This window comes from Pelodiscus sinensis, chromosome 21 (assembly GCF_052426305.1).
Source record: "Pelodiscus sinensis isolate ZL-2025 chromosome 21, ASM5242630v1, whole genome shotgun sequence".
Classification (NCBI taxonomy): domain Eukaryota; kingdom Metazoa; phylum Chordata; order Testudines; family Trionychidae; genus Pelodiscus; species Pelodiscus sinensis.
In genome coordinates, this window is record NC_143072.1 from 16,894,775 (window position 1) to 17,123,413 (window position 228,639).

Consider the following 228,639-nt stretch of genomic DNA (forward strand, 5'->3'; position numbering starts at 1 on the left):
TAAGAAAGGAAAGGATCCTTTTAACAGAATTTTGTTAGTGCTGTAGATATCTGCAAACTCTGATACCTTACAATGGCAGGTATTGTGTGCGTACAGATGCGATGTAAAATAACACCTGAATGAGGGGATGGATTGCACCCTCAGCAAGTTTGCAGATGACACTAAGCTAGGGGGAGAGGTAGATACGCTGGAGGGCAGAGATAGGGTCCAGAGTGACCTGGACAGATTAGAGGATTGGGCCAAAAGAAATCTGATGAGGTTCAACAAGGACAAGTGCAGAGTCCTGCACTTGGGACAGAAGAATCCCAAGCATTGTTACAGGCTGGGGACTGAACGGCTAAGTAGCAGTTCAGCAGAAAAGGACCCGTGGATTACAGTGGATAAAAAGTTGGATATGAGTCAAAGTGTGCCCTTGTAGCTAAGAAGGCTAATGGCATATTAGGGTGCATTAGGAGGAGCATTGCCTGCAGATCCAGAGAAGTGATTATTCCCCATTATTTGGCTCTGGTGAGGCCACATCTGGAATATTGTGTCCAGTTCTGGGCTCCCCACTATAGAAAAGATGTGGACGCATTGGAGAGGGTCCATTGGAGAGCGACCAAAATAATTAGGGGGCTGGAGTGCATGACCTATGAGGAGAGACTGAGGGATTTGGGTTTTTTTAGTCTTCAGAAGAGAAGAGTGAGGAGGGATTTGATAGCAGCCTTCAACTTCCTGAAGGGAGGTTCCAAAGAGGATGGAGAGAGGCTGTTGTCAGTAGTGACGTATGGCAGAACAAGGAGCAATGGTCTCAAGTTACAATGGGGGAGGTCCAGGTTGGATATTAGGAAAAACTATTTCCCTAGGAGGATGGTGAAGCACTGGAATGGGTTACCTAGGGAGGTGGTGGAATCTCCATCCCTAGAGGTTTTTAAGTCTCTGCTTGACAAAGCCCTGGCTGGGTTGATTTAATTGGGGTTGGTCCTGCCTTGGGCAGGGGGGCTGGACGTGATGACTCCTGAGGTCTCTTCCAGCTCTATGATTCTATGAACACATGACCTTTTAAAATTAATTACCATCAAGAATATGCAAATATACAAATAATATGTTACCAGTCTGCCAAAAGTTTGTGAATGGGTTTGCCAGTCTGCAGTATAAAAAAGGTTGGGAACCACTGGCTTAGCAGAAGCGAGTGACATTTCAGCAGCCTTGTACCAAGGAAGTGATGTCGTCTGCAAAGAGGAAGTTTACACACCCCTTAGCAAACTACCATTTGGGGCTGCAGCTAAGGCGTATCTGGGTATGAGGAAGCTCAGTGCCCTCTGCTGGTCAGCGGATGCATGACGGTGCCAGAACTGACAATTATTATAGAGACCAGGTGGGCCAGGCAATATCATGTACGGACCAATCTTTGCTGGTGAGAGAAACAAGCTTTTGAGCTTACACCAGAAGAAGAGCGCTGCGTAGCTTGAAAGCTTGTGCAATAATAGATACTACATCATCCACCTTTTCTCTCTAATACCCTGGGCTCTGCACGACTACAACTCCATGTGCAAAAAGTAACTGTAGTCCCTGGAAACTAAGGATTAGCTGCCACAAGTATTTCCTAGGGCTGACTCCAGGCATCAGCAAAGCCAGAGGGATGGTCCTGGAAGAAAATGTTTGCAGGCCGTCAAAGCAGAGTGAAATGGGAAGGTGGGCTGGTGAAAGGCCCTGGGTGTGGCAGAGGTTTGAGAGATCTCCAGAGGTGAGAAAGGTTAGAGAGTCAGAAGGCTGAAGACTGGTGTCTCTCTCCTTTCAGCATGTCACTGTACCAGGAACCGCATTGGTATAAGGCAGGAGGCAGGCATTGCCTTGCTGGCACTCGGTGCATTAGCACGTATGACTGTGGGCATGGATGGAGACAGTCAGAGGGGAGGAGTGCTGGAGATTCCACAACTCCCTAGGGGTATGTCTACACTGCCACCCTATTTCAGACTAGGGTGGCTAATGTAGTAATTCGAACTTGCAAATGAAGCCTGGGATTTAAATATCCCGGGCTTCATTTGCATGTTCCCGAGTGCCGCCATTTTTAAATGCCTGGTAGCTCGAACTACCTGCCTGCAGCTACACGTGGCACAGGCTAAGTAGTTCGAATTAACACTCTCAAATCGAACTACCGTTATTCCTCCTGCAATGAGTGTAGACATACCTGTGCGATTTATTCCAGTGCTTAACCACACTAACCGTTAGGAAGTTTTTCCTAATGCCCAGCCAGGGCTGGATTACCCCATAGGCAGACTAAGCACGTGCTTAGGGCATCAGCAAAGCAGGGACACACACACACACAAAAAAGATTTCACGGTATAGTATTTTTATTTTGAATTACATGTGGGGGGCACCATAATCTTTTCAGTGCTTAGGGCCTCTAAAGGTCTTAATCCGGCCCTGTGTCCAGCCTAAACCTTCCTTGCTGCAATTTAAGCCCAATGCTTCTTTTCTTATCATCAGGGTCAGCAAACATGTTTGTTGACTGTTTGGAAACCTGAGTTTGATGGGTCTCAGTTGATGGCTCCAACTATTGGTGGACAGGCATTGGAATTTCAAAATTCACCGTTACGGGCACTGTTGGCATATGGAAAATAACTACAACTTGCATCCTCTGCTTTGCTAAGATAGTCAGATTTCCTAAGGCAGTGGTTCTCAACTCGTTTCAGCCCACGGACCACCAGGCCAATCAAAACATTTTCATGGACCACTTCCTTTTTGAGACATGATAAAAAAGAGCAGACAACAAACATTTTGGTTTGAAATTTATTTCTTACTAACAGATTTTTGGTGCCTGCCCATGCCGTGTGACTTTGGACAATGTTCCTGTGGACCACCGAAAAAGTCACCGTGGGCCACCAGTTGAGAACCACATTCCTAAGGAATCCTGTCCCTCGCCCAGTGTTAATTATTCACATGATTGTGTAGCTAGCTGTGAACTCGCTAATGAAGACAGGAACATTCTTTCAGACAGCTCTGTCTTACCAAGCTGGCACCCTACAGAGCTAACTCTCTGATTTCTCCCTGTGCATCTATAGTAGATGCTTTCTTGAGACTTATGGGAACTGGCCAGGCTACCAGCCATGAAGCGCTAGTCAGTGCTGTGTTAATCCAGCACCATCACTCCAGGACTCTGGAGTTCGTGTAGTAAAGGCAAGTCCATGGGATAGCAAATCCCATATTGATCCTAGTATCTGTGGTACAAAGTTCAACCCTACAAGGTCGACCCCGGAGCATGTGCATTTCAGATGCTGCCTAATGTTCAGTGCTCTGTCTTCTATCTCCTTTTGCAGGTGTGATCTTACACTGTGCCCACACCTTCCTGTGCTGACTGAACACTCAGAAGCACAGGCAATCAGAAAGTGTAAACTTGTGGCTATAATTCATTACAGGAGCACGCTCCCCTAGTCCGCCCACAAAAAGGCAACCGAGTTGGACCCTGATTGCATACAAATGGGGGAAGGGCAGACTTCCGCATCCGTAGCCGCATGGATCTCCGTGGGTGTGCAGAGCTCTCACCAACAGCCTCTCTCTTTGTCCATCCTCCCTGGGCTCCTGTGGTCTTCAGGGAGGCTTCTGTTTTATGAGTCTGTTCAGTGTAAAAACAAAAAGCACGTGGGGGTCTTGGGTGGTTGGCTGCTTGTTGCCCAAGTCTGACCTGTGTGAATTTCAACAGGGGGATGGTCCCCCAAAGCAGTCCAAGGCTACATCTACACTCGCGACTTCTTGCGCGAGAAATATGCAAATGAGGCCAAGCATGGAATATCGTCGAGCTTCATTTGCATACCTAATAAGCTGCTATTTTTGCAGATGAGGCTCTTGCACCAGAAGGAGCTGTCTACACTGCCCCTTCTTGCTCAAGAAAAACCCTTTTGCGCAATGCCGCTATGACAATTATTTTCAGGAATAACAGCATTGCACAAGAGGGTTTTTCTTGCGCAAAAAGTGGCAGTGTAGACAGCTCCTTCTGGCACAAGAGCCTCTTCTGCAATAATGGTGGCTCATTAGGTATGCAAATGAAGCTCGGCGATATTCCACGCTTAGCCTCATTTGCATATTTCTCGTGCAAGAAGCCGCGAGTGTAGCCATAGCCTAAGGGTACATCTACACTGCATGGCTATATAGAAATAAGCTATTCTGGAATAGTTATTCCAAAACAGCTTATTTTGAAATAGCACGTCTACACTGCAGGGAAGCCTCAAAATTAGTCCGAGGCAGCTTCCCTAATGTAGACGTGTTATCTCGATTTCGAGCCCCAGGAGGCACTGGGGAGGAATAACATAGAATGGCCCTGGTGAGAAGCTATTTCGAAATAGCAGCAGTGGAACATCTACACATGCCTTATTTTGAAATAGTGATTTTGGAATGGGCATTATTCTTCATAGAATGAGGTTTACAGATTTCGGAGTAAGCCGCTCATTACTTCGAAATTCTTTCAACATAACGGGATGGCCGCATTGTTAGTTGCTCTTGATTGCAATACCAGAGTGAGGCTGAACTGTCCCAGGTCAGTATGGCACCTCTCGTGCAGTGGATTGCTTGAGAATTTGGATCCCACAAGCAGAGCTGGAGGAAGCTTTTTGGCTGCCAAGAAGTAGCCATGTGATTGACATCGGGTGTTCCCTGCTAAGGAGCGTATGGCGTTTGTTTGGAGGAGGAGGAGGAGGAGAGCTGGCTGCCTGCCGACTCCTCGCTTTTGTTCTTGCCATAAAGGCAGCCTGGAATGTTAACTAAATCCAAAGCATATCTGTGTTTCCTTCTAGCATGGTTAGTTCAGGGGGCATTTGTGACTGGGCTCCTGCCTAGCTTGGATCTCTTCAAACTTGAGGCCCAAACACCCCTACGCTTTGGAGTGTTTGGAATCAGGGCTTGACTGGTGTGGTTTGGGGTCCAGTTCCAGCATGCACCTGTAGCTACACCGAATATGACCTGTCACTAGAGACATCTGACTGTGTAGGCAGATTGGTGGAGGCTTTCCTGGAATCTGTGATACCTCCGAGGGCAGGCGTTAGTGGAGAGGTGTCATTTCTCTGTTACAAAACAAGCTGAGGGTTCTGCTTGCTTGCTTCACTCCAGTGTGTGTGTGTGTGTGTACATGCATGTGTACCCATGCACATGCATGCACACAATCAGCAGGGATTGTGAAAGTCAATGAAAAGCTGACAAATCAGGTTACTCTTCCAACTGCGTCACTGTGAGAACAAGTTTGACTACACATGCATTTACGGAACCGCCAGCCTGCTCCGTTCCCAGCTGCACTAGGACGTCCTCAGAGTTCGGGAGAACATTTGGGCTTGGGGACTTAGTCCTGAGCTGTTAGTGAGGGAGGAGGCCATATTGGAATTTCACCAGCCAACCCCTGAGACTTCAGAATTGATCTTTATATGCAAATTTGACACTGTTTCCCTGGACTTGAACAAAGACCTGAACAGGATGTCCCATTATAAAACCACCCTTCCATATATTTAACACCTCATTGACATCAAAAGCCAAGTACAGGACACTTCCAGCCCACTCAATTAGCCTTATTAGCACCAGGGCTACAATTGACAGGTACTTCTTTCTCTCTTGCCCTTCTATTTCTGTTATAAATTCAGGGTTCCTTTTTTCCCCACTCTAGCACATCTGATGAAGTGGGCTTCACCCATGATACTATACATACAGGCTACATCTACATTGGCATGATCTTGCGCAAATACTCTTTAATGCAAGCGTTTTTGCGTTAGAGTATTTGCGCAAGAGAGCGTCTACACTGGCATGTGCCTTTGCGCAAGAGATGTGCTTTTGCGCAAGAGCATCCGTGCCAGTGTAGACGCTCTCTTGCTCAAGAAAGCTCCGATGGCCATTTTAAACATTGGGCTTTCTTGTGCAAGAAATTCATGTTGCCTGGCTACACTGGCCTCTTGCACAAGAACTGTTGCGCAAGAGGGCTTATTCCTGAGTGGGAGCATCATAGTTCTTGCTCAAGAAGCACTGATTTCACACATTAGAACGTCAGTGTTCTTGCGCAAGAACACACGGCCAGTGTAGACAGGCAGCAAGTTTTTGCGCAAAAGCGCGTGCTTTTGTTGAAAATCATGCCAATGTAGACACAGCCATATATTTGTTAGCCTCTAAGGTGCCACAGGACTACTTGTTATTCTAGTTCAGATTTAAATTGGGAGTTGGCAGTTGGTGGGATCTTGGTTTTTTGGCCCAGACTCTCTAACTATTGCATTGGCTGGGATTGTTTTTCACCCTACCGCAGAGGTACTCCTCTGCTTTTCACAGACTGTTCGGTTAACGGTGCCATTCCAAGTGTACTCTTGTATTTGAGCTCATGGTATCAACAGCTCCCCTGGACAGACCCCTGGGTCCTGTCTCCATGCCCAGCTCGCATACTTCAGAGAGGCTGTTAATTATGCCCCATTTGATTTCTAAACCCCTAACAAAGGCCTTTTCTGCTGAAACATTGTTTCTCACTTTTGAGAGCCTTGTTAGCCCTGGGCGCTGCTTGAAGTGGATTTGGTTAATTAGATGCTGTGCAATAGGCAAGTTGTCCAATACTCGTTCCCACTGGCATGGGAAAGGGCTGTTTCTTTTCTGCCAAAGCTCTTGAAATACAGGACACGGCTCATCGAATTATTTATGGCCTAAGCCAGTCCCTGCTCAAAACGTAAGCTGTCTCCTGCAGATCCTCTCTGGCAGGCATAGCGTGAGTGTGCGTGTCTTTGGTTTAAACCTTTTTGTTTTATGCATAGGAATCAGAGCGGCCACTTTAAAACTCTACTAGTTTGGGTGGCTAGTGCCAGATCTTAAAGCTGGATGGCTTTTGTGATGGGCTGAAGTTGCGTGCAGTAGCTTAATTGTGACCTTTGTTTTCAGCATAAGGCGCTGGATGCCAGGGCGGGAGGTGGCAAAGCACCGCGGGAGGTGGCAAAGCACCACGTGTGTATGTTTCAGAAAAAACGTCTGCTTCCTTCCTTGCATACGAGTCGCTCTATGGCTCCTGCACCCCTCCCCGAGGGAAGTAAGGGTAAAGACTGCTTGGTAAAGATTACACAGCATCTTACTAGCACAGTCCTTGGTGGCAGGCAAAGAAAGAATCTTACAGATAGATTATGGAACAATCTCTTATTTGGATGAAATGTCGTCTCTGTCTCTGTGATATTACTATGCAAAATCAGGGTTCTTTTTTAAAATAAAGTTTCTGTTCTTTGCAGGAAGAATAAGTCCTAATATTGCACTTCTTGGTGAACTAGGGGCTTAATGTAATGCCTGGCAGAGCTCAGGGAGTGTGCAGTCTAAGCATGCATAGAAAATCTGATTTTTTTTCTCCCTGTGGTGAAAACAGGATTGCTAAGGCATGAGCTCTCCAGAAGCATTAGGGGCGGATACTAGTATACTCCTGCAGTCTACAATGTATCCCATGAAAGTCTTGTCTTAATCCTGTGGGAACCACTTTGGGAGCTCAGCTTTGTACAGGAGAGGCTGCATACGCCACGCGGCTGGAACAGTCTCCTGTTTGTGCATATTGTGTGGGTCACCGCGATACTGCCTTGCGGGTTTTAGCCCATCTGATCGAGATGTGAAAAATGTGAGTAATAAAGGCTATTGTGCCTAGTGTCGTTATGGCGAATGTCCTTGACTTTGGGCAATTAGCTCGGTAGCTGAGATTTAAAAATAGTCTCCTAGTACGGGGGTTGGATGCGTGTGGTTGAAGGGCTCTATCAATCTAATCTATCTAGTGTGTGTCTGTGAGTCTGTTTATTCAAGAACCCCTGAACGGTAAGAGCTAGGGCCACCAAATTTGGAAAGCAGCTTCCTCTTCTCCTAACTTGAAGCAAGGTCAGGGTTTAGCTGTGCCAGGACAACAGGAAACCTCAGGGAAAGGACTGTTTTCCATAACACACAAAGGAAGGGGCTGCTGTTCCAAGGGACGTGATATGAGAATGGCCACTGGGGGCAGCCACATCACCAGGGGGAGTGGCCAGCAGGGCTAGGACTCTGCCATCTTACCTGCCAGCACACTGAGTAAGTAGCTCCCTGCCCCGAACCCTTTCCCCCCTCCCAGCCCTTGGCTGCAGTTTTCCCCCAGCATTGGCTGCAGCACATGTGGGGGGGGGGTGCTGGGGGCCTGGACTGGCCCCTGTGGCCTGCTCCACCTGCAGAGGGCCTTCAGGTCATGGGGTGAGGGGGACTCTGGAGATTGGGGCTGCCCATCGGAGCCTCCCCCCGACAGGCTGCAGACAACAAGGTTGTGGGGGGGCCCCTGCAGGCCAGGAGCCACTCCTAGAACCTTGCGCCCCCAGACAGGCTGCAGGACATGGAGAGGGGGGGCTAGAGGCTGCGAGCAGCCCCAGGAACCGCCCCTCCCCCACTGACAGCCTGCGACTGCAATGGACCCCTGGAGGCCTGGACCTGCCCCCGGAGCCTCCCTCACACCCACAGACAGCTGTAGCCTGGGGTTGGGGGTCTCTGCAGACCAGGGCTCTTGCTCCCACCCAGGCACAGAGAGCCGGTGTAACGTCACAAACAGCGGTGAGCACAACTGGCTGCCAGTAGCTGTTTTGACAAACTACCTGGCAGATTTCGCTTCCATCAGTTTTAGCTACCAATAATGCATAATTAGAGGGGAAGCTGATTATGGTAGATGGAGATGCACAGTGTCACATTTGGCTGCCTGGACCCCTGCCAGTAGTCCAGAGGGGCCTTTCGCATCCCCTGGTCCGGGGCTACTGATTCCTATAGAGGGGGTGATTCACCCTGTCACATTTGACTGCCTGGACCCCTGCCACTGGTCCAGAGGGGCCTTTCACATCCTCTTGTCTTCAGCGCTACCCTTCCCATGCCACACAGTGTTCTAGCAATGATTTACAGGTTCTAGGGCTCTTTTAAATCACTAGACCCTTGGGCAGCTGCCCTTCCCCTCTCCCTCCCAGTCATTTTTGCACTGATTAGACACTGATTCGATTTCTAAATACTCTGACTTAGGTATAATAGAGCACGTATGATTAACTACACAGTTTTCTCAGAGGCCATTTTTGCATTGCATCTTCTCCTTTTTGCAGCATAAATTGGGCGGCAGCTAGGAAACTAATACAATTCCCTCTAAATTCTTAATTGTCCTCATCATGGAACCTGGTTAATTGACTATGTCTTGACTATATCATTTTACGCTGAGGAAAAGAAATGGGGAATGATGTTGATATGAAATGCATTTGATGCTGTGAGTGATTAAACAGTGTTAGGGTTTTTAAGTTATACTAAAACATTGAAATTAAGTCTGAAATAAATCTAAGATATTTAAAGAATGATGGCTGACATTTTCGTTTACCAAACCTTTGTGATGTATACCAAAGACTATGTGTATATTTCCAGTTTGAAAGTGGAAGGCAACTTGGGTGAAACTGATCATGAACTCATAGAATTCATGATGCTAAGGAATGGTTGAAGGCCCAAAATGCGCTCACTCTTGCTAGAGACATAAAGGGTAACAAGAGGACTTTCTATAAATATATTAGAAGCAAGATGAAGACCAAGGACAGGGCAGGTTCACTGCCCAATGATGCTGGAGAACCAATATCAGGAAACTTGGAAATGGCAGAAGTGCTTAATGGCTTCTTTGTGTCCGTCTTCACCATGAAGTTTGATGATGAAAGGATGCCTATCATAGTGACTGCTAGTGGAAGTGGGGTAGCTTTAGAAGTTTTTTTTTTTTAAAAGTTAACATTTCTTAGAAAAGTTAGATGCCAGCAAATCACCAGGGCCTGATGAAAATGCATCCTAGAATACTGATAGAGGAGGTATCTGAGCCCTTAGTTATCATCTTTGAAAAATCATGGAAGTTGGGAGAGATACCTGAAGGCTGCAAAAGGGCACATCTAGTGCCCATCTATAAAAAGGGAAATGAGAACAACCCAGGAAACTACAGACCGGTCAGTTTAACTTCTGTGCCAGGGAAGATAATGGAACAAGTAACTAAAGAATTCATCTGCAAACACCTGGGAGATAATACGGTGATAGGTAACATAAGCATGGAGTTGTAAAGAACAAATCATGTCAAACCAATCTGATAGCTTTCTTTGATTAGATAACAAGTCTGTGGATAAGGGAGAAGCAGTGAACATGGTATACCTAGACTTTAGTAAGACAGTTGATACGGTTTCACATTATCCTCTTATCACTAAACTAGGCAAATACAACTTAGATGGGGCTGCTATAAGTTGGATGCAGAACTGGCTGGATAACCGTTCTCAGCGAGTAGTTATTAACAGTTCAGTCATGCTGGAAGGGCATAACAAGTGAGGGTCCAAAGGGGGTCTCTTTTGGGCCCAGTTCTGTTCAATATCTTCATCACTGGTGAGCTGATGGCATAGCACGTACATTTATTAGGTTAGCAGATGATACCTAGTAAAGAGGGGGTTGCAAGACCTGGTACCCTACAGCCTGGATGTGTCCGAGGCATCCTCTGAGGCCAGGGAAGGCTCCTCAGGCGAGTGGTCTTAGTTTCTTACACAGCCAGGGTAGGGATGGTGGGCACTGAGAGCAGGGGGTGTGATCATTGCTCGGCCTTCGGATGGCGCTGCAGTCTGTGAATATGGATGCATACGCAGCACCAGTCTGCACCCTGCAGCTCCAGACAGCAGCACCAGAGCACTCACAGGCTAGGAGGCAGCTGGGGACATACACACTCACACATGCCGCACATGGGCATGCCTGCACACCGGAGGCAGCACCCGCTCCCGGGGACAGCATACCAGGTGCAGGCGTGTGTTCGGCTCACCTCCCCCATACCCTCCCCCTCTCCCCCAGCAGCCAGGGATACAAGGTCTCTCCCCTTGGGATGCCACCACTGCTGAAGCCGGCATGTGTGTGACACCGATGGAAGCCCAGCCAACTCGAGACCCCCTCCCGCCCATTGGATCCCAGTGTGGCCAGCCATTTCCCATGCCTGCTTGTCCCCAGGATGTGGGGTGTGTGAGAGAAGCATGGTCCCCTGGAGTGGCCTGGATCCCAGGACATCACCATCCTCTGACCCAGGAACTGTTGGTCTCAGCTCACAGACGAGGGCACGGCTTCAGGGCCAGTGTCTCCAGGGATGACTGACCATCTCTCGTTATTGACCCCAGCTGGACCAGCCATGACAGGGGTGCGAGAATCACCAACTGAGCCAGCCACCTGACACCGGGGGAAAAAGGGCTGAAAAGTTATTCGCCCCAAACGTTACGGGTCATATTTTTATAGCAAGGATCCATTTTTGTAAGGGTAGCCACATGATTAATCGATGACCACACATTGGAGGTGTGGGGTTGTGGTTAGACGCAACTGATTCAGCTATTGGCTGCTGAAGAGTTGCTTAGCCATTTATTAACCATCTATTACCCCCTTTATAAACTAGCTCTAATAAGAAAGCGTGACCGAGTTACTCTTAAGAGATGGAAAGGCAGCCTGAACAAAGCTTGTAGCAAGGAACATAAACTGGTTGTTAAAAATGTAAATGGGAACGTGAAGACAAAATAGACGGAACAGGATAAAACCCAAACTCTGTAAAGTACATTGGAAACAGCAAGCCTGAGAGAGAAAGTGGTGGATTCGCTGGAAAGAGTAAAAGTGAACAAGTAAAGAGGAAAAGGAACCATCACGGAAGCTCATTAGTTTTGTTGCACGAATGTGGTGAGAGCAGGCTCTAAACTTGTACGGTGAGATTTTCAAAAGGAAAATCCTTCAGCATAATACCGCCCCCCCCCCATTACAGTCCAAGGAAAAATCCCCATGACTTAACTGCAACAGCATCTGGTGCCGTGTGCGTGTAGTTATATATAATGAATGCATAGATTGTATTATGTGTTAAGTTATTCAGGAAACCTTTAAAAATCTATTTGATGGTGACCTACTTACTCTGAAAAGGGCTGCATAGTACAATCGTCCATGCAGATTATGCATGGAAATTTAATTACATATCACTTGTTATTCAGACACAAGCATAAGGTCAGTGTTCTCTCTTCAGCTTTTAAAATCGCTCCCATCCCCCCAATAAATGGGACCAAAGTTCACAAGAAGCCTTGACAATATGTATTATTCATATGTTACATTTAAAGATAAATAATTTTGAGCAATAAAGGAAACATAGTCTGCTCTTGACAAAAATAAATAAGGCAATGCACAATAGTCATAAAATACAAGAATGCAGACCAGATACAACAAAGTTTGCAGAGGGTTGGTTTTTTCTAAACATAGTAAAGAGTTGTATAGTACATTCCAAACAAAAAAAATAGTGCAGTTTTTTTAACATAAAGTCCTCAGGCTGGGTTTGTTGGAGAGAGTTTTTTCTTCTGACGGGATTTTTAACGGATTTTTGTTTTCACCTCTCAAATGAACAAACAGATACACAAATCGTAAAGCATTTGTTAAGACCCTCCAGCAACCATGCAATGGGCTATAATACAATTTGACACAAAGCTATAAATAATAGTGGTTTTTGGCGGCTAGCATGCCATTAACAGAATGGTTTTGTTAATTTACCTTTGAGCATTCCCAAATTATTGGGTGGCAACTGGTCTCCTCCTCCTCCAATGCCTTTTAGTTTGGCATTGTTATAGGCTTAAGAAAAGGGTTCTTCTTTAACAGACGTGCTCCACACATCGAACTTCAGCCTATTTGCATACACCTTAATCTTCTGCACTTTTTGACCCTTCTTGGTTTTGAAAATGCAAGATGCAGCTTAATGGTCAGCTCTCAGCACAGAACAAATGGCTGACTAGATCTAATGAACTGGTCCTGGATCAAGCCTGCCAGCCTGGGAAAGTAGGGAACGATTTGAAAGCGATGCTATAATGCATCCCAGGAATTCAAAGAAACAATCATTAAGTTGATGACACTCAATTTGTTTTTGTGTTTTTTTTTCATAGATCCACTGGTACCTTCCCAAGCCAGGCTGATGTTTAAAAGAGAGACTTTGGCCTTTTTAACTCATTGCTCCAATAGACCACTGCTACATACACACACTGCTGCCCCTTAACACCCTTTAGGGACAAATCCTGCTGCTTTTTTTTTTTAGTGAGCCTACTCAAGGGAAGTTAGCAGGTCCAGCCTTAAGAAAGCAGCTCTCCACAGGACTTGTTTACCACTCCAACAATATTTAATTCAAACCTTTTTGCTTGGTGTCTTTATTTTAACCATTGGCTAATGACCTGCATTTTGGGAAGAAGGTCTAGTCCTTACTTTCAAAGGACCAGGTTTTCTTTGCCTTTTTGTCCACGTGCTGCTATATAGAATCTATCTGCATAACCCTTCCTCCCCTTTCTACCTGGATAGAACGGCTTCTTGCTGAACACCAGAAGCAAGCAAGCAAGCCTTGGCAAAAGTCAGGATAGCTCAAATGCAAGATGGCACAATCCTGCGCGCGGCAGCTTTTCTCATGGAAAAGAGGCAAGGGTAGGGGGCTATTTATGTATTGGCCATTTGGGAGAGGGTGGTGCTCAAACCCCACCTGGAATGAATTGAAACTGAGAGGCATTTTAAACTACTCTGCTATTTCCTCCACTCTGTTTTGTGAAATCACAAAGGAACATGGCACCAAACTTCTCATGTCTCTCCTTAGCGGTACTCACATGAACGCTGACAGTGGTAACTGACGGCATGATATTTAGGTGTAGTTGGAATGACGGACAGTCCTCTTAAAGACCTAAGATACTTTACAAATGACACAGCTTATTAACAATAGACACGCAGAGTGATGTAGCCAGGATGTTGCAACAATATTCTGAAATGTTTTTTTTGTTTTTGCCTGAATCCTTGTTTTGAACACACACCATTTACTTGGTCAAGTAAGGCATAAATGACAAATCTTCATTCATCGAAGTCAACGGTCTATGGAAAGTGGATCAAGTTAAAGGCGATTTCCCCCTAACTTCATGAGGTATGGGCACATTACAGGTTATATATCTGAAACTCTATAATTTAACATCTTTTTTTCTCAAAAAAAAAAAAAAATCTGAAAATAAAAGGGCCTATGCCCATTTTATTGAATATTAAGGTGGCTATACATCTCATTAATATTAAGGATACAAAAGTTGGTTGTGTCTTTATATACCTGAAACTTTTTGCCTTGATTTGTAAAAATATAACAAAGAGGAATAGGGTCGTGTACTGATTCTTTGGCATAATTCAATCTGTAACTTTGCACAGACTGTAATTGACAGTAATGTGCCTCCGATTTCACAGTGGGCCACTTGCGGGTTATAATCTGTTCCAGAAATGCATCTGTTTACCAAACCCGCTATACTGTGTAAAAGATGCACTGAAACAGTGGATAAACAATCACTGTTCTAACGCTATTTAGTGAAAACAACACTTGAATTTTTCTAACTCTGGTCTTGTTCATTCTACTGCAGAAACTGATGTAGGTTTTAAAAATACAACACTGATTTATTCCCTTCTTAGGAGAAATCTGTTTAAAAATTCTCTCAGACAGACTAATATGTTATAGGCCTGATTTCCAGAAGTGGTTAGGATTGGCCTAACTCTGCTTTACCACAATCCAATGTGGAGTTTCACCAGTGATCCCAATGGAAACAGAGTCAGGCAAGCTGTGAGCCTTTTGAAAATTCAACTCTCCAAAGGTAACTCAAGCAGATGTAAACTGAGCTGCAAACTCTAACAGCATTTGGATCCGGGTTTCAGTTCAGGACCAAATTTAACTTTACCAGCTCTCCCTTGGGAAAGATTTGACCATCTTTAATGTCGAGGCACATTGGCAACGGATGGAATTTCCAAAAGTGCTGAACTATTTAGGCGCACAAGTCCCCCTTGCAAGGCATGAATCTTGCACAGCTGAATGTTTTAAAGTGCCTGCGTCTACTGAAATCAGCGTGTAACTTCATTGGGCTCAGACTGTCTCTCGTGCCAGCACAGTGATCAATCACTCTCTCTGCTATAGCATTACACTTGCAATGCAACTGTTCAGGCTGAAGCCTCTCCTGGTACGTCTGGATCTAGACATGTACTAGAGTGCGTGGTGATGCTGTTCCACTGTAGCCAGAGACATCCTGAGACTGGGCTTTTGACTGTTACAGACCTAGGACAGATCCTCAGCTGGTTTAAATTGTCATAGCTCCTTAGCCCAGCAGAGGAGGTATAAGTATTGTGCCACTGCTACACACTTTCAGCCTGAGACGGAGATGAATGCTGCAGAAAGTCGGGAACCCGCAAATGACAGAGAGGGCTATTGCATGTTTACACGGGGAAATTCAGGCTGCAATCAAATAAAGACTAGTTCAACAAAACACACTGTGTTCCTCAGGTACGGTGCTGTTACCTGCATGAGAATTCATGATGTTCCGGATTCTATTTTTCAAAAGGACCGTGGTCCTCCTAAGATCAGCCCTAAGCCTTTCTGAAAAGTCAGGTGCGTGAACTGCAGGGCATTCACGTGTATTCAGGAGAGGCCACAGCAAACAGGGTCCTCCTCACGCATATGCAAAATATGCAGCTGTGCAGGGTGCTACTCAGTTTGGGGCAACAGGTGCCCTAGGCAGATGCATGCTGCATATGTGGGGACCCGGGGTTCAGGGCCGGCAGCGGAGGCCCATGTGGCAGCCGGGGCCCCAGGTGTGGGTCTGGCAGCAGCTGCGACCCGATGTAAAATGTGGGGGGTGCTGCAACACCCTCCAGTTCCTGCATCTATGCCTTCTTGTCCCTCCAGAGCCTTGAGTGCAGCACCCCCCACCATCCTCTGGAGCAGCCATTTTATTCCCCCACTGCCTCCATGTAGGGCACCAGAAACCGAAAGGACAGCCCTGACAGTAAAGCCCCATTCCAGTCAGTTTGCCTGTTGCAGATTCCTGCACTTGCTCCATTGAACGGACCATCGCTCCAGGTGCGGGAATGCCTGAGCAGGAGATCCAACCATATGAGAAGGGGCTTAATTTCCCATGCATTCAGCCTCATACCAAGACCTGACTAACCTGAAAGTGTAAACTCTATAGGGCCAGCTTCTGCCACCCTGGAGTACTTGCAGTGTAAGGTGCTAACTACTTGGTGTGGGGAAAGGTAGCAGACACGTAACCCTGATAGCTGGATCCTCTTTTTATTACAATTATTTATATTGTGGTAGGACCCCCTATTATGCTAGGCACTGTACAAACACGGAACAAAAAGCTAGCTCCTACCCTACAGAGACTGCAATCTTTCTGGCCCAGCGTCAGCATCTCACTAACTATACATTTCACACTAAGCAAACGTAGTGGTTAGCTGAGTGGGGGGGGATTTAATAACAAATGTAACTTTAAGCACCTACTCAAGGGCTTTGGCCGCTGAAAACTGATTGGTCTGAAAAAGACCAATGTCACAGAAATGCTAGCAAGGGCTATCGTTAAGTTTAACGATCAACACCTGTCATGTTTTGAGATGTCTGACCAGGATTTTTCTGAGTAAGCTGGCTAGCGTCTCTGGTTCTAGGAGGCCTGGTATTTTTAGTCTCTTCAACAGCATGCTTTTTAACATGGTTCTAGATAATGTGATGGGCAGTCATTAAACAGGCAAAAATACTCTTGGGAGCTGGTGCATCCTTTCACATATCCTAGGTGAGCGCCACAACATTTGCTTTCCTAAGATCCTGGTCCAGTGCACACAGAATTCGACTTCAGTGGGCGTTGAATTGGGCCGTAAGTCTGCTAGCCCGGGGAGTTTCAGTCAAGCACAAAATATGCCAAGTGTGTTAAGGGTCTGATAGGCCAAAATATGACTCCAAAAATCCCTTCTGTATCTCAAACATGTAGCTGCATAATATCTGGAGACTAGGATAGGCTAGAATGCCAAAAAGAAAAAAAAAGTGTTTTGCCTCAAAATACAAACTGAGCGTAACAAGGACTATCAAACACAAACCTCCTCAGCTCGAGGTGGAAAATTTTGTTTGTTTTAAAAGTCTAGTATAAATCTCTGGGCTATTTACTACATTACATGGAAGATGCACTTAAAACATCATCTGAAGTGACAGTGCAAGAAATGCTTCGTCCCACAGTCAGCACTAAGCCCGTGTTCCTCTCTGTCCACATTCACTTATTTTCAATCAGCGTTTGCACTTTATAGACGAGGTCTCTTGCAATTTTCAGGATTTCCTGGGCATTGTGATGCTCCGCCATTTCTACAAGAAAGACAGACACAGATTTGTAACTGCATGACTCCCGCAAGCCACCGAGAGTCTCTCACACACACAGCAATCAAACATACTGCGTGACTACTGACTTGCAGATTTAACTAGGTAGGAAAGCTCCAGGATTAATCCTTTGGGGCTAATGGTCCAGAGATTCCCCCCATGCTAACAAGCCCTTTTGTTTCCGTTTTATTGCTGGGAAAATTCCAACTCCTTCCAGTCAAGGGGACGGGAGGTGGACTAGGATAGTTCGGTACTTACATGATTTACAGTGCCAGCTACTTTCAATCTGGTAGGCACATGTACACTTATTGTAGGGACCAATTAATTTGGGGTTGTGGAAGTATTACATTTTCCAGCACATTACAGTATTACATTTTCCAGGAATGAAACAGACCACTGGCTGCTTTATTGTTGAAAATATAGTTTAACGGTACCACAGAACTGCTCCCGAGCTCACAAACTTGCTTGCTAATTAATAAATCTCCTGAATTCAGTCTCAGAATGCGTCTACGCAGCAGGGCTTAACTCAAAATAAGCTACACAAATTGAGCTACGTCAACTGTGTAGCTTATTTCGGAATTGGGAGCGTTTACACAGCACTTATTTCGAAATAGCGCCCTCTTCCTCCGACTTCCCTTACTCCCCGTACAATGAGGGTTACAGGAGTCAGAGTAAGAAGTCCTCCAGCTTGATGGTATTTCAACATTGTTTCGAAATAACTGCTGGCTGTGAAGATGGGGACTAAGTTATTTCAAAATAACGCTAGTTATTTCAAAATAATGTTGCTGTGTAGATGCACCTTCAGAGGGGTAGCTGTGTTTGTCTGTAACTTTAAACACAACAAGCAGTTCTGTGGCACCTTAGAAACTAACACATTTATTGGGTCATGAGCTTTCATGGGTAAAAATGAAGTGGGTTTTACTCACAAAAGCTCATAATCTAATACATTTGTTAGTCTCTACGGGTGCGTCTAGACTACATGGCTCCATCGACGAAGCCATGTAAAGTAGTTTACTCGACATAGTCATTTAAATAATCCCCGCTTCATTAAAATAAAAATGCCAGTTGCGTTGTGCCGACAATCAGCTGATCCGGCACAGCGCGGCAGTCTAGATGCGGCGCGGTCGACAAGGGAAACCTTTGTCAACTGCTCCGGTAAATCCCCACTTCATTGACTATGTCGAGTAAACTACTTTACATGGCTTCGTCAACAGAGCCATGTAATCTAGACACACCCTAAGGGTGTATCTACACTGCACCCTTATCTCAAAATAAGCTACACAATTTGTGCTATGCAAATTGCATAGCTTATTTTGAAATTTGGTGCTGTCTATACAGCGCCAAATTTTGAAATAAAACGCTATTCCGAAACATCCCTTAGCCTTCATGGAACAAGATTTACAAGGACATTGGAATAGCATACCCATTATATTTTGAAATAACGGACATGCTCAACAGATGCAGAATAGCTATTTCAGGATATTTCCAGTATCCCAAAATAGCGTAGACCTAGTCTAAGCTGCCACAGGACTCCTCATTGTTTCTACTGAATTTAGTGAGATTCTAACACGTGTGCTGGTGGGGTTAGAACCTAAATGAAGAAGCAAATCTCCAAGAGAGGGCATGGATGTATCAGACTGAGGCTGATGAAAGTAAGGGTTGTGTACATGGGAAAAGTGTCTGGAATACCTTTATTGCAGCATACCACAAACAGCTGTTCCTAAATCATTCCCCATCTGGACACACTTATTCTGGTCTAGGGGGTCTTTTTCCAGTTTAGCTTAATCCATCTAAAGCAGATAAAGGCCAGGTCTACACTGAAGGAGAAGATCAAATCAAGATACACAACTCCAGCTACGTTAATTACTTAGCTGGAGTTGACATACCTTGTTTCGAGTTTCCGCGCCATCCCCCATGGGAGGCTGATGGGAGCAAAGGTTCCCATCAGCTTTCTTTACACCTCACAAAAGAATGAGAACTGGCTGCTGATGGAGGTACCCTCTGAGTTCGATTTAGTGGGGTCTTATCTAGACCTGCTAAATCAAATGCTGGAGGATCAAGCACGGGCAGCTCTTCCGCTTAGTGAAGACATGGCCTAAGCTACATTGCAACAGATAGCCTTATTCCTGAATCGATATGGCAGAACAACATAGGTCACAATCGCTATGCCAATCAATTTCCCTGCGTAGATGGAGAGGGTGGCCCAGGGAATATGACCTGCTGAAGCCGATATGAAACCAGATCTATGACTGAGCAGCATCACTGTAAATCTTTTAAAATACAGGTTTTACTCCATGGTCCTGCACCCTCGGGACCACAATCCTAAGGTTGTCAGACCACAGAAGTCCAGACTATAGAGGTCCAACCTGTAGTTTAACGATTCATGGTGGGAGACAAGATCTAAGCCTCCAATTCCGGAACATGCTAAACTTCAATAACATTTAACTTGTTTTCAGCAAAGCACCTAGATGCGAATTCCCCGGCAGATGTTGCTGCCTATCCTGCTGCCCTCCAGCTCTGTATTTAGGTGCTAGCAAAACAGACATATTGTACCATAGCAGGATTCCTTCAGAGCTGCCATGCAAAGACCCAATGTTGCAAATTCTCCAGAAGGTGAATCATTTGCTTTTCATGGGACATTCTGCATTAGGAAAGTTACACACATGCTTAAGCATTTGTAGGACCGGGACATACATGTGGAAAGCACTTGTGGCGATCTTAAACCATACAACTGTCTTTCCAACCAACTCTTCAGTTCCAATGGTTCTGTAATGGAAGTCCCCTTCTAATATCATCTTTAAAACATTCTTGTACTGCCCAAAGGACAGAAGTTGTATTGGACCTTTTTTGAACAAAAAAGGCAGAAGCTTGCGCTATGGAGCTTTGAAAACCCATCTTCTTCCATCACTCACTTTGTTCAAGATCTAAGGCCACTATAGAGGTGATGCATGTGCAACCACCACCAGGCGAATTTGAACGTGGGCTCTCTGAAGTGGAGTATAGGAGCCTCTACCCTCTGAGCTAAAAGCCAGCTGGCTCCCAGCCCATGCTGTAGAGGTCTCTTGGTCTTAACTGTTGCTGTGGTCTAGGTACCACTCGCATTGCTCAGTAACCACACTAGGGGCTGTGTCTACACTTGTGCGATCTTGTGCAAAAGCAGCCGCTCTTGCGCAAAAACTTGCTGCCTGGCTATACTGGCCGCGTGTTCTTGCGCAAGTAAACTGACGTTCTAATGTATGAAATCAGGGCTTCTTGCGCCAGAACTCTGACGCTTCTGCTCAGGAATAAGCCCTTTTGCGCAACTGTTCTTGCGCAAGAGGCCAGTGTAGCCAGGCAACATGAATTTCTTGCGCAAGAAAGCCTGATGGTTAAAATGGCCATCGGAGCTTTCTTGCGCAAGAGAGCGTCTACACTGGCAAGGATGCTCTTGTGCAAAAGCACATGCCAGTGTAGACGCACTCTTCTGGAAAAGTTTTTGCACAAGAACTCTTCTGCAAAAGAGTTCTTGCGCAAGAAGCTGCCAGTGTAGACGTAGCCTAGAGGTGTGTGGGTTTCATATTTCCCCTAGGTGAGGAAGCATGTCCCGAGCTTCAGAGACCCAGTTGAGATCCCGGATGAGCCCCCACTTGCAACCACCACCAGGCGGATTTGAACTTGGGATCTCTGAAGCGGAGTACAGGAGCCTCTACCCTCTGAACTAAAAGCCACCTGGCTCCCAGCCCCTGCTGTAGAGGTCTCTTAGTCTTAACTGTTGCTGTGGTCTAGGTACCACTTGCATTGAGCTTCTACAGTAACCACGCTAGGTGCGTGGGTTACCCACGTATAAACACTGTAGCCAAGAGTGAGGCGTGAGTTTGAATGCCTCTGTTATTTGAGTGCTCCCCCTTGAAACACATTTTTTTCTCAAAAGTCCTGCTTTCAAATACTGCAAAATACCCACCCTCTGGAAAACAGGCCCGTTATCTTATATCCGTGGGCGGCAGGTATAAGAGGCAGGGGAAGGCATTGCCTTTCCAAACTGCCTGACTGACTAGCCCTGCCCACACTCCACCCCTAACTCCCCCCATTCAGCTTGGCTCCGTCTCCTGGAGCTACCTAGGCTTCAGTCCTGTGCTGCCAGCCCTCCTGGTGCATCAGGGCCAGGGAGGTGGGAGAGAGCAATGTACTGCCTGCCCTTCCTGTGATGGGGCGGGAGGAAGAATAGAGAGGGGAGGGCAGGTTGCCTGTACTCTGGGGGCAGAGGGTGGGAAGGGCCAGGGCCATAGGCTGCCTTTGCTCTGGGGTGGGGAGGGCCCTGCAGGGGCGGGAGGATGGGGGCACAGCCAGGGTCACGTGCTCAAAGTGGGGGCTGCACAACTCCTACAGGGGGAGGGGCATGGGAAGCAGGGTGGGCGCTTGCCTCCCCCCCACTGCTCAGACTCAAATGTGTTGGTACCCAGCATCACTAGTCACTTGAAATTCTCGGCCTATTGCACCCACCCGGAGCTTAAAAAAAAACCCCAACCAGACAGTAATGGAGAGGGAGTACGGAGAGGGCAAAGGTTCTGTTTCAGGTCTTTTAAAAGTAATTTATTTTGAAAAAGCACCTCTTACCATTAAAAAACTTGATAATATCAGTGAAGTCCATGTTGTTATCACGGATAATCTCTCGATAGACCTCCACTAATGCTAAGGCAATGAAAAGGACAAAATGTTCTGAAGAGATGTGCTTTGCTGCCCAAATAACTTCCCACACTGTAAATACATCCTCGTACAACAATTCTGAATGGGAATAAACATTACAAAGAGCATCTGATTATTCAAACTGACCATTTCTTTTTCTCAAAGGACATGTTTTTCCTAGTGCCTTAGCCTGAGGTAAAACAGTATTCAAAGCTTTTGGGCCAGATTCTGACGCTTACATGAATACTGCTGGCAAAGCCCAGTCCCTAGTGGTTATACAGGCTCGTTGGGCTGTCAAACAATACACTTAACTTTTTTTCCTATAAATAGGAAAAATCTTCTGGATTGAAAAATGAAATGCAACCGCTCCCTTCTGGGAAGCAGGAATGAAAGGTTCCCTAGCAACACTGGGGCTGGGAACCAGGAACTGACTAGGCCCAGTGTGTGTCCTGACTAAAAAGCAAATTATAACCAGCGGGGGAGGGAGGGGGGGTTCTGGGAGGAAATTAGATTGGTTCATAGATTATGAAGGCAGTGAGCTAGTAATTTCACAAGACATACACAATAAATACAGATCACAGTGCAGGCATGGAATAACAGACATGAGTTGGCCACTATGTGTCTGCCCCCAATGACCTGGAGACCAATCCGAGCCAGCAAGACACAAAGGCTGTGTCTACACTGGGCCACTTATTCCGGAAAATCAGCCGCTTTTCCGGAATAAGCTGCGAGCTGTCTACACTGGCCCTTGAATTTCCGGAAAAGCAACGACGCTCTACTGTACAAAATCAGCCACTATTCCGGAAAAACTATTCTGCTCCCGCTCGGGCATAAGTCCTTATTCCGGAACACTGTTCCGGAAAAGGGCCAGTGTAGACAGCCCAGTAGTCTTTTCCGGAAAAAAGCCCCGATCACGAAAATGGCGATCGGGGCTCTTTTCCGGAAAAGCGCGTCTACATTGGCCACAGACGCTTTTCCGGAAAAAGGGCTTTTCCGGAAAAGCAGCCTTGCCAATGTAGACGCTCCTTTTCCGGAAAAACTGAAAACGGAATAGTATTCCGTTTTAAGCAGTTCCGGAAATTCATGCCAGTGTAGACACAGCCAAAGAAGTAAGTTACTCTGAGGCTGAGAGATGAAGTGACTTGTCCTCCCACACAGGCCAAGGGCAGAGCTGGACTCAGACTCTCCAGTTTCCCCTGACTCAGTCTTGTCCATTAGATGCTAGAGGCCAGATTTGTGAAGGCAATTTGAGGCCTAGTCAGATTTTCAAAAGGATCTAGATGCCCAATTCCCATTCATTTCAATGGGCGTTCGGCATCTAGGTGTTTCTGAAAAATCCCACGAGGTGTTTAAATACCTGTTAAAAATCAGGCCCTAGGTTCATTAGAATCATCTCTGGCTTTGTTTTATGGACAACGTGGAGCACCACCAGGCCTTAGTTTTTTATGGAGGCTTCTAATCATAAATAAGAAACAGCCTCTCTTCCATGAGGGTTTGAAAGCACCTGTCGGCTGCAGTAGTGGGTAGTGCCACAGGCTTTATAAGGGGCACAGCAATTGGTCCAGCAAAGATGGTGAGGAACAAGCCGTAAAGGATTCATTGCTGTGTCTGTACTTTGCTGACCTGCAAATCGCTGCTTGGGGGTGATGCAGTGGTGGAGACAGGCAACGATACTTAAATCGGACACAGAAATGGATCCCTAAGGGTCCAGAAGCCAAATTAGTGACCAGCATGACCCCAAAGAGCCACAGTCGTGTGAATTCACTATTGTTTCATTTACTCTAGTGCTATATAGTCACCGTTAAACAGTATGATGGGGTAATAGTTAATTCTTGTATATATTATTCTGACTGTAAAATGACCAAGTACAGTAAAAGCTTTGTTATCCAGCAGGCTGTTAAATCTGTTAACCGGCATTGCCCCCAGCTGTTTAACAAACTCTGAAACTAACAAAGGGCTGTGGTTCCCCCCGAATGCAAGCTAACAAAGCGTTCACTGTATCTTTTATCTTTTATCAACTACAACTGGTTAATAACATAGTAAAACCATCTGGATTGGTTAACAACTTGGATTGATTAATAATGAAATCACACAGTGTTTTAATATCACGTGCCACACAGCGCCGCAGAAGACACATTAAAAAACCACTTGCCATCACGAGCCTTGCTCTGAGAATCACCAGTCTCCAGTGTGTGTTTTGCTGTGGCGCTCTTTGGAGGAACGGGAGGAAGGTTTGGGGTCCCATCAGATTTCCCTTCCCCGCCCACCATCTGACAGATGGTCAAGAGAGAGAACCCGCAGACGAGTTCTTGGTTTTTCTCCTCCTCCATCTCTCAGCTGCAAGACCTGCACTTACAGCATGTGCACATCCGGTCTTTTCATAGCTGACATTAACATCGTTGACGTTAACGTGTCTTCAAGCCGCTGGGGAAAGCTGGTGTGTGTGTTTAAATGAACTGTGGACTTGTTCTAGAACAAGTCGTGTTTCTTGAGTTTATAGTGATTGGTTCAATGCGCATCTCTTTAATGGTGAGAGAGGACATCTTGGTATTTGGGACTATATATAATACAGTACCACCTACAGGACCCAACCAAGTCTGGGTTGTGCCAGGCACTTTATACTGTCTTCAGAGCTATTGATCTGCTGCTGATTTGTTAGAAGGCAAATTTCCACATTGGCTTGCCAAACGGCGCCATGTCAACATCAGATATTGTGCCGGTAACCAGTTCAGTTGCCTGGGCAAATACATAGAGAGCCCTGCATGGATACAAAATTGGTATCCGCATCCCGTCTGCAAATATGATCAATGGAACCCACCTCCATGGCTGCGGATACCTGAGGAGATGAAGTGGATCTTTGCAAATGTGAAGAATTTTAAACACAAAATCTGTATCCATAGCCACAGCTGCAAAAATGAGCTGTGGATGTGGATATAAAGTGGATATCTGCGAATTTGCAGGGCTCTACAAATGCATGCTTGGTCAGGAACAACAGGACTGACTCGGGGTAACCTTCTTTTCGAAACTTTTGACTTCCTTCCAGCCTGTGAATGTATGACGTTTGCCATTGTCAGTTGTATGTAGGGTCTTTGGCTTGGCCCCGGTGGCCTCTATTTACCATTGCTACACTTAAAACCAAAACCACTGGTGGCTCACTGCATTACACAACACCGGAGTCAGGCTCTGAGAGTTATTACCTCTTTTAAAATCAAGCAGGAACCAACGATAACAGAAATAAAAGTGGGTGTAGTCTCCATTTTGGTGCATCAGCTCAAAGAGCTCACAGTCGAGAATCTGAAAAACAAACCCAAACCATTAAACTTCAGTATCCTGCCTCCGCTAGCGCTGGTATCACACGCTCCAAGGAGATCCTCTGTGCTCCCAGCCAGCCTCACCAGGCTGCTAGAGACGCTCCTTAGCTGCTCTACCTCACTACTGCTGTGAGGGCCGTAGGTGACCTCAAAGCAGTGGTTCTCCACTCCAGTCTCCCTTCTGCGATGTGACCCTACAGCAGAGTCAGGAGAGGAAGATGGCTGGGGTAGGAGGTTACCTCCACCAGCTTTGTAACAGCTGAGAGTTTCCCAACATCAGGGGAACTCTCCCCTGGCCACCCCCAACCAGAAGACAGCCGCTCTTGTTGGGCTAGGGAATCCAGCCCTTAGACTCTGAGCGGTGTTGCTGGAAGAGGAACAAAATCTTGGCTTGTGAGTGCACAGAAAAGCTGGGTTGGAAAGTGTATGGAGCGGCGGATACACCTCTGGGGCTAGATCCTCAGCTGGTGTAAACTGGCCAAGTTCCACGGAAGGAGACAGCAATGCTGATTAACCCAGCTGCCCATGCTTAGCTGAGTTCCCACCAGTGAACGTGCAGGGGGTGGCAGTCTCTACAATGGTTCTGACGGCACTTCAAAAACCCGGTGCCAAAGCATCCATCTGGCATAGCCTGCCTGTCCTCCCACGCCGACTCCTCATCTCCCCTTACGTGGGGGCGGGAGGAGAGGCAGATACAGCAGGGCATAAGAAGTCAGGATTCCAGACTTTCCTTGCCACCGAGTGTCCTTGAACATGTCACTTAAGTTCTCTGCACCTCAGTCTCCCCATCTATACAACGAGGATTGCCCCTACTTCCTGTGCAGGGAGCGGAGGCATATGCAAGTTCATATTTGTAGAGCTCTTTAAGATCTGAGGCAGAGGGGAAGCTCCGTTCACTGTCTGCAGCATACTAAAGTCACATTTTGAAAAATCTCTCCCCCCCGCCACGGCCTGAGTTCTTGGCAGCCCATATACTTCACCCCTGCCATAGCTTTGGGAGGTCTAAGCAGTGGTTAATCTTTGCAGCACTGTAAAGCACAGGAGCTAAGCCTGGGTCCCAAAACTGGTTGCAGATGTAAACATGGGGTAGCCACTGCTTGAATGTCAGGCACTCTGCACACTGCAGCATCTAATGGCCACTAGTGTGTGCTCCCACACTGATAGAAATAACCGACCCAGAAAAGGTATGAACTGGCACAAATCAGGACGTGTGTTACAACATCAATTGCCAGCCCTGGACACTCTTTTGGTGCATTTATTTGTGCTGCGCCTAAGAGGGCGGGCTTGACAATACATATAACAGATCTCTACCAGCCTGCAGTGGGGTCTGAGTTTTCAAAGATGCTAATGATGTGTCCAGGCCTGCAAGCCTGACCCACGTGAACGGTCCTACTGACTTCCACAGTTACTCACTGGACTTCTAGAAGTTGCTGCATTTTGTTATGTGGCGTCATCTGCACATACAGTTCACAGTCTAACTCCCTGCTCCTGTGGAAGAGGCATACAATGAAAGTACCTCTCACCAGATGTCAGGTGGATGTCTCCAAAAATAAAACGTGTAAGTGAATCACTCTGACAGACCTTGGAAGACAGACCAGTCCTCGTTTACAGACAGCCCCTCAGCCTGAAGCAAATACTCACCAGCTACACACTACACCACAGAAACACTAACCCAAGAACCAATCCCTGCAGCAAACCCGCTTGCCAACGCTGCCTGCATACCTACTCAAGCGACACCATCATAGAACCTAACCACATCAGCCATCAAGGGCTCATCCACCTGCACGTCTGCTAATGGGACACACAGCATCACGGGCCAGCAACGCCCTCTGCCATGTTCATTGGTCCAACCAGACTGTCTCTACACAAAAGAATAAATGGCCACAAACCAGACATCAAGAACCTCCAAAAACTAATCGGAGAGCACTTCAGTCTCCTTGGACACTCAGTAAGAGATTTACAAGTGGCCAACCTTCAACGCAAACACTGTAAACAGACTTCAGAGAGAAACTGCAGAGCTGCAATTCACTTGCAAACTTGACATTGTTCACCTGGGTTTGAATAGGGACTGGGAATGGCCAGCTCTCTACAAAAGCAATTTTCCTTCTCTTGGTATTCACATCTCCTCAGCAATATCCACCCTGACTAAACTGGCCTAGTTAGTACTGGTCCCGCACTTGATAAGGTAACTCTCTTCTGCTCATGTGCTAGGATAGTTATGCTGCCTCTGTGATTTCCACTCCAGTGCATCTGAGGAAGTGGGTGTTCGCCCGCAAAAGCATATGCCCTAATAAACCGGCTAGTCTTTAAGATGCCACAGGACTCCTCATTGTTTTTACATTGAAATGATTTTTCCCAAAGGCCATTTGATGGAGTAGGGCGTGAGTGCCCTTTGCACTATGACATCCGCCTCAGTTCTGAAAGGAGTTGCTCTTTCTATGAAGCAAAACTGTGGCCACACCCTGCTAGTATCACCTCACTTAAAGACAACTCGCTTATAAAACCAGACAGAAAAATACACAAATGTCACCCCATGCTCTTACTGAAAAATGGCCGACTTTCTCATTTTTCCTATATAGTTATAAAATAAACCAAGGGCTTGACAAACTGTGGCGAGAGCTACTCGGTAGCCCTGCACAGAGCATGCGCCAGACTGGCATTGTGCATGCGTGCAGCGCTGGTGAATGGGGCGCACGGAGCGACCGCCTGAAATCTACTTGCCACGGGCAAATAGAATCAGCAGTTTGTCAAGCCCTGCCAATAGGAATATAAATATTGTACTTCCATGTCAGGGTGTGGGATATAGAGCAATGCAAACAATTATCTGTATGACACTGTAGTTTGCACTGACTTCACTAGAGCTTTTCATGTGGCCTAGGCAAATATCTAGAATCTGAAGTGAAGTACGCCCCTCCCCCCAGTAAGACCACTGTTTGTCCCTGGTTGAGAGTTACTGAACTAGTTTCTCCACCTCCCTCCCTCCCCCGGTACCACAGATGAATGATAAACAGAGACATCTAGTGGTGCTATAAAGTAACTTTCTATGATTAAACAACGAGAAGTCCTGTGGCACCTTATAGACCAGTGGTCCCCAACCTTTTGGGGCTGCCAGGCGCCCGGGGGCAGGACTGCTCATGCGCCAGGCATCCGGGGCTGCTCACACGCCACGCATCCAGGGGCGGGGCCATGCACGTGCCGCGTGCCCGGAAGCGGGGCCGCCCATGCGCTGCATGCCTGGGCTGGCATCGCGCATGTGCCGCGCGCCCAGGGCAAGGGCTGCCCATGCACCAGGGGCCGGTACTATGCATGCGCCGCGCGCCAGGGGTGGGGCTGGCCCCGATCATTCGGTGGGTGCAAATAATGCCCTGGCGGGCGTCATGGCGCCCGCAGGCACCACATTGGGGACCGCTGTTATAGACTAACAGATTTATTGGAGCATAAGCTTTCGTGGGCGAAGACCCACTTCGTCACATGCATCTGACAAAGTGGGTCTTTGCCCACGAAAGTTTATGCTCCAATAAATCCGTTAGTCTATAAGGTGCCACAGGACTTCTCGTTGTTTATGCAGAGTCAGACTAACATGGCTTCCCCCCGATACTTCTTTCTATGATTAAGAAGCCACTCCCCTAAGATGCTATCAGCATATTGCTTACTTACGGTTTATGATCATTTAAATACAGGTTGAACCTCCTCGTTCGGGACTCTCTGGTCCTGCAACATCTGTGGCCCGGCAGGAACATGGATGTTGCTGGACCAGAGGGCACCTGGACCAGAGAGCCCTAGGAGCCTAGCAGCTGGAGTGGAGCAAGGAGCGCAGCAGCCTGGTGGCCCTAGAAGAGCAAAACCCTGGGGCTTCGGCAGCCCTGAGGCAACGGGCCCCCGGCAGCAGTGGAGCCAGAACCCCAGCGGCAGGGGACAGGGGAGCCCTGCTGCTGTGCGGGGGAGCCCTCTGTGATGGACCCTGGAAGAGCCTAGAGTCTGTCAGCAGAGGGGTAGAACTGACCTCCTTTGGTCCAGCAAAGTCCCTCATTCGGGACTAGTCAGGTCCCGAGGGTGCCAGACCAGGGATGTCCAACCTGCACTACATGCAGGAGTGTTTAAAGGACTGAGGTCTCGAATGTAGATAGAAATCGGTATGTCACAGCTAAATAGCTGTGTTTAGACATTTGTAGCACTGGAAGAGTTTAACTGGTTAAACTCAGTATCTGTTCACCCTTCCCGTACGCCCAATTTTAAAATGAGCACAGGGAAGATTAAAAAAATCTTTGCACAAATACACGGCTCAGACGGGGCTCAGAGGCGGCAGCTGGCTTCATTCCTGTAAACGCAATTCATAGAATCATAGAATAATAGGACTGGAAGGGACCTCGAGAGGTCATCGAGTCCAGCCCCCCGCCCTCAAGGCAGGACCAAGCTCCATCTACACCATCCCTGACAGATGTCTATCTAACCTGTTCTTAAATATCTCCAGAGAGGGAGATTCCACCACCTCCCTTGGCAATTTATTCCAATATTTGACCACCCTGACAGTTAGGAATTTTTTCCTAATGTCCAATCTAAACCTCCCCTGCTGCACTTTAAGCCCATTACTCCTTGTCCTGTCCTCAGAAACCAAGAGGAACAAATTTTCTCCTTCCTCCTTGTGACACCCTTTTAGATATTTGAAAACCGCTATCATGTCCCCCCTTAATCTTCTTTTTTCCAAACTAAACAAGCCCAGTTCATGAAGCCTGGCTTCATAGGTCATGTTCTCTAGACCTTTACTCATTCTTGTCGCTCTTCTCTGTACCCTTTCCAATTTCTCCACATCTTTCTTGAAATGTGGCGCCCAGAACTGGACACAGTACTCCAGCTGAGGCCTAACTAGTGCAGAGTAGAGCGGCAGAATGACTTCACGAGTTTTGCTTACAACACACCTGTTGATACAACCTAGAATCATATTTGCTTTTTTTGCAACAGCATCACACTGTTGACTCATATTCAACTTGTGGTCCACTATGACCCCTAGATCCCTTTCCGCCATGCTCCTTCCTAGACAGTCGCTTCCCATCTTGTATGTATGGAACTGATTGTTCCTTCCTAAGTGGAGCACTTTGCATTTCTCTTTATTAAACCTCATCCTGTTTACCTCTGACCATTTCTCTAACTTGCTAAGGTCATTTTGAATTATGTCCCTATCCTCCAAAGAAGTCGCAACCCCACCCAGTTTGGTATCATCTGCAAACTTAATAAGCGTACTCTCTATGCCAATATCTACGTCATTGATGAAGATATTGAACAGTACGGGTCCCAAAACAGACCCTTGAGGAACTCCACTTGTTATCCCTTTCCAGCAGGATTTAGCACCGTTAACAACAACTCTCTGACTACGGTTATCCAGCCAATTATGCACCCACCTTATCGTGGCCCTATCTAAGTTATATTTGCCTAGTTTATCAATAAGAATATCATGCGAGACCGTATCAAATGCCTTACATCTCGGGTGGCTGAACGCCACTTGTCCCTCTAAGAAGTTGGACGCCGACCGCTCGGGGGTCGCGTAACTAGTTAGCATGCCAGAGTCTCGTTCGTTATCGGAATTAACCAGACAAATCGCTCCACCAACTAAGAACGGCCATGCACCACCACCCACAGAATCGAGAAAGAGCTATCAATCTGTCAATCCTTTCCGTGTCCGGGCCGGGTGAGGTTTCCCGTGTAGGAAGATCAGGCCTTCGTTTGTGGTCAAATCCGACACTCCATAAGACATGATAACTTATTCCTAGCGCAAACGTTGTCAGGGATCAATTTGAGTTAAAAACTGACTCTTCAATTATTTGAACAAGCAAATGGAAAGCCTATTTATGTGGTCAACAAAATCTACACCAATGATTATAGTTTCTAAGAAGTTAAATTATTAAAATCCAACAACCTTCCACTGATGTATTTATAACCAATTAGAATATAACACACATTAATGCTTATCCTGGCTAATAAACATTACTCTTTTGCCAACTACTTATAAAGGTAACCTTAATATAAAAATGTGATCCTTTATTTAATGTCACACGACTGTAGTTATATGACAACCTGTGTCTAATTCATGGTTAAAAAGCAAATATGATTCATTGTACCTGATAAAATCATAATGATTTGTTACTATTTTTAATATTCATAATCTATTTATCCTGGAAAACTGAGAGAGTCCCAAACTGAGATTGGATACAGTCTGGGGTTTTTCATTTGTTTGTCTTGTTCATTTTCCCCAAAGAGCTGTGATCGTCTTACATATAACTCAGCTACAAATGTGTGTGTGTGTGTGTGTGTGCGTGTGTATGTGTGTGTGTGTGTATCTGTTCTTCTCTCACACACACGCATGCCTTGCTCAAGATACACACAATGAATCCGTGGCCCAGACAGCATTATATAAACCATCACAGCTCCGGGCTGTTCTCCGATCCCCACCCTGCCTTACACGTTCTCTGCTTGGCAGTGGAATGTTGGGCCTAAATAAATCACGCCACGATCATATCAAGAAGAGCCTGCCAAGAATACAGACAGAGCCCGTCCAAGTCCTGCGTGTGAGCTGAAAGGAAATTGAGCCTGCACTGGGGAAATTCATTGTTCTTTCCATCTCAATTGCTGCCCAGCTGCCTCCCATTGAATCCAGAGTCTTTTTTCCATTGATTCCAGCAACTGAATTGCCCATAGACCAGGGGTGGGCAAGAGGCGGCTAGCGGGCTGGATCTGGCCCAGCAAGCCGCCGGATCTGGCCCAGGGCCGCCTCGCCAGCACAGTTACTACAGAGCAGCTGCAGGCTCTTTAAACAGCAACCTGCTAACTGCTATGCAGTCAGGGCAGGGAGGAGAACCTTCCCATGCTGTCCCCACCCCCTCGCAAAATCCCTCAGCTCCCATTGGCCAGTTTCCGGCCAACAGGAGCTGAGAAATTTTGCTGAAGGCAGCGGCAGCAAATGAAGTCTCCTCACTTCCCCACTCCCCTCTCCTGCTCCTTGTGCTGGAGCAGAGCCACATAGAGCAGCCCGCCCAGCACACAGGCAGGGAGCTTGCAGGGCTGCTGGCTGGGAGCCGCCTAGGTAAGCATCTCCCAGCCAGAGCCTGCCTCTGGCATCCCACCCCCACTCTGTCCCCAACTACCTGCCCCAAGCCACCACCCAAACCCTCTGTATCCCCTCTGCCCACCTCCTGCAGATCACATCTCCCTCCCAGGCCCTGCACCCCTCCTACAACCCTCTCCCAGGCCAGACTCCTCTTCTGCACTCATACCCCTCCCTGGCCCTGCATCCCTCTGCACCCCTCCCCCAGGCCAGACTCCTCTTCTGCACCCATACCCCTCCCTGGCCCTGCACCCCTCCCCCACCAGGCCAGACTCCTCTTCTGCACCCATACCCCTCCCTAACCCTGCACCCCTCCTACACCCCTCCCCCAAACCAGACTCCTCTCCTGCATCCATAACCCCTCCTGGACCCTGCACCAGGTCATAACCCCCTCCTTCACCCAAATCCCCTCTCAGATCCCACACTCCCTCCTGCACCTCAGTCCTCTATCCCAAGCTCCCTTCTACACCACACCCGCCAACTGAGACCCTGTTTCCCCTCCACAGAAGTGCAGCCCTTGACCATATACCAAAATCTTGGAGTGACCCCCATTAAAAAGTATTGCCCACCCCTGCCATAGACCCATGTCCCGGACTGTCATTCCTCTTCGTAGCTGGTGGGCAACTCATGCACTTTATGCATGTGCCTCTCTGAGCGGAGCTGTGCTGAGACAAGAAGGGCTCAGCTCTCCCAGGGCCAAGAGCTGAACAAATGACTCTCGTGCTCCCAAACATCCCTTCCTAACCACATAGGGCAGTCACCCGGGAATTGACCCGAGCGACCTCCCACTGGAGCTGTCCCCTCCTCCTTGCTTCATCAGGAAGAGTTTGCCCAAGAACAGGGCGTGTTTGAGCTAGCGGGACACAAAGGCTGATAGAAATATGCTCCCCCGAGCCGAACCCCAGCGCCACTCCAACGAGGACTCGCCTGGATCAGCGATCGCATGTTGGCGAAATGTGTGTCCATAGCACCCCCATTGGGGAAATTCTGGCTCATTCTCTTCATGAGGTGGCTGAAGCAGCTGTAGGCCAGTTGATCTGTGGATATAAAGAGGGTAGATTAGATGGCTGGAAAATCTGGAACTCCATGGTGGGCCCTGGAACAAAGTGAGGGGGGGTGGCTCTGTGATTCTGGAAGAGGTGGGGCCTTGGGCACAAGGGGCGGGCTCAGGGCAGCCAGCCCTCTGCGTGGCTCCTCCCCCCAGCCCTCAGAGCTGCACAGTGCAGTGCTCCAGCGGCGATTTAAAGGGCCTGCAGCTTTGGTCACCACTGCTGCTGCAATAGCAGGGGTGTGGCCAGGAGCCTTCCGGGCCCTGAGGTAATTATTCCCTTTGCTCCCACTGCTGGCGGGCCGGGACCCATGTTTGCACCGCACGAGGCGATGCGCTGCAGGGTCAGGTGTTGGGGGAAGAGGGGCAGCTTGCTCCTCCTAAATCTGTTCATTCCCTGCGTGAGCAGTGCGGGGTGAAAACACGAGGCGGGACACTGGAGCCTCCCTTCTGACTGCAGAGCCTCTCTTACCAGTGGTGAGTGGAGGGACAGACGGAACCCAGCTAGATGGGCAGATCCCGTGTTGAGTGGGCAGCCCCTCCTCCCCCCGCAATAAGGATACTGTTAACTCTGGTGACACGTCAACTTTAGTGTGGGGAGAATAAACAGGGAAGCCCCTAGATGCCCTTGCGAGTCCCATCACCACGATCCTATGAAACGTGGCACATTGTTTGAATCGGTGTATTCTAGGGATGTTACATTTTGCATCGACTATTGGCTTAGTCAATAGGGCGCCCCCGCCTTGGAAGTGTAGCAACAGCCCTAGGGTTCTTGCTACACTTCAAAGGTAAAAATGCCGCATGGAGCCCGGGGTCAGCTGGGGACTCCCCTACTGACTCTGGACTCCACGCAGCGCTGCCACTTTGAAACGCCAGGAGAAGCCCGGACTGCACACAGCGTTTCAAAGCGGCAATGCCATGTGGAGCCTGGAGTTAGCTGGGGACACTCCTGATGACCCCGGGCTGCGCTGCTGCTTTGAAACACCACATGCAGCCTAGGGACAACCCAGCGGACCCTAGGCTGCAAGCGGCATTTCAAAGTGGCAGCGCCACGTGGAGCCCAGGGTCTGGCTCCAGGGTCCATGCAGTGCTGCCGCTTTGAAGTACCTTCCCCTTTACCACCCTCTTGCTGCCTCTTTCCGATAGAAACGACTAGTCCACTAGCCTGTCAACGATCTGATAAGCATAGTCAACTAGTTGTTCACATCCCTGGTGTATTTCATGTATCCTCGTTGTAATCTGTAATGGGGGCAACATATTATGCAAGGAAAACTCAGCCCTCCTACCATTATCAAGTATAACCATGAGAGGAGCCAGTAGGTCACACATGCCTTGGACATATCCGACATCCAGGTGCTCCCAAACGTAACTGCACGAAGAAAAAAACAGAAGAGACACTAGCAAATGTAGTCTCTAAATCTTCTCTCTGATGGATTGTTTTTAGTCAATCCAAGACCCTGCTCCCATAAAAAGCCCTGCCTACGTCTACACTGGCCCCTTTTCCGGAAGGGGCATGTAAATTTCATGAGTCGTAGTAGGGATATTTAAATCCCCCGTGGCATTTAAATAAAAATGCCTTTGAAGTAGGAATAAGAGCCTCCGGAAAAGGGCGCTTTTTCCGGAGGATCGGGGCCAGTGTAGACGCTCTTTTCCGGCTTTTTTAAAAGCCGGAAAAAAGCGGCGGACATTTTTATTTAAATGCCGCGGGGGATATTTAAATCCCCCGCGCATTTCCCTACTACGACTCATGAAATTTACATGCCCCTTCCGGAAAAGGGGCCAGTGTAGACGAGCCCCCTGTGTGCAGAGACAGCCTATAGAGCAATAATTCCTGTAATATTTTCCATGCATGCGTGGAATAAATTTTGTTATGTGCACCAAGGCTTGTGCAGGTGTGCACCACCAATACATGCTGCCAGCTGCAGGAGACTGTGGTGATCTGCTAATCAGCTGGGTGGCATTTGACTCGCTCCTGAGTGGCCGCCCAAGTGCTCACCTTCCAGGGAACACGCCTGTAGATGCAGTGGGTGAATTCCCTAAGGAGGGCGTCGATAGTGTTTATAGAAATCATCCTTAGAAACCTCTACAATTTAATAGCGAGCGAGATCCTCACTTACAGCTTTTTTGCACCAGCCTACAGAATTCTGTGGCAGGCGTAGAACTTTCTCCTACATTATACACAAGGCTCCAAAAATGCCCGATGAGGAGGTTTTCTGGGTGTTTCCCAGTTGCATTACAGCCCGCCTCCCTGCCTGTTTTGTCACAAATACATCACACGGGATTGAAAGCTGGGGTACAGAGGGTCAGCAAGGTGAGTTATTCTCCTGCCCCACCTGAGGCAAAGATGAATTACTTATTGAGATTTCTACAAAGCACACAGGGAGATATTTACCAAAGCCCACAACTGTTTTGGGGGAAAGAATAATCACTGGCTTCCAGTATGGCTTGTGCGCCTAAATCATAGGTGGCTTTGAAAAATCTCCCTTTGGCAGGGACTTTTTGCTATGGGGTGAAACAAACTAGCAAATATAAAGGAGAAGCCTTCTCAAAAAGCCGGGGCGCTGAGAGCCATTGAAGCAAACTGTAAACCCCGTATGTGATGGAAGCCAAACCCGGGGGTGCAACAGCATCCATACGTCCCGCCCCTAGGGAGAGGCATGCGTGTCTGGTAGTGGGATGGGGGGCCCAACTCAGATTCCAGCTTTCAGACTCTCGCCCCGGAGAAAGCAGATGACTAAGCAGACGTAGAGAACGGTAGAGTTTAAATGCCACCTGACCGGGGTGAATGTAGTTATATCAGCAGCAACTGGCACTGGCCACTGTCGGCAGACAGGAGACTGGGGTATGTCTACACTTGCAGCCTATTTCGGAACAGGGCTGCAAATGTAGACATTCGGAATTGAAAATCAAGCCCTGGATTTAAATATCCCATGCTTGATTTGCATCTTCCCGGCTGGGCGCCATTTTTTGAAATTTACAAGCCTGGAATAACTGCCCACCTTTACCCGTGGCAGTGAAACGAGCATTCGAAATAAAACCCTATTTCAAACTATCTATTATTCCTCCTGCAATGAGGTTTAATGGGTAGTTCGAAATAGGGCTTTATTTCGAACGCCCATTTCACTGCCGCGTGTAGACGTGGGCAGTTATTCTGGGCTTGTAAATTTCAAAAAATGGCGCCCAGCCGGGAAGATACAAATCAAGCATGGGATATTTAAATCCCGGGCTTGATTTGCAATTCCGAATGTCTACATGTGCAGCCCTATTCCGAAATAGGCTGCAAGTGTAGACATACCCTGGGCTAGATGGACCTTTGGTCTGACCCAATCTGGCTGTTCTTATGTTCCCAGTGGCATGCGGTACTGGCAGGGGGTTGATCTGAAAATGTAGCCTTCCCACTCCAATCAATTATCACATGAGTGTCTGAGCCACTCAGTTTCCACGGATCTTTGCCACACCCTTGTAAGCAGGGTAGTGTACTCTCCCTTTAATAGGTGGGGAACTGAGGACCAAAGAAGAATACAAAACGTGTCCAAGGTGGTACACAGTGTTTGAGGCCACGCTGGGACTATCTAGCCTACCTCCATCTTCTCTTTCTCTAGAAGCTTTTAGCCAGACCTCCCTGCCCGCTGGGAGAGGCACGTGGTATCGATTATTAACTCAGGGGAGCCGTAACGCCGCAAGGAGAAGCATGCTCTCTGCAAGCTGTTACCTGCACATGATGTTTCTGAGTTTCTCCAGGTTAGCGGCAGTAAAATACCAGTAATTCCGGTCACACCTCTGGACATCTTTATCGATTCTATGCAGATTTAAGGCAACTGTGTCCAGCAGTTCTATCTAGGATTTAAAACACCCCAGGGAGTCAGGTGAGCTGTTAAACAAAGGTGCTTCTGGATATGAACTGGCGTTAAGAAGCAGGAAGGTAGCGGGATCCAGCCACCTGACTTCCCTTGACTCGCACCATGAAACGCTTTGAGATGAACAGGTGAAAGGGACCTATACAAGCTCGATATTATTATTACCACCAAGAAGGCATTTGAAGCTGCAGTAGAACTTGCTTATCCAGCTACTTCGCTCACCATGACAGTCCTGGGGTTGAGGCCCAGGCAATTCTTGGTCTGAGCACGTTGCACTCTGGCAATTGTGTATAGTTGGGCCCTACCAAAGTCACAGTCCGTTATGGCCAATTTCACGGCTGTCACAATTGAACATTGGTAAATGTCACATCTTCAGCTTTTTGAACCTGACATTTCTCAGTGTTGTAACCGTGGGGTCCTGACCCAAAAGGAGACTGGGGGCGTGTCACAAACCTGTTGTGGGAAGGGTCATGGGAATGCCACCCTCTCACTTCTGTGCTGCCCTCAGAGCTGGACTCTCAAGGCAGCAACTGCAGAGTTTCCTGTAGCCACAGGAGGTTCCAAGAGGTAAAGGGGAGGGTCTGGTCTCGTGCCCCCTCCCACCACTACAAGTTTCCTCCAGCTGCAGCAATCTCAGGCCGCTTGCTGCCCAGTCTCAGACAGTGTCCTGCAGCAGGAGGAAGCACCCGGAGGTGCATTTGGTCTGATCCCCACCCCACCACCAGCATAGCAGGTTGCCAGCTGCTTCTGGGGTGCAGCACAGTCTGTGGTGCCAGGACAGGCAGGGAGCTGCCTTAGCGCCCCCACAGGTCACCTGATCCCCCTGCAGCAACAAGACTCGGTGTCTGATATTCCATCACCCTGTCCTGGGTGATGACCCTAAGTTTGAAAACCGTTGCATTAGGCATAGGCAGATTTGTCCTAGGATAGACAGTGACCTACTGTATAGGCAGCCATGCAGACAGAGCCAATGTCCTCGCTGGATGTTAAATAATCCAGCTGGGAGCACAGCTGTTCCTCCATTACAGGATCCTGAGACTCCAAGACAACCGCTTTGGCTTTCTGAGCCTGGGTCGGGTCCAGATCTGGTCTTTCTGAGTCCGTGTTCACATCTTCCTCCGCCCCATCCTCAAAGCTGACACTTTGCCCGTCATCGATGCTGGACAGGATGCCCGAAGCTACCGAGTAGTTCCGAGAAGAAGGCAGCCCCGAGTCGGGAGAATCAAATTCTACCGACTGCTGTTCGACCACAGCAGCCGCAACCGGCGTGTCGACGTTCACCACAGTCAAAGAGGGGTCATCTGGACCTTTGAAGTCTCGATCTGCTGAGTCCATGTCATCTACAGATATGAAGACCTGAGAAGGATGATTGCAGGAGGGGGAAGAAAGGAAAGAGATTAATTTTAGCAAACAAGTCCTAAACTTGTGTGGGGGGGGCGTGGTCATGTCAATAGACAAGATCACTGATTGAGCAGAGCATTTATTATCACCTGCAGCATCTTGGTGTGTATCTATTAGGAGGGAATAGAGCAGGGGTAGGCAATAATTTTTGATGGGAGGCCACTCCAAGATTTTGGAAAGTGGTCTATGTCTCCAGCCAGAGCCACCCTGTCCATAGGGTATGTCAGGGAGGCTGTCCCAGGCCCTGTGCTATGGATTGGCCTGGAACGAGGAGACAGCATTCATCAGGGCGGTGCTCTGCTCTGCCCTGCCGCCCCCTCCCGGCCTGCTGCGTTGGTTTCTCTGCGGCAGCAGGAAGCCGGGCACCCAGGCCCCAGGGTGCTCTGTTTCCCGTTGCCACGGAGATGGAGCCGCAGTGGGCTGGGAGGGCAAAGTGGAACAAGCTGGTGGGTCGCTCCACTCCCAGCGCCGTGGTGAGTAGGATGACCCCTGCTGCTGCTAGCACCCGGCCCCTGGTAATCCCCTTCTTTGGGGGAGTGGGAAGGGGCAATGCAGGGGCGGGAAGAGGCCTGATGGGGATGCAGCAGGGGTGAGGTTTGGGGGAGACATGGAGGGGGTGGGGTGAGGGTGGGGCAGAGGCAGGACCTGGAGGGAGGGGGTTGCTCTGGGTCCTGCACTTGGGGCACTGGGGGGAGGTTGCCCCAGGTGCCGCACCTGTCTTGGGCTGGCCCTGTCTCCAGCATCACCCACTGGACTGAAACATTCCTTAGCGGGGAGCACACAGGAGGGCAAAGTGCCCAACAAGGCAGCTTACGTCGTTGCTGATGGTGGAATCCCGGTGGATCAATCGCTGGACGTGGCTGTCGATGCTGCTGCCTGATGAAAACTTAGCAAAGATGACGGAGTGCGACTCTTTCTCCCGCTGCTTCACGATGACCTCGCAGGCTTTCCACTCGGCCATGACCTTCTGGTACTTGAGAGCAATGTCCTCATCCACCTTCAAACAGACACACGGACCCTTCAGCTGTAATGTTCGCTGGAAGGCCTCCAAGGCTGTGAGGGACCCCGACCACGTGGCTTGCACACGAGGAGAGATTAAAGCTAGTGAAATGGCCCAACAGGAAGACAGGATCGGAAACCCTGTTGAACTCCAGGGCAACTGGGTTTGGGGCTTAGATCGCATGTCCAGGAGGGGTCCTTCCCTAGCAAAAAGTTGCTTTGGGGGGGGGGAACAGACTTAATTTAGGTATGTGATGTGAAAGAAGATCATGTGCTCACTACACTGGGAACTGGCACGTTTTCTCCGTGAGACCTAGGTTAAGTTGTCTGGGCCGTGTCTTCACTAAATGGAAGACTGATGCTGCCGCGGTCAATCTTCCGGAGTTTGATTTAGTGAGTCTAAAGGCCCACTAAATTGAACTCAGAGGGCGCCCCCGTTGGTGGCCAGGACTCCTGCTTCTGCAAGAAGTAAGAAAGCCGATGGGCGTGTTTGCTCCCATCAGCCTCCTGCTGTGCAGACAGAGGGGAAACATGAAACAAGGTACGTCATCACCAGCTATGTAATTAATGCAGCTCGAGTTGCATATCTTGATTCGACCTTCCCTTTTAGTGTAGACCTGGCCTTAATTTCTCTGTGCCTCAATTCTCCATTTGGATAGTGGGAGTAAAAGCCCCCTCGCCCAGAATTGTGGGGATGGATTTACTGTTGGTGAGGGGTCAACAAGAGGGAGCCACAAATACCTAGAGCAACGGGCAAAGTGGAACAAGGTACATGCTTGGGCACGGACAGAACGAGAGGCAAAGGACTGGAGGGAAGTTCAAGGCCAGGTCCAGCTACAACAAATAAAAAGAAGCAGCCAAGGTGCAGATTTTGTGGCTGCAGCCAGCCAATAACATCAGGCTTGTTAAATGGGTAACTGAATCTCATGCTTCAGGGTAGAAGCTGCCACCAAGAAGTGCAGGAAGCATTTTTTTAACATTTACTGTCCAGAACTTTCTGACTGGCTGCCCCCAGTGTTCCCTCTCATCTTTTCCATCCATGGGCAGATTTTTTTCCATCCAGGGGCAGAATAATTTTTGAATGTGCACGGAGGCACGTGCGAATGGGCACCAGCAGTAGGAACAAAATCTGGCTGTGGGGGCCCTGCTAATCAGCTGGCTGGCATCAAAATCTCTCCTGAGTGGCCGCAGAAGTGCCCAGCTTCCAAGGAGTGCTCATTTAGAGGTGAGCTGTGACCAGACGGACCAGTGGCCTGCCCTAATCAAATCCTCTGGCACCAGAGGGTATTTCTGCGCCCCCTTTCCATCTTTGCACCTTAGGGCCCTGCAGTGAGCTCCAGACACGAGCACAGGGGTCTGCACAGAGTTCACTGCAGGGCCAGCCACTGAGAGCGATTCTCACCCTGGAAACTCCAGCTCTGATACCATCGCTGCACGGTAGCCGGTCACAGTGACTGGTGCCACGGGGCTAGATGCTGAATAAAGATGGGCTCTGCCCCAAGGAGTTTTCAGTCTAGCTCTTCAACGGCACCTTTTATCTAAGGATCTCAAAGAACGCACCCAACACGGGTTTACGCTTTGAAATGCCCTTGTGAAGTGAGTAGTAGTCCCCTTTCACAGATAGGGAAACTGAGGCACGGGCGTTATTCAGTTCTGATGACCAGTCCCTGGCTTGAATCCCCTAGATGCTGGGACTAGAAGCCAGGTATCCTGACACCAGGACTCCTCATTTAAGCACTAGGCAAACAGTCCCCTCTCAGATATATGCAGATTGGCCTTGCTTTTCTACTTATTATCATCCTTACTTATTGGTTTTACCTCCCTCTGGAGCAGGGATGTAAGAGACTAGTTTCTTCCCTGCCCCCCTTGCTGCCTCTATCAGAGAGAGGAAGTAAGGGGGGAAGGAGCAGGAGCTGGTGCCGGGGGGAGCAGTTTAAAAGCTGGTTCCCCCCAGCACCATCTCCGCGGGGGCAGGGGAGGTAGAGGCACAGTGGAAACAGTGCGAGCAGGGACTGAAGCAGTCTCTGCTCACACCACTTCTGCTGTGATTCTGCTTTTGAAATGTACAAAAGCCCCAGTGGGCGCACAGGGGACACCTCTGGCCCCACGCTCCCTGTGGGGGCTTCCTTTTGAAATGTACAAGAGCCCCAGCCAGGCCTCTTATACATTTCCAAGGTTGAGGTGCCTCCGAGAGCATGTGGCCAGCGGGAGAGTCCCCCCCTGGTCCCCCGCTTGATTCTGCCAGGGCTCTTGTACATTTCCAAGGCTGGGCCAGACGAGTCCCCTGCTGGTCCCATGCTCCTTGCGGGGCTTCCTTTTGAAATGTACAAGATCCCCACTGGGCTCATGCTCCCTGTGGGGCTTCCGCTTTTCAACTGTAGCAAGAACCCAGCAGAAGGCACCCTTATAAACCGACCGAATCGTCGATGGAAATCCCATCGACTAATCGATGAGTTAATTAATCTAAATTTAACCTCCGTGCTCTGGAGGAAAAGGGAAGCAAGGAGACTGGTGTGTGCTAGTCTCCCCCGGGGATTGCACCCTGGCCATCAGACAGAGGTGGAGTTACTTGGACTCTAGTGCGGCGTATCTAACAGGAGAGAAAGAGGGGCAGTTGCCAGACCCGTGTCACAGCCGCGGCAGCCCGGAACCAACGTGGCTAACGCTTTAACGTGCCAAGAATGGAAGCCTGGCGGAGAGGTGCCGACACGGCCGGGTGAGGCGAGTCTCTGGAGCGCCGCCCACAGCCCTGCTCCTACGAGGCATGTCCGCCCACAGTCCCTCTGCCTGCCCTTTCCCCACTCAGACCGGTGCCACGTACGAGCCTCACAGGACTCCCCCACCACCACATTCAGCTCTCAGGCTGCTCCCCTGACGTAACCCTTTGCAGACACCGACAGGGCCAGCAGGATCATTTTCACTTCTTTGGGGCCACGGGGAGGCTGCAACGTGTGGGTGGGGGGGGGGGGGGAGGGCACGTGAGAGGTGGAAAGCAGGTGGCACATTCTGGGCATGACTGCAGGGGACGCTGTGTTGCTCTAAGCCAGGGGTTTTCAACCCCTTTTTTTTCTCATGACCCAGTTGAAGAAAATGGTTGGTGCCGCAACCCAACATAACGTGACTGGAGTGTGGGCCCCGGGGTGGGGCTGAGGAGAGCTTTGGGGTGTGGGAGGGGGCTCTGGCTTTGGGAGGGGGTCAGGGCTGGGGCAGGAGGGGTTTACCTTGAGCAGCTCCAGGTCAGCAGTCCAGCATGGGGGGATAAGGCAGCTTCCTGCTTCTCCTGGCACCACAGACCATGCTGCCCCCAGAAGCAGCCAGCAGCAGGTTCCCAGCCAATGGGAGTGCGGAGCTAGTGCTCAGGGCAGGGGCACCGCGTGGAGCTCTGTGTGCCCACAGTCTAGGAGCCGGGCCTGCTGCCAGCCGCTTTTGGGGCACCGCGCAATCTGTGGTGCCAGGACAGGCAGGGAGCTGCCTTAACGCCTCCCGGTCACCTGATCCCCCTGCAGCAATGAGACACAGGTTATGTCTAGCCCGGTGTTTCTCAACCAGTGGTACGAGTATCCTTAGGGCTACTTGAGAGTAGTCTGGGGGTACGTCAGCACAACTGAAATTTGGAGAAAACTGATTTTTTTTTGAAGTTTTACAGCGCTTTATTATTTTTGTATTTTTTACACCCAAAAATGTCATCGCTTGCGCGGCTATGATTAAGTTGTTTCAACAAATGTGTTGCAACGGTAGAAAAAAAATGTGTGTCTGAAAACTGTAGGTACTGGGGGTACTTACAATTTTTTTTAAGAAAGAGGTACTTTATATAAAAAGGTTGAGAAACACTGGTCTAGGCTACTGAGTTTTCCAGGCTACCAGAGGTATTCCGGAAAAACTCTGCCACATCCAAGGGAATGTGTCTGCTTTTCCAAAAGAGGAGGTTTTTCTGAAATTTGGCCCAGTGTAGATGGGCCAAATTTCGGAAAAGCCTCTTCTGGATTTTCTGTGGAGTGCAATTTGCTACCTTTTTCCGATAAAAAGTAACAGTCTAGACGTAACCCCAGTTACAGGATTGCGACCTGTAGTTTGAAAAGCACTGCTCTAAGCATTCTCCACCACGAGTGCGGGTGTGATTGTAGAGCAGGTCAGCATAACTGCAAACAGACAACCGTGTAACAAAGAAATGCTGTGCACTTGCTGCTGGCCCTTTTGGCACAAGAAAGGCATTAGAAGAGCCTACAGTCACTGCCCTACTTAGAAGCCATGTCCAACGGCTTGCATGGGACCCTGAACTCTTCTGAGGCAGAGGCACTCTGTGTTAGGGGAACATGACAGCGGGGCTGCTCGCTCTATGATCAATGTGCTGTCAGAATCTCCCTGACAACCCCCCCTTACTTCTAGGGCTTTACTATTTGTATCAGTCTTGGGCTGAAATGAGGTAAATAGCATTAGTGTGGAAGTGGTAGAGCAAAAGCTGTGCATGTAGTACAAATAGGATATTAGAATTTACACTCTGCAATAGCAGAGAGTGTGTGTGTGTGTGTGTGTGTGTGTGAAGATATGTCTTACCTGGCTGCAGGAAAAGTGGACATACACAGCCCTTGTTGTCTATTTTTAGGAGTGCCAGGTCTCCAAAGTTTTATATGGGCCATTTTGAACAGCTGTATTAAACCTGGGCATTTGAACTACTACTAGGTCACCCAGACAAACACCTTAGGGTACATCTATACTGCACGGTTATTTTGGGATACCGGAGGTATCTCGAAATAGCTCCTGCGGGTCTACACAAGCCTCTTGTTATTTCGAAATATTTTTCGAAATAACAGGAGTGCTATTTTGCCATCCTGGTAAACCTCGTTGCACAGGAGATAAGGAATGGCTCAAAAGAGCGCGTTATTTCAAAATTTGGCACTGTGTAGATGCGCCAAATTTCAAAATAAGCTATTTCGAAATAGATGCAAAATAAGATAAACAATTTGCGTAGCGCCAATTGCATATCTTACTTGGAGGTTAGGGTGCTGCGTAGATGCACCTTTACTGTGACTGATGAACGTGCTGCCCTTTGGTAGCCCCTTTGCTGCAGGAAAGCACTTTCCATGCACTAATTTAAAAAAAATGCCCCACGAGGACAATTATCCCCCAAATGGAGAAACTCAGGCACAGAAAGCCAGGGGGCTTGCCCATGGTGGCACACAAAGGCGTCAGACTCAGGCGTTCCAATTCCCAAGTCCACTAGACCAGTGTTTCTCAATCTTTTTTTTATAAAGCACCCCCTTTTCAAAAGAAAAAAAAATACCCCCAGTACCTACAGTTTTCAGACACACAACATCTTTTTTCTACCATTGCAACACATTTGTTTAAACGACTTAATCGTAGCCGGGCGGGCAATGAAATTTTTGGGCGTAAAAAGTACAAAAATAATAAAGCGCTGTAAAACTTAACACAAAAATTCAGTTTTCTTCAAATTTCAGTCGTGTTGACGTACCCCCCAGACTTCTCTCGAGTACCCCTAAGGGTACTCGTACCACTGGTTGAGAAACACTGCACTAGACAGGAGAAACCCCCAAATACAGGTTTTGGTCCCTCTAAAGACCATATCCTCGGAGCACATTTCTTAACATTTACTAGGTATTACACCTCCATTGTCTTCTAGAATTCAACATCCCATGTACAGCTCAGAAGCTGTCACTTACCCGATCCATTTCTTTTTTGGTCATGCCAAATTTGTAGTGCCCGAGTAAAAAGGGCCACACTTCCTTTCGAATCTCGTGCTGCACTCCTCCATAGTACACGCGTCTGAGTAACTCTAGCTCCTTGTAATTCTAAAGGAGTCAGGAAAGAGGGAGGGAAAATTAATGCGCCTTGCTACTGCGTTTACATCAAAGCAATACAGTTACTTGACAGTATAAAGCTAAAGGAAAAGACACCCAGTAGACCCCTTAAAAAGGTTGGCAATTACAGAAGGGGTATTTTTATGTCTAGACTATTGGTTCCAATCTGGCCCGATATGGTAATCATCTTAAGCTGTTACTGTCTGATGGAGGTTCAGTGGCGTATATAAATGGGTCAGTTCCCACTGCACTGGTATCCATCATGAAATCCACCACTCCGTAGATGCTCAATTATACTCTTGCTGTCACCAGAGATGCAAAGGATCACACATAAAGAATAAACGTCTCTTCCACCGCAAGGGAATTCACACAGTGAGAATCCATAGATCGACCCTGATTTAAGAAAGCACTTACGTACATGTTTAACCCTGTCCCTATTCAGGAAAGTGCTTATGAAGCATGTGCTTGGCAGAGGGGTAGACTGAACAGGAAGCACTTGGATGTTTGCCCTGATATTGCTTGTGCCACATCTGTACTTTAGATAGAGGACTCCAGTCCTTAAAGCTGGCAGGGACTTAAGAACATAAGGATGGCCACACTGGGTCAGACCAAAGGTCCATCTAGTCCAGTATCCTGTCTGCCGACAGTGGCCAATGCCTCCCCTGTCACCCATTTCCAGCCTCTGACAAACAGAGGCTCGGGACACCATTCCTGCTCATCCTGGCTAATAGACATTGATGGACCTAACCTCCATGAATTTATCTAGTTCTTTTTTGAACCCTGTTATAGTCTTGGTCTTCACAATATCCTCTGGCAAGGAGTTCCACGGGTTGGCTATTTTAATGGTGCTAAATTTGCTTCAAAGAGTACACAGAAAATCTAATTCACTGTGGCTTCTACCAAAGGTTTTCAAGCTCCAAAATTTGCAAGTCTTCTCATCACTGCTGCCCAAAATCAAGAAGTGGCTCATCCAGATTTTTTAAAAAATCACTTTAAATGTCTAAAATGGCAGGTCAAGAAGCTCTGTAGAAGTATGTGTTCCCCAAGATTGTCCTAGTTTCCAAAATCTCCTTCATCCAATCGGGCTGAGTCTCATCTGGATGTTGTCCACACATGGCATCATTCTTGATTAACCCTACATTTGGACTCCTTTATTCTGGAGTCTTAGCTTAACCCACTTTTTGCGTCAAGCCAAACAGCATGAAGGCGCTCTTATTCTGGAATAGTTAGGTGTGTCCACACATGGAGTTAATCAGGAACAATTCCATATGTAGCCTAGCCCTTATACTTTTATGCCACTCGGGGAGTGAAAAGCAGCTTTAAGGTAAGTGAAATTGTAATTTACATCAACTTTCTGCCACTCTGATACTGCACAGGGGCCTTAGTGTAAGTCAGAATCGAGTTTGCAGAAATATTAGAACAAAGCTGGCCCATTCATGTCCCATCTTAGAAGCAACAATGGACATTGGGAAAGACTCTTAGGGTATGTCTACACTACATGGCTTCATTGACGGAGCCATGTAGATGAGCTTTGTAGACCTAGCAAAATGAAGCGGTGATTTAAATAATCACCATTTCATTTACATCAAAATGGTTGATCAGCTGTTTGGCGGCAGAGTGAGGTAGTCTGGACGCTCGGCGGTCGACATCAAAAGCCTTTGTCGACCGTCCTGTTATGCCTCGTGGGATAATGTTTACCAGGGTGGTCGACAAAGGCTTTTGATGTCGACCACCGAGTGTCTAGTCTACCGTGCAGTGCCGCCAAACAGCTGATTGGCACAGCGTGGCAGCCATTTTGATGTAAATGAAGTGGTGATTATTTAAATCTCTGCTTCATTTTGCTATGTCTACAAAGCTCATCTACATGGCTCTGTCGACGGAGCCATGTAGTGTAGACATACCCTTAGAAATACTGATAGCGGAATTGGGGAGTGACACTGATAAAAGCCATAACCCCTAGAGCAGCGTGTGAGTGGGAGACTGACTTTTCCCCTTGAAGAACTGGGGGGTAGGGTTTGTGTCCGTTACCTTTTTGTCCTTTTGATATTTACTCCAGACCTCTTTTGTCAGGCCTCCAGCTGCGCTGGAAGGTTTGTCAGGCGGGACAATTGAGTGGTTCACGAGGGCGGACAGATGCGTTCTCACGGTGGACAAGTGGCGGCAGTAGGCAAGCCCTGCAGAGGGGGTAGGGAGGCAGGGTCTCATATAAGCGAGCAGGTCCCAAAGAGGGTGCCAGCAGCTCCTTTTGAAGCTGGAGCTGCGCAGTTTAAGCTGGAAGCAAAACGTTCGTCTCTACGTGCACTAGAGAAAGCACACAGCACCCTGCTGAGCTGTAATCATCCCTCCTCCACGGTTGCTGGCCGTCGCGTCCCTGGCACTACCCAGCCAGGAGACCTGGGGCATGAGCATGAACGTTCTAAAGTCCTAAGTTGCTCTGGCTCGTTATAAAGAGAAAGGCAACCCTTCAAAATGTGCACCAGGACTTGGCTTTCAAATGTCTCCCCCTATAATTGGGCTTGGATCCCCTCTAACCTAAACATGGCCAGTGGCCTAATTGTGCAGCCCTTCTAAGCGCAAACAAGTGGATGACCCAGCGGAAGTCACATGCATTGTCCCGTTTGGAAAGCAGCCTCACTTACATCCATAAAATGCTCTGGAAACAATCTGTCTCTTCATGCTTTCACACAGCATCTTTAATGGGGTTCTGTAAGGCAACATTTAAAAAAAGGATTAGTTCCACTTGAAACACATCCCTGATCCCAAATGAGCTTCAGACCATGCTCCCTTCCCAAAGCCAACCAAGACAGATTTGGTTTAAAAAATCCAATAGGAAAAAGGTCTTTAGAGTTTAAAATTATTTTGTTGCCTGGGATGCTATCCTTGGCCAAATGGCTGGTTAGATAACTCAGTACCACAGTGACAGGTGGATTGATGAAGAGCTCTGTGTAGCTTAGCACCTTCAACAACAGAAGTTGGCTCAATCAAAGATATGACCTCACCTATTTTGTCTCTTTCATATCCTGAGACCATCACGGCTACAACAACATTGCCATTAATAAAATGTGGTACACAGCAACATTACACAGCAACAACACTACAAAGCAACATTATTCGAAATAACTAGCGTTATTTCGAAATAACTTAGTCCGCGTCTACAGTTATTTCGAAATAATATCAAAATACTGTCAAGCTGGAGGACTTCTTACTCCGACTCCTGTAATCCTCATTGTACGAGGAGTAAGGGAAGTTGGAGGAAGAGTGCTCTGTTTTGAAATAAGTGCTTTGTAGACACTCCCACTGACATAGCTCTATTTGCGTAGCTTATTTCGAGTGAAGCCCTGCTGTGTAGACACACCCATAGAGATGTAAGCATCCTTCACAGGATTGCTGGTTTGTCTATTCCCATAAAATTCCGCCACTGATTTAACTGGACATGAGACATAAGAACTGGAGGTTTTTTGATTGATTGAAATGAGCAAGTTATTCAATAAAAATAAAAATGACACTGAACAATGTTCAGTTTTAAAAACCAAAATTGTCACTAAAGGAGTTTTTGAAAACAAAACTTCCTGGGGGCATTGCAATGGGGAACATTCCTAGCAAACAAATAATAGGCAAAAAAAAAAAAATGCCCAAGCTCTACTAGATACCAGTCCTTCCCACCGTGCAAATCTACAAGCGTGTCAAGGAACCTCCCAAAGGGAGCAGTACAAGCTAAACGACTAGACTGGGCACAGCACTGCAATCGATGAATCGCTGTCCTTGGAGAACATGCACTAAATGAAAACGGCATTCCCTGGCTTCTACTGAGAATTTATAGAGCACTATACACGAGGCTCCATAATAGACAAAAAGGCCTGATTCTCCTTTTGTGTCCACTGATGTAAAACCAATTTATTGCGAGGACAATCAGAACCCAGGTCTCCGTATGGCCCCATTGCTATAGGGTCAGAGTGCCTCACGAGCTTCTAATGCAAACAGTCTTCCAACGTGGCTGAGAGGTCATAGAATACTGGAACTGGAAAGGACCTTGAGAAGACATCAAGTCCAGTTGCCTGCCCTCACAGCAGGACCAAGCACCATCTAGATCAGGGGTCGGCATGTGGGGAGCCCGTGCTGCCACTGGAGCCTCGAGGCCGGTGCGCAGCTGTGAGGCTGCAGCACCAGCTCCGGGGGGCAGGCAGGGAGGTGAAGAAAGCAAACTCCTCCTCCCTCCCGCTCAGTGCCGGTCTCAGAGCTACACGTGGAGGAGTGCCGCCCCACCCTCATCCATGGAAAAGTCCCGCCTGCCGCTGGGCATCTGCCTTGATTACTCCCGCGGGGCAGCTGCAGATTGAGCTGTGCGGGGCCCAGACGGGTGGGATGGGTTCTCGTGGGGCGCAAGCAGCCAGCACCCTCCCCCGTCCCAAGCAGCAGGTTAGGCTGCGCCACACCATGCAACAGCCCTGGGGCTGAGGACCCTGCTCACGCAGGACACAGGTGAGGGCTCAGGGCCCTTCGGGGATTTGCACCCCCAAGGACTCCGTCTGGAGGCATGCAGATCTGTAAATAGAAGTGAGTAAGATCAATCTTGGCACGCCACTTCTGAAAGGTTCCCCACCCCTAGTCTAGATCATCCCTGATAGATGTCTCTCCAACCAGCTCTTAAATATCTCCAGAGATGGAGATTCCACAACCTCCTTAGGCAACTTATTCCAATGTTTAACTACCCTGACAATTAGGAAGTTTTTCCAACCTAAACCTCCCTGCAGTTTAAGCCCATTGCTTCTCGTCCTGTCATCAGAAGCCAAGGAGAACAATTCTTCTCCCTCCTCCTTGTAACACCCTTTTAGGTACTTGAAAACCGTTATCATGTCCTCTCTCAGTCTTCTCTTTTCCAAGCTAAACAAACCCAGTTCTTTCAGTCTTCCCTCGCAGAACATATTTTCTAGACCTTTAATCATTTTTATCACTCCTTTCCAATTTCTCCACATCTTTCGTGAAATGTGGTGCCCAGAACTAAACACAGGCCTCGCTGTGAGGAGGATATGACCCTAACCCTAACACCTTAACCACTCGGCCATCACAGCTCTGAAGGTAGGGAGAGGAAACCAGAGAACTGGATTCAGGTCTCCCAAGAAGCTGGCTAGCTCCCTAACCACTGGACCCTCCTTCCACTCTGTCCCATGGATGGTACAAAGTACCTCAGACAAATGTAACCACCAATTAGCCTAGGCAGAGGGCATTGTAAAAGAAGTGGTGGGAGACAAAGTAGGGGGAAGGCTGCTTCTCACATTATGAGTGGGAGGCCCTTCTAAGCACGCTCTGGCAGTGGGGGCTATACCACAGACAGGCAAGCAAAGGCTGTCCTGCGGACAAGGAGGCGGCTTTCTCTCTTGTCCTTGGGAGGCTCTAGCACTCTCATAGGAACATGCTGGCCCAGGCACAGTGTGCTCCTTGTAGCCTGTACCGGATTTGCCTGGGAGTCCTGAAGCATCTCCCCATAATACTGGCCATTGCTGCTTGGAGCAAAGGTCTATGGGGTGATTTCTCCACAGGCAAAGCCTTGCCTTGTGGGGCGGAGTTAGCGCACCGCTGACTACACAGGTGCCACAGCAACACTGATGATTTCTCCTCGGCCTGCGGAAGAAACCTTTTGAAGACCATTTTGAAAAGGGCCAGTGGGGTTTAGGAGCCGAACTCCCAATGTCAAAGGTGAGCTAGGAATTTAGGCGCCTATGTCCCATTGATTTTCACTGCAACGGAGGCTCCTAGATGCCGAGGGCCCTATTGAAATTGGGAGTTACGCCTGCAAGAATTTTTTTACCTCAGCCTCGGATGTTGCTACTAGCGAGTCCCCCGTGGCTTTTAAAAGGGGGCCGGATTCAGGCGTTTGTGTGTACGATGCACAAAGCGGTCCAGAGGCAACGAGCCCAGAACTCTCCCCCGCCACTGTGGCTTTCTGCCGATAGAGCCAGGCCAGCTCCCCGTGCCCAGCACGTTTACCTGTCGTGAATGCAGTTGCAGCAGCTGGGGAGGTCATAGGGAGAGCTGCCCGTCGAACAGGAGAGGCACGAGGACCCTTGGCTGCAGTGCTCCAGCTGCCAGGACAACAAGCTCGCACCGAATCCCTGCATCTCTATCATGTCGCCGGAGTCTGGGGAAAGTGGGGAAAAACCCATGGGCATAAATGTTTGTCTGCCCCTGCCCTCTGATGTCAGGTGCTTTGCTTTGCTGCAGGCTCTTCCCTTTATGACAGTAAGGGACAGAACGACCCACCCTAAAATATTACTGTCTGCTCTAACGCCTCTAAACCAGCCGAGTCCTCTGTATGCTCAGTTTTTCACAGAATCCCACAAATGGACAGCTGCAAGGGACTGCAAGAGGTCACCCCGAGCAGCCCCCTTGGGCCGAGGCAGCATTAAAACCTCTGTGATGGGGATTCCACAGCTTCCCAAGGGTGTCTACACTTGCACCCCCTTTCGAGAGAGGGATGCAAACGCAGCGGAGCGAAATTGCAAATGAAGCGTGGATTTGTATTTCCCGTGCTTCATTTGCATATTCGCCTTATGGCGCTATTTCGAAATAACAAACACTGTGTAGACGCGGTTATTTCAAAAGAAAACCCTCCTTCGGAAATAACCCTTATTCCTCCTACACTGAGGTTTACCAGTTATTTCAGAAGAAGGGTTTTCTTTCAAAATAACTGCATCTATACAGTGTTTGTTATTTCAAAATAGCGCCATAACGCAAATATGCAAATGAAGCACCGGAAATTCAAATTTCGCCCATCTGCATTTGCATCCCTCTCTCGAAAGAGGGTGCAAGTGTAGACATACCCTAGAGAACCATGTGGTGGCCCCGCACCCTGCCTGTTCCGAACACAGGGGGTGAGATAGGCTGCGAATCTGCTTTCCGAAGAGAGGAGCTGATTTTAATCTTACGCGGCAGGAATAGATGTTAAAGCCCAAAGGACCCATTATGGTCATCTAATCTGACCGCAAGCCCTTCTTTCACTGAGCCCGTCACTTCTGGCTGAGCTGCAGTAGAACGTCTTGTGTGTTTAATTGCAGAGCAACAACAGGCTCTCTCTCAAAAGGAGACCGAATAAACATCTCCATTCTGGACGCAGCCATTTGGGCTCTGACCTTTCCACGGTTACTCACAGAGGTACAAAGTTACTCCAGCACCAGGTTCCACTGATTTTCAGATACTCCTGGGAGTAAAATGCTTTGCCGGGAGAATGGTGCTATTGACCCATCTTCACAATGCAACCTCTCTTCCCAGTCTCTTGAGCATTTTTGGTTTTTAAAGTGGCCTCCGCCAAAGCCTGGTTTATGAAACCAACATGAGCACCAAGGTAACACGTCACCCCTAAAGGCATTTTCCGTGTGCATTTAAACGTAGGGTGCTGGAACATTTCACAAAATCACTATTGCCTCTCTGGGCGCCCCATGGTCCTCCACTGGATCATCCCCAAGTGGACAAACTAGATTCTAAGGCTCTGACTCATGCAACGTCCATGTGTCTGAAATCTCTCTGCACGTGGAAACAAGTTGCAGGAGCAGCACTTACAACATTTACAGAAGCAGCTAGAGATTTTGGGTGCCCAATTCCAAACCGTAGAGGGCTGATTTTCAGAGGGTGGATGCTTCTGAAAAGCAGGGTCCCCCTTTAAAGGCATCTCAACCTGAGAACCCCAAAATTGTGAGTAGCTTTTGAAAACGATGGCCCATGTTCTTAACCTATCACTGCTGGCGCTTTTCATAAATAACTGGCCTTTCAGCTCACCTTGGATTTAAATTAAGGCAAAAGACATAGTAAAAAACGTCATTCACTGCATTAACACATGCAAGCAATTCCAGTTCTCTGGCCGTGCTTTCAAATGCTTATGTTAAGTGCCTGGCATGGGGGAGGAATTTCCAAACTGTATCATAAATTCTGCCATTGCAGAGAACAAAACTTTTTTTTTTAGAAGATTGGACTCCATTTTTAATATATAGCCATCAATGTCGCATAAAGCATTTTAACGGCAGGGAAATAATAGAATGTTACGTTAACATATAAAGCACAGGCTCATGCGGAAGCAGTCATAAATATTTCACGTCACAAAACAAAGTTTAATGAAAAAATGCTCTTCACCTTAATTCTTCAAGAAGGAGCTGAATGACCCAGTATATGTTGCAGCTTTTGGTCCAATAAAAACCATTGGACAAACAAATCCTTTTAGATTTTTTTTCCTCCCCCTCCAAGGACAAGAAAAGTGGGTGGGTTTTTGTTTGGTTTTAAAGAAATCATCTACTTTTAAAAGGTGAGAACCCCACAGAACCTAAGGATTCAGATGAAAGGTACCTGAATTAGTGAAGAATTAGAGTGAACAGCATCTTCATTTCATTCATTTTTGTTGTTGTTTATCTGCAACTTTGGGCACATGCAAAATGTCAAGCATGTTGCAAAAATTCAAAGCAAAATGACTAGCAAACCTGATACAACAGTGTTGTCATTGTGTCAAGGGAGCAGTGATGGGTAGACAAATGATAGTCAAACCTAGCTCCCTCAAGAATCACTCGTCAAATGGTGGGTGGTCCTAATTAAGCTGTTTACTACTTTTTAATAAGTGTTTCTGGGCCTCTCTCTAGTAAGGTGGCTTTAAATGTCCATTAGCTGACTAGCTACCAAATAAAGTGGACGTTGCAATAGTTTCTCTTATATTTTTACTCTCATTTTTGCAGGCATGCGATGTCACAGACAGATCTTTTACCACAAGCCATTGCAAAGTCCCTTCTGCATAAGAAACCTGCTGTACAGATATTTCCTGCTACAAGATGAGGAGATCTTTGGGGCTGTTCTTTCCTTCCATCCCTACCAAGAGCATTTTGATAGACTATGAATCCAGCCCAGCTGGGTCACGGTCAGATCTAATGACAGTTTTGGTGACCTGTGAGGTTCCCAGTGGACAGGGGTCCACATAACAACTAAATAGCATCATGGCAGAGGTCCAGAGTAGAATGGACCCAAGGGAGTTATCTGCTCGCTCCCATTGGTGGCATCACCAAGCCAGGAATGGTGTCCACTCAGCACTTAACTCATGTGAGAGCTCCGAGGAAGGAGGAAAAGCAAGATGCCTGATATCACTCAACAGCTGGAGGAGGTTCTATTGCTAAAGGAAGAGTGTGTTAAATCTATGGCACCTGCAGACATGATGGCTCCAAGCACAGCTAGGAGGCACGGAAACAGTACCGGGACAGCTACTATAATGAAGGGAGGAGGGGTTTTGCTCTTGAATAAGGTCAGTCCCGGGACAATCGGGAACATGAGAGAGGCAACATGAGCATTGAGCAGAACTAAGAAAATATTTTTTTTCCTCTTCTGTTCTATTCTTGAGCCAATGCAGCTATATTTCTACAGCCTTAGGGCTCCATCTGGCCAGCAGACAGCTTTCTGCTCCGCCGGACGAAGGCCGCCGGATGCCCCTCACTTTCCTTCTTCAAGACAGGAGGGATTCTAAATCTCCAGAACAACCTGATCGAGGCCTGATCATCTACTGAGGAGCACCTCTGTGCTGGGATGAAACTTTGCTGGTGTGAGTGCTTTTTGATGGGAGCAGGGCCTAGTCTACAGGAATCCAGAGTATGTGGACAGGTGGGCATTTGCATGCGAAAAGCTGCTTGGTCTGTACAAGTCTCCATGTGCACGGAAGGGTAGATTGTATAGGGACCCTGAGACTCACTGCTGGGGGTCTTTTTCTGGTGTACAGATGTTCCCTAAGGGTGTGTCTGCACTTGCAGCCTAATTCGAACTAGGGCTGGAAATGTAGGCATTCGGAATTGCAAATCAAGCCCAGGATTTAAATATCCCGTGCTTGATTTGCATGTTCACGGCCGGGCACCATTTTTGAAATTTACAAACCCGGGCTAACTGCCTGCGTCTACACAAGGCAGGGAAACAGGCATTCGAAATAAAGTCCTTCATTCCTCCTGCAATGAAGTTTAACAGGTAGTTCGAAATAGGGCTTTATTTTGAACGCCCGTTTCCCTGCCGCATGTAGATGCAGGCAGTTAGTCCGGGATTGTAAATTTCAAAAAAAAAAAAAAAAAAAAAAGGCGCCCGGCCGGGAACATGCAAATCAAGTGCGGAATATTTAAATCCCAGGCTTGATTTGCAATTCCAAATGCCTACATTTGCAGCCCTAGTTCGAATTAGGCTGCAAGTGTAGACACACCCTAAGAAGTTACAGCTTTATTCTTCTTTCCCTGCACGAGCTGAGGAGGTGTGATCTGTACCCGCCCTTTACTCGGTGCATCTATTTTCTCACTACCCATTATGTTGGACAGGGCTCTCCACCGATGCCTTCCCCCACCCATCTCCCACGCAGCAAAATGCAGGGGCCTCTTCTATCTGCTTACTTCTCTGTGACAGCACATGCCATGAATCGTGACCTAGCTCATAGAATGTTTAAGGGGGAGCCTGGAGGAGGCAGGTTCTGGAAGCAAGATAGATCTGTGGTTCACTGTGATGGATCTCACCTTGAGAGCCAGAGGGGAAGGTGCTGCTAACCCTGCTCCCCCAGCTTTTGGGCGCCTTCCAGGCGGGCATGAATGAAAAACGTTTGCCTTGCCATAATGCCAACACTGTTGTACGCAGCACTGGGGCGATGCTGCCACAGAACACGGACGGGGCAGGGTCGGGGGTTGGCGGATAAAAACCTTTCATCCTATTAGGAGCTGTGAGGTTCCGAGAGCAGATCATTGAGAGCATAGCGTGGAGCCTGTCTTCCTCCTCCTCGTCGTCATCGACTGAGGCAGAGCGGCTGGCAGCTAAGTGGTGGTAGTTAATAGTTACTGCTCAAAGAAAATAGTGAAAGAGGAGCATAAGAAGACAGGACTCGGTTCTCCGAGAAGTCTCAAAGGACACGTTCAACACAGACAGGGGCATCGGCGCTGGGGAGAGACCCCGTGAAGGCCCGTGCGTCTGGGCGGGAAAGAAACGTTTCTCAAGGAGCAAAGGGTGCATGGCGTGGGCCAGATTTCAATCAGACATGACCAGCAGCACTTGCCCACAAAGTCCGCAGCGCCTCTAGCTGGTGGGAGCAGACTGCCTGCTGAGCTCTGGGACCCCGCAAGGAGGGTCCCAGAGCTCGGGCTCGGCTTGACATGGGCAGCTTGTGGGTGTTTTACTGCGTTTAGACATTCCCTCACAGGCTGGATTGAGCCTAGAGCGTGGCCCCTTTAAGGCCAGTTCGCTGGGGCGGCAAATGGGAAGGAGGGGCGAATGTTTAATTGGGTTTTGCCACTTTCTAGATGGGACAGGAACGTGGGGTTCAAATCCTATTTACACTGGGGGGCCGTATTTAAACATCTCCAGATGTTGCTCTTTCCGGCTTCTCCGCCAATGGCCATGTCAATGAGCCTACTGCGAGAGAACCGGAGTGCAAGATCCCTTGTAGACACAGAGTTCAGTTTCACTGATGAGAGGAAGAAGTTTGATGGTGGGTTCTGCCCCCCACCCTCCATTCGTTGTGAAACTTCAGTAGAGAAAGCCAGGCCAATAGGGCTGGTGGGGTTTTTGGTGGGGGGGGGGGGTCTTCTTTTTTTGTGATTTATCTTTTCTCCTCTTCATAACAACCTTATTAGTAAGCTGCCTCTGAAATAAAAATCCCCTGCATGTGGGGGGCAGAATTGCTGTTGGATTAAGCCATGGGGATTTTGTTGCATTTAGTCGCCGTCCGACCGTCTGCGAAAGTTTTGCAGTGGGTTTAACTGGAGAACGCTGGGTCGCTCCAAGAGCAGGACTCTCCACTTCCGTTTGGGGTAAGGCAGCTTTCCGGAAACCCGTTTTAAACTACAGCATGGCCCACGATTACCTAACAAGGCAGAACTCCTCTATGGCAAATATCCACGAGAAAAACCTGCATGGTCTCTTCCGCCCACAGATCACAGCCTAACCCTTTAGGTTTTTTTCAATGAAGCCACTTACTGTTATCGTGCCTGTGTCCTGGATAGATAATTCTGAAGACGTAGTCCGTAGCGGATTCCTCTGGCATTTCCTCCAGGTCCACTGACTTGTTGTTATTTCTCTTCCGGAGTTTGGGAAATACTTTACCCTACAGCGAAAATGACCCAGTGGGTACAGTTACCAGGAGACGAGGAAGTGCAGTACAACAGCGTCAAAATAACACTCAGGAGATGGCTCTGCAAGCCCTTTGATCGGGGTGGGGAACCTTTTTTGCGCTGGGGGCTGCTCACCCACAGAAAAATCAGTTGGGGGCTGCACACAAGTGAGGAGCAGGGGAAAAAAACCCTCACTTTGGCCCCCAAATGAGGAGAAAGGCACTCCCCACATTCTCCTCACACACTAGAGCCTGGGGGGAGGAGGCAGCCTAGTAGATTTTGTGTGCTCCAGCCCCATAGGGAGGCAGCAGGGGGACTGGAGTTCCGCAGGTGTGTGGGGGGGAGGAGGGCTGGATCCAAGATCCACATCCGGCCCCCGGGGCTCAGTTTCCCCACCCCTGCCTTAGATGAAGGAAGGAAGCATTGTGCGCTAACCGGAGCTCGCCAGCAGCAGGCCAGCATGGGCTGCAGGCCCGTGCCCTAGCCAGCGGTGGGTTTGAAAGGGAGCTGGGTAGACAATTCCAACTGAACAGGAAAGGGGCACAGATCTTCCACCATAGCCTTTAAAAACCCAAGTCTTGGATGAGAGCCATGATGACCCTACTGCATATGGCACAATGGGAGGTGGGTATCCGAGGCCAGGGGAGACTGAGCCTCTCCTAACAGCTGGTATGGTCCCACCTCCATCTGCTGCCTCCAGGCCGACTCCTGCCTGCTTCCCGTTCTCACTCTTCCCCCATCACCCAGGCTGGGCTGGGGTTGACCTGCAGCCAGGATTCAGGGTGGCTCGGGCTGGTGCTCGCACCACTTGGTGCTCCGGGATTGGGGGTGCGAAAGCTGGGGGCACTCAGGTGGTCTGGGGCTGGGGCAAGGTGGCCAGCAGGCATTTATGGGGGAGGAGAGGTGAGAGGGGCGGGGCCTCTGGCAAAAGGGGAGGGGCTGAAAGCTAGCCCCTCCCACCCAGTGGGCAGCTCATGAGCCACTCGTATATAGAACCAGGGGAAGCTGATCATTAAAGGTAGCAGGGAAAAGCCTTGTCAGGCTATCGGGAAGACGTGTAAAAGCCTAACAACCTTCACAGATCGGCAAGAGTCTACCAGTTAGGCGATATCCTCGGCTGCGGATGCTCCTGTCCGCGTCATTTTCAGCCCCCTTTTTAAAGTGCCACTGCAGCGGGTCAGTGGTGAACCTATAACCCGGTTGCTCTAGAATCTGTGTCCTTATAAACAAGCCAGACTGTTCAGGGGATAATCTGTGGGGTTGTTTATTTTGCGTTTAAGTTCCTCCCCATGTCCTGAGTGTATTATTTGCGTTGCAGTCCTTCCCAGGGCCCCCTGGCTGCATTGTGCTGGATGCGGTGGCTCTGTGAAGAAATTACAGTTCAAATCCCTGCCTCTCAGCTGGACCATACCTTGCCCTGCTGTGACCAAAGTGGGGGCTCTAGCTGTCCTCGTGGCAGAAGCCCATTTTCCAGGCAGGAGAGGAAAGCGAGGAGATGACCGCCCTGTGGGAAATGGAGTGGAGGTCTCTGGATCCCATCCTGGCTCACCAGTACTAACGTCCCTCCTCTTTCTGCTGCAAAGAGAACTCACGGTGAGCTTGGGTTGCCTTTCGTTAGCCTACAAGCAGGATCAGTGGACCTGACTTTCAAACTGGATTCTGTTTGTACCCCAGAATCACACGGCACTACAGGACAGCTAACCGGACAGATATGACATTTCCCAGATGTTTCCCAGCGAGCAAGAGTTATGGAAACCTTGGCAGGCATTTTTTTAGATGACGTCTACATGGAATATGGGAAACCATTTATAATATTATTAATGCCAATTTTACAAAACCTTACCAGATATGCCATGTAAGGTATCAGGGAAAAGGTATGCTTTGCTACGCATAACCTTGTTTGTATGGATGTTTGAGCTTTGTACTGGGAGTTATAAATAGGAGTGATATATTGATATCTCAGACCTGGGCTGTGTTTCTGCGTGACACCCCCAGACAGACTGACATCAGCACTATCCAGCCTGCTTAATGGCCCATCAAGGGCAATCAGTGGTGCAATCAACCCATTGAGAGACGCCACAGGTTACGCCAATGAGTCAGCGGGACATGGCTGCGGTCAGGGGACTAGTCCAAGAGTTCTTCCATGTCTATATGAGCTTGTGTTTGGGGCAAAGAATGAACAGGCCCTATGGCGCAGGATATAAAAAGGCAGCTGCGCCTTCTCCATTTTGGCTTCAGTCCTCACCTCTGGAGTAACTTCTCTACAAGCTGATGCTCTGACCAAAGGACTGACAGCTCCATCCAACTTCTGGACATATTCCAGAGGGACTTTGCAGGACTTTGCCCTGGTCCTGGAGCAAAGTGGCTGCAGAGCTCCAACCCAGCTATGGAGCGGCAGCTGTACAGCACTGGCCCTGGAGCTCCGGCTGTGTCACTCTGGCCCCAGCAACAGCGGGCCGGTGGCAGCTAGAGAGCCCCGGGGAGCTGTGGCAAGCAGCAGGGCCAGGCTGGAGCCCTAGCCTGGTGGTGCCATAGCAACGCAGGCCATGAGGAGAGGGACCTCTCCTGGTTCAGCAAATCCCCCCGTTCGGGACCGGTCATGTCCCAAGGGTGCCGGACAAGGGAGGTCCAACCTGCATGGATCTGACTGCTCCGACCATGTGACAACTCTTGTCTCTTTTCTTTCTTTTGTAATAACCCTTTAGTTTGAGACCCCAAAGGCAGGGCTGGCAGCATGGTATTTGGGGTAAGACTAGTATGGGGGTGGTAATGTGGCTCGCCCTTTGGGGATCAAAAGAACATTTTGTACAGCGAGTGAAGTTTTAAATCACTTCTCATGGCACTGAGCCTATGTGCTGATTGGGAGCCTGTGACCGGAAAAGGCAGCCTGGGGGCGAAAGGGGGATGTGTGATTTCTTTTTTGGGCTTTTTGATACCCAGTGTGGGATCAGGAGCACAGCTGGTGACCGGTTGTTGAATCTAATTACAGTGTTAACCACCTGGTTTGGGAGAATCTGCTCTTCCTTTTTGCAGCCTGCCTTGACTTTGGCAATTTCAACTGTGGGCTACCACAGGCACCTCGACTCACACAGCCTGGGCCCACTTTAGATATTAATTTAATTGCAATCACACGTCAGGCATTTATCTGGTGCTCACCACAGGGATGGGTGTAGCAGCAAACAGGGGTGCAGTTTTTCTATATCACACAATAGCTAAACTGTATTAGACATTCCATCCAATTTCCTCCCACTGTCCCCCCCCCCCCCCCAAATCACAAAAAGGCTCGTAACTCACAGGAACATAGTCTGATTTTGCCCTAAGTAGGCAGAAATATTCTAAATATAATCGATAATGCAATGATGTGCTCAGAACAGTTTTGGTCTGGAAAGGTGGGGAAATATTTCGCCCTTCCAGTCGATAGATGTTATACCTTTTTCTGTGCTTTTTTCTTTGGCTTTGGCTCAAGTAAAACCGTGTAGCTGAACAACAGCATGAGTTTGTCTTTACCATGTAATATAAAGACTTTTTTTCCCTTATGGACCCATACAATGTTTCCAATGGAGATGCAGACCCCTTTGGAAATGTCAGACCAAGTGTCCGCCAAAGAAAGCAAGGGCAGTGGAACGGGGAGTTCCCAGGATATCCCCATGCAAATCCCTTGTTTCATGGGCAGAAGCAGGATTTGAACCAAGATTCCCCCACCTCCTAGGTGAGCACCCAATCACTGGACTCTTTCACCAACAGAAGTGGAGCTGATAAAAAGTATCACCTCTCCCACCTTGTTCCTCAATACAGGGGTGGGCAAAAGGGCCTCCGAGGGCCAGATCCGGCCCACCAAGTGAGTTGATCTGGCCCACGGAGGCCCTGCCACTCCCTCCCCCCCAAGACATTCAGGGCCTGGGGGCGGGGGGAAGCACACAAAGTCTCCTACCGCCCTGCCCCTGCCCTGCAACGAGTGCACGGCGTGCGCACGCTCCTGGCAGGGCGGGAGGAGACTGCTCGTGGTTCCCCGCCCCCAGGCCAATCAGGGTTTGGGGGCGGGGGGAGCATGTGAAGTCTCCTCTGGCTCTGCAAGGGGCTAAGCACTTAAAGTCAACCTCCAGTTGCTGCCGCTCAGCTGGCAGTTGACTCTAAGCGCAGCGCTCCCTTGCAGGGCAAGGGCAGAGAGCGAGAGACTTCCCATGCTCCCCCTCCCCAGGCCCTGAATGGCCTGGGGGCAGCAGGGGGAAGCACGTGAAGTCTCCTCCCAGGGCCAGGGGCACAGGTACCTAGAGGGAACCACCAGCTGTTCAGAACAGCTCGCCGTTCTCTCCGGGCGGGGGCAATGACTTTGCAGCTCCCCCACTCTCGACCAATCAGGATCTGTGGGCGGGGAAGCACGGAAGTGTCATGGCCACGCCCCTTCCGCCTGAGGCCACGCCCATTCCGCCTGAGGCCACGCCCATTTCAGGCAGCTTTGGGCCACTTAAAAAATGTCTGAAGTGGCCCCCGGTCCAAAATTATTGCCCAACCCTACTCGAATAGCTTGAGACCGACAAGGCTACAACAACTCTGCATAAATATTAGTAACTGTTTGAAATACAATTATTTGGCCTCCACCCATTAAAATTACCCACAACCATTAAAAAGTTGAGGCCAGATTCTCAGAGCAACTGAGCACCCACAGCTTCTCGCCATGGTGTGGCCGTATCTGGAGAGGTTTGAGCTTGCTACAGCCTCGGCTGGCACAGCAGGATCCTTTCAAGTAGAGGCTCATGCTTTTAGATCCAGATGGTGTCCCATCAAGACGTAGGACCAAAGCAAGCCCGAAGAGACACTGGAAACAGCGTTAGTCCTAGTCATGCTCGCTGGCTCTTTCAGTGAAGAAAAACCACCAAAGAGTCAACAATAAAAAATACAGACATCACGAGCATTTCACAGGCAGACACCGGACCCTCGAGTCTTTGTGGCACCCCGGGGGATACGCAAGTTTATGCTTACGTTGTTGATGGCAGTGAATGCAGACAATCTGACTAAATGGCACGATTAAGGCGTAGTCCCAGTACACACTAAAAGGAAGAAAAAACACCCAGGAGATGTTATGTTTTAATCATCAGTAGCCAGACTGCCCAGTAAAAGCACAAGCACGTCCATAAATTAAGAGCCGCTTACAAAACTTGGCCGGTGAAGTGGAATTTATGAGGAAGTAAGAGGCAGAGGAAGTAGCTGAGTATCACTTATGTGTCTGGAGCCGGCGGGTTCACAGTCGCTCCCCTCCCATGCAGCACTCATCCGCTGGCTAGCAACAGGAGGCAAGTGCCCAGAGCATGACACTGGAGATTTGTGGTCGGGATTCAGGACACCTGGGTTCCATTTTGCCACAAATTATGCGTGACAGGAGTCGGCTCAAGTGGGGCCCAGTGTCGCATGCGCCAATTCAATTCAATGGGAGCAAGATCCTTCCCCTCAACTGGGACTGTCCCAGTAGCCTCCCCAGGAATTGAATTGGGGGGGGGGTGTTCAAATTTACAAGGGGGAGTGTCAGGGCCAATGAGGGGTGACACCATGAGGGTGAAAGTGGGCTGTATGGCACCATAGTTTACAAAACTGGGGGGTGTTGGGGAAATTCGGGGGGGGGGCATATACCCCCATGGGAGGGTGTAGGGAAATCCCTGGACTGTCCTTTCCACAGGCTAGAAACGGATCACAGAGATCCAGAGCAGAGTGGGACTCAAAGAAGGATTAGATCTTTCTAACGAATGCAGGACTCTCCTGAGTCAAAACAGTAACCATGAAAATAGCTGGGAAGGGATATGAAACCTCACGTTGGTTTATGCCCCGAAGCCTAATCATCAGGGCTACGTCTAGACTGGCATGATTTTCCAAAAATGCGTTTAACGGAAAAGTTTTCCGTTAAAAGCATTTTCGGAAAAGCACATCTAGATTGGCAGGATGCTTTTCCGCAAAAGCACTTTTTGCGGAAAAGCATCTGCTGCCAATCTAGATGCGCTTTTCTGCAAAAAAGCCCCGATCGCCATTTTCGCCATCGGGGCTTTTTTGCGGAAAACAGTACTATGCTGTCTACACTGGCCCTTTTGCGCAAAAGTCTTTCGAAAAAAGACTTTTGCCCGAATGGGAGCAGCATAGTGTTTCCGGAAAAGCACTGATGATTTTACATGAGATCGTCAGTGCTTTTCCGAAAATTCAAGCGGCCAGTATAGACAGCTGGCAAGTTGTTCCGCAAAATCAGATGATTTTGCGGAAAAACTTGCCAGTCTAGACACAGCCCAGGTGTGAGAGAGAAATATTTCCAGAGGGGAACATTCTATCATAACTGCAGGGATGTTTTCGCCTTCTTTTGAAGCAGCAGGTATTGGCTCCTCTCTGGGGCTAAATCAACACCGGCACAGAGGTGTGAAAACACCCTCCCTCCCCCCAAACACAGCCAGTTACAGCTGTGCTGTAAAGCACCAGTGTAAACAGGCTCCTACGCTGTTAGCTACTCCCCTGGTGGAGATGGTTTACACAGAGTGCCGGGAGAGCTCTCTCCCAGTACTCCTACTGTGGCCACACTTCCAGTTTAAAACGCTGCTGCAGACAGCACACTGCATTATAGAATCCTAGACTCCTAGAACTGGAAGGAACCTTGAGAGGTCATCAGGTCCCGGCAGGAGCAAGCACCAACTAGATCATCCTTGAGAGATGTTGATCCAAACTGCTCTTAAATATCTCCAGTGACGGGGATTCTACAACCTCCCTAGGCAATTGATTCCAGTGTTTAACCACCCTGACAGGTAGGAAGTTTTTCCTAATGTCCAACCTAAACCTCCCTTGCGACAGTTTAAGGGTCTGTCTACACTTGCACCCTCTTTCGAGAGAGGGATGCAAATGTAGACATTCGAAATTGCAAATGAAGCCGGGATTTAAATGTCCCGTGCTTCATTTGCATATTCGTGCTATGGCGCTATTTCGAAATAGTGCTATTTCGAAAAAAGAAACGCTGTCTAGACGCGGTTATTTCAAAAGAAAACCCTTCTTCCGAAATAACCCTTATTCTTCCTATAACGAGGTTTACCAGTTATTTCGGAAGAAGGGTTTTCTTTCAAAATAGCCGCATCTAGACAGCGTTTCTTTTTTCGAAATACTACTATTTCAAAATAGTGCCATAACATGAATATGCAACTGTAGCATGGGATATTTAAATCCCGGCTTCATTTGCAATTTCGAAAATCTACATTTGCATCCCTCTCTCGAAAGAGGGTGGAAGTGTAGACATAGCCTAAGTCCATTGCTTCTTGTCCTACTATAATTTTCCTATTATAATTGTCCAAGGAGAACAATTTTTCTCCCTCCTCCTTGTAATAATCTTTTAGATACTTGAAAACTGCTATCATGTCCCCTCTCGGTCTTCTCTTTTCTAAACTAAACAAGCCCAATTCTTTCAGTCTTCCCTTATAGGGCATGTTTTCTAGACCTTTAATCATTTTTGTCTCTCTTCTCTGGACCTTCTCCAATTTCTCCACATCTTTCTTGAAATGTGGTGCCCAGAACTGGACACAGTACTCCAGCTGAGGCCTAATCAGTGCAGAGCAGAGCGGAAGAATGACTTCTCGTGTCTTGCTCACAACTCTCCTGTTAATGCACCCTAGAATCATGTTTGCTTTTTCTGCAACAGCATCACACTGTTGACTCATATTTAGCTTGTGGTCCATTGTGACCCCTAGATCCCTTTCTGCAGTACTCCTGGAAGGGGCGGGGCCTCCCTCAAAAGGGGTGTGGCCTGGGGCAGCCAGCCCTCACTACTGCTCAGAGCATGCCGTGCTGGCCAACCCTGAGAACTTCCCGGAGTGTGCCGCATGGCGCTTCAGTGGCAATTTAAAGGACCTGAGGCTCTGGCTGCCACACCACCCGTGATAGCCCCTGGCTCTTTTAAATCACCATGCCTCTTGGCAACTGCCCTTTTCTCCCACCCCCCACAACAGCAGGCCGGCTTGCCTGTTATTCCCATCACGGTTAGCTGCGTCATGTCTACCAGCCGGAGACCTAGCGTAAATGCTGCAAGTGCTTCTGCAAAGGACGTGTTACCTTTTCTCAAGCTCCGAGTCCCTCAGGGTGCCGTTCATGAGCTGATTGGGTGTCCATTTCAAAGTCAAGCTCTCTGCTGACTGATGCAGGGAGAGATAGCCCGGAATTGCCTCCATGTCGTCCTTCTGTTTCAAACAATACACAAAGACCAGCGCATGGACATCCTGATGTGTACGACTGCGGAATATGTCAGCCCTAAGGAGAGGTCCCCGAGAGCAGGCTGACCCTGAAGAATCCTCTCAACGAGCCTCACTTATTCAGTGCATCCTCCCCTTCCAAGAGCACTTGGACTCAGGCCCGTAGCCAGCTGGCTAGTCCTGTCCCCGTCCACTGTGGAAACCCAACTGGCTTCCAAACTCCCATCTCCTCCATTAACAGTGAGGGGTTGTGGGTACCTGAGCACCCACAAAGCCAGCCAATGGGAGCCCCATGCCTCTGGAAATCTGGGGTTTAAAGATGACAGCCAGTGTGTTTTCAGATCCACTCTGGGCCTACAAACAGCCCTCCCTGCTCTGCCAACAGTGTTACCCAGGCCAAAGCATCTCCCCTCTGTGGGCTTCCGCTTTTATCCCTTCCCCTCTTGGGCAGCATAAGCTGTTCAGGGCAGGGACGGTCTCTCCCAGCAAGTTTGCTTAACTGCCACCAAGTAGATATGAAGCTAGGACCTCTGGAGCTTAGTGTAGCCTCTACAGCTTGAGCTATAAAGCCAGCTGCCTCTCAGCTTAGGCTGTACAGCAGGGCTACTCAGCTTTGGAAGTTCCGAGGGCCACGATGATGCTCACAGCACATGCAGACAGCCACAACTTAAGTGCAGTTGCATATACATGCAAATATATGCAAATGGCTTCTTTCACTCTGACGGGCATGAATACAAAGATTAAGGCAAGACTACACAACACGCAGGCCCCATTTAAGTCAGTTCTGCTGATATTACTAAAATGCACTATTTACCCCATATGACAGCACTTTAATGAGAATGACAGTTCAGGAATGTAACTACTAAAACGCATATTAACAGCAGACCACCCGCGGGCCATGTGTTGAGCCCCCCCATAAATCCAAACCGCACCGCGGGCCGCAAACACACAGGGCGCATGTGGCCCATAGGCCATGTATTGAGTAGCCCTGCTGGAGAGCTCCTTTCAAAGCCTATGCAAATGAAGCGCGGATTAGCAGATCACCGCACTTCATTTGCATAATTAATTAGGAGCCGTTTTTGCACAAGAGGTTTTTTGCAAAAACCCCCTCTTGCTCAAGAGTCGTGCTTCCTCATTTTTTCAGGAAAAACAGCTCTTGCGCAAGAGGAGGGATTTGCACAAAACCAGCTCCTAATTAATAATGCAAATGAAGCGTGGCACTATGCTAATCCGTGCTTCATTTGCATAGGCTTTTGCGGAAGAGAGATGTTGTGTAGACGTAGCCCTAGTGCACCGGGCCCCAATGTCAGCTGGGGTTGCTATGTGCTACCATCATGCCCACGAATTCACGACAACCTCGATTTATTCCTCTGCAAGCTGCCAGTGAGTGGGAGCTCTGGGAAGGGATTTAAGGCTGCAGAAACGGTGATAAATTCAAGCTCTTGACAGGGCCAAGAGTTTTCTATAAACTCACGACGGTCTTTCAAGCCATTTTCCTTGCTTGGCAGAGAAGATCAAGTCGCAAATCTGTCTTCTGGGTGTTTGACATTATTAGCTCACAGCATCAATCCTGAGGCAGATATAACAGCTCCAAACCCACCAGCAATAAACATCTCAACCCTGTTCAACAACCTTGTTGGACAGGAGCAAAACAATCAACCCTCTCCCCCGACTATTCCTAAAGCATGTGTATGTCTGTCCGTCCATCCATCTTTCTGCCTTTTCGAGGCTGAGGCATGCGAATGGAGCTTTGCAACAAGTAGCCATGAATGAGTTTCTAAACTGTTAACTACATTACCTAAACACAAACTCATTCATTATATTGTAGTTGCACCACTGGATGTAGTTGAAAGAGACACTCTCCCCGTTATGTGTATTGTACACACATAGGCTATATCTACACTACGTTTTTTTGCGGAAGAGGCAATGCAAATGAAGAGCTCATCAGCATTTTCTCACGCTTCATTTGCATAATCTCTTCCGATCCTTTTTGCACAAGAGGTTTTTGCGCAAAAACAAGTAGTGTGGACGTGTTCGTTTTGTGCAAAAAACCCCTTTTTGCACAACATCCTTATACGTCTATTTTACAGGCATAAAGATCTTGCAAACGGACACGTCCACACTACTTGTTTTTGCGCAAAAACTTCTTGCTCAAAAAGGATCGGAAGAGATTATGCAAATGAAATGTGAGAAAAAGCTAATGAGCGCTTCATTTGCATTGTCTCTTCTGCAAAACGTGCGTAGTGTAGACAAAGCCATAGTGAGAGACAGTGCCTGCCCCAGAAAATCTACAGTCTAGACAGACAAAACAGTGAACGGGGCAACAGGGGTGGAGAGAGGTGAGGTGACTCACCCAAAGTAAGGTAGTAGGTCAGTGACAGAGCCAAGTTCCCCAGGTCTCCTTACTCCCAGTTTAAAGCCCCCCATGCTCCCTAGACCACTGAGAATCCTTAGCAAGGCTCTTGCTTTCAGTCCATTTAACATGGAGGAGATCAGTTTGATGGGCAGGGGTATAAACCCATTTCAATTAGCCAGTTTTAATCCCAGTTTGATGACTTTTCTCTTTGTTTTGGTGTGGTTGATTTGTTGGTTGGCAGTAGCTCTCGCAGTTGAACTGGAGGTGGGGGCAGGTGTGGGGGGGGGTACCACTGGTGAGGTCTTTGCCTGGGTATGGAGTCAGAGCTCCCAATACTCAGGCTGAGACCAATAGGATGGCATTCGGCAACCCTGAAGCTTCCATGACTCTTTTGGGTGATGTATCCATCTTCTGTTGGACCGGCTCAGGAGTCAGATTTTGCCTCCAGAGCTGGATTGTCCATAGGATGAGGCACTGGGTTGGGATTCAGGAGACTTGAGTTAAGGAGCTGAATAACCAGCAGTATCTCACTCCAGTCTATGAACTCACACACATGATGGTCAGATACTCACGGGCTGGACCAGGACGTTATTCTTCCCATACAGAAGGTGCGTCCTCGAATTCTGGTGCAAAGACTCCACATATTCTCTGGCCGAAGCCGCAAATCGGTCTTCCGACATGCTCCCGCTTGAGTGCCGCTTCCGGATCTAGGAGACACGAGAGCTGTGGCTTGACATGCAGGCCACACGGTACCAGAAGCAACGATGTGAAGAGCCCGCTCAGAGCAGCAGCCCCACTAAAAAGGGCGCCTCAAGAAATCTCCTTTAGAATGGGACTTTCTTGCAGCAGCCTGGGGACGACAGAGGCAGGAGAGGGGCATGTCCCTCACCCTGGCCAAAGAGGGTTGCTGTTCCCCAAGGCTGGGAATCAGCACATCAGGTGAAACTCTTGCTGTCTCAAGCCACAGAATTCGACCAGTGAGGTAGTGGCGGCTGCCTGGTTGTTCCTAGGGCAGGCATGGGACTCAAACCCACAATCCCGAGGCTAATGCTGTATCCATTAGGCTACAGGGACCTAAGCAAGCTCCCTTCCTTCAACTGAAGCTTTGTCCTCCCTAAATTCAACTAATGCAGGGTGGGCAAAAAGGCCTCTGTGGGCCGCATCCAACCTGCCAAGCGGGTCAATCCAGCCCACGGACTCCCTGCTGCTTCCCCACCCCCGGGCCAATCGGGGCCTGGAGATGGAGGAGTGCGCGAAGTCTCCTCCTCCACCAGCGGCTTGGGCCAGATGTTGAGAACCTCTGGCAGTTCTCTTTGGGGGCGGGGGGAAGACTTCACGCGCTCCCTCCTCCCTTAGGCCAATCAGAGTCCGTAGGCAGGGAAGCATGGAAGTGTCCTGGCTCCGCCCCTTTCATCCTAGGCTCCGCCCCTTCTGGGGAGGCCCAGGGCCATTTAAAAAATTTGTGAAGTGGCCCCCCCATCTCCAATTATTGCCCACCCTGAACTAATGTCAGCTCCAGCCCTTGGGAAGCTACTGGTGGCTGCCCAGCTGGGTTCTCTTCAGCCTGGTTCTCAAATCTCCCTACATTTGGGAAGGGGTGGAGGGGAAATTTGGCACTTAATGGGCTTTCATCTGTGCCGAAGGCGCACGCAAAAGTGTTCTCCATCCCTGGCAATGGGAGGCTGCCGGTGGGTGTGATCTAAATCCACGTCCACCCTTCTGCCTGCCCGTGGGGTCTCCGCCAGTGCCAGTAACAAGGGAGGGGCGTGCTGCAAATACCTACTCCCAGCGCCGGGCGTTTTGATGGTGAGTCCTGGCGCCCGTGAGCTCCATGGATCCGGTGTCGCTGAACCAGTTCATCTGCAGAAGGGTCTGTCCAGTAGTGGTCAGCTGTTTTCAGCTTGGTATATTCTAGTGCACACGGCCCAACTAGGAGGACAGGAACGAGAGAGGATCTTTAGGAAGAACGGACATTTGTTCACTCTCGTCCTCCAGGTCAGAGGTGAAACGGAAACGCTTTCTGCTCGAGTCGGGTGAAGTTATCAATATCACTGCATAATTATAACCAGAGCTGATGAGAGATTTCACTGAGCCTTAGGGGGCAGACACTCCAGAAGGGGCAAGGCCTCAGACAGAAGGGGTGGGGACTCAGGCAAAGGGGGTGGGGCCTCAGGCAGAAGGGGCAGAGCCTCAGGCAGAAGGGACTGGGTTGGGGCTAGTCTCTCCCAGCCAGCCCATCAGCACTGCCAGGCCCAGGGAGAGGGTGTGACGGGGGCTCTGGCAGTGATTTAAAGGGCCTAGGACTCCAGCCATTGCTCCTGCCAAGGTAGCAGTGTCTGGGAGCCTTTTAAATCACCGGGCTCTGACACAGCTGATCCTTTTTGATAGAATCATAGAATCCCAGGGCTGGAAGAGACCTCAGGAGTCAGAGTCCAGCCCCTGCCCAAGGCAGGACCAACCCCAGCTAAATCAACCCAGCCAGGGCTTTGTCCAGCCTTAAAAACCTCTAGGAATGGAGATTCCACCTCCTCCCTAGGGAACCCATCCCAGTGCTTCACCACCCTCCTAGGGAAATAGCTTTTCCTAATATCCAACCTAGACCTCCCTCACTGTAACTTGAGACCATTGCTCCTTGTTCTGCCATCCATCACTACTGTGAACGGCCTCTCTCCATCTTCTTTGGAACCCCCCTTCAGGAAGTTGAAGGCTGCTATCAAATCCCCCCTCACTCTTCTCTTCTGCAGACTAAACAAGCCCAAATCCCTCAGCCTCTCCTAAATCATGCGCTCCTGCCCCCTAATCATTTTGGTTGCCTCCGCTGGACCCTCTCCAATGCATCCACAACCTTTCTGTAATGGGGAGCCTAGAACTGGACACAATACTCCAGATGTGGCTTCAGATGTTTGCCCTTCCCGGTCAACAGCCCTGATGGTAACCTTGGCATTCTGGAGAAATTACCTCACTTAAAAAGCCAGGTGTTGTTGGGACACAGAAATATTGCTGAGCATGTAATACACAGCCACTGCTATCTCGGTACCTCCAATGCCCTCCAGTGGGATGCTACACGTAGAAAGAGCTCTAATAAAACCAATTCTGCCAAATCATCAAAGCCAGCAATCAAATAGTTTGCCTGTCTCCATTTCTACCCCTCTGCTTCAGGGAAAATTCAATAAGAAAAAACCAGCCACCCCCAACACAACTGGAGATAATATTTCAAGTACTTACCAAGGAGAGAAGCTAGGATTGGTCCATACACAGGATCTGCCAATAGAGCTTCTCTCTCATAGTATTTGCTGGGAATAAACCATAAAAGTGGATTAGAGCCAAGGGTTGGGGTTTTCAAAAACTCCCAACTCGCTTAGTGTGAATACCAGTGCCGGCAGCAGATACACGTGCTCCTGCCCGTGCTTTTGAAAATGCCACTCACCGCTAGCTCCTAGTGCGTGTGTCTGTTTGTGTGTGAACCCTGGCAGCACTGCAACTCACCGCTAGCTCCTTGTGTGTGTGTGTGTGTGTGTGTGTGTGTGTGAGAGAGAGAGAGAGAGAGAGAGAGAGAGAGAACCCTGACAGCACTGCAACTCACTGCTAGCTCCTAGTGTGTGTGACTGTGTGTGTGAACCCTGGCAGCACTGCAACTCACCGCTAGCTCCTTTTGTGTGTGTGTGTGTGTGTGTGTGTGTGTGAGAGAGAGAGAGAGAGAGAGAGAGAGAGAGAGAGAGAGAGAGAGAGAGAGAGAGAAAGAGAGAGAGAACCCTAGCAGCACTGCCTGTAATGCAACATTTGATTTTGGCTAACAAGCCGAGAAGTGACCCCCAGACCAGCAACCCCTCCAGACATGCTAAGAAAGGTATCATCTCCATCCAGCCAGGCAGTTACCACAGAATTTGCTTTGAAGAGAGAGCCTGGGATACAAACCTCAACGCACTTAAAACCACCATCACAAAGCAAGGACACGCCACCCTCTCCAGAGAAGTAGATCGCATCATGGAACGGGCACCCGCACACCCTGGGAAAGCCTGCTTCAATCCAGAAACCAACTGCCACCCACTGGCCATGCTGGAACCTGTATGCGGATTCATCAAGCTATATCTGAGGGAAACACATCCTGAAAGAAATATTCCCCAGCCCCTTTCTTCTGCCCTGACAGCAACCCTCTGGCCTCACTATACTCGTCGCCAGAAGAAAGCTCCCCACAGACCCGGGCCAATTGATCCATGGGTCCCACGTGTGCATCAGATGCCCCCATAACAACTCTGTGGACAGTCACTAAGCTCTCGCATGAGCTCACGCAGACAGTTATAAAAGACAAAGATACCGTGTCACTCTTGGGCGCCCACTTTTCACACACCGACCTTTCTCTGTCTGATCTGCCAAAAGGTATCCTCAAAGACACCTTCAAAAGATGGGAACCTTGGGACTTAAATTCGTAACTCTGCTGGAGCCCTGAAGGGCATGTCTGCATTGCCAAGTTTTGTTGCCAAAGTCGGCCCTTTGGTGACACAGCAGTGAGTGCGTACACACTGCAATGTCCTTTCGTCAGGAAAAACACCCCATTTCTGCAACAAAAAACTTCCATCTCTTCGAGAGACTTGTTTCTTTTCCCCTCTTTTTATTGTCAACAAAGAGCCAGTGTAGACACTGCTGTTTATTGTGTTGACAGAACTGGCTTCCGCCAGTATCCCACAATGCCTGCCTGGATAGCTCTGCTCAGGGCAGGTCTATGCTAAACCGGAAGGTTGGCTTAAGATATGCAACTCCAGGGACTTACCTTAAGCCAAATTTCTCTGGCGTCCCCAGAGATGGGATGGGAGAAACTCTCCTGTTGACTTCCCTTACTCCTCGTGACTGCCAGGAGTACTGGAATCGATGGGGTCATCCTCAGCATTTGATTTAGCGGGTCCTTACTAGACCCACTAAATCGAACACCGGAAGGTCCATCTCCACAATGTAGATCCTCCGTTTAGTATAGACATGGCCTTAGAGTTTTGATCTCTGCTGCTCTGCTGGCATGCACCCCTCCTCTTTCAAAGCTCGGGGAAGTATCTGACAGCCGAGTGAGCTGCTGCAGGGAGAGCTCACAGAGCTACTCACAATGAAATCTCAAGATGCACAGGGATCAGCGCTACCCAGGTCTGTGGGATACATACCCACCCTGTATTGCTCACACTGTCGATGATGGGCTCCTCCCCCCGGTCCTCAGTGGGGATATGATCTGTCGGCAGAGGGAGCAAGCGTGAACACCCTCTGGGGCGATTTCTGTTTTGTCGACTTTAGGGTGTCGACATAAGTTTTGTCAACAAAACTTGGCAATTGAGACATACCCAAACTTAACAGGGACAATGGTTTTATGGTTCGTTACATGTTATAACTAGAGATGCAAAATCCTGCTTAAAATGTTAACCAGTTAAACTATATGTTTAACTAGTTAAGAGGGGGTGGAGACCTGGCTGGAACAGCCCCCATCTGTGGTTTGGGAGCCACTTTGGCCAGGCTGGGCCGGGGCTACTGCACTGTGTCATTGTCGGGGGCTGCTTGGGCCAGACCAGGTGCCGGTTAACTTGTTACTGGTAAGCACCACCTGGTAAGGTTGATGGTTATTGGGTATCCAGTTAACTAGTTACTCATTTACATACTTAATTGTAACACACCACACTGCCCGATAACCTTAATTGCTCACTTTACAAGGTCTCCTGCAGCATGTGAGAACCTCTTGCGTTTAACAATCTGTTCCAATTTGTAGTTAGCTTAGACACTCTGGTTACCTCTCCCAGGCCTGACGAGCTCCTTGTGGCTTGCAAGATCTCTCACAACAGAAGTTGGTCCAAGAAAAGCTATTACCCCACCCGCCTCGTCCCTCTGAACATCCTCTCATTTTGCTTCTCTCTCCCACTAGATGGGGCTCAAACTCTATGCCATTTCCGATTTCCGAAACACCAGGGATTCAGGGAGTGACGTCATTACCCTGATCAGGAATGTTCTCTCATCTTCAAGAAAACTTTTCAGCACATTCCGCATGGATTCAGATACAGTCAGCCAGGAAACCACGGCAACACAAACCAACGGACCAACCCTGCGGCTGCTTTAGGAGCAGACACGAGGCACCTCTCTTCCCAGGGACAGGACCCAAGCCTGGCAGGGCTGACCTGGTAGCAGAGACTGGGACGGACTGGAAGACTGGACTGGGAACCAGTCTGACCAACAGCAGGTTGGGTTTTCCAAGTTAGGTGCCTAACATGGCCTGTGTTTGCATTGCCCCAAGCATGTATATCTTTAGGCTTGTGGTGCCCCAAGCACAGGTGCAAACAGCACACCTGGTTGGCAGAGATAATTTAGGCAACAGCACATACCTATCTGTGAAGCAACAACCCCAAATCTTGTAGACAGAAGCAGTAACCCTTCTACTCCCGGGAGAGCCTAATGCATTTCTGCAGCACTGCAGTGTGCCTGGACAAGATTGTGGGCCTCACTTGTCCTGTCCTGCCATGACAGGTAAAACCTGCTTAACACAGGAGGTGAGTTAGCCCTGAGGCCTTGAGCCAAAATATCTCCCTGAGAGCCAATCACAGGATACCCTCATGGTCCATGCAGCTCTGACACACAAATCACACACAGCTGTTTAATTTTAAGCAAACTGGGATGAGAGGCCACTAACACAGGGGTGGGCAATACTTTTTGATGGGGAGGCCACTTCAAGAATGCGATACGTGCTGAAGGGCCGCATTCTTCCATGATATTAATGGAGGAAGTGCAGGGTCTAGGACGGTGGTTGGGTGCAGAAAGGGAGTCTGGGGTAGAGGATCGGGGTGCAGAAGGGGTCTGGAAAGGAGTTTGGTTGAAGGAGAGGGGTCACGGCCTGAGACAGGGATCTGGAGTGAAGGAGGGGGCGTAGGATCTGGGAGGGAGTATGGGCATGGGGGCAGGAGAGGATTCTGACCTAGTGGAGGGGTATAGGAGGGAATGCGGGGTTTGGAAGGGGAGTGTGACCTGGGGATTGGGGTGTAGGGTCTGGGAGGGGATATGGGTGCAGGAGTGGGGGTGCAGAGAGCTTGGGCTGTGACTGTGTCAGAGGATTGGGGTGCAGGGTCTGGGAGGGGATATGGATGCAGGAGTGGGGGTGCAAAGGGTTTGGGTTACATGAGGTAGGGGTACAGGAGGGGGTCGGGTGCCAGGCGCAGGCAAGATTAGGGTGCAAGGTTTGCGAGGGGATGGGATGCCAGGCGGTTACCGGCCAGCAGCTCTGTGGGAACCTCGGGTACATTCCCTGCTGTCCACGCCCCCGCACGCAACTCAAAGCAGTCGGCTGCGAGGACCATGTGCTGTGAGTCCTGCGGAGGGGGGAAGAGGTGTCGCACGCTGCCTGCGTGAGAAGCACGGCCCGGGCAGCCCCCATCAGCTGGAAACCAGCCAATGGGAGCTGCGAGATTGTGCTGGGGGATGGGGGCAGGGCGTGAAGCCCTCCCCTCAGGGGCTTGTGGGGCACAGGACACATGGTCCCCTCAGCCGGTCGCTTTGTGAGGGTGCAGAAGGCAGGGAGCCTCCCGCTGGGCCGTGGGATGGCAGCAGTGTGCGGATCCGGCAGTCTGACAGGCCGGATTCAGCCTGCAGGCCTCCTTTTGCCCACCCCTACACTAACAAAATCGTTCTCTTTGAACCTTACAAAGATCTTTTCTTTCCCTCTCAACAGGAAAACAGAACAGGAAAAAATATCCCTCTTCTGACCTGCTGCCCACGAAACGTAAGCCAGATTTGGGAAATACCGTGGGAGAAAGACCAAGTCTATATACTGCAGCTGCCCCATGGGCTCCCCCCAAATACCGCTCTTCTTCGCAACTGCACGTCCTGAGGTGCAGCCATCAATGAGAGCCAAGCAAGTTGGATCGTCAGTGTGGGCAGACGGGCTCTCGGTTAGCCACTAACCTAGGCCAGGCCTCAGGGTTTCTTCTCTTCCAAGGCTACCGAAATGTCTCTGCTACACTCCTCAATCGATTGCATTAGCTGTGGGGGTGGGAATAGATAAGGGAAGGTGATGACGGTCTTGCTGGGGAGAGCGACACCTCGGCATGCCCTGGCCAGAAGGAAACTTCAATAGAATGTCTTGGAGCTTGTCCATATCAAAAGAACGTAACATAAGAACGGCCACACTGGGTCAGACCAACGGTCCATCCACCCCAGTATCCTGTCTTCTGACAGTGGCCAATGCCAGATGCCCCAGAGGGAGGGAACACAACAGGTAAGCCTCACATGATCCCTCTCCTGTCACCCATATCCAGACAAACAGAGGCAAGGGACACCATTCTTGCCCATTCTGGCCAATAGCCATTGATGGACATAACCTCCATGAATCTATCTAGCTTTTTTTTGAACTCTGTTTAAAGTCCTAGCCTTCACCACCTCCTCTGGCAAGGAGTTCCACAGGTTGACTGTGCGCTGAGTGAAGAAAAACTTCCTTTTGCTTGTTTTAAACCTGCTGCCTATTAATTTTATTTGGTGACCCCTAGTTCTTATATGGTGGGAATGAGTAAATAACTTTCCCTTTGACATTTTTTCCACGCCAGTCATGATTTTATAGACCTCTATCATATCCCGCCTTAGTCTCTTCTTTTTTGTCTGCCAGAATCTAAATGCACCATGTCCACAGGGCACCTGAGCTTCTGCCAACCCTGAAGGGCAAAATCTCCATCACAAACGTAACCCTCCCAAATACAGGCAGCATGTCGGCACAGGACTGATCTACTCCAATCAGACCTTCCTACAGTTTCTTAGATGTCTACTCCTCACCATCCTTTGTTCTCCTCTCTCCTTTTTCCCTCTCCTCTGCAGAGCACACATGGTCTCCTGGCATGCTATCAATTCTATTCATGTGTCTCAAAAATGCCTACATGACGAACACATTTAATTCTTATGGCAAGTCAACAGAATGCAGGTGCCTACATTATTTTGGATAGTGGTTCTCAACCAGGAGTATGTATACCCTTGGGGGTATGGAGACATCTAGGGTACGGCTAGACTGTAGGGGGGTTTTCAGGATACCTCAGGTATCCCAAAAAAACTCCACCGCATTGAGAAAATGCGTTTGCTCTTCCGCTTTTTTTTTTTTCCGGAAGAGCAAATGCACTCTTTCGGAAGCTCCTGTATTCCTCATTCCACGAGGAAGAAGGGGCTTTCGAAAGACGGGATTTTTCCGAAATTTGGCCCAGTCTAGATGGGTCAAATTTCAGAAAAGCCTCTTCTGACAAAAGTATTGGAAAAAGATACACAAAATGCAGAGTGCATTTTGTGTATCTTTTTCCGATAGATCCTCGCAGTCTAGCCATACCCCTAGATATCTGCCTGGTTTTACAATCGGCTGCATAAAAAGCACTCTCAAAGTCAGTACTGACTGAAATTGTATTCAATGACTTATTTATACTTCTCTGCATATTATACACTGAAATGAAAGTATAATATTTATATTCCAACAGATTTATTTTATAATTTATATGATAAAAATGAGAAAGTCAGCGATTTTTCAGGAACAGTATGATATGACACAGTTGTAGTTTTCGTCTGATATGTAAGCAAGTTGTTTAAGTGAGGTGAAACTTGGGGATGCTAAAGATAAATCAGAGTTGTTTGGGAGCCACTGACTTACGTCCTTTGACAATTTTACCCCTGGCCAGCTGACCTTGCAAAGTTTTAAAAAAGTAGTAAAAATATATATTTTTTAAATGTGTAAGATTTTTTTTACTTATTCTTTAAGTTCTATTCCAGGTTGACATTTACATTTAAAATGTTGTCAATGTTTAAAAAAAATACAAATTTTGGTGAAACTTTTTTTAACTGTTGTTCTCTGATCAGCTCTGGGGTTGTGGATGGGACTCGACAAAGTTCCCTGCTGCAAAGACACAGTGCACATTGGTCGACAAACAAATCTTTGCATTCCCAACCATTTGCTCCCCTCGTTACCTGCAGTTGTCCACAAGGTACTGCACGATTTTGTCCAACACTTTCTCAATCAAGGCCGTCCGCACCCAGATGTGTCTGAGGGCCTGCGGCGTTAGGACAGGCGTTTTGCCTGAGGCAGAACATTGTCTCTTGAGGGACTCCTGCCCACTCAACTGATTCCTCCTGCAAAAGAGTTAAAGTGAAAGGTGTTGGGAGTGCAGACTTTTAAAGGTGACCTGCTTGCCCCTTGACAGAGCTTCTTCAGATCACTGCTGCAAATTTCTGTTTTATTTCTGTTCTATCAAGTTTATTGAGACACAATCCTACTGCAGGACCATCCCATTTTTCTGGCTCATCTTGGTTCAGTCTCTTTCAACATTCACTCAGGGTATGTCTACACTGCCACCCTAGTTCGAACTAGGGTGGCTAATGCACGCATTCGAAGTTGCAAATGAAGCCCGGGATTTAAATATCCCGGGCTTCATTTGCATCTTGCCGGGCGCCGCCATTTTTAAATCCCCCTTAGTGCGGACTCCGTGCACGTGGCTACACGCAGCACGGAGTAGGTAGTTTGAATTAGGCTCTCTTAGAATTAGGCTCTCTTAATTAGAGAGCCCAATTCAAACTACCTACTCTGTGCCGTGTGTAGCCGCAAGCACGGAGTCCACACTAAGGGGGATTTAAAAATAGCAGTTTCAAGTTGGACAGGGATACCCAGAGTTACCAAGTGGTGAAAGTTAAAATTCATTTCTCCCTGGTGTGTGTGTGTGTGTGGGGGGGGTGTTGTTACACCAAGTAAGGAGGAGACCATGTGATCTCCCCATGTGCCCCTCCACGTGGTTCTATCTTGCCCCCAGCCTGAGGTCTTCACGCTCTTCCCACCTTCTTCCCCTGTTACCTGGGGGAGGGGAGGCTGGAGGGCAATATAACCGCCCCCCCCAGCCCTGCCCCCTATGCTTCCACTGAGCTGCATCTCCTCTGGCTCTGTACAGCAGCAGTCCTGCAAGGGAACAGGGCTCCTTCTTCTTCAGGGAGGGGCAGCAATGAACAGGGAAAAGAGCAGAACACAGGCAGCTGTTGTATCACTCTCAGCTCTCCCCCTCCCCCCCCCCAGCCCTGTTCTCCTGACAGGCAGCTCCAGGGAGGGGCTGGGGGCAGCACGGTGTCTGTCTGGTACGTTGTACCCGCTACAAAGAGCTTGCTGGACGGCGTACTGGACCCTACCAGCTTAGGTACTTCAGCCACTTTCTTACAGGTACGCCCTACCAGCCCGTACCGGCTTACAAAGGGGGGGGGGGAATTGTCCTCCTTGGCCCCTGAGGATAGGACAAGAAGCAATGGGCTTAAACTGCAGCAAGGGGGGTTTAGGTTGGACATTAGGAAAAACTTCCTACCTGTCGGGGTGGTTAAACACTGGAATAAATTCCCTAGGGAGGTTGTGGAGTCTCCATCACTCGGGATATTTAAGAGCAGGTTAGACAGACACCTGTCAGGGGTGATCTAGATCAGGGTTTCATCCTGCCAGGAGGGCAGGGGCTGGGTGCGATGACCTCGCAAGGTCCCTTCCAGTTCTAGGATTCTACTTCCACCTCCGCGGTCTCCTTCCTCTTCTCTTGCCTTTCCCCTCCCTCCTCTCATCTGTCCCAGTCATTGGGGTGTCTCATCATTTATCAGGCCCTGCTCCCTGAACGAGCTCCGTGCAGGTGGGACCCCTACTCCTGTATGTCCGCCTCTGAACCAGCCAGCAGCGAGGACACTGCAGGATCCCGGCCTTGGAGCGTACGCACGGTGGGGAAGGGACTGGGTCTTGCGGTGTGTCCAGACTGCGCCTAGCACAAGGCTGACTGGGGTGGATTGAATGTGGTGTCGCTTGCCTGTTCCTCTGATTCTCCCAGTGCACATAGGGGGGAGAAATGGATAGCAAGGGGGTGATTTTTTAAAGTTCAAACAAGCAAGCAAAGAAAAACGTTCAGGCCTCCTTTGCTGCCTAAAGAACCGACCCCTGGCACAATGCGGGCGAGTTGCTCCCGTCTGGCACTGGTTTGGGCCCGGGGCGAGCCGAGACATCTGCTTCTCCACTAAGCTCTGTTCATTCCGTCGCCTGATCCTCCTCCCTCCCAATCCGTCCACATTATCCCCAGGCCAAACCCAGACCGCGCGCTGCCTGTGAGCAGCGACGCTCTTCGGTGTCCTTTGTCTCGACAGCACCGGGTGCAATCAGGGCTCCTGCGCCTCAACTGGGGCGCCAGAAAGCTGCCCCAAGTCATTTTCCAACCAGCTCTCGCTGTCCCCTTCAAGCCGCCACAATGTTCTCACTTTAAGAACAGCCCCCTGGGCTTACCTGCCTTCCGCCTGCTGCTGCAGCTCCTGCACTTTCTTGCAGATGTCCCCCGCTACCGCAGATGTTTTGCCCACTTTGGTGAAGAGAGCGGCGACCTTATCGGTCCGGAGGAAGCCGGCGGCTCTGCGCTTCAGCATGTGCAGGAGGCATGCCTCCACCACCCCTGGAAAAGGAAAGGAGACAGCACGGTGAGCACTCGGCTCCACTCTTCTCGGCACATGTCAGTCAAGAGAAGAAAAGTCACCTAACAAAATGAATCTGACGTCTAGGCAAGGAGGGAGGGGGTGGCGTACTCAGTAAGGAGGGCCCCTGGTTTCTAGTCCTGCTTGAGCTGTGGACTCAGCACACCCAAATAAAGCACCTTCTTGGTGCCTCAGTTTCCCCATCAGGATAGCAAGGGTAACAATACATTTACCTCTCCTGCAGGGGGCCATCAGGCATACTAATTGCCCTGATAACCTTGGATGAAAGTTGGGCTCTGCAGCCAAACTCGGCAAGAACCTGCATAAACCCAAATGTCCAGCCAGGCGTCGTCCTCTGTGTTTATGTTTTTCCTATGGGCCATATTCTGTGCCTCAGTGAGCCATTGATGTGAATAATGTAACAGGAGACTGGCCTTCTAGGAACTGAAAAGCAGAGGAAGATCAGATCTGGTAACTGGTAGAATCATGTATACAAGTGCCAGACCTGCAGCCATGGGTCCTTGAAAACACTATATTTTAATTCCCATGAATAATTGTAATACCAAGCTCTTATATAACCCTTTTCTTATATAACCTCAGTAGCTTTCAAAGTGCTTTATAAAGGAGGTCAGTATCATTATTCCCTAGATAAAGAGGGGGAAACTGAGGCATGGCGTGGTTAAGTGACTTGCCCAAGGTCACTCAGAAGGCCAGTGGCAGAGTCAAGAATAGAACCTAGATCTTCAGAGTCCAGTCTGGTGCTCTATAGTATTATAGCAATACTATAATAGCCCCGGAAAGTGAAAGAGACCTTAATGCTGCTCCACATGTGTGGCAAAACTCCCATTGGCTCCACAAGGCAGGATTGTGGAAGTACGCAGAGCTAAATATTGGGGATGTTAGATATTGAGTAACTGAACAATCATGTAAAAACTTAGTGGTTACACAGTTATTTAATAGTTCCTGGGGGCGGGGCTGGTAGCCAGTAGTGTGGGGTGGCAACAGCCCCTGCCTGGGGGGGGGGGGGGGGCGGGGGAGATCCCTACAGACAGAGGCTGCACCAGCATCCCAGGGAGCAACCTCCCCTCCTCCACTGCAGTGCAGAGGTTGGGGGAGGTGGCTCTGCAACTCAGTGGAGGCTTCTGCACAGGCTTCTGCCATCCCCACCTTGCTGCCTCTGGCTATGTCTACACTATGGGTATGTCTACACTAGCCACCATAGTTCGAACGAGGGTGGCTAATGTAGGCATTCGAACTTGCAAATGAAGCCCGGGATTAAAATGTCCTGGGCTTTATTTGCATGTTCCCGGGCGCCGCCATTTTTAAAGCCCCTAATTCGGACTCCTGTTACTCAGCGGCGGATTTAGGTCAGGGCGAGCAGGGCGGCTGCCCCGGGCCCCACGCTTCCTGAGGCCCCACGCATGCGCTGTGTCAAAGAGGGAGCCCCGCGAAATTTCGCTGCCCGGGGCCCCGCGGCGCTGCCATGGACCCCGCGGCACTCTCATCCGCCCCTGCTGTTACTCCTCATTGCAGATCAAGAGAGCTATGGACGGGGCGGAGGTAGTTCAAGTTCTGTTTTCCTGCTTCTTAAAAAGCCATCCATGTCTCCGATTCGGTGCCTATCAGCTGAACTGGACTGCCGGGCTCCTACAGCCCTGAGACCTGCCAACCCTTCACTGATGATTTACTGGTGACTGACACAACCCTGAATGAGAAGCAGGGGGAGGAAAAGGAGAACACACCAGAGCATCATTTCCCAGAACACACTTGTCTGAATCAGGCTGGAACAATTAATGTTGGAGATCTCGGGGGACAGGACTGGCTTGCGAGAGAGAGAGAGAGAGAGAGAGAGAGAGTGTGTGTGTGTGTGTGTTTAATGGAAGGAAGGAAAGGTTGTGCACAGCGGCAAGAAAGCTGAATGGAAATAGCCATCCCTGACAGTGGAAAAATACAGGGTTTCTGGGATTTCATGCGATTGATCTCATTGAAGTCTCTGAGGAAAACTGTCCCTGCCTTGCTGGGGGAAGGGAGAGGCTTCTAGCTAAGACACATATGTGCAGGGACTTGTTTTAACATCGTTTTTCTCTTACGTTAGCCCTCATTCCTGATGTGAAGATGAACGATTACTTTGGTTTAAGCAGGCTGGTCACTGAACTCCCACTGGACACAGACTCCTGAAGGGAGAAACCCAGTCAGACCTGCTGGGTAAAAACCGTGGTGGTACGTGACGCTGTCACTCAGAATCCAGACTAGGGTTGGGAGAATCATGAGGTCCTGCCCCGAGAAAGAGAAAGTGCAGGGCCGGATTAAGGGGGGGGGCTAGCTGGGCAGCTGCCCGGGGCGCCAGCCTATGGGGGGAGCCTGATGGCAGCTGTAAGGGGCGCCGCACGCCCGATTGCAGCTGTAAGGTGCGCAGTGCTCCGGGGGGCAGGGCCGTGCATGTGCCGTGTGCCCGGGGGTGGAGCCGTGCATGCGTTGTGCGCCCGCTGCCCAGGGTGCAGGAATGGCTCGAGCCGGCCCTGGCAGGGTGGGGTGGGCTGGGGTGGGGGTGGTGAAATCAGCAAGACCAGGCAGGGGAGAGAGGTGCACCTAGCTCCAGGCTCGTGAGGTTACCAAGCGGAATGTTCGTTTTGTGATTCTTCGCACAACAGACTCTGAAGTTCACCAGCCAAAGAGTGAAATCCAAAGATCACCCTGGTTTTATTTTGGTCTTGTGCAATGCCCCCTAACTCCCAGAATCTGAACGTTACACTTCAGTGGCTGCAAAGAGCCCCAAAACTAGCATGATCTATTTCTGAACACTAGGGGGGAAAAAGCCATTCGGGTCCACTAGATCCATTTTCAGGATTTTAAATCTAGGCTGAAAATGGCTCTTCCCATCAACGCTGTACACAAAGGTAGCAATGGAGGACAATATCACTTACTCTTTGAAAAATTAAACCCCTGACAACGGTCCCTCTAATCTCTTCCATCCACGTGTGGATTTTTTCCATGCATGCACCGAATAACGTTTATGTGCACTGTGTGAAAGTGCACCACTAACACAAACACAAAACCTAGCTGTGGATGCTCTGCTAGTCAGCTGGGCAGCATTTGAACCTCTCGTAGGTGGCCACCCAAGCGCACAGCTTACAGGGCATACTGGCCCCTGAACCCGCTCCGGAGTTCACACCCCCGCACCGGAGTTTGTTTTCCTGCCTCTGAGCCATGTTCTCCCATGTTTATTGATGGCAATTTACCACAGACTGTCTGCTGCTAACATTGCACCATTAAATTTTCATCACAAGTATCAAACGGCGCTCCATCTGCTCCAACGTACATTACCTCCGCCTTAGAAGCTGGCTGCTCAGAGTGAAGAACGCAGAACCCACCTATAGTTGCCAAACCTGCCAGGTGTTGAGCCCTTCCTGCAATGACCACACTAGCCTCTTTGATAGATTTTTCCTCCCAACACCCCGAGGAGGTACTATGATCCCATTTTGCAGGCAAGAACCTGACCGATTCTTAAAGAGGTTTAGGCACGCAAAGTTGCAAATAAGTGCTTCTGAAAATCCCACTGGGTATGGAGGTGCCTGACTCCCAAGCAATGATCCCTCTAATTTTTTTCCATTCATGTGCAGAATAAATGCTGTGATGTGCACCGAGGCACGGGCTATGTGCACCACCAGTGGAAACACATTATGCCAGTTGTGGACATTGTGGGCACGCTGCTAACCAGCTGGCATTTGAATCTCTCCTGGGTGGCGGCCCAAGCACTCAGCTTCCCGGGGAACACTGCTCCCAAGGAGATCACACCTCTTCACACCCCTGAGTGACATCAGTATGCCGGTAGCAGTCTGGACGGTGGAGACAGCCCCAGTTTTCATGCGAGCTAACAAGTTGAATTACAGGCCAGTTTTGAGGTTGTACCCTGAGTTAGCTAACTCAAATGAAGAACATGTCTTTTATCACCTGAATCTCTCTTGGTACCTCAGCTCCTCATCTGTAAATTGGGGATAACAACACTCCCTTTCCCCTTTGTCTATTTAGACTACAAGCAATTGTAGTTCTTATTATACGTCTGTACAGTGCCTAGCACAATGGGGCTCTGATCTTAGTTAAAATTTAAAAATTCAGCATAGGAATAGCAACAACTCACCCCAATTTCCGGAGGTAGAAGGAATATTTGTTTTAATCAAGGCTGTAGGAGGCGTTTGTACTGCAACCTCAAGTGGCTCCGCAGGTGTCCCTCGGCACAAGACAACCTTCCTGCGTGCACTTGTAATAGACAATCCAGATAAACTCTCATCTGGGTGGAAATTCTAAACACAGGCCTTGCTCCAAATGAAGAATTGGCTTGGATCTAGGTATTTTTGTTGCTAGCTCCTTGCAAATGCACCAGACCCTGGGAGACAGTAGACTGAATGTCATGCTCCTTCATCAACCAACAGCTTTCATGTGTTTTCATTTTTAATTAAAGTATTCATGCTTTCATCAAATCAATTCCTTAACCAGGGATACTCAAGATCTTACAGACCCATCATTGCTGGGTTAATGGGGAGCATACAGTGGCTACTATCTTTGAAACCAGATGGATAAAATACCGATTCTTTGATTATTTAAAAAAAATGTTGGCAACACACTTCCCCATATTGCTGCTGTTTGAAAGCTACTTCAGTTATCATTTAAGCTACTCAACAGCGTTTTTATTAAGAACACAAGAACGGCCATACCGGATCAGGCCAAAGGTCCATCTAGCCCAGTGTCCTGTCTTCTGATAGTGGCCAATGTCAGATGCACCAGAGGGAGTGAACAGAAAAGGTAATCATGAAGTAATGCCTCTCCTGTCACCATTCCCAGTCTCTGAGGGTATGTCTACACTACCACCCTAGTTTGAACTAGGGTGGTAATGTAGGCAACCGGAGTTGCAAATGAAGCCTGGGATTTGAATTTCCCGGGCTTCATTTGCATCTCGCCGGGCGCCGCCATTTTTAAATGTCCGCTAGTGCGGACTCCGTGCCGCGCGGCTACCGTTACTCCTCGTTTCCTTTTGTTTGTTTTAAACCAGCTACCTATTCATTTCATTTGGTGACCCCCACAGCCCTTGTGTTATGGGAAGGAGCAAATAACTCCTTTCCCCCCCCAACTTTTTTTATACCAGTCATGATTTTATAGACCTCTATCATGTCCCCCCTTATCATCTCTTCTCCAAGCTGAAGTCTCCAGTCTTATTAATCTCTCCTCATATGATAGCCGTTCCATACCCCTAATTTTTGTTGCCCTTTACTGAGCTTTTTCCAGTGCTAAGATACCTTTTTTGAGATGAGGTGACCACATCTGCATGCAGTATTCAAGATGGGGGCATACCAGGGACTTATTAAAGTAGTACTCATAAGCTTCTAAAGTCACTGGAAATTATGCTTCCTGGGTATAAGAAACAAACCCCGTAATTCATGGAGTTTTATTAATACACATTGGCTACGTCTGTACTACGCTCTCTTGCGCAAGAAAATATGCAAATGAGGCGAAGCGGTGAATATCACCGCACCTCATTTGCATACTTAGTGAGTCGCCATTTTTGTACAAGGGGTTTTTGCACAAGATCTGTTCTGCCACTTTTTTTCAGGCTGAACGGCTCTTGCGCAAAAGCCCCTTGTGCAAAAATGGCAGGTCATTAAGTATGCAAATGAGGCACGGCAATATTCACCGCTTCACCTCATTTGCATATTTCTTGCGCAAGAGAGCGCGGTATAGACGTGGCCATTCAGTTCCCACTTACTGCTCCCCAGCTGAGCTGTAAATACAACAACAAAGTTTTCAGAGGTCGAGAACGGCAAGGCACCTTTCACGCAGAAGCATTATTAAGCCAGTATCTTTTACATAATGTTAGCATCTGGAAGCTACTGGAAAGCCATTGTACCAAGCAGTGTGATCACAGGGTGCCGCTATAAAATTGTAGTCAGAGGTGTGCCTGCTACCTGTGCTCCTAGCCTGGATCTAGCTAGCTGCAATAACAGACTACGTGGCCCATCGGAGAGGCTAGCTCACGCTGCCACCGCTGTGCAGCTACTGTTGGTCAAAGCTAGCTTGGGTGCAGGAGTGAACTGAAGGTGGGGATCTGGGTGGGAGAGGGCTGAGGGTGGGAGAGGTCTGGATGGAAGGTTGGGTGCAGGTGTGGGCTGAGGGTGGAGGTCTGGATGGGAGGTAAGGTGCCGGTGCAGGTGCATGCTAATGGTGAGGGGTCTGGTTGGAAAAATGGGTGCAGGTGTGGGCTGAGATGGGGGGTCTGGGTGGGAGGCAGGGTGCAGGTGTGGGCTGAGGATAGGGGGTCTGGGTGGGAGGCAAGGTGCAGGTGTGGGTTGAGGATGGGGTCTGGGTGGGTTGAGGGTGGGAGGCAGGGTGCTGGTGTGGGCTGAGGGTGGGGGTCTGGGTGGGCTGAGGGTGGAGGTCTGGGTGGGAGGTTGGGTGCAGGTGTGGGCTGAGGGTGGGGGTCAGTGTGGGAGGTTGGGTACAGGAGCGGGCTGGGGGGGGCTGAGCGGAAAGGGAGGGTGCCAGCTGCAGGCAGTTCTGATTATGATTTGTACTGCTGTCGTGCCAGGGACACGTGTCTAAGGTGCAGCAGAGCTAGTATCAGCCAATTTCGATGTTGCCGGGACGGGCAGACGCAGACAAAGGCCTGAGTCAAAGAAAAGACTCAGCTTACGACCTGTGCAACCAGCAGGCTGGTGCTGGCTGCAGCGACTGGGAGGGGGGTAACACGCACGGTGCTGCACCCCCGAGGCATCCGGTAGCCCCGGACTGTGCAGAAAAGCAGCGTGGCAGCTGGCTGATCAACAACTGACACAATTTCACAGGGATCACATCAGCCCCAGGCTGGGAGCCCAGGCAAGGGTTTCAATTAGCGTCACCGAAGCTGATGGGGAAGCTTAGGGCAGGGATGTTACAGGAGCCCAGGTGTTCCCCAGCCGCCCACCTCCGCCTCTCCACGAGCAAACGACTCTTATGAATGTTTCAGGGAGGCAGCCGTGTGGGTCGAGAACTCTCTGCTGTGTGACCAGTGTGTTTTCTTCCAGTGCCACAACACAGGAAGTGGGACTACGGCAGAAGGATCCAAATGCTGGGGGAGCCGGGCTCCAGGTTCATCAATTCCCAGCCAGGAGGAGCCAGTATTTTGTCTGTGTGTGTCCATAAGGCACAGAAGCTGCTCTCTTAATAACGGCTGGTTCCAATCCTGCACCGCTTGGGTCATCAGCTGATGTGCCCCCAAGGAGCCTCTTGGTCCAGCACGCCTGATAGCCCTCATCCGGCTCCGGGACACTGCCCAACGGCCAACGCTGCCTATGACAGCAAGCCCCGCGCACCCCCCTCCCGCCACTCGCGTCCCAGTGCGGAACGTGCGATGCAGTGTTGAGGATCGGCACATCCCGGCCCGACCCTGCCACTGCCATCCCACGGCGTGACGCACGAGCTTGGATCACGACGGCCGCCAGAGAGGACGGGCAGTTAGCATCTCGTGCTCTGGCTTAGAACGCCTCCAGCTGACGGCGTCTCCACGAGAGGGGGCCCTCTCGGCTCCGTACCGCGGGAGGGGATTGCTGCACAGTTGCTCGTGGGGCAATGCAAGCGGAGCTGCACAGGAAGAACAGAGTGAGCTCCCGGAGCTGGGACGCACAGAGCCGCTCTCTGCCGCACGGCTGCGGAGCCTGCTGTAAGGCTCCCAGCCCAAAAGCAGCTGGCAGGGCGGGGGAGGGGGAGACAGCTGTCACATCACTGAAAAAAAAATCACTTGAGATGTTTCACATAATGCAGCAATAATTGGTCGGGGTAGAACAGAGCTGGGAAGAGGAGCATCGCGGTTGCCTAGGAACCGTATTTTTTTTTAGAAGACAAATACAATATTAATGGAGCAAATTTAGTAACAACCACAGCTGACCCGGCTTTGATTGTTAATATTCGCGGAGGCTGATATCAAGAGTAATCGCCACCTCGCCTGTCCCCGAAGCCCCCAAATTTAATTATGCCACTGTGACATTTCTCATCACCACAAGTCACGACAACGCGGCTTAACTGACTGGAACGCGCGCGTGATGTACGTGTGAAGGGAAATGGCAGGCCAGGCTTTGACAGAACTGTTGTATTGTCAGCCCCAGAGGTACAGTGGGAATCAGGACATTTGGCTTTGATTCCTAGATCCATGTAACAGTGTCTGGTAAGCTGTGCACGTGGGCAACCACCCAGCAGAGATTCAAATGCCACCCAGTGGATTAGCAGACCACCAGCAGCATGTGTTTCTCTGGGTGGTGCACTTCTGCACATGCCTTCGTGCACCAAACAAAATTTATTCCACACATGGGTGGAAAAAATTAGAGGGAATGTTGACTCAGACTAGCGGCTGCCTGTCTTATATGTTTAGGTGACCAGGTACTCATGGCAGAGGTTGCCACTTGATCCATGGTTGCACTTAGAGGCTTGAAGCACCCAATTCACCCATTAATGTCCAACACCAAGCTCAACAGGGCACATGCGGCTTCACGGCATGTTCATCCAGCAGCTCAACTGGCTGGTTCAAAATGCCTTTTCTGTGTGTCCAGCGACAGGGCCAGCCAGAGGTTTTGGGAAGGGCCCAGGGCAAAATCTGGACTCCCCCACTCTTCCAAAACAATGAACAATGAGAGGGAAGGGGTCTGGCGAAGGAACCCTCCGTGAACTCACCTTGACTTGGTGGCCCCACCCCATGAGGCGGGGCCCAGCTCCACGCTCCAGTCGTTGTGACCGGATGAACAACGTCGCAGCCCCTCCATTGTGACAGAGGGACCAAGAGGTCAAATGACAGCCAGTGGTGTTGTGATCCCATGTGCCAAGTTACACCACCCCTCACTTTGGGGCCCTCTGACACTGGAGGGTCGCGCAAACTTCCGCTTTTACCCCCGCCCACTGATAGGGCAGAGACAGTAATAATCTCATTGCTTGTCATCCAATTGTGCCCTGGAAAATCACACCCATCAGCCTCTTACAGAACCAAACTTGGCCAAATGGGAAATGCCAAATGGGTTTAAAGTGCATACAAAAACCTGCTTCCTGGAGGGCAGCGAACAGCTGGGTCTTCCAAAGAAGTGACTGGGCTAGGATATGTAAGTACCTTCCTGGGGCAAACACAGCAGGTATTTTAAGTTGTTAATCTGCCAGAGAAAGGCATCATGAGAGTCAATGGCGAGAAGCTACCTTCAGCCAAATTCAAATCTGAAATAAACCTCAATTTATTAAAACCAGTAAAAACTGGAACAAACTGCTAAGGGACACAGGAAATTCTCCATCTAAGTCATCAACTCAAGACTGGATGCCTTCCCAAAGAGATGCTCGAGTCAAACAAGTTTTTGGGTGCAAAACAGGAGTTAACTGGGTAAATTCTCTGGCTGGTGAAATAAAGGAGGTCAGTCTGAAAGAACTAAGAAAACTTTTAGAACAGAACTACAGCCAGGAACTTCTTCACACTTCACTGAGAGGCAGCCATTTCTGAAGTGGGACATGTCAGCTGTTTAAGCATGCCTTGGAGTGGTTGATTAGGTCAGGCTGTAACGTGTTGTAGAGGATAGCTCCTATGAAGTACCTCTTCTACCTCTGAGCATATTGGAAGATATCAACTCACCCAGAGTGCTTTGTTACAGCACTTCACAGCAAGCTAGAAGAAACTTAGAAAGGCAATCAACAGAAATGTGCCAAGCAGCCTCAGTGAACAACAAGAAGTGCTTCCCATAACTCCAGATAGACCTAACAGTGGTGAGACGTACTGAACAGAGTCAGTCATGCTGTTTGCATTCATAGGGAGCTTGAGCGAATCTTTGGGTTCAGGTCAGATGGGCTCACAAGCCCAGAGTTTCACTTTACATTTCTCTTTTCGATTAAGCTTCAGAAACTGGGTAAAACTCAACCAAGCCTCCGATTTAGCTGGCTGAGACCCTGCAAAACTGTGGAGTTCTGGAGAGTTTCTTCCACAGGTGGAACCTCCATACCAGTTCTAAGTCCAGAATCCAGTTCTACGAAACTTCATGAACAACGAGTTTTGGAATGGGCCCTGTTTCTTGCTTTCATCCAAATGCCATTACAACTAGCCCAGTTTTACTAAGAGTATAAAATAGCCATACTGCATCAGACCAAAGGTCCACCTAGCCTAGTATCCTGTCTTCCAACAGAAGCCAATTTCAGGTGACCCTGAAATGAACAGAACAGGTAATCATTAAGTGATCCCTTTCCTGTCATCCATTTCCCGCTTCTGACAGAGGGTAGGGACACCATTGCTATCCATCCAGGCTAATAAGTATTGATGGACCTAACCTCTATGAATTTATCTAGTTCTTTTTTGAGCCCTGCTACAGTCCTGGTCTTCACAACATCCTCTGGCAAGGAGTTCCACAAGTTGACTGTATGTTGCATGAAGAAATACTTCCTTTTGTTTGTTTTACAGGTCAAAAAGCTTGCAAACCTTTTGAAAAAGTTGGCACCTGCGTTTTGCAGTTTGAAAAGAAATCCCAGACCAGAAGATCTTGTCCTTACAGTGGATCTCAGGTACTTAAAGTCAGGTCAACATTAAAAAATTAGGCCCACCCAGCTACATAGCTCAGGTGTGTGAAAAATCTGTGTTCATGGGTGACATAGTTAAGATGATCTAACCCCCAGGTTAGAATTCTTTCATCAACCAAGACACCACATCACAAGGAGGACAGTGACGGAGGAGCCCCAGCCCTCATTGCAGCAAGTGGCTACATAGAAGCACTCTAGCTGTGCCCCTGCAGCGTTTTTAGGGAAGTCCTAGGCTCAGAAACTGTCCTCCCTCAAATTTCATAGGAGGCTTCTCGCTGCACGCACTCTGCTGCTGAGAAACCGAACCTACGTCCAAACTCAGGGGAGCCCTACGGCCAGCTCCTCTGATGCTGCATGAGCCTTGAGTTAAGGTCCCATTTCTTCTGGAACTTGGTCCAGGTTGAATTGCGATAGATTGCCCTAGGCATGGGAGTTGTCAGGGTTGCTGGGTGTTTCTACCGTCCCATTGGTGTTACTGGCCTGGGGGGTTATCAGATCCAAAGGAAAATTTCTGTACCCAAGGGAAGCCATACAAGCCAGCAGCTGGCTAGGTGATAAATGTGGGCCAGAGATACAGCCCAATGAAGGTCGTGGGAGACTTTCTACTGACTGCAGCAGACTTTGGGTCAAGCCCCTGAAGCGTTATGGCTTCTCCAAAATGTGTTCCATAGGGTATTTCCTTACTTAGGACAAGAAGGATGGTCCAGTGCTTACTGTGCTAGTCGAGGCTGTGGGAGGCCTGGGTTCTATCCCTCTGCCACTGCCCTGCATGACCTTGGGCAAGTCACTCGGTCTTTCTGGGCTCATTTCCCCATCTGTGCTGTGGGGACAGCAGAAATGCCCTACTTCACAGGGCTCTTGTGAGGCACTCAGACACCTAGGTGCCTGAGACAGACAGCAGCCAGAAATGTGATGCTCAGCATTCTCAATGCGCAGGATTTCTCTCTCTTTTTTTTTTAGACTCATAATACAAATCAGACACCCATATCAGCTTCAACTGATCAATACACTTTCCGGGCCCTTTACTCTCTCTCATCTGGCACTGAGCGGTTGAGCGCTCGCCTCCAATCGGCCCGCGGGGCCGGCCTCCACCGCCCGCTTGCTGCATTTTCAAAGAAAACCCTTTGTGCTGTCTCCCAGGCTTGGGAGGCGCGCCCTGTGCGTATCGACACAGCTACCTCATTCTCTTCCCTCAGCTCCCTCCTCAGAACCCTCGCAGGCCGCGACGCCTGCAAACACTTGCCACCAAGTCAGCTGGCGGCTGGCAGAGACCACTGCCCACCGAGCTGGCCGGGGCTCCATCACTGGTTCCTTGTTCTCCCCCACCTGTTGTCTCTGGTCTTCTCCCATGCGCCGGGTGCTTCATTTGTAATGAAAGAGGTGCCAGAGTTCAAGCAATTTTTGCTTTCATCCCTCATGCAAAAAGCCCAGAGGTGCCGCGGCTACAAACTGCCAAGCCCAGAGGTGCTGAGACTCTGAACGGCTACCCGAAGGGCCGGGGCTCAGCCCTGACAGGTCCTGGCACTAGTAAAATACTGTGCAGGTCCCTTGTGGAAAGGCCCACCTCAGCACCTAGTGCAACCGGTCCCTGGTGCACAATGGAAGCATCTCGGTGCCACAACAATACACATAAAATTAGGCTTGCAAGGTGTCCAGTATTCACCCAGACAGTCTGGTATTTGCGTCCCCCATCCAGTAAAAAAACCCGAAAATACCAGATATGTGAAATGTCCTGTATTTCCTGTTTCCCTCGGACAGAAGCCCAGTGGGGACAATTTTCCCCTATTGCATCTGGCGAGGGCAGGGGCGTGAGGAGTGCAGGGCCATTTAAAGGCACAGCATTTTTTTCTTTTTTTAGCTTAACAACTTTCGTCTCCCCCTTTGCTTATTTGCTCAACAACTTTGGTCTCCCCCTTTTTTTTCCCAACAGAATTTTTCCCCCAGTGTTTTTTGTGTGTGGGGGGGGGGGGGGGGGGGAGGGAGTTTGATATTTTTGGCATCTGGGAACCCTACATAACCATCTGGCAACCTTACATAAAATCAGGCCCAGCCAAAGAGTTTGCTGGGCCAAAGGCGGCACGCTGACAGCAGGGCCAGGCTGGTGGATGCCACAGTGCAGGCAGAGCCCCAGGGAGTGGGGCCGGGGAAGGCACTGCCCCCACCCTTCCAACCTGCTGCAGGGGCCGGCCAAGGAAGGGGCAGCGAGAGGCAGGTGGAGCGCAGCAGGAGCTGCAGGTGGAGCGCAGCATGCCCCATGACGTGGGAGCGGACAGGAGGGAGAATGAGGAGAGCAGGCTTTGGCAAAGCTTTTTCCCCAGGCCCGGGCCCCCATTGGACAGCGTGAGAGTGGTCAGGGCCAATCACCACCCCAGTGTTGCAGCTAGCGATCCATAGCTGGGCACCCTTCCGTGGGAATCAGGCGGTTTCGATGCCTGAGGCATTTGTTGCGAGCCTGAATTAGCCACCGAACAGGCTCAGGGCCCAAGGCAACTGTCTTGCCCTGAGGCTGGGCTTGACTAAAATAATCATCAAGAGCAAAAGCTCAATGTGAGGCACTTTGCAAACACTCCACTTTCCAACAGAGGCAGCAGCTTTCCCCTTCTTTGTGAAAAGGCCCGTGGGCCCACAGGAGCAGAACTCTCCTGCCTCGCCATCTGGCTCCCTACAGGCCCCATGTTGTGTTCAAACGAAGCCCCCACGTCCAAGGGAATTCGCACGCTCTCTCAGCCAGCATTTGAACTGAAATGCAGTCTGTATGGCAGGTTCTTGGCACTCGTGCGAGTGCTTGCTGAAATGGGTGGGGACATATGGAACCAGCTCATTCCCTCGGATCATGATGTACCCTCCTCTTCTTCTGTGGGGGGTGTCAGAGAGGAGGAGAAATGTTAATTGGATAAATGAAAGGACACAATTTTCACACACAGTCTTTCAGCTCTTCCCACATCCCACTTAGCTTTAACCATCTGTATGGGCCACTCCCATTTTCCACTTGTTTACTGCATCAATGTTCCCTTATAAACTGGATTTAAATCTACACAAATACATGTTAAAGATCCCTAGATGTATGGTACAGGTGGGGTAGAACACAGCACTGCATTCCCCCAACTTTTTTTTGGGGGGGGGGGCAGTCAGATACATGGGATCCTTGCAAACATCCCAGAAATTAAAACAGAGATGCTTCTATGGGTAGCCACTGATTGTCAAGAAGGGAGCTCCAGCCAGGACCATTCTTAGGATTTATGGGGCCCTACGCAATCCTATTAAACTACAGGCAGTCCCCGGGTTACGTACAAGATAGGGACTGTAGGTTTGTTCTTAAGTTGAATCTGTATGTAAGTCGGAACTGGCGTCCAGATTCAGCCGCTGCTGAAACTGATCAGTTTCAACAGCGGCTGAATCTGGATGCCAGTTCTGACTTACATACAGATTCAACTTAAGAACCCCAGGCACCCCCAAGTCAGCTGCTGCTGAAACTGATCAGCGGCTGATTCCAGGAAGCCCGGGGCAGGGGCTTCCTGTAGTCAGCCACTGGTCAGTTTCAGCAGCGGCTGACTTGGGGATGCCTGGGGCAGAGCAGCTGGGGTGCTGCTGGGTTGGTCCAGTAGCGCCGCCGCTCCTCGGCGCTACTGGACCAACCCAGCAGCACCCAAGCTGCTCTGCCCCAGGCGTTCTGATTCAGCCGCTGCTGAAACTGACCAGCAGTACTGAATCAGGATGCCTGGGGCAGAGCAGCTGGGGTGCTACCGGGTTGGTCCAGTAGCGCCCAGAGCGGCGCTACAGGACCAACCGGCAGCGCCCCAGCTGCTGTACCACAGGCATCTGGAGCAAAGCCGCGAAGCACGGGGGCAGCGGGACAGCCCAGACGCGCCGTGGCTGTCCTGCTGCCCTCGGGCTCCGTGGCTTTGCTCTGCTTTGCTCCCCGTCCCCCTGGTCTGCAGACCAGGGGGACGGGGAGCAAAGCGGCGGAACAGCGGGCAGCAGACAGCCCAGACGCGTCTGGGCTATCCGCTGCCCGCGTGTTCAGCCGCTTTGCTCTGCTTTGCTCCCTGTCCCCTTGGTCTGCAGACCAGAAGGACGGGGAGCAAAGCGGTTGAACACGCAGGCAGCAGACAGCCCAGACGCGCGTCTGGGCTGTCTGCTGCCCGCGTGTTCCGCCACTTTGCTCCCTGTCCTTCTGGTCTGCAGACCAGGGGGACAGGGAGCAAAGCAGAGCAAAGCCACGGAACACGCGGGCAGCGGACAGCCCAGACGCGTCTGGGCTGTCCGCTGCCCGCGTGCTCCGCCGCTTTGCTTCCTCTCCCTGGTCTGCTGGAGGCCAGGGAGAGGGCCCCGTTCGTAACTGCAGATCCGACATAAGTCGGAGCCACGTAACTCGGGGACTGCCTGTATTGCCCCTATGCCCGATGGCAGCCAGGGCGGGTGGTGGTTTTTTTAGACATGCGATTTTATAATTTTTAGCAACGCACTAATGAAATATTTTTAAAACAAATTCTACATTAAGGTCCTGTCGACTAACGCAATACATTCAAAAGCTTCAGAGAAGTAGCTGCATTAGTCTGTAACGGGGGAAACTTAAAAAACAACGGACAGTCTAGCAGCACCTTAAAGACTAACAAAACATGTAGATGGCATCATGAGCTTTCGTGGGTACAACCCACTTCTTCAGATGAATGTAGTATTAAGACTATGTCTACACTACAAGCCTCTTGCGGAAGAGCAAATGACATATGCAAATGAGCACTCCATTTGCACACTCTCATTTGCATTTCCTCTTCCTTTCTGATTTCTTTTGCGCAAGAGCCGTTCTTCCTCCAAAAATGAGGAAGTCCAGATCTAAGAATAAATAAGGGAAGGGGGGGAGGAAGGGAGAAAAAATTGAATCAGAGTGTTCAAGTTACAAGAAGCTGTTAAGAACAATTTGCACCTTCTCTGAGTACCCGTTGTTTAGTTGGTTAAGTCATTAGGATGTGGACGGTAATGTGTGAGCCAATGTCTTTATTCATATCTCTATGATAGGAATCAAACTTGTAAATGAAGTTACGTTCCAACCCTTCCCTGTGCATTTGATTTGTGGAATCGGCCTGAAACAGCATGGTGACTTGGAGATCCATTAATGAGCGCCCGGGCAGGTTAAAGTGATCTCCAATAGGTTTTCGTGTGTTGCCTTTTCAGATATCTGGTTTGTGTCCATTAATTCTTTCCCAAAGAGACTGTCCAGTTTGGCCAATACACATGGCAAAGGGGCATGGCTGGCATGTGATGGCACAGATCAATACATTCAGAAACTGACAGTCTATACCTGGGTTTGGCAAATGCCCGTTAATGGCTTCATTCCCATTTGAATGGCTCTTTCACAGGGTCAGGGGTCTGGCTCACATCTCTGGAGGCTTTTTCACTTTTAAGTTCACAAGATCCTCTTCGGAGGAAGCAGAACCCCAGAACAGGAATAGGAAGAGGCAGGTGGGTAAGGGCGGCCCTGGCTCCAGCCACTATTCCCTTGGCCTTGCAGGAAATGAGCATCTCCGGGGAGTTGGTAGAAGAGATCCTGGGGAGAGATTAGGGTGGGCAGCAACAGTGGGGCTCGTTCTGTGGGAACCGGAGTCTGCAGCACTGGGGCTCAGGAGAGCCGGAGCCAACGGCAGCCCAGGAGGAGGAGAAGGCCTCGCTGAGCATTTCAATGGGAAGTGGGTGGAAAAGGCAGGCTGGCGGACACACATACACAGTACTGAGTCTGCAGGTTCTTTGGGGCAGGGAACATATTTCTGTCATCTGCACGCCCAGCACCTAGAACAACGGGGTCCCAGTGTGGGCTGGGGCCTCTCAGAGCCACCGAACCAGCAAACAATTACAAAGGCAAGAATCTGCCTGTACCCCTGGCCCCAAAAAGGGGGAAGCTTCTTCCGATGCTCAGACTGACCAAGTAACATTATATCTGTAACAGGCCACTGCCATTCATGAAGCTCAGGCAGGCACGGGGCTCAGAAGCCAACTCTCTGATCAGTTACTTTGCTCACCTCACTCGGCTGACAGCAGCCGTCTGAAAATTCATTATCTCCAGTCCATTTTGAGGTAGATCCCCAGCAGTATTTAACCGGCTGACAATACGGATATTGATTTGCAGTCCAAATAATCACCTCCCCAGTATGCTTAGAAAAATGTCACATTTTTATTGTGTAAAGCCATCCAGACTTTCTGCACTCAGACAGCTTCAGGTTTTTTCCCCTTTTTCTCTTGACTGAAATCTTACTGCGGTTTAATGGCCTACATGCTAAGGGGGCTTTGGAGACCCAGGCAAAGGGGTGCAAGAAGTGTTTTTTAACAGAATTCATTTAACAAATGGATTTTCCTTAAGCTGCAGCTAAACTCTTTGTTTTCATAGAAACCGTGCACAGGATTCCTAAAGTTGAAGTGTGGACATAAAAAAGAATGAAAGCAAAGGAAGAAACGAGAAAAGCAAACCAAACACCAGCCTGTCTTCAGCACACAGCTTGCTGGCAAAGCTGGGAACCCATGGTGTGAAGATGGGCTGAGATCGAAGTCGGAATGGATTACACACATACACACGTTAAGACATGGTCTCTGTCTTAACTAGCTTACAGTCTATACATACCAGACACACAAAGAAAATTATTAGGCTTCCCCATTTTAGCAAAGGGGAATTGAAGCACGGAAAGATTAAGTGACTCACCCAAGGGCACGCAGTGAATCTGTAGCAAAGACAAGAAGTGATTCTAGAGCTCCTAAGACCTGGCCCAGTGCCTTAACCACATAACTAGTCTCCCTCTGAAGTGGACTGCAATGAGACTACTTGTAAGACGAAGGCCTTGTCATGCAGATGAAGGATGATTCTTCATTAACGACAAATTACGGAATACATTCGGGCAAACTGGTGTGTTTAAAAGCAAAGGCGGAGATTTTCAAAGGTGTCTAAGAGATGTGGATGCCCAGTTTGGATTAAAATGGGCATCCCACTTGGGAAAAGGGTGTCCAAATCTCCTAGGTGTCTTTGAACATTCCAGCCTTGAACACACAAGAAAGAAAGAAACGTTTTTAAAAGAAATGTCCAGTGTTTTTCACATTGCTGCAATAACTCCGGGGGAGGGGAGGGAGATGTTTATTTCTTCCTTCACATGATTTTCTAGTTGTTCCTTTCCACAAGTAAGGATTTTGAATGGCAGAGTTTTGGTTGCAAATAATTTTTAAGGCTAAGAACATAAACCTACAGAATTAAGAAGTTTATAGTGTCGTCGAGAGGCGCATTTTGAGGTATAAATAGATTGCTGCAGAGAGTAGAAAGGAGAGGGGAGAAAGATTGCAATAAGTCCTGTTAAATCCCTTCCCACACTTACCACCTAGAACTAAAGCCAATGCCAAATCTGATTTAGTCTACTACCGACCAGATTTTATGATTGTGCATCCCAGCTTTTGATACATGCAACCATTCGCTCTGCTTGTGTGTGGCTGATGTAAGATGTCATTAGTTTCAGTTTCTTTTAAAAAGTGCTGAGGTATTGTTTCAGAATAACACTTGAGCCGTCTTAGGGCTGAGATTTCATTGCAAGCTCCATGCATATATTATCCTATGGGCTCCCATAAGCAACACCATCATAGCAGGGCATTGTCAACACAACTCAGGCCACATCTTCACTTGCCAAGCTGGAGATCGATCTTCTGGCATTTGATTTAGTGGGTCTAATTAAGACCCACTAAGTCGAATGCTGAGGGCAGCTCCAGTCAGTGCCGGTACTTCTCGCAGTCGCGAGGAATAAGGGAAGCCGACAGAAGCGTTTGCTCCCATTGGCCTCCTTTAAGCTTGGTCAACGTATTTTATGTAGCTGGCCTTGTGTACCTTAACCTGACTTTCCAGGCTAGTGAAAAATCCACACCGCAAGCAACTTAACTAATCCAACCTAACCTCCGGTGTAGACAGCACTAGGTCGAGAGAAGAATTCTTCCGGCGACCTCATTACCATCTCTCAGGCGGGTGGATTACCGATGCCAACAGCAGAATCCCTCCCAGATAGTGTCTACACTAAAGCACTACTGCTGTTTCAAGTGCAGACAAGCCCTTAGAGAGATACAGGCTATTGGGCTATGCAAGGGTTAACTAAGGAGTCTGGGAAAGGGATACCATGGTGATAGGAGTATGGCAGGGGCAGGCACTCTCCCTATTGATTTACAGACTTATTTTGATGCCCCTTTTTTCTCCCTTCCTACTGCCTGGATAGATAAACGTGCAGCTCCCCAAGGCTGTGACTTTGAATGAATACCATTGTGTGACAACCTTATGCCAGTAATTCCCAACCTTTTTCCCATGGAGGAACCCCTACAATAATTTTTCATATCCTGAGGAACCCCTACCTGTGAAAACATTTGCTTGGCCAGAAAAAGTTGACAGCGGGGAGCGCAATTCAATTACTGCTAAATTATTGTCAAGAAAATGTATTTGTAAAGAGCTGTAATATATGTGTCAGCTTACATTGTAATAAAAAAATATTTATTTATTCCACAATTTCTTGCAGAACCCCTGATGATGGTCTGCGGAACCCCAGGGTTCCACAGAACCCTGGTTGGGAAACACTGCCCTATGCTATCTTCCTCCCCTCCCTCCTTTCCCACTCCTTCTGAAACCTATTCAGGGTCATAGCTCCTTCTCCCCCTATGTAAGTTGTTGATTCAGGGAATTTGTAATGTAAAAACTGCATGCTTCATCTAAAAGTGCTGTAAACAATAAACAGGCATGGATATAAGTATATTCACCATATGGTAATTACTGTTCATTATATGTCTCAGAGGGGTAGCCGTAACCTATCTGTGCCTCTTGCTCCACTCATCGTATGTCTACACTACAGCACTAATTCGAACTAACTTAGTTCGAATTAGTTAATTCGAACTAAGCTAATTCGAACTAACACATCCAGACTAAAAAACTAGTTCGAATTAGCATTTTGCTAATTCGAACTAGCATGTCCACACAGAGTGGACCCTGAACCGAGGTTAAGGATGGCCGGAAGCAGTGCCGGCAGGGCATCAGATGAGGACTTAGAGCGTGGAGCTGCTGTCTCAGGCTAGCCGAGGGCTGTGCTTAAAGGGACCCAACCCCCACCCCGGACAGACAGCTCTCAGGGTTCCCCGCTTGCAAAGCAGTCCTGGCTTGGATTGCCCGGAGTACCCACACTGGGCACATCACAGCACTCGGCCATCAGACCGGCTGCACTTGCCGCAGGCTGCCATCTGGGGAGAGGGGGCAATTGGGGGGCTGCAGGAGAGGTTCCACCCCCAGAAGCCCGCAGAGCCAGCCCAGTCCTCCCCATCGGGGGCTCGTACCCCATTCCTCCCTCACCTCCTTCCACTTACCCCTCCCTAGCCCCCCTTCCTGATGTACAAAATAAAGGACACAGCAATACCCATAGACTCCAATGGGAACTTACATGTATAACATGGGGTGGTTTTGCCATTAGACTCTGGGTTCGGTCCTGCAAACCATGCCTTAGGAGCCTCGAATCACAATCGAATGGCCCCGACTCCTCATTCAGTCAGTCTTGCCTGGCCAGTAAGACTAATGTGAGCCACAACAGACTGGTAACTATACAACATCTGCAGGACCTGTGTGTGTGAGTGCATATGCTGCTTTTCATGTTGTACTTTCGATAAATACGGCATATTGCCTTTTCCCCTGAAAAAGATCCCATGTGCTTCTTATAAGCATAGCAGACATAATCACAGAACTGTCAGGGGATAGCCGAGTTAGTCTGTACAGGATAAACTTAGAAAACAACAAAAGGTCTGGTTGCACTGTATAGACTAACAAAACATGTAGCTGGTATCATGAGCTTCTGTGGGCACAGCCCACTTCTTCAGAGGACCGGAGTTATGCATTTAGGATGTGTAGACCCAAAATAAATAGGGAAGAAGTCAGTGACTTCGACAGGAGAAGCAGCAGAGGCTAAAAGATAAATGAAGCAGGGCTGTCTCCTTCACTAAGGCTGGCTGATAAAAACCTTACACTGCAAGGGCATCACCGCACTCTTAGCTCCCTTGCCGCTCATCTGATTAGTGATCATCTACATGCCTAATTGCTAATGAGGTTTTTAGGAGGCAATTTTGCCCGAGCGAAGCTCAGTGCTCTGCTCTGGGCCGCATGCTGAAGTCATTAAAGGTCTGCATGTATGTTGTTTGCTCGGTGATGCTGGTTCTCCCTCTTTCTACAACACTAACTCACGGTTTGGCTGGGAACAAGGAATCCAACATTGTTTTCCAGCTCTGGAGTGACTAACACTCTGGTGTTGAGTACTGTCTCCCTTTACATGCTATGAAGGCTGCTTCGATGTGTTTCCAAAAGGTGAGTCGGCACGGCTGTAAGATGGAATGATGTATATTGCCTAGTCTACATCAGCCTGACAGCAGATCATGCTGCCGGGCGTGTGAAGCAAGAGGAAAAACTGTGGTAAAAGTTGGGCATATTTTTTTCCTTGTTTTCAATCTCTCACTGATCCATGAAAAAAAGATTACTCCAAAAATACATGTAATTGTCTAACAGTCCTAGCTGACTGTTTGAACAGTCAGAGGGGGCCTTTCAGGGAACAGTCACAAAGCAAAGACTGATCCCTTCCACACACATCACCAATGCAAATGTTACCTACTCTGTCAACACGCACAATTACCCCAGAGCGTCGGTAAACCAGCTGTTTGGGCTCGGAAGACGTTTGAGTTTATGGATCAACCGCTGTCAAGATGACACTGCAGCCGTGTGCCCTTAGCCATGGAGGAAAGGCACCAGACAGGGTCCCTTTTTGCTGACCAGATAAGAAGCAATGGTTGAATTCCCAGTGGAATGGCCAGAGTCATCAGTAAGGGTGCAGGTGTTCGGGGGAGAGAGAAGAAAGGGGGGAGGGAAATCATGATTTCTAATATGTTAAACTCCCAGAGCTCCGGTCCGCACAATGCTGATAAATATGCTAATTGTTTTATTCGAATCTCCTGCTTTATGGTCCCTTTTGGTGTTAGTTAAATCCTGCTTGCCTTAGCATAATCATCAAGAGAGAGCAGCTCCGCCCCAGTTCAGGCAGAACAACAGGTTATTATGCATGGGCGCTTTGAGCTCGGCCTTTGAAAGAAAAGGACATTGTCAGATGCTTCTCTCTCTCTCCCCCTCGATTTGGCTGTGAAAGTTGCATGCTGTTCACAACAGCATAGTACCCACTAGGTGAAATGCAACCCACTTTAAACAATTATTTCATGATTCTTAAAAAAAAAAAAAAAAAAAAAAAAAAAGCCCCATGTCCTGATTCATCTGTCTGTGACTGCAGTTTTAGCTTGATGGGAGTCCAACCAAGTCATTGTCTTCATTGAAATCCAGCCAGCATAAAACTGGAGGAACAGAGCCAAGGATCAAGGCTCCCAATTTCTTCCATCCAAAGTGCATCCTTTTATTAGACCTTCATAAAACTCAGCATCTACTGGAGACAATTAATTAATGGAGATTGCCTATCTCCTAGAACTGGAAGGGACCTTGAAAAGTCATCAAGTCCAGTCCCCTGCCTCACAACAGGACTAAGTACCATCCCTAACAAATTTTTGCCCCAAATCCTTCAATTGCCTCTGCAAGGATTGAACTCACAAGCCTGGCTTTAACAGGCCATTGCTCAAACCACTGAGCTATCCCTCCCCCTGCCTGATGATGAAATGGCCGTGTCACCTAACACAACCTCCCCCCCCGCCCCAAGTACAGCCCATTAAAGGGTGCACCACGACTGCAGAAAGCACTCATTGAACGATGCTAAATGTCGCACTTTCTGAAGCACCTTTCATTGGAGACTCCCCATAGTCCTCTATGGACATGAACTAGACCTCGCTATGTCCCGGATGGTGGGCAGGCATATGATCACACCAGCCATTTTACACACAGACAAGTCAGACCAGACTGCCAGCTCCAACTCGGTTTTGCTCCTCCAGCCTCCAATCCGCCAGTATTCCTAAACTTATAAGGAGGGAAACATGGGATCTCAGAGCCACACAGACAACACAGTGAAACTCCAGAGATATGGATACAACTCAAACAGAGCTCACCGGTTGTCACTGATAATGCACTCACCTCTCCCTTTTATGAGATACTCTTTCCTGGGCTGAATGTAATTTTGGGGTCCCATCGTGCCAGGCAGTATACAAACACATGTGCGAAGTAATGTTATTTTACAGTCTAAAGAGATAAGACAAAGGATAGGAAGGAAACAGAGAAGTCAAGTGACATGCTCAAGGCCATGCAGTGGGTCAGTAGCAGAGCCAGGAACATAACATGTTTCCATATGCTAGTCCAGTGCCCTAGCCTTTAGCCTACATTGCCAACCCTGGAAGCATTGCATTGGGGAATAAGTGTTGGCAGGGTGTGTCTCTTTGGCCTAGTCTACCGTGGAAATATGCCCCAGTCCCAACAATGGTAGGCCAGCAGCTAACACTGGTGTAACCCCCATGTGTGGACAGAGAAAGCCACAATTTGGTGCTTGCCCCATTTTCAAGATTGGACCATATGGAATTCTGGGAATACATCAATCCTTGCCAAATCACTGCAACTAAGATTCATCTAGAATGTTTGTTGACAAGATTCTGGCTTAGATCTTGTGGTCATCTATCAGTTATGGCCCCCTATCTGTAATAGCTGAGTGCCCACAGTTCTTAATGGAGTTCTCTTCCTAATAGGTCTGTGAGAAAGGCCAGTGGCATTAGCCCCATTTTACAGATGGGGAACTGAGGCACACAGAGACTGGACCTTGCACAAGGTGACAGAGGAAATTTGTGGCTCAGCAAGGACTTGAACCTATAGTTCCAAATCACCTCAGTGTCTGAAGTATCATGTCTCCATCTAGTGGCTGAGCCTAGCAACTATTTTGGTTAGTCTCTAAGGCAGGCATGTCCAAAGTCCGGCCCGCGGGCCAATTGCGGCCCGTGTTCCGATATAATACGGCCCCCGCTTCCTCCCCCTCTCCTGGCTCCCCGGCGCTCTTTTGAACTGGCGCGTCCAGCGCGCCGCTTCCAGCCGCGCCGCCGCCGCCCATAGCCTCCGCGGTCCTAGAGCCTGCCCTGTAGGGCACATCCGCAGCCCCGCTCCCCCGCTCGGCTGCGGGTTCGCCCTGCCCCCGGGCCGCCGTGAGGCCGGCCTGCCCTGCGCTCTCCGCCCGCCTCCGACCCTGCAGGCCCTCCGCCTTGGGGCTGAGAGTGCAGGGACGGCCCTCACGCATGTTCACTTCTTCAAATCTGGCCCTCTTTGAAAAAAGTTTGGACACCCCTGCTCTAAGGGCACATCTTCATTTGCTGCACCGGGGATTGATCTTCTGGCGTTTGATTTAGCAGGTCTAGTTAAGACCCAGAAATCAAATGCTGAGGGCAGCTCCGGCTGGCACCTCTACTCCTTGCAATCGTATGAAGGGAAGCCGACAGGAGCATTTGCTTCTGTTGGCCTCTTTCTATGAAGACAGAGCCAATCTCAGCCTAAGGTAAGACGACTCCAGCTACAAATTTTACATAGATGAAGTTGCGTACCTTAAGCCGAGCTTCGAGGTCTAGTGTAAACTTGGCCTAAGGTGCCACAGGACTACTTGTTGTTTTCCCAGAAACAACAACAACCCAGAAGTTTCTCAGCCTGACAGGGACTTTCTTTTACCTTCCCGAGATACAGTGCAGGATGTTTTGGTGCTGATGATCCAGCTGATGACTGGATGATGACACATGTCCACTTATGCGTGTGAGGCCTGGGGCACTAGCAGAGTTTACTACAGAAGGACGATGCTCTTTCTAGCCTCGGCTCTTGGGGTCCATTTCTGATTGCTAATTATATAGTTAATCACATGAAGCAGTGCAAAACCCCATTTTTTTGTTTCACTGCTGGCCATTTAATGGACCTTGGGATGAGCTGGTTATTCTGATATTGATTCGGCTGCACCCGTCTCAGGAGGTTTCTTATTTTTATTTGAAAAGAGCCTCTGAAGTCTGCTGCGTGATGATAAACACCGAAGGTGCTATACAGTGCCTGAGATGCAAATAGTCTCATTTATATACCCAACCTGCCAGCACATGGTGCCACCGAACAGAGCTCAGAGACCACTGCTGCTAAGCAATCATAATGCACGATTATGAAATAATTGATGGCTTCGAAAAGCTTAATAAGCAATAAAGGAGCCAAACTCTTGCATGAAAACAAATCAGTCTTCAGCGGGAAAGAAGGGATTCATCAAAGTGCCGATTCTGTTCCTAACCGCAGCTGCCGGAAGAAGGAACGAGGTTGCTTTTATCACAGCGTCTGTTGGATTTAGGCTTATATTGCAGCTGTGACTGCTTGGGTGTTTGAGGAGGAAGATATAAGATGTCTCCTGTTTCATCTGGGTGGCAGCCATAGTACAGATCTTCTGGTGCATAGATTACAAGCACTTTAGAGCAGGAACTTTCTTCTGTGTTTGTACAGCGCCTAGTACAGTGGAGTCCTGGTCTGTGACTGCCACAACACTAATAATAAATAACCACTATCTGCGGTGTGGTGTGCTGGCTCTTCGGGCAATGCATGTCGGAGGCTTCTCAGCCCAAAGTAGGAGCCCCCAGCCAGTCGGGCTAATCTAGGACCCCGCCTGTCCCCTTTCTGCCACAGATAGATATGAAGCCTCAACTATATCACCGCTTGTCACATGGTGCCTGCCTGCCGAGGTTTGCACGTGGCCCTGATCAGCACAGTGCTGCACTAGCAGTAATACACTCTCACCCATGAGGTTAAGATCCTCCTCATTTTACAAATGGGAAACTGAGGCACAGAGCTACTAAGCGACTTGCCTCGGGTCACAGAAGCAGCACGTGGCAGAGCCAGGAACTGTACCATGGCCACGGAGTTCTAGTTCCATGACTTAAAACGTATCATCCTGCCTCATTCTGTCCAAGCACCCAGACTGGCTGTTATTTGCCTACCCCACAGTGCTCCGAGTGTCCTTGATGACTTTTGATGGATGATAATGGAGGAGCTCTACACCGGGCAAGAGGGACACGCTCAGTGGCCAAGATCGCAAGGAACTGGGCAGCTCTCCTTGGAGAGTCCCTGCCTTAACTGCTTAATCCAGGGATTGTGTGTTCCTCTCTGCTCTGGACAGCACTCAACACAGCCTATGGAGCACTCAGAGCATTGCATTTACGTCGGACCAGGATCTGCAACGTTCCCTCCAGGCGTAAAAACTCTTTATGGGTTAGATCTCTTATGCTTACTTGTTCCCATTATGTCCTTCCTCCTCTTGGTGGCACTCATCCTGTTCCATGCTATTCAGCTTTTTTTTTAAAAGGTCAGAGTCATTTACAATTTCCATTTGAGTATGTTAAGGAGATTAAAAGCAGCTGGTAAGTGTTGCTTGCTCAGCCTCAACCTTCTGTCTGAAATTTTTCTGGGGCTCTCCTCATGAAAAGACAAAAAGAGTGTGTGTGTGGGGGGGGGGGGAGGGGTGGATAGCAGCCTTCAACTTCCTCAAGGGAGGTTCCAAAGAGGATGGAGTGAGACTGTTCACAGTAGTGACGGGTAGAAGAACAAGGAGCAATGGGCTCTAGTTACAATGGGAGAGGACCAGGTTGGATATTAGGGAAAACTATTTCCCTAGGAGGATGGTGAAGCACTGGAATGGGTTACGTAGGCAGGGGGTGGACTCTCCATCCCTAGAGGTTTTTAAGTCTCAGCTTGACAAAGCCCTGGCTGGGTTGATTTAGTTGGGACTGGTCCTGCCTTGGGCAGGGGGCTGGACTTGATGACCTCCTGAGGTCTCTTCCAGCGCTATGATTCTAAAAGCAACTTTGCAATGCCCTCATCTAAGTCTTCAACATTGAAGGCTTGTTTGAAAGGGAAACACAACAGAAATGCATGCTGAGAAGCTCTACTCTTCATTGCCTTAATTCATGAGAATATTTTGCCTTTCTGTAGCACCTCACTTGGAGGATAGGGAAGTACCATTTTTCCCATTTTACAGGGGAGGAAAACTGAGGCTGAGTGTGGTGACCTGACTTGCCCAGGGCTACATAACAAGTCTGAGGCAGTGCCACGGATAGAATTTGGGTGAAATCCTGGCCCAAACTGATATTATTCGGTGACTGGTGTGTTTTCCATTAAAGACTATTAAGAGTAAATCCCCTTCTTTATCAGGGGTGGGGAACCTTTTTTTGGGTCGGGGGCCGCAGACCCACAGAAAAATCTGTCGGCACATAAGTGAGAAGCAAGAAGAAAAACCCAAAACAAATCCCCCAAACTCTCACTGACATAGTCCCCTGGTAGAGAAGGAGAAAGATGCTCCCCACATTCTACTCCCGCATCAGAGCCTACGGGACCCAGGCTAATAGATTTGTGTGCTCCAGCTCCATGGTTGGTAGGAAGAGGGGCTGGAGCACCAGCGCAGGCTCCCCAATGCTGGCGGGAAGCCCTGAACCTCAGGGGCTGGATCCAGGCAAGCCAGGAGCCACATCATTAACCTATCCCACCCTCGCTTTAAATGATCAGTCTAGAGAAATCTGAGGACCAAGGGCTGCAATAAAAGTCGGCAGACTAAGAGTGAAATGCTCTAAACAGTATGAGAACATGTAATTCATTTCCCCTCCAAAACTAGGAGTGCTGTTAAAAAGCTTTTGCATTCCACCCCAGAAGTGGCTGCATTTCAGTGCCTGCATTTCAGTAAAGACAAAAGGTTTTCTACTTTAGGGTGTACTCTCTCTCTCACACACACACACCCTTTACAGCAGAAAAACACATTTCTCTTAGTGATAGAAATGTAGCCGTGTTAGTCTGGTGTAGCTGAAACAAAATACAGGACAATGTAGCACTTTAAAGACTAACAAGATGGTTTATTAGATGATGAGCTTTCGTGGGCCAGACCCACTTCCTCAGATCAAATAGTGGAAGAAAATAGTCACAACCATATATACCAAAGGATACAATAAAAAAAATGAACACATATGAAAAGGACAAATCAAATTTCAGAACAGAAGGGGAATGCGGGGGGGAGGGGAGGTAAATGTCTATGAGCTAATGGTGTTAGAGGTGATAATTGGGGAGGCTATCTTTCTAATGGGTAAGATAGCCAGAGTCTTTGTTGAGCCCCTCGGGTAGAGTGTCGAATTTTAGCATGAATGACAGTTCAGAGGATTTTTTCTCTCTCTCTCTCTCTCTCTCTCTCTCTCTCTCTCTCTCTCTCACACACACACACACACACACACACACACACACAACCTTTACAACAGAAAAATGCATTTCTGAAGTGCATTTCTGGTTTTGCCCTCTGAACAGGGGGGGAAGTCAGAGGGGAGTTTGTTTATGTGTGTTTTCACACTAGTCCACTGGGCGATTTATTTGTTTGGTTTAAATGAGACTCTGAAAATGCCACGGTCAGAAAGCCAAAGGGATTAACCAGGCCAGTTTCTGGCTAGACAATCGTTATTTACATCTGGCTCTGTTCTAAAAGTTGACGTGTTTCTGTGGGCTTGACCAAAAGCAATGCCCTCTAGCACAGTCTCACCAGAACCTAGCACTATGTTGCCATTTGCAAGGTTTTTGGCACATTTATTTTTTTTAAAAGACGGCAACCTGTGTTCATAGGGGGCCTGATTTTCAGAGGCGCTGAAATGGATTCCTCGCTCTCCTCTGTCGTATAAAAAGTGAACTCTACAGGTTCAAAACCCAGAAGCCAAATCAAAATTCCTTCCTTCCAAAATCCTGTGGTTTTTAAGCCAAAGTCCTGGGTTTTGGTAGGGTCTGACTCATGATTTTTGAATGCAAGGGGCTGTCAATAATGCATCTGGGTGACTCTAATCGCAGCCTGGATTGGAGGGTCCCTGGAGGTGAAAAACCAGAACACAAGCTTCAGGATCATGTAGTCATAAATACATAATTAGATCTTCTCTGTCAAAACATAATTATCTTCCGTGCAGATTTTTTCTCCCTTTTGCACAAAGCTACATTACGTAATTAGCGTGGAAAACAGTCGTACTGCTCAAAACAGCATTTTAGCAGTTAACCCTTTAGTCAGAATAAATAGGTGACAACAGCATTTTGGGGTCCCAGCTAGGACCCCCAGGCACTATTTCAATCCAAATTATAAAGAGAAGCCCAGATTCCCCAAAAGTGCTAATGACTTTGGGTGCCAAGTCTGACACGCCCTTAAAAGAGCTTTGTTTTCGGGACCGAGGGTGCTCTGTTTTCTGAAAATCATGCTCCTTTTCAGGTTGGGCCCCCCAAAACGGAGACAGATAAAATCAGTCATTGCTGCCAATAATCTTCGGATACGTCTACACTTGCACACTCTTTCGAGAGAAGGATGCAAATGCAGCTGAGTGAAATTGCAAATGAAGCGCGGATTTGAATTTCCTGCACTTCATTTGCATATTCACGTTATGGCGCTATTTCAAAATAACAAACTCTGTGTAGACATGGTTATTTCGAAATAGCCATAACACAAATATGCAAATGAAGCGCAGGAAATTCAAATCTGCATTCCATTTACAATTTCGCTCAGCTGCATTTACATCCCTCTCTCGAAAGAGGGTGCAAGCGTAGACATATCCTTTTGCGAACAACAAAAGATGGTTTTGCCGCTAAAATGCAGCACTTGGAGTCAAAAGTGGCCTGGGTTCTAATTCCCAGCCATGCCAGAGACTCTTCCCCATGCGGGGTAGGACTACATCCCCACTGGTCGTTTGCCATCAAGCCTGGGTAGACAGAGACACAGTAGCTCGTCTTGAGCTAGTGAGCTAAAAATAGCAGTGCGGAGGGGGCCACACAGGCTAACCACATGAGTCCCATGGGGCATGGCTCAGGCAGCTAGCTCAACCCACCTGATAAAGTTGAGATCATAATTACATACCTTATTGGGACACTAAGAGTCTTCATTTAATAATGTTTATCAAGTGCTTTGATAAGTGGTTAAGGGCCCTGACAATGCTGGTACAGCCATAGACTCATAGAAGATTAGAGATGGAAGAGACCTCATCTAGTCCAATCTCTTGCTCAAAGCAGGACCAACCCCAACTAAATCAGCCCAGCCAGGGCTTTGTCAAGCCAGGACTTGAAAACCTCTAGGGATGGAGATTCCATCCCCTCTCTAGGTAACCCATCCCAGTGCTTCACCACCCTCCTATTAGTTTTTCCTACTATCCAACCAGGAACTCCCCCACGGCAACTTGAGTCCATTGCTCCTTGTTCTGTCCTCTGCCATCACTGAAAATAACCTAGCTCCTGTCAAGGATTCCAATTCTATAAACCCTTGAAAATGACACGCTCGTGCAGCTATAAAAATGTGCTTTAAGTGGAATCTGGCCCATGGAGATCTCTGGATGGGAAAGAAACATTTCAAAGTGCTTTGAAATGCACAAGAGCCTGGTGCTCTTGTGCATTTTAAAGCAGAAGTGCCCACGTGGAGCCCAGAGTCAGCGGGACTTCCCGCTGGCCCCAGGCTGCACAGTTGTGCCAGCTTTGAAATGTACAAGAGCCCCCAGCGGGGACGCTGCATTCTAGTCTCAGTTATGCTGTAGTAACTGCGTGGAAATTGAAGAAGCTTCTCTGGATTTTACACCCGCGTAAGTGAGAGCAGATATTGAGGATTAATAAATAAACTCATATAATGCTTTTTGTCCAAAGAGCTGCACCAGATAGGGAAACTGAGGCACCGAGCAGCAAAATGACTTGCCCATGATCACGCTTTGGGTCAGTCAGTGGCAGAACTGAGAATAGACTCCCCATGTCTCCTGGCTCCCACTCCAGTGCCTGTCCATAGGACCATCTTGCCTCCCTGACAAACATGCAGAACCTAGATCGGTGAGCTCCCAACCCCATTTCTCAAGTTCTGATCCCTCAATGACCACCACACAGGTGTACTGGCCCCTGAATCATTGCTGTAGCTTCTGGTGGATTCCAACCAGACTAAGTCAAAATTTAAACAACATCTAAAAAACCCAACCTTGCTTTGTAAACAAAAAGTAAAGATAATTTGAGCACTTAACGTTATTCATATTAGAGCTTGAAAAAGAAGTGGCCACCTTCTCTTCCTTTCAAAACACAAACTTGGAACCTAAAATCCTTTGCTGTTTCACAGAGCAGGTGTCGAAGCCGTACCACACTCCGGCACTGAGTGCAGATGATGGGAATTCAGCTTCAATTAACATGAAGACAAATCCCCCAGTGCAAAGATAACTCTGATTAAGAGAGTGGAAGGAACTGAAGACTCATCTAGACTACACCGAAGTTCCGAAAGAGGATTTGCAAATTCCGCAGGGAATTTACATATCTTCTAAACCTCATTTTTTGAGGAAAAGCGGCTTTTTGGAAAAGGGGGGGAGGTGTTGCCAAAAAAAAAAAAAAACAACAACAACAACAACAAATGCGTCCCCACTACTTTTACTTTCGAAAGTGAGATCGGAAGAAGATATGCAAAGTGGAATTTGCACATCCTCTTTCGGAACTTTGGCGTAGTCTGGACATAGTCTGAAAGAACAAAGCTAGGGGATGCAAAGAGGCCCGCGAGGTCCAGGGAGAGGCGTGGGCAGTTTCAGGGCATCGTGATACCCTCTTGAAAGCGAGAAAGAGGCTGGCTGAGGAGATGCGCTCTAAGAGGTTTCCACCAGATGGGTAGCCAAGGCCGGCAACGTTCATTGTAGTTGGTCCCCGTCATGCAGGAGCCGTGCTTACCCCAACAGACAGCGTTCGATTCCTTGGTGAGCTCCTGGGCATCACTCGCTGATGCACAGCAGGATGGCGAGATGACGCCAGATGGGTCTTGCCATTCTCCGCACCCAGCTCCACCCTGGTGCAAAGGGAGGTGTCAATGGAGCTGCAGCCATTTACGCCGGGGCTTGTTTTCCGCATTAGGGGAGCAGACTGCGGCTTTAAACCCTTGGCCATGTTAGGAGCATGGAGAGGCGTGCGCTCTCCCAGAGGACTCCAGATTCTCCGCAGAGTGAGCACTCGCTGCAGGAGGAGAACCACTGTCTCTTCAGTAGCCCTGCTGCCAGGTGCATGCTGGGGTCTTGCCCCCATCTGGCACTCCCTGGCAGAGCCAGCACAGGTAGCAGTGTCTGCACTCTCCACGGAAGAGGAGGAGGAGTGTGGGGAAAGGGAAACGAACACGTGCCAGCGGGAAAGGAAATGAACAAATTTTCCACCAGCATGGCCACAGATGGAGACAAGCAGAGCAGCCCTCCCGTTTCTGGTCGGGAATTCCTACATCCCTAATTTCTTCCATTGACAAACATCCAGCCCACAAAGCAACACATGTTCCCTCCATTACTATCGAATGCCGAAACTTAAAACACAATGAATAGTCTTGCAGCACCTTGGAGACAAACAAAACATGTCGATGGGATCATGAGCTTTCATGGGCACAACCCCCCAATTAGCCATTATCTGCATGACAACTCTCAAGAAGCCCCCCTTGAGCTCAGAGCTCTTTTTGTGCCATGTACTGTAGAAACACAGAAGAAATGGCTGTGCCCCTGTCGGAGAACCTCCTTTCAGAACAGACAAGCTGGAGAAATGGCGGCTGAGGGAATGGAAAGACAGAGACAAAGGTCACACTAGGGGCAGAACTAGGAACCGAATTTGCTTCTCCTGGCTCCCACTTCAGTGCCCCATCCCCTCGCGAGGGCCTGCCTAAGATTGAACACTGGCCCCTGTGTCGGGGAAGCTCCGTGGTCGGTGTCCGCTTGATTAGAGACTTGGGTTCGTGACGGCTACGTCTCGGTCCGTACAGCAGGCCTCGCTCCAAGGAACTCTCCGGACAAGCACAGCATGGCTGAGGCCTCACAAGGGTGAGGAAGCCACTGCCAGACAAGCAGAGGGGAAGGTGTAAAGAGAAAGACCATCCCTGAGGCAATTCCAAGAAGAGAAGAAAAAATGATGGAGGGAATTTAAAGCTGGGCCCTTCGGTGCCTAGGGCAGGGGTTCCCAACCTTCTTCCTTCTGAAGCCCCCCATCCTGCTACAAAAACCTCTACAGCCCACAACAACTGCTGTTTTTGCTGCATATAAAACCCAGGGCCAGCGTTAGTGGGTAGCAAGTAGGGCAACTGCCCATGACCCCATGCCGCAGGGACCCCTGCAAAGCGAAGCTGACTTCGGTTTTAGCCCTGGGTGTGGGAGTCTGGAGACCTGGGTTTCAGCCTCATGCGGCAGGTCTTCAGCTTCTGCCCTGGGCCCCAGCGACTGACCCTGCTTGGCGGTGCCCCCGTAACCTGCTCACTGGCCCCCAGTGGGCCTGAGACCCATGGCTGAGAACTACTAGCCTCCAGGACTGGAGTTCTGCTGGGAGCTGTTTACTGAAGAGGTCTGTCGCTTGCTTCTAGTCTCCATTTCGGAGAAGCTGGGCCCGGCGGTGATAGGATGGGGAACCTAACGGGGAGACATTTTAAAAATGTGTCAAACATTGAGCCTGTCAATCTCACGCCATCACATGGCTAGAGAAGAGCCCAGAAGCCAATTCCTGTTTCAGAGCAACCAGCTGGACTTGGGATGGAGACACTTTTGTTAATAGGACAAAACTGGAAGTGTCTAATCAGTCCTTACACTGGCCATCGTCAACTTGAGATGGAGCTCACCGGCTCTGAAGCACAGAAGGGCTTATTATGCCGTCTCTCCAGTACCATTATTCATATATAAAAGCGCATTATTTCAATGACTGATTGCTAATATGACTCTATTATATCCTAGATTCCTGCCTATTTTGCAGTAATTACACCCCTTCTTGTTAAAAGGATTTCACACGCATGACTCAATGTCGTTACATCGAAAAGTATTATCGTATTTCTGCTAAGATTCAGGCTGCAATCTGCACAGCCTCAAAATACATTCCTCAGGCGCTACCTTTATCCCAGGACAGATCATCACAAGGTTTTTGTTTCTTTTTTATCTGAAGTCCCGGATGTTTCTCAGAGATTACAGAGTTATTGCTACAAAGTGGCACCAGCAGCAGAGCCAACTGTTTCCGCAGGCCCCTGGGCAAGGAAAAGGAGAGGGCCACAACGCTGCACTCCTGGAAGAGGCGGGACTAAGGGCAGAAGGGGCGGGGCTGGGGCAGAAGGGGCAGGGCTAAGGGCAGAAGGGGCGGGGCTAAGGGCAGCCAGCCTCCAGCTCTGCCTAGAGCATAGTGTGGCCCCCACCTCAGCCTTAGCACTGCTGAAAGTGTGCTGTATGGTGCTCCGACAGCAATTTAAAGGGACCCAGGGCTTTGAGTTACCAGGCTCCAGTGCAATTGCTCCCTTTGCCCCCCAACCCCCCATTGGCAGACCTGGGCACCAGAGCAGTGAGCACATAACTCAGGGCCCTCAACAACCACAACAAATTGGAACCAGTGTGGAGGGGGAAAAAAGGAATCTATCAACCTTCAGCAGCTTCATCATTAATAAATCCTCAAACACACACATACTGAGGAGTAAGGTTTTAGCCTCCCCGGCAGGGACGGCATTAATCTATATACGTGCTGAGGAAGAGAAAACTGCAAGACCGGATTAGGGATGTTAAATATCGGTGAATTGAATAGTCAGTTCACCTCGTGACTTCTTATTGGTTTCTCGACTACTCTATAGTCCCCAGGGTGAGGTCAGCAGACAGTATGATACGGCCCCATTCCAGTATCAGGGTGCCAGGAGGGAGTTGGTCCAGTTCCCTCATGGACCAGCTGCCTGTTCCCCTGTGCTGCTGCCTCTGATACAGAGGCAGCAGCATGCGGTGGCAGTAGCCCCTGTCCAGGGGGCGGGTCTGAGCTCCCAGATCTGGCATGAGCTGGAACTGAACTGGTTCCGGCCACCTGGTTCCTAATACACTTTAAATGCAGAGCCACAGTGAGGGTAGGTCCTGGATCCAGTGCAAGCCAGGACTGAGCCAGGCTGCTGGCCAGCCTGCTAAAAAATTTACTGGTGGAGATATGCGTCAGTCTATAGCATTAACCAATAAGCTTTTGCTTAAGTCAGTTAATCGACTACACTATTTCGTCCCTAGACCAGATCAGAGCAATAGCCTGTCTAGTCCAGTGGGCAGTACTGGATGCTCTATAACAGTGTTTCTCAAAATGTGCTCCACGGAGCCACAAGGCTCCGTGAGGCAGCTCGAGGGGCTCCGTGAGGTTGACAAACTGGAAACATCGATAGGTACAGCACACACAATCGGTGGACTGCTCGGGCTCCGCATACATTTTCACACATGTAAAGGGCTCCGGAGCCCAAAAAGTTTGAGAACCGCTACTATTTAGGAAGGGAAAACTAGGCGTGGAAATTTGGGTGGGCCCCGACTTTCGGGTGGACAGAGGCAGACTGCGTTAGCTCGGCTTCTCCCCCGACGTTATGCCCTCTTCCCAGTCGCGGTGCCCCCAGACACAGGACTTCATCTGCCGAGCTGGGTGCACGCATGGGGTGGCTCAGAAAATGGCAAGGCCAAGTTGCTAGCATGTAGCTGTCCGACAGGCGGGCGCGTACCTCCACCCAGGATATCAGGTGCCCTGGTGACGTTCCGGGCCACTGTGACAGCACTACTCCCCTGCTCAGATTTGCATAAGCCTGGATGCTCAGTTGGTGGGCAGCCCAACTGTGACTACACCCCTGACCAACCCTAGCGATGGCAGGATGCTGTTCCAAGAAGGACTGCTAAGCACGGATGGGGTTTGACTTTCGAGGAAGGGGAAGAGAGTATCTGGACACGGCTAACCTAGTGAAGAGGGCTTTAAACTAGATTTGACAGGGGCAAGCGACCAAAGCCCGCAGGTAAGCGAAAAGCATGGAGACCTGGGAGGTGGGTCAGAAATGGGAGGGAGCATGGGCTAGAACAGCAGAGATAAAGAAGGGGCAAGGCAGAACTGGGGGGCAAAATCAAATCAGTATCTTAGATGCCTGTATACAAATGCAAGGAGTATGGGGAATAAACAGGAAAAACTTGAAGTGCTAATAATTAAACACAACTAGGACATAGCTGGAATCACAGAGACCTGGTGGGATAATACACGCAACTGGAATATTGGTATGGAAGGGTACAGCTGACTCAGGAAGGACAGGCAGGGGAAAAGGGGAGGTGTTGCCTTATATATTAAAAATGAACTCACTTGGACGGAGGTGGAGATGGCCATAGGAGACAGACTTGTTGAGAGTTTCTGAGTTAGGTTAAAAGGGGTAAAAAACAAAGGTGATGTCATGCTAGGGCAGGGGCAGACTGGCCCAGCGGGATACCGGGAATTTCCCAGTAGGCCGTTGTATCCACCCGTGATGGTCCGAGTGGCTCTGCATCTGTGCTGTATCGGCGCACGGAGCCTGACCCGCCACTTGTGCTGTGTGCTGGATGTGATGCAGGGAAAGGGGGCAGGGTTTGAAGGGGGCAAGGGTGACGTCATGGGGAGGGCCGTTCCCAGACCTATTTTGATTGCCAGTCCACTCCCGCGCTAGGGGTCTACTACAGACCACCCACCCAGGCAGAAGACGTGGATGAGGCTTTTTTTAAACAACTAACAAAATCATCCACCACACAGGATATAGTGGTGATGGGGGACTTCAACCATGCGGACATCTGTTGGGAAATGAACACAGCAGAGCACAGATTATCAAATAAATTACTGGATTGCATCGGAGACAATTTTTTATTTTAGAAGATTGAGAAAGCTACTATGGGGGAAGCTGTTCTAGATTTGATTTTAACAAATAGGGAGGAACCGGTGGAAAATTTGAAAGTGGAAGGCAGCTTGGGTGAAAGTGATCATGAAATCATAGCATTCCTGATTCTAAGGAATGGTAGAAGGGAGAACAGCAAAATAGAGACAATGGATTTCAGAAAGGCAGATTTTAGTAAACTCAGAGAGCTGGTAGGTAAGGTCCCATGGGAACCAAGAGAAAGAGGAAAAACAACTGAAGTTGGCAGATTTTCAAAGGGACATTTTTAAGGGCCCAAAAGTAAATTATTCCACTACATAAGAAAGATAGAAAGTATGGCAAAAGATAACCAGGAGATCTTCCATGATCTAAAAATAAAAAAGTATAAAAAGTGTATAAAAAGTAGAAACTAGGTCAAATTACGAAGGATGAATATAAGCAAACAACGCAAGTATGAAGGGGCAAGATTAGAAAGGCGAAGGCACAAACTGAGATCAATCTAGCTAGAGACATAAAGGATGACAAGAAGACATTCTACAAATATATTAAAGCAAGACAACGACCAAGGACAGGGTAGGCCCATTGCTCAGTGAAGAGGGAGACACAATAACAGGAAACTTGGAAATGGAAGAGGTGCTTAACAACTTCTTTGTTTCGGCTTCTTCCAAGAAGATTGATGGTGAAGGGATGCCTAACATAGTGAATGCTAGTGGAAATGGGGTAGGTTTAGAAGTTAAAACTTTTAAAAAAAAGAACAAATTAAAATGACTTAGAAAAGTTAGATGTCTTCAAGTCACCATGGCCTGATCAAATGTGTCCTAGAATATTCAAGGAGCTGACAGAGGATGTATTTGAGCCTTTAGCTATCATCTTTGAAAGGCCATGGAAGTCGGGAGGGATTCCAGAAGACTAGAAAAGGGCAACTATAGAGAAATAAGAGCAACCCAGGAAACTACAGACCAGTCAGTACCATTTCTGTGCCAGGGAAGATAGTGGATGTGGATATCTACAGATAGAAATCTGTATTCTCTGAAACGCACGGCTCTTCCGGAAACCACAGCAACAAAAGGAGCAGAATGTGGGGCTGCCGTTTCCAGCTCCTCTGGTGCAGCTGTACCATCTTCAGCCCTGCCCCCACTCCTCCCATACAGTCGCGTCTCCTGTCTGGGGGCTCGTTCTGCAGTGCCACGTTCTGCTCCTTGCACCGCTGCGGTTCCCAGAAGAGCCCTGTGGCTCAATGGATACCGATGTCTATCGGTGGATAACCACATGCATGGGCATACGTTTATACCCACGCGGGGCTCTACAATTCAGTCTTGAAAACGTGTCTGTCCAGGACGGCATAGCAGCAACAAATGTCTCTGTTGTAGGGATGTAAAATCCTGGTTAATCAGTTAACTGGTAAAACATTAAGTTAACCTAACACTTAACTGGTTAACCAACTAGCGGGATCCAAGCGGGGGACCACTCCAGCTTCCACTCCCAGCCCTGCGCTGGGGCTGGCTGCCAACTCCAAGCTCTCAGCGGCTCAGCCCCTGCCTGCGGAGCAACTAGGCTTCCCACAGGCGGAGGCTGCCCTGGGATGAGAGCAGCCCCGGTCTGCAGCAAGCCCCCTGGTTGGAGCTGCTCCAGTCACCACTGGTTACCTGGAATCAGTGAGCCACACCCATTACGGGTGATGCTTGCTGGTTACCTTTCACATCCCTACTCAGTAGTATGGCGTACCTGACCACATCGGCTTACTTGGCCCACTGGGGCAAAGCCACCCACATATATGTGAAGTGGGGTGTCTACCAGACCTTCCAGATCAGAAATCCACCTGTAAGAAAATGGGAAAAGAAACCTGCTCATAAACACACGGGTGGGGGACGGGAACGGACAAACCAGTCCATTTTGCTTATTAAAAATCAGCCCTTTCAGGGCCAGGCTACAGAGAGCAGGTGGATAAAACGCCGGGAGAGCAAAAGGAACCAAGGAGACAATTCGGACTGGCATTAGGAATAAACATCCCAGCAAACCAGCTGCCTAGCCATTGTTGCGTTTTGTAGGAGTCCTGGCAGAAGAGAGGGTGAAGAAGGGCTCTGAAGGAGGACCGCGAGGGGGCTTTGCAAATGCAGACCCATTTGTAATACAGCAAAGAAGTTTAGGTTCCAAGTTTGTGTTTTAAAGGGAAAAAAAAGGGGGAGGGGAGAGAGGTCATATTTTTGCAAGCTTTAATATGACACATGTAAGTGCTCTAATTACCTTTACTTTTTGAATCGATGCACACATTTTTGTAGATGTTGTTTAAACTTTGGCCCAGCTTTTAATAGTTTTCTGTACAATCCTATGGCTTGATTTGCAATAGAACAGAGATTGCCTTTCCTTGGCGCCATCAGGAAGTGGGCATCAATGCAGATGGAGTTTCTCAGGGTTAGATAACCCACTAATGATGCCCAGGGGTTAAGTAAAAAAGGCCTAATAACATTTTTAGTGAGTTATTTTACAGAAGAAAAATAATTCTCGGCTGATGTATCCATTGCTTTCCCCAGGCAGGGAAAGCCTTTGTAAGTCACCGTTCAGAGCAATCCTATAATTTCTACAATTACTGCCCTCGCTTAATGGCTGACCTGCGGAAAGTGGTAAACAAGTGCCGTGATAATGCGCAGAAGGAGCTAATTGCTGGAGAAGGCAGCTCATTCCATCCGCTGATGCGATCTCCACTTTATCATCATTGTACTACACAAAGCTCGCCTTGGCGTTTGGTGTCTTGCTTTGCAGTGAGGATTCACATTTCCCTGTTAACCAGTGCGTTGAAGAAGTGGTTTCATTTTGCACTGACAGTCAGAACTTGCCCTGTTACGAAGCATCTTCATCGGACTAGATGGATGCTTCTGGAGATGTCTTGTCTAGACACGCCGCACATAACCCAGCACACACCAGGTGGCTGAGCTGAATTATTTTATCATCTCGCTGAGCTTAAGAGGCAGGACGACGTAAATAACAGAGCAAACTTGAAAGCGGGTCTATTTAACAACCTGAAATTGCTTTTGCCAGCAGTTCCCTCTTGCCATCCACAGTATCTGTGTTCGGATCAGAGGCTTGCCACTTCACAGCCCTGTTGCTGGTCAGCTCTGCCGTCAAGTCACAGGAGCCAGGGCTAAGCTGCACAGAAGGGAGCAAAGGAGGGTAGAAAGGCCCCCAAAGAAGCAAACTGGGGAGGGCAGCCCTGTGGAGTGCTTCCCCCACTGCCCTAGGAGCCTGCAGAATCCCTTATCCAGGGAGCTTTCAAGGCCAAAAAGGCGGCCGCATGCCTGGGGAAAGATCTGTTTGAAAAGCACCGAGCAGTGCCAATTCCTTTGAGGGAGCAGGGAGAACCACAAGCACCATGACAGCGCAGCTGGGGTGATATTGCCAACCCCCAAACATTCACAAATCACGAGTCAAAGCCAAAAATATCATGAGCCGCTTAAAAATCACAAGAATTCTTTTTAAGTCATTAATGCTGGGTTCTTTTTCTTCACCCTCTGATTTCTAAGCCTGCCTGGTGCACTTTTCAAGCTTTTCTCTGCAGCCATGCAGGTAGAAACTTCTCCTTCCAGCTTTAAGGGCTTGAGAGTTGGCAACAGCAGCAGTACAAACAGAAATCTTGAGGGTAGACCAGAGCTGGTCCTAATAGATGGCCCCGGACAACATCCAGCTCACCTGCAGGGATGCCAGATGGTTAAAAAAAAAAAATATCGGACTTTTGTCAAGCAAAAAAAAAAAAAAAAGTCGGGGAGTAACCAGGGAAATCTTGGGGAAGGATTCAGGAGGTCAGGTCGAAATGCGGCTCTGTCGGCGGCCCCTTGAAAATGGCGGCCCCAGGTGACTGCCTGGCTCACCTGCCCCTAAGACCGGCTCTGGGTAGACCAGAAGAGCAAGCCCTCTCCATGGATTTCCCAGGAGGGGTCCAACAGACTCGCTGGCCCTCTGGACAAGGTGGAGGGGTTCAGTTCCATGCTCCTGGAAGGGGCAGGGTCTCAGGCGGAGGAGGGGCTGGGGCAGCCATTCTTCAGTGCTGCCCAGAGAATGCCACGCTACCCCCTAGCCCTCAAAATTGTCCGGAGTGCACTGGATGGCATTCCAGCACCAATTTAAAGGGCCTACCACTCCTGCATCCTTTTTGAACTGCCTCCCTTTGTCCCTCCCCCATGTCAGCAAGTCTGATCCCATAACCCACAATTCAGAGCTTGATTTCTCAGTGCACCCTTGGAGAATGCATGTTCCCTGCCCAGCCATAAGCCTTCCCCCATACACAGAGACTACAGCCGATTTGGGATCTATTGCCCTCCTCAAGTAGGACTTCCCACGGAACGATGCATTACAGCCCCATAAGCCAATGCTTGAGGTGAGGAAGGACAAAAATTGATCTCCTTGACCTGTTAGGAGAGGACAAGAAGCAATGGGCTTGAATTGCAGCAGGGGAACTTTAGGTTGGACATTAGGAAAAACTTCCTGTCAGAGTGGTTAAACACTGGAATAAATTGCATAGGGAGACTGTGGAATCTCTATGACTGGAGGTATTTAAGGGTAGGTCAAACAAACACCTGTCTGAGAAGCTCTAGAGATGGTGCTTGATCCTGCCAGAAGTACAGGGAACTGGACCTGATGTCCTCTCGAGGTCCCTTTCGGTTCTAATATTCTATGACATGGCAGCAAATGGCACTCAGGAAGACAAGGCACAGTTCTTAGGTTTAGTAGGCCCAATAAAACTTCTTCATGTCATGTACTGCTAACAGCTTCCTTTGTGCAACTCTTTCAATCTGCTCTTAACATTCAGGAGAGAAGAATTCAAGTCCGTTTACGTGAGGTTACACGCACAGTTTACGCTGTGTGGCAGCAGCGTTGGGGTAGTGGGGGAGGGGAATACCGTGAGGCATAGTAAATGGACTTGTGGTCTGAGAAGGATTGTTTCTCAAGTTTTATTGGGCATGAAAGACTTTTTAAGTTAGCCATTGGTTTCGCTCAGGATCTAGGTCCTCGGCAATTGAGTGGAACGTCACTGATCATTCCAACGCCAAAATTCAGGAGCATAGACATAGCCCAGCGATTAGAAGACCCATCTTTGCTGGGGAAGAGCAAGTCTGTTGCATTTTAAAGAGCAAGTTTACCCCAAAGGGACCAGAGCTCTCACTGAAAGTGCCTATTTGGGGACACGATGAATGGGTTTGGAACGACACAGATGAGCTTAATTGAATCAATCTGCCCTCATTTGGCTCTTGTACCTCAAGTGGCGCAGAACTAAGGTGTTGAGTCACTTGCTTCATTTCCTCACTTTCTGGCAATCCTACTGAGGGGAGTCACAGGAGGAGCAAAAATGCAAAATGAGGGAAAAATCAGTGGAGAGAAGTGCCCCATCAGTGCGATCTATGGACCAGGGTCAAATCCCACCCTGGCCACGCTTAACACTAGACAGAGCAAAACTCTAGAAAACAGAGCCCAAGAGAGAATCTTGCACTGGGTCCTCGACAGCGCTTTATCTGAGGAGAAAACGGCAAACCCAGCCAAAATGAAGCTGTGTAGCTGAGGGGCACACAGTAAAGCGCTGCTTTACCACAGCGGTTGCTCTCCACATTATGACAGACCCACCCCCTTTTTTTAAAGACCACTTTAAGTACAGACCCCCCAGGTGGCTTTGATCCCCAAATGCATTTTCTCCATCCTGGACTCCTATGATGCACAGTTCATTTCAGCTTCTAATAAACACCCACTGTGGACAAACGAGGCAAGTTAGAAATGAAGCTGTTTCCTTGTCCGTCACAAGGTACTACACTACGGGGCTCACATGTTCAGCTTTCTGTAGGACTATTACAGCTCCTCCAGCAGGGACAGAGCTGCTAATCCAAAGCCGTCACCATGAGGACTCCTGCCATAAAGGCGAGCAAATGTATCAGAGTATAAGCTTTTGCAGGCTGCAGCTCACTTCCTGGCCCAAAGAGCTTGCACTCTAAGTCAAGCCATAGAATTCAGAGGCTGATTTTGAAGAGCACTGCAGATTTTCAGAGTGCAACTCACTAGAAGTGGGCAAACTTCTATGGCAAATCATAATTTTGCTTTAAAAAACAAACAAACCTGGGGCTCCACCTAAAACAGTTGCAAACTAAGGTTCAATTAAGCAAATAATGTCAGAGGGGAAAAAAATTTCAAATTCCAAAATGAACCGTTTCAATGTTTCATTTGGAATCGGCATACATCGACCCTGTAACAGCAATATACAGATACAACCTGTCAGTACAGACACTGCAGGTAAACTAGTCAAAAGGGTTCTTTTCTATTCTGTTTGTGTTTTCATATTGCCCTTGTCACTGTAGCCTCCGAACCCTTTCCAGGTGTGCAAAACCAAAATCTGCATGATCAATTAAAATCATACATCATGATCCATTAGCAAAACCGTGGCACATCTGCAATGTGATTCAGAACCACACGTTTTTCCATGACAAGAATGTTCTCACGTCCCAGCGTGGGGCATGCATAGAGTTCATCAACCTGCTACCAGCAGCTGATCAAGGCATGTACCTCTTAAATTGAGTTAATTAGTAAGTGGTTAAACTGTGAGGGGAAGTTGATCTCGAGGGAATCTGGGTCAGGTTCTAAGAAATGAGGCTCTCACCCCCAAATTTTCTCTGCAGAACTCTAGCTACAAAAGGGACAACTCACATTACTTTTGGCACAGTGCAATTAAAGCTCAAATCCTTTTAAATAAATCCTTGTCTCTGAGGATTTATATGAATGAGTCTGGATCTAATCCTGGGGCTAAGGAGCTGGGATTAATTTAGTATCGAGAGATTCAGCATGGTCCCTTCTGCAAAATAATTGGTAGGGCACTAAGCTGATGTAAAAACAATTACTTTTTGGCCCTGGCAAAAAGGGAATTAGTAGCCAGACTTTGGAAATAACTACAGGCAAGGCAGCGGTCCCTTTTACACTCAATAGACAGAGCTCTCCCTGTCAATTAGCAACACTGCATTTAGGCAAGCTGCAGTTTTCGATGTGCTGTTCTCCCTGTTTCAGTGCTGTGCTCTTGTTTTGGCTTTTTAGCTAATGGGTTCTCAACAAAAATCCAAAGAAGGTGGAGGGAAAGGGATCCTGAAGTTTAAGAATGAATTAAGCCAAGGTTCGCTTGGCTCCAGAGCTGCGTACCCCAGTCATCTGAAGAAGTGGGCTGTGCCCACGAAAGCTCATGATACCACCTACATGTTTTGTTAGTCTTTAAGGTGCTGCTAGGCTATTTGTTGTTTTTTAAGGTTTAGCTTCTCTCCCTTCCGTACTGAAACTCTCCTTAGAGCTCTCCTTTTCCATGAAACCTACCAAACCCCTGAAAAAAGCGTTCGGCTGCTGCTGTGCTAAGATCACAGCCAACCATGTTGACCAATGCTGTCTCATGGTTTCCTTGTGCTCCTCTGTTGGTCTGTCTCTGTCTGTTATCTCTTGTCTTCTAAGACTCTGTTCTGTGTTCATACAGCGCCGAGCACAAAGGGGCTCAGGTCCATGAGCTCCTAAGCATTTTGGTAATACCAATAATACCTAATCATAGGCAGTGGGCTGTGTCAAAAGTGAACAGCTTTTTCATCCACCATGCTCAGCATCCAACAGTGGGTTACTTATTTCTAGATGGTACTGTGTCCTGCCATGAGGGCAGGGGACTGGACTCGATGACCTCTCGAGGTCCCTTCCAGTTCTAGTGTTCTGTGATTCTTATATTGAACCAGGAAAGGTTCCACTGCAGAAGGACACAGGACTACAGAGTTGGTTAGAGTCAACTAGTGGGCCAAGACCTGGAAATTCGCTAGTAGGTAGGGTGATAATGCAGTGGCAGGAAGTAGCCACCACTTTTCCTCCAACAAGGGACTCGAAAGGAAGTCAGTGCCACCTGAAATATCAGGAGAGGTGGACAGGATATCTGGGAATCACTGTTCACATGCTATCCCTGATGTAGCCTTCTCTGGACCAGCTGCTTGGTGTTCAAGCTGCCTTCCCTTGATAGAACTTCAGAGGGTGAGCAGTGCTGGAAACACTGCTTGCCTGGTCTCTGTAAGGGATGAACCGCAACCTCCCCAGACACGTTCCAGAGGCTGGTCCAAGGTAAAGTTGTAATCCTAGAATAAGAGTTTAAAAAGAATCCTTGAGAGCACCTGTCATGAACAAGGGGAGTGCTGACCAGCACCCAGCGACTAAGGAGTTAACTTAGGCATCTAGCAAAGGTGTTGGCCAGGGGGATGGGAGAGCCAATCAAGATAAAGAATTGAAATTTGAATTGGATATAGGTTCCCTGCCTGTTTTCTTTGTAACAAAAAACAGGACTATGTAGCACTTTAAAGACTAACAAGATGGTTTATTAGGTGATGAGCTTTCGTGGGCCAGACCCACTTCCTCAGATCAAATAGTGGAAGAAAATTGTCACAACCATATATACCAAAGGATACAATTTAAAAAAATGAACACATATGAAAAGGACAAATCACATTTCAGAACAGAAGGGGGATGGGGGGGGAAGGTAAATGTCTGTGAGCTAATGATATTAGAGGTGATAATTGGGGAAGCTATCTTTGTAATGGGTAAGATAATTAATGTCTTTGTTTAAACTTAGGTGTAAAGTGTCCTGTGAGAGTGTTAAACCAGGAGTTGAGAGACAGAGAATGATTTAAACCCAGGCAGGACTACCATGCCCCCCACACGATTCAAGGCATGGTAGTGGATGAAACAGAGAAAATTAGAAGTGAGTATCAGAGAAATGTGAGTCCAGTCGCATTCAGGGTAATTTTTTGCTTTATTTTGTGGTTTGGTTTGAACTGCTCTGTGTGAATCTATGCCTCCCCTCCCCATTTACTACCATCTAAGCATTGTGCCGAGACTTTTTTATCTGTTTTAATTTGTTTTCCTTATTTGCTCGGTGACATCTAGCAACCAAGTATCAAGTTTATCTTTTGTTTTATAATAAAAATCACTTTTTTTAAGGTGTTGATTTGATTCTTGTGTCCTGGAAGGTCTGTCTGTGTGCATCTGCAGGCCTCTGACTGAGGGGTCAGCTACCAGAGACAGCAGCTTGTTTTTCTCTTTTCTTTTTTCAATCTCTTTTGGGGCAAAAGAGCGTGGGGTGCCCTGAGGGTAATTTCAAATGTTCACCCCTGGTTTTTTTAGGGGATCAAAGCATTTGATGGTGGCAGCAAATTCCCCAAAATCTGTGTATTAGGATTCTGGGTGGAAGTTTTTGTAACCAAGGCCTGTAGAGGAGAGGTTTTGAAGCTCTCTTGCGAGCCCCCACCTTCTGCGTTCATAGTGCCGGGGGGGGAACATCCCTGACAGCATTATTAAATAAAATCCTATGGTGCTGACACTTCTACAACACTGGAATGGAGCTTTTCAATTTATACTCTATAGGCGATTCTGCATTTTCTAATTAATGGGTTTAATTACCAGCAGTAGGTTTATTGTTCAGGCAGAAAAGAGCTTTTTGTTCAGTTAGTTAGAAGGGAAAGCTTGCTAAAAAGTCAGGTTTTATAGGCTTGGAGACACATAAAAAAACAATGATTTTAACTCAGTCATTTGAAAATGTAATAATCGCATTTACATTGACAAAAAGCAAACTGGATGTATGTCTAAAAAGTCCATTTTTGAGGGCTCGGATGTTTTCCCCAGTTCTGGCTGAAATTTAATGTCATTATGTTACAGTAAGAGATTTAGAATCACATCACTTTTAATTTATTTAAAATACTCGTCCAAGGTAAACCATCTCATCTGTTGAGACTAAAGTTAGACAATATAAAAATCCTTGTTACGAGCCACACTAGAACACATTCCTATCCAACAACTATTTCACTCTAAATCGAAATCAAGCCTCATTTTCTTTTAAGACCAATACAGTAGGTGATAGCATAAGGATGCATACACAATCAAAGGAATCTCACCCTTAGCTCAGAATCCATTGTAACTAACAACTATTATTTTGACAAATCACATAGTTATACCAGTGGCAACAATGTTTACAAGGTTCAGAAAAGGGCAAAAAAATGATTAGGGGTTTGAAACAGGTCCCATATGAAAAGAGATTAAAAGACTTGGACTTTTCAGCTTAGAAAAGAGGAGACGAAGGGGGGGATATGATAGAGGTCTATAAAACCATGACTGGTGTGGAAAAAGTGAATAAGGAAAGGTTATTTACTTATTCCCACAATATAAGAACTAGGGATCACCAAATGAAATTAATAGGCAGCAGGTTTAAAACAAACAAAAGGAAGTTTTTCTTCACTCCGTGCACAGTCAATCTCTGGAACTCCTTGCCAGAGGATGTGGGGAAGGCTAGGACTTGAACAGGGTTCAAAAAAGAGCTAGATAGCCATTGATGGACCTAACCTCCATGAATCTATTAGTCAGGATGGGTAGGAATGGTGTCCCTAGCCTCTGTTTGTCTGGAAATGAGTGACAGGGGAGGGAACACGTGAGGATTACCGGTTGTGTTCTCTCCCTCTGGGGCATCTGGTATTGTACACTGTCGGCAGACTGGATACTGGGTTGGATGGACCATTGGTCTGACCGAGTATGGCTGTTCTTACATTCTTATTTCATCTACTATATATTTGAGAGAGTTTGTGAGCAGTAAGTCTGTGGCCGTTCTTATGTTCTTGTGTTGTTAACTTCTGCCTGGAAAATACTATCTCAGCACAGTTTGTTTTTAGCCAGCGTAGTTATTGATATATCTTTTAAAAAAAACCACATTAAAAAAAAGACACGTCACATTTAATTATTGTTATTACAGGTGTGGTACACATTTGTAGGCATAATCTCATTCACCGAGCAGCTCACAATCTGCGCGGTACGGATTGCTTTTTAAAATTTCATTTCTATTAGGTTCTCCTCAGACGTGCGCCCATGAATAATAGATACAAATGGACTAGTGAGAATTGGAGACCAGCGACTGTTATTACAGCTCAGCAAATGTAATAAACAAGGAAAACAAAATGCATTAAACAGAGGCGGGGAAGGTAAAGGAGAGGTTGGAGGGAATATTTATGTCCATATCTACCAGCCAAACAGGTGATTTGGTTGTACAACGGAAACAATATTAGAGCTTCCTCCTTGTCCTGGTTCAGATCATTCCTTCAAACTTCTCCTTTGCCATAGTGCCTACAAAAACTTGACACCAGTTAGGCAGTTGAGTGAGACCTCTGCCATTCATGTTGGTCAATATTGTCTCACTTCCTTGCGCCCTCCTCCCCCGACCTCTCAACATTCGTCTTAGCTTGTCCTATTCGAATTGTAAGGCTGTTAGGGCAGAGGTCAACTTGTTAGGTCTTTGTCCAGAACCTAGTACAATGGGATCCAGATCTGCAACTGGGGCTCCCAGCACTGCCATGATACAAATAATACTTGATTGTAATAAATTAGGAAACCCATGCGGCTCTGCTGTCATACGGACTTTTCCAGCCTTGGGGCTCGAAGCCCCAGGCCAGTCTCCAGTGTGCACTGTTCAACGCGCACACGGGTTATGCCTGTGTTATGAGCTGCCAGTGATCTTCCTGCTCGCCTCCACATGCTCGCCGTGGCAGCGTCATGGCTGAGCTGTGCTGAGCACAAATGCATCTGGAACCACATAGAGGGATGTGCTCAGCTGGGCTGCTACTGCGGCTACACAGCCATCCATGCCCACGCGAGTGCGAGGATGCATACGCGCTCAAGGGAATCACACTAACTCAGAGTGTAGCAGGGGTACAGCCGCTTAACATCCAAGCCCACTCCTCTGCCCTGGCTCTACTCTGCCCAGTGATCCAGTTGTTGAGGGAGTTCAGGGCGTAGAGACTTGATCTGCTCTGCCAGTCTGGTGCCTTGCCAGGGTGGGGCGGGTGAAGCGGGGCTAAGCCCCACATCCTGGCTAGAGCATCAGGCAGGCGGGTGGAGTGGGGCAAGCCCCCGCGCTCCCATCTTATTGCCCAGCTGAAGCACTTGGCTTGGCTCACATGCCACTGGGAGGAGGCCAAGCGAGTGGATTTCCAGCAGCCGCAGAGGGGATCTTCAAAATGCATAGGCCTGCTGCCTGGGGGAACCAGGCCCAGTGTGGGCAGCAGGACCTGAAAGGGAGCTCTGTGTGCTGCAGAGCAGCACTGCCTCTTGGAGACGGATGCATGCCCAGGACTCCAGGAAGCCCTAGCCAGAGGGTTCCTCCGCCCCCCCACCCCGAAGATCAGCTGCCGGGGGGTTGGGAGGAGACAGCCCCATCCCTTCTGCCCTCCTAACCTTCCCTTAATTGCCCAGGCCCACTCAAATATTCTCTGCTGGCTGCACCACTGGACTATTGGAATCACCGTACAGCAACCAGGATCTTCCTCACACTTTTCCAGTGACCAATTAGAGACCCATTAAAGGGGCCCACTTTTCAGATAGAGGGTGCCCCATACCCTTTAAAAGGCAGCTTGTACTGGGCACCAAAACCCCCCATGAGCCACAGCTGAAAAGCCTTGCCCAGTCACACTGGATACATTCCACAGTTGATTTCCCCATCTCTCTCCAAGCAGCCCTAGGGGGGAAGAAAAATCAGAAACATGCCCCAGCTTTCTGCAGATCACAAATAAAATGCTCTCATTTGCTTTCCCTGTTACCACAGAGTGTCAGGCACCGTTATTAGTGCTTAATGGACTGACGCAGAGGAGAGAAAGTCTCCCCCGAAGGCACCGCTGATATTAGCTTCCCACGGCTGTGGCAGAAGCGACAGCAGCAATCAGAACTCTGAGCAGATGCCCACGGATGCCCCCTGCACATCCCATTTCTCCATCAGGACACTGTTATTCATCTTAGCAAAGTGGCAGCTTGTGGCATGGCAGGTGCCGAACGTACCTCCGGGACTTCGTGTCACACCTGGAGTTGTGCAACCATTTCAGTGGAAAACAGCAGCCCACGGATTCCTAAATGTCACAGAACAAATACGACACCACACAGGAGGTCACTGTCAGTTTCTCCTCACGTCACACCTGGAGAACCTTCCCGGAACTCAGCGGCCCGTGCTGCTGGCAGATTTTCCCCTGGCGTTCGGTTAAGAAGCAAGCTAGATTTTCCCTTTCCTATTAGCTCAGCATGCTGGAGGCTTGGGCAGTGCCTAGCTCTCCTTGCCAGTTTTAGTCAATAAAAAATATTTGAACAGAAAGTTGATTTTAAGGCCAACATTTCAGACCTCCCTTTAAAAGGTCACATCCCCTAGCTCTGTGGGTTTCAACCCCGGGGGTCTGCAGACTATTCCAAAGGGGTCCAACCCTCCAGGGGAAACTTTGAAAGGGTCCACAAAATTTAAAAAAAAAAAAAAAAAAAAAGGTTGAAAACGACTAATTGAGGATCACAGAAGGACCTTTAAGCAGTTACATTACAGGGCCTGGACTTGGGAACTGATCTATATACCAACTGGGTTGTAAGGGTCAAGGACTGCACAGTAGTTTTGGGACTACAGCTGGATATTCAAGGTGAGTCATGCACCTCAAACCCATTCAAATCTGATCAGCGTTGGGGATCTCATGCCCTTAAACTCTTTTGGAAATTTCAGGCTAACATCATAAATCTTTGGGGGAAAAAAAAAGCTTCTGATTTAATACAGCATGGAAACCAGGTCAAATGAATGAAGAAGAAACAGTACAACAAGAAGCCTCAGAGAGGTAGCCATGCTAGCCTGTATCTGCAAATACAAGTCATGTGGCAGCTTAGGGGTGGGGAACCTTTTTTTGGGTCGGGGCCATGGACCCTCAGAAAAACCAGTCGGGGGCCACACACAAGTGAGAAGCAAAACCAGAAACACAAACAACAAAACCCTCCACCCCTCACTGACATGGCCCGACTGAGAAGACACGCCCCACATTCCCCTCGCACACCAGAGCCTAGGGGAGGCCCAGGCTAGTAGATTTTGTGTGCTCCATCCTCGCGGAGAGATGATAGGGGGGCTGGAGTACCAGCGCCAGATCCAGAGGGCCAGATCCAGGCAAGTCAAGGGTGGCATTCTGCCCCCAAGCTTTAGTCTTTAAGCCAGGGGTGGGGAACCTAACGGATTTATTAGGGCCTAAGCATTAGTAGATAAAACCCCACAGCAGATGAACACTGCGGCAGTCTCTATGGGGCCACAGGACTCCTTGTTGTTTTAACAAAAAGGAAGTCGCACCCCCAGCAATGGGACAAGCCTTTGCTGAATAGTTTTACGAAGTTTAAGCCCACCATTGAAATTTAAGGCTGCAGATAGTCTGCACCGGCAGCCTTCCAGAAGCCCAAGGGACAGACCTATTTTAAAAAGAAATTTAGTACAAATAGTCAAAATACCAACAACAGTGAAGAATGAAGGGGCTGCTTGCTGAACACAAATAAGAAGTGCCGCAGCACCGGCTCAGAGCGTCATGGTGATGACTTATAGTCATAGAACCAAATGCTAATTGCTCGTTGGGGCAGGGGCTGGTTGGGGCAGGGACTGTCTTTTTGTTCCCGGTTTGTATGGTGCCTACCGGCTTGCCGACAGGGGAGGGGAGGACAAAGGGGGTTGCTGGCCCGGGGCCTGGCTATTCCAAGGAGCCCAGGGCTCCTGACCACCACCGCTGTTACTACGGCAGTAGCTGCAGCCAGAACCTCAGACCCTTTACAGTGCTGCCGGAGCCACATGCTCCAGGGGACTCTGTGGACGGGGGAGGGGGCACTCCAGGCAGTGCAGAAGGCTGGCTGACCTGGCCCCGCCCCTTACATCGGAAGCCCTGCCCCTTCCGAGAGCATGGAGCCATGCCCCGCCCCCATCTTGCCTAGGGGTCCAGGGAGGCTGTTGACGTAGCACCATGGGCTTCCGAGGTGCTACAGCAAGTGAAATAGTCCATCACCTCCACTGACTCCGCCTTTGCACCCAGCCACAGCTCTGAACACCAACCCCAGCCCGGCAGTCCTCTCTCCCCTCCTCAGAGCCCAAGTGGGCCCAGCAGGGAACCCTAGAAGTCAATTGTCCTCAGCTATTTTAGAGCAAGGTGTGAGAATATGACACAGCAAACACGCCGCCAGCTGCCCCCCTCTTTATTATATGATGGGGGCTCCCATCATCGGCATTTCCTCTGGCTTCAGTTGTAGCCGTGCATCATGGAGAGAGAGAACACGTTCACAAGTAAGTGTTCAGGGAGCAGGAGGGGAGAAGCCACCACAATGGGGCAGAATCAGGCCTTCCTGCCTACAGATTAGCTTATAACGTCCACCTGCGTGATCGCTACTCGAGACTATTCAGGTGAGGTAAAGCATCCTTGCAAAACCAAACAGAACTGCTGTTGTAATACAGGCACAATGGGAATTCTCATCTCCATGTGACTAGGGCGCTAGATGGGTTTGCAAGGGCAGGATGCAGAAAGCACCCAAAGCCCGGATGTGAAAACTGCTTAAGGTACACATGGATACAGGCACTAGCTCATTCAAAGGGGATAGACAACATGCAGGAGTGGCCAGAGACCGGCTGCGGCAGCTGGCCACAATCAGTGCCTTCGCCTGCACAGCCGTCAATGGCTGTGATGTCATCATGGGGCGCCCCGTGATGCCATCATCAGGTGCTTGGGCCAGCGGCGCTCTAGGCAACTGCCTAGTTCACCTAGGCTCATGGGCTGCCCCTGACAACATGGAGCCCAGGGGCCATCCCTCCTCTGCACCAGGTTGCCTGCAGCAGCAAGGATACAATGATCATGCCAGGATGATGAAAAGTCCAGTGTGGCCTAGCAGAAAAGGAAGCAAACAGGGAATCATGAGATCTGGACTCTGTTCCCAGCTTTGCCGCTGATCTATATTTTTTTCACCTTGGTCAAGTCACTTCAACGCAACGTGTCTCCTTTTCCCCCTCCACCTTTTATCTGCCTTGGTGTATGCAGTCTGTGAGTGCCTACAGACAGGAACTGTTCCAAATAAGTCCATGTACAACACCTGACACAATGGGCCTCGATCACAGGTTAATTCTTTAAAGACTATTGCACTACTAGAAAGGGCTCACCTGGTCTCGAGTGCCCCCTCTTGGACAAGGATGGGTATCCCCAAGCTCCTCTGCCCCAACTGGTTCTGGGAGTGGAGGTATCCCAGATGCTCTTTCCTCCAGGGCACCTAGGAGCAGGCTTCTTTCCTACCCTCTTTTTGTAGCTGCTGGGAGTTGGGGGGAGAGAAAGGCCCACCCACCCCTCTGGGTCCCAGCCCAGGGACCATGTAAACAGAAGTTGCTTGCTAAGTGTCCTTACTGTCCACTGCTAACACACTCCCTGGCCACTTCCTCAAGAAGCTGTTCTGTCCAGCCATATCTCTCAGGGCTTTGAGATCAAGTTCTCACCGTACCCTGTCCAGGTTCTGCAATTTGCCATAGTCCACTACAGCCAGGCTGTGTCTACACTGGCATGAATTTCCGGAACTGCTTAAAATGGAATACTATTCCGTTTTCAGTTTTTCCGGAAAAGGAGCGTCTACATTGGCAGGCTGCTTTTCCGGAAAAGCCCTTTTTCCGGAAAAGCGTCTGTGGCCAATGTAGATGCGCTTTTTCGGAAAAGAGCCCCGATCGCCATTTCGCGATTGGGGCTTTTTTTCGGAAAAGACTACTGGGCTGTCTACACTGGCCCTTTTCCGGAACAGTGTTCCGGAATAAGGACTTATGCCCAAGCGGGAACGAATAGTTTTTCCGGAATAGCGGCTGATTTTGTACAGTAGAGGGTCGTTGCTTTTCCGGAAATTCAAGGGCCAGTGTAGACAGCTCACAGCTTATTCCGGAAAAGCGGCTGATTTTCCGGAATAAGTGGCCCAGTATAGACACAGCCCCAGTCTTTAGCTACCTGAGGTGGGCTTCAGCTGGGTCTACAATCCAGCCCACGCTCAGAGCTGTTTGAGGTGCCACTGCCTTCACAGTCAGTCCCTGGGTCTGCCTGGCTTGAGCTCCAGCAAGGAACTACCAGGCCCTGGCTCTGCAGCTTCTTTATACCGGCTTGCTGGGCCCTGATTGGCTGCAGCAGAAGCAGCCACTCTAGTTTACCTGGAGGACCTCTCTTCTGCTTTTTTCCCTGAGGCAAGGTGTGGCAAGGCCACCAGCCTCCAGCAGGGGGCTTCAGGGCTCAGCCACCCCGTCACAACTACAAATCATTAAGAATCATTATTTGAGAGTTAATATATGGACCAAGCCTAGCTACAGAGGCACCCATGCAAAGCTTGCAAATTGGATAGTATGGCTAGCGTGGGGGTTCTGTAGGGTATGCTCTTCCTTTCTGGCTTTGCAGGCATCATCTGCCCCAGAATATTTGGTACGCATCAGCATTAAGTGACGTCATAGGCCCAAATCCACAGCACAGGCCTGGAACAGCAGATCTCATTACACATACATCAAATACATTTGCTGCAAAAAAGACGCAGTCCTTTGAATCACATTAAAATTCTAATTTAAAAAAAATGCAGTTGAAAGCCAATGAAAGGGACTTTTTTTAAAAAAAGGAAGTTCTTATTATAGCACAATCTCAGCTGGCTTTGTGCATCTGGGGGAAAGAAACTCTTTAATAGGGTGTATTTCAGCTTTCAGTGGAAACGTAGTACTTAAAGTATAAAGGACTAGATCTTTAAAAAAATACAGAACTAATGAAAGACCTCAGACAGGCAGAGCTTGAAGGACAACTATAAGAAAACTAGACCAGGGAAGAGTTAGAACATGAGCCACATGCTCATAAGGGGAGGAAGAAGAGTCTTCAAAGGACTAAGACTAGTTCCCAGTCTTTAATGTAGATATTAAAGGGCTGTGTTTGTGCCACAGCAATTTTGTGAGGGGTGAGATGGGAAAATCGTGACTTCTCATGAGCGAAATATCAAAAGCGGAGATCAGAGCCCTGTTGGGCTAGGCACTGCCAGAACATAATCAGAGATGGCTGTCTGTTCCAAAGTGCTTAGAGTTTAAATCCACAGGACGGACAAAGGGTGTTTAGGGGAATCAGAGATGTCGAGGGTATAATGGGGGCCAAGCCTTACCCCATGGCACCTCCTGCTGGTCGTCCTGGGAATTAGCTTTGTCCTCAGCAGGGCTCCACCTTCAGGCTGGTGCCTCACCTGCCGTTGCTCCACACTCTCTCCACTCTCTGGTCTGGACATATGTCGCCCCTGGGATCATGGCGACCTCTTCAGGACATTGCCCTCCGGCAGCGCCCACCACACTGGTCTCTTGCCCCCTTCCAGGGGTACCAGCAGTCCTCTGCTTGCACCATCCACCGGGGCCAACAGCAGCCTCAGTCTAGCCCTTCACCTCAGGAGCAAGTACCTATCTATCTCATAGAACTGGAAGGGACCTTGAAAGGTCATCGAGTCCAGTCCCCCGCTCTCAAAGCCGGACCAAGTACCATCCCTAACAGATTTGCCCCAGATCCCTAAATGGCCCCCTCAGGGATTGAAGGTTTAGCAGGCCAATGCTCATACCACTGAGCCAACCCTCCCCCCTTGAGCTAACCGTCCACACATGCCACTCACTGTCTCTGGTGGCAGTGTGTGGTATAAAGGTGAAGGGGGGAACCCAGGCCCACCCGCTACTCTGGATCCCAGCCCAGGGACCCTTTGGCAGCAGCCTTGTCCTGCCCTCCTCCTCTTCTTCCCTCTGTTCCCTGGGCCATTTCATCCTCCTGGCCCTTACATCAAGGCCTGTGGCCTGTCAGGTATCAGGCTGGAGCCTCTCTTGCTTTGTTCTCTTGAGCCTGGCTAGCACTGCTTTATCCCAAGTGTTTCTCTGGGAAACAGTCCTGCACCCACCCTGGTCAGGACCCAACTGAGCTGTGCTTTGCTGAGCAGCTCCTTATATACAAGGCTGCCTCAGCAAGCTGCTCTCTCATTGGCGCCCTCTAAGCCCCTGTGTGATTGGCCAGGGCTCTGCCTAGGCTCCCTCCAGCCTGCTTTAACCCCTTCCCTGCCAGAGTGGGACACCTGTTCCACTACAGAAGGATTTTTGGTTCTGCCACAGACTTCTAGGGTGACCCTGTCTCCAAAGGGCTCGGACACCTTCAGATGGAAGGTGCTAGGAAAAGAGTGAAGTATTAGTATTCCATCACTTGGCCCATCCCTGAGACACAGTCATGGCTGGGGGAGGAAGCCCCGTCACACAATAGCAAAGAGAGAGTGAAGAAGAAAAGGTGCTGTTTCCAACTGAAACGCTGGGACAGGATGGAATTACTCAGGTAAGAATTTGGCCAGCATGCCAGAGCGCTGATTAATAAATAATAAAAAAATTACCTTGTGTCCTTCTATGCTTCCTTCCAGCTGAATACCCCAAAGTGCTTTGCAAGTATCCATGAACTAATACTCAAAACACTCCTGTAAGGCAGGAACAGCGCTTTTGTTCCCATTTTACAAAGGGGAAACGGAGGCACGGGGCAGTGAAATGTTGTGCCCCTAGAGGACACTTTGTGGCAGAGACAGGAACAGAACCCAGATCCCCTGACTCCCAACCCTTCTGCGTTTAACCCTTGTTTCTGCCCTTTTCACTCAGCTTCCACTGAGGCAGCAGCTTATCTGAAGGAGAGATGCTCGCCCCACATGCATCCGTGGGCTCATTTACAAATTGGACACTTCCCGTGACGTTGGCAGTTTGGCTGCAGGCCATTTCATCGAGGTGTTAATTCTTCAGTCCCAGCCCTGCGATTCTGTCAATCCTAAAGCACCGGCATCCAAGCAGAAATAAGGCTGCAGGTAGTTATGGACACGCACGGCTCAGGCGTAGTTCCCTGAACTAGAAGCTCTTGCTTATTCATTACTGCGAACTGATCACATCCCTATTAGAAAATGATGAACCAGAGCATCCCCTTGTTCAACAAAGCGACAAGCCAAGAGGAGGGGGGCTAGCCTTTTTCATAAGGACGACAAACCGTTTTCCCTGACCCTCTGGGAAAGGAAAGATGCTGGAGAAAATGGAGGTGAAAAGGGGAGGGCATTTTCCTTGTCCTGTAGAGAAGACACTTATTGAGCTAAGTGAGACTCAGCTCAAGTGAGGCCCAGTTCATACGCCATTAGATGTCAACACCAGTTACTGTTACCAGGGAAACAGCTCCCTGCAACCCAAGCTGGAAACACCCCCAGATCTAGTGCCCTCGGGGAACACCCATCACAAGTGATGTTACACAGATCCGATCGCTTATGAGAGAGCCAGAGTAAATACAGGAGAAATCCACCTCAGCTGCAGAGGAGTCCACGGAAACTTATGTGGAGATGGGCACCGAGGTACCCCTCTGAGTTAAGACAGAGGGTGCCATGCCAACAGGCATTAGGGCAGGATGTCAAGGGAGTTTTGCTTGTGTAGGTCTAACAACAAAGGGTGCCCATGGAAAGGGTGCCGGGATAGTGGATGCTACAGAGGGGCTGGATTGCCCTGGACTGGGCAGGAGCCCAAGTTGATGTGAGCCTTGAGAATTTCTATTCTGTGAGGTTTTCCTCCACAACAAAACACTTCAAATGTGCTTTTCCCCATTTAAATAGCTGCATGTGCCCAGAAGGTCCAGGCACTCTGTCACCACAAACCAGCATGCACAGCCCTGCTCGTGAGAGCCCCCCTCCCACAACAAACCGTTATTGTGCACGCAGGTCAATAAGGCATGGGGGGGGGGAATCCTAAATAGATAAGAAACAAGTGTGTGGAGAGACATCCTGAGTACAGCCCAAGCGTGCCTTTTATCTAATGAGTATCCCTGAGGCCAGGCCCGCTGTGCAGGGTAGGACAAAGGGGATATCTGCCTCAGGGCCTGGAAATTCAAAAGGGCGAGGGGCTCTGAGCCAACACCACCACTATTACTGCAGCAGCCAGCGTCCCGTCCCGGCCCCTTTAAATCACCACCAGAGTACTGGGCAGCACTGAAGGGCTGGCAAGGAAGATTAGCTCCAGCCCCGCCCCTTCTTCCTGTGGCCCCACCCCTTCTGGAAGCGCAGAGCAGCCCCCCCACACCTTGCCTAGGGGCCTAGCAAATCTGTCATCCCTCCTGCTTGAGACACCGGAGAAACGGTTTAGAAATGGTGCGTCCTCGGGGAATCGCCACTCTCATGCTGCCAAGACCCATGAGATTCCAGCACCCCGACTTCAAAGTCTGATCCTTCCAGCTGTTGGTCGCCTATTAAGAGGTGCTGAGCACACTGCATACCCTGTTTGATGTTGCTGGCTGTTGGGAGCTCCTCACACCTTGCAAGATCAACCTCTAAGTGTCCTCAGTGCAAGCTGCTTTCGGCTTTTCTCCTCAGCTTGTCCTGTTGTCTCCCACTCGGTCAACCTCTCTACCCTGGTTCCCCTCCAAGCACCAGGCCATGATGGTGCTGTGCCAGCAAGAATCGCGGAGGCTGAGAAGCAGGACAGGGTGGAACACAAGCCCTGAGAACTCATGCGGTTTAGAGCTAGGGGCTGGGAAGGAAACATGGGAATCTAAGTCACCTTCTGCCGTCGCATTCCATGGAGTTTGCCTCCCTTGAGTTTCCTTTTGAGTTATATGAACCCACCTTAAGTCACAACCACCAAAAGCCACCTGGTTCCCTGTCCAAACCTTGGGGAACGGAGGTGTGAGAGCTGAAACTGTTTTAGTGCAAAGGTGTATTTCAGCCCAGGCTTGCTCAGAAAGCTTTCCAGCCTTTCCACAACCCAGAGGGCAAGGAGTACGTAGGCTCAACTCCAGTGGGTTAACCAGAAGCGTTCAGCAGAATGGTCTCTTGGCTGGAGTCCGTTTGGAACAAAAGCAGGCTGGCTTCATTGCCTTCGTTTATTGCACTAACCTAGGCACATTAAGCATGAGTGCAATTTTAAAATTACATCTCACTAATCCTACAACCCTTGCTTGATGCAAAGGGCAAATAAGGGCAGCAAGATCATGTCCTAATGTAGTTTTATTGATACTGTTTTATAGTTAATTTCACCCCCTGGAACAGCTAACAACTGCTACGCAGCAGGATGTTCCTGAGACACATTAACTTTGTTGTAACAAGGAATTTTATCATATTCCAAGCAGTTATGTAACAAGGAGTTTTATCATACCATAGCTCAAGTGTTTTAGAGGCGATTATACACAGTTATTCTCAGTGACATCATCTTCTATGGCCCAAATCCCCAGGAACATTTTTCTCTTTTACTCAGACAAACTTGTGGAAGCCAATGGGATTTCTGTCCCAGTAAGGCTCTCAAGGATGGTGGCTAGAAATCCCAGTACATGCCATAAATCAATGTGTAATTATCCTGTAAAGGCACCAGCTTAGTTATTAGGCAAATCTGAGCCCTTTTTCCTATATCCAGGAAGTTGCTGCAACAGCATCAAACCTCATGGAGTTTAATAATAAACTCAGTAATAAACCATCAACTCAGCTTGCCCTGCCATGAAGAGGCTGCCAGCACAAAGACCGAGCCTTCAGCTTCCAAATATGTTAAACTGGATTCAGAAATCAAGAAACAGAATCAGTCAGTTTCCTCCAATCAAGCTCACAACCTTAAAGTACATTTGCTGCAGAAGGAAGCAAGAGCCAATATCGAACCCAATAAGAAACAAGCCAAGCATAAAGGAATGCTTGTCTCTGTGCAAACTGAGCCAAATCTTATTTGCTCAGTGCAGTGTTTTAAAAGCTAACAGATGACGGAATAAGACAACTGAATAAAATCTCCGCAAGGCACACAATGGAATGGAAGCAGCTGCTCTCCCAAGTGAATATATGTGATAAGAGTAAAGGTGAGTGCGAATCTCAAACTAAATATCTAAAGGGAGAAGAGAGTAGGGAAATCCAGACTACCCTATTTTGAAGGTCCTCATTCTACTAACACTGATCTGGACACATATGAATTCTTTCCTAGCGAATGTAGAATACTCGTTCTTTACAAAATTCTATATAAAAAGGAATAATAATTTTTTCGATTGTGTGAAAAGTAGAGCTGGAGATCAGATTTTCTGGCAGAACCAGACCAACTCCCGAGAACCCAACCTACCAAGTTTAAGTTTACACACACTTAAACCTACAGCACTCCAGAAAATCTTTCTGCCTAATATTATTTCCATTACAGGACCAACCAGAGAACTAGATTTGGAGTCCTGCCCTGCTGGGCACTGTACAAACATGGAACAGCTCCTGCCCTTGAGAGCTTTCAGTCTGGGGATGTTTTCTTTTTCAGCTGCTAAAATGCTACTCAAACTTTCCAGCCTGACTCATTCCCCCTCCATGACATACTGCAACAGCTCCTGCCAGTTCAAGAGCTGTGGGTGGAGTAAACGCAACCAAAATCTCCAGTGCTGGCATCATTCATTTCTTCCCCATGAATGAAGCTCAGAAAGACGCCGCTGCTAGCAAGCTTGGTTTTTGTGTTCCTTTAAGAAATATTATTCCTGCCCCGCTGTGTGCATCATTAGGCCACGCACGCTACTGTGTCAGTACAAAGTGTGCTGCTCTAGGAGAGCAAAGCTTTGAGTCACGTAACTGGAGGTCTAAAAACCAGATGAGATCAAAGCAAAAGGGCATCACGGGGCTATAAATAGGTTGGAAAACACATGCATCTACATCCAGCCTGTTCAAAACGGTGACTCTGTCAGGGCTGGCTTTTTTGTTAGGCAGAGCATACAGAAAAACGTCATCTCGCAGATAACACGGTCACAATAACCCCCTTCCGAGTGGTGCGGGCTAGGTCCCTACTGAATAGCACGGAGGGGTAGGTAACCAAATCTCTGGGTTGAAATGTTGGCCCAGGGGAGCTGTCCCTGGTCCTGGATCACAGCATCTTTATGCTGTTTATCCTCCTGAGCTCCTCTGCGAAGCAGCTCCAGTGCTCTGAACCAGCAGGGCCTGACCAAGAGACATCGTCACAACCAGTTGAACCAGGAATAGTTCATCCGTTGGGCTCCATGATGGCACAAGCAAGATCGTGGAAACCCAGCAAAGCTCTGGAAGCTTGTTCTCTGCTCCCAGACCCAAACCACACACTGCAAGAAACAAGGACAGAGGCCTCTGTTCCCAGGCTCTGTTGCAATTTGTTTGAGAAGCTGAGCATTTAGGGCAGGGTTTCTTAAACTTTTTAAGACTGAGGAACACTAAAGATTTTTTGTTGAGGAAAAAAAGGTTGCCTGCCCCTTTAAGGGCAGCCATTTTGAACTGAGTTCTCCGCAGCACACCAGTGTGCCACAAAACACAGTTTAAGAAACACTGATTGAGGGGCCCTAATGCTTTTGAACCTCTGAAGCACATGCATATTCCACCTGAGCATGTGGGAACTTTGCTATCTGTATTCATGTCAAGGTCCAGCAGAAGCAAAGCCTTAAATGCCTGCCCTGAAACTTCAGAACTACAGAAATTATCATTAGTAGTACAGAAAAATATATGGGGCCCATCATGCTAATGGGCAGCGCAAATACAGTCTCTGCCCCAAAGTGCTTACAGTACAATACAAGCAGCGAATTCAGGATCTCTCTGAATAAGGGTATGTCTACACTAGAAAGTTAGTTCGAACTAACGGACGTTAGTTCGAACTAACTTTCCTATGCGCTACACTAGCGCTCCGTTAGTTCGAACTTAATTCGAACTAACGGAGCGCTTAGTTCGAACTAGGTAAACCTCATTTTACGAGGACTAACGCCTAGTTCGAACTAGCTAGTTCGAACTAAGGGCTGTGTAGCCCTTTAGTTCGAACTAGTGGGAGGCTAAGGCTTCCCAGGTTTCCCTGGTGGCCACTCTGGCCAACACCAGGGAAACTCTATTGCCCCCCTCCCGGCCCCGGAGCCCTTAAAGGGCCATGGGCTGGCTACTCACTTTGTGCCAGTTGCAAGGCTGCCAGCACCCGTGCCTGCACAGCCTGCACCTGCCACAGGATGAGCCAGCCATCCGAGGGCTCCCAGCCCTCCACTGCTCCCCACGACCAGCCTGGCGGCTCCCGGGAGCCTGCCCGGGGGCGCAAAAGGCGGGCGCCCGCCTGGTCAAGTGCGGAGATCGTGGACCTCATCGAGGTTTGGGGGGAAGCCTCAAATGTCCACGATCTCCGCACTAGCCACCGGAACGCGGCCGTCTATGGACGCATGGCTGCCAGCCTGGCTGCCAGGGGCCACCAGCGCAGCCGGGAGCAGGTGCGCTGCAAGATTAAAGACTTGCGGCAGTCCTACTCCCGGGCCTGCCTGCCAGAGGCTGACCCGGAGGCCTGCCCCCACTTCCATGCCCTGGACCGCATCCTGGGGCCTCATGCCGTCCCTGCCCCCCGGGACGTGATTGACCCCGGGGCAGAGGGACCGCTCCTGGACACCGAGGAGGAGGAAGAGGGCTCTGAGAGCCAGGAGCCTGCCGCCAGCCTGCCCAGGACCCGGGACCCCCGAGGCACCCCACAGAGCCGCTCGCCTGCATCATCAGAGGCCGGGGAGGCGTCCACCTGTGAGTACCCTCGTGTTCCCCTTATGTGTACGGGGGGCTGGGGCGAGAGGGAGCCCCGGGACCGTGCGCCTGGGCCTTGCCCACTACGGAGCAGCAGCTGGGGATCCTGCAGGGGCCCTGGCCTTGCAGAGGGGAGCTGGGTTTCACACACCTGGGCCCCTGGGGTAATTGACCGCTGGTCTTCTTGCACCACAGCTGCAGCACCGGGGACTGCAGGGCGCACCACACCGCCTGCAGCAGCCGCCCGCGCCCGGGCAAGCAGGACAGCCAGGAACCAGGAGGACTACCAGAGGCGGCATCTCCGGTTCCTGGACCGACAGCTCCGTCTCCAGGACCACTGGGTCCAGGAGGACCTCAGGCTGCGCCAGAGGAGTCTGGAGGCCCTGGAGGAGCAGGGCCGTGCCCTGCGAGGCCACCTCCAGAGCCTGCTAGACCGCTTTCCATTTCCTCCTCCCCCTGCTCCCCCTCTTGCTCCCCCTCTTGCTCCCCCTGCTCCCCCTGCTCCTCCTGTTCCTCCTGCTTCCGCTCCTGCTTCCGCTCCTGCTTCATCCACACCCCCTGTCCTCTCTGCCCCCCCCTCCACAACCATTCCCCACCGACGCCCCCGGACCCGCAGTGTGGCGAGACGGGAGAGGCACCCAGACTCCCACCCCTGAGCTTTCCTTTCCCTTCCTCCCTTCCCTCCCCTCCCCTTCCAGCTCCCTCGTCCCAGGTTTCCCCCTCCCTTCTCCCACCTTCATTCCTCCCTCCCCCACCCCAGTTCTCTGAAATAAACAGACGTTTTTGTTTGAAAAACAGGTGTCTTTATTGTACAGTAGATAGGGAGGGGAAAGGGGAAGGGGGGGGGGGTAGGGTGGAAGAAGGCCCCGGTGGGGCATGCAGGGAGAGGTCAGTCCTCCTCCTCCTCCACCTGGAAGCTCTCCCGCAGGGCTTCCCGGATCCGGATGGCCCCCCGCTGGGCTTCCCGGACGGCGGTGGTGCGGGGCTGACCGTAGTGTCCAGCCATGCGGTCAGCCTCAGCCATCCAGGCTGGCAAGAAAGCCTCCCCCTTCCGCTCACACAAATTGTGGAGCACACAACATGCCGCCACCACGGGAGGGATGTTGTGCTCGGCCAGGTCCAGACGGGTGAGGAGGCATCGAAAGCGGGCTTTCAGTCGCCCGAAGGCCCCCTCCACCACGATGCGGGCCCTGCTCAGCCTGTTATTGAAGGCCTGGCGGGAGGGATTGAGGTGCCCCGTGTAGGGCTTCATGAGCCAGGGCTGCAGTGGGTAGGCGGCATCCCCCACCAGGCAGACGGGCATGTCCACGTCCCCGACCCTGATGTGGCGGTCGGGGAAGAAGGTCCCGTCCTGCAGCCGCTGGCACACGGAGGAGTTCCGGTACACCCGGGCGTCGTGTGCTTTGCCGGACCAGCCCACATTTATGTCCGTGAACTGTCCCCGGTGGTCACACACGGCCTGCAGGATGACGGAGAAGTACCCCTTGCGGTTCACGTACCGGGACGCCTGGTGTTCTGGGGCACGGATGGGGATGTGCGTCCCGTCGATGGCCCCCCCGCAGTTGGGGAAGCCGAGGGCGCCGAATCCCCGGATGACGGCATCCGGGTCGGCGAGGCGGACCACCCTGCGGAGCAGCACCCGGTTGATGGCCTTGACCACCTGCGGAGAGAGACACAGCAAAGCGTCAATCAGTGGGGCGCCCGGGTGGCTGGGAGCGTGCGTGCCCTGGCAGTGCCCCGCGCCCCACTCCCGGAAGCAACCCCCCTGGCGGCGTGTAGTACGGCCGGGACAGCCCGACCCCTCCGGTGCGGGGCGCCTTCGCCTCCTCCCGCCCCCCCCTTTGTCCCTGGGGCGGCCCATCCCCTCCTCGCAGCCCCCCTCCCCCCCGGCTCGGTGGCCGACGAGCGCCGTACCTGCATGAGCACTGCTCCGACAGTGGATCTCCCCACGCCGAACTGGTTCCCGACGGATCGGTAGCTGTCCGGCGTGGAGAGCTTCCAGAGGGCGATGGCCACCCGCTTCTGGAGGGGGATGGCGGGCCTCATGCGAGTGTCCCTTCTTTGCAGGGCAGGGGCGAGCCACTCGCAGAGCTCCAGGAAGGTGTCCCTCCTCATCCTAAAGTTCTGGGTCCACTGTCGGTCGTCCCAGTGCTCCAGGACGATGCGGTCCCACCAGTCGCTGCTGGTGTCCAGACGCCAGATGCGGCGGGGCACGCCGGTGCCGGGGCGCCGCCGCGGCTCCTCCATGGCCCCCAGGGCGGCCAGGCGGAGAGGCAGGGGGCTGACGTTCCCCAGGTGGTGCCAGGCAGCCTCGAGCCATTGCTGGCAGGCTTGCAGTAGCAAGTCCAGAACGTGCACCAGAAGGTGCAGGGCGAGCCGTGGCTCCATGTTGCCACCTGCGGCAGTCCCCCCCGAAGGGAAGCACCGACACAGACGGGCACAGAGACCGACGCTTTGCTGTCCCTCGGAAAGGTTGGCAAGCAAGCAGGAAAAGCTGAGAACCGGCTGTCCAGGGGGGGGTCCCTTTAAGCACGAGCCTCAGATAGCCTCAGACAGCAGCCACACAAAGCAACTGCTGACCTGATGCCCTGCCAGAACCGGTTTCAGCTGCCCTTAAATGCCCCCCTGCGTCCAATCAGTGTGGACGCGCTAGTTCGAACTAGCAAAACGCTAGTTCGAACTAGTTTTTAGTTCTAGATGCGCTAGTTCGAACTAGCTTAGTTCGAATTAACTAATTCGAACTAAGTTAGTTCGAACTAGCGCTGTAGTGTAGACGTACCCTAAGAGATGCACAGGGAAAGATCATGTGAGGCAGGTTTTTATTGAGATCTGGATTAGCACAGCTCCTCATAAAACTCACTTTATCTTCTTCAATCAGTGCATTTAAGACACGGGGCCAGATCTTTAGCCAAGAGAAGTGTGTGTAGTTCTAATGAGGTGACTTGGTGTGGCTCCATACACATCAGCTGAACCATGTAATCTGCCTTTTTACATTTCCTGTGGAGACAGCTGTACCACGTCGCTAGACAGAACCATGAATGTTGCGTTGTACAGCTTGAGCCAACCAGCAGTATCAGCTCCAACCAGATTTCATTCATCCATTTGAAAACGTATTCAGGCATTCTCAAGGGCTAAAATCCCCGACCCATTGGGACAATCTGCCTCCCTGCACCCAGCATCAGCAATTCAACAGGCCTCTGGGGAATTCCACAGGGATTCTCAAAAGATACAGCACGAGGGTGGCACTCTCCAGACTCAAGCAGGCTCCAGGACCTTGACATTCCCTCTCCACAAGGAGAGAGGAGACAACCAGGGGATCCATGTCGTGGCAGCCAGTCCGGCCTCATGCCCAGAGAACAGCGGCACCAGCAGTCGCTAGGGATCTGAGTTCTACACTACACCGGGGAGTTCCGTAGAGTGAAATTCTTCCCCTGGAAGCCCTTAAATGAGGAACAATGAGTCCACCCCCCAACCCCTCACAGGGTTTATTCCACACCCTGATGCCTGTTGATCCCCCACACAGTGGTTCATGGTCACTGACACAGTGATAGGGGCCCTACCCTGCCCTCCAGACGTTGGCCTATGCTAAAATGGCCCAAAGCTGCTCTTCAGGCAGCCTCTCCGTGCATCCATCCATTCAGCACAACCAAGAGAGCCGGCTAAACACTACCTGCATGGTGGGGGAAGGATCTATCTGCAACGGACTCTCTTGCACTCCTCCTGTGGGCTCTGAAAAATACCTCCATGCTGCACGTCCCACCTACCCCATGCAGAATGAGCAGGGTTTGGGGAGACAAAGCATATGAGGGAAGGAGCATGGGTTTGCCAAGTCACACAGCCTCTTGTAGCCGCTCAAGGTCTAGCAAGACTCGCCTTGCATTTAGCACACTACATGCCAAGGACCAAAAAGCAAACAGTGTATTTAGAGAGGCTCTCGTTAAGCCCAGCTTTGCAGGAGCGTAAAATGATTCACAAGTACCCTATAGCTATAAAAAGAAGATTCGCGGCAAGTGACTCACCTACTGAGTTTTAAATAGAGGGAGAATACATCTCCTGGAAACAGACAGCGCTGGAAAACCCAAGGCAGGGCCCAGCCAGGCCCTGTTTAGCCAAGTCTGTTGGAAACACTGTGACATTTCTCTACTCAATTAGCTAAGGTGATATCAAAACACCCTGCTTCCCCTACTCCTTGTACAGAGATAATTATCCTCTCTTCTTACATTCAAAGCAGCAGCGCCGCTTCAAGTCCAAATACTTTCTTAGGCTAATCAAGACTGTCTAGCAACAGCAAGCTGGCTAATGAAGTGTTTCTCACTCCTTAGTCCTGTCACAATATCACACATATTCAGAACAAGAGCCCAGCTGGAGATGGGGGACGGTGACAGGAATTTTTAACAGTGTCGCTTAATTTCAGGGGAAGGATTTATCAACTACTAACAGTTGCCTTTTCTCCCCTTCACGCAGACATCACCCTGGCTAATATTCCTCTGCGGTGCAGGAATACAAACTGGGTAGCACGCCAGGCAGTCGCTGTGAAAAATGAGAGATGACTTACAAGTATAAAATATGCATCACATGGTTCTAGCCCTACCTATGTTGAGTGGTACATGGACTATACACAACATTTCACGGTCCAAGCCTCAGCCAAGATCAGGGGCTTGTGGCTAGTGCTTAGAATTTTTGTCACGTGCCTCATGCTATTTGGCACTACAGTGTAATCTTAAAAGTCGAGCGTCTAGAGCCATGGGAGTACACAAGAAACTTGGCTGCCATTTTTTTTTAAATTAAGCAACCGTCTAGGCCCTCCTGGCTGCAGCAAAAAGGTGATTCCCCGAAAGCAAATAAAAACAACCCCAACTTTACTTTTTCTAGTTCTCATGATTTTTCAGGCCTGACTCCTTGATTTTTTTTAAAGGTCTAGGCTTGCTTGGCAGGACTGCTACTGTGCAAAATGCTGTAGATAGACAGAGTGAGAAGAAGTCCCTGCCCCAGAAAACTTACAGATGAAGGCTCCCCTCCATGCTACCAAGTAAACCCATGCTAACTCCCACTGAAGTTGGCAGGAGTCAGCCAACAGGGTGTTGGAGCATTGGGGTCTATGTGGACAAGGCAGGCAAAGGGAAGAAGAAGAAACTAAAATAGCATCCACTGGGGTCTCCATGTAAAGAATTCGGACAATTATTTAAAATGCAGGTACCCACTAACAGTGGCCAACAAACACACCAGGCCCCTGGGCAAGGCAGGGGGAGGGGCTAGCTCCATGCCCCCAGAAGGGGCTGGGCCTTGGGTGGAAGGGGTGGGGCTCCAACAGCCATTTCAAGGGTCCGTGGCTGTGGCCGCTGCCACTGCTGCACTGGCGGTGGCGGCCGAGAGCCCTGTTGGCCTTTTTGCCCCTCCTCCTTGGTGGGCTTGCCCACTACACAGAGCCTCCAAGAGCGACAGCTGCAAACCCACCCCCTGCAAAAGTCAGAGCTACAGTGCCCCAGCCGCAAACCAAAGAAAGAGCGGGGTCTAGCAAACACATAGTTAAGGACTTGGCCTACGGCAGGGAAGTGGCGGGATGGGGGGAGGGGAGGGGGAAGAGAGGAGGGGAGTAACCATGGATACACCAAGGAGCGGATTCTGACCTGGAGGAGGGGTGTAGGGTCTGGGAGGAGGCTGTGACCCAGAGTAGGGGTACGGGGGGGGGGGGGGAGGGGGGCAGAGAGTTCCAGGGGAGGGAGGGGCTGGGAGGCGCTTACCTAGATGGATCCTGGCGAGCAACCCAGTGGGACCTTCAGTCAGGCTCCCTGCTCCACGTGTGCTCCCTGCACATTGTGTTCTTCTGGGCGGGGAGGGGGACAAGGGGAGGGGCACTTCACACGCTGCCTGTGCCACAAACTGGCCAATGGGAGCTGCACAATTGTGCTAGGGACGGAAGTATCATGTGCGGGGCTCACGGTGTTTAGTAAAGGATAGGACCCCTGCAGCTGGCTGCTTTGAGCAGTGCGTGGGTGCACAGGAAGCCTGCCTGAGGCTCTTGCTGGGCCGTGGGACAGTGGAAGGCTGGATTTGGTGGTTTGCCAGCCCCTGAACTAAAGCCTCACCCAGGTGATTAAATGTAGCCAATGATACGGATCTTCAATAACCATAAAGGAAACAGAGACAAGAACGTGTCAGTCCAGTGGGCCCCAGCATCAATACAGCAGTTGTCACACAGCTTAATGCATAACTGGGCTGAGGAGACCGATATAAGGACATAAGGTATTTATCTGGCCACCATTGCCGTATTATGTAAGCACCTCAGGACTTGTAATGTATGATTCTAGAATAAGTTCATAGAGGAGAGATCCATCAATAACTATCAAAGATGCAACCCCCCATGCTCTGGGAATGTTGAACTGCCAGGAACCAGACCTTGGTCAAGTCACTTATTCTCTCTGCGACACAGGTCATTTGATAACTGCACCGTTCTGTGGATTCCCTCTGCAGCATCCGGCACTGGCCAGTGTCGAAGACAGGCTGGCTAGATGGACCACTGGCCCGGCTCTGTATGGCCACTCGTATGTTCTTGAGGAAACAACACCAGTGGAGACAAAGCATGTGTCTAAGTGTCTCCCTTAGATCATGAGCAGCTATTCAGATACATCATGCATAACATGCCCCATTTCACTCACAGTCATGGAAAGTAAGATGTGCCAAAGAAAAACTGAAAATTGTGTAGCAAAATGGTTGCTGTAGGCGTCAAAAACCTTCCCTAATTTTTACTACAGGTTGAACCTCTCTGGTCTGGCACGATTTTAGTGCCCACTTATGATGGGTATGGCCAAGTTTCCCACAGTCCCACAAAATTTGTTTACAGCCACCAGTCCTGGCTCTCAGTGTTCTGTGTTGTTCTCTAGCTCTAATTTACCTGTAAATGTCTTCTAAGAGCCCAGTCAGCAGTGGAAGTGTTGGTAATGCTGCTAGACAACATCGACCTCCTGTGATTCAGGAAATTCTCTGGTTCAGCACCAGTCAGGTCTTGAAGGTGCTGAACTAGAGAGGTTCAACATGTATTTCTACTCTAGAAAGATCAATCGCACCATTTGGAAAGATCTTTCAGGCCAGACTCTGCCACCTTACTTGTACCGACTAGCACCTTACTCCTCAAATAGTGCTAGTGGAGCAACGGAACTACTTGTGGATGATGGTACTTTTAATGGGAATACAGGCACTCTTCGGCTACGTCTATATTAGCAAGATTTTGCGCAAATACTCTTTAACGCAAGAGTTTTTGCATTAGAGTATTTGAGTAAGAGAGCGTCTACACTGGCATGTGCTTTTGCCAAGAGCATCCGTGCCAGTGTAGACGCTCTCTTGCGCAAGAAAGCTCCGATGGCCATTTTAAACATTGGGCTTTCTTGCGCAAGAAATTGATGTTGCCTGTCTACACTGGCCTCTTTACGCAAGAGGGCTTATCCCTGAGCGGGAGCGTCAGAGTATTTGCACAAGCAGCACTGATTTTATACATTAGAACATCAGTGTTCTTGCACAAGTACTTGCGGCCAGTGTAGACAGGTGGCAAGATTTTGCACAAAAGGAGACGCTTTTGCGCAAAAACTTGCCAATGTAGATGTAGCCTCTAAGTTACAAACGCCCGGCTTATGAACATCCACAAACAAAAGCTCACCTGCAGCCTCAGGCATGGCCGTCCTTAGGATTTATGGGGAGATGACGATTTGAGAGAGATGTGATTCTATCATCTTCACCACCACACTAATCTTTTTAAAGCAAATTTTAAACTTAGGTCCTGCCGACTGGTACAGTCAATTCAGAAACTGACAGTCTATACCTGGGGTTGGCAAATGCCTGTTAAATGGCTTCATTACCACTGGAATGACTCTTTCACAGTTTCAATGTGCTGCTAATAGCTCTACCAGGCTTCTTCACTTTTAAGTTAACTAGACCCACTTCAGAGGAAGCAGAGCTACAGAATAGGGATAGGAAGAGACAGGTGGTGGACACTAAGGCTATGTCTACACTACAGAGTTGGGTTTTTTTCCTTCAGAAAAACAGTCATTTTTCCGAAAAAACTTCACTTATGTCCACACTGCAATCGCATTCTTTCGGGGGGGGGAGGGGAAATCAAAAGAACAGGAGGGTTTTTTCCGACATTGGTAAACCCCTTTCTATGAGGAAGAAGCCTTTTTCTGAAAGAGCTCTTTCGGAAAAAGGCATGTGTGGACGGGGAAGAGGAGTTCTTGCAAAGAGGAGGCAAGAGGAAAAAGCACAGGTGCCCTGGTGGCCCCTCCATCCATAGCTGAAATGCAAGATAGCGTCCACACTGAATGGACGCGATCTTTGAAAAAAGCAGATCTTTTTTCAATGCACTTTGGCAGTTTGGATGTGCTCTTTTGGACAAAGTGATTTCGGAAAAGCTCTTCTGGAAAAGCTTCTTCCGAAAGAAGCCTGCAGTCTAGAGTAGCCTAAGACCCAGCGGTGCCCCACATTTTTGGATGCCCTACGTAGATGTGTATTCTGCGTATGGATAAGGATGGCCCTGGCCTCAGGGGAGCAGCAAGAAGTGCAGATTGTGGTAAGCGGCTCAAGTGCTGACCAGAGGACTCCAGAGGAGCAGGGGGCGGTTGAGCAGCCAGTGGCTGGAAGGAAGCGGCTCTTTAGAGGGGAAACTGCTGCTTCTCTTCATCCGCCAGCTGCACAGCCACCTCCTGGGCCTTCAGAGTCCTCCAGCCTGTGCTTGCGCCATTCGCCACCTCCAGGTGAGCAGGGGTTGGGTGTAGCCTGTGGAAGAGGGGGGTGACCAGGGGATGAGTTTGACTGCAGGAGCTGACACAGAGCCCACAAGAGGGAGCAGGACAGTGGCCTGAGGATGCCCCTAAAATCTCCTTCAGAATCTCCCCGGTGCCTTTGAAAAATCTCTGCCTAGACCGACACGCACAAAAATATCAGGCAGGACAGAAGTGTGAGGGTCCTCGTTGTGAGTAAAGCTACAACTCCCAAGCTATCCCGATCTTGCAAACATACAGGTCACTTTTCAGGAGACCTACTCAAGTTTCTTCACACCCCGCTTCTAAGGCAGCAAGACTGTTTACCAGCAATATTCAGCGCACCCCCAGCCTTTGTATTCTCAAAGTGCCAGACTAGCCAGCCTTTTTCACAGCAGTCATATAACGGGGAGGTGGGGCTGTCCTTACTGTACAGATGGAGAAACTAGCACGACATGGTAAATAACTTGTCCAAAAATTATTTTCTGTTCTTGGTCCACTAATCTGCACTGCCTCCTGCTCTGTTGACTGGTTGTGCCTGGCACTATACAAACATACAGTGCCCCACAGAATTTACAGTCTAAACAGAGAACACAGACAAAGGATGGGAAAAGAAAGAGAGAAAAGTGACTTGCAGCAAGTCAGGAATCAAGCCAGTCTGCTCCATCCTGCCTCAAAGCCCAGGCACAGGACCACGGATAATGGGGTATGTACTACTGCCATGCAAACATAAAAGGGGCTAAATATGAGGTCACTGGCAGGAGGATGGGGCATTTCTTGACTTTTAGAGCATTCAGCTCTCTGCTTTTGCAATGCTCCTACAGGGGAGCAAGCATGGATTTAATAATGCAATTAAGACGACAGGCAATGTTAGTGGAACCCATCTGCAAATGTTGCATTTACCACATAAGGCGATGATGTGACTGCTGTCTTCGTGCACAAATTTCCTGGTGACAGCTTCTTCCATTATCTGCTTTACCTGAAAGAAAAGACAAAGCATATTGACCGGGTGGATTTTACATGCTGGTTCCATCAACTCTGTGGAAGGAGAGTCCAAGGCGGATTATTTTCCTTCTTACAAAGATCAGACGTTTACCTTGACTTGAACGGTTTCCGTACTTGTCACTGCAGGCATTGTGCCAGGATTCATTTCTATGTCCCAGGACAACTGAAATGCCCTTAAATGTGTCACCCCAGCTGCATATCAGCAGCAAGCTGAAGGACAGGAGACAGGAACACCTACAGCAGTGGTTTTCAAACTATGGGTCGTGACCCAGCACTGGGTCATGGAATGTCAGGCACTGGGTCTCGTTGCTGCAGGGGGATCAGGTGACCAGTGGGGGCGCTAAGGCAGCTCCCTGCCTGTTCTGGCACCACAGACTGTGCTGCACCCCAGAAGTGGCCACAAGCAGACCCAGCTCCTAGATGGGGGATGGGGGAGCACACAGGGCTCCGTGCACTGTCCCTGCCTCGAGCACTAGCTCCGCACTCCCATTGGCTGGGGACCGGCTGCTGGCTGCTTCTGGGGCGCAGCATAATCTGTGTGCCTTAACACCCCCGCTGCACTGCTGACCGGGAGTCGCTGTGGCTAAGTCCCTCCTGCCCCAGCCCTGAACCCCCTCCTACAGCCCCACCCCGGAGCCCACACTCTAGTCAAATGATGTTGGGTCGTGGGCATCAACAATTTTCTTCAACTGAATCATGAGAAAAAAAGTTTGAAAACCGCTGGACTAAAACGCCAGGTGCAGTCCTGCAGAGGTGCTGGGGAGGTAGCCAACGATTCCTCAGCAGCTTTGCTGCACCGTAGAGCCAAACACTACCTCCCACCCTGGATCCTTAGGCTTGCGAATGACAGGACGGTAGGCCAAAGAGACTGGGAAGCAAAGGGTTCACCACCCCACGCTGCTCTCTGGTGTTGATGGGGTGGGACCTGGGGCTATCACACAGAAGACAGCTGGTCCAGTGTTTAGGACTAGTCTTGGAGCTGGAAACCCAGGCAAGGCTTCCCGAGGGGATGCGTCTCCACCGCACTCAGAAATGTGACGGCAACGTATCTCAGGCAGCTTCGGTCCAGCTAGCGAGAATAACAGTAGCAACAATGCCATGGCAGCATGCGCTAGCCGCTTGCTTGAGTACATCCCTGGGGCCCGGCCAGGGCTGCCGCAGCTTCATCGCTATCGTTATTGGCGCTGGCCAGATCACAACTAGCTCAGGTACGTCTACACACGCTCTGGGCACAGCCCTGACTGCGGTACAGAGGAACCCCTCGCCTCAGATTCACTCCCATCTGCCCCCGTCAGGGACAGAAACGAAGTTTGGCTGACGCAGGAGAGAGATGCAGCCACCACAGCTCAGCACGAGCTGGAGTCCACTCCCACGTATGTTTACACAGGGACACCTGTGCAAACCCACCGAAAGCAGGGCCTGCCGTGACGAGGTTGCCGAGGTGCCACAAAGTGGCATGGGGCCTCTGGAGCCTTTATTACAACAGACGATGAAGGAGAGGAAAAGCACCCAGCTTGACTATCAGACCCCAGGTTGAGTCTGCAGGACTAGTAAGTTAGAAGAGACTTTTTTTGGGCAATAATCAAACTCCTTAAGGAAGCCACTGAGAGACAATTTGTACCAATCCCCGCCGAACAGGAGAAATACATTTTAAAGCAACGATGGGCAACCTAGGCTAGTGAGTGGGCCTCCTTCAGCTCAGAGGGCCGAAAGATTGTCATGACCAAGACAGTCTCCCAGGACAGGGTGGATTTGCTCCCTGTGCTGGCGTCCCTAGAATTTGCAGGATGTGCCGACTGACACTGCAGCGATGCTTGGATTGGCTGCAAAGGGAGCGCCCGACTCTCCTAGTCAGCATGGCGTGCAGTTAGCACCCACCTCACATCACCCTCACTTTACGTACGCGTCGCGTTAGTAATACTCAGGGCTCAACAAATAATGTAATCTACTCGCCTGTGGCGAGTAGATTACAACCCGGAAGAGCCGGCACAGAGCGATCTGCGCATGCGCAGAGCGCAGAACCGCGCGGCTGGCGAGCGGGGCTCACCGCCACTTGGCGAGCTCTGGTAATACTGATATGAAGGAAACGACATGGACAAAAACAGGCCCCGCCAAAGGGCTTGCGAGGCCCAAGGCAGGACGCTGGGAGCGGGGCCCCAAGCTCAGGCCAGGCCCAAGGCAGGACACTGGGAGCGGGGCCCCAAGCTCGGGCCAGGCCCAAGGCAGGATGCTGGGAGCGGGGCCCAAGGCAGGATGCTGGGAGCGGGGCCCAAGGCAGGACACTGGGAGTGGGGCCCCAAGCTCAGGAGGGGCCCAAGGCAGGACACTGGGTGCAGGGCCCAAGGCAGGATGCTGGGAGCGGGGCCCAAGGCAGGATGCTGGGAGCGGGGCCCCAAGCTCGGGCCAGGCCCAAGGCAGGACGCTGGGAGCGGGGCCCCAAGCTCAGGCCAGGCCCAAGGCAGGATGCTGGGAGCGGGGCCCACGGCAGGACACTGGGAGCGGGGCCCCAAGCTCAGGAGGGGCCCAAGGCAGGACACTGGGTGCAGGGCCCAAGGCAGGACGCTGGGAGCGGGGCCCAAGGCAGGACGCTGGGAGCGGGGCCCAAGGCAGGACGCTGGGAGCGGGGCCCACGGCAGGACACTGGGAGCAGGGCCCCAAGCTCAGGAGGGGCCCAAGGCAGGACACTGGGTGCAGGGCCCAAGGCAGGACGCAAGGGGGCGAGGCCCCGGGCCTGGCTGGTGGATGGTGAATAATCAGCAGCGCGGGACCCAAGCATGTGTCTTGCTCGCCTTGCCCTAGGGCCGGGCCTAGACAAAACCAGTGGAATCTGGCAACCCTGCTCGTGAGCAATGGCAAACAAAATGTCTCATGGGCCACACTGGGATGGGCCGCACGGAGCCTGGGGTCACAAGCTGCCCACCATGGCTCTAATGTGCCCAATGGGGCCTTTGGACAGTGAAGTCCTTAGTGCAAGTTTCCATGTACTTGCACAAACCCTTCAGAACGAGGCCTGCATTTGCCTTCCTGCACATAGCTACTTATATACGACAATTCTATCCACTGTGCTTTCTCTACCGAGCGCTGGCGTTTTTCAAACCTCCACCGACTCTCCCATCGCTCTCAGGAGACAAGCATCCTCCGAGAGGTTTCCAGTGACCTTTCAAATGTATTAGGCAGAGAGAAAAACCCGAGCGCAGGCTGACTGCAAATGGATTACGGCGAGGGGGCCAGGCAGTGACATTTTGTAGCAACAGCTCTGACAAATGCTTCCTGACACCGATCTCTTTGCAGGTGGGCTGAGTCAACAGAAGCAAGTCTATTTGAAAGGGAGGCATGCAGGGTTTCAACTGGGCAACTCCCAGAGCCAGAAAGGAAAGAAAGCAGGTGCAGCACAGCTAACGCCCACCCGCACTGCTTTGAAATTCTTTTCCCCAGACCTGCCAGAAGCAGGTTTGGGAGAAGATCTCGTTCTAGATGGAGGGAGTTTGAAATAAAATGCTAAAGCCAGGTAACAACTGCACAGATCATGCCTTATATTATTCACGTCTTACGTGCATGGCTAAGTGGACTAAGTGTCTCTACATGGGATAGTACAACCACACCCAGTAGGTGTGTGAGTTACACATGCATAAGATTTTATGTTTATATATGAAAGAGGGCAGTGTGGCCTACTGGATAGAGCACTAAGCTGGGAATAAAGAGACTTGGGTGCCTACTGGGAAAGCTTGGGCAAGTCTTGCTTGCACCCCAGTTTCCCCATGGGTACAGTCTCTCCTTTGTTAAGTGCTTTGAGGCCTATGGACAAAAAGCCCTATATGAGAGCTAAGTTTTACTCTGTATTGACAAAACTGAACATCTGTAATGGAAAACTTGTTCAGAGTGGGGTGTATTCTTAGTACTCACACTAGGGTAGAGCCCAAAGACTGCCTTGGAGACCAGAGTCCCGTTGTGAGAGGCGCTGTAAAAAACAGAGCAGCTGAGAGTCCCAGTCCCAAAGACCTTATAGTCTAATGAGCCGTGATGAACAAGTATTATCAACTTCATTTCCGAGAAGAGGAACTGAGGCTCCAGGCGCATTAAGGACTAGCTCAAGACCTTGCAGGGAGTCTGCCACAGAGCCAAGAATTCAGCCCCGATCTCCAGAGTCCTAGTCCAATGCATTAATCAAAGCACAATGCTTTTTCAGTATAAACACTCACAGGGGATAGATAAATGGGCAAGACTGTCTCCCATCACCACCTTCAATATTATCTCCCCCACCCCCGCCCAGGGGCCGGAGAGGAAATAATGTTGTTTATGTATTTCCACTACTTTACACCTACTTACGCTTTTATCCCCACATGAACAATTCCTCCCCTTAACAGCCAGGCACAAACCCATAATTTCCTTTTAAGTAGATCTCACTTCTCTCCTAGGATGTGCAATCGCCTTCCGCGTATTCAAAGAGTGATAAAACCACTTATCAGCCATTATTGCTCAGCGGCAGAAAGGGACGAAATGGCTTGATGACAGGCCTTCACATCTGCTGGACCATATGTTAGCTCGCTTCAATGCCAGCAATAAAAGAAGAGGAAGTTTTCAGGACGGAGAAACCCCCTGTCACCAGGCATTCCCCACCTGGGTTTGCAGACCCCAAGGAAGAGGCGTGGTTGGTGCCAGCGTCTCGGCCACCAATTCAAACTCCTCTTTGCTTTCAGATTCCGTGTCACTAGGCTCCTGCTACTTGTGATACTGTGTCCTCTCCCGCACATCTCCAAGGCAAACATAGTTCCATAGCTGCCCATCTGTTCCTGGAACACCAAGTCAGCCACGCCTCCCCACTTTCCCAATTTAGGGGGGGTCAGCTTATGATTTTGTACAGCACAGTGAGGCCAAGGTGCATGACTGGCTCCTAAATGCTAGCACAGTACCATCAATACACAACATGCTATCGGAAGCCATCAAAAAGAGCATGGAGGGGCTGTTGCTTCTGAGGCCGAAGTTTCCTTCCAGTGTTGAAAAACTTTCCAGCAAATAGGCTGCCCATAGAACACACACTCCTATCCTCTCCTTCATGAGGGAGGAATCATTGGATAACCATGGCGGGAAGCACGGAGAGGAGCGGCCATTAACATAGCTCCATGTCCGCAGCTCAGCTTTGGAGAGGAAACAATCACTCCGGGGTCCAGCAAAAGAATTAAACTCGGCTGCAGCATGTGGCTTGTCCTTGCCTGAATGTGAGATGACTTTCACAACTGGTTAACATGACCTTCTCCCTGAGTGAGCCGGGGTAGAGTTATGTGATCCACGTTGGGGGTGGAGAAGGTTTGAGAGGAGGAAGAGACATGCAGATCAGTCAGAGATTGGGAGATTTCTGAGGGGAAGGTTATAAAATGCAGAGGCAACAGATCATAGACTGGAGCAGATTAGAATCTATACTAATCTAACTAATAATGGTTAACCGGCCTGCTGCATCGTGCCATGGGTGGGGGACTGTTCAGGCCAGGCTGGGCATCAGTTATCTGGCTACCAGTAACCATCATCCAGTAAGGGTTACTGGGTAACTAGTTACCCATTTAAATCCCCACTCACAAATCCAGATGGTGATGGTGAAGGAGAAAGCTCAGATTTTAACTGTGCTCATTGAAAGAACACGCTGCTATGGAGCAGTGGCCCCATGTTACACGGAGAGGGCCCCAGTTTAGCAGAGAGAGATACTGCCCTTTTCTAGACATCCCAGCCATTCAGTTAACTAACCTGCCTGTAAAGGGCAAAACCCAGAACTAGGGGGTATCCAGGAGGTGTTGGCAGGGAGCCAGGAGAGCCACTGGGAAAAAAGTAAGAAACCTGAATCAGGAAAACAGGTTTTGCCTGCTCCCATCCTTTGTGTGAGGCAGAGCAAGAGCTGGGGAGGGACTGGAGTAAGCCTTGAGAACCAGGCACGGAACAACAAATGTAAGCAGAACAGGGAATGTTTAGTTAGATGCAATCAGGTTATTTTCTTTATTTCGGAGCTTGGTTAAATTCTGTGCGGAGCCCATGTGTGTCCCCATCCACTGTAACTGAAACTGAACGCCAGGGAAGCAATTCTTTGTGCTTTAATCTTTCTTCGGTTGCTCTGGAACACCGAACCACCAAGTACACTTTACTTAGTATGTTCTCTCTATTTTGTCAATACAATCACCTTCTTCTTTCTTTCTTTATTTTAAGACGGTGCTCTGATTCTCCTGTCCTAGAAGGCAGGAGGTTCTGTGTGCACATGCCTGAGATGGAAGGTTAGCTACTAGGAGTTACCGTTTCTTTACAAGCTCTCACCTAAGTGAGGGGTAAGGAGCTTGGGGGTACATCACAGGAAGAAATTCCCAAGTGCATCTTCTTGGGTTCAAAAGGAGGGAGGGGGAGAGTTGCATTTGGATGATGGAGGCGTGACCCTGGGGAGTTTTATTCAACAGAAGCCTTTAATAGCAGAGTATTTTAAGGTCTCTTGCAGGCCCCCACTTTCTTCACTCACAGCATCACACTGGGGAACAACCTTGACAGAGCCACTCTGGCTAAATCACTGAACACCCCTCCCTCAGCATCGCTCCCCATGCCAAGGGGATAACATGCACTTGGCTTGCCGGGCTGACATCAGGGGTGCTCAAACAATTTGTACAGTGAGGGAGCAGAGCACCACTGACTCATACTGCAAACCCGGTGCAGAATGGCAACCGCTGCAAGCCAGGGGATGCACGTGGGTGCAGTCGCGTGTGGAAAGAGCTTTGAGGATGAAGCATGCTGTGCAAGCACAAAGTGTGAACTGGGATGTGTGCACTAATGGTTACAGCTTAAAATTAGGACTCAGGAGTCCTAGGCTAGTTCCTGGCTCTGCCACAGGATGTGCTGTGTCCCCTTAGGCACAACATGGAACTTCTCTGACCTGCCATGTAGCCCTGGGCAAAATAAGAATTGCACCCCCACTCAGGGCTGGACGGGGGAGAAAGGGGAGGGAAAAGGGGTAGTTGCCCCGGGTCCTGGCAATTTAAAAGGGCCCAGGGCAACTGCAGCAGCAGCAGCCAGAACACTGTGCAGCGAGATCCAGGTGGCACTGAGGACTGGCTTGAGGAGGCGTGGTGAGGTCCAGGCAGTGCTACGGTCTGCCTGCCCTAGCCCCGCCCTTCCCACTCAAGGCCCCGCCCCTTTTCAGGGGGCAGAGCCGAGTCCCACTCACATTGCCCAGGGCCTGGCCAAATCCGTCACCACGCCTGCCACCAGTTGAGAAGATATTGGTGCATTCCTTGGACATTAGCATCACAGGGATGTGCAGTACTAATATTTATTGTGCTTGAATGGGGGCTGGCTTTGAGTGTGGGGGGGGGTACAGTTTCTAGAACAACAAGGCTCTGCTGGTGTCTCTAGATAGCTGTGTAATACTAATACACAAAAAAAGGATATAAAACCAAAATTCCTTTCCAGCCCAAGAGCACAGCTGCTACACAGTAGAGGGAATTTGGCAGTGTAAACTCAGACCTCTGATAAAAGGGGGGGGGGGGGGAGAAAACGGACACTGTGCCCCAAAAGCAGATTCTCCGAAGAGATGCTGCAATTGCCTATAATTCCATCTGCTTGCCTATCTAACCCACAATGGCATCCACAACTTCCTGCCACCAGCTGAAGCCCGTGGGCCTCGTTACACTCGTTTATCGCACGTGAACACAACTCCCTCCCTTAATGACGCAGAGTGCAGGCTCTGAACAGCGGCATCAGTTGTGCCTCTTCAAGAGACAAATCCCTCCAAAACGCTGCTTTTGCTCATTTCCGAATAGTCATTAACGAGCTGAGACCCATTCCCCAAACAACGCTACTGGATTTCATCACAAAAAGGTGGGCCCACTGGGGTAACAACCGACCAACCCACACTCTGGCGCTCTGTTATTTTTAGCTCCCGCATCATTTTCCTACCCCGTGTGTTGGAATCTAGGGCTGCTGCTAAAAAGAGATCAGCATGTGACCCCTTTTCCCCACGCCCACATGCTCAGCACAACTACTGATCTGTCAGAACTTCAGACACTAGAATCACTTTCATGTATTAGCCTTCCCAGTCTCATCAGTAGCTTTACAGAGAAAATATATTCGTCCCAGAGGATGGGTGAAGGACAAACATAGTAACTATCTGGAAAAGGGGGTACAAAGAGTAGCCAGGAAATTATAGGCCAGTCACCCTAATTTTGATACCAGTTTAGGATCTTTTGGTCTGCATTGGCATGGTGCAAGAAACAAAACCATCACACTGCAGGAGCTGATGATGAAAACCGACACATGATCCATCATCAGACCAATCCGTGGCATTTCATAAGAACAGGCAGACTGGGTCAGACCAAAGGACCAGCTAGCCCAGTGTCCTGTCTTCTGATAGTGGCCAATGCCAGGTGCTCCAAAAGGGACTGAAGAGATCAAGTGATTCCCACCAATTCCCAGTTTCTGACAGAGGCTAGGGACATCATTCCTGCCCATCCTGGCTAATAGCCATCGATGGACCTAACCTCCATGAACTTACACAGTTCATTTTTTAACCTTGTTATAGTCTTGGCCTTCACAACATCCTTCTGGCAAGGAGTTCCACAGGTTGACGAAGTTGTGTGAAGAAATACTTCCTTTCATTTTTTAAAAATCTGCTGCCTATTAATTTCATCTGAAGCCCCTTAGTTCTTATGGTATGAGAAGGAGTAAGTAACACTTCCTTATTCCCCTTCTCCACACCAGTCATGATTTTACAGCTCTCTTATCATATCTCCTCTTAGTTCTCTTTTGCAAGTAGAAAAATCCCAATCTTATTAATTTCTCTTCCTATGGCAGCTGTTCCATATCCCCCTAATTGCTTTTGGTGCCCTTTTTTTGGAATTTTTGCCAATTCCAATATATCTTTTTTGAGATGGGGTGGCCATATCTGCTCTCAGTCTTCATGATATGGGTGTATCATGGATTTATATAAAGGCAATAGGATATACTCTGTCTTCTCGGCACCTTTCTTCCAGATTCCCATTTTGAGGGCCTAGCATTGGGGGCAGCAGTTGGATGCTAAAGATTTTGCCCATGGAAGCAAGAAAATCATCTCTCCCCTGCAGGAAGGGCTGCCCTTAGAGTGACAGTATTTGAAAGAGCCATTCAGGAATCAGCCTGTCACATAAGCATCCCTCTCCCGCCCCTCCCTCTTACCTCTGCCCGCCATCCCTGCTCGCCAATGGTCTGAAAACATGTTCTCTTTCCTGTCTGGCTTGCAATATTGGTGGTTGTTCCCAACTCAAAGCCCCAGCTACTGGAGTCATGTGATTATGTGAGAATTAGGGATGTTAGCCTGTGCCCGTTTACATGATTTACCAACAAGCCTGGGCTCATTGGTTAATCCCAACAGTCTTCCCCCCCCCCACCCCAACCTGTCCTTTAAGTTGGTTCCCCATGCATACCGGCTCCCTCCAAGCCAACTGCTCCCTCTCTATAAGAGGCAGCAGTGCAGCGGGAGGGGAGGGGGAGAAAGCTTTTAAACTGACTCCCACTGAGCACTAATTCCCCCCCTGCTCTCCCATAGTTCTGCCTCTGTGGAAGGCATCCGGGGGAGTGAGGGGGCAGGAGGCTCAGCTCCCTATGCATATCAGCTCCCGCCTGCCCCCCTCACGTAAACGTGTAACCACTGAAAAATTCCGTGGTTATACGTTTCCAAAAATAAACACTTTGTAATACCCCTAGTGAGACTCTCACTCAGTTTTTTTAATTAAATCTAATTCTCTAGCCCTCCCAGTGGCAGAGCAAAACCTGGAAACGTGAATGGGCGCACCCTAAAGACTCAGGGAGCAGCGTACAAAAAGAACTATTTGATTTGCACACCAGTTTTGTGATTTATTGAACATGGCACCTGGACAGGAAACATCCGTAGGACCATCTCCTCTCAATATCCCACCCACTCAGCTGGGGCTGTTGGACAAGTCAGAAGCAGCGAAAGGTGGAGGACTGAGATCTTGTCCAAGGAGGAAGCCACCATGAGAGCTCTGAGCATGGACTCTAGCAGGCAGCTCTTCAACTAGCATCTTTAGCCTCCCCCGCCTCGTAGTGACAGCACTGTTGACTTACAAGCTTGAGGTGTGTTTGCCTTGGCAGGAACACAATACACCACATCCCTAACCTTTCCTGTTTGTGAAGTGCCAAATTGAGATCGCCTGGGGAAAAGTGACTAAGCAGGACACCACAAGGTGGAAATGAAAAGGCCAGGCTGGGTGAGCAACCCACCTTTGTGTATTCAATTTCCATCTGAAGACAAAGGCCTGCTCACCGAGAGCCAACTGGGAAGCAACATTATTCAGCACAGATGGAAAACAAAACATCTTGCGGGCCTGTGACATAGTGGGGGTGCTGCCTACCTTGTAACCTTGTTTCTGCCTGTCTGTATTGTGTTGTGTGAGATTCCCTATGACTCAGTCCAAAAGTGTATTAGCCGTAGACACCTAAGGGCCAGCCTGCGAAGATAACTCTGTTCTCAGAGAGACAAAGGGATATAGGTGGGGACTGTGACCAGGCTGGGGGGTAGGGCCTAGGAGTGGGGTTAGTCTCGGCTGGGTGGGATGAGGAGAGCAAGAAAAGGGGGTTCAGGGCCCATGATCCAGCCCTTCCTCTCAAGAGGAATAAGGCTTATGCTAACATCGATCCTACGCTACACTGTGTCCCCGAGAACCAATAAAATTTTCTACTCTACTGGCCGGCTAAGAGTCACATCTGACTGCGGATGGGTGGTGCAGGATCAGGGACCCCCCCCCCGACGTGCCATCACGGGGCCACATACAGAACCTTGCTGGGCCACAGGTTGCCCACCGCTGCTGTACACACGTCAGAGACCCTACAGACCGTACCAGCTAAGCAAACAGAGCACGGGAGAAAGGAAGGGTGGTTTGTCCCATTTTGCAAACGTGCAAACAGAGGCACGAGGCAATTAGGTGACTTGCCCGTGGTACCACAGAGAGTCTGTGACGAAGTTTGCCCCTCTCAGCCCAGACCTCCCGATTCCCAACCTCTTTCCAATTATCTGGGGTTTCCCCAAGTACGGTCTGACTTCCCTCAGAACTTACTCACCATTAAAATACAGTGAAACATTTTGATTCCCCCATTGGCTCCCTGTATTAAAAACGCAGGGCGATCGCTCCTCTCAGGTCAGAGGGATGAGAAAATAATCGCAGATCACTGCCAAAGGCCACCCACAGCACAAATCAGCCTCTACTCCCAGCAGTAACTGAAACGTACAGCAATCCTTCCAAATGCTCTGAGGCGATCGCGAACCTTAATGGACAGTGCTTTCGGGGCATGAAAAGAGGGCACTCGATGTCAGAAGCTGGAATCATCAGCAGAAGTGCAGAAGGGTGGAAATACCATCAGTACGCCCCTAAGAGTGTGCACGGGAATTTGCTACTAGAGGGGTCATAGCTACCAGAGGGGTCATTGCAGCATGAAAAAAAAAAAGACCTATATAATCCCTGGACTGAGCTGCAGGAGATCTGGGTTCAAGTCCTGTCACAACAATAAATGCCCTGAGGGTGTGTGTACACTGCGTTATACACCCAAGTCTGTGGGACCCAGGATGGTCAGCCAGGTGTTTCCAAGCTGGGTTGAGCTGCGTCCATACTGTGAATGCAGAACTTGTGCTCTGAGCCCCCTCCCCTTCCTCAGCAGGGTCTTAGGAGCCAGGTCCCAGGTGCTCACTGACATGAATCAGACTGATATATGGGAGTCCAGGAAGGGAGCTCGGGCTTAAACCAGAGTCAGAGCCTGGCTATCGTGTGTCGTGTAAACGTATCCTGTGGGAGCCAGTCTCTTCATCTCTCAGTGCCTCCTTTGTAAGATGGGAATAACGCTTTAACTGCACCAACGAATGACACCAACGTTTACTGGTGCTGCCATCTTGGGAGGAGGTGAGTAGAGAAGGACCGGATCCCTGCAGTAAGAGCTTTGCGGTCCTGAAAGCACTAGACTCAGAATATGTCACCGTGGCCAGAGCATTCCAAGGCTGAGCACCCGTAATTACAGCTAAATCTACGGGAGCTAAAGGGCACCATCCTTATGCCTCAGTTTCCTCATTCAGAAAATGGGAATGTTACTTCCCATAGAACCCAGGACTAGAAGTCAGGAGATATGGGTTCCCCTTCCACCTCTGCCACCAACTTGTTGTTCAGTATTGGGCAAGTCACTTAAAAACTCTTTATCCAACAGCTGGTGAATCTGATGCATAATGAGGATGATCCCAACTTGAGCGTAGCACTTTGTGATCCAGAGGTGAAAAATATTACAAACACACTCTGTAATGGGAACATTAGCACCCACCTTAGTACAGGGAGTGCGTGTGCATGCGCCATCCTCTTATTAAACGTAAGATGTGGTTTTGACTTTTAAGGGCTGGACCCTGCACACACTTTTGACTGGTGCTTCAGTGCCTGAGCGCTCTCACTGCAACGAGGACCTGTTTGCAGGATCAGGGCCGACTTCAGGGAAGACAGACATAGCTGATCTGCCGCTTCATCTCCCCAAAACAGACGTCTGGATTTTTCAACACTCTGCACCATTTTCTGTGCTGCTTTCTCCCCCCTTTTAATTTTTTCCTCTTGTCTCTCTCCCTTTGCGTCTTTCCAACTTAAGCGGCATAGCCGTCCATTACTGACACACCCCAGTAGTTGGTGTTGCTTCTGGTCTAATTTGTGACTCAGAATGATGCCCACTGAGGACAACCTGATCCCCCCCTCCCATGCGCTCCAAATTAGGCCTGCGTCCGGGTCACGAGACAGAAGAGCAGACAGAAGCCGTTTCCTGCAATACCTCGAACTGGCAATTAGCTCTGAGGAAAGTCGTACAGTGCAGAAGGAGGCAAAACTGGCCATGTGGGTGCCTTGTGCACATCAGGCGATCTGAACATTACACCTCTTCACCCGCCCCTGTGCGCCGCTCTGGTGCACTTCATTTTCTAGTGAAGGCCTCCGCAGTTCCTCCATCGTTCATGATTTCTCAGTGCTCTGGAGGCCTCTCACCTCATGCACCCAGGGATATGAAGCAGCTAACTCCCCCGATCCCTTGAGGACAGCGTGCTGGAGGATTTCCACACAAAGAAATCAACCGGTTGGCATGGCAGTGCTGCTGTTCTTCTGCGGGGTGGCTCCAAAGAGAGCAGCTGGCCCACGGTTTATACCTTACTTAGGGAAGGGATGAAAGAGTGTTTATGAGGCATGAACATTTCTGGATGACCTAAAATCTCGTTTCCCTGGAGCTAGTGAAGGGAAGTGGCCAAGGCCTTGCTCCTGCAAATACGTACAGGCCTCACTTTACCCTTGTGAGCAGTGTCACTGACATCACAGGAAGCCATCACAGGCTTAGGAGTTCACTTGGGCCTAGTTTGAAAGCCTGACTCAACCCCGCCCAGACCACAACTAGGGTTGCCAGGTGTCCGGTATTCTACCAGACAGTCCGGTTTTTGTGCCCTCTGTCCGGTAAAAAATTTCAGAAAATACCGGACATGTGCAATGTCCGGCATTTTCTGTTTTTCCGGCTGAGCGCTACCAGAGGGAGTCCCAGGCTGGGAGACGGGGCCATGATCAGCGCTGGGAGCCTCTGGTTGCATCCAGAGGCCGGGAGGGAGGACAGGCTGAGAGCGGGGCGCGATTGGCGCTGGGAGCCCTCAGCTGGTTGCTTCTGAGGAGGAGTGACGCCGTGGGGAGGAGGAGAAGCCTCGTCCCTGCTCCTGAGCGCTGGTCAAGCGCGTTGTGGCGCCGTAGCCCAGGAGAGACGCCCGCAGATGCTTTGTGGTTGCGTTTAGGCGCCTTCCATGGGCGCTCAACCAAAACTGACTGGGGTGGAATTTCTGCTTCTTCCCACTGGGACACCCAAAGACCTGGCTATGGGGGACTCACCTTCCTACCCATGGCCGCCCTGCCCCCCCTTGTCCTGCCATTGTGTTGCCCTGGAATCTGCCTCTCCACTTTGGGTAGCGAGCGGCTGCTTTACAGAGCAGGCTCTGCTGCCTCCCCCTTTGTTCCTAGCTTGGTGGCTCCTGGTAGTAGCCTCACAGCAGGAGGTGTGTTTGGTGTGGGTGATTTTTTCCCCCCCTCGACAAATTTTTAGCCCGTGTGTTCGGTATTTTTTGGGAGACCATCTGGCAACCGTAGCCGCAACCAGCCCAAACGGGACCGGACCCCAAGTGTGTCCCGTTAGTTTTAAAGCTGAACCCAAACCCAACACGTGTCATCAAGTCCTGTCGGGTTCAGCCACCAGGGTCTAACCATCAGCCTGGACTCCATTTCTCACCCCTCCCCCAGCCTGTTCCCCAACCCTGGCCACGCACCAACAGGCCACTGCTCCTCCCAAACTTGAGTAAGTGGCATGGTCTTGGCTTGGTGGGAGCCTCCTGCTGCCCATGCCCACAATCTATCTTCAGCCACCTCCTGCCCGTGGGGTCGGCATGCCCCACTCCTGCCAGCCATCACCACCTTGCTATGTCCCATGTGTGCGGAGGAGTGAGACCTTGCAACACGTCAACACCCTCCCTCCACAGCATGGCTGGCCCGGCACGGCGACAGCTGCCGGCAGAAACAGGTGCCCAGCTGACACTGTGCCAATCCCATGGATTGGAGACAACCAGGCCCGAGCCAGAACAGGCTGGGTTGTTTTTCTACCCAACCCCACTCAAGTTGGGTTACCAACATCTGGATCAGGGCCTTATTTAGATAATTGCTTAGTATTGTTGGTATAGATCCCGAAACAGGCCTGGTGCCAGTAACACCCCATACACCCAGGTGTGTTTGTATCAAAGACAGAATGTTAACCTTCCATTTGACAAATTTACTTGTCACCACTGTGGGAAACAGGACAAGTGTGGCTTTCAGAGCCATGCGTGGGACAGCCACGGAAATGCGCATGGTCATTCCCTCAGGCTAGGCACATTACAAGCAGAACAGAGCTCAGGTAGGAGGCCTCCAGAGAACGAGGTGCTGCAGGAAAAAAGTGGCTTGATTCATATTTCCCCATCCAGAGATGCTACAGCGTTGGGAGGGTGCTTGGGACAATATTTAGACCTGGGATTCTAGTCACTTATGTTACTGAAAATCCGCAGCATTTCTCTCTCTCAAGAGGAGGTATTTACCACACCCTGCTGGTCAGTTTCAGCTCTGGTAATTAGGGCTGCCAGATGGTTTAACCAAAAATACCCAACACCCCCCCCCCCCAAAAAAACAAAAACAAAAACACACCAGGGAAAAAACTCTGTCAAGAAAAAAAAAGGGGGGGAGACCAAAGTTGTTGAGTAAAAAAAAAAAAAAAAACCAGTGAGGCCCCTTTAAGAAATGCTCTTGAGGCTTTTCGGCCCTAACAGGCTGCTGGCAGCTGTCCAATATCTTTTCTCCCTACTCCGCCAGACAGCTCCCCTGCGGATCCCGGTAAGCACCTGGGATTTTTGCCTCCTGGCCAGGAAAAAATGAGAATATCCTGGACATTTTAAGTGTCCAGTATTTTCTGAATTTTTTTTACCAGACAGGAGGCGAAAATACCGGACTGTCTGGGTCAATACCAGACACCTGGCAACCCTACTGGTAATTGTTATCTACTCCACTAGTTTCAGTTGGGTCAATTCTTCATTTCCTCTGCTCAAGCGTTGTGTGGCATTGCTGGGGGTTGTTAAAGTTTCTAAAGTGCTTTGAGATCTTTCAGGACGGAAGCTGCTTAAGACTCCCATTCATATATTTGTTTCCCAGCTAGAAAGAGCCCTTTGGCCGAGTACAATAATGGCAGAAGTTCCATTTCAGTAGGCAGGAAATAAATGGCTAGAAAAAGCCTGTTTGTCACAATACAGTCTCCTGCAGAAAGTGAGAGAGATGTTTGAAACGCTGATTTAGAGGCTGCTTCAGCACAATACCCAGTGGAGTCAAATAACCAAACCATATTACACGTCTTTCCTTCTCTCAGCATCCATTTACCAGTGGAAACAGCAAGTCCACCCATGAAAAAAGCCAATTCGTTCCCCAGCATTTCCAAAAGATTTAAGGTTTGAAAAGTTTTACTGGAAATAAAAAGTTTCAAGCCACTTGATGAATGTTCTACCCAAATTCCCAGAAAGAGAACTGAATGTCAATGGATTTCGTAGAAGCAGGGGGGGGGAGGGGCGGAAATGATAACATTAAAAGATCATTAAAGACTGATTCTGTTTGGGAATAGTGAGACATTGGAAACAGAAGTAATGGACAGAGTAGCACCCTGTGAGAACACACCCACAGAGACAGGTTTGGGCAGGGGAGGGCAAAAGGATGTCCACGGGCCGGATCTAGCCCACCAACTGAGTTGATCCGTCCCGTAGAGGCCCTGCCGCTACCTCCATCCCCAGGCCAATCAGGGCCTGGGGGCGGCAGAGGGAAGCGCACAAAGTCTCCCTCTGCCCTGTGACGGGCGCAGTGCTTCTAAGCACCGCACACGCCTTGCAGGGCAGAGACAGGGTGGGAGGAGACTCTGCACACTCCCCTCACCCCCAGGCCAATCAGGGCTTGGGGGCGGGGGGAGCACGTGAAGTCTCCTCCCACCCTGCAAGGGGCTCAGCACTTAAAAGTCAACTGCTGCTCAGCTGGCGGTTGACTAAACGCAGCGCTTCCCTTGCAGGGCGGGGGCAGGGAGCAAGAGACTTCACGTGCTCCCCCTCCCCAGGCCCGGATTGACCTGGGGGCAGCAGGGGGGAGCACGCAAAGTCTCCTCCCACTGCCAGGGGCACGGGTACCTGTTCTGTGTTCAGAACAGCCGAGGGTTCTCTCTGGGGGGGAAGGGGGCGGGCAAAGACTTTGCGCACTCTCCCACCCTCAGACCAATCAGGGTCTGTGGGTGAGGAAGCATGTAAGTGTCTTGGCCCCGCCCCTTCCAGGGCGGCCCGGGACAACTTCAAAAATTTCTGAAGTGGCCTCTGTCAAAAATTATTGCCCCCATTATTTGAGACGGGCGAGGAGAACGTAAGAGCAAACTGTGTAAGCTATGGGGCAGGCATTAGCAGTTATGCTGCAAGCTGCATAAAGGGAGGTTACAAGGTTGGAAAACTTACCGACGTACCATTGTTGGCAGGCAACGCAGTCTGGTGGAAAGAGCGCCAGTCTGGGAGCCAACGGAGGGGGTTTAGTATCTGGTCTGATTGTGGGCCGGCCAGTGTAACTTTGGGCAAGGCACGGCTTGTTTACACACACTTTAGTGAGGTGCAAGTTTTAGTCCATCACTAGCACATTGCACACTTACCTGGCCTGGGCAGACCCTGCTGACGTGTAATAATGTGAGGGGGGAACTTCTAATTCAGTGCCATGGAAGTACAGTGATCCACCCTTGGGAACATTTAGTGAACTAAAATGTACACCTCTCCGGGTTGAATGGCGGCACCATAGAGACAAATCCTCATTTTACATCCCTGTCTGTCTGTTCCCTCCTCTCACTCTGTCTTTGTCTGTCTACACAGACCGTGAAATCCAGGGCACGAGTTGTCCCTCACCATGTGTATATTCCAATACAGGCAGTCCCCGGGTTACATGGATCCGACTTACATCGGATCCCTACTTACAAACGGGGTGAGGCAACCCCGCACTAGCTGCTTCCCCCCCCAGCAGACCAGGGAGACGTGAAGCTAGCGCCCTCCCCAGCAGACCAGGGAGACGCGGAGCGGCTTTTCTCAGCAGACACCTCAGCTTGAGAATAAAGGACTGAGGGAAGTGAGGTGTGGGAGAATAAAACTGAGCTCTGGAGAAATGTTTGGCTAGAGTTTCCCCTACAATATGTACCAGTTCCGACTTACATACAAATTCAACTTAAGAACAAACCTACAGTCCCTATCTTGTACGTAACCCGGGGACTGCCTGTACTCTGGTTGGAGCATCTACACATAACGTCATTACTGATTACCTCCACAGTTACGTGTGTTGCAAAGGCCAATCCAAAGCTAGAAAACGCCAGATGCAAGGCTGTCTTTGCAACCTTAATTCTGCCCCTTTGTGTACACTTCCTGACTGAAGTACGGTTACATTGCAAAATTATTATGACATCATATTTAGTGACTATACCAGGCATAATGCAGTGCACAAGGGGGCAAAACTGAAGTCGCATTTGAAGTCCCTCCCCCAATACCAGGAGAGATTCATCCTATTTTCTGACTGTTCCTCACTGCTCATAAACAGAGAAACTGTGGGGCAGAGAGAGAGAGAGAGAGATAAAGATATTAAATGACATGCCCAAGGACACAGGGTAAAAGAACTTAGATCTCATCTCTCAGATAGCTGCTCTAATCACTCTCTCACGCTGCCTTCCTTTCTTGCTTGCTCTCGGTATGTCCAGTACCAATATAGCCTGTAGCAGGAAGCAATACATTTGGTTTTCCATCTAACTCTAATATAGTCCATCATAAACGGACAGTGAGAACTTGACTATAATGCCATAGCTTGGAGCACTAAAGCCAAGAAAGTAACAAAGGATGTTAACGTTCTCCAGGAAAAAAAAGATGCTGGATGCTGCAGCTGTCTCCAAAGGCAACGTTACAAGACTAAATACAAACCAGTGCAGGGACCAGCGTATCAGCCGTAGAAGCGAATCCAAGCAGGAAAGAAGCCCTGATCTCATGGGGCTTGGTGGAGAAGTGGGTTTATCGCTAGGCACAGATGACATGACATGGCATCAGATGCGTTGGGGGAAATAAGACATTTACAACATAGATACGCGCATTAAACATCATTACACAAACAGGGTTTTTTTAAGTTTTAATGTCTTCGACACACAGAAAAAGGATTACAACAGACCGAATTGCAATATCCATTATACTGTGGCATAACACTGCGGTTATTCTTTTCTTCAGCAGAGCTCAAAAGCATGTTCTAAAATTGCCTTATGGGCCTTCTCCAAATGACAAACATCTGCACACACGAACCAAAGCTCCTCGGCTACCTCAGGAGAGGAGTCAAGAGGTGCAGGAGGTGATGAGCTGGGCAAGTGCTGGCTGCAGGACTCCAGGGGAACAGGGGATGGCCGTGCAGCCAGTGGCTGGAGAGAAGTGGCGCTTTGAAAGGGAAACCACCACATCTTTGCAACCACCGGCTGCACGGCCACCTCCTGTTCCTCTGGCGTCCTCTGGCCCGCACTCGCCACCGCCTGCCCGGAAGTCCCCTTCAGAATCTCCACCCATCTCCTCAGCTTCCTCTAATTAAACCTGCCTTTCCTCAGGCACCAGCATTCAACGTGGAATAAAAAACAATTTCGCCCATTTTCATTGCAGATCACAGTATCTCCTAATGCCTCGTCGCCCCCCAAAGTCTGAGCCAACGAAGATGGCAGCCTGTTTTAAGCAAGACGGCATCGTGTAATTTCAGGGGAGGAGGGAGGCTTAAGTGACATCTGAGATTCTCCAACACCTTAAATTGCACAGCTTCCCCCAGGCAGCCCTTGCCTTTAAAGAGACAGTACAGTCTAGTGGAGACAGCACTGGACTGGGGGTGACAATATCTGGACTCCGGCGCTGGCCTGCAATGGTTCCTTGAGCAAGTTACAGCCAGCGCCCTGCCTCAGTTTCCCCAGGTGTAAAATGGGGATGATAAATACTTACCCTTGTTTATAAGGCACTTGGAGATGTCTAGATAAGGTGGCTTTACAATCAGAGCTAAGTGTTCGTGCTAGAATCATGCTGGGCTTTTTCCCATCCCCGAGCATGCAGTAAACCCAAGACCATCCCAGCAGAACATCCCCACATGAAAAATGGGCTCCCGTCAAGAGAGCGCAGGTCTGCATTTCAAACCACCCAACATCTGAGGGTGTTCAGAGGTGAGGATTTATCCGGCCTTGTCGAATGGCAGGGTCCACCTGCACACCAGCCTGGGGGGTTGGATTCCAGCCATGAATTCGGGCCCTTCTGCCCCACTTCCACCTCACCTCCACTGCTTTCTACTCTTCTCCATTGCCCGTTTCCCCCCACGCTCCTGAAACAGTGGAGCAGCCTGGGCCGTGCTGCTGCAGCAGGGCAGTTTGTAACACTACAGACCCCCGGGACCTTCCAGGCTACTGGAAATCCCAGGCGGGGTATTTATCCAATCTGTGTGGAGAGTGTTCTGGGCCTTTTTCAAATACAAACCAGCACAAGTGACAAAACTAAAACCTTCCCCGCCCTCCCTCCCCCCCGCCCCCCAGTGCTGGCTACTGCCACTCCTCCCCCCCTCCCCATGGCAGAGGAGAGGCCTGGCCAAACCTGAGCAACACATTGACCCCGGGCACCAAGTTTCAATGGGTCAAGGAGAGCCCAGCCCTGCAGAACAGGTGCCACCGCTATGGGAAGAGTGCAGGGCAGACTTGCTCTGCCACCCCCCAGCCCCTCCCACCCCTTCCAGGGCAGGAACCAATCCCCGCCCCTCACTCCACCAGGGCAAAAACTCCAGAACAAAGTGAAAAGTTATACAAAAGTACAGGCCATTCCCGGGGCTGGACTCTGGAGCGGGCCAGGCTGCAGGAGTTTTCTGGGAGGGACGTTACACTGCGCCTGAACCCCCAGAGGGACGTCCAGGAGCAATAACAGGCAGCACTAACAGCAGTACAGCCTGGCACCTACACAGACTTTATACAATCTGAGGCTAAGTGAGCCTGGAAGGCTAAACCTAGCACCCCTCTTTAGCCAAGGTGGTTCAGGGGCTTACCCAAAGACATGGAGGGAGGATGGGTCTGAGCTGGGAGCAGAACTCAGGCATTCCTAGCTCCCAGTGCTGCCCACACACGGCTGCATCGCACCCCACTGTCCCCCAGAACGCTGCACCCACATTCATGGGGAAACGAGGAGAGCAACCAGAGCGTCTGCTGAAGGTAAAGTCCCCCCTCTGGCATGCCACTGTTCTCACCAAAGTCCAGACAGGGCTGTCCTTAGGATTTATGGGCCCTACCATTCCTATTAAACTGGTGCCCCTCGGCCCGATGGCAGCCCAAGGGGGGAATGATGATTTTTTTAGAGCTGTGATTTTATCACCTTCAATGGCACGCTAATGAAATGGTTTTAAAGCACATTTTAAACTAAGGTCCTGTCGACGAACACAGTAAATCCAGAAACTGGCAGTCATTACTCAGGGTGGGCAAATGCCTCTTAAGAGGTGTCATTAGCGCTCCAAACGACTCTTGAACAGGTTCAATGTTGCTGCTAATGGGTCTGGCAGGCTTTAAACCTTTTAAATTAACTAGATCCTCGCCAGGGGAAGCAAAGCCTTAGATCAGAGGCAGGAAGAGAATCAGAGAAAACTAGGGCTGGAAGAGACCTCAGGAGTCAGAGTCCAGCCTCCTGCCCAAGGCAGGACCAATCCCAACTAAATCAACCCAGCCAGGGCTTTGTCAAGCTGGGACTTAACCTCTAGGGATGCAGATTCTATCCCCTCCTCAGGTAGCCCATTCCAGCGCTTCCCCATTCTCTTAGGGTATGTCTACACTACCACCCTAGTTCGGACTAGGGTGGTAATGTAGGCAACCGGAGTTGCAAATGAAGCCCGGGATTTGAATTTCCCGGGCTTCATTTGCATAAAGCCAGGCGCCACCATTTTTAAATGTCCACTAGTGCGGATTCCGTGTCGCGCGGCTACACGCGGCACGGACTAGGTAGTTTGGACTAGGCTTCCTACCTTCCTAGGCTTCCTTCATGAGGAGTAATGGTAGTTCGGACTAGGAAGCCTAGTGCGAACTACCTAGTCCGTGCCGCGTGTAGCCGCGCGGCACGGAGTCCGCACTAGCGGACATTTAAAAATGGCGGCGCCCAGCGAGATGCAAATGAAGCCCGGGAAATTCAAATCCCGGGCTTCATTTGCAACTCCGGTTGCCTACATTACCCCGCTAGTTCGAACTAGGGTGGTAGTGTAGACATACCCTTAGGGACATAGTTTTTCCTAGTATCGAACCTAGACCTCTTCCTCTGTAACTTGAGACCATTGCTCCTTGTTCTGCCATCCCTCACCACTGAGAACAGCTTCTCTCCATCCTCTTTGGAACTTCCCTTCAGGAAGTTGAAGGCTGCTATCAAATCCCCCCTCACTCTTCTCTTCTGCAGACTAAATAAGTACAAATACAGGCTGTGAATTTACTGCGTTAGTTGACAGGACCTTAGTTTAAAATGAAACAAAATACAGGACTATGTAGCACTTTAAAGACTAACATGATGGTTTATTAGATGATGAGCTTTCGTGGGCCAGACCCACTTCCAAAGATCAAATAGTCTTTTTGATCTGAGGAAGTGGGTCTGGCCCACAAAAGCTCATCATCTAATAAACCATCTTGTTAGTCTTTAAAGTGCTACATAGTCCTGTATTTTGTTTCAGCTACACCAGACTAACACGGCTACATTTCTATCATTAGTTTAAAATGTGCTTTAAAACCATTTCATTAGCATGTTGTTGAAGAGGATAAAATCACAGTTCTAAAAAAGGGTGGGTGGACGTTAAGACCCAGTGGTGCTCCAAAATTTCAGGTGTGTATGGGTAAGGATGGTTCTGAGCTCGGGTAAAACCCAACCCGGTGACCAGAGACAATGAGCTAGGATGCTACCAGGCAGGATTTGAACTCTGTCAGCACAAGGGAGGTTACTGATTGAAGAGGAACAAAAGCAGCGCACAAAGTCTTGTATCTCGCCAACCTGGATATTCTAGGACAAGATTCTGAGGCTGATTTACTCTGAAGGACGTAAAAGCAGGGTATTTAGACTGCATTTTCCATATGTCATGCACACAAGAGGAGAATGGAAATCTGCCCAAAAACAGGCTGAGGGAAATAGGCAGAGAAGCCAGATAGAGGGCAAGATATGGGTGTGGCCCCACAACAGGTTGCTCATAGTTTTCTTACTGCCTTCTTCACAAACCACAAATATGTTGCCGTCCTCCACCCAGAGGGAGCGGCTGGTCACAGATCAGCTTAGCCGAATGACCTGATAGGTCCTTTCCATCTCTAAATTAGATCTACAGACCCGACAGAAAATGTTACATCCCAAATGTCCTTCTTTATTATGCGTGGAGGAGTTTGGGCATCCGTCCTAGATCCAATGCAAATTGGACAGGCTAGAAACAGGCTGCATCTTAAGACACTGGTAGTGCCAACACAATTTGGAAGGAGAGTACCTGACTTTTGTACAGCAAATGGCCTAGACCAGCACCATGGGAGAGCTGTTTAGGAAGCCAGAGTGCAAAGCCAGCCCTTGGAAGAATCTTAACAAGTTATACAACAAGCAAGCAGACTTCAGCTCAGCTGCAACTTCACCACCGAGCTTTGTTCAACACCCAGCTGTCTCCATATGCATCAAGTCAGGACATTGCTGAAACCGCTCTTCTCTCTGTGATTGTCATCTTACTAGCATCTGGATCTTGCCTTTAATCAGGGGATGGGACCATGAGAGTTTTGAGAGGGCTATAAAAATCTCATGCTTTCGGGGCTTACTTCAACCACTCACTAATGAGAGCCAGGAGGAAATCTTCGCAACCTGCAGGGTTTCTTGTAACTTCCTATGAAGCAACTGGTCCAACAGGCCCCCTGGATATGGGATTAACAGGATCCCTCCAATCGGCTTGTTCTTAAATTCCAGCATTCATTTAGCTAGGTCAGGGGTGGGGAACCTTTTTTTTGAGTCAGGAGCCACTGACCCACAGAAAAAAAAAGGGGGGGGGGAGCTGCTCACATGTGAGAAGCAAAAAAAAGGGGGGGCACATCTCACTGATGTGGCCCCCAACTGAGAAAGAGAAAGACACTCCCCACACATTTCCCCCCCCCCACTGGAGCCTAGGGGGGCCCCAAGCTAGTAGATTTAGGGTGCTCCAGCCCTGCGGTGTGGCAGGGAGGGGGGCTGGAGTGCCAGCATAGCCTCCTCAATGCTGGGAGGGCCCTGAGCTTCAGGGGCCAGATCCAGACAAGCCAAGGGCCCATCTGGTCCCCGGGCCTTAGGTTCTTCACCCCGAGCTAGGTACAGTACTGACTCATGAGGCGGGTGATCCATTGTGTGATGGACGGTCGCCTTTGAGAATGAAATATTGTCTATCCCACACCAGATTCCTAAACTGGCTCTTTTAACCTCTCCCCAAACAAACCCCTCCCCAGTGGCGATGCTTTGGATCCAATCCTTGCATAACCTGCTGATAGAGGAGGCAGTTCTGGGCAGTGTTCCCAGTAAGCTGAGCACTTGGGTGGCCACCTAGGAGAGATTCAAATGCCACCCAACTGATTAGTTGAGTGCCCACAGCCAGCAGCATGTGTTTCTGCTGGTGGTGCACATCCGCACATGGCTCAGAGTACAACAAAATTTATTCCATCCATGGATGGGAAAAAATTAGAGGGACCCCTGGTTTTGAGTGCCTAAAGAAAGTAGGATCAAACTTTTGTAATTTAGTTTAAACAAGACTTGGCCACAGCCATACAAATGTTGATGCAAACTACTGTACGATAGAACAACAAACAGCATCATTATGAGAAGTGAACATTCAAAAAGACTGTTCCTAAACACAGACAAGACATTTTTATAATACACAAAGGAGTTAAGAGGTCTATAAGAGCTTTCAAAAGCGAGAGTAAAGGCCAGATTCAGAGTTTCATAGAAGTTAACTTTAGTCTGGCTTCCTGAATAAGACAGACCATTACATTGCAACCAAATACCTCTATATCAGGCCCAATAACTTGAGCTAAACTAAACTGTGTGTCACCAGCACAGAGCAGGAGAGACTGAGGTGCCATCTATGCTCAAGGCCCCAGCAGGGAATTGATGAGATGAGATACGGCCATATGATCTCATCAAGTGATCCACTGCATGCTGCAGAGGAAGGCAAATCCCCCCCCCCCATCTTCTTTCTACACCAGTGTTTCCCCAATTTGATTTGGCCACAGAGCCCTTTTAAACTCGGAAGAATTTCGAGGAACCCCTATAGCCAAGAGAAAAATTTGTTAAGTAAAAAAAAAAAACCAAACAGTGGACCAGAGAAACCTGGAGGTCACATGTCTGGAAAAGCAAAATGCAGAGTGGCAGGAAGGGAGGGGAGGTGTCTGAAAGCCAGCGGGAAACCAGAGAAGGGGTGTCTTTGCACGCTGGCTCCTCTCTGTCTCTTAAAGGGGGAGGATCCGGTTCCCACGGAACCTTCACTTTCACTTTGCAGAACCCCAGGGTTCCATGAAGCTCCATTTGGGAAACACTGCTCCACACACAAGGTTGCAGCCAATTTGACCAGTGGGAAAAAGTCCTGCTTGACATCAAATATGGTGATCAAGTTTGACTCTGGACACATGAACCGGACGTAGCAACCAAGCATTTAAGAAAGAGGAAGGTGAAAAAAACCTCAAAATACAGCTGACCAATTATACATCGTGTGGGGAGGGGGGGGGGAAGGAATCCTTCCTGACCCTTGCAGGCATCTAGCTGAAGCCCTGAAGCATGAGATTTGATTACAGTGGTGGTTTTAAAGCAAAGTTGCAAGGGCAACACAGAGTTTCCTGTTTTCACCCTGGCCCATGAAGGACAGGAACTAAGGGAACTCTTAGACTTCAAGACCAGAAGAGACCATCCAGCCTGAGCTCCTGCCCACACAAGCTGCAGAATCCCCCCCATAAAATAGATTAAACTATATGTTCTAAGAAGAGATCTAATCTCATTTTAAAGACTCCAAGTAATGGTGAGTTCACCATCTCAGTAAACTGCGCCAATGTTTAGCTACCCTCACTGCTAGAAAACGGCATCTTATTTCTAGCTTCAACCTGTCTAAACTTTATCTCCCAGCCACTGCATTCCAAAATGACACCCTTTCAAATTCACTCAAAACTTTCCTATTGCTATTAGTTTTATAGACATGGGTCTTAGGTACCACGGCCGTATAAAGCCAATAGATTAGACACATCACTCCAAAATGTCCTGTTTTGAAGGGGAGGGGCAGCTGAGTAAAGTTTTTCTAAGAATTGCAGCCGCACTTTGGCCCCACTAGAGCCACCTTTCCAAACACAATTATGAAATTAACTTCAGTAATTTGGCTGGGCAGATCTGATTGATTCTTCAATTGCTTATTTTGCCAGTTCCCAAAAGCAACTGTAACCTTCCTGCCACATGCACAGAAAGGGTTAAACATTTGTCGTTGAACAAAGCCTCCACATCCCATTTATTGCCTTCTGGAGGGAAATTAGATTTTAATTCAATCTAGTCAAAGCTTTATTTTATTTACTCTAAGCAAACTCTTAACTCTATCTGCCTTATTGACAAATAGATTAAACAAATTCATCACATAAGCAGTGTAATTTTTTTTTGCAATATTGAACCGGTCACCAAAGAGGCCAAAAAATCCAGCAGCGACATGCTGATTTTCCACTTGCAACAAAAGAATGAATGTTTGGCTTATATGTTTACTGAGACTAGAAAGCCACCTGGGCCAGGACTGTCTTTTTGTTCTGCAGCTTCAGGGGGTAGCCAAGTTAGTTTGTACAGGATAAACTTAAAAAACAACAAATGGTCTGATAGCACTTCATAGACTAAAAAACATGTAGATGGTATCATGAGCTGTCATGGGTATCATGCCCACGAAAGCTCATGATACCATCTACATGTTTTGTTAGTCTATAAAGTGCTACCAGACCATTTTTTGTTGTTGTTGTTCTGTGTTTGTACAGTGCCTAGATCAACAAGGTCTTGGATCTATGACTCCCACAATATAAAAAATATGTTCAATTCACGAGAGGCTATTTTTCAAACACAAGATCCTGGATCATACTCGTGACCTCAGGCTTGGTCTGCACTAGAAAAACAGGTTCACATGACTCTCTCGCTCTGGGGTGTGAAAAATTCACACCTCTGAGCAACAGAGTGAGTTCTGAGTTGCCTGGAAGACAGTGCTAGGTGGATGGAAGAACTCGGCTATGGGATACCTACGGTCCTGCTGGTGTAGCTAGTGTCTATGCAGAAGCACTACAGTGTTTTAAGTGTAGATAAGCACTGAAGTCCCAATCCTGCAAATTCTTAAATCCACAGGAAATGCCAGGCCAGGGTGTGCACCTGTCCAGTCAATGGGAAAATTCACGTGATTGAGCCTAGCCATGGGTCACTCTTGTCAATTCAGATATTTCTTGGAGGTGGGAGCAATTCCTGTCCGTGCGGCCAACCCTGCCCTCCCAATAGGCAGCCTGTTCTGTCCCCCCTCCAGGGACAGTGGGTCTCTCATAGCTGAAGCATCTCCCTCCCTTCTTACCCACACAGGGCTTGAACCCATTCGCACAGGAAGCCAGCTGCTGGCAGACTCCCCTGAGCTCCTGTATGGGAACAGGCTCTGTTGTGCGCCACCATTTGGCCTGCTCACCCTTCCATCCGTCTGGAGGGTCAGGCAGGTCACATTTCAGCAGCTTTCCGGCCACACATGGGACTGCTCCAGCTGTACTGGGACCACTGTGTCGATGGACACAGCCCGCCCCAGCTCTGCTGTCTATGGAAGTTTAAACGCAAAGATCCGGGGGGGAAGGGACTTGTGTCCTGCCCACCCTTCCCAATTGGCGTCCCGGGCAGACGTGTCATTATTTAATGGAAATCCTTCTCCAGCCTTATCTTGCTGGCCTGGGGCTGTGATAGACACCTGCAGCTCTAGGGAAAGTAACCGGCCTGACAGGTGCTGCACTTTCGATCTGATCCCCAAGTGGAGGCACAACTAAACCCACACGACAGAAGCCCCTGCGGGTAAAGGTCCAGGGCAGAGCCCCAAGGCCCGGCTGCACATGAGAGGCTCCTAACTCTCCTTGGTCGTTTAAATCACCCGGCAAAAGAGGTCTCCAGCCGGGGCCGGTCCCCGCCCTGCAGAGCCTCCCCAGGGCCAGATCGAAACGCTGCTGGGAGGACGCGGAAGCAGCTACACACTGGGCACGGCTCCATCCTTTTTTATGAATGAGCCTGTCTCGGGTCCCCTGCTACGGTGCTTGTCACTGGAGGCAGGGGGAAGGAGGGGGAACTTCCCCTCCCCACGGAGCCTGGGCTGGCTTACTAGGCATGTCTCCCCCCACCCAGCTCTCCCTTCCTAGGGCCCAGGTGCCGCTGCCCCCTGGGTCCCCCACCCTCCTTGTTTAAGGAGCTGCTGGCCTGAAGCGGCAGCCCCTTTCTAGCCCCTGCCCTGAGCCAGGCTGGGGGGCACCGCAGCCACGTTGCAGCTTCCTATCCTCCCCCAGCCACAGGGGGAACAGCTGGGAGATGCCCCCACGGTGCTGGGGGGGGGGGCGGGCTTGACCCCAGCCCCGGTGTTTCCTTGATGCTTTGCCCTAGTGAAGGGGGGCACAGACGCCTGGATTTCTCCCCTCCCCGCTGCCCGGAGCGAGGGGGGCTCCCGCACCCCGCGGCTGGGGGGGGGGTCCCCTCCTCTACAGGCTTGCAGCTCGGCCTCGTAGCGCTCAGCCCAGCGGGGCCAGATCCGGGGCGGGGGGCGAACCCCCTGGGGACCCCACCCCCCGGGCTCGCCCGCTCACCTCCTTCTTGACGTTCCATAGCAGCTTCTCCTTCGCCGCCTGCTCCGCGCCGCTCATGGCTGCGGCGGCCGCGGGGGCTCAGCGCGATCCGACGGCGGCTGGGGCGGGAGACCCCCCGCGGGGACACAGCCAAGCACCCGCCGCCCGCCAGGCAGGCAAGCGCCGCCGCTGCTGCTGCCGCACTGGGCGCTGCTCCGCAGCCATCTTCCGAGCCTCCCGCCTGACGTCAGACTGCTGGCCCCTCCCCCGGGAGAGATTATTTGGCAACAATACAGTGTGAGATGGGGGGGGGGGTTACACCTGCCTGCAAAGGGGGCGGGCAAGCAGGCAGCCGGCAGGATCGGGCCCCTGCCTGGGGCAAGATCCAACCCAGCAAGGCAGGAGAAAGCCGGGGCTGCAGCACAATCCCGGCCAGGGGGCACCCACTTTAGGAGAACGGGATGGAATCCATCAGCGCCCAGGCAGCGGAATTCCAGAGGAAGCGGGGTTCCCACGCACCCCCCCACCCCCGCCCGTGGGCGCCTGGCTTTGCCTCTGGATGTGGCTGCACAGCCGAGGGTTGAGGGGTGCTTGCTTGTGACACACCTGATGCCCGGGCCGGCTGTGAAGCGATGGGTCCGAGTCCCGCTGCACTCAAAGGGGGCAGAGCCGCAAAACCCCAAGGAAAGGTAATTCTAAGCTCTTTACGTGGGACAAGCAGAACACCCAGGCATAAAACACGGGCCGCAGCCGGACTGGCTGAGCCAATCGCGTTGGAGCGAACTCTGCACCCTGGGGAGGAAATCGGTTTACAAGGTGGGGGAAGGGGACATGTCCTACGGATCTGCTCTCTCCAAGGCGGCGTGAAAACTACCGGCAGCTCTCGGAGAATTCTCTATCCCGGAGCCGCTTGCCCTTACCCCTCCCCCCCCGGAAGCTGGAGACTCAACGTTCCCGGGTAGAACCCTGAGTTCTGAAGCGTTCCACGGTAACCACAGCGACCAATTATGTTGCGGGCGAGAATCCCTGCGCGACACGCACAAGCCGGGCTAGTACGTTCTGTTCCATTTCCTCTGCCCCCTCACTCGAGCTCGGGAGGGGAGGAGCAGGGATAAAGCGGATCTCTGCTCCCTTAGTTACTTGCAGATCCGCAGACCATGTCCTGGCTGTTCAATCCCATTGACAAATAAAACTAAGGCCCTAGAGTTAAGCAGGTTCACCAACTCCCACTCCAGGCACAGCAGAGAGGCAGCGCCGGTTTACTCTAGCCCCTGCACAATTCATACAAATGGCTTTCTTCTCTCCTACTCCCTCAGCAGAATGATACCGGCCCTCTTGCGATTTACTCCCGCCCAGACCGTGGCTAGAATCCGTTGCTTCATCCCACCCGCTCCTTGTAAAATTGTCTAGGAAGCTAGCGCCACCTGTTTGCAATAAGCGCTGGGCGCAGCTTCAAACAAATCGAGCTAACGGGGCCTTTTGACAGAGTCAAACAGCAGCAAATATAGGTACATGGAAGCTTCTGTTTCCATAATTGTTCTTTCTGCTTCCATCATTTGCGAAAAAGCTACTGCTAATTAATTGCCTGAAATGAACTGTACTAATTCCTAAGTAAGCAAGGGAACAAACCTTGCACAACAGATCCAAGCATGCTGAAATATTCACCATCCGTTACTGGGGCAGTGTATTAGGATCTATAGATCTGCCTTCTTAACACTTTGCATTTAATTGAAAGTTTTATAAATCTACATTTTAAAAAGTTTGCAGTATTCTAATCATCACTGTGGATATTAAAAAGGAATAGTGAGTTTCACTTTGATTCATGGTCAATTTTACTTTCAGATCCTGGTAAAACAAGCAAAGCTGCAGGGAATATTTCTTTTTAAGTGATTGCCCCAATGGTAATACTTCTACTGAACTTGGGTTTTAGCTTGCCTTTATAAAACTGAAATTAGGAATGTGCAGGGCAGGACCATCCCTGAAAAAGTACCAGTGCCCTGTACATTGGGGGCCAAATCTGTTAAAGGCATTACTGGAATATGGATAATATAACATGTCTTCTGAGCTCCCCGCTAGGGATGTTAGATCTTGTTTAATAATTGCACCAAAACGTATCAGTTACACAATTATTCGATGGTTCTTGCGGCGGGGGCAGCAACCAATGCTCTCTCCCACCCCACTCTGGGGGAAACCCCTGCACCCCTGTTCTGCAGTGCGGGATAGCAGGTGGGAGCCACCCAGGCTCCCAGTGCAGACCAGCACCCACCTGCTGCCTCACACTGCTGCCATTGATACAGAGGTAGTAATGCAGGACCAGAACTCCCTGCAGCCAGAGACTGCTCCACCATCCCATGGAGCAGCCTCTATCCACAGGGAGCTCAGACCCACCACCGACAGAGGCTGCTTTGGCATCCTGCCCGCCCCTCCCCTCCACCCACTGCAGCCTCTGATAGAGGAAGGGCAGGCAGCTCTGTAGGATCTGGTGCTTTCCTGCCTTTCCCGCCTTGCTCCCTCTGATACAGAGGCAGCAATGGGGGAAGGGTGGGGAGTGTATGTAGTCATCTGGATTAATTTGCATGGCAAACACCACAACTCTCTGGAAGCGCCAGTGTGACCATATAGATATGCAGAGGAGTAATACACATCTCCCAATCACAACAGTCCCACCAACAAAAGGAAAAATGGACCTCAGGAATAGATAGTAGAGGATGAGCATGTATTCTTACAGTGCATCATGCTCTTGAGTTTTGTACTATCCAAGGCCACCTCGGGGGTAGAAGTTGCCAAATAAGCACGTTCCCCATAAGAACTATGAAAATCAATTTGTAGCCAAGTTTGGAACCAATGATGCAGTGGTGGTAGAAGGAGTCTGAAACTAGCAAAGCCAGACTGCTGGCATTAAAAGGGAAGGAAGAACAAAAAGCAGTTGAAGTGAGGAAATGCACCTTACTATATCCACCACGTGAAGATGACAAATCTCAACTAAATGGCTCCAAAAACATGCAAGTTTCAGCAACAAAAGCAGCAGCTAAATTAAGCTGCTAGGCAAATGATCACTGCTAATGAACACTTGCCCAAGAAGGTTAAGAACACTGCCAAATCTCAGTGCAAATTCTATTTGTTGTGAAAAATCTCACTGGTTTCCTTTCATTGAAAAGAATCACTGAATCGCAGATCAACTAGAGTTGATAAGTTGTTACAGAGAACATGAAAAGATCTGAAACCAGTACAGGTAAAACCAGTGATATCACCCCCAGGGCACATAGAAATAAAAGTTAAAAAAAAAAAAAAATCAATGTGAACTGGTGATGTAGGGAAATATTTAAGGTGTCCTTATATAAAGACAGGCCATACACAAAGAGAATGTCATTTCCTGATGGGCACTCTAGCCTGTATTTGTAAAAGGATGGACTTAATCAAATGGTTCAGGGGATAGCGGAGTTTGTCTATAAAGTGCTACCAGACCAGTTGTTGTGTTTTAAGTTTATCTTGCACAGACTAACAAAACATGTAGATGATATCATGAGCTTTCGTGGGCGCAGCCCACTTCTTCAGATGACCGGAGTTTTGAGTTTAGGATGTGCAGACCCAACATAAATAGGGGAGAAGGGAGATGGGGGAAGGGAAAAAAAGGGAGGGGGGCAGTAAACCAGGAGCAGAGGATATGAAAATATCAAAGGGAAAAACAAGTAGGCAGAACTGGTAATCTATAAGCATCTGAAGATTGGATAGTTAAAAGGAAGCAGATAAGGATCAAAGGATAGCAACAGATAAGGAAGGGTACTAAGGCAAGAATCTACACAAAGAGCTGTTGGCACCTTCATTGAATGCTAGGTAGATAATGCCCCAGCCATCCCCTATCTCTACTGAGAAGGCCATCAGCAGGATAACTGAACTTGTGGATGAACTGTAATTCCAATGCCTCTCTGCGTATTTGACTAGTAGAACTGGTTTGTGACAAGATAGACACCTGCAGATCTTTTAAAGAGTGATTAGGTAGATTTTTGGGTCTGCACATCCTAAACTCAAAACTCCGGTCATCTGAAGAAGTGGGCTGTGCCCATGAAAGCTCATGATATCATGTGTTTTGTTAGTCTATAAAGTGCTACCAGACCATTTGTTGTTTTTTAAGTTTAATCAAATGGGTGAAAGATAAGTAGTCTTAACAGGGCACTGCAGTGCAACCTATGGATCAAAAACTAGTGTTACATGTCTATAGTGCAGGGAATGTTATGTTGGAAGCGTGACCCGTAACGAATGCATGAACTAGAATTGTGTGCGCTAGGTATCCACAAGCCAGTCTGAATAAAATCTCTAACCCCCGTGAAAAGTCACACAAGCCACTTAAAATATAACAGTTTATTAAAAATTAGTGATCCATTTCCATTCAATGCACTGAGAGAAATCACAGGAAAATACTATGTTATTGGTTAATAAGCTTACTCCATCAACCTATTTCCCTTGCAAGGCTGACCCTTAAAAGACTAAAAATCCAGAACAAAATGAAAGCTCCTGTGATCACAAAGCAGCTTGTTCATAGAGTGTCAGCGACATTATGAAGAGTCACCCTAACAATTTGATGTCGGCCGCTAAAAAAAAATTACAGTAGTTCAAGGGGCTTGAAAAACATCAATGAATTAAACCTCAAGACCCCTCTGAGGTAGGGAGTGTCTCACCCCATTTGTATGGGTGAGGAAAATGAGGCTTACCGAGGTCGGAGGTCACACACTGAGTCAGTGGCAGAAGTCTCGCAGCAAAACCTCAGCTGCCCTAATAAAAGGGGGTTGGTATGATATTTGGTTATACGGGAGATTTTTTTAAAATGCAAAAGGATTGCCAGATGACACAATTCAGTTAGTCAAAAGTATTCAGCAAAACCAAACTTACTCCGGTTTCTGGCTGTTTAAGAACAAAACAAGCATTTTCTATGCCCGCCAGAATGCAGCTCTCAGAAATAGCCTAGCGTCAGTCACTCCAGTGCCCCACCAGTCGGGGTTATTTATTTATTTTTAATCATCCGGTACAAGAGAAAAAGTCAGCGAAATGGAACGTTACCAGGGGATACACGTCTCCCATTCTGAAGCTTAAATGTCAAGGCAAAGGTTAAATATTTTGTTCTGTCTCGGCATTTATCAAGCAGTGGAAGACAGCTTCCCTGCAACACTGTCCCAGCTGATGTTATCACCTAATTAAAACCTATATTAAAGTGCTGCTCAACGTAAGACATTTGTTTAGAAAGCTCCAAGCTTCCCTCCCTGGAGAAAGGAGGCCATTTGCAATTCATCACTACCCCATTTCAGAGAATACAGCTTTCCCAGCACAGATGCCAAATCAACAGTCCCCTGTCAAGGACTTCATGTACAAATGTCAGTTAATTTTCCTATTCATTCTCTAATAACCTGAATGCATAAAGTTCACTTAAACACAAGTGTGTAGATTATAGCCGGGCTTCAAAAAGACGGCACCAGCTAATGACGGCTTGCTGGTATAGTTAAAATTCACACACTGCAAATGAGGCTCTCTCTTCTTTTCCTCCAAAAGGCTATTTTAGAGCCACAGACACAGCAATAAAATGCAAACGTAGGTGATTATGGTCTTTGTAGGAAGTTATTACAGATCTCTCAATGCACAGCTGTGAATGCCTCAAATTAAAAAGCTACACTGTCGTAATGGGGAGATCATAATAACTGCTATTTAAAAAACAGCAGAGAAAACATTCTCAGCAAGAATGGCTGCTTTGTCAACCCTGCAAAGGGTATTTTACTATAAATAAGCAAAGATTGTGCTTAGTATGATAATGATTTCAAAGCTGCATGATCCTGCACAATGGTACTTGTTCTCAATTACATCAGGTCAGAAAACGTAACCTAGGATTCAACAGCATCCAAGCAATTTACATCTTTTCAGGAAATAGAGGGTTAAAGTGATAATACAGAGCACAAGTTACATCAAAACTATTACTATTAAACAAAACCAGGTAGTCATACTGTACAATCAACAAGTCACGGTTCAGGTGCAATGAAAGAACATTCAACTAACATTCTGCATTGAAATATACAGGAATTTTGTTAGAACATTCAACCCATTAAAAACAGTTTCCAAATGATTCGATATGGAAACAGTGGCACTGCCTATTCCTGCATTTGGATTTAGTGAGACTTCATGGAAAGCTGTCCAACAAGGTAAGGCCCTTAGTATAGTCTATGTTCTATATAGGTACAGTACTATCTTAGCAAATCTAGTATTACGATCATTTAACACTGTGAAGGTCTCTTAGCACAAAGTCCTAGCTTTCTCTCTGAAAGTGAAGGATTTTCTGATATTCTCCCACCACTGGACTATCTCTGGGGCTGTCTGTAACAATGACACTGCTAGTTTTGACCAGCCACAGGCATTTTAACATGTCATCTAACCATGCCATGAACCACACCAATTGCTCCCACTAGTTTCTCAGAACAAAGGAAGAAACCACCTCAATAGTTCCTTGATTCACAGAACTTGTATTTCAAAAGTTACAATATGGGGGAATTTTTTTTTTTAAATTACCAGAATTCAGAGATTTCAAAAGCCTTAGTCAAAACAAATCTCAGCAGCTGTGTTTTTGCTGGCATGATGTCAAAACCATCTGGAAAACAAAAAAAAACACCTCAGAAAGCAATAAAACCAGGCTATTGATCTGTATAGTGTTTGAGAGAGGCCTTTCATAAAAAGGCAGGTGCAGTTGCCTTACTGTGGCGGCAAGCCCTGCTAAAGGTGAGGAGAATTAAGAGATCGTGTTCCAGATGCAGGAAAAGCAGCCAAACAATAAGGGTAGACAATCTGCAGCAGCTAACGCCCTGCAAAGAGGTACATTCACTCTTGTTTTAAAAAGAAAAAAATAGACGGATCCTCTATTCTTTCTAAGTATTTCTTCCCACCAAAATACCCATCTAGGCAGTGCACATTCCAGCATGTCACTGTGAACTAAAAGACTCCACAGGAAAATAATCCCAAGGGATTTTACTTTTAAATGTGCAAATGAGTTTAGGGCTGGTGAAAAGTGACCCTGGAGGAGATGGGAGTCTCCCATTTATCTAAAGAGCGGGTACTGAGAAAACCAGTGGCACAGCATGCTTACCACAAGGCTCTCCACATCAGGCAATGGTTTGTGGTCATACCTAGAGTGAAGCAAAGTTTTTGGATGAATAGAAATTGTGTCAAAAATGCCTGAGGAGGGACAGCTCTGTAACTTTTAGTGAATTTGGGTTGCAAATAGTTCTGGCCAAAAACAGAACAAAAACAAAAGTACACCTGGAAAAAATATTTGGAAATGTTAGAAAGTGTTGACACTATTTTGAGGTGTCACTCTGAAATAACATTCCAAATGTTTTGTTTGAGACAAACAATGTTTTTTTCTTTTTTTCAGTTTTGTTGACAACACACAAGAAGATTCCATCTTGGTTTGAAATAAATTCTCCCCCTTTTCCCCCCCATTTTTCATTTCAGTCGCCAAACAAAGAAAAAAAAATCTGCTCAGACTAACCAACCAGCCTCTTAAAAAAAAATCAAGCTCATTTAAGATCTCAAACTAGGGCATCCAAAATAAGGTCAACTTTTCAAATGTGCTTATAAATTTTTCCTCATTATCCAAGTTTATGCATGTTATCTGCCAATTAATAAATAGAACAATTAGCTAGCTTACTCCGTTTGTATCCTGAATACAAGTAAGGAAATAAAATATACTTGACACTGCAACCTGAAAGCATTTTTACCACCACATTCCACAGCCATTTAATGAATTGTCAAAGAAAAAGCTAATTAAAATATTCAAAATCTTTTATCTAACCAGACTGCTGTAGATTGGGATCTTCGTCCTGGGAGACAGACCGTGCTAAAGTGCTGAGCAGCTCAGGTTTTTTAATGGTTTATTACGCTGGAAGGCTGGCAAGTCTAGCCTCTGAACTTCATTGCTCTTCCCACAAACTACTCTCTGGGCAATAAAACCCCCACACCTGCTGCAGTTATACACATTTTAAAAGGCCCCTGAAACAAACCTTGTTTTTCCTTTGATACAGTAAGTCAGCCAGTCTGATCGTTAACCAAAGGTCAGACCCTGTGACACTGGAGCTTGCTTGGATTTGTCTCCAAAACATCATTTCTACACCAAGCCCATACCCCATTTGAGCCTTCTGTGACCAGCAACCCAATGTAGCTGCCCCACTGCTGATGTCTAAGCGTAAGCTGAGGCTGGCAGGCATTTGCACCTATTACTATCACCAGGGTCGGATGAATTGGTGCAAACCCAGGCAAGCTCTTCTTTCTGCTTTGCACTCGGCACCAGTCCAGCTACACCAGCGAGTCACACCAACTCCAACACTAATTCCAAATTCTCCAGTGCCCTTGATAGTTTGCCCTATGTGATTAATACCACAGCGGGATGTGGGAAAGGCTGGTTTGACTGCACAGCTCCCATGATCTTTAATGGGGAATCAAATGCCTTCCACTGAGCACACTGAGTTTAGCAAAATGAAATGCGGCACTGCGGATGCTCATGGACGGCATGCAACACGCTCTCCTTTGCAACCCGAAACCTTGAAAAGCAAATAGAAAATGTCTCTCAGAAGCACTGGAAAGTCAGGCTTGGAAAAATCCTACCATCCAGCACAGGCAGGCAAGCAACAAGCCAGTCTAGACGGATGACAATTAATTCCTGGCTGCTAGACAAATTGCCGCCCTGCATTAAAACAATCCTTGATGCAATAATGAACGAGGGCACGCAACTAACTGCACATTATATAATCGTCTCCTATGTGCAGTAGCTTCCCCACCACCGCCACCACTCAAAAAAACAACCACCCACCACGGAGATCAGACGCCTAAAGTTGGCTGACTTGGTTCGTCAGCAAACCCCATTGTTTGCCAATCTGGGATCACCAATTGTCCTCAAGGGGGAAAGAGAGAAACTTGGGGGTGCTGAGAACTTCAGAAAAAATGAAGCCTGTAAGCTTTCAGCTGAGCTACCGAGCAAGTTGGGACTGTCGCTTTCTCTCACTGGATAGCACGTGTATGATCAAAGCTCAAGCCCAAATCACCCAAAGCCCAAGGAGAGTTGACATTGCAGTACAAAGCGGAGAGGGAACCGTTTGACAGAATGCACGTGACCTCTCCTTTTTTAAAATACACGTTTAAAAAAACCCACGTGAGTCACAGAAGAGTCTCTCTTAAAACATAATTATAGAATAAGTCAGCGGAAGGAACTGTTTCAAATTCAGTATCAAAGTCTCTCCCCCTGGGCTGTGCACAGCCAGAGCGCCACTCGGTAACAAAGCGTAACAGCCGTTCTTATCCCTGCGCTCCAAGCTCCATGCCTCAGAGGGGTTTAAAACAGAGGCACATGGACAACCCCAGTGGTGTGGGAGCGAGCATGCTAAGAAGCGTCCTTTGGTCTTCACTTTACCTTAGTTCTTTTCCCTCAACAAGCCTGCTTTGTCCTAGCCTGAGGAAAGACGACACCTGGCAATGCATGGGGGCCCTCTTGATCTAGTGACTAATTCTAGAGAGATCCCCAAGATCTGTTAGCACAGGGCTCTCTCCACTCCCAAAGGCTGGAACGGTAGAGCCCACACCTTACCATGATCTCACCAGGGCTTTCTTTTCCTGTTAGCTTCACCACACCCACACCCTTCATCTTCAAGGCTTTTTCTTCTTAAGAATCACATCATTTGATGTTGGCTCTCTAAATTTCCCCCATGTGGACCATCTGTCAGCTTGATTCCTAAACGACTGGCTTACAGTGAGCTAGGTTATGCTGTTTTAGAACCAAGGGTGATCTTTGCACAAAAGGGCAAACGCCCTTCCTCGTGCCACAAGAATCTAACCATTTACTTGGCTAGCGAGACACAGCGAATGCTAAACTACGGTTAGGATGGTACGGGGCAGCCTTGGTAACAGAAATTTAAAACTTAAGAATTCCATGCCACAAAGCTCTTATGTCTCTGGAAATGGGGTTTCAAACCGACCCATCAGCAAATGGAAGAATACCTTGCTTCCCACAGGACACAGTGCCTGGTGGCTGTCAGGACAGAGAAACTGCCACCTGTATCCGAACAAGTGAGCTCCACAGGCAAGTTCGTTGCAGCACGTGAAGAACTGCTGTCTAACACCGCACGGTGCGCAAGGAACATGTCACAATGACGCTAAACGCCTCCGGCCGTTAATGTTGCTTTTGGTTTGCACGCACAGATCCTGAGCGGCTTCTCTAGGAAGCACCCAAACCATTTGAGGATCAATGCTGGCCCACCCCCTGCTTCCCAGCCTAGCTCTGTGCATGCCTCAAGTTCTTGAACAAAGCACACCGGCTCTCCTCCAGTGGCAGGCTAGTGGCCAAGCTGCCGGTCGTCGTATGTGCTGTATCGCTTCACATGGATGCGGCGCACTCGGTCGCGCAGTTCAAAGCCCTCGTCGTCCTCGCTGTGAGAGGCCTGGCTGTGGTTCCGGCTCGTCGCCTCCAGCAGAGAGTTGTCAGGGACGCGTGGAGTTTCATAAAGTAAAACGTTTAGTGTCTCCTCGTAGATACGCGCCTCAGGGAATTCAACCTAGGGAAGAGACATGCAGACTGTTTGCTGAGGCAGGCTGGCTACCAAGACAGGAATCCCTGTCGTGCTTACTGGTGAAGGAATTTCAAATGCTCGTGCACATGAGGACAGACACAGAGCCAGTAAAACAGTTCTAAGCAGAAGAGATCTGAGAGATAATCCCCCAGGGTAGGATTATACTTCCCATTCTCTCTTGCTCAGGCCAGCTGCCGCTACTTTTGGGAGAGACTTGCTGAATCTAGCCCATCTCAGTGTCAGGATGCGGTTTCTGATACTGAACTGCAACGTCTGGGCTGCAGTCTGGTCTCAGCATCAAGTACCACTTGAGTTGATGTCAGGGGAATGACTCTAGATCTATCAGCCTGTAATTGTAAAGCAGCAATTTTTCTTCTTCAGCTGTTAGTATTGAGTCCAAATTTCCCTGTTGTCAACTTCATCCGACTGCTTTTATTGACATGTCCCCGCTTGGAACAATTCGCCTCTTTTGACATTTGTGTTTTCCAACTTTTGGAAGATCGTCAAGCCCCCTCCCGCACCCCACACATCTCACCCTTTAATCAAGCCACATATGGGGTAAATTCTGCTCCTAGTTACACCAGTGTAATCAAGTCTGGACTAATTCCAGGGAAGGTCATTTGCACCAGTGTAAGTGGGAGAAACGGGGATGTTTCAAAAGCTCCTATGGGACTTAGGAGCAGGACTCTCAATGGCATCGTTCTCCTAAAAATTATGTCGGTGCTTCTGAAATTCCCTCGCTCAATCTTTCCTCCTAAATTATTCCTTCTACTCCCCAACCCTATTTTGCACCTCTGAATTATGCCCAATCTGTCAATATCTTTGGGATATGGAGATGCTCAGGACAGGATGCAGCTCGTGAGCCCAAACAGCAGTCCCGACCCCCCAGTGAGTCACAGGAAGGGTCTAGGTGGATTGCCAGTCCCACCCTCCCATGCTCTTGCTTCTTCTGGAAGCAGTGGCATAGTCAACAGGATCTGGCCAGCAGCAGCACAGAAGTGGCTGGAATCTATTGGCAGCCTGGTGGGGCAGGAGAACAAAGGGAATGGAAGGCCGAGGAGGCCCAATGAGAGAAAGAGAGCGAGCGAGCACCAAGGGCAACGTGGACAAAAGGCAATCGGGTGGGTCACCAGTACAGTTTGGGAACCACTGTGCTAGCCAAGTTATCCCAGTCATTTGGAGTTCAATGATCAACACCACCACATGATGCACAAGTACAGGTTGACCCCTCTCTAGTCTGTCACAGGGATGTAATAGTGGAGTCCCGTGTTTCTCAAACTGTGGGTCCTGACCCCCTGGGGGGTCACGAGCAATTTAGAGGGAGGTCGCGGTATCACAAAGTTTGAGAACCCCTGGTGTAGCAGATTAACCGATAAGCAAAAGCTTACACGTTAACGTTATAGACCACATGCATTTCCCTCCCTGCCCCTTGCCAGTACATTTTTTAACAGACTGGCTAGCAGCCCCACTCAGTCCTGGCTTGTGACAGGTCCAAGACCTACCACTGCTGCGGCTCTGCATCTGAAGTATATTAGGAGTCAGGCGGGCAGGCAACCCATAGTATATTAGGAGCTGCAGGCAGGCAGCTCAGATCCCACTTAGACAGGGGCTGCTGCCACCCCGTATTGCTGCCTCTATCAGAGGCAGCAGCATGGGGCAACAGGCAGCCGGTTTGTGTGGATAGCTGGTTTTTAAACTGGCTCCCCTTGTGGACCAGCTCCCGCCTGGCACCTCGTGCTTCATGGAGTGGCAGGATGCTCCTAAGGAGTGGGACTGGAGTGCACTGGCTGCCAGCCCTGCCCCAGGGACTACAGAATAGTTGACTAACCAATAAGAATTCATGAAGTTACTTGATTATTCAATTAACCGATATTTAACTTATCTAGAGAGTTTGCCGGACCACAGGAGGTGAATATTGTCTAGCAGCGTCACTGACACTTCCACTGCTTCCTGGGTTCCTCAAAGACATTTAGTGGTAAATTAGAGCTAAGTAACAGCACAGAACACGGAGAGCCAGGCCTGGTAGCTGTAAACAAACTTCATAGGACCAGGGGAAACTTGGCCCCTCCCATGATAAGTGGACATCTGGCTAACTGAAATTAAGCTGGACTACAGATGTTGCTGGACCAGAGAGTGCCGGACTAGAGAGGTTCATCTGTAACGAGTTAAACCCATTCATGAGCTGACCTGCTCCTAGTCACTTGGTCTGAGACCGATCCCATTGTGTAAAGTCCCCACTTTGTTACTTAACCACAAGACTCAAAAGGAGGACAGTTCCCAGTACCTTGGTTTGTTTCTTTTCCGTGGCATACACTATTGAGGTGCAGCAGACCTCAGCAAGCTTCCGCCCCTGTCCGTAGAAAGACCAGCAGCAGATTTCGTCCCCTATAACATCTTTCATGAAGAGGACTCGGCCGTTGAAGCGGAGCGAGAGTTTATCAAACAGTTCTATGTTCTTCAGTAAGTTATCGTCCGAGTTACTGAAACACAGCAGCAAAGGCAATGAAAAGGTCTTGGTGGTTTAGCAATTGGCCTGCATGGTAAGCTGCCACTGGCTTCCTATTCCTGCCCCACCACAGCTACAAGCAGTAGTCTAACTGGAGGATACAGCTGGTGACTCATTGCTCTGCACTGCCAAGAACAGGCGGGAATCCCAGCCAACTTGGAACATAAAGAGGATGCTCTGGTCCCATGTGCAAATGCTTCTTTAGAGGTCAAATGGTGTTATTAATGTAATAGTAGCCTACGGTTTCCTATGCCATTACAGCAATGATCTAAACCCACATCCTGGCCAGTGCCTGAGCTGATATCATATGCCACTATGGTTCTACTTAGCAACAGCAAGTGACCCCAGAGAGCCAATACCAGGCTCAACAGAAGGTGTCCGCGCATCAGAACTGTCACTGTACAGCAGGGGTCTCCCACCTTTTTAAGCATGAGATCGCTTTTTGAATTGAAGTACAATCCGAGATCTCTCTTGGAGCCAAATACCCTGGCCCCGCCTCCTCGGTGCCCCTTCTGCAAGGCCCTGCCTCTGCTCACTCCATCCTCCCTCACTTTCACCAGGCTGGGGCAGAGGGTTGGGGTGCAGCCTCTGGTCTTGGATTAAGGGATTTGGAGTGTGAGAGGCTGGGCTGAGCTTGGGGCAGGCAGTTGGGGTGCTGGAGGGAGTTCTAGGTACAGGCTCTGAGAGGGTCTCTGGGGCATTCTACCAATCGGCCCTGAATCCCAGAAGCATTGAAGTTTAACATTTAGTTATGGTCTGATGATTTGGTCTGGCATTCAGCATACAAGGGCAAACCCAGGCCACCTCATCACCCTGGGCCAAAGGGGCTGAGGCAAACTTCAGAGGCCTCTAAACCTGGAGGGGGAGGAGAAGGTAGCCAGGCAAGAAAAAGCACTGTAGAAGCAACATATGAAAATGGATTTCCTTAACAGGGATGTTAAGAGTTTACTCGATCAACTGTGTAACCAATAAGCTGATGCTTATTAGATAATGGTGTCTGGTAAACTCAGCCGGCTCCCAGGGAGTTGGCTTCACTGCAACAGGGCAACGAAGGCTCCCCGCTGGGAGTCGGGCCGGCAGGGGCTAGCAGCCCCACTCCTGGGGAGGTTTCACAGCAGGCTGTTCAGTATAAAGCTTAGCTTTATAGCACAGCGCCTGCCGTGCGAGTAACCACGTAACCGATACGATTTTTTTTTTTGTGGTTACACGGTTACCGTATTAAAAGATTTAAGCATCCCCAATCTTGCCTGCCACCAGACCTGGTAAGTGGGATTCAAATGCTGCCCAGCTGATTAGCAGAGCGGATCAGCAGCGAGCCCACAACCAGCAGCCTGCCTTTCGAGTGGTGATGCACATCTGCACGACATGGTGCACATAACATGTATTCTGCCCATCGATGGAAAAAAATGAGAGGGAACGCTGCTGGATGTCTGGGTGGAAGCCGAAGGCTGGGCTGCTTTAAGGGATCTGTGTTGTACTGTATCACAGAGGCTGTTTTGTGCTGACTTGGTAAATCCAAGTATCAGAATAACCACCTGCTTTAGGGAGTGGCTGCTCCATTCTTTGCAGTTCACCCTCACTGAGTGACCTCAATTGGCTCCCCTGGCAGCTCCTGATGTGATCAGTCACAGGCAGCTCCTAATGTGATCTAATGCTTCATATCTCTGCCCTGAATCTCCTTTGCGGCTATGTAATTCACTGATTTCCAAAGGGCTGGAAGTCAGGCCCAAGGTGGACAGCAGGGCTGCATGGGGGCTCGGGACTGGAACTGCAGAGGGAGGTATGGGTCACAGCTGCATTGCAGCACGGACGTGGAAGTTAACTCTGCGTGGCCTGTACTATTGTCGGTGGTGTTAGTACTTACGGTTCTCTGGGCACTTTGAGACACCACCACCTCCCTCCCCCACATGCTGAGCTCTCAGCCCCTCCCCCCCGGCAACTCAAGAAGTCTGATCATCCTTTGCCAATCACAAGTAACCACTCCTGGTGCGTCTAGACTGGCAAGATTTTGCGCAAAAGTGGCCGCTTTTGCGCAAAAACTTACCAGCTGCCTACACTGGCCGCTTGAATTTGCACAAGAGCACTGACTTTGTAATGTACAAAAATCAGTGCTTCTTGCGCAAATACTTTCATGCTCCCACTTGGGAAAAAGCCCTCTTGCGCAAGAATACCAGTGTAGACAGGGAAGAACTGTTTTGCGCAAAAAAGCCCCGATGGCCAAAATGGTGATCAGGGTTTTCTTGCGCAAAATCACGTCTAGACTGGCCACAGATGCTTTTGCATAAAAGCATCCATGCCAATCTAGACGCGCTTTTGCGGAAATACTTTTAGCAGAAAAACTTTTCCGTTAAAAGTATTTCTGCAAAATCCTGCCAGTCTAGACACAGTCTCCTGGAAGAGGAGAACCAGGACTTTACACACCCTGCCCCCTGTTGCCCCACAGGAACCTTTATTGTCGGGGGAAACCCTCAAGACATACCTGGTGTAGGAGTATTTGTTGTTGCTCCTGTTGTACAGCAGCTTGACCACAGGCTGTGAGGAGAGAAAAGAATAAAGGCAGGGCTGGTAAGTTGTATACTGGGAAGAGCTCAGCAGAAATGCAGCGAGTGTGGGGTGGGGGGGAAAGCGGTTACTTTCATGGAGGATTCAATGAGCCGCTCCTCTTCCTTTGGAGACGTGATGATGGGGATGTTACAGACGGGTTCATAGGAGTCTTTCTTGTCCTGGTTAAAATAAAACAGGAGGCATAACTAATGCGGGAACCTCCAGACACGTATCCAAGCACTCTGGTGCAGGGAAAGCACAAAGTTGCTATAGTAACCCCACACTGTTAGCATGAGCAGCAACCCAGAAATACAACACAGACGGTAACTAGCCCTGAAAGGCCACGACAACCAAAGCATTTGGATGCAAACCAACATCAGTCCTACATAAAGCAACAACTCCCAGCCTGCTGAGGGTTTGTGTTTGGGGGCCATGGTGGTCTAGGCCAGTTTTCTCAACCAGTGGTACGAGTACCTTTTGGGGTACTCCAGAGAAGTCTGAGGGGTACATCAACACAACTGAAATTTGGAGAAAATGGAATTTTTTAATTTACATTTTATAGCGCTTTATTATTTTTGTACTTTTTACACTAAAAAATTTCATCGCCTGCCCAGCTATGATTAAGTTGTTTAAACAAGTGTGTTGCAATAGTAGAAAAAATTGTGTGTGTCTGAAAACTGTAGGTACTGGGGGTACTGTATTTTTATTTATTTATATATTTATTTATTTATTTATTTATTTTAAAGGGGGTACTTTATAAAAAAAGGTTGAGAAACACTGGTCTAGCCCCTTTGACAAACAGGGGAAGAGTGTGGGCCAGTTTTAGCAACTGCCCCCTGAAGATCAGTCATCACACTGTATACATTTGCTGGAGAGAAATGCACCTCACTGAAATGGATTCAAACCCTTTGTTGTACAAGCAACAAGCGAGTGTCTGCTATAGTCAATAACTCCAGCTTCCATTGCAGTCAACTAGAGAGTCAACGATTGGTTTCTTGAGTAGAAAATGTATTTAAAAAAATCAAAATCTATCATCTATCTTCTGATATGACCCCCATTTAGGGTTGCCAGGTGTCCGTTTTTCGCCTGGATAGTCCAATAATTGCATCTTCTGTCTGGTAAAAAACCCCCAGAAAACACTGGACATGTAAAATGTCTGATATTTTCTGTTTTTCTTGGATGGAAGGCCGGTGGGGACTTTTTTCTCCTGCTGCATCTGGTGGGGGGAGTGGGAGCACAGAATTTTTTTTTTTCCCTCAACAAATTTGATCTCTGGGGTTCCCCCCGCCATGTTCAGGATTTTTTGTGAAGGTATCTGGCAACCCTACCCCCATTACTGTAGTGTCTCAGTATCTCTGATCCTCCCTATACCCCTAGGAGGCAGAGAAGTGCTGCTGTCTCCAGTTTGAGGCACCAAAAGGCAAAGACTTGCCCAGAGTCACACAAGGAGTTTGGGGCCGAGCAAGGACTTGAATTCAGGCCTCCTAAATTACAGGCCCTAACCACTGGCCCATCCTTCCTTTTTTTATGATGGGAGAACTCCTTTGTTCCTGCAGTGCTTCACAAGCCCCGTAGGCACTCAGCACTGCTAACTTCCACCCCTTTTAGGGTGGAAGACAGAAGTCCAATAGTCAGATTATCTGGGGATATTCTGGCCAAGTGATCACTCCAATTCTCTTCTCTGACAAGAACCATCACATGTTTAGTTCTCCTCTCTGCATGGACACAACATGGCTTTACAGTCTTATCCAAAAGATGCACAGAGCAAGAGGTATGTTTCTCGATTTATCTGCCTTGGAAAGAGACCCTGGTAGGGATCAAAACTGTGGCTCTAGACATTTAAGACTTGCTATCAGACATCCCCTGGAGTTGCACCAGTGCCTCATTCAAACACAAGCACATACAACAGCAGGCAGGTCCTGAAGTAGAAAAACTTCAGGCTGCTGCTATGTCTTACCTGGAGAGCTGCCTGGCATATGTCGACTAAGCCCTGAATTAGGTAATATTTTGCTTCTGCCATCAGCTCTTTGATCTCCTGCCTGTTTTTAGGAAGCGCAACAGTGTCGTCTCGGAGGTAATTCAAAATGGCACCAAAGTGTTTCCCACAACGGTCTATAAGGATCCACCCTGAAAGGCAAACATCACAACATTTGAGCAGCGTATTGCAGCAGGGGAGGCAAGCAGCAGATCAGCAAAGTGACTAAACATGGAATCTGTGGAGAATTCATCTTCCTGATGTCTCCTGCAACGAAGCTTGACTCAGTTCCCATGGTAGCTAGTGGGAGTCTTTGCTGACTTCAGGGGAGCCGGAGCAGGTCCACAGAAAAGAAACCGACAGAGGAATTGCTCTTCTCCACGGCCCAACCACCAACCTCCCAAAAGGAAAAGATTCCCCACAAATTCCAAGCCTAAGAAGACCTAAATGAAAGAATCTGTAAACCTTCAGGTTTGCACTAAGAGCAACAAGAGAACCTGTAAGAATCCTAGCGTGGTTTTTTTTTCTACTGATCAATCCATACAGTTTCATCCCAAACCTGGTTGTTGTGCTTTGTCTTGTCTAGATTAGATGCCAATCAGCTTGGGACTTGGAGCCATAGAAATATTATTGGATGTTACCAGTTGGCACTTGAGTAGTTCTGTTTAACTGACTGGTTCGGCAGTTCGATCTTAGAAAAATGCTTATGGTTAAATATGGGGCAGGTGTTTTAAGAAGCTCGGTACTATCCCAGAGAAGTTGGTTCTTACTGCTTTAATTTCTGAGTTATTTCTGTTGCCTACAGGTTGTATGGGCAAAAAAGAACATTGCATGGTGCCAGAACATTACAACCACATGAAATGCAGTAAACACTGGAGCTGAAACTCAGGCTTGAGAAATAAGTGTGGGGTGGAAAGATCTTTCAGGGGTCCTATTTAATTTTTTTTAAATAGGTTGGAATAGATTTTGTGATTTTTAACTCTTGTGCCTGGAGAACATAAGCGCACACACAAATAAATATCAAGATGTAGGTATTCAGTAATAACAGAGATCTACTAGACCAATTGGCATGTGGCAGAGATTTCACCAGTCCTCTCTCCCAGGTCTGGAGAGAGAAATCAGAGCACCATCTCACAGATGCCAAGAGACAGAACAGGCCAGTAAAGCCAGCAAGAGAAAGGCCATCCTGCATATGCAGAGAGCAATGCACCCATCAGGAAAGCCACCCATCAGGGAAAAACTCCGCACAGGACCAAAGGAAGAAAGACTCTTTTCTAATCTGGCCCCGGTGCCTCATTCCTTTGAAGAAGGATGTAGAAACTGCCATCAAACAACGCTTGCGTAGGCTGCACATAGCATTAAGAAGCAGCCCCCTGAACCTCCTTATGTAACAAGGTGGCGTTAACATGCCAGGCGGGCAAGGATTTGCAATGAGTCAGGATCTTACATGAACAGGGGATGAATAATAACGAGACTCTGGATTTCTACACTGTCTTCCGTACTTCAATCTCCCAGCACTATACAAACATGGAAGACTTACATCCCTGTGCTCTTAGGGTGCGGTCACTCTCCCCATTTTGCATCTGGTCTAACACACTAAAGATGTGCTATCACACTGATTTAGTTAAGCCAAGTATTTAGCAAGCAAGATACACCAGCTTCATACCAGTGTACGGTAGCCACACACAAAGCTGCCCTGAGTTAGTTTACACCTGGGTGTAACATCGCCCCTTCAGTTTAACCAGCACAACTTCTACGGGTAGACGAACAATATGAAATACCTAGAAGCTAGGCGACGTGCCCAACCTCACCCAATAAATCTATGGCATAGCAAGGGCCAGAATCCAGATCCACACATCCTCAAACCCAAACCCATCCCCAAACCCAAACCCACCCACTCAAAACCCAAGATCATTCTTCTAGAGGGCCCCAATCAAGGATGTTCTCTCGCAACATAACTCCACAGCTTTACTGAGCCTGCGTTATTTCTTCTCCTAACGAGACAGTTTGGCTTAGCCCATCGTGAAGCGGACTCTGAAAGCATGGCCTCTGCTCGGGCAGATGCTCTTCTTCCTATTTAAATAAAGTCGCCGCATTAAGCCCGTTTAGATGTAAACTTACTGAGCCACATGCACAGAACAACATGGCCTTTATCTTTGACGGTGGCCTTTAAATGCTACCTCAATTCAAATATTATATTATATAATTATATACCTATACAGAGGGCTTGCCGAGTGGCAGTGAGCCCCGCTCGCCAACTGCGTGGTTCTGCACAGATCGTTCTGCGCATGCGTGGATCACTCCGCGCCGGCTCTTCTGGGGTGTAATCTACTTGCCACAGGCGAGTAGATTACGCTATTTGTCGAGCCCTGCCTATACACCTAGGTTTGGCAACGTGAGTCAGAGCTTTAAAAAAACAAAAACAAAAAAGCGATTCCACTTGTCTGCCCTCCTCACACGCTTCTGGATGCTTCTATACAACACCATACAAGTGCCAACCCACATGCCGTATGCTCAGTCCTCCTGACAGCAGGGTAAGCCATCCACCTATCAGTCGTGCCAAGAGCAGAGCGAATTCTGATGAGGAAGGGGGAAATTTTCCAAAGGTAAGCCAGGACATTAATACCAATGGGAGTTGGGTTCCTAATTCCCTTGGGTCCCTTTGGGGGGAAAAAAAGTCACCCTAAATCTCACGTACTGACAGAGTCCTAGTCTCAGACACGCAAGCAGCTCCTGACTCTCTTACCTTCCTTATCCGTCAACACTTCCATCCTGCCACTGAACATGGCCTTCAACATGGTGTCATGCCTGGTCAGCACCTGCACCGTGGTGTAGTACAAGGCGCCCCCCACGTTGAGCCGCACGTACTTGTTGCCCAGGCTACCCCCTTTGAAGCTGCAGGTTTTGGGCTTGGCTCCTGAAGACCGGTAGATGGTCGTGAGGCACGTGTCCCCAGACATCTCCTTCTGTAAGTAGATGATGACTCTACAGAGGGTTGGCTTGATGGATTCCGCCGTGGTTGGGGACGAGGTCACGGGTTGTCGGATGGGGAGAGCAGGGTAGGAATGGTCATCACCTGCTCCAGCCCTGGGTGGGGTTAGAAACAAGGGGAAGAGAGTGAAATCAAGGCAGAAGCCTAGATTTACCTTCGGCGATGAAAACATGAAGCCTGCGTCAAAGAAGGTAGGGATTGTTAAGAGGGTACACAGCCTTCCACCCTGAGGTTCCAGAGTCAAAGCGAACGTAAGTGAAAACGGCTGAAAACTGTTACCTGAAAACCTGCCTGCAGGACAACTTCAACAGGGAATTTTCATCGGTTTTTACTAGACAAGCTACGTCTGTGATGGGCAACCTGTGACCCATCGAGGTTCTACGTGTGGCCTACAAGACATTTTGCTCACTGTTGTCCACGTGCCGGGTTGCCACATTCCCTGGTTTCTATCCAGCTAGGTTTTGCTCCTGCTGGTATTACTAAAGTGACATGCACTTAAAGCAAGGCCACGTAAAGCGGAGGTGCACGCTGATTGCACACAACACTGGGAGAGCCAGGTGCTCCCTCTGCAGCCAATCAAAGTGTTGCTACAGTGCAGTCAGCACACCCCGCAAATTCTACATATGTCAGCGCAAGGAGCAAAACGACCCTATCCCAGGAGGCCCTCTTGGTTACAACGGTCTTGCAGCCCACTGAGATGAAGGGGAAGCCACTAGCCTAGAAAAAAACAAGTAGTCCCGTGGCACTATGAAGAGTAACAAAAATATACAGTGTCAGGAGGTTTCATGGGCAAACCCCACTTCTTCAGCTTGAGTGGTGCTCATTAGCCTAGGTTGCCTGTCACTGTTCTACAGTTTCTGACAACACACAATGTTGGTCCAGCATTCTTCTTCCTAAAGACAACGTTACTGCTCATCTGGGATGTTAAACTGCATTTATTAAAGTAAATGTGGAACTGCTAAAAATGTCAGTTACAAGCGGGGAGGCAGGCGGGCGACAGGGGCCACAGTGCGGCGGGACAGGGGGCTCCGCAAGGTGCCAGCTTAAAAGCCAGCTCCCCGCACATACCAGCTCCCATCTGCCCCCTCCCCTGTGCTGTTGCCTCTGATGGGGGGATGCGTGTAATCGTGCATGTTAACCGGCTAGCCCAGGCTCATCGGTTAAGCATGTAAATGGCTGCACTTTCACACCCTAACTCCCACTGATGCCAACAGGAGCAGCGTTACAGCCCTGTTAAAAATCCCACCTACAACATTGAAAAGAAAGGGGAAAAAGAGAGAAGGGGATCAGACAGAATATGGACTTTATTTGAATAGCTAGCCAGGAACACGGCTGTCCTACGCTTACAAACCACTGTACGAAGACAAGTGATAGAAATGTAGCCGTGTTTGTCTGGGGTAGTTGAAGCAAAATGCAGGAAAATGTAGCACTTTAAAGACTAACAAGATGGTTTATTAGATGATGAGCTTTCGTGGGCCAGACCCACTTCTGGCCCACGAAAGCTCATCATCTAATAAACCATCTTGTTAGTCTTTAAAGTGCTACATTTTCCTGCATTTTGCTTGTACGAAGACAGACGCATTATTAGCAGGCATAACTGAAAGGTTGAATGAAGGACTGACACAGGGAAGCTAAAAAAGAATTCACAGAGTGTGAGTGCATGCCTAGTTACAATGCATCAGGAAACGAGCTATTTCCTCCCAACAAAGTCATGAGAAAATAATCCAGGCCACTGGCATTCGGTGTTTAACAAAGGAGACAGCAGAAAAAAAAATGGGGGTTGATTTTCTCTTCAATAGGAGACAAAACTTGGCAGCTCATTTCAAACAATCATTTGAAAACAATGGTGCTTCAAACCCCCCTGGCCAAATTACACTTTTCAGGACTTTACAAAGCGGAGGCATCAGCCAAACCTGAAGTGGAGGCGAAACACGTCAGTCTGAACATCTCTGGGCAGAAGGCAGGAACTCTGCGCTCGCTCTCTGCTTCCCAGAGGGATATTACACATCTCGTTCAGACCTGTCCCTCACAATGGGAGAGTTTCCTGCACTTCCCCTTGGCTGGAAGAACAGCGTGTAGGGCTTTCCTGGCAGTCTCCATTGTCAACTCGATTCCGATCCCTGTGGGGGCCATTCAATTTCTCTATCCATACACCTGGTACATCTTTGCAGTCAGAGTTGTTCTCACTAACAGGGGAACAACCAGCTGATGCTGTAGTTGCATTCCAATGCGGAGAAGATTGCTTGGGATCTGTTTGCTGAAACATTCCTCGCTGATGAGTGCAGATAAATGAAGTTAACCTGTCTCTAGTCCAGTCCTAGCCCCTCCCTCCCCGCCCCTCTTCTCTCCCATCCCCACACAAGCAAAACAAGAAATGGAACCAAACGAACGCAAGCAAAGATGGGCCCCATCTAACCCATCAGAGCCACGACCCTCTCACTGGACTCTGGATCTCACAGGCTGTGCTCAGCTGAGCTCAGGAGCAGCTGCACTTTGCTCCCAGAGCTGAAATCTCTTCCCTCCCTCCCACTACGCGTAGTCTAAAAGGGCGGATCTTTTTGCAGAGCCCAGGCACTGGGATGCAGCTCCTGAAGCCCCTGCATCGCGGGTGGGTGGGTGGGTGTGGAATGCGACTCCACTCCTGCCTCCCTCCTGCCGGCCTGGACCTGCAAGCTCTGCCCATGTGCTTCCCTTACCTGCAGGCTCCACTCCCACAGATCCCATTGGTCGGGAACTGCGGCCCATGGGAGCTGCACCGGGCAGTGCCTGCAGGGGAAATACAGAGCCACCTGCCCACTTCCCCACTGTGCCACCAAAGGGGAGCTGCTCCAGGTCAGTGCCCCTCACCCTCACATGCACCCTATCTCCTACTTGGACCCTGTATCCCTACCCCAACCTCCTGCCGACCATATCCCTTGGCCCCAGCCTGGAGTCCCTTTTTGCCTCCCAAACCCTTCGTTCCCAGCTCCACCCCAGAGCCCATAATCCCTCATTTTGGCCCCACCCTGGAGCCTGGGGGAGCGGAATGACAAAATGTAATGGCCCTAGGCCCCCAGAAGAGTAAATCCAGCGCTGAATCTACCGATCTGTCCATTTCGGGTAGCAGGCTCTTCTGTCTTCTCACTTCTCCGGACAGCAAAAGGCACCATCAGTGATCTCTTACAAACAGCCCACTACCAGGTAGTGCAATCCTTTACTACCCTACCGGCCGCATGAGAGAGCTAAGCATCCACCTGGTACAGAATAACCTCCCTAGAGCTACAGATGGCAACTTAAATGTCAGAGATTTGAAGAATCACTGATATTACAGACCCAGACAAACCTTCCAACAGCGTCATTCCCCCCTTTGTTGGATCTGAGTAATCCCTGCCAACTGCCTCTAATAATCCACAGTGAGTGGGAAGCAAACTCTGCAACATGCAAGGACACAGCAAATTCCACAAAGCATTTTGAGGCCAAAGCAGGTCAGTCAGGTTATAACTGGCTCTAATTGGCAGCCCCACTCACTGGTTGCATTCTTAACCTCCAGCTGAGCAGCCCTAGAAAACAAAGCCCAAATTCTTTTCTGCCTGCAAACAGGTTGAAAGTTCCTTCCTCGCGGATCATTTGAGCCAAGCATCTCAGAAGTCAGTATGAATCACAGGCAATCAGGCATCACAAAAGGAAATGGCTATAAAAGCAACTGTTGATCTGCAAGCGACTAATCACTAAGGCTATGTCTAGACGAAAGAGGGATGTAAATTAGATCCGAATTGGAAATGAAGCCGGGATTTGAATTTCCCGCGCTTCATTTGCTTAATGGCGGCTGCACGTTCTTTTGAAAATGGGTAGTTTGAAAGTGAAACTACTGTCTAGACGTGGGTCTTTCGGGGAAAAAAACCCTTTTTTGAAAGATCCTGTAAACTTCATTTTTTGAGGAGTACAGGATCTTTTGAAAAAAATTTTTTTTCTGAAAGAACCGTGTCTAGACGGCGGTTTCACTTTCGAAATACCCGTTTTTGAAAGAACGTGCAGCCGCCGTTATGCAAATGAAGCATGGGAAATTCAAATCCCGGCTTCATTTCCAATTTCAGTCTATCTACTTTACATCTCTCTTTCGAAAGAGGGATGTAGTGTAGCCATGCCCTATAAGAGGTGATCACCAAGACCTGCTTGGGTGTACTGTCACACAATGACAAGATCACGGAACAATACCACACTGTTCACTTCTGAGACCCCCTGTTAAAAGGTCCTAAAGCACATGACAAACACTAAGGAAATTCAGTCTCACAATACTCACGTGGTAAAGGTAAAGGTAAGTTACATACAGACAGTAAGTCTGACACAGGAATAGGAATAAAGAGCAGGTTTCCTATCTTATTTCAGATAACCTGACCTATGCTTTCGCTGCGATATAATCCATCAGGGATGTCCTTAGGATTTACGAGGGCCTATGCAGTGCGACTAAACTGGTGCCCGACGACAGCTGGCAGGGTGATGACTTTTGAGAGATGTGATTTTAGAATCTTCAGCAACACACTCATGAATAGTTTTAAACCAAATTTTAACACTAAAGGTCCTGTCGACTAACACAGTAAATTCAGAAACTGACACTATATACCTGGGGTAGGCAAATGCCTGTTCAATGCCTTCATTACCACCTGAATGGCTCTTTCACCGGTTGGATGTTCTGCTAATGGGTCTGGCAGGCTTTTTCATGTTAAAGTTAGCTAGATGCTCTCCGCAAGAAGCAAAGCCACAGACCAGGAACAGGAAGAGGCAAATGGGTGGATATTAAGACCCAGTAGTGCCCCAAATTTTCAGGTGCCCTATGCAGCTGCATGTTCTGCATATGGGTAAGGACAGCCCTCTAATCTATCCTCCGTTTGTCTTTGTTACCTTGGAAAAGAAAACAAAAAATAAGTTTTATTTTTGTGTACGGGCATTTTCACTTTTAGGTTTCAGTTGCTGAAGGGAAATAATACTGATTTAAAAATCAAGGGGCTTCATTTGGATTTTGTTTTAAACAATTACAATCGTCTGAGGTTTTCAGTAAAGATTAAATTTTGTAAAACCAATTTTCAAATCCAGTTAATGTAGGGAGTGATTTAAATAAAACATGTTTAAAGACTTTCAGAATGAGTGATTATAAAGGTTCTGAAAAGGACAGAATTCAAGAGTCTGATCCTGCAATGAATGGCAGATCTCCACACCCAGTCAGAGTTCCAGAAACCTACATGAGTCTGCCTGGCAGCATCTCATTGTAGAATCAGGGTCTTTGTTAGCGCTATTATTTTCTCCCAACAAAGCACAGAGGAGTAAAACAGGGAAATCCTTTTTGCCAACCAGACAAGTCGCATGGGAGCCAATACAATTGATTTCACATGTTAATTAAGAGGCAGGCTAGGAGACTTCACCCATACTCAGCAAGGAAACCCTCAATTAGCGTCTTGACTGTAAGAGGAAAAGTTTGTTACTCTGTCCTTCTTTCCTGCCTTGAGCAGGAAGAGTGGCACAAGATTGTAAATACAATAGCACAACATTTCATCTCTCACATCAGGAAACTGTCCCAGTTAATAACTACTATAAATCCCAGACCACGTTCTCAACAGCTCAAAAGAAGCATTCATTTCAAACAGTAACACTCACAAACTAAGGACGATAAACACCACTCCCCATCTTTGGGTCCAGCCCGGTAGGGAGCTGGAAGAGAGACACAAACTGGTCTATTAGCGTTCGCTTGTACTACAACAGCAATATGTAGAGTCTCTAGCTGACATCAGAGCTCCACTGTTACAGGCTCTGTACAAACATGGAACAGGAGACAGCCTGCACCCCAAAGTTGATCATCTAAAACAGCGGTGGGCAATCTGTGGCCCAAAGGCCGCATGGCACCCAATGGGGTTCTATATGTGGCCCATGAGACATTTTGTTTACCGTTGCCCATGCACAAGGTTGACAGATTGTGCCAGTTTTCGTCCACATAGTTCCTTTCCTACTAAAGTGACACACAGGTAAAGCAGGGGCACATGAAGTGAGGTGCGTGCTGACTGTACACAATATCGCGAGAGCCGTGTGCTCCCTCTGAAACCAATCAAAGCCCTGCTACAGTTACATCCGCACACCCTGCCAATTCTAGGTACACAAGCAAAACCATACTATCCCGGGAGACCGACTTGGCTACAACAATCTTGCAACCAATTGAAATGAAGGGCTACTCATGTGGCCCACTCACTAGCCTAGGCTGCCCCTCACTGGTCTAAACAGATGACAAACACCACCACTGCGTTCTTACACGGCACTTTTCATCGGTCGATCTCAAAATGCTTATAAAGGAGGGTGAAAGATCTCTTTTATTGGACCTACTCTGCTGGTGGAAGAGACAAGCATTCAAACTATAATGGAGAGCTGTATCATTATCTCCATTTTACACATGGGGAAAACATGCCTAAGGTCAGGGGCAGAACCAGGAACAGAAACCAGCTCTCGTTTTTGTATTAAGACTTATCTGTAGGAAACAATAAGCAGCATGGCCTAGTCCAGGAGTAGGGAACTTCAGGGCCGTGGGCAGCCCCCAGTTTGCCTGGATGCAGCCCCCGAGGCTCAGGGCTCCCCCCCCCCCCAGCATTGGGGAGACCATGTCTACGGTGGGACTGGAGCACACAAAATCTACTAGCCTGAACCCCACTAGGTTCTGGAATGTAAGGGGAACGTGGGGAGTGTCTTTCTCCTTCTCAGGGACCACGTCAATGAGGGCTGGGTTTTTTTGGTTTTTTTTTTCTTCTTACTTGTGTGCAGCCCCTCGATTGATTTTTCTGTGTGTTAGCAGCCCTCAACCCAAAAAAGGTTCCCCACCCCTGGCCTAGTCAAGAGAGCGGAGGAGTGGAACTTGGAAGACTGGTCATTTTTGCATCAGTTTCCTCAACTGTAAAATATGAATAATGTTGCTGTCCTCCTTTATAAAGCCAGGTGAGATCTTGGGATGAAATGAAATGCACTGCATGAGAACTAGTCAGTAGGCAGCAAAAGAGAGACCATTCCCTAGATTGCAGAGAATCGTGACTGCGCACACAGGAATTTATTTTCAAGAGGCATGGGGGACACCGGCAAGAGAATCTAAGAATTCCTGCTGTAAATAAAAAAAGAGAGGGCACTGGACATCTATAAGGCATCCTCAGAACACGCAAGAAGCTGCCTTACAAAGGGATAAAATATTTGCTTATGGTGCCTCTGTGCATTTACATTTACAGACATTAGTTAACCCTCACTGTCCCCCTGGGAGGTAGGGAACTTTACAAATTGTTAGTCCTGCTTCATAGGTAGAGAGAAACATGGCCCCTTCTGCAAGGAGCAGACATACCATATGAAAATACTGTAAAACTCTTTGGGGAAGGGATCATGTTTTTTGTTCCAGGTCTTTACAGCCGAGCACGCTAAGGTTCTGGTCCATGAAGGTGACTCCTGGTCACCAGCGCGATACAGCTAACGAGTAATGAATGATATACGACAAAGGGAAGAGAGGAGAATGGTTCCCAACTCTCATGAAGTTACCGTAAGTCTCAGCATTCTTAGTGTGATTCCTGAAACACTTTGTGAAGCGCTCGGAGGCAAAACGTGCAACATAAGAGATCAGCATTGTTATTATTGAAGTCCCAGCTCCAGCACCACAAGTATCTCGGCCCATCCCACCCTGATCCCCGCTTACAAAAAGTTGTCCTCCTTCCACTAGGGACAACCCTAAAGGTTTCAACATAGGAAAGGAAATACCCCCCCCACACACACACACACATTTAACATTGCCCACAAATGAGAGGACTTAATCTCACTAATTTACCCTTTTGGCCAGACCAATGATATCGGTGTGTTTGTAGCAGATATCACCAGCCCCACCACAATCAGGTAGACAAACACTTTGATTAGTTACGCACACTAGGGTTTATACTCACAGGGGATACGTGTTGGGGGCATCCTCCTCACTCCAACCACTCCCAGGGGCATTTACCCGGCTTCCTTCTTGCCCCCAAGTCCAGGGATATTTACCCACCCACCTCCCTCCTTCCTTCCCCCCAGCCTCAGGAATCTTTACCCACCTCCCTCCCTCTTTTGCTTACCCCCCCCCGCCAGTCCCGAGGGTATTTACCCGCCTCCCTTCCACCCTCTTTCGCTCCCCCCGCCAGTCCCGAGGGTATTTACCCGCCTCCCTCCCACCCTCTTTCGCTTACACCCCCCCCCCCCCCGCCAGTCCCAAGGGTATTTACCCGCCTCCCTTCCTCCCCCACCCAGCCCGCTGGTATTTACCCGATTCCCTCCCTTCCCCCCACCCAGCCCGGGGGTATTAACCCACCTCCCTTCCCAGGCGGGGAGTATTTACCCGCCCCCCCAGAGTATTTACCCGCCTCCCTACATCCCGGGGGTATTTACCCGGCTGCGGGCCCTTCGTGCTCCCCGAGCTGCTCACGATGCTTCCCCGCGGCCCCCGCTGCAGGAGATCCCGGCCCAGCTCTCCGCCCTGCCCCGGGCACAGCCTCCGAGCGCAGCTTCCCCGGCGCGGGCCCGGCTCCTCCCCCCCACGGCCCGGGACCGCTCCCTGCAGCGCAAACTACAGGCTCCGGCATGCACCGGGGCCGGCCCATCGACCGCGACTCCCAGCATGCACCGGGGCCGGCCCATCGACCGCAACTCCCAGCATGCACCGGGGCCGACCCATCGACCACAACTCCCAGCATGCACCGGGGCCGGCCCATTGACACCACAGGCATCGCATGCCACAGGTCTCTGACTACCAAGGACCACAGTCCCCAGCATGCACCGGGGCCACCTGCCCGCAGAGGCCGCAGCCACCAGCATGTCAGAAGGTCGCCACCGCCTCAGGACTACAAGCCCCAGCATGCACTGGGGTAAGAGAAACGGCGCGAGAAGCGCTCCCCAGCGGGCTTGTGCCCCCGTCGGTGCGTGCGGCGGGGCCAGGGGCAGGCTGCGGCCGAGCGGCGGCAGGGGGCTGAGCCGAGCGGGCTCTGCCGCTGTCTCCAGCCGCGCCGAAGCGGGGGCGGGTCCTCTCCGGGCGGGCGCCGCGTGGTGGGACTACAGCTCCCGTGATGCACCGTCCCCCCTCCCCCCGGGAATGGTACGGTCCGTCCCCCCTCCCCCCGGGAATGGTACGGTCCGTCCCCCCTCCCCCCGGGAATGGTACGGTCCGGCAGATACCGGCGCTGTCGCCGTGGCAGCCGGAGGCCGCAGCGCCCTGCGAGCGGGGGCGTCGGGCAGGTACGAAGCGGCCGCGCGGCGGCTCCCGAACGCCTGGAGACGGGTCAGCCCCTCCCCCCCCCCCCCCTCCCTAGTTAGGTCAGCCATGCCCCCCCCCCAAGCCAGGTCAATCCCTGCTCCCCTCCCCCCCCCGCCAGTCAGGTCAGGCCAGCTCAGCCCCTCCCCCCCCCCCAAGTCAGGCCAGCTCAGCCCCTGTCCCTCCTCCCCCGGTGTCCCCCCCCACAGCCACGTGGGCAACAGGCTGGCTTTGTCCCCCCCCCCACACACACACCCCTGGGCACTTGGTCACTTCAGCCAGCGGCATAAAAAGCCCCGGGGAGGTTAAGCAGCAGCTTCCGTCCCTGGGACAGCAGGTAAACTGAGGCACACAGTGTTCCCGGGACTTGGCAGCAGTCAGGGAGCAGGCCCTTGGCTTTACTTGCCCCACTCCACTTTCCTGTTGTGCGACAACACTGTGGTGAGCTAAGGGCGCGGGGGGAGAGATGGGGAGAGGGCCGACCACGGTTGCCTCAACCCCAAGGCTTTTCTGACACTGTCACTCTCAAACTTGGTCTGGGACTAGCAGCCCCAAATCCGTCCCATGCACTTGGATCACGGCAGCACTATGGTAAACATGCTCCCACGGGGTCCACACTAGCTTGGTTGTCATTGCTGCCCAGGGTTAGAGCAGGGGGGGGGGGGGGAGGGGAGAAAGCCTTTGTGTAGACAAGAGCAATTGTTTTCTAAGGTTTTCTTCAAGATTCCCAACTCTCTGTGGAAAGCCTGCCCTCTGTGGAGAAAGGCTAGATGGGAGTGGGCATGTGGTAGCAGACAAAGTGAGATGACATTTGCCTTGGGGAGCATTCCTCACCCCGGCTGTCCATTACTGCCTTGCTCTGTGACCTTGTGACAGCTCCTCTATACATTAAGCTACCAGGTTCTGATCAGCATCATAACCTCTGCCATGTAGTGTATCTGCTCAGCACGCATGTATGCTAAAGCCAGTCAGCTTCTTTGCATGAAGTGGCACCAGGCCAGATGAAGTGCTAGCTGTCGACCTCGAAACACCCACCCTGGGGAGAGAAGCAGCTTTGGGCGTATCCAGGCAGCTGTTTCTCATTGTGTCATGTTCCAGTTGCCCTAACTTTCCCTGTACACAACCAGCTCCTGGGGCTCACGCAGGGACCATCATACTGTCATTCTTCCTGGACAGTGGGATGGGACTCAATGGCTGCGTCTAGATTGGCATGATTTTCCGGAAATGCTTTTAAATGAAAAGTTTTCCATTAAAAGCATTTTTGGAACAGAGCGTCTAGATTGTCACGGACGCTTTTCCGCAAAAGCACTTTTTGCGGAAAAGCGTCCGTGACAATCTAAACACGCTTTTCCTCAAAAAAATCCCGATCGCCATTTTTGCGATCGGGGCTTTTTTGCGGAAAACAAATCTGAGCTGTCTACACTGACCCTTTTGCGCAAAAGCTTTGCGTAAAAGGGACTTTTGCCTGAACGGGAGCAGAATAGTATTTCCGCAAGAAGCACTGATTCTTACAGGAGGAAGTCAGTGCTTTTGCGGAAATTCAAGCGGCCAGTCTAGATACAGCCAACACCTTTATTTTTAAAGTTCTGTCTTGCTCTGATATGAGCTCTGGGGTCTTAGAGTGCAATTTGAAAATGGCTGCAAGTTTAATGCTCTTATTTGCATGCTTTTTATCTTTAAAACGGATGTCTAGATATGGCCAAGGACATTCTAGGCGATGCAAATCTTCACTTTGATGAGCTGAATAAATTACGAATTTTGGATCCGGAGGTTGCACAGCAAACAACTGAACTCAAAGAAGAATGCAAAGCTTTTGTAGACAGTAAGTTCTTCCCCTTTTTTTACTTTCCTTGGTCAAGCTCTCAATCCTACTAAATACCGTACCAGCCTCCTGTTTCCAGAGCTTCACTGCACCCAACCCCTCCAGAGTCTCCCCAGTGCCAGCCCCCAATATTAGCCCCATCCTCAGAGTACCACAGTGCCAGCCCTGCCCCTATAGCCACCCTACACTACTAGCTCAGCCCCCAAGCACTAGTCCGCCCTCCCCCCCCCACCTAGCCCTGCACTGCTGCCTGCATCACGGCTGCTCTGGGGATTGGGGTACACTGCCCAGCGCCACCCCTCTTGTTGCAGCTGTTGGGAGAGGCGTGTCCTGGGCCGGGCAGGGGCGAGGTCTCCTCCAGCTGTGGAAGAGCGGTTCCCTATGCAGCGGGAGGGCCGTGTGGCGCAGGGTCTCCTCCCAGCCACAGACCAGCGCTTCCCTGCGCAGCAGGAGGGGTGCGCAGAGTGGCTCCGTGCGGCCCTCCCACCACGCAAGGAAGTGCTCTTCTGTGGCTGGAGGAGACCCCTCCGCCTGGCGCTGATTAGCTGAGAGGCAGGGCAGGCCCGCCTCTCCCAACAGCTGCAACAAGAGCACCATGTACCCCAGCCCTGGGCCCCAAGAGCCGCCGCGGCCCGGCAGCCAGAGGTCTGTGGCCCGCCTGGCAGTTGGGAACCGCTGTGGTAGGGCACCTATTCTTGTATAGGCAATGACATCTCTTTTTAAATATAGATCTAAATAAATAACAGAGGGAAGGAAGACTGAGAAGACAAGAACCTAATCAGTACTTAATGGCCTTTCATTATATTTTTCTCTCCGTCTTTTGTATAGAAGTCTTATAGTAAACATTCCTAATACAAGCTATTTAACAGTGTTAAGGATATAACACACAAACCCTGGATAAAAGCACACCAGTGCTATGGTATAAGAATTTTGGTCATTTTGACAAACACTTCTGGCTTAAACACCACCATTTTTTCCCCTTTCAGAAATTGCAGAGTTTCAGAAAATAGTGGGTAGCTTAATAGAACTTGTTGATCAACTAGCAAAAGCAGCTGAAAATGAAAAGATGAAGGTACTGTACATGAAATTATTGGTTCCTGAAGTATTCTGTCCTCTACAAAACACAGTAGCCCCTGCCTTACCTGTGTGTGATTTAAGCAATCTAGGTGGTTATTCAATTGATATGATAGAGATTGTTTTAGGGATCTTTTAAGTGGTCGAGCTGTTAACACCTATTTTTGGATTAACATCATAGTTATCCCTCCCCAAGGGCTTAAAGGACTACTGCTAGCCTGTGGCACACAAACAAGCAAGCTTCAGGTCATTCCTGGTGCTTCCCCTCCTCCCCCCAACCCTACAGCTGATCCATTAGATTTGCATGTAAATAGCAGATTTCTTCCTTCTAATCAATCTTGTCCTTCTACCAGTTCATTCAATGGGGCCAAAATTGAGTGCATGGAACAGTAGGTTTTAATGAGATGTTGGGGACAGCACCATCACTGAAGACATGTGGCAGAAGGAAGCAGCTGATTAGAAACAAAGCGGTTTTGTTTGTACACATCTCAATAGCTACTTTTGCAATCGCCACACTTGTAGAAATACATGTTACTGGGATCTCTACTTTTTAGGTCAGTCTAGAAACAAGCATGAACATTTGTTGTTTAAAAAACCATGTATATAGGACAAAACTTATTTATCTAGGAAAAGGTTCAGAACTAATGGTCAATTCTGTGCTTAAATATCCGTTGCCCCAGTCATCCAGAGGTCAAGTAATATGTTTAGACTTTGCACTTAGTCACAGTAATGAATGTTTGAATGGCAGCTCTAGGAAGCCGTTATCTTCCCTTGAAGTCTAATTATTCAAACCCCTTGGACAAATGACTTGTTAAAAATGACAATAGTAAAAACCGAGAGCACTATTACTAAAACCCAGTCTTGGTTCCATAGGCAATTGGTGCCCGAAACTTGTTAAAGTCTATAGCGAAACAGAGAGAAGCCCAGCAGCAGCAGCTTCAGGCTTTAATAACAGAGAAGAAAATGCAGTTGGAAAGGTAAGTTAAGATGGCCTGTGAAGCCAAGACCAATAGTTTTCCAGGAGTTTTGGTTTGACATTTTGAAAGGATAAATAGTAACAACAAAGAGTTACACACACAGCATCAGGACTGGGCTAGATGACCTCTCAAGGTCCCTTCCAGACCTAAAACAATGGTCCTATCGGTGCTCTTCAGTGGTTGTTCTTTATATAAGGAAACTGGACCTCAAGCTCAGTGCCTGCCTGCCGAGCGGTTTCCCACAATAAATCTGATATATGAAACACCTGATGCTATTGATATTTTCCCCCATGCACAACATTGGACACAGTTTACAAACTTTTTCTAAAGCTGACATGTCAGTACAGGCAGCAAGTCAACTGCGTAGACATTGTTGCGTTCTCAGAGTATCACTGGTTTTGTGGATTAAAATTGTCCCAATATTTAAACTCTAAATACAGGTTGTAAGCATTCTCTGTGTCTTTTTTTTCAGATACCGAGTGGAATATGAGACCCTTTGTAAAATAGAAGCTGACCAGAATGAATTCATCGACCAATTCATTTTTCAGAAATAAGGATTTAAGACCAACACCAACTCCCTTGGCAAATTTGTACTTTTCCAGTATCCTAAGGATTCTTATGATAAAGTTTTATATTGCATAGGAAAGATCAAAGCAGTATGCAAAAAGGTTAAAACACTAATTTTTTTTTTTTACACTAGATGAACTTACATTTAAATGGCAAAAGGAGGAGTTTTCTATGCATGTGTAAATAAGATTTCTAACCTGTCTCTTGTTTTAAAAAAAAAATGGTATGGTCCTCATCGTTTGAATTCATTTAATTTTTGAATACTACCTTTACATGTCCCTCCCCCCTTTTTAAGTTTACCATACTTCCTAAGGAATCAGGAAATAAATTATTGTTTTTAGTTTCTTTTTTCAGATTGTTTTTTGAAAGGCCAAAAATCAGCTGCGCAAGTTTTGTATATAATTTAAGAGACTGTTTTCCTTAGATTTAACTAGTTCACTGGATTGTCGCATTAATAGTTTTACCAACTAGAGCTTTTCATGTTTACACAGACACAAATCACAACATTGAGAAGCACCAATAGCTTTTTATTTGGACTGATCAGACAACAATGGCTGTCCAGTTTAAAAAGCCACACACATTCAAATTTGTGACTAACAGAACCCACAAGTGGCAATCCAAAATTCGAAAACATACAGCAGAATTCAAGACAGATTATACCTAAGGTAAAATCTGTTCTTTTACACTTACAGACTGATGTTCAGAATAGCAATTTGTTGGGAATTTTTAACAATGAAACAAGCCACCAGTAACTAAGGTCATGTCTATTCTACATGGAAGATCAGTGCTGCTGCGGTCAATCTTCCAAGTTCGATTTAGCGAGTCTAGTATAGACCCACTAAATCTAACTCAGAAGGCACCCCTGTCGTCCCCCCAGTACTCCTGCTCCTCATGAGGAGTAAGGGAAGCAGATGGGAGTGTTTGCTTCCATTGACCTTCCGCTGTGTGGACAGTGCAGCAACATGATTTAAAATATGTCGACTCCAGCTGCATATTTAAACACAGCTGAAGTTGCATCGCTTAAGTTGACCTTCCGCTGCAATGTAGACCAGGCCTAAGAGACCATCCTGAAGTCTTTGTGACAGAAGCGGCTGTTTTGACAATGGATGTCTAAGGTCAGGCTCCACAATCCACCTTTGGATATCTGACTAGGACAGATCTGATTTTCCAGAAGAGCGGAGCAGCCACAAATCAATAAAGAGCAACAGAAGGTGCTGGTGGTCAGCATCTGAAATAGAAGTCAGGCTGCTTATGTAAGGGTATGTCTACACTTGCACCCTCTTTCGAGAGAGGGATGCAAATGAAGACATTCGAAATTGTAAATGAAGCCGGGATTTAAATATCCCGTGCTTCATTTGCATATTTGCGTTATGGTGCTATTTCGAAATAACAGATGCTGTTAAGATGCGGTTATTTTGAGAGAAAACCCTTCTCTCGAAATAACCCTTATTCCTCATACAATGACGTTTACTAGTTATTTCGAGAAAAGGGTTTTCTCTTGAAATAACCACGTCTTAACAGCGTCTGTTATTTCAAAATAGCGCCATAATGCGAATATGCAAATGAAGCGTGGGATATTTAAATCCCAGGTTCATGTGCAATTTTGAATGTCTTCATTTGCACCCCTCTCTCGAAAGAGGGTGCAAGTGTAGACATAGCCTAAGTGCTTAGGTGGAGTTGTATATTTAACTGTAGGCAACCAAGCCATGAGACCACTGGACCTTGTAATTTGAAGCACAGCACTTGGCTAAATATTCAAATATACTTCCAAGGACAGACTAGGCCTGGACCCACTAAACAATTGACATTGCCGCACTTTAGATGCTGATACTTGCCCTTTGAAAAGAGACTTGACTATAAGACCAGACCACTTGCCACCAGTGTCCAATGGCAACACATTTGCGCATTTCACCTCCGATGTGGCTGCAGATGACCTGTGTGTCAAGCGACTAAAAGGAGGCTGCTCCATCACACAGGTTTGGCTCGGCTTGCTCTCTCCTCTGTACATGGAAATGGAGGAGTGGACAGGCCAAAGCTAAGCGGGGAGGCAGCCGCATGCACAAGGTCATACAAATACTAGGTTTGGGGCCCTGCAAAGGGGACCCAGGGCAAGCTCCCCCTCCCCAGGCAGCCCAGAATGTGGGAAATGTTCACTTCAACTGAAATGGGCTGGGAATCCAAGTAGACTAGTCCCACAAACCCAGCACTGCTGGGAGGAACGCTGCAGATCAGAAGTGGTAAAATATCCCTGCTCAAACCAGCAAGGAAAAGATTTTAGGACCCTTTGGGAAGAGAGGTGCTTTACAAAAAGCAGATGCATGTCTCAGAAACCCACTTCAGAGGCAGGTTTTGAAATGTACTGACAGCTGATTCAGCTTAATAATAAAATATGGAGCTGGGAGAAGCAGACTAAAAGAGCATGGGGTAGTTTGAGCTGGTTTGACAATGACACATAAGAGGGTGTTTGAGATCTTGGCGGCAGCCTGGAACACTGGGCAAGGCGCAAGATCAAAAACGTAACGAAAGACCCAGCATTTTGGCCAACAAGTTCAGAGTTACAGAATCGTAAAACTTCAGCAACTGCATGATTTGGACAAGAATAGCCAGTTGTATTTGCGCATCTGCCGTAAGAATCTAGCGGGCCAAGTTCTGCTCTCAGCACTACCCAAGTCAAAGGGATTGTGGATATGGATCTATGGGCAGAAACAGCCCCTGTTTTTACTGCAAATAAAAATGATACCTAATAGCACTTCCTCCCTCACATCCTCTTTGCTCCCCAGCTGCTTGCAGTTGATTAAGTCATAACACTGTAGGATTGTGCAGCCTCCAGCAGGCCTTATTTTTAAACAGAAGGAGGGATCAGGGGTTTCTCACATGGGTATATTTACCATGGTCTTTTGAGAAGGAGAGCGGTTGAAAGGGAGGCAGAATATGCAAATGCACTCTTGTATCTTCAATATTGTGCATCAAAGGCTGTACCGATTGCTAGCACGGATGAAAAAACACTTTGCCAGCAGCAGTGAAGCTAGGTCCCGTTAGCCACAAACAGGTATAGCTTAGGCAGTTGCTACTGGGACCCTTCTTTTGGGAGGAGCAAGGACCTTCAGCCAATTCAAGTCTTCCATTGGGAATTCAGTTGCGTTGAAGGAGCAGACTGTGCTAGACGGGCATTTATCCCACAGGATTGAGAGGGGCCAGAGACCAGCTGGGGCTAGCTGCTTAGTCAGTTTCCATTTGCCATTATTTCTTTTTCCTTTTCTCCACTGGGTTGTACTGGGGGCTGTGCAGCATGGTAAGCAGGATCAGAATTGGAATCAGCAAATATGGCACATAGATGGACAACAGAGTAAGGCGTTCCTGCTGAGTCTTGGGACCCAGGTGCTTGGATGCTGCGAAATCATGAAACAGGATGTGTGCAAGGATAGGAACCAGGGTTGTAGCTACGTGAGTGGAGTAGATAATTGCTGGAGTCCGTATCCATTTGCAGCCACCTGTATTTGAGCCAGAAAAAAAAGCATAAACAACATTTGTTTGAAGGTTCCAATTCAGAAGGCTGCATTCAACAGTGATAGGATAAATACTTTAAAGAGGGTGAAAGTACATTGAGATCTACCTATGAAAGCGGCTATAAAAGAGGGAGGTATTACCAGAAAATTAACCTAGACTGCACAAGCCTCAGTTGCAAGGAATATATGGTAGCAGGAACACTAATCTGTTTGGGTTTTTTTAAATGGAAGAGTGGCAACACAAGGCATGTCAAACAGAAGCTCAGAAAGACAAGAGTCCTGGGACATCACATCAAAGCAAATGGATAAAATATGCCCATCAAAATGTAGAGGATGATGAGTAGTTGAATGACTTGTCCAAGGTCATACAAGAAGTCAGTGGCAGAGCCTGGAATTAAAATGCAGCCGTCACTGGGCTGCATTACTTAGACACATAGGATATTTGGTTTAAAAAAAGGTCTCTGATGTGGAAAAGTATATTCTGCCAGTTTTGATAAGCATCAGTGAAAGAATATTTTGTCCTGTTTTTATTTTAATTAACATTCCTATAGGCTCTATTAGACACTCCTTACTTAGGCAAAAAGCCTACATGTTGAACCTCTCTGGTCCAGCAACATCTGTGGTCCGGCATGATTTCAGTGAGCTGGCTGTCCACTTTATCATGGGTGTGGCCAAGTTCTCCACGGTCCCATTCAGTTTGTTTGTAGACACCAGTCCTGGCTCGGTGTTCTGTGCTGTTCTTGAGCTCTAATTTACCCCGAAATGTCTTCTAAGAGACCAGGAAGCAGTGGGAGTGTTGGCGATGCTGCTAGCCCAGAGTGGGCAAGAGCCTGTCCGTGGGTCGGATCTGGCCTACCTAGCTCTTATCTGATCCACCCGGCAGTTCCTGACCCCGCCCCCTAGCGCTTTGTCTGGGAGCCAGGCACCTTCCCCGTGGCTGCCTGAAAATGGCAGCTGCGAAAGGTGCGAGCCGTTTAAATAGATGCAGTTGAAAGGTCTCGCGCAGCCCCAGCTCCCTGGCCACACGTTAGCAGCGAGGCTGGGAGCAGCGAACCCTTTAAATAGCAGGCGTTGAAAGGGCTTGCAGCTCCCACCCCCGCTAACATGATGCTTGTGAGCAGCGGAAGAAGTGCGAGCCCTTTTAACGTCTGCTATTTAAAGGCTCCGCCTCTTCCACCCAAGGCCCCGCCCCTTCCTGGACGGCCCGCAACCACTTCACAAATTTTTGAAGTGGCTCCCCTTCAGAAATTATTGCCCACCCCTGTGCTAGACAATATTGATCTCCTATGGTTTGGCAAATTCCTTGGTTCAGCACGGTCAGGTCTGGAGTGTGCCCGAGCAGAGAGGTTCAACCTGTAGTGAAAAGCCAGGGCCCATACAGGATGTATTTTGTAATGGCGTAAATGTACAGAATAAATGTTCTGTGCCACATAACATGACTATTTGCAACAGGATTGCATTCACAGTATTGTTCTGTCATTCCTGCTGTACCAACCTTTGAAGAATGCATAGGCTGCAATGGGAAAGAAAGGCATTTGTAAGAAGGCTTCACAATAGATACATGACTTAAACCATGCAGGAGGCTCCAGCATCATGGGATCTTTAAAGGTAACCGCATACCACTTTAACAACTCCGTCAGCTTAAGAAAAAAAACACAACAGATTAGCACATTTAACGTTAATGGCAATTAGAAACAACAAGGCATTCGAAATGATCCATTAGGTGGCGTCATTATAGCGAGAGGAACATTTTTAAAGAGATAGTCTCGTTTGGAGGCTTCAGCTGCATAACTATTAGCGTTAATGGGAATTAGGCTGCTAACACTTCGCCAGGGTGAAACCTCTTTTTAAGCATACATTAGATTCCCCAATGTTTATTCCATACGGTCACAGGATTATTTCAGCTTTACACACAGCCTGCTGCCTCGGACGTCAACAGCAACAGACAGCTCCTGAATCCTGATCTGTCTTTTTCCATGCAGGAAGCAAGGCAGGTTTACTGGAAAGCGGAAAGATCCTTGAATTCCACTCTTCCTTCCCTGCCCCTGTGAGGCCATGCGGAACCTGATTTACAAAAGTGTTTGCACATTCCAAGAGGCAAACCGGTGCCTAGTGGAATTCACAAAAGTAGGTTTGTACAGTGCCTAGCTCAGTGTCCAAATCCACCCCGGGGTTCCTAGGCACTAGGACAATAAATAAGAGGTGCTCAAAGCTTAATCCTGACTTAGGTGCTTTGTAACACCCATTAGGCCCCATCTGCATCTTTTGGGGCTTAAATCCCTGTATATATCTGGCCTAAATGTGTTTACACAGTCCAATAAAAAAGGTTTGGTCCCAGCTCCCAGTGCAAAAAAGTTAAGTGTCAGAATGACAGGAAAATAAATGTAAACGCTATTTCCTTAGGAGTCCTTTGGTTGAAAGTCCATTGATATTTGCTAGTTAATTTTTAATTTAAATTTGGCTTCTAAAACAGAAGAAGCCACCTGATGGACCAATAGCAGAGAGAAATCAAGTTGACTAAGTAAGCGGCTGCGTGACCAGTCCCAGTCTCATGCAGATAATCGAAACTTAAAATTGTCTGAGCTAATGACCCCCTGTCCCTGGCTATTCATTCAAATTCATAATCCCTATATTGATCAGCCTGCAGTGACGAAAAAGGAGGCTTTTACAAATAACTAACTGGAATGGTTACATGAAACACAACTGGCTCTCCATTATCTCTGCCCCTCACATGCAGGAGGGAAGAGCATAGAAAACAAACATACTGAATCAGGAGGTCAGAATTACAGAGCTCACTCAATGAGCTCCGCTCTGAACTCTTCCAGTCTCTCTCAGACTCTGGTACCGTTTTAAGGACAAGTAACACATGTTGCTTTCCTGGATGCAGAAAAATCTATTTTAATCAACTAGATATTCAGGTAGTTCTAGGCCGGTTGGGTTTCACCTCTGCAATAACACACATGCATCTGACGAAGTGGGTCTTTGCCCACGAAAGCTTATGCTCCAACACTTCGGTTAGTCTATAAGGTGCCACAGGACTCCTCGCCGCTTCTACAGATTCAGACTAACACGGCTACCCCTCTGATACTGCAATAACATAGTAGGCTGGGAAATGGGGATGTGAAGGGTTAACCAGGTGATGCTTAAGCTGTTAACTGGTGGCCTGGCCAGGCTGAAGCAGCCCCTACCCCCACATGCAGGATCCTAGCTAACTGGTTAAACTTAATGTTTAACCAGTTAACTGTTTACATGGGATTTTATGTCCCTATTAAGATGATAAAAGTAGGAGAGATTTTTAGCAGGGAGGTTTCTTGCTGTTGTCTAACCATTGTGTAGATTTAAATGGCTGAGGAATCTTGCACAGATTTCATTTGATTCTGTGAACAATTGTCTTGTGTTCACAATTGTCTTGTGAACTGATCACAGCAAAATGTATCCTCGTGACCCCGCTCTAATGAGCTTGGCAGCAAAAGGAAGTTACGCTCTCTATGGCTGTGTCTAGACTGGCAAGTTTTTCTGCAAAATCATCTTTTACGGAAAAACTTGCCAGCTATCTACACTGGCTGCTTGAATTTCCGCAAAAGCACTGATGATCTCATATAAGATTGTCAGTGCTTTTGCGGAAAAACTCTGCTGCTCCTGTTCGGGCAAAAGTCTTTTTCCGAAAGACTTTTGCACAAAAGGACCAGTGTAGACAGCAGAGATTTCTTTTCCGCAAAAAAGCCCCGATTTCGAAAAGTGCTTTTGCGGAAAAGTGTCCTGCCAATCTAGATGCTCTTTTCCGAAAATGCTTTTAACGGAAAACTTTTCCGTTAAAAGCATTTCCGGAAAATCATGCCAGTGTACACGTAGCCTATATATGCACTTAATACTATATAAAAGCCAAGTGGGAATGTAAAAAAACCCTTACTCTAGGGCTGTGAATTAACAGGAATCTCGTAGGAAAGATGCAGCAAGCGCAGGTTTTTCAAGCCAAAGGCGAAGCACACACATACATTGCTATTCAACCCCTTGTACGGAATGAATTCCCCCTCAAACTCCTGTATCCGACAAATCGCTACAGATTTTGCACAGAGCCCCACCCCCCCACACACACGGTACGTCGCTGAGAGACTCTTAGCAGCATAACACTCACAGACCCTCCTCCCCACACACACATTTGCAGAGATTTATCAGCTACTTACGCTCTGCGGGTAGATGCCAGCTCCAGGGACAAGAGCTTGCAGGTCTATCATTAAAGTGATGGGAATGTGAGTGAGGAAGTACAGGGCAAAAACCCACTCCAGGAAGCCTGTCACCCCAGCCATAGTTTTCCTGGTTGCAGCTGCAGGAAATCAGCTTGTAAGTGACAGACAGCAACATGCCATCTCTCTCTGGCTCCCATTGGTTGCCCTCTAGTAGGGCTGGCTTTCCTGCTGGGACAAGCCACAATTTAAAGGGCTACACATGTGGCTGAAGTCCAAACATGTGCAGCTGCCTTAAGGAAGATGCCCTACGCCAGGAGAACTTACTGCATTTGCGTGACGATCCATTTGAGAGACTCGAAAACATTTTCGCTGCTTGATGAGGGAAAAAAAAGTATCGATTTGATCTCTAGTACTCAGCCCAAGGAGTTACGGTCTTCAAGGCATCCTCCGGCAAAGCAGCCCCACACTTGACAAGTTACCTTTGCAGCAGGTCACAGAAGGTCAGAGATTCTCTGTGTGTGCAACCCACACACCTACGCTATGTCTACACTCGCGGCTTCTTGTGCAAGTACGGCCGTTCTTGCGCAAGAATACGCAGAGCGTCTACACGGCCCGCAAGGAAATGTATAGGACGGCGTGGTAAGAGAGGGCTTCTTGCGCAAGAGCTATGCTCTTTTTTAACAGGTGTAAGCCCTCTTGCACAGGAGCTCTTGCGCAAGAGGGCAGTGTGGACGTTTGGCAGGGATTTTTTGCGCAAGAAAGCCCTATGGCTAAAATGGCCATCGGAGCTTTCTTGCACAAGAGCGCGTCTACACTGCCATGGGTGCTCTTACGCAAAGGCACAGCTCACACATGGCAGTGTGGACGTATTCTTGCGCAAGAAGCCGTGAGTGTAGACACAGCCCCAGTGTGGTTACTGAGTACTACAAGTGGCACCTAGACCACTGCAACAATTAAGATCAAGAGACCTCTACAGCAGGGGCGAGAAGCCAGCTGGCTTTTAGCTCAGAGGGTAGAGGCTCCTATAGTCAGCTCCTGAGATCCCAAGTTCAAATGCACCTTGGTGGAGGTTACACGTGCACATGCACACTAGTATGGAGCCCCACAAGTATCAGGAGAACAAGTCCTGTCGCCTGTCAATGGGATCGCACAGGTAAGTCACATATAGTGCCATTTTCAAAAGCAACCTGTGGATGAGATTCTCCTGCTAAGCAGAAATTCTTGGCTACATCTACACTGGTGGCTTCTTGCACAAGAACACTTTTGCGGAAGAGTCCTTGTGCAAAAAATCTTCCACAAGAGTGCATCCACACTGCCATGTGGTTTTGCACAAGAGCATCCATGGCAGTGTGGACGCTCTCTTGCTCTGATGGCCATTTTAACCATAGGGGCTTCTTGTGCAAGAAATTCATGTTGCCTGTCTACACTGCCCTCTTGTGGAAGAGCTCTTGCACAAGAGGGCTTATTTCTTGTGGGGAGAGGAATAACTCTTCCAGAAGAAGCCCTGTTTTCCAACGCTAGACTGTAAATTTACTTGCGCAAGAACATGTGGGCAGTGTAGACAGCAGGCAAGTTTTTGCGCAAGAAGTTGCCAGTGTAGACATAGCCAAACTGTTGTAAGATGCTCATATACTCTTGCTCCTGTTCTTTTATTTACTTTCCCCCTATTCCCCTGACTGAATCCATCCACTAACAAATCATGCACTTTGCTAGTTAACTTCCTCCGAGATAAGAGTTTTCAGCTGGCTGAAAGGTTTTAGCAAGATCCCAGGAGTAAGAGGGGCAGATGTGTCTAAATGTGCCTTGAACATCTCAACCTTTGGGCTGTGTAATACGAGATTCCTGTTAATTCACAGCCCTAGAGCGAGTTTTTTTCTTTTACATTCCCACTTGGCTTTTAGATAGTATTAATCTAGACAATAGTTAGACAAGAGCAAGAAACCTCCCTGCTAAAAATCTCTCCTACTATTATCTTCTTAATAGGGATGTAAAATCCCATGTCAAAAGTTAGCTAGTTAAACATTAAGTTTAACCAGTCAGCTAGGATCCTGCATGCAGGGGCAGGGGCTGCTTCAGCCTGGCCAGGCCACCAGTTAACAGCTTAAGCATCACCCGGTTAACCCGTCACATCCCTTCTTTCCAGCATGCTATGTCACTGCAGCGGTGTAACCCAACTGGCCTAGAAGTACCTGAATTGATTAAAATAGATGTTTCTGCAGCCAGGAAAGCAACATGTGTTACCAGGCAATGTACTTCCCAAGGAGCAGGTTGTGTTCCTGTCACACACACAAGTTTGGTTGTTTAAAAACCCCTCCACACTATTTACAGGTTTACTTCAAATCCCTGAACCAGTCTTATTGCCTTCCTGAACTGGAAGCCGACTAAGGTTGAAGATCAATTTATGTATCAAGTTGTTATTGTGCAGCGGCTGTAGATGTCTTCCGTTAATAGAGATAGTAGGAACACGACCAGGCCCAGGCTGTGTGCAAAGAAGTGAACGCTGGCAGCAAAGCTCTACAAAATACATACACATAAATGAAGACCAGGTGCATTTCAGGGATCTCAAGATAACTCTATTGCTACAAGAAATATAAAGTGTAAGGGAGTAAGACTGGGAAAGCTTCTTCACAATGGATTGAACATATGGTTTTAATATTTATTAAACATTCAAATCCTGTTAGCAATTCAAATGGGTAACGAGATTTGGCAGCATTTGCCTTCTGCTCTGGTGTGTCTACCTGAAGTTGTGGTAACTTTTCTGTTAGAAAGCCCGTGGCTGCGTCTAGACTAGCAAGTTTTTCTGCAAAAGCAGTTGCTTTTGCGGAAAAACTTGCCAGCTGTCTACACTGGCCGCTTGAATTTCTGCAAGAACACTGACGTTCTCATGTAAGATTGTCAGTGTTCTTGTGGAAATGCTCTGCTGCTCCCGTTCGGGCAAACGCCCTCTTGCACAAATGCTTTTGCGCAAGAGGGCCAGTGTAGACAATGCGGTATTGTTTAGCGCAAAAATGGCGATCGGGGCTTTCCTGCACAAAACCGCGTCTAGATTGGCACGGACGCTTTTCTGCAAAAAGTGCTTTTGCGCAAAAGCGTCCGTGCCAATCTAGATGCTCTTTTCCGCAAATGCTTTTAACGGAAAAACTTTTCCGTTAAAAGCATTTGCAGAAAATCATGCCAGTCTAGACGCAGCCCTTCACTTTCAGGGAATCTTAAGTTTTAAACATTCTCTCCCTGTTCAAATGTCTACACTGGCCCAGATCCTCTTCTTCCAGCAGGTCTCCATGGAACTACTGGTTGAAGCTCTCTAGTGCAGCACTCCCTGGCTGGGCAAACAGCTGCAGTCTGGCAGGTTTTTAAATAGCTAGATGGCCACTTATGATGGGTGTGGCCAAGTTTCCTGCAGTCCCATAAAGTTTGTCAGACTAGAGTGGTTCAACCTGTATGGATTTATACATGGGCAGTTGGAGCAGGGAGAGGCAGGCCCCACACCTCACCTCAAGCCCTGCCCCCTCTCAGGCCCTGCCCCCCACGGGGAGGGAAAAGAGATAGGAGGGGGTGTGTGCACGGTCCTGCCTCCCTGGCGCACCAGGGGGAGATAGGAGGGCACACTGCACTGACCGCTCCTGCCCCTTTGGCCCCCGGCGCACCAGGCTGGGAGGAGGCTGTGCAGCCAGGAGCACAGGGAGAGTACAGCAGGCATTCTGGGGGGCGGAGTGTGGGTGGGGCCAGGCCTTGTGGTTTGGGAAGGCAAAGCCCTCCCCCACCTAGGCTACCGGACGCCCATGGATTTACGTCAAGGATCAGGCCCATGTAGGATGAAATACAGGCTCCACTGAGGTCAGCGGGCCCAAGATCATAAATCAGACAGCACTGCAATAAAACCAAAACTAACCTAATTGTAACTTACTACCAAGTGTATTGTATAGTCTTCCAGATGGGCTGTTCTTTAATGTGAGGGATTATGTCCTTCTGTGAGCCGAGAGCAAGGTTCATACCTTGCCAGGGCACTGAAAGCCCAGCAAAAAGCATAACCACCAAGTCTCTGCTTGTGCCTTCCAGCTGTTGCCTCAGTTTGGAAAGATCCCAGCTCATCTTCAACTCAGAAGACTCAATTTTTTAATGGTGGTGGTGATTTAAACGCAGTCAAACTCACACATTTACATGAAGTCAGGTGGTCAAGGGAAATAAAGAAAGTGCATTCATCAGTCCTGGGGGAATTCTGAAATTTTACTATGGCTCCAAATGCAACAATTGCAAAATTCCCCCAGGACTAATACATAAGAACAGCCAGTCTGGGTCAGACTAATGGCCCATCTAGCCATTAGCCTAGTATCCTGTATTCTGACAGTGGCCACTCCCAGGTGCTTCAGAGGGAATAAAGAGAACAGGGGAATTATTAAACGATCCAGCCTATCATCTACTCCAGAGCATCGCATCCATGATCATCTTGGCTACTAGCACCCCTATGCTCCATGAACTTTCCTAATTCTTTCTGGAAATCACTTAAAGTTTCAGCTTTTGTAACATCCCCCGGCAAGGAGTTCCACCAGTTGACTGTGTGTAGAAAAACTTCCTTTTCTTTGTTTCAAACCTACTGCCTATTAATCTCATCAGGTGACCCCTTGTGTGCCTGGGTAATGACTTCCTCCACACCATTCGTGATTTTATAGATCTATTGCATTGCACCTTAGTCGTCTCTTCTCCAAGCTATGAAAAATATACTTACCTATAATTTGCAAATACATACGCAAAATCTGCTACCCCTCTTGGATTAGTCAATACACCAATATTATGCAACTAGTACATGTGGAAATAGTGACTAAATCACAACATAGCAAATTATATACAATGGTTATGGGCCAGCCACTAAAAAACTTTGCTCTGAATTCAAGAAGCCTGGTCAAAAATGTAATTCCTTTTTGAAAACAGCAGTTTTGTGGATGTGCATCTCATGAATTGGCTGAAGTAGAAGATAGTTTTGTTCTAAGCCAATCAGTATGCAACCAGTTGTAGTAAGATAGCCTGATACAAACGCCCATGTAGCACAGGCCTGTTTTGAAGCCTGAGGCCTAGCTAACAATGGACAACACTTGGCCAATATAAAGCTAAGCTGTAAGCAAGAGGCAGGCCCCTGCTCAAAGAACTTGGCACAAACAGGGCTGAGTGCAAACCACTAATTGGTAATAGGTCCAGGTGTAGAACAGTCATTGGTATTGGTCATATGCTGAAAGCGCATAGTACCACCAGCTCATTAAGAATAGTAATAGAAATGTAGCCGTGTTTTAAAGACCTTTTAAATCTGCATTTGAAAGGGAATCCTCTGAACTGTCATTCATGCTAAAATTCAACACTATCTGGAGGGGGGGGGGGGTTGAACAAAGACACCAACTACCTTACCCGTTACAAAGATAGCTTCCCCAATTATCACCTCTAATACCATTAGCTCACAGACATCTACCTTTCCCCACCTCTAATATCATTAACTCACAGGCATTCACCTTCCTTCCCCCGCCCCCTGCATCCCCCTTCTGTTCTGAAATTTGATTTGTCCTTTTCAGGTGTTCATTTTTTTTAATTGTATCCTTTGGTATATATGGTTGTGACAATTTTCTTCCACTATTTGATCTGAGGAAGTGGGTCTGGCCCACGAAAGCTCATCACCTAATAAACCATCTTGTTAGTCTTTAAAGTGCTACATAGTCCTGCATTTTGCACCAGCTCATTAAGAGAGACCTTGGTACCCACCCTCCCCACAGATACAGACCCAGGGTCAGGAAAGGGTCTAAAATGACAGCATGATGAACAGAGGTGATCTAATCAAACCAAGAGGAGCAGGGTGATGGGTGGTATGTAAGAAGCGTCAGAGGGTGGCAACCTGACTCAGCAGCAGTGGTGTGTAACTTGTTCGTACCTGTTTTTAAAGTGGTGTCTTGGGGGGGACCGTCTTTGTCCATCCCAGGGGCAGTGGGCGTTTCCCACTGGTTGAGCTGTGGCCGTTGTTACAGGTACATAAATGTAGTGATTTAGTAGTCACTGCCTATGACTGTACTTTGCTTAACAATAAACCTGGCCAGGCACCTTCGATCCTTATCTGATTTGTGGTCTTTGGGGGGCTTTTTAGGGGGTGTGCTGTAGTAACTATGTGCACATGTTGACTCAGCACACATCACTGAGCACCCATGTTTGGTTATCATCATCGACGGATCCAGAGACCTGTCAGGACACCATGGCAGTAAATCCTGGCACGACAACACCAGTCAATGATGTTTCATGAGCTGTGAGGAGGGGGATACTAGGAATCGACTCCTACATGGTTAATCTTGTGCCTCTGATGCTATTCTTTGCTATGGGCTTGCCTTCCTCCGAAGAACCTGCTGGCTGTATGTGTATTATGAGCATAGTGCTTCCAATATGTATGTTCATTTTTGCATCTTTCCTTACCCTTGTTCGCTCCCTCCTGGTCCCGTAGAAACCACCGACCGCATGCAGCATGTTTGTCAACGAGCATCTCTGTG

At 49.1% G+C, this 228,639-nt stretch overlaps 4 protein-coding genes across 12 annotated transcripts; 1 reads left to right on the forward strand and 3 right to left on the reverse strand.

Moving 5' to 3' along the window:
- Window positions 1-12,851: 12,851 nt before the first annotated feature.
- On the reverse strand, window positions 12,852-181,065 carry SGSM2 (small G protein signaling modulator 2). Of its 7 annotated transcripts, XM_075904864.2 has the most exons (25): window positions 180,733-181,065; window positions 180,148-180,378; window positions 151,600-151,675; window positions 80,245-80,407; window positions 77,925-78,086; window positions 71,205-71,272; window positions 69,763-69,908; window positions 68,552-68,686; window positions 65,487-65,611; window positions 62,403-62,470; window positions 58,834-58,997; window positions 57,289-57,415; window positions 56,019-56,153; window positions 51,319-51,469; window positions 47,973-48,037; window positions 47,362-47,507; window positions 45,196-45,324; window positions 39,333-39,515; window positions 38,060-38,473; window positions 36,973-37,097; window positions 34,547-34,629; window positions 33,140-33,249; window positions 25,003-25,099; window positions 21,737-21,904; window positions 12,852-17,131 (listed from the first exon to the last, which is right to left on the reverse strand). In XM_075904864.2, the coding sequence occupies exons 2-25, from the start codon at window positions 180,202-180,204 to the stop codon at window positions 17,043-17,045; spliced, it is 3,186 nt and encodes a 1,061-aa protein (XP_075760979.2). In that variant the 5' UTR covers window positions 180,205-180,378; window positions 180,733-181,065; the 3' UTR covers window positions 12,852-17,042. The 7 variants fall into 7 exon arrangements, with proteins under 7 accessions (XP_075760979.2, XP_089628278.1, XP_089628279.1 ...); XM_089772152.1 differs by having other exon boundaries at window positions 58,834-58,994; window positions 180,148-181,065; XM_089772153.1 differs by having other exon boundaries at window positions 21,737-21,811; window positions 180,148-181,065.
- Window positions 181,066-184,470: 3,405 nt separating this feature from the next.
- Window positions 184,471-209,362, reverse strand: TNFAIP1 (TNF alpha induced protein 1). The gene is made up of 7 exons (XM_075904853.2): window positions 209,133-209,362; window positions 200,487-200,827; window positions 197,723-197,892; window positions 195,855-195,944; window positions 195,701-195,753; window positions 193,000-193,195; window positions 184,471-190,700 (listed from the first exon to the last, which is right to left on the reverse strand). Exons 1-7 carry the CDS (start codon window positions 209,342-209,344, stop codon window positions 190,482-190,484), a joined length of 1,281 nt encoding a protein of 426 aa, XP_075760968.1. The 5' UTR covers window positions 209,345-209,362; the 3' UTR covers window positions 184,471-190,481.
- A 92-nt stretch (window positions 209,363-209,454) lies between these two features.
- Window positions 209,455-214,771, forward strand: IFT20 (intraflagellar transport 20). 3 transcript variants are annotated; one of them, XM_075904855.2, is made up of 5 exons: window positions 209,455-209,608; window positions 211,685-211,813; window positions 212,800-212,885; window positions 213,761-213,864; window positions 214,337-214,771. In XM_075904855.2, exons 1-5 carry the CDS (start codon window positions 209,515-209,517, stop codon window positions 214,416-214,418), a joined length of 495 nt encoding a protein of 164 aa, XP_075760970.1. In that variant the 5' UTR covers window positions 209,455-209,514; the 3' UTR covers window positions 214,419-214,771. The 3 variants fall into 3 exon arrangements, with proteins under 3 accessions (XP_075760970.1, XP_089628283.1, XP_075760971.2); XM_089772157.1 differs by lacking the exon at window positions 209,455-209,608 and adding an exon at window positions 209,663-209,835; XM_075904856.2 differs by lacking the exon at window positions 209,455-209,608 and adding an exon at window positions 209,843-209,975.
- Window positions 214,772-214,937: 166 nt separating this feature from the next.
- On the reverse strand, window positions 214,938-222,284 carry TMEM97 (transmembrane protein 97). Its single transcript, XM_075904854.2, has 3 exons — window positions 222,122-222,284; window positions 219,433-219,577; window positions 214,938-217,922 (listed from the first exon to the last, which is right to left on the reverse strand). The coding sequence occupies exons 1-3, from the start codon at window positions 222,242-222,244 to the stop codon at window positions 217,672-217,674; spliced, it is 519 nt and encodes a 172-aa protein (XP_075760969.1). The 5' UTR covers window positions 222,245-222,284; the 3' UTR covers window positions 214,938-217,671.
- Window positions 222,285-228,639: the final 6,355 nt, after the last annotated feature.

Coding starts and splice junctions, on each gene's coding strand:
- TMEM97 (XM_075904854.2), bottom strand. CDS start 222,244: ATGGCTGGGGTGACAGGCTTCCTGGAGTGGGTTTTTGCCCTGTACTTC. Junction 219,578..222,121: donor CTGGCATCTACCCGCAGAGC/GTAAGTAGCTGA, acceptor TTTTTTCTTAAG/CTGACGGAGTTGTTAAAGTG. Junction 217,923..219,432: donor AGCCTATGCATTCTTCAAAG/GTTGGTACAGCA, acceptor GCTCAAATACAG/GTGGCTGCAAATGGATACGG.
- IFT20 (XM_075904856.2), top strand. CDS start 209,864: ATGGTACGGTCCGTCCCCCCTCCCCCCGGGAATGGTACGGTCCGGCAG. Junction 212,886..213,760: donor CTGAAAATGAAAAGATGAAG/GTACTGTACATG, acceptor TTGGTTCCATAG/GCAATTGGTGCCCGAAACTT. Junction 213,865..214,336: donor AAGAAAATGCAGTTGGAAAG/GTAAGTTAAGAT, acceptor CTTTTTTTTCAG/ATACCGAGTGGAATATGAGA.
- SGSM2 (XM_075904864.2), bottom strand. CDS start 180,204: ATGAGCGGCGCGGAGCAGGCGGCGAAGGAGAAGCTGCTATGGAACGTC. Junction 68,687..69,762: donor CAAAACGCCCGGCGCTGGGA/GTAGGTATTTGC, acceptor CGTGTCTCCTAG/ATCCGGAAGCGGCACTCAAG. Junction 51,470..56,018: donor AGCTCCTAATAGGATGAAAG/GTTTTTATCCGC, acceptor CACTTTCCCCAG/ACTCCGGCGACATGATAGAG.
- TNFAIP1 (XM_075904853.2), bottom strand. CDS start 209,344: ATGGGCCGGCCCCGGTGCATGCCGGAGCCTGTAGTTTGCGCTGCAGGG. Junction 200,828..209,132: donor CACGAAGGGCCCGCAGCCGG/GTAAATACCCCC, acceptor AACCCCACCCAG/GGCTGGAGCAGGTGATGACC. Junction 195,945..197,722: donor TATGCCAGGCAGCTCTCCAG/GTAAGACATAGC, acceptor TATTTTAACCAG/GACAAGAAAGACTCCTATGA.